Genomic DNA, 288,358 nt, shown 5'->3' with positions numbered 1-288,358 from the left:
TAAACCAGGGGGCTATTATGGATTGATTTGTGTTCCCCAAAAGTATATGCTGGAATCCTACCCTTATACCTGTGAATGTAATGTTATCTGGAAATATAAAGTTTTTGTTACATTAATGAGGCCCTTATCGGTGTACAGTGTATCCCAAACCTTATCATTTCTAAGCGATATAAGGAGTGGCATAGACAGAGCTAGCACAAACTGGGGAAGACAGAAGCACATGTGCGGATTGCCAAGGAGCCAAGGAACATCAGAGTTACAGAAGCTAAGACAAGTATCTTTGCCAAAGGCTAATAAAGGGAGAGCCCTCTCTTAGATCCAGTGCCCTGAATTCAGACTTCCAGCCTCCTAAACTATGAGAAAATAAATTTCTGTTCTTTAAAGCCACCCACTCGTGGTATTCCTGTTACAGCAGCACTAAGAAACTAAGACAGGGGCTATGGAAGTGTAAAATAGGGCCATCTCATCCAGACATGAAGAAAAGAGAGTAAAGAATGCTGCTTTGCTTTGAAGCGTAAGTAAACATTTGGCAGCAGAAAAGGGCTTTCCAGACAGGGGACCAACATGAGCCCTGGTGCAATAAATAAGTTGATGTGAGCTTCAAGGGGTCTGTTTTGCCTTAGAACCAAGAGAGTAAGGGGACTGAGTTCATAGGCTCAGGTCAAAGAGTTAAAAAAAAAAAAAAAAATTTGTGTGACTTGCTTGCTAGGAAACATGGAATGTTTGTCTTGTAGACTATGGAAGCCATTGGGAGGTTTTTGAAGCAAGGTAAGATATGTGGCAGTATAGAGATTAACAAGGTTCTTCTACTAAAGACATAGCTAGAGACTATTACCATAGCCCAGCTGCAAGGTAATGAAAACTTGGAGTAGGGTAATGGTGGTAGGAATGTGGAAGGAAAAAAAGATTCAAGAAATCTTTAAAACAGGGATTCTTAATCCTTGCCTGCAAAATAGAATTCTCTGGTCCCATATATATGTCTACGAGGTCAAGCTGGTTGATTTTGGACTTTAGACCTTCTGTATCTTTGTTGAGTTTCTTTCTAGATGTTCTGTCCTTTACCCAGAGTGGTGTGTTGAAGTCTCCAACTATTATTGCGGAAGTGTCAATTTCTCTTTTCAGTGCTGTTAAGAGTTTGTTTTATGTATTTTGGAGCCCTGTCATTGGATACGAAGATATTTATTATGGTTATGTCTTAATGGCGGACTGTCCCTTTAATCATTATATAATGTCCTTTCTTGTCTTTTATGGTGGATTTTGTTTAAAAGTCTATTTTATCTGAGATTTGTATTGCCACTACTGCTCTTTTTTGGTTGCTGTTTGCTTGATATATTTTTTTATTCTTTCACTTTTAATATTTTTATGTCTTTGTTTCTTATGTCTGTCTCTTGTAGACAGCATATTGATGGGTTCTATATTTTTATCCATTCTGTCACTGTCTTTGGGTGTGTTTAAGCCTTTTACATTCAGTGTGATTATTGACAGGTGTGAGTTTATTGCTGTCATTTTGTAGCACTTTTTTTGTGGTTCTGACATTTTCTTTATTCCTCTTACTCTCCTGTGCTGAATTCTTTTTGTTTGTGGATTTTTTTTTTTTCTCTGTTTCTTTCATTTTTGTAGATTTTGTGTTTACTGAGACTTTGTCTTTCTTTATTTTGATGAGTAGATTTGTTAACTTTGTTACCTTGAAATTTACCCGTATCTTCCTAAGTTTGAACCAGTCTTTTATTACTTGGTATTGCTTTGACTTCCTCGCTTTTGCAAGTTCTTCTTTTATTGCTCTGATGTTGTTGTCATTTACAGATTGACATCTCTAGTTCTCTGCTGTAAATCTTTTACTTTATCCCTGAGAGTTCATTTCCTACACTGGTATCTGGCTGATGCTATCCTGTGTCTTAGATTCAGGTTGTTGTCTAATGTTTCTTCTCCAACCAAAGGATTCCCTTTAATAATTCTTGTAAGTTTGGTTTGGTTTTTATGTATTCCATTAATTTCCATTTATCTGGAAATGTCCTAATTTCACCATCATATTTGAGCGAGAGTTTTGCAGGATATATTATTCTTGGTTGGCAATTTTCTTCTTTCACGGTTTTATATGTATCATCCCATTGCCTTCCTGCCTGCATGGTTTCTACCAAATAATCAGAGATTAGTCTTACTGTTTTCCCTTTGTATGTGACATTTCTTTTTTTCTCGAGCTGCTACCAGGATTCTTTCTTTGTCTTTCATTTTGGCAAGTGTGATTATGATATGTCTTGGTGAATTTCTCTTGGGGTCTGTCCTATATAGTGTTCATTGAGCTTCTTGGATGATCAGCTTTTCATCTTTCATGATATTAGGGAAGTCATCTGTCAGCAAATCTTCAATGATTCTGTGTTTTCCATTTTCTCCCCCTGTTCTGGGATTGGGTTCTGGGATTTTAATCACATGCAGATTTTTGCCCTTGATTGTATCCCGCATCATTTTCAGGGCTTCTTCATTTTTCTTCATTCTTTTTTCTGATTTTTCCTCAAAGTGGTATCCAAGAATTTGTCCTCAATTTCACTGATCCTGTCTGTCATTGTTTCAAATTTGCTCTTAAAACCTTTTATTGCATTATCCATTTCTGAAATCTTCTTGTTTATCTTTTGGATTTCTAATTGCTGTTTTTGTGTGATTTCTAGTTGTTTATTTATTTTGACATTTTGTTGCTGTATTATTTTTCTGAGTTCTTCCATTGCTTTATCTGTGTTTTCCCTGATTTTGCCTGTGTTTTCCTTCATCTCTTTCCTAATCTCTTGGAGAACCCTGAATATTAGACCTTTAAATCCCCTATCAGGTAGTTTCAGTGCCTTTTCTTCTACTGGAAGGTCATCTGGTGTTTTGTTTTGGTTGCTTACAGGAGCCATCTTGTCCAGTTTATTTACATGTTTTGATATTATCTGCTGTCTCTGGAACATTCAGGAATTTTTTTGTGCATTTATTCATTATAGATTTGTTTGTTTCATTCTGCTTTTTTGTTTTGTTTGGTTGTGTCTGGGCAAGTGGGCTGTGCATGTTTTGTTGCTTGCCCCTCTGCGGGCGTGATACTTCTCACTACCTTGTTCAGGTGGGTACGGCTGGTCATTTTTGTGTAGCAGGGCAGGCCCATGGGGGGGGGACAGGGATGAGTCATTTGCAGCACTAACTGGGGTCAGTGGGGTGGGGCTTGGGGGGCAGTACAAGGCAGAGTCTGGGGTCCACACCAATGTTGCTCAAGGGCACAGCACTCAGTACACAGTGCAGATAGGCAGGAAGGAAGAGAGAAGATGTGATATGCACAGCAGGTGTTCTGTCTCCTGTTGGGAACTCCGTGAAAGTGTCTTCCTGCACTGCTTGTCCATGGTCCCTGGTGGCTGTGATCCAAGATGGCAAATCCATGCCATGTTAGCTGGTAGGGGACCTCCACTCTATAGCTCTCCTTGTTCTCTGTTGTGTTTCTTCTTCCATTCAGTGCTTGATCGAGCTCTTTATCCCTTCATTTGACATTTAGGGTTCCAGAATCGTATCTGTTTTACTTAGTTTTTTCGGTCTTTGCTGCAGAGGCACAGCATGGTGCTTCTGTCTATAGTGCAATGTTGGCTCTGCCCATCTCTTGTCCCATTTAGGCCTCCTGAATCAGAATCTCCAGGGATGAGGCCAGGCACTTTTCCAAGAGACTTCAGAGATAATTCTGATAAGCAGTCATGTCTGCACTATTCTAGAGCAAGGGTCAGCAAACTACATTCCACAGAACAAATCTGTTTTTGTACAACAACCATGAACTAAAAACAGTTTTTACATTTTTCAATGATTGAAACAAATCAAAAGAATATTTTATTACCTATGAAAATTTTATGAAATTCAAATTTCAGTCTCCATAAATAAAGTTTTATTGAAACACACTTATTTGTTTACATACTATGTATGGCTGCATTTACAATAAAATAGCAGTTGAATAGTAGCAACAAACGCCATATGGCAAAAAGACTACACTGTTTACTATCTGTTTCCTTATAGGAAAAGTTTGCCAACTCCTTACCTAGAGCAGTGGTTCTCATTTTTGGCTGCAGATTGCAATCATCTGCATACCTGAAATCAGAATCCCTGAGAGTGAAACCCAGGTCAGAGTCCCTGAGGGTAGAACCCAGGCATTAGCATTTTTTAAAAACTACCCTGTTGATTCCAATGTGCAAAGTTGAAAGCCACTTACCTAGAAGATCATATTGACAGAATTTAGTGACTGATTAGATATGATTGGTGAAGGAAAGAAAGATTATGCAGATTTAAAAACACGTTTTTGAGGACTATAGTTATTGGAAACCCTGGTAACATAGTGGTTACCAGCTATGGCTGCTAACAAAAAGGTTGCCAGTTCAAATCCATGAGGCGCTGTTTTGAAACCCTATGGGGAAGTTCTACTCTGTCCTCTAGGGTCACTATGGGTTGGAATTGACTCAATGGCAACAGGTTTGGTTATTGGTTTATAGTTATCATTACGAGCTCCTTAAAGGCAACAAATGACATCTAGTCATTTCTGTATTCCCAGTAACTAGTGTTGTATCTGATCCATTAAGGATGCTCTGTAAAAGTTTACTGTATGTGTGCATAAATCAATTACTCTATTACTCCTCATTGGAGCAGACTCTATCCATGGCATCTGGAATATATTTTACACATATTGCAATGCCACAAAATACTTTTGAAAAATGGCACTTGTCCATTTACACAAAAAAATATAGGTTTAACTTGAACAAGACCACTGGAGATTAACTCTGCAATGTTCCAAAAATATTAAGAGAAAATTATGCATAAGATTACGATATAATTTTCATTAAAAATCAAATTTTAGCTACTCAATTTTCTGAGACGAAATAATGTCCTTTTAACTCTAGCACAAATTATATTTATAATGTTCTATTCTGAGTTTTAAACTAATTCAAATGGATCAGATCAAATTAGATCAAGATATTATTTTTGGCCAAGGGCCTTTGAAAACTTACAAAGCAAGGAATAAGTATGCTGTGGTATCTCAAATAAATGGTAAATATAAAAACAAAGTTAGAGGTCATGCTTGAGTGTAAGAAAAAGTAAGAATCTTTCAGAAATGATTATTATGGTGTCTAAAGTAGGTTTTAAATATCAATGGCAGTTAACTATTTCTGTATTGTTCAAGAATTAATATTAATTATGTTATCCTCCCAAATCTTGGTTTTTCATATCAATATTTTCTACCTTTCAGTGTGCATATATTGTTTTGGAGCCAGGAAGAAAGAGAGAAAGAAGGAGGGAGTGAGAGAGACAGAGAGGAATTCTAAATATGTGAATACATTAAGTTCTAGAAAGTCCTTAGTCATGGCAATGGATATCATTCCAGCCTGGACTGTCATATAGGCATGTTTGTGTTTTGAAAAGGTAGTGTAAAATAGGAACTGTGATCAACTGTGTCACTACTGTTTTCAACTCTGCAAACTTTTATACAAAACAGTCTGAATAGCAACTCTTTGATGAAAGACCCAAGGCTGGTGACTCCTTGAGAAATTACCTATGAATTCACAGAGATGAAACACTCTGGAATTTCAGCAGATTCTTTGTAGGTCTCTAGCAGACGGAACATAATTTTAACACATGCTTTTCAGGGGAAATGCTGATGAAAATGTGTTAGCACATTTCACATTTCCATTTTAAATGCTGTATACAAATCTAGAGAAGACAAAACTACAAGGACAGATAACGGATCAAAGATTTCTGGGTTAGAAGTTGGCTAAAAAGGGGCAGCAGAAGGGAAATTTTGAGAGTGATGGAACTAATCTGTATATTGATTTTGGTGGTAATTACATAACTCTATGCATTTGTCAAAACTCAGTACTGTGCATCAAAAATAGTGAGTTCAAAATTCATTGCCGTTGATTCCAACTCATGGCAACCCCGTGTGTTACAGAGTAGAACTGCTCTATAGGGTTTTCTTGGCTGTGTCTTTATGGAAGCAGATCGCCAGGCCCTTCTTTCATGGCACTGCTGGATGGGTTCAAACCACCAACCTTCAGTTCAGCAGCCAGCTGCAAACTGCTTGCACCACCCAGGGACCTGCATATAAATATAGATTTCTCTTATTATCTTAGAAAACCTTTTATTCATTTATCAGAGGAAGGGCCACATCATTATATAGGCCATTTGCCTTTGAGCCAATTATGACTCACGGCAACCCCATATTTTTCAGAATAGAACTGTGCTCCACAGGGTTTTTAATGGCTGTGATCTTTTGAAAGTAGATCACCAGGCTTTTCTTCCAATGTGCCTCTGAGTGAATTCAAACCACTAACCTTTCAGTAAGTAGCTAACTGTTTAACCATTTGCACAACTCAGAGACTCCATATTCCTGAAAAATCATTTGCATAAAAAGGAACATACTTATTCCCCCCATCTTTTAAACCAACATTTCAGAATGAGCACAAAGAAGGTAGAAGACTCATTCTCCATTCTTTTCCTCAATTTACTATTCTCATTGAATGTAGATAATTCATGCAAATAATTATTTATTTTTTAGCCAATGGCTTATGTCATGGATTGAATTGTGTCCTCCAAAAACATATGTATCAATTTGGCTCTGCCGTGATTCCCAGTGTTGTGTGATTATCCACCATTTTGTCCTCTGATATGATTTTCATAATTGTTGTAAATCCTATCACTATGATGTTAATGAGATGGATTAGCAGCAGTTATGTTGAAGAGATCTGCAAGATTAGATTGTGTCTTAAACCAATCTCTTCTCAGATATAAGAAAGAAAGAAGTGAGCAGAGAGACATGGGAACCTCATACCACCAAGAAAGCAATCTTCCAGGGGAAGATAGATGACAAGGACCTTCTTCCAGAGCCAACAGAGAAAGCCTTCCCCTGGAGCTGATGCCCTGAATTTGGGCTTCCAGCCTTCTAGACTGTGAGAGAATAAACTTCTGTTTGTTGAAGCCATCCACTTGTTACAGCAGCACTAAATAACTAAGGCACCTTGCATGGCCAGCATTCACTATAGCCATCAAGTAGCTGCTGAAATCCTCTTAGGTCAGCAAACACACCATTGAGAACCCATCTCATACCACCAGTACCCATCTTCTGGCCCTAAAACCAAAAGGACCACATGCTTGGCTAGAAGCTAATATGTAGTACTTTTTGTTTCCACTTTGTTCTGTCAGCCTTTATTGGCTTCCCAATAAAAGTTAATAATAAGCTGAACTCAAGCCTGGGAATCAAATAATCAAGTTCTTTCTCTTCGCAAGATTAGACTCAGATCCTTAAGACATGTTTGAAAAGTCTACTTAAGAATAATGAGCCAACTATATGATAAAATGTTAGAATTTCTTCTTCATTTACCATTTTTGCATTGGCTGCCAGTGGAAAAGAACACAGATTGAATGAAATCATAAAAGAACTAGTAGAGGATCTAGATGAATTTATTTAAAATCTGATTTGGGGGAGAGGATTAATGTTTCTAACTAAACACAAACCTCAAGCAACATCAAAAAAAAGAAACACAATGGTCAATAATTATAAAAGAATGTTCAGCCTCAACCATTATTAAAAGATTTGTAAATCAAAACAATAGGATACTTTTTTCACTTGTCTGATTACAAACATTTTTAAGTTTCTAGTCTAGCATAGATGTGAAGAAATAGGCATTCTCAGACACTGTTGGTGGAGATGTAAATTTTTAGATGATAATAGTGTATGAACATATCCTTTGAACATATCCTTATTCCCAAGCTAGACATGGTTACAAAAATCATCCCCTACAGATATACTCACAAAAATATGCCAAGATATACGTATAAAGATGTCTCAGCTTTGTTAATATCAAAAAAATTAAATGACTTATTAAATTATGATAAAACCATAATCAAACTGCTGAGAACCAAACATAAAAGAACAAAATACTGAAAGCACAGAAAGATGACACATTGCATATAATAGAACAAAAATTTTAATGACTGAAAATTCTCTTCATGAAATGTGAAAGCTGGAAGTGAAACATCTTGAAAGTGTTGAAAGAAAGAGTGTCAACACAGAACTCTATATCAACTGAGAATAATCATTAGGAGTAACAGCAAAATGAAGACATTCTCAAACCAAGGAAAACTAAGAAAACTTAAAATAAATTTAAAAGAACAGATATCATGCAAGGTATATTCCTGGGCCATAAAGGAATTAAACTAGGTATCCATAACAAAAAAAATATCTGGAAAACCCCCAAATATCTGAAACTTAGACAACACACTTCTAGATAATCTATAGGGAAGTCTCAGGGGGAAATTAGAAAATATTTTGAACTGAATAAAAATTACTGTAGAAGAAACCAAAATTTTCAGGATACAGCCAACACCATTCTTAGAGGGAAATTTATAGAATTAAGCACGTATATAAGAAATGAAGTCTCAATAATTGAGAAAAATAGAAAAAGAAGAGAAAAATAAACCCAAACTGAGGAGAAAGAAGGAAAATGCAAATCTAAAATCAGAAAAACAGTAGAGAAAATCAATGAAACAAAAAACTAGTTTTTTGAATTTTATTAAAATTTATAAGCTCTACATAGACTGACTTAAAAAAAGAGAGAAGACAAATTACCAACATTAAGAATGAGATGATACCACAAGACTCTAGAAATATTAAAAAGATAATAAGGAAATACTGCAAACAACTCTATGCCCATAAATTCAATAACTTAGATCAAATGGACCAATGCCTTGAAAGAAACAAACAAAACTCATTAAAAAAAAAGTTAACCTGAATAGTCCTACATCTAACAAAGAAACTGAAAACCTTCCCACAAAGAAAACTCCAGACTCAGATTGTTTCATTGGTGATTTCTTTAGAACATTTAAGGAAAATAGATTATTGATTCTGTTCTTTCTTCCAGAAAATGCAAGAGGAGAAAACATTTCCTAACTCATTTTATGAAGCCAGCATTACCTTGATTCCAAAACCAAAAAAAAAAAAAAAAGAAAAGACATAAGAAAACTATAGGCCAGCATCCTTATGATTATAGATGCATAAATCCACAACAAAATGTTAGCAAATTTAATCCAGGAATATATAAAGAATACATCATGACCAAATTGGGATTCAATTAAAAAATCAATTCATGTAATTCACTGTATTTAAAGACAATTGCTGTTGTTGTTAGGTGCCATCGAGTCAGTTCCAACTCATGGTGACCCTGTGTACAACAGAATGAAACATTGCCCTGTCCTGCACCATCCTCACAACTGTTGTTATCCTTGAGCCCATTTTGCATCCGCTGTGTCAATTCATCTTGTTGAGGGTATTCCCCTTTACGCTGACCCTCCATTTTACCAATCATGGTGTCCTCCTCCAGGGACTGACCCCTCATGACAAAATGTCCAAGGTATGTGAGACGTACTCTTGCCATCCTTGCTTCTAAGGAGCATTCTGGCTGTACTTCCTCCAAGACAGATTTGTTTGTTCTTTTGGCAGTCCATAGTATGTATGTTCAGTATTCTTCACCAACACCACAATTCAAAGGTGTCAGTTTTTCTTTGGTCTTACTTATTCATTGCCTAGCTTTCACATACATATGAGATGATTGAAAACACCATGGCTTTAGTCAAGCCCAGCTTAGTCTTCAAGGTGACATCTTTGCATTTTAACATTTAAAGAGGTCTTTGCGGTAGTTTTTTTTTGCGGTAGATTTGCCTAATGCAATGGATTATTTGATTTCTTGACTGCTGCTTCCACGGGTGTTGATTGTGGATCCAAGTAAAATGAAATCCTTGATAACTTCACTATTTCACTATTTATCATGGTGTTGCTTATTGGTCCAGTTGTGAGGATTTTTGTTTTCTCATGTGGAGGTGTAATCCATACCGAAGACTAAAGAAGAAAAATCATAGACAATCTCAATTGATGGAGAAAAAAGCCTTTGACAAAATTTAATATTCATTCATAGAACAGAAGAGACTTCCTCAACCTAATAAACAGCATTTATTTAAAAAAAAAATAAAACCTACAGCTAACGTCATAATAGTTAATAGTGAAAGACTGAATACTTTTCCATCAAGATAGTGAACAGGACGAGAATATCCATTTCACCACTTCTATTTACAAATTCATCTATAGACTCAAAGTAGTCTGAATCAAAATTCCAACATGATTTCTTATAGATATTGTTAAGCTGATGCTAAAAGTTATACGAAACAAAAAAGAAACTAGAATAGCCAAATCTATTTTGACAAAGAACAACAAAGGAGAATTCACGCTACCTGATTTCAAGTCTCACTATAAAGTCAGAGTAATCAAGATAGTGCAGTACTGGCAAAAGGATAGACATATAGATAAACTGAGTAGAATAGAAAATCCAAAATTAGACTCATAAAAATATGATTAATTGATTTTTTTACAAAGATGCAAAGGCAGCTCAGTGGAAAAAAGACAGTCTTTCATCAAATGATCCTGGAACAACTGGACATCTATGAGCAAAAGAACATACCCTGACTCATACTTCATGCCTTACACAAAAAATAACTCATCATGGAACATAGTCCTAAATGTGAAACTATAAAAGCTCTAGAAGAACTTGGAATAGGCAAAGAATTCTTACATATGACATCAAAAGCATAATCCTTAAAAGAAAAAAATGATAAATTGTACTTCACCAATATTAAAAGATTTTGCTGTGCAGAAGACACCGTTAAGACAATGAAAAGGCAAGCCACGGACTTGTAGAAAACACTGGCAAGTCACATATCTGACTACAGACTTGACTTGTATCCAGAGTATATGAAGAAGTCTCAAAACTTAACAAGAAAACGATTTTAAAAATGGACAAAAGATTTTAACAGACACTACCATAAAGAAGTTATTCTCACATGGCAAAAAAAAAAAAGGTGAAAAATGCTCTACATGATTAGTCATCAGGAAAGCACAAATTAATTTTACAATGAATTACCACTAGACATCTATTAAAATAGCTGAAATTATTTTTTAAACTAATAATATCAAGTGCTGGCAAAGATGCAGAGAAATGGAGACTCTAAACATGCAGATGGGAATCCAAAATGGTGCAACCACTTTGGAAAAGTTTGGCACTTTCTTATAAAGTCAAATGTATATACTTGACAGATAACCCAGCAACCCCATTCCTAGATATTAAAACAAACAAACAAAAAAAAACCTTTGCCATCAAGTCAATTCTGACTCATAGAAACCCTACAGGACAGAGTAGAACTGTCCCATAAGGTTTTCAAGGAGGGGCTAGTAGACTTGAATTGCCGACCTTTTGGTTAGCAGCCAAGCTCTGCACCACCAGTCCTCCCCTAGATATTAAGAGAAATGGAAATGTATATTTACATACAAAAAAACCCACATGGGCTACCTATAGTAGCTTTATTCATAATTGGCAAAATCTGGAAACAACCTAAATGTCACATCCATATATTGGAATACTACTCAGCAATAAAAAGGAATGAATCAATGATATGTGTAACAACATGGATGAATCTCAAATTCATTATGCTAATTGAAAAAAAAAGAATTCAAAAGGATACATCCTATATGAACCTATTTACATAACATTCTGGAAAAGGCAAAGTTAATCGGGAGAGACAACAGATAAGTTGTTGCCAGGGTGGGGATGTGGTTGACACACAAGGACAGCATGAGGGAGTTTTGGGGGATGATAGAACAGTTCTGTGTCTTGATTGTGGTGGTGGCGGTGGTTACATGATTTCTGTGCATTTGTAGAAACTCATAGCACTGTATACCAAAAACAGTGAATTTTACTGTAGGTAAATTAAAAATAATTCTTTTAAATTCAAGGGTCAAAAGTGTACATGATCATATTTATGTACACTATAAAAGATATAGACACAAAACATAGCCTATTCATTTGAAAAACCTGTAGCTGTGAGAAGAAGAGTAGAAAATTGCTTTATACCTCTCTGTACTTTTTGAAATCTTACCATGTGCATGTATATACATATTTTTTAATAAGAAAAAATTCTGAAAACCCTGGAGCCAAGCAGACCTGACTTTGAATCTTGGCTTTGACGTTTATTAGTTAGGTGATCTTGAGTTAGTCACTTAAATTATCCAAGTGTAAGTTATCTAATTGGCACATTGAAATAGTAATGTCTGACTTTCAGGTTTGTTACAAGGCTTAAAGTAGTTAACATAATGCCTGACACATAAAAAATGGAGAAAATGGTAACTACTATTAAAAACCCAAAACAAAATAATAAAATTCATATTCATCATATATCAGTTCTATATATATATATCAGTAACGCTGCCTAGCTCAAACCTCAAAATTACTCCAGTTGAAAAAAAAAAAAAAAACTGTTTATAAAACCATTTATAAAAACAAATTAAACAAAAAGGAACAAACTGGGAAGGGGCAATTAGTATCCAATGATAGGCCTTATATCAAAGAGCATTAGTAGTCACTTGCCAAAATGGAAAACCATTGCATTGACCTTGAGCAGAAACCTGGTCACAAAGTTGTCCTTGTAAGAGAATCCAATGCAAGACCCGGTTTCAGACTCAGAAACTCAGAGTTTCCTAGGGAAGGTGTTACTCTTGCGGTTTTTCTTCAATCAGAGTTCCCATTCATGGAAATTTCAACCAACATTATGGAATTTCTGTCAGTTATGGATTTATTTCTTTTAGGGCATTTATATAGTGAGGCTGCCCAGATTTCTTCAAAGTAGAGATTTTTATTGATATAAACTTGGGGCCATTTTTCATGCTGGAGAGATTAAACCAAGAGCCAAACCTATGTGAGAGTCAAGGGAGGAAAAGGGGTGCTTGCCCACCTGCCTGCGCACCCGCCCACCCAGCCACTTGCTAAGAATAAATCTTCTGATAAAGGGAAGTACACTTTCAGAATTTCCTGCGTCCAAGGCTTACTAGACTCCTCAATGGTTCTAAAAGTTCAGGTAGTAAGAATGCTTCTGATATGCTATGCTTTACTTCAGAGTGTGGAATTCAGTACTGCTCTAAGAAGTTTTAACATAATGTTTTTACATTACATTTTCAATGTAACATTTAGACATTTATATTGTGTTACAATTATTTCTATTAAATTTTTGGGGGCATCTGCATGGCTACTATGGAATACTTGAGTCTTCCTGAATCTTTTTCCCCTACATTTATGATTTATTGAATATTAGGAATTTTGCTCAGTTTCTACCACCTCCTGCAATTTTACCATACAGAATTAAATGATGGGGTATGATTAATCATCTACTTGGATAATTTCTTTTACTATCTAATGTTTTTTTTAATGTTATGACAGGAGCTAGTTTAAAGAGTTTTAGTCTTTGGGAATGCAGAAACTCATACAGAAATAAATTGCTAAAGGGTAGTCAGCAATATAATGAAACCTCAGTGACAAATTCGATATATATTTTTAAATGAAGTATATTTATGTCACATCCTCGTGAAAAGTTTTATCCTGTTCCAACTGTTCTGATGTATGAATTCCCCTTAGGATTCATCTGGCAGATGTCAACCATCTTTAAACACTCAGAAATTCATTAAGTACTACCATCCAGTTAGATGCAAAGTTTAATTCTCAAATGAAAAATGATTTTTGATATAATTGCACAACTTTACTATGCTTTTTTTTTTTTTTTTGAGGAGACATCCAGTATTAAAACTCTGTAAAAAGAATACAAAATATGTATCTTGCTCTACGAAAGTTGATTTTAAATCAGTATCAAGAGATTTTGATCATGTAAGAATGTGTGTCTTCACACCATGGCAGGCCATATGACTAAACAGTGGAGAGCAATTTTTCTGCTATAAGTGGAAGCATTCCTCACTTAAGGATTTCGTAGTCCTGAAACTTCCTGGTTGTAAGCCATGGTCTCAGCTTATAAAGGGACTAATGAGCAAGTCCAAATACGTAAGATAGTTAAGGAAAAATTTGCACACCAGAGTGAAAGGAAAGCAGCTGAACATGTAACCCTCAGCTGCGATGTAAGGCAGAAGACAAACAGGATCTCCCAAGATTCCAGACATTGTTAAAAGTAGTGTGACGGACAGCTGTGATTTTTGCATCTTATATTCATGCCCTTTCTTTCTAGTAACAGAAATCTGATTTTCCTTGTAGAATCTCTGATTCCCCATTCTAAGTTCATGTGGTTTGAGTGGACATGTAACCCAAGACAAACCAATCAATCAATGAAACTCAATTCTGATGTTTTGGTTGGAACTATTGGGAAAATCCCACTTGAATTGATAGAAAAAATAGAAGATACACCTAGAACTATGACAGTCATTTTATCCTTAGAAGGTAAGGGTCTGCTCAAAAATAGACCAATATAGAGCAAAGTAGAGCCAAGAGAGAAGGACTAAGACTTAACCTTATTGAGATCTTTTGTGTCCCCGTATCAGACCATGTCTGAAGCCCTAGACTTTTCAGATATGGAGTCAATACATTCCTTCTCTTTTTATCTCCTTAAGCTAAATATCAACTGAGAGTCCTCTCTAATGCAAAAGGATTAGTCTAAGAAATACTCATGGGTCATACCTTCAAATATTTGAGAGGAGTCAGTATTACAGTTACATGATTCATGTTTTAATTCACAACTACTCCCTCCCTTTTTTTGAAGCTCTTTTAGTTTTTCTGTTTGCAATTGAGGGAGTCTCTAGCAAGCACCATGCTTCTGTGTTAGTACCTAATTGTTTATTTCTCAATTGGGATGTATTTCCATCTATGACATACATTAGAGTATTCAAGTCTTTCCCCATTAATAGGGACCATATCTCTGGCAGAAAATAAATTCCTTCATAAATAAAGAGAACCTTACATGTATTAACAGAAATGTAAAAATAACCCATTATAAATCTTCATAGGTTATTTCCTGAAGTAAAAGTTATGAATCTCAACTAATAAGGAAGATATTAAATGAAAAACATAAGACTATTTGTCTTTATATTCTCATCACCTAGCTCAGTACTTGAAACTTAATAAATATTGGTTGAATGAATGAATGAACAAAATGAGTATATAACCATTACTCAACATCTGACTCTTAGATTTTTCCCACCTAACATTCTTTCTTTCTTGATTCAGTTTCTCTACAAGTAAAGTGTAAGGTATAAGTTACAACTTGGGATCACTGTATGTTATTAATACAAATTTGGGGAATACGCTAACACTTTTACAAATAATCCACTCTATGGTTGAAGAAAATACCACACTCTCAAGAGATTTTGCAATTGATATACTTCTCATTGCCAATGGAGAAACAGCCAGACTCTCCTCATTTTCCTTTCCTTTTCTCTTCTTTATTTTTTTTTCTTTTGTTAAGTCTTTTAACAAAGAAAAATAAGTGATAGAATAACAAGACCCAAGTTACATTTGGAACATTTTAGTAAATAAGCACTTCTAATTTATTTTGACCTTTAAACAGGCTAGGGATATATGTAATATGCACACAGCTGCCACAGACATAGACTTTTCCCAGATTATTCTACAGCCATTCATTATGAACACACACAATAAACTGAGCATGTAAATCCTACTATCAACTTCTGCAAAACGAGTAAACTGGGTAAGGCTGGGTGACTGCTTCATCACACAGTGAATTACCAGGCTTGGATCACAAAGCACCTGGCTTCCAATACTTTATAAGACCACACAATGGTGGTTGCCAGTCCAAAACCACAAAGACAAGAAGCAGTACAAAAGTGCTATGAATAGAACAGGCTGTTAGAGAAATGTCATACCTCTGGCCACGTCTGGGCTGATTTCAGTCGGATTCTTTCCTGTGCTACAATATATGTGACCAGATTCTCCAAAACATTAGCATGCAGTCACTTTTAAACTCCATCACTAATACTAAAAAAAAAAGCCCAAAAGTACCACGAAATCGTGTTCATATCATTAACCTGCTAGGAAGGCAGGTTCTATATTCTCTACAGTGCCTGGCACGTTTGTGGCATTTGATCAATGTGGAGTAATAATAAAAGTCATCACAGTTTGAAAGGAAAGAATATGTGGCCTTGTTTTCTTTTTCTGAGGACCTCAATATCTTACAAAATACTGTATTAGTTAATTCTCATAATAACCTTATAAAACCGGTCAGCACTGTTTTCCTCACTGAAAAAAATAAAGAAACCAAAATTACTATGCATGAATCATAGAATTTTAGGACTAAAGAAACTCTGAAAATTAGCAACCTCAACCTCCTCATTAATGTCATAAATCATTCTCATTCCTGCTGTGTACCAAGCGCTGCACTAGGAGCTGAGGACAAAGCAATAAACAAAGACATGAAAACTGGATCTCGAGAGGTTACATGACTTTTCTAAAACAAATCATCTGGCTGGAGGCAGACCTGGTGTACCTCTCAGGCTAGTGCCACTTTTTCCAGACCATGCTAGCCTACGGTAACATCCAAAAAGAAGAGCCAAAACCACTGCTGTCGAGTTGGTTTCCACTCATAGCGGCCCTATAGTAAGGTCAAAAAAGTCGTGGGTTTCTCCTAAGGCCTACTCTAACCCACCTAAACATGCTGTGCCCGTACCAATACCTCTGGTCTTATACACAAAACAGATCATTTTTTAAACACATTTTTAGGGCTCTTAGTCTCAGGTCACATATTAACCTGTAATAGATAAGGAAGGTGTAAAATATTTTCCTTTGAAACAAAAAGATGTAAGGCAAGAGTGCAGACTAAAGATCAAGATGAACCAATCTGTTTGGCCTTGGAAAGCCCACTAAATCACCATAATACTTGATTTTTATTGTTGTTGTTGTTTCTTTAAATGTACAACAGAAATAATGATACTACATTACAGGGGTATTGTGAGGTTAAAATTATTATTATCAAAAATGTATGAAAATTGACCAATAGATGATAAATATTATTCTTTAAATATCACACTCCAGTTTTAGAAGGGAATGTTCTATTTTTGGAATGAAAAATTTTTTTTTTCAATCTGTCTTGGAAGAAGTATAGCCAGAATGCTCCTTAGAAACAAGGATGGCAAAACTTAAGTCTCATATGTTTTGGACTTGTTATCAGGAGGAACCAGTCGTTGGAGAATTACATCATGCTTGGCAAAGTAGAAGATCAGTGGAAAAGAGGAAGACCCTCGATGAGATGCATTGGCACAGTAGCTGCAATGATAGGCTCAAGCATAACAACGATTGTGAAGATGGTGCAGGACTGGGCCGTGTTTTGTTTTGTTGTATATAGGGTCCCTGTGAATGGGAGCCGACTCAATAGCACCTAATAACAATTATTCCCTTGGTCTGAGACAAAGAAATGCTCCAACCAGTCTTTAAACCAATCTTTCTGATAATGGCTCGTGCTCCAAAGCTCAGTAGAAATACTCCTAGCTAGCCAACCAGCTCATTCCCTAATTGACTGGCCCTAACGTTATAACCCAAATATGTCACTCTTGGGTGGAAACACCACTGCACCCATAATCACCTCCTTTCATTTTCATATAATGGCTTTTCCCTTTTACCGCTTAGATTTGGTTTTCCAAAAGGTCCTACAGAAAGTGACCAAGCATTTTGTAAACAAGATGCAAGGATGGAAAGAATACAGACTTAAGAAACAAATCTGGTTCAAATCATAGCTCCTCATTGTAGAATTTCAACATAGCAAGTTCCTTGATCTCCTGACTCTCAGTTTTCTCACCTATAAAATGGAAATGATAATATACATATCATAGTGTGGTGAGGATTAACGAGACTACATACATACAAAACATCTGGTACAAAGGAAGCTCTCAGGAAGTAGAAACTATTACCATTTTGAAGGGTGTTTTACCCATTCCTTCTAAGTTAAAATTGTTAGATGTTCTACTTTGACCAGTTACAGCCATATTATAGATACAATCCGCAGCAAGCTCTTATTTTTCAAGGATAGACAATCGCTATGTTTTCCTTTAAAAGACTAATTGCTAGAAAAAGACGTCATGGTTGGTAAAATAAGAGGGTCAGCAAAAACAAGGGAAACCTTCAGTGAGATGAATGGATTCAATAGCCACAACTACGAACTCAAACACACCAATGCTCATGCAAGTGGCCCAGGACCAAGCAACATCTCGTCCTGTCACACATACGTTCACCATGCGTGAAAGCCAGCGTGAGGGCAACTAACAACAACAACATGTTTTAAAAGAGTACCCTCAAGGCGTTCCTGGCTGGCACAGTTAAGCTCCTGACTGCTACTACTACAAGCGCCTCACTATATGAAAGGTTGATGGTTCAAACACACTCAGAGCTACCTCAGAAGACAGGCCTGGAGATCTACTTCCAAAAGGTCACAGCCTTGAAAACCCTTTGGAGCAGTTCTACTCTGCCCACTTGTGGTCACCATGAGTCAGAATCAACTCAACAGCAGCTAATAACAACAACAGAGAAAGTAAGATAATGATAATAATAAAAATACATTAATAAAATTTTAGAAGCTGTCCATGGCGTAGTGGTTAAGTGCTACGGCTGTTAACCAAAGGGTCAGCAGTTTGAATCCACCAGGCGCTCCTTGGAAACTCTATGGGGCGGTTCTACTCTGTCCTATAGGGTCGCTATGAGTCGGAATCGACTCGACGATACTGGGTTCAGTTTTTTTTTTTTTTATCTAATTAGCATCAGAGGACTTCAACAGCAGCCAACATTTTTCTCATGCTTGATATCTCAAGTGCCTACTTTATGACTTTCATTTTTAAAAACAAACTAATGTGCATTGGGTAAAGATTTATAGATACTGCACTTGCAGAAGCACAGGCCAGGATTCACTATAAAGAAGGCAAAGTGATTTTCTCTTTATTATTTCTTCCAACTAAGACCATGAAATAGTGCAACCATTACAAACCGGACATGAGGTCTACACCACCTCTGCTTCACTTCATCACTTCACAGTGATTCAAACTGGATGAAGATTCTCCAGAAAACCTGCAGTGGATCACCTAGGCTCACCATGTCACACCTCTATGCTTAAAACTGCTTGTTCATTTTTATTTTACTGTATTTTTCTAGTTTTTTAGTTTTGACAAGGAAATTCATAACCTAGCCTTAGAACTGTGAGCTATGGCCTTATAATATCAAGAAATAATAATTAATGGCATAAAATTAGATTTAAAAAAGAGCAAGCCTTGCCAGCATGTCTTGAGTGGGACAGAATTCCCGGGTTAATCACAGCTTCAGGAGCATTTGAGTTTCCTCCTTCCTTTAAAAAAAGAAGTGAAATTTTTTTTTAATCCCATATGAGGAATTTTGATCATATAAATGAAAGATTCTTACTGTTGCCAATCCAAAAGACAAAGTCTTAAATTCTTTCTTCAGAAAAACTCTCTACTCCTTTAAGCTAACATGTATTACCAGCACATACGCTACTGAAAGCATTCCTATCCCTTTTTCCAGGTACTCAATTTTAAAACCTGACCAAATAGGAGAAGAGAGAGTCTTTGATATATAACAGCTGCCTTGTGGGTAGAAAAGTAAACAGAAGAAGATGTCAGGATGTCCCACTTTTGGATTAGAATTATTCACAGAAGATTTTCTTACCTGGATAAAGGCCACTTTAAACCAAAAGGGATGAAGTAAGCCTGGCTGGACAGTTTTCCATGAATTTCTGTTGAAAGTTTTTGATAAAACATAGTTCTGGGGTTAAAACTTTACGACCTGTAAAGGTTATTCTGGAGATCATCCACCCTGGTAATGTGGTATCTAGAGACCCGATAAGGTTAATCCAAATTATCCGGGAGATTACCCCTGAGACAGCAAAGGGTTCCATAAACATCACCATTGCTATACCAAGCAAAGAAATGATATGCTTCACTTTTGTTAGCATTTTCAAGGAGACTAAACTTGAAAATGTCAGTGAAATGAAGACTTGGGTTTATAGGCAAAGCTGTCACTGGACCTCTGAATTATGAGGCTAGACTCTCAGTAGCCGCCAAGTTACAGGTCAAACTCTACTAGGTCAACTTTCACCTTTTTCACAAAACCTATGATGAAATTTCAAAGGCTTGTATGTGAAGTTTTATTAACTCAGGTTAGTTTAAAAAGAAAAAGGTGAACAGGGTAAAATGTGAAACGTCATTATCTTTGTCCATTGTTTTCTGCCTTTTTTGCTGCAATGCTTATAGGGCCTTACATGGATAATCAATTATTCTGGACACACAGTGGGAAAGACAGGGTGAAAAGGCTAACAGGATTCTTAAAACACTTGGAGGATTTACCACACAATGTTCAAAAACTAAAGAACTCAACTCCTTTTTCCTTTTACATCTTAGTATTTATAACCTCTAAGCTATTTAAAAGTAAATTTAAATAGTTGATTTTTTTCAGAATGGTCATATATGTTATAAGATTATAGGGGAAAAAGTATAAATTCAGAGATCAGGAACTAAAATTCTGTATTACCTGGCACATAGTAGGTGTTCCATATATGTTTGTTAGTTTGTTAACATTTTGATCAACTTCTGCATTAAAAACAGAACCAAAGCGTAAGTAACATGCTTAGATTATGTTATTTACATACCCAAGTGACTGTTTATACATGAAAATAACTGTTTGGAAATGAAAGTTTAAAATACATCCAGATACGTGAACATGAAAAACTTTTATTATATGAAAAAGAGACTATATTGGTATAATTTAGGAAATTTATTTAGTTTTCAGTGAAGTTACCTAATTCAAGTACTAATACGTAGGCATCATCTTATAGTCCAAAATTATGGGTGTTCTCTATCTTTCAACTTTAGAAAAGATTAAAATAACCTATTTGTTTCTTTCCAGCCCCACTGCTATCACCCTAGTACATGCTTCCATCACCTACTCTTGGGGCTGCTGTATTAGTCTCCTAGCTTGTCTCTTCAAATTCTCCCTGGCTCCTCTAAACTGTGGTCAATTCATATTAAATGTGACTTTTTTCAATGTGTATGACTGGCTACATCACTTTCCCTTGCCTGGAACATTTCGATATTTTCACATTCAAGACCTATCACAGGGGCACAAATAGGCCTAAGCTCACATTCATGAAAGTCCTCAAATTTAATGTTTGACCTTCCCTCCAAATAAGGATATACATACAGCCACAGAGACACAGGACAGGATTGAGAAGATGTTCATCATACAACTTTAAATTGCGTCCCAATTAAGACAGTACAGAATACTGGGGAAATCAGCACAACTTGACCAGGGCAAAGTCACAGAAGCTTCACAGACACATCCAAATGCTCTGAGAGACTGAGCTACTGGGCTGAAGGCTGGAGACCAAGGGGATACTTAGCTCAACTGGCATAACACAGTCTATAAAGAAAATGTTCTACATCCGACTGTAGTGAGTAGTGTCTGGGGTCTTAAAACCCTGTGAGGAGCCATCCAAGATACATCTACCTGCCCCATCCCAGCTGGAGCAAAGGAGAATGAAGAAGACAAAAGACACAAGGGAAAGGTTAGTCCAAAGGACTAATGGACCACAACTACTACAACCTCCACCAGGCTGAGCCCAGAACAACCAAATGGTGCCCACAATAGAGGGTCATGGACAGAATGGGAGAAAAATGAAGAACAAAATTCAAATTCAAAAAAAAAAAAAAAACAGGCATGCTGGTCTGCCAGAGACTGGAAAACCCTCTAGTTTATGGTCCCCAAACACCCTTTTAACTTGGTACTGAAATCACACCTGAGGTTCACCCTTCAGCCAAAGACAGGTCTATAGGGCCAACAATAACACACGTGAGAAACTGCTTGACAGTTCAACCATATACAGGAGACTAATGGGCACACCAGCCCAAAAGCAAAGACAAGAAAGCAGGAAGGGACAGGGAAACTGGATGAATGGAAACAGAGAAACTGAAGCAAAGAAAGGAAGAGTGTTGACACATCATGGGGTTGGCAACCAATGTCACAAAACAATTTGTGTATGAACTGTTTAATGAGAAACTAATGTGCTCTATAAACTTTCACCTAAATCACAATTAAAAAAAATAAGATAAAATAAACTGTGTCTCATTACCAGCCCATACCACCTGTTTGTGGGGAGGGGATGCATACAAGTTGCCAGTCGATTCCAACTCATGGCAACCCATGTGTGTCAGAGTAGAACTGTAGTAGACTTTAAGTTGATGTTTTGTAAATTTTGTAATTATCTTGTGAATAGCATACTTATGCTGAATTTTATTCTTAAGTATCAAGATGGCTTAGGCTTCTTGGGGTATCTGAGAAATCCTATATCCATTGAATTTTGAATAACACAAGAACTTAACATGGCCCATGCATCCCTGGTTAGTCTGGTTCCTACATAGCTCTATGGACTCATTTTTCACCACACGCTTCCATGCTTCTTCTGAACTATAGCAAAAACTCACCATCTTTCTCTTCTTCAAAAAATCTACCCTCCCTCCTGCCACAGGACCTTTGCATATGTTGTAACCCTTGCCTCTAATACTCCCCTCCCCTCACTTCTTGGCTCCTCTTCAGTGTTAGTTGCTGCTTTTGCTTTGCATCTCCACTCAGAGGCCACTTCCTCTGGGAAGCCTTCCCTGGTCTTTATAATTGGATAGATTTCTCCTAATATCTTATCTAAAAATGCCATGCTCTTACCCCAGTTACAATCATTCTTTTATTTACATGATTCTGTCTCCTGACTAGATGTAAGTTATAAGAGAAGAAATATACAGAGAGGTGCTCATCTACATGCACTTACTGTTCACCCAGCATGGGTGTCTGGTATTTATTAGAAGCTTAATTATACATTTGTTGAATAAATGAACGTTCTTTTTATCATCCTGCTTTAAGAAAAATCTGAACAGAATGTTAGCTATATTCTCTGTTTTAAAGAGTAATTATAGTCAAAGTCTGATCTGTGCCGGGCCAATTTACTTAAAATTAACACACATATATACACAAATAAACCTTTCCTAAAAATTCGGTATTATACAAATATAATGTGTTAGAAAGACATCTTCTCTTTTGCTCGTGACTTCAGATCTAAACTGTAAAACTCCTACCACAAGTACTCTAATCAGCTAGGTGGAAAAAAGGCACCAGTGGTTTAAGAGACACTATGTTTTTTGTAGCCTTGTTGGTGGAGTGGTTAAGAGCTCGGCTGCTAACCAAAAGGTCGGCAGTTGGAATCCACCAGCTGCTCCTTGGAAGCTCTGTGGGGCAGTTCTACTCTGTCCTACAGGGTTGCTAGGAGACGGAATCAACTCGACAGCAATAGGCTTTTTTTTTAGTGTTGGTCTTTATGCCACAAACAAAATGGACTGAGCCAAAGCACACAGTTAACTCAGTTCTCCATGGCTTTGAGCATTTGAGTCCCACGGAGGAAAGTAAGGGCATTCATCACTGCTCCACGGCCGTTCAGACATCCTCCAATGAATCACATCAGTGACATGCTTTGGTTCCACTCTCACTTGTTCATGTGGAGGAAGCCTAGGGAAAAAATGTCTCTTCCACACCGCAGTTAATCAACATAATGTATGAGTAGAATGGAAAAGTAGAAAAAAAAAAAACATGAAATATAACTTCTTACACATAAAGGAAGAGAACATCTAAACCAAATGAAATAATAATTTGGTTGTGGTGACACAAAAATATTTCGCACTCACGAAAAGGGCTTTACAGATCAGTAGTTTAATAGCAAACATGTATGCAGTGCCTGTTAAGTACCAGTTATCATTCTAAGTACTTATACATATGTTAACTTACTTAATTCTCCCAAAGCCTTGTGAAATAGGTATTATTGTTGTTGTTATTAGGTGCCGTTGAGTCACTTCGGACTCATAGCGACCCTATGTACAATAGAAGAAAACACTGCCTGGTCCTGCGCCATCCTTTCAATTGTTGCTATGTGTGAGCCCATTGTTGCAGCCACTGTGTCAATCCATCTCATTGAGGATCTTCCTCTTTTTCACTGACCCTCTCCCTTACCAAGCATGATGTCTTTCTCCAGGGACTGGTCCCTCCTGATAACATGCCCAAAGTACGCAAGACAGTCTTGCCATCCTTCCTTCTAAGGAGCACTCTGGATGTACTTCTTCCAAGAGAGATTTATTCATTCTTCTGGCAGTCCATGGTATATTCAATATTCTTCGCCAACACCATAATCCAAAGGCATCAATTCTTCTTCAGTCTTCCTTATTTGTTGTCTACGTTTTGCATGCAAATGAGGTGATTGAAAACATCATGGCTTGGTTGATGCTTGCCTTAGTCCTTAAAGTGACATCTTTGCTTTTCAACACTTTAAAGAGGATTTTTGCAACAGATTTACCCAATGCAATACGTTGTTTGATTTCTTGACTGCTACTTCCATGGTATTGATTGTTGATCCAAGTAAAGTGAAATCCTTGGCAACTTCAGTATTTTCTGTTTATCACAATGCTGCTTATTGGTCCAGTTGTGAGGATTTTTTTTCTTTATGTTGAGGTGCAATCCATGTTGAAGGCTGTCATCCTTGATCTTCATCAGTAGGTTCTTCAAGTAATCTTCTCTTTCAGCAAGCAAGGCTGTGTCAGCTGTATATTGGAGGTTGTTAATGTGTCTTTCTCCAATCCTGATGCCACGTTCTTCTTCATATAGTCCAGCTTCTCTAATTATTTGCCCAGCATACAGATTGAATAAATATGGTGAAAGGACACCTTACCTCATTTTAAACCACACAATATCCCCTTGTTCTGTTCAAATGACTAACTCTTGGTCTATGTACAGGTTCTGCATGACCACAATTAAATGTTCTAGAATTTCCATTCTTTGAAATCCATAATTTTTTATGATCCACACAGCCAAATGCCTTTGCATAGTCAATAAAACTCAAGTAAACATCTTTCTGATATTCTCTTTCAGCCAAGATCCATCTGACATCAGCAATGACACCCCTCTTTCCACATCCTCTTATGAATCCAGCTTGAATTTCTGGCAGTTTCCTGTCGATGTACTGCTGCAACCACTTTTGAATTATCTTCAGTAAATTTTACTTGCGTGTGATATTATTTTGTTTGATAATTTCTGCATTCTCTCGGATTACCTCTCTTTGAAATGGGCACAAATATAGATCTCTTCCAATTGGTTGACCAGTAGCTGGCTTCCAAATTTCTTAGCATAGACGAGGGAGCACTTCCAGTGCTGCATCCGTTTGTTGAAACATCTCAATTGCTATTCTGTCAATTCCTGGAGCTTTGTTTTTCACCAGTGCCTTCAGTGTAGCTTGGACTTCTTTCTTCAATACCATCAGTTCTTGATCATATGCTACCTCCTGAAATGGTCGAACATCAACCAATTCTTTTAGGAACAGTGATTCTATGTATTCCTTCCATTTGTTTGGATGTTTCCCGTGTCGTTCAATATTTTGCCCATAGAATCCTTCAAAATTGCAACTTGAGGCTTGAATTTTTTCTTCAGTTCTTTCAGCTTAAGAAATGCTAAGTGTGTTCTTCCCTTTTGATTTTCTAACTCCAGGTCTTTGCATATTTCATTCTAATACTTTTTTTCTTGAACTGCCCTTTGAAATCTTTTGTTCATCGCTTTTACTTCATTTCTTCCATGTGCTTTAGCTACTCTACATTCAAGAGCAAGTTTCAGAGTCTCTTCTAACATCCATTTTGATCTTTTCTTTCTTTTTAATGACCTTTTGCTTTCTTCATGTATGATGCCCTTGGTATCATCCCACAACTCGTCTAGTCTTCAGTCATTAGTGTTTAATGCATTAAATCTATTCTTGAGATGGTCTCTAAATTCAGTTGGGATACGCTCATGGTTGTACTTTGGTTTTCGTGGACTTGTCTAAATTTTCATCAGCTTCAACTTGAACTTGCAAGAATTGATGGTCTGGTCTCATTCTGACTGAAAATAGTGAGCTTCTCCATTGTCTCTTTCCACAGATGTAGTCGATTTGATTCATGTGTTCCATCCAATGAGGTCCACATAGCCACTGTTTATGTTGTTGAAAAAAGGCATTTACAATGAACAAGTAGTTGGTCTTGCTAAATCTCTCATGGGTTCTCTGGTGTGATTTCTATCACCGAGGCCATATTTTTCAAATACTGATCCTTCTTCTTTGTTTCCAACTTTCCCATTCCAATCATCAGTAATTATCAATGCATCTTGACAGTATGTTTGATCCACTTCAGACTGCAGATGTTGGTAAAAATCTTCAACTTTCTTATCTTCGGCATTAGTGGTTGGTGCATAAATCCAAATAATAGTTATATTAACTGGGCTTTCTTGTATGTGTATGGATATTATCCTATTGTTGACAGTGCTATACTTCAGGATAGGTTTTGAAATGTTCTTTTTGAATACAATGCCATTCCTCTTCAATTTTTCATTCCTAGAATAGTAAACCATATGACTGTCTGATTCAAAATGGCAAATATCAGTTCCTTTCAGCTCACTAATGCCTAGGATATCGATCTTCAAGCATTTTATTTCCTTTTTGATGACTTCCAATTTTCCTAGATTCATACTTCTTACATTCCATGTTCTGATTATTCATGTATGTTTGCAGCCGTGCCTTCTCATTTTGAGTCATGCCACATGAGCAGACTGGTGTCTTGTATGTGTTGCTGTGATGCTGGAAGTTATGCCACCAGTATTTCAAATACCAGCAGGGTCACCCCGTGTGGACAGGTTTCAGTGGAGCTTTCAGACTAAGATAGACTGGGAAGAAGGACCTGGCAATCTATATCTGAAAAAGTTGGCCAGTAAAAACCTTATAAATAGCAGCAGAACATTGTCTTTCAAGCTTAGTGGGATGGCAAAACTGACCAATCCTCTTGTTAGGGTTCCATACACATTATTTGCATGATCTCACCCCCACAGGGTTCAAGGTTCTATGTGCCTCATTTGCATTGTTAGCAAGCTGTTCATTCCCCTTAGTGGGCCACAAGTACCTTATTTACATAGTTCCACCCATCATTTGGTGGGAGTTACAAGACCATGAATGGCTAAAAGGGCTATATTAACTAATTCACTGCAAAGCAAATAATTAACACTTATTAAGCACTATACTAAGCACTTTATCAAATTGTCTCATTTAAACCAAACAATAATGCTATGCAGCAACATTACTTATTGCTGTTTTGCAATCAAAGGAACTGGGGCTCAGAGCAGTTGAGCAACTTGCCCAAGGTCACACAACCAAGTCCATAGCCCATGCTCCTATTCACTGCATTAGTCTAGTCATCAACAAAAAAGCTGTTTATTCTTCTGAGGTTCTAGACTTGGCAAAGCTCCCAGAACTGCAGTAAGATATTAATGAACAAGCAGGAGGAAAAGAGTGAAAACAGAGAAGAATTATAGAGGTAGGAGTGGGCAGAGATTAAGTAACTAATTGCCAAGAGAGTACATATGCAAAAGGAAAAGGAGCAGAGGAAGAGGGAAGAAGAAGAAGAGGACAACCACAAGAAAATTTGACCAACAATTCATATTGGAAAGGGAGTATTGCAAATTAGGTTTAGAAAAGGTTTGTTAGGGCAACTTAAAGAAGTTAGACATTTCAGTAAAAATCCAAATGACCAATATTTGTACAAGATAAGAGATACAGAAATACAAATAATAATAACTAGCATTATGATAGTGCTTACTAAGTGTCAGAAATTGTTCAAAGGATGTTACATTTACCAACTCACCTAATACTTAAATCATGCTGTAAGTAATATTATTATTTTCATTTTATAGGTGAGGAAACTAAGAAACATTGAGTTTAAGTAACTTGCCCAAAGTCATTCAACAAGTGACTCAGGCAGTTTAAGCCGTAATCCATGCTATCTTTACTTTTAAGATATCCGTAGTAGAAGGAAGCATTTATCTGCCATATTAGAACCTTGATGTGTGACTTCATAGGCCAAATCCAGGTTACATGCAATCATTTTTTAGTTATGCTCTTTTATATAGTATTTTAAGTCTATGTATTTCTCTCTTGAAGAAGGAATTATGTTAATTTTCTGTTAAGGTATGAAACTAAAAAAACTAGTGAAGAATAAATAGCAAATTATGAGCATGTATCCTATTTTTTATTGTGGTGAAATGAGTTCCTTTATGTGGCCTTTTACCTTGGTTCTTTGGAAAAACGGTTTGAGAGATGTTTCCCTGAAGCCCTGAGGAGTTACATTTGCCTTAATTTTCAACCCCAGGTGGTTTGTTACTTTTGTCCAGGTCAATCGACATTTCCTGGGTAAGCTGTAAACAATTTGATTCGATACTTTTGGTCTGGCCTGCTGCAGGCTGCTCTGTGACTGGTATGCACTTTGCATGTATTGGTCAATACACTGTGCAAATAAAGTATCTGCATTCTACTATGCAAATGAAGTGCCTGTAGCCTCCTGAGAGGTGATTGGCCAGTTTGTGACCCACCCATGTTGGGAGGGGCCATCCTTGAAATTGACAAAGAATTGTGTATATGAGCAGCCAACCCCACGGAGGTTTCAGAGACAGAAAGAAGCAGGAAGAGAAGCAGTAGGAAGAATCAGAAGAAAGAAAGAAGAGTGAAGAAGCAGAGAGAGAGAGGAGGCAAAGAATTTCCTAAAAAAAAGCTGTAATAGGTGTCAAGGGCTGTAACACTGAAGACAGCATGAGGCCCAGAAAGGGCAGAGCAGCAAAGCCAGAAGTGACAAACAGCAGGGCCAAGAGGACCCTGTCCTGAGGGGGCTGAGAGGAGGCCTGCATAGCGAAGAGGAGCTGAGAGAGCTGTCCCACACTGAGAAGGGAGACTTTACCTACATGCTTCCTAATCCTGATCCTCAGTGGTAGCCTGTCGATCCTGATACGGAGTTGTATCCTCTTCCTTCATAAATCACTTAACTGTAAGTATGGTCTGTGAGTTCTGTGTGGCCTTTGCAACAGGTTATCAAATCCAGAAGAGAAGCAGAGAGTGCTGTGGGGAGGATGGCTAGTGTCAGTATTGGTAAAAAGGTTGAAGGGTGGAGATATGTCTGACCTCCACTTCATAGGGATCAGCCTTGAGCTGATCTTGATTCGCGTCATTCCTCCTGAAGTCAGGCAGGTTCTGACACTACTATTACTACTGCTACTACCCTTTTACATTAATGATAGTTGAAATCTGTGTTATTTATTTTAATTCACAATCTCTTAGATCTCCATTCTTCTTCCTTCCTCCCTTTTCTCCCTCCTTCAGTCCGAAAGTATCCAGCAGATCACAGAAGGACAATGATGGTGGCCTTCAAGATGATATTGGGGCTGGGCAGAAAAGGTAGCCTGAGAAGCTCAGTAATGGTGGCCCCTTAAATATGGAACCAGGTAGTATGGACAGCCCAGCTGCTGCTGGTAATGGCAGCCCGTGTGAAGATGCCATTGGAATGTGGAGGCAGGGACAGCCTAACAAGGTCAGCAGTTGGCTACATATAAAGAATTGAGCAAATGAGTAAATATATTGATGGTAATGGGAGCCTGGTTTCTTAATCACTGACCAAAAAAAACCCTATGGTGTTGAATTAGAATTGAAATTATGAGTATGAACGCATAGTTTCAAATATATATACATAGATATAAAAATAAGTATAGATGTAAAGGGGTGTGTGTGTGTATGTGTGTCTGTGTGTCTGGTGGTATGCAGTGTGCACACACGAGTTTCCTAGCTCTGGCCTGGGAACAGCAACGCCCCAAGTGATTGATACTTGACGTTGACAATGAGCACATCTAACACCCAGATCTTGGTTTCCAAATTTGATTCTACAGTAAAATGAACTCAGAGTTCTTGAGGAAATATCTGAATCCATGTTTGGGTAAGGAAAGTGCAGGATGAGCCAGAAATATCTTTTGGCACCAGGCAATAGGAAACGCTAAAAGAATGGTGAAGGCATGTCAAAAAAGATACAGAACCCAGCTTAAAGGGACTAAGTCTGGCCAAATCTGGTACAATTTGAGCAGTTTATAAACCATTGGATAAAACAGGAAACCATGAGTCTATAAAAACCAAGCCCATTGCCATCGAGTGGACAGAGTAGAACTGCCCTATAGAGTTTCCAAGGCTGTAATCTTTAGGGAAGCAGACTGTCACATCTTTCTCCTACGGAGACTGCTGATGTATTCAAACTACCAACCTTTCGGTTAGCAGCTGAGCGCTTAACCACTGTGCCACCAGGGCTCCTCATGAGCCTGTATTGATATAAATAAATGAATAAGTAAATGGGGAGAAAAGGAAACTACTTACAGTAGAACACCAGCTAATAAATGTAGAAAAAATGATGGTTTTAGAAAAATCACCACTAAGAAACTATCATAACCAAAACAAAAAAACCAAACCCAGTGCCGTCGAGTCAATTCCGACCCATAGTGACCCTATAGGACAGAGCAGTACTGCCCCATAGAGTTTCCAAGGAGCACCTGGCGGATTCGAACTGCCAACCCTTTGGTTAGCAGCCGTAGCACTTAACAATGAAACTATCATTAAAAAAAAAAAAAACAGTAATTAATTCAAGCAAGATACATTAATGGATGCTAAAACTAATGGATGGAAGTGAGATTAGGAACAGGATATTAACATAGTTTCAGAATATTTCCACACAAAATACTTAACTACAAAGGGAGAAAAAGCAACTTTACAATGGAGAATCCTGGTAGACACTATCTTAATCAAACCATCAGAGTTCACAGAGAGTGAGGCAAATTGGCATTGTATGCCACCCAGCTGGCATGCAAGAAGAACACATCATTGCTTCTGTAATATTCTTGCCAAAAACTGGATAACCTGATCATGAGGAAACACTAGAAAATCTCAGATTGAGAGCCATTCTACTCTACAAATGTCAAGTGTATGAAACTCAAGGAAATACCAAGGAAAGCTTCCAGACTGAAAGAGCCTAGAGAGACATGGCAAATGGGTACAGCACATGGTCCTGAACCCTTCTGCTCCAAAGGATATCAATGGGGCAGTTGGGGAAACTTGAACGGGGCCTATAAATGGAGCATATATCGGAGTTCTTCCAATTTTTCTATAAGCTTAAAATTACTGAAAAATAAATTATTTTTTAAAATCTCAAGTACATTATGAAATAATGTTGAATTTGACACAGTAGTAAACCAAACTGTGACTTACAAGTCACAATTAAACAGAAAGTTCACAGAAATCAGATCAACTATTTTTTTGTCAAAGTAGATACTTAAATAGGCAGGAATATTTATTTTTGAATTATCTTCTGATTAAGAGCTGAGAAATCATCCAGCCCTTCCGTTACAAAGGATTGAGGAAACTGGCACCCAGAAAATAAAGAAAGGTGGAGTACTATGATTTTACTGTAAACAGAATATTATTCACAGAAAAGAAATTTTTTGTTTTAAAAAAAAAAACTGAGATCATTCTCTTCTGTCTTGAAATTATTAAAACAAAAGACTGCTTTTCACAGTTCAAATAATGCCTCAAGTAAATTTTGCGAGCGTGGACATAATGACACACATTTTTCAGTTACTGATCTGCTCAAAGCCCTGTGAATTTAGACTCAAAGTTTTTCACTCACATATAAGACCTTTAGTCACATTTCACTATTAATCTTTCAGTTAGAAATGACTACTCTGTTAACACTTTGTTCCTCAAATTTCCCAGAGACTAAAAAAGAATGTATACATCAATTTAAAAGCAGATTTGAGGTGCAAATGACTTCCACAGAGACTGTAGTAAACATCGTGAATTCCTTCTTAACCTTCATTCCAGCCTAAATGATTACCCTTAGTCAAGCATGCGAATTTCCATCCCCTGGACACACAGGCCTTACAGGAGTTTGGGGGGCATAGAAGTGAGTCTTTTGCCCTAGATGATTATGGACTGCTGGCAGCTGTGTATAACCATAAGAAGAAGCCTATTCTATAAGTATCTCTATGGAGATATAGAAGAATCTCAGTGTCTAATAACATTAATTAGAATATAATTCAAAATTAGCCAACCCTGAATATTGCTCAGGATTTTTTCTGCTGAGTGAAATAAGTTAGGCACAAAAAGACAAATATTAAATGATCCCACTTACATGAAATATCTAGACTAGGCAAATGTATAGAGACTAAAAGTCTATTAGCAGGGGTTATCAGGGACAGGAAGGAGGGAACAGAGGGAGCCATTGCTTGGGGGGCAGCGAGCTTCTGTTAAGGGTGATGGAAAAATTTGGAACCAAATAGTGATAATGGTCACACAACATGAGGGTCCTAATTAACGTCACTGAACCGTACGTAGAAAAAATGTTGAAATGACAAATTTATATATATATTACTCACCACAATAATAATAATGTGTTCTTATTATTTAAACCATTTTGAGAGGCTTTACTGTTCCCATTAAAAGTATCTTGATAAATATACACCAATGAGAAAAACTATAAGATCAGCAATATCTTCCAACAAAGAGGAAAATAAATTTTAATAAAATAAAATATCAGCCACTGGCTTCAAATTACCTAAGCGTTTTCATGTCTGAACCAGTTTCTGAAAGGTTACAATACTTTGTAGATGATTTTGTAAGCAAGAGTCCAGAGTTATCATAGAAGCCTACCACCCGACCTGGTCCTGGGGAAAGAAGAGAGCTAAACCAACCAGCTAAATTCAAAACTAGCTGTTTTGTCATGGGGAGAGCATTAAATTTCTTATTTAAAACACCAGCAGCATATTCTGACTCAAGGTTTGTAAGTGTATTGCTCACAAATTCCTGTAATTCAATGCTTAACATCCCAAAACACCGGTTAGCCAAGCTCAGGAGATCATAGAGGTGAGTAAAGCAAATAGCCCCAACAAGGCCACTTCACAGAGCAGTCAACAAAACTGTTTGTTAAAAATGGATGTTACTAATATTAAACCTAGGGACCACATTCAAAGCACCCATGCTAGTAGGCCATGCTTGGCCTTTAGGACAGTGTATACAAAATGCTGAGTTGGAGAATGGTCAGATGAAATGGACAGATGAGATAATAGCTGAGAGATAATGTTAAATGGGCTCCTACCAAGCCCAGGCTATCAGGTTTCTCTGAAATGGCATGTGACTTCCCTGGGGTATCAGTTTACTTTAGGTACTTGCATTCATCTGGGGAATAGACCCCACGTCAGGCCATTGCCATCTGCTGGTGGCTGTCCTCCTAGGGACTGTGGGACTGAAACTGAAGGACTGTGCCTCACCCCAGAGCACGGGTTATCATTCAGCAAGTGGTGATTTCTTTTTCATTGTTAAAATTAGGCTCTTCTTTCTGTTGATTAGAAAGATACAAAATGCTCCTGAGGAAGCTGAGCAAGGTATCTCAAAAAAAAAAAAAGAGAGAAAAGGAAATTGATGAAAAATATATTTTGTGAAATCACCGATTTTGTCCAATTGGTTCACTAAAATTCTACAGAAGAAATTGTTTTTATGTGTAAGCAAGTATTGACACTTTTTTGTAAGTGGGATGCTTTAGAAAACAGAAATGTGGTACCTTGGTTTATCAGAGCACATATTTAAAGGCCAAGTCTTAAAGTCTCCCCTGAGAGATCTAATTTTCTGAGGAATGTATTTTCCACACGGTAAACAGACTTTTTGTTTTTTTAAACAGACTAGGAAGAAAGCCCTGGCAATCTACTTCTGAAAAATCAGCCAATGAAAATCCCGCGGATCACGATGTTCCAATTCATGGAACATGGGATTGCCATGAATCGGGAGTGACTCGACCACAGCTAACAACAACAGCAATATAGAAAGAAAAGAGATTTTTTTAAAAATTAACTTCCAGGTATAAAGCTGCTAATTCAGCCTTCAGCACAGAGGTTAAGATCACCAGTTTTAGTCATGAAAGTCACTGGAAGCATACATGCTTTATATTGTAGGTACAGTTCTATAGGCAAAATTCAGTTCTTGAGGACACAGGATATGAGTTTTAAGACTATGAAATTTCCCTCACAATCTTCCCAACATACTGCCTAAGTATAATAAATATGTAGCTATGTCTTACTATTTCACTTCTGTGAAATAAACCCTTTAGAGCAACACTTTTTTCTTTAAAAATACAACAGAACCTCTACCTCAGGAATCAGCTCCTCAGAACTGACCAGTTTGTGCTATTTTTCAAAATGTACTTTACAGAAACAATAATAGGAGGTACAAAACTTAAAAAGATAAACAAAAATATTAGAGGGCTGAAAACATGATCCTACGAGGGAAGGTTAAAAGATTTGCTATCACAGTATTTAGTCTAGAGACAAAGAATGTGCAAGGTTGTTTAATCACATGGATTTGAAAATATAAAGAGCAAGCCCTTCATCAGTTTCCTCTACCTTTGTAGAGGACATAATGATGAAATGAGCTAAAACCACAGAGCAAGCAGCTGAGTGTAGTAGAAAGAAGAACCAAGCTTAGTCAGAAATTCCACTTTATTTGCTAACTCTGTGACCTTGTTCAAATTATGAATTAGAGAGAGAACATCGTATCTTTGAAGTAGCGTAGGCTTGGGGAAAAGATCTGACTGCTTTTGACTCCCAGTTTTGTTTTGCTTTTTGTGCGTTGAAAGTATGAATTTGGAAAAATTACTCAAATTCCCTAGCTATAGGAGCTAAAACCATAAAATTCTTAGAAGAAAGCATGGGGGTAAATCTTCACGACCTTGGATTTGGCAAAGGATTCTTAGCTAAGACACTAAAAGTATGAGCCAAAAAAAAAAAAAAGATAAATTGGACTTCATCAAAATAAAAAATATTAAGCATCAAAGTACATTATGAAGAAAGTGCAAAGACAACCTACAAAATGGGAGGAAATATTTGCAAATCATATATCTGATAAGGGCTTGACATCCAGAATAAATAAAGAATCCCTACAATTCAAAAACAAAAAGGCGAAGAAGGCCATTTAAAAATGGATGAAGGCACAATCACCACAGCCTCCACCAGACTGAGTCCAGCACAGCTAGATAGTGCCTGGCTACCTCACGATAGAGGGTCCCAGACAGAGCTGGAAAAAAATGTAGAACAAAATTCAGACTCACAAAAAAAGACGACTTACTGGTCTGACAGAGACTGGAGAAACTCGGAGAGTATGGCCCCTGAACACCCTTTAAACTCAGTACTGAAGTGACTCCTGAGGTTCACCCTTTAGCCAAAGATTAGAAAGGCCCATAAAACAAACAATAATACAGGTAGCCCAAACATGTATATAAGACTAACTGGCCACACCAGTGTGGGACAAGGACGAGAAGGCAGGATGGAACAGGATAACTAGATGAATGGAAATCGGGAACCAAAAGTCAAGAAGGGGAGAGTGTTGCTATGTCGTGAGGTTGGCAACCAATGTCACAAAACAATATGTGTATTAATTGTTTAATGAGAAACTAATTTGCTCTATAAGCCTTCATCTAAAGCACAATAAAAAAAAAAATGGGCAATGACTTGAATGGAAGTTTCTCCAAAGAAGATACACAAATGGTCAAAACGTACAGAAAAAGTTGCTCGAGATCAATAGTCATTGGGGCAATGCAAATCCAACACACTGAAATAACACTTCACTCCCACTAGAATGGCTTTAATAAAAGGAAAAAAAAAAACAGATAATAACAACTGTTGACATGGATGTGGAGAAACTGAAATCCTCATACATTGCTGGTGGGAACAGAAAATGGTGCAGATACTGTAGAAAACAGACATGTGGTTCCTCAGAGAGTTAAACATAGAATTACCACGTCTTGTTAAGTGCCTTCAAGTTGTTTCCAAATCATGGTGACCTTATGTACACCAGAACAAAACACCACCCAGTCCTGCACCATCCTCACAATCCTTGCTATGTTTAAGCCCATTGTTGCAGCCAATCATTGTTGCAGTCAATCTATCTCTTTAAAGGTCTTCCTCTTTTCGATGACCCTCTGCTTTACCAAGCATGATGTTCTTCTCCAGGGATTGGTCTCTTCTAATAACATGTCCAAAGTATGCCACAGGAAGTCTCACCATCCTCACTGCTAAGCAGCATTTTGTCTGTACTTCTTCCAAGACAGATTGGTGCATTCTTCTGGTAGTCCATGATGTATTCATTATTTTTCACCAACACCATAAATCAAAGGCATCAATTCTTCTTCGGTCTTCCTTATTTATTGTCTAGCTTTCACATGCATGTGAGGGAATTGAAAATACCATGGCTTGGGTCAGGTGCACCTTAATCTCAAAGCGACATCTTTTGTAGCAGATTTGCCCAATGCGATACGTCAATTGATTTCTTGACTGTTCCTTCCGTGGGTGATGATTCTGAATCCAAGTACAATGAAATCCTTGACAAGGTCAATCTTTTCTCTGTTTATCGTAATGTGGCATATTGGTACAGTTGTGAAGATTTTTGTTTTCTTTATGTTGAGGTATAATCCATACTGAAGGTATGATGAAGTCTTTGATCTTCATCACTAAATACTTCAACTCATCTTCCCTTTCAGCAAGCAAGCTTGTGTCATCTACATATTGCAAGTTGTTAATGAGTCTTCCTCCAATTCTGATGCCCTGTTCCTCTTCATAAAGTCTAGCTTCTCAAATTATTTGCTCAGCATACAGATTGAATAAGTATGGTGAAAGGATACAACCCTGATACGCAACTTTCCTGATTTTAAACCATGCAGTATCCACTTGTTGTGTTCCAACAACTAACTCTTGGTCCATGTACAGTTTTGTATAAGCATAATTAAGTGTTCTGGAATCCCCATTCTCTGAATATTATCCATAATTTGTATGATCCACACAGCCAAATGCCTTTGCATAGTCAATAAAACACAGGTAAACATCTTTCTGGTATTCTCTGCTTTCAGCCAAGATCCATCTGACATCACCAATGATAGACCTCCTTCCACATCCTCTTCTGAATCCAGCTTGAATTTCTGGCATTTCTCTGTTGATGTTCTGCTGCAACCACTTTTGAATTATCTTTGGTAAATTTTACTTGTGTATGATATTAATGATATTGTTCAATAATATCTGCATTCTGTTGGATCACCTTTCTTTGGAATGGGACAAACATGGATCTCTTCCAGTCAGTTAGCCACGTAGCTGTCTTCCAAACTTCTTGGCATAGATAAGTGAGCACCTTCAGTGTTACATCCATATGTTGAAACATCTTACTTGGTATTCCATCAATTCCTGGAGCCTTGTTTTTCACCAATGCCTTCAGTGCAGCTTGGACTTCTTTCTTCATTACCATCGGTTCTTGATCATATGCTACCTCCTGAAATGGTTGAATGTTGACCAATTCTTTTAGCTACAGTGACTCTGTATATGCCTTCCATCTTGCTCTGATGCTTCTTCCATCATTTAATATTTTGCCCTTCAATATTCCAACTTGAGTCTTGAATGTTTTCTTCAGTTCTTTCAGCTTGAGAAATGCTAAAAGTGTTATTCCCTTTTGATTTTCTAACTCCAGGTCTTTGCACATTTCATTATAATACTTTACCTTTTCTTCTCTAACCACCCTTTGAAATTTTCTGTTCAGCTCTTCTACATCACTATTTCTTCCATTTGCTTTAGCTATACTATGTTCAAGAGCAACTTGCAGAGTCTCTTCTGACATCCATTTTGATCTTTTCTTTCTTTCCTATCTTTTAATGACCTTTTGCTTTCTTCATGTATGATGTCCTTGATGTCATCCTGCCACTTTTCTGGACTTTAGTAATTAGTGTTCAGTGCATAAAATCTATTCTTGAGATGGTCCCTAAATTCAAGTGGGATACGCTATCACTGACAGTGTTGTACTTTAGGGTAGATCTTGAAATGTTCTTTTTGACCATAAATGCGATTTGTCATTCCCTGCACAGTAGACCATATCATTGTCCAAATCAAAATGGTCAATAGCAGTCCAATTCAGCTCACTAATGCCTAGGATATTTATCTTCAAGAATTCCATTTCATTTTTGACAACTTGCAATTATCCAAGATTCATACTTCATACATTCCACATTCCGATTATTAATGGATGTTTGCAGGTGTTTCTTCTCATTTTGAGTCATGCAACATCAGCAAAAGAAGGTCCTGAAAGCTTCACTCCATCCTTGCTATTAAGGTCGATTCTACTACTCGTTTATTTTGAGTGCCTTCCAACCTGAGGGCCTCATCTTCCAGCACTATACCAGATAATGTTCCACTGCTACTCATAAGGTTTTCACTAGCCAATTTTTTTAGAAGTAGATCGCCAGGTTCTTCTTCCTAGTCTCTCTTAGTCTGAAAGTGCCACTGAAAGCTGTCCACCATGGGTGACCCTGCTGTTATTGAAATGCCAGTGGCATAGCTTCTAGCATCATAGCAACACACAAGCCACCACAAGTACGACAAACTGACAGAAGAGTGGTGGCTGAAGTGTTTAGGAGAAAGCATGCTGATGTCTGCAGTTTACTTTGAAATGCACCAACGAATAAGATGGTTAGAAGGATATATAAGTGAAAGAACAAGTATAGTAAAATGTTAATAATGGTTAGAATATGTGCGGTGGGTATAAGTGATTCACTGTAAAATTCTTTCAACTTTTCTGTATAAACATTTCCATAATAAAATGGTTTTTTAAATAATGACTAGAATGAAAAAAATAAACTAAAATCATAAAATTGAAAGGAATCTCTGAGATCGCCTATTCTAGAGTTACATCTAATGCAAGAACCTCCTCTACAGTGTCCCAGAAGTGAATCGTACCAACTTCTGTTTATGTGCCTACAGTGGCTGGAAGCTCACTACCCCCAAGCCTGACCCCTGTGTCTTTGAAAAGCTCTATGACTGAAAATAGCCACTTGGTTTACTTTGAGATTATACTTAAGCGGGGAACGAAGGAGGGACAGCATGATTTTGTATGAGAACTACAGTCTAAGGAACGGGTAACCTGGAATTTAGTGTGCTATCTCTCCCCTCCCATAGCCTTAACCCCTTCACTGACTACTTGTGTGTCCTGCCCTTGTTCAATTTAATTAACCTGTCTAACCTACACGTTTTTATAAGCATTAATTCACTGATTCAATAAATTATCATTGAGCCAATACTGTATTTCCTAAAACCTTAATACCTGAATGCCTGAATGCCAGATGATGTTGAGTTCCCTTTCCATTCTGAGGCCTATGGTTCTGGGTGAAGAATTAAAGAATTCATGAATTGATATACTCCATATAGTCAACCAACTGAAAAAGAAAAGTCACTTTTTTTTTTGGCTTAGTGGAAGGAGTTTTATTTGAATTATACATAATTGCCTCGTTTCTTTTCCCTTTGAAAATAAAGACTAGCCTATACATTTAGAATTTTCTACATAAAAGTCATTTTTGAGAAAAATCATTTTCCAAGCTATGGTCTATTTTAAGATTATGTTTGAGCTGCCTCTCCTAATCAGAAGTAAACCTCTCCTTATTAGACCATAGCTCCTCCTTGTGGTTGACAGATGTAACACCCTTAAAATTCGGCCAGCAAACCCCAAACCTACTGCTGTCCAGGGAATTCCTACTCATAGCGACCCCATGGGACAGAGTAGAACTGCCCTCTACGGTTTCCAAGGCTGTAAATCTCTAAGGAAGCTGACTGCCACGGAGCAGCTGGTATGTTCAAACCGCTGACGTTTAGATTAGCAGCTGAAGGCTTAACCACTGTGCCACCAACCAGGGCCCCTAAATTCAGCTACAGGAACTGTTAAAAATTATTGCAATCATATTAAGATCAACTCTAAAGGGAAAACAACTGCAGATTTTTTCTGTATTTTATATTCCTAGATTGTCACTCATTCATTTGATTGACTGATCCAACTCAGCAAGCGGTGGTACTTGGGAGAAAATCCTGAATCCAAATTTCAGTATCAAGATCTTTCTTGGGTTTGTGGTTGTTTAAAGTGGCATATATATTTTAGCTACACAAATCCAGTTCTAGACAATGAGTTCACTGTTTTTGCTTTGCTGTAAAAGGATAGATAAAAACTACAACATAGTAAATCATAGATTCTGTGTCACTTTGCAACAGAGCCTGTCCTACTCCACGTAACTCTTATCAATGGCTTGAATAAATATACAGAAGAATTTCTTAGTTCAAATACCAGGTGACTAAATTACAATCCAAAAAAAGAGATTCTGACAAGGTGAAAAATTAGATGCAGTTAACAAGATAGATTTTCACATGAGAAACCTACTTCAATAATTTAAACAAGATGAAATATAATTGGGAGAAAATATAAAACCTAAAATGCATTAAAATATAAAAATGCATTACAATTATTCAGGAAATTAACCGCAACAAGATAGGGAAATCATAGATTAGCAACAGCACAGGTAAAAAATTAATGTATCATGTAAATTGTTTATTCAAAAGCTAATATGAATTTGGACTGCATTAAAATAAATTGAAACAACCTAAGTGTCTATCAAAAGAGAAAGGATAAATATTGGTATAGTTATTACAATGGAACATAATGTTGCAATGAAAATGAAAGAGCTAAACTTTGCATATCAACATATTCGAATGTCATAAACATAACATTAAGTGGCAGAAGACTATCTATGACAACATTTTCAAGGAGCCTTAGTGGTGCAGTGGAAGCTTCAAAAATTTTAAATGCAAAATGATACTATATATTGCTTAGATACACATAAATAGGTAGTATAAAAAAATTTTAAGAGGAATACATGGTTACCTTGGGCGCAGAGAACGTATTTGGGGGAATTACACAGAAGACTTATTATTTGATAATATTCTATATCTTAAATCTAGTGGTGAGACTGTGGATGCCATTGTATTATCGTATTATTCTTTATATATTTTTGTATATTTTAAGTATTATATGTTTTTTTTTAATTTTAGATTTCATTTCAGAAACACTGGTGGTGTAGTGGTTAAGAGCTACGGCTGCTAACCAAAAGGTTGGCAGTTGGAATCCACCAGGCACTCCTTGGAAACTCTATGGGGTAGTTCTACTCTGTCTTAGAGGGTCGCTATTATTGTATTATTCTTTATATATTTTTGTATGTTTTAAGTATTATATGATTTTTTTAAATATTAGATTTCATTTAGAGAAATGTATTGTCTATAACAAGGAAAAGACGGTAGTTAATAGTTCTTCTCTACACTAATGAGCTCATATATTGCGTTCTAATGTCTTTATGGAGGCACCACGCATTCAAAAAGCTATAGAAAAAGGGAAGTACATTGAGAGGGAAAGGTGTGTGGTGAAAGGGTTCAGATCCATGTCATGATAGATATGGTTAAAAAAACTTTTCTGTTTGTTTTTTTTTTAAATAGATGCCAGGGCCTAGCCCTAGGAATTTTAATTGGTCTGAAATAGGGCCTGGACAGCAATATTTTTTTTTAATTCCCCAAATATTTCTAATGCATGGGCAGAATTTTGAACTGCTAGGCTACAGATTGGAGGCAATACCTTCTATAAGACAATTCACATTTCTTACAACTTTTTTACTGATAAATCTCAAGCCTTAGAGAGTAACAACTGCCTATATTTTACATTTCATTTCTGATACTTAAAGAGTTTCTGGGAAAGAATATGTCTCGTGTAATGTTAAATTCAAAAGTTAATGAGGATCTGACATAAATCTCAAAACCAAGAGCATTCATAAATAGACAATAAGCTCCATGCAGGTAAGCACCATGTCCGCATTGGTCGTTGCTATGACCCTTTGCTACTTACTCATTCATCTGAATTCCACAAAAATTATAGGGGACAGTTAGTGTAAATTAAAAAACCAAACCAAACCCACTGCCGTCGAGTCGATTCCGACTCATAGCGACCCTACATGACGGAGTAGAACTGCCCAATAGAGTTTCCAAGGAGCGCCTGGCAGATACGAACCGCTGACCTTCTGGGTAGCAGCCGTAGCACTTAACCATTACACCACCAGGGTTTCCTAGTGTAAAGTATAATTCCGAAAAACACACCTAACTCAAATTGGGTAAGTACTAAATGTTCTTTCCACTATCTCCAAATGGAGGTAAGCTCATTATTACAGGGGAAAGATTCCTCTATTGATTAGCTAAGGAGCTCTGGTGGCAAAATGATTAATTGCTCAGCTGGTAACCAAACGTTTGGCAGTTTGAACCCACCCAGCAGCTCCATGGGAGAAAGACTCGGTGATTTGCTCCCATAAAGATTACAGCCTAGAAAACCCTACGGGACAGTTCTAGTCTGTCACATGTGGTTGCTAAGAGTCAGAATCAACTCTACAGCACCTAACAACAATTGATTAGCTAACTCTTCCCCCAAATCTCACAAAGCTTCGGAAAATTATGCATAGAAGTTTGAAGGAAGGCATAACAAACCAATGAGAAGGTTTTTACTAGAAATGCAGCTTACCAAATGATGGCTAGCACGGGCATGGGGCTAGACTAGGTTTTATTCACCCACTCACTCATTCATCTATTCATTTGGTAAATATCTATTGAGCAAACACTAAGTACCAGGCACTGTGGTAGGCACTAGAGATACAGCAGTAAGAAGACAGACATGGTCTTTCCCCCGTGGGCTTCCCTTCTAGTGGAGGAGATGGACAGTAAACAGTCAATCATTACAGAGCATGATAACAGCTATTAAGGGTTCATATAATTTTACTGCTTACTTATTCTATGACTTTGGGAAAGTTATTAACTTTTCTAAACCTCATTTATAAAACAGGGATAACAAGTGTACCTTACTTGTTTTGAGGATTAAATGTCTAGCACACGATAGCATTTAATAGGGTTAGCTACTTGTCATGGATTGAATAATGTCCCCCCAAAATATGTGTCAACTTGGCTAGGCCATGATTCCCAGTATTATGTGGTTGTCCTCCATTTTGTGATCTGATGTAATTGCCCTGTGTGTTATAAATCCTAATCTCTGTCTGTGGTTAATGAAGGAAGATGAGGTTATGTTAAAGAGGATTAGAGTGGGACGTAACGCCCTTACTCAGGTCACAGCCCTGATCCCATATAAGGGATAATTTCCCTGGGATGTGGCCTGCATCATCTTTTATCTTACAAGATATGAAAGGAGAAAGAAGCAAGCAGATAGGGACCTCATAATACCAAGAAAGAAGAGCCAGGAGCAGAGCGTATCCTTTGGACCCGGGTTCCCTTCACTGAGAAGCTCCTTGACCAAGGGAAGATTGATGACAAGGACCTTCCCTCAGAGCTGACAGAGACAGAAAGACTTCTCCCGGAGCTGGCACACTGGGTTCAGACTTCTAGCCTCGTAAACTGAGAGAGAATATATTTCTGTTTGGTAAAGCCACCCACTTGTGGTACTATTATTAATAAGAATATTCTAGTGATTGCAATGCCCTCTAAGTTTATATAGTTTTTTTTTTCCTATAGTATAAAAAATCTGTGTGTGTCTGTGTGTGTGTGTTTGTGTCCATGTGTGTGTATATACTCACACAGTATACATATATGCTCACTAGAAAAAGACATCATGGTTGGTCAGCGAAAATGATGGAAACCCTCAATGAGATGGTTTGGCACAATAACCAAAACGATGGACTCAAACATACCAATGATCATGAAGATGGCAAAGTACCAGACAATGATTCATTCTGGTACATAAGGTCACTATGAGTTACAGCCCACTCAACAGCAGCTAACGAAAATGATATAGACATACAGACATTGATATAGATATAAATCGTTAATAACCAGCTTCAACTAAATCTCCTTTCAGCTAATCCTCTCCTCAGCAGAATTCATTTTCAATACGAATTCTATGAGTAAAGACTTCTCCCTCTCATGTTGTTTATGTTGTAGAATTCAGCTCCTTTCATCTTTTTCTACAAATCTTTTCTTCCACTCCAAGACCTATTTGCCCAAGTACTTTCCATTTCTGTTTTCTTTTACTTTTCTCCAAAAGAGAAAAAAAAAATCAACCTTCAGATCTCATGAATGCCCAGACCCAGTTGTTTGTGGAAATTTGAAGACCAGGAGGGTTTGAGAACTGTAGGTCAGTATGCCCTCATCCAGTCTGGAACAATAATGCAAACGTGATACGCTGTAAGAATGAGCTCACAGAAGAGTGGGGCAATGTATTCGTTTATAGAAAGGAAATTGCACTCAGGATACCTGCTTTCTAGATCAGTGAATAGATGGCTATCAAGCTAAAGTAAACCTCTTAAAAGTTAATTTTTATGTGTAAGTCAAGCTGTGCAGAATGGCCCTGAGATGGAATTAGGTTTATGGGATGGGAACCAAGAAGTGCATTTACAGCTGCTCAGACACATTAAAAAAAAAAAAAAAAAAAAACTGCTTCCAGGATCATAACAGGTGAAAAGAATTTTAGCCATCCCAGGCAGGGAAGCAGTAGGATGCAGTGGAAAATACCTGGTTTGCAATCACAGTACCGGTAGTTACTAGACATGATGCCTTGGGCAGGGGTTGGTTAACCTGTCTAAGTTTGTTCATTACCAATAAAATGCAGAAGATGTTAAAAAAAAAATTTACCTTACATACTATTGTGAAGAAGGTAATCAATGTGTAAAGCATCCTGGGTCTAAACAGAGATCTGAACATAGAATTTTTTTTTACCTTTGTGAACAAAGATTATGAAATGTGACTGATTTGGCAAAGATCAGCACAAATTGCTACAAAAGTAAAAATAAACTACTGAAAGATGATTTAAAAAAAAAAAGAAGAAGAGTTTTAACATGAAGAAGAGATGGACAAAAATGGGAACTCTTTAATAACAGGACATAATACAGATGCTGTTAAACAGAAAGCAAAAAGAAATTAAAGAACATTTTAATTAAGGTAGAAGCTTGAATGTAAAAAATATATTTTAAATATAAATATTAGCTCAGCAAATATTATTGTTTTTCCCCTTCTCTAACAAAGTGTCTAGAACAGGAAGTATATGGAATCTCAAGATACAAAGAAGTTAAGTTTTTAAAGATACTTGGTATATGTATAGTTTTTCAAAGCGGCACGGTGAAAGAAGCATGGATTTAGAATTGGAGGATCTGGGTTAAAGTCCGAACTCTGCCATCTACTAGTTGTATAACCTTAGAAAAACCACACACTTCCTGAGATTTGGATCTTCGTTTGTAAGTAAGCGATAGTAATACCCATCTTATTTTACTACATAAGGTAGTTGTGAGGAATAAAAAAAATTACAGAATGTATGTTGAAAGTGTTCTATAAACTGTAAGGTGCTATATCAACAGACACCAGGTACCTAACTGGTTTATTAATAATTATATTTGACTAAAAAAAAAACTTTTGATGCGATTACTGATAATTTTAATTCCAGTAAGAGTAAGTGGCTTCTTAAGCCCACCCAGATGACTTCGAGTCCTTAAAAGTGACGAGTAAACAATCCTATTTACAGCACTAATGAGGACCTAGGCAAACCCGAAATAGGTTTCACAAATCTTAAGAATGGCGGCCTTTCAGTGGAAGAAATCACGAAGGAAATAAGATCAACAGATTTCACTTTACAACGTTTAAAATTTCCATACATACGAAAAATAAAAGGAAGAAATATTTACAACAAATATGATAAAGCCTTAATAAATAAAGACGTGAACAAAACAATAAGACTTCGAAGAAAAAATAGGACAAGGGCAAGAGCACTTTATGTATAAATAAACTCATGGGGGAAAAAAGACCAATCTGTTTAATAATCAAGGAAGTGAAAATTAAGGCCATAATGTGGTATCGTGTTTGACCATTACTTAGTAAAGATTCAAAACTATAGGAAATGGGAACTTTCCTACAGTGCTTTGGGTACCTAACTCGGTAGAATCTTTTTGGAGAAACAGTTTGGTAATGTTTATTTCAAGAGACTTGAAAATAGTCAAACTTTTGGCCTAGTAACACCACTTCCTAACCCAGAGTCAGATCCTGAGGACACCAAAAGTTCATGGGAATTAAGAATGTAATAGCAACAACAACAATAATAATAAAACCAAAACCAAGTCCGTTGTCATCGAGTGGACTCCGACTCAAAGCAACAAGGGTTTTCAAGGAGTGAGTGGTTGATTTGAACTGCCCACCTTTGGTTAGCAGCCAAGTTCTTAACCACTATGCCACTAGGGCTCCAACAATAATAATAGTCAGCACTTATTTGGTGCTCATTCTTTTAAGTGCCTTACTGGTATTTTCCTGTTTCACATATAGAGCAGTCCTATTATTTTCTTTATCCGAAATAAGAAATTAAGGCAAAGAAAGATTATTTAATTTGTACAAGGCCACACATTTGATAAGTAGAGGAGCTAGGATTTGAACTAAGATGCTTGGACAACAAAGCCCACTATTTTTATTTAAAAAGTAACACAAGCTCTGTGACCAAAAATGCCAAAGAACTACCATATGTGTCACTTATTTTTTCTTTCTTTTTGGTAAAAGTTATTACCATGACTTTCAACAGGAGAATTTCCCTTTCTTGGAGGAAAACAGATTGAATTTACTTCGTAATGAAAGCATAGATCTATTTCTTGGGACTATCTGACCTCTGGAAGCACTAAAAGACATTTTGCCCAAGGTACCAATGAGAAAACATGAGAATGAGATGAATTGGCCAGGACAGCAGTAGGTAGAGATGGAAAAACTAAAGCATGCAAAGATCTTAGAATGGGAACTTCAACTTGATTCTCAGGGTTATTAATGACCCAATGGACAATCCAGTTTGGGATAATTTAACCTTCATGGTTGTGATACACTCTAGTCTCTTGCGCACCATTTCCCCCCACCGGTCCTCCTTACATATTAAACTGAATGGTTAGGTATTTTTCCCACTCTCCACCCCCTCCCCCAAACCTTGGAAGCTTTTGTCTCACTCTTCATCTAGTACTCCCACTACTAGCTTTCTCCTTGTATATTCATGAGCTGTAGGAGGGAGGCCAACCATATGTTATTATTGTGAACTAAGGAATGTATGAATTGTCGATTTCACAATCAAATCATGCATCTACAATCCAAGTTTACTTGGAAGCTACTTTCTAAACCATATAATATAGACCCACTTGAAAACATTCAGCCCTGGTGGTGTAGTGGTTAAGTGCTATGGCTGCTAACCAAAAGGTTGGCAGTTCAAATCCACCAGGCACTCCTTGGAAACTCTATGAGGCAGTTCTACCGTGTCCTATAAGGTTGCTATGAATAGGAATCGACTCGATGGCAATGAGGTTCGGTTTTTTAAAACTTTAATCTTCATCTTCTTTGAAGATGGAGGACTCCTCCATAAGCCAAATAATGTGCAGTTTAAAATTCTTAGAAGGGTACCAAACTTGGTCAATTCCTTCAAAAATTGCTACAAACTAAAGAAAAATGCCAAGCAGCCAATGTGAAATAAAACCCTAAGTACTTAACTTCATTTGGTCAATTGCTCCTACCTCATCTATTATATGTCTTTACATGATGTCTGCACTCATATTTTGTGACACTGTTAATAATGAAATCCTTGTGCAAAAGCATAAAAAAATAAAGTGATTTTATTTATAAATAAGGCATTTACTGGATGTATTTTAAAAATATATTAAAACAAGATCACCTAATCTGAAATTATTTTCAACAGATATCTACTATGATAAAAATGGCAAGTTCAGTTTAAGTTGCAGATTAACTGTGAATTAAGCAATTTTTATTTTTCTTGCTTAAAACTTTCCCTTTCTTGGTATATTTTCATACATATTAATAATTTGAAAATGATCTTCTTTTTTTCCAATAAATGCATTCATAAGCAGTGCTGACATTTCTCTGGACTTTGCTTAAACTGCCAGAGTTTTTTTGGCATTTTACACGAAGTCTATAATTGCACTATCGTTAGATGCCAAGGAATCAACTTCTCTGCTTTAAAAGAAAGTATCTGTGACTGCTAAAGTGACATATAAAAATATGCTACAGCCTAGATAGAAGGCCTGAGGAATATTTCCAAGGTCTCACAACGTAGTTAACTCACTTTTTTAACATCACGGAGCTTTCCAAACTTTTTTTCTTAATCTTCTAATTAAATGAGGTGCCGTACGTAAAATGCCTACACACGATACTTCTCAGATTTTAGTTCTCTTCTGTCCATCTCTCTACCTATCTATCTACATATCTAGGCAGAGAGAGGGCAGGATGAGAAGTTAAAAAGGGTACTAGATAATCCTGGGTCTTAACTCTTGGTAACCACGTTTACATTCAGACTTGACTTCTAGTTCTGCCATATTGATTTTCTTTCCTATTGATCAGTTTTTCAGGGAGTAAATTTTACAACTATTTATGAAAATAGCCATAAATTATATATACACGCACCCGTATGTGTCTATATATACGTATATATATTTTTTAATCATGGAATAAATATTCCATCAAAGAGACTTTTATGTTCCACAGAGGCAGTTCTCAAATGACTTTCATGGTATCATGTTAAAAACCAGAACACAGTCCATTTTTACAGTAGATTTACTCAATCACAGTTACTAATCAGATTAGCACCGCTTTTATGTCCAACAAATTTTTAAAGTTGGGGGAACATTAGAGAAGATAGACAGTATGAGCCTGTAGCCTGCCTTATGTTAACCTTTTTTAAAAACTTGATCTTCAAAAAACAGCTTCAAGAAATTTTTTTTCTTTTAAATTCCACTTATAATAGGACAAAAATGCATCATGCCAAATGAGTTTATTAATTTTGAATGATATAATGAGAGCATTTTTGTTCTAAAATAAGTTGACCCTTTATTTACATCAAAATATTAAACAGTAAGCTTTATTTCTACACAGAGAATATTTAGGACTAGTATAGCAATAATACCTGATGACTTTTCTTAAATTAGTTGTAGTAGAAAAAAAGATATTCCAGATACGGGCTGTGGAAAGCCTGCAAAATTAACCAGCCCAAGCTATTACAATTTCAAATAACATAAATCAATATGAAAGACATGTCTCAGACTTTCTCATAATTTAAGTACAAGAATAATTTAAACCATTTTATCTGACTTAAATTAGGATAAGTTGATGTCTTTCATAAAATAAAAAAGCAAAATTTAAGTTATCTAATTATGTTGTTCTGTTGTTCTAATTATTTCGTTCTGTAGTACATAGGGTCGCTATGAGTCAGAACCAACTCGACCGCACCTAACAACAACAACATTATGTTGTTGAATTACGGATGCTTCAGAATAAAGAAATACGGTAGACAAAACCAAAAGACATTAATGTTTGATTCTGCTAGTAATAGAAGACAAGCAAACAGACCTTTTACAAAGCCTGTGACATACCACAGAACTGATTAGTTCAAATTTCGTCTCCTGGCTTCTATGGTGCACACTTGGGAGGATATACTGAGAATGAGTCAAATTTGTGAAACCAGAGTTAAAATTCAGTATCTGAGAATTCACTATACAGATTCCTTCAAGCAACACACAGCCAATTCAGTCTTCCCTTAAAAAACAAAGATCCAAAATAAGCTGGGAGTAATAGAACCTCACTTTTTCAACAATTGTTTATCTACTATTCTGAGGTCTCTGACTCTAACTATTCTTTGCTAATTAATTTATTCTACTACATACACTCATTTAAAATTAAATTACAAATACACAATCCATGATCAAAACAACAAATTTAACCATTCTGAAGGAAATATAATTCATGTTTTAAATTTCTGTGCAGCAAACTCCGTTTTCTAGTATGGCCGTTATAGGAGTGGAGGAAAGAGGAAGGAAGTTGTGTAGTTAATAGAGCGTGTCAATAGATTCCACACATGAATGATCAATTTTCAAAGGATTCTTAAGTATCCAGGTGTCTGATAGATTTCCCCAAGGCCTATCTATTAAAATTCTAGAAGATAGCAATGACATTTACAGACATGGCTATGCAATTCATTTGGGGGCATAGAAGTGACTGAATGCTCGTCAAAAGAAGCTCTTCAGGGTGGTCCTACGAAAAAAACTACAGGAACTTGGTGTTTCCCAGAGCCAGGAAAGAACTACTAAGCTAATTTTCAAGGAAAAGCTCATTTTACTAGAACATGAAGATAATTCCAAGATAAGAAATCTTCCCAGGATTCTGGGAGATAAATGTATGTTTAAAAGTTTCTATTTTACCCAGGAAAATTTTGAGGGAAGGGATAAAATGAATAGCTCAAACTTCCAGGAAATGGAACTCAGAGAAGAATTCAGGCCAACAAATTTTCCAAGATATATAAGCAGGTCACTCATGAATTAAGGATGCGAAAATCTACCACGTCCAACTGAGAACTCTAGCGAGAAGAAGAAAGCCTGTGAATACGATCCATATAGCAGCAGGGGAGGCATGAGCTATATATTACAATTTATTATTCACCAAATAACTTAAGTAAAGACAACCTCTAGAAAATTTTCAAAGATCAGACCTCCATGTTTCACAGAGTCCACACAAAGAAGAAACCAGAGAAACATGATGAATATGGAATTTGATTCAACATAAAGTAAAATATTCTTGGCACCTAAACTCTATACTGAACACTTGATTATGTAGGACCCCTGTGATGCCATTATTAACACCTCTATTAATACTAGTTTGTACTAGTTGCCCTAATGAGTCCCTGTATCTAAGTTGCATCTCTCGGGAAGTGCTTCCATTTAAACCAAGCCCACCAAAATCTAAGGCCATATACAATTCACAAAGACTATACAATAGCTTCTCCATGTAATCATAGCTATCACCAGACACAATTTTTTGCCCTTCCTAATGGGTTTTAATGTTCATAGGGTATAAATGTCTGTCCATGGCTCATACATAGAATTTTTGAGAGCAAGAGAAAATACATAAGTTCTTTTAAATTTAATGCTCTACTTCTCTGATGTCTTTTGTATGCAAACAGTTGGCAAGAGAATATTTTCTTAATGGATAATTATCAGCTCTAGCTGTTCTTGTTTAGCCTCCTCCATAGATCTATTCCTTGAGACTGTCTGACGTCTAGGGCCAGCAAAAGACACTTTCCCCAAGGTAGTAATGAGAAAGCTTGAGAAGATGATTAGGCCAGGAAAGAGAGAAACCGAAATAAGGTCAGCCCCAAATAAAGGAGGGAAATAGCAAACATAGGTCTTAACTTGCACCACAAAAAAAAAAGAAAAAAATTCCAGGTTGACAATAATAATCTCATGCTTATAGTTCTGCTGAAAACAACTCATAATACTGTGTACTTACTATGTGCCAGGCACCGTGTTAACACTTAACACAGGCAAAAATAGAGGATAAATTTAACCAACTGCTTAGATATTACTTTTCTAAAAGACATAATTGCCAAAATGGTCTTTTTTGTCCTAACATATTTCCTTAGTCAATATCCTGGAATCATACAATACAGTTCATTTTTTCCCCAGTATTCTCTGCTGAGTATTATATTTAGGCCAATCCACCCCCAAAATATCTTGATCTAACTTTTTTCATTGAAAATTTCTCAAAAGACTACAAATTGCTTTGCAAATCTATTCCTGAGATTCACAATTCCATGGCCAGTAATTCTGGCTACAGGAACTAGATTTCAGATTCTTTGAGAATGGAGACTGTATGTCTTCTTTAAGCAAAATAGTGAAATGGACAGTTTATCTTCAATGTTCTTAGTGCCCTTCCTTCAGCATCACTCCCACTCCTTTGTATAAACTCCAACCCACTTGATCAGGAACCCACACGCTCTTATTTCCCTTTACTCCCTATACTCTACCCATTCCCATCCAAGGCATCTCTCAGGGGACAAACTCTCAGGGGATGAACTCACGTCATTGATACATGAAAATGATCAAAGTACTAAACATATCATCTCCCCCTGAGTTCAAGAACCTTTTTTAAACAGCAATTTTCTCTTACCAGAAATTCTAGTCTCTGCACACTTGTTCAGCAACCTGAATGCTTTTTTAGCAACCATGAGAATCTGAGTTTCTGTGTACCTCATTATAAATCATTCTTATTAAAGATAAGTAGAAAAAGATGGAACTGGTGGTTGGGAAAAGAAAAAAAAAGAGTGGATGGCAGAGCCCACAAAAAAACGAGCAGTAATAGAAATTTTAGCACTGACCCCTCTCCAGAGATAAAAGAAGCTGAGTAAACGTAGCCTTGGGCCTTGGAATTGCACTTTACTTTTGTTAGGAGGGAGAAATCTGAATTGCATATAAGAGCTGGGGGTAGGTTTTTACACAAATTGCAGTGATTAGAGTCCAGGCTATAGAATCTTGCAGTGAGGACACGGTTTAGAAAATGTCTATTTAGTTACACTAAGTATGTAAAAGGAAGGCTGCCCAAAGCTTGATCGATGTCAGGGATCTAAGTTATGCTGTGTTTCTGGGACCACAGCAGAACCTGAAGACTCGAGTCAGCAACTCATAAAGTCAGAGAGGCATTCAGACAGAGCATTAGACATGAAAGAAATAGCCCATAGTATATGAGTTATTTCCCTCAAGGCAAAGTGAACATTTTTTACACCTCATTGAAACTCTAGGAGACAAGAATCCTGGAATTTTCTAATAAAGCAAGCACTAATAGATGGAAATTAACTGTCTATTAAGTGTCCATTACTATTAATATCAAATGGACGAAACGTTACTGGCCGTTCTCTTTATTTTGTATGCTGTGTTCATTATTTTATTTTCTTGACTTTAAGATTATTCGTAAGAACTCTCATAGGTAGGTTCCTAAAAACTTCAGTTTCTCTAGCTTTGCTGTTGTTGTTAGTTGCCATCCAGTTGATTCCAACTCATGGTAACCCTATGTATGCACAGTAGAACTGCTCCATAGGGTTTTCAAGGCTGTGAACTTTTCAGAAACAGGTCACCCGGTATGTCTTCTGAGGCACCTCTGGGTGTGTTTGAACCGCCAACCGTTTGGCTAGTATTTGAGCACATAACCATTTGTGCCACCCAGAAACTACATTTTTGCTTATATTCTTTAACTATGAATTTTCCTACCAAAGAGTTTCTCTGGAGCTTGGCCCTCTCAGTGGGAAGAAAAGACTGCTCTATTTGCATTTTCAGAGTATGTAAAGTCTTAAATCTGGGCTGAGAAGCAGGGATGGAAGGAAACAACCCATGTTGGTTGTTAAAGCTAATCTTGCCACTTAGAACCAATTATCACTGAGTACTCAAAATACCCACTTCACTGTCCTGGGCAGTCATTAAGTCAAAGTGTCTATCTAACCTATGTCCCTGCTACCAGTATTTGAGCCTATTTCCTTTTTCCTTTCTTAATATCAATAAAATAATCAATAATTTATGTTTCTAGGTGTTGAGGCAAATATAAGCAAAGTAATCGTTTTGGGGAAATTAGTAGGTTTGGATACGAAGACAAGAGTCTTTCATCTTTTCCTTGTATTACTCATGACCACAGATATTTCTGTTCTTCTCAAATTATCTCAAACTATTTTGATAAAACATTCTTCCATGACAATTATGATAAAAGGACAAGAGCTATAATTGAACAACTAAAACCGTTCTGATGGCTAACAGGAAAAGTAAGATAGCTTATAATGAAAATATTGTTGCTTGGATAAAAAATACTAAGTGTTGTGCAATATACTGAATTAAACTGATTTTTAATTAAGTCGATACGTAGGTCTATTTTCCTTCACAATGAAGTAATGCATTAACCCTATTAAATTAATACAGCTATACCCCAAAACCAAATCAAACCCACTGCTGTTGAGTAGATTCCAACTCATAGCAACCCTACAGGATAGAGTAGAACTGCTCCACAGGGTTTCCAAGTCTGTAAGTCTTTATGGAAGCAGACTGCCACATCTTTCTTCTGCAGAGTAGCTGATGGGTTCGAACTGCCAAACTTTTGGTTAGGAAACTGACACTTTAACCACTGCACCCCCAGGGCTCCTAATGAAACACAGCTTGAATTTTAATTTGACCTGGAGAGATGTGATCATCATTTTAACTCACTATTATTATAGTACAGATGAGAAAAGACTAAGATCCTGGCTGAGGCTAGGACGATAATGCTAACTGCCCACATCCAACACATGTTATTTTCAGACTGGGAGGAGAAACAGTCCCTGATGCGGAGCCAAACTGGGATTACAATAGAGATGGTAAAAAAAAAAAAAAAAAAAAAAAAGCCAAATATTTAGTTGCATGTGTACTAGGTGAGATTTAGAAGTGTGTATCCAAGCCTGTTAATTATAATAGGGTAAAAGAAATTACCCAGACAGCAGAAGAGAAGTCTTCCTCACCAGGCTGACTGAGGCTTTTAGGAAACAGTCTGACCCTGAGAGCCCAGAAAAAAAGACTTTGCTAACTATGACAACAGATATAAAAAAGAAACTGCAAAAGATAGAGGCAGGACCCCAGACTCCACTCTCACAACTGGTTGAGGAAGCCTTTAAGGTCTTTAACAATAGGGACCTGGCAGTAGAGGAAAAAATGAAGAAAAAGCCCTGATTGTTGGCAGTAGCACTTCAGGGCCCACCTCGAGGTAACCCAACAGGATCCTGAAGACCAAGACCTCCACAAGAATTTCCTCAACAGCCACTGAATATCAAGCCAGACCAACGTGGGTATTAAAAAAAGAGAGGCCAGGGAGGCGGGGCCAAGATGGCGGACTAGTTAGATGCTACCTCGGATCCCTCTTGCAACAAAGACTCAGAAAAACAAGTGAATCGATCACATACATAACAATCTACGAACCCTGAACAACAAACACAGATTTAGAGACGGAGAACAAACAAATACAGGGAAGCAGCAACTGTTTTCAGAGCCTGGAGCCAGCGTCCCAGTCAGGTAACCTTGGTGCCGGGCTTAGGTCTGGGCCCAGGGGAGCTGAACTCAAAAATCTTGTGACGGCGCAAACAAGGGGCGCAGCCCTATTCCCCTGAACTGACCCCAGGAGGGGACCAGCCGTCCGCGCGGGCAGCGTGGCGACGCAGCTGGTGGGAGAAGTCCCCGGGAGGCAGTGACTGGTTTTGGAGCCGGGAGTGCAGTGTCCCAGCTGGGGAACCTTGGCACCAGGCTTTTGACTGGGCGCTGTCACGGGAAAAGCAGAGGGCACAGCTCTACTCCCCTGAACTAACCCCGGGAGGGGGCCCAGCTGGTCCGCAGGGGTGGCAGGGCGACATGGCTGGCGGGACGAGAAGTCCCCGGGAGGCAGCGACTGATTTTGGAGCCGGGAGTGCAGCATCCCAGCAGGGGAACCTTGACGCTGGGCTTTGGACTTGCAGTGGAGGATCTGATCTCGGCTTCAGTGGGCCAGACCCCCGGGGGCAATCCCCACACAGCCAGCACACATAGGCAACACACCCCTCGGGAATCTCAGATAAAATAGTCATTCCAAGCAAGACAAGCAACTTTGGCTATATTCCGAGGTGCTACTCTCCTATTTCTCTGAACCCTCCCCCACCCTTCCCAGGTGGCTTCATTAACATTGGAATTTCCTGAGCCAGAGGGAGAACGGCTCCAGCTCCGTGGCGGCTTTGCTTCCCCACCCCCCTTTTTTATTTTTTTGGTCTTTTCCTAACCCATTCTTCCAGCCTGAGAGAAGGAATCACAAAAAACCCAGGGACCAAAAATCCATCCCTAATTGGACTAAAAACACAGAACCAGCTACAGCCAAGCATATATGATCCAAATCTCGGACTTTCATCCTTACAGGGAACAAAGTGGCGGTTATAATCCAAAGGCAGTTCTGATAGGGATCTAACTGCATTTTTTTTTTAGCGGATTTTCTGGAAAAACAAGTTTCCCAGGTCTGATATCTCTGCTTATTCAACAGAGCCCTAACTGACCCACAACAGGGAACTGAGGGCTGAAGCTCCCCCCAGACAACCTAGCCTCTTGCCTTAGGGGTCTAAGGAGGGTGACACCTACCAATCAGTAGAGGTACTTGCATTGGGGGCCTAAGGTACAGCTGCAGTGCCCTCCCACCAAGGTGATATAGGAATAGAGACACACCTACCTCACTAACACTTGGGGGAAGCCTGTCAGCATTCCGCCCCCCCGGAGGGTGAACCCCAGCTGCTAATAGAATCTGGTGCACACAACTATCACCACTACTTCTCGAGGTGGATAGGTGTTAGAGTGCACCACACACATGATGACCCAAAATCAGATTCTACTCAAGAATAGTGAATAGACTCAGGCATATATATCTGGCAACAGTCCAAACCAGCTGGTAATAGGTCATAAGTAAGTCAAGGGCTACAACAATCAAGACAGCACAATCTAGTAGCCCATCCACGTATATTGAAAGAAAACAAAACAAGATAAGACTCAGTGAGCAATTATAGAATAAACCACTACTAGTGATGGCTCGGAGACAGCAGTCGATATCAAACCACATAAAGAAGCAGACCATGACAGCTTCTACAACCCCCCAAACAAAAGAATCAAAATCTTTCCCAAATGAAGATACAGTCCTGGAATTATCAGATACAGAATATAAAAAACTAATTTACAGAATGCTTCAAGACATCACAAACGAAATAAGGCAAACTGCAGAAAAACCCAAGAAACACACTGATAAAACAGTTGAAGAACTCAAAAAGATTATTCAAGAACATAGTGGAAAAAGTAATAAGTTGTAAGAATCCATAGAGAGATAGCATGTAGAAATCCAAAAGATTAACAATAAAATTACAGAATTAGACAAAGCAATAGGAAGTCAGAGGAGCAGACTTGAGCAATTAGAATGCAGACTGGGAAATCTGGAGGACCAGGGAATTAACACCAACATAGCTGAAAAAAAATCAGATAAAAGAATTTAAAAAAATGAAGAAACCCTAAGAATCATGTGGGACTCTATCAAGAAGGATAACTTGCATGTGATTGGAGTCCCAGAACAGGGAGGGAGGACAGAAAACACAGAGAAAATAGTTGAAGATCTGCTGACAGAAAACTTCCCTGACATCATGAAAGACAAAAGGATATCTATCCAAGATGCTCATCGAACCCCATTTAAGATTGATCCAAAAAGAAAAACACCAAGACATATTAACATCAAACTTGCCAAAACCAAAGATAAAGAGAAAATTTGAAAAGCAGCCAGGGAGAAAAGAAAGGTTTCCTTCAAGGGAGAATCAATAAGAATAAGTTCAGACTACTCAGCAGAAACCATGCAGGCAAGAAGGGAATGGAAAGACATATACAGAACACTGAAGGAGAAAAACTGCCAGCCAAGGATCATATATCCAGCAAAACTCTCTCTGAAATATGAAGGCGAAATTAAGATATTTACAGATAAACACAAGTTTAGAGAATTTGCAAAAACCAAACCAAAGCTACAAGAAATACTAAAGGAAATTGTTTGGTCAGAAAACCAATAATATCAGATACCAGCACAACACAAGGTCACAAAACAGAACATCCTGATATAAACTCAAATAGGGAAATCACAAAAACAAATTAAGATTAATTAAAAAAAAAAAATGCTCATAACATGGAATCATTGAAGTCAATAGGTAAAAGATCACAATAATCAAAAAGAGGGACTAAATACAGGTGGCATAGAACTGCCATATGGAGAGTGATACAAGGCGATATAGAACAATACAAGTTAGGTTTTTACTTAGAAAAATAGGGGTAAATGTTAAGGTAACCACAAAGAGGTATAACAACTCCATAACTCAGGATAAAAGCCAAGAAAAACGTACCAACTCAACAAACATAAAGTCAAACACTACGAAAATGAGGATCTCACAATTTACGAAGAAAAATGTCTCAGCACAAAAAAGTAAGTGGAAAAATGAAAATGTCAACAACACACGTAAAAAGGCATCAAAATGACAACACTAAACACTTACTTATCTATAATTACGCTGAATGTAACTGAACTAAATGCACCAATAAAGAGACAGAGAGTCTCAGACTGGATAAAGAAACACGATCCGTCTATGTGCTGTGTACAAGAGACATACCCTAGACTTAGAGACACAAACAAACTAAAACTCAAAGGATGGAAAAAAATATATCAAGCAAACAATAAGCAAAAAAGAAGAGGAGTAGCAATATTAATTTCTGACAAAATAGACTTTAGACTTAAATCCACCACAAAGGATAAAGAAGGACACTACATAATGATAAAAGGGACAATTGATCAGGAAGACATAACCATATTAAATATTTATGCACCCAATGACAGGGCTACAAGATACATAAATCAAATTTTAACAGAATTCAAAAGTGAGATAGATACCTCCACAATTATAGTAGGAGACTTCAACACACCACTTTCGGAGAAGGACAGGACATCCAGTAAGAAGCTCAATAGAGACACGGAAGACCTAATTAAAACAATCAACCAACTTGACCTCATTGACTTATACAGAACTCTCCACCCAACTGCTGCAAAGTATACTTTTTTTTCTAGTGCACATGGAACATTCTCTAGAATAGACCACATATTAGGTCATAAAACAAACCTTCGCAGAATCCAAAACATCGAAATATTACAAAGCATCTTCTCAGACCACAAGACAATAAAACTAGAAATCAATAACAGAAAAACTAGGGAAAAGCAATCAAATACTTGGAAACTGAACAATACCCTCCTGAAAAAAGACTGGGTTATAGAAGACATCAAGGAGGGACTAAGGAAATTCATAGAATGCAACGAGAATGAAAATACTTCCTATCAAAACCTCTGGGACACAGCAAAAGCAGTGCTCAGAGGCCAATTTATATCGATAAATGCACACATACAAAAAGAAGAAAGAGCCAAAATCAGAGAACTGTCCCTACAACTTGAACAAATAGAAACTGAGCAACAAAAGAATCCATCAGGCACCAGAAGAAAACAAACAATAAAAATTAAAGCTGAACTAAATGAATTAGAGAACAGAAAAACAATTGAAAGAATTAACAAAGCCAAAAGCTGGTTCTTTGAAAAAATTAACAAAATTGATAAACCATTGGCTAGACTGACTAAAGAAATACAGGGAAGGAAACAAATAACCCGAATAAGAAACGAGAAGGGCCACATCACAACAGACCCAACTGAAATTAAAAGAATCATATCAGATTATTACAAAAAATTGTACTCTAACAAATTTGAAAACCTAGAAAAAATGGATGAATTCCTGGAAAAACACTACCTACCTAAACTAACACAATCAGAAGTCAAACAACTAAATAGACCCATAACAAAAAAAGAGATTGAAACGGTAATCATAAAACTCCCCCAACAAAAGAAAGCCCTGGCCCGGACAGCTTCACTGCAGAGTTCTACCAAACTTTCAGAGAAGAGTTAACACCACTGCTACTAAAGGTATTTCAAAGCATAGAAAATGATGGAATACTACCCAACTCATTCTATGTAGCCACCATCTCCCTGATACCAAAACCAGGTAAAGACATCATAAAAAAAGAAAATTACAGACCTATATCCCTCATGAACATAGATGCAAAAATCCTCAACAAAATTCTAGCCAATAGAATTCAACAACATATCAAAAAAATAATTCACCACGACCAAGTGGGATTTATACCAGGTATGCAAGGCTGGTTTAATATTAGAAAAACCATTAATGTAATCCACCACATAAATAAAACAAAAGACAAAAACCACATGATCTTATCAACCGATGCAGAAAAGGCATTTGACAAAGTCCAACACCCATTTATGATAAAATAGGAATTGAAGGAAAATTCCTCAACATAATGAAGGGCATCTATGCAAAGCCAACAGCCAACATGACTCTAAATGGAGAGAACCTGAAAGCATTTCCCTTGAGAACAGGAACCAGACAAGGATGCCCTTTATCACTGCTCTTATTCAACATTGTGCTAGAAGTCCTAGCCAGAGCAATTAGGCTAGACAAAGAAATAAAGGGCATCCGGATTGGCAAGAAGGAAGTAAAATTATCTCTATTTGCAGATGACATGATCTTATACACAGAAAACCCTAAGGAATCCTCCAGAAAACTACTGAAACTAATAGAAGAGTTTGGCTGAGTCTCAGGTTATAAGATAAACATACAAAAATCACTTGGATTCCTCTACATCAACAAAAAGAACATTGAAGAGGAAATAACCAAATCAATACCATTCACAGTAGCCTCCAAGAAGATAAAATACTTAGGAATAAATCTTACCAAGGATGTAAAAGACCTATACAAAGAAAACTACAAAGCTCTACTACAAGAAATTCAAAAGGACATACTTAAGTGGAAAAGCATACATTGCTCATGGATAGGAAGACTTAATATAGTAAAAATGTCTATTCTACCAAAAGCCATCTATACATACAATGCACTTCCGATCCAAATTCCAATGTCATTTTTTAAGGTGATAGAGAAACAAATCACCAACTTCATATAGAAGGCAAAGAAACCTCGGATAAGCAAAGCATTACTGCAAAAGAAGAAGAAAGTGGGAGGCCTCACTCTACCTGATTTCAGAACCTATTATACAGCCACAGTAGTCAAAACAGCCTAATACTGGTACAACAACAGGCACATAGACCAGTGGAACAGAATTGAGAACCCAGATATAAATCCATCCACATATGAGCAGCTGATATTTGACAAAGGCCCAGTGTCAGTTAATTGGGGAAAAGATAGCCTTTTCAACAAATGGTGCTGGCATAACTGGATATCCATTTGCAAAAAAACGAAACAGGATCCATACCTCACACCAAGCACAAAAACTAACTCCAAGTGGATAAACATAAAGACCAGAACGATAAAGATCATGGAAGAAAAAATAGGGACAACCTTAGGAGCCCTAATACAAGGCATAAACAGAATACAAAACATTACCAAAAATGAGGAAGAGAAACCAGATAACTGGGAGCTCCTAAAAATCAAACATCTATGCTCATCTAAAAAAAAAACATCTAAAGACTTCACCAAAAGAGTAAAAAGACCACCTACAGACTGGGAAAGAATTTTCAGCTATGACATCTCAGACCAGCACCTGATCTCTAAAATCTGTATGATTCTGTTAAAACTCAACCACAAAAAGACAAACAACCCAATCAAGAAGTGGGCAAAGGATATGAACACACACTTCACTAAAGAAGATATTCAGGCAGCTAACAGATACATGAGAAAATGCTCTCGATCATTAGCCATTAGAGAAATGCAAATTAAAACTACGATGAGATTCCATCTCACACCAACAAGGCTGGCATTAATCCAAAAAACACAAAACAATAAATGTTGGAGAGGCTGCGGAGAGATTGGAACTCTTATACACTGCTGGTGGGAATGTCAAATGGTACAACCACTTTGGAAATCTATCTGGCGTTATCTTAAACAGTTAGAAATAGAACTACCATACAACCCAGAAATCCCACTCCTCGGAATATACCCTAGAGAAACAAGAGCCTTCACACAAACAGATATATGCACACCCATGTTTATTGCAGCTCTGTTTACAATAGCAAAAAGCTGGAAGCAACCAAGGTGTCCGTCAACGGAGGAATGGGTAAATAAATTGTGGTATATTCACACAATGGAATACTACACATTGATAAAGAACAGTGACGAATCTGTGAAACATTTCATAACATGGAGGAACCTGGAAGGCATTATGCTGAGCGAAATTAGACATAGGCAAAAGGGCAAATATTGTATAAGACCACTATTATAAGATCTTGAGAAATAGTACAAACTGAGAAGAACACATGCTTCTGTGGTTACGAGGGGGGAGGGAGGGAGGGAGGGAGAGGGTTCTTTAGTGATTAATTAGTAGATAAGAACTGCTTTAGGTGAAGGGAAGGACAACACTCAATACATGGAAGGTCAGCTCAACTGGACTGGACCAAAAGCAAAGAAGTTTCCGGGATAAAATGAATGCTTCAAAGATCAGCGGAGCAAGGGCGGGGGTTTGGGGACCATGGTTTAAGGGGACTTCTAAGTCAATTGGCAAAATAATTCTATTATGAAAACATTCTGCATCCCACTTTAAAATGTGGCGTCTGGGGTCTTAAATGCTAACAAGCGGCCATCTAAGATGCATCAATTGGTCTCAACCCACCTGGAGCAAAGGAGAATGAAGAACACCAAGGTTACACGACAACTAAGAGCCCAACAGACAGAAAGGGCCACATGAACCAGAGACCTACATCATCCTGAGACCAGAAGAACTAGTTGGTGCCCGGCCACAATCGATGACTGCCCTGACAGGGAGCACAACAGAGAACCCCTGAGGGAGCAGGAGATCAGTGAGATGCAGACCCCAAATTCGCATAAAAAGACCATACTTAATGGTCTGACTGAGACTAGAGGAATCCCGGCGGTCATGGTCCCCAAACCTTCTGTTGGCACAGGACAGGAACCATCCCCGAAGAAAACTCATCAGACATGAAAGGGACTGGACAGTGGGTAGGTGAGAGATGCCGATGAAGAGTGAGCTAATTATACCAGGTGGACACTTGAGACTGTGTTGGCATCTCCTGTCTGGAGGGGGGATGGGAGGATAGAGAGAGTTGGAAGCTGGCAAAATTGTCACGAAAGGAGAGACTGGAAGGGCTGACTCATTAGGGGGAGAGCAAGTGGGAGTACGGAGTAAGATGTATATAAACTTATATGTGACAGACTGACTTGATTTGTAAACATTCACTTGCAGCTCAATAAAAGTTAATTAAAAAAAAAAAAAAAAAGAGAGAGGCCATTAAGGTGGATTGTCCTGAGCATTCTATAACAGGGTGCACAGTGGACTTCCCCAGAGGCCAGTCCAGGTAGGCCCACAGTGCCTAATGTCCTTCTCAGAGGAGGAAGAAGAGCAGCCCTGTTGATGAGGCCCAGAGGTCCACTCAGCTCCCAGCCAGAAGACCATTGCTATATCCACAATAGAGCCTTGGGTTACTCTCGACGTGGGAGGTAAAGAGACTGAATTTTTGCTAGACACAAAAGCTGCCTTCTCTGTTTTAACCCAAAATCCAGGCCCACTCTCCAGTCGTGACTGTATAGTCATTGGGGTTGACAGAAATCCTAAGGTAAGGAACTTTACTTTTCCTCTTCCTGTGAAGTGGGTCAGAAAATGTAAAAAACCAAAGAGGGGGAGGCCAAGATATTTGATGGGTGGTGTAGAAAACACTCTCCTCTATTACTTGGTTTCTATCCTCTTTGGGCCCTCCTCCTAGATACCCCAGAGTTAAACTTAAAAGTGTGCCAAACTTTGAACCCTGCCACCTTTTTATACAATTGTCACCCAGACTGGTGTTATTGAGACAAGAGATTTACCACCAGAAACATCAGCCCAAAAAGCTGAGCTAACTGCCCTGGTACTTGCCCTAAGAGAAAAGAAGCGGTTTTTCTTATGAAGAGACAGGATGAATAAAGAACAATGAGGGAGTATTATATGTGCCTGAGTATTTATAATGGAAAATAGTAAAAGCCTTCCATGATGTCACACACTATGGCAGGAATGCCCTCCTAGGAGTATTGTCTAAATGTATAAAAAGAGAAGGGCTATTAAAAGAAATAATTCCCCGATTTAGACTACTAAGGTCTTTCCATGACAGTAGCCACTGTACAGTCTAGAGCCTTGACCAGGGGAATAGTACTACTCACGTTCGGCCCCTGCCTGTTTAAGCTTTTAGTCAGGCCAAGCTCCTGGCCATGCAAGACTACCAACTGATTCCCCAAGAAGGGGTCCTGATAGTAACTTAAATCAGGTAGCAAGAGACTTCTACCCAGTTAGGCAGGAACAAAGCCCGAGTCCAGCATGAAGAAGTTACAGAAGCAGAGAACTCCATCCACATTCCCATAAAGATTTATGGGGTTGAAGTCTCTCAGGGGGTAGTAAGATAGGGAGGAAAGGCCCTGAGATAGGAGGGTGCCTGTTTGAGAAATAGCGAAGAGACTGCTGTGGTTAGAGGAGAAACATGAAAAAGAGAAATACACTATACTATCAGGGAGGTGGAAACCCTGGTGGTGTAGTGGTTGAGTGCTATGACTGCTAACTCAAGGGTCGGCAGCTCGAATCCGCCAGGTGCTCCTTGGAAACTCTATGGGGCAGTTCTACTCTGTCCTATAGGGTCGCTATGAGTCAGAATTGACTCGATGGCAGTGGGTTTGGTTTTTGATTTATCAGAGAGGTAATAGGGGGTTGAGTGTGGAACCTAGAGACTTAGTAAGACAGAAAACAGAGGGGCCCCCCAAATCTTCAAACAAAGTAACAAGAAATGGGCCAGGGAGCAGAAACAAAGCCTTTCCCCCAGAACAATGGGGCAGGGTATCTAAAAATAGTCCACAAAATACCTTAAAGTTGCCTGTCAGAAGCAGCTAGAGAAAACCAGGCCCAAGGACATACACAGAACATACACCTATGACCGCTGTGTGACCTTCTACCGTGGCAGTGAGGGGCTACAGCCCCAGCCATGGAATCGAACCCGGAGAGTGAGAGACTGAGCAGGCGCGACCCCCCATAATAAGTCCTGCTACAAATCCCAGAGGCCTCCAGGACAGGAGCCATCTTGGGAAGCTGCTGCGTGCCCACCTTAGTTAACATATCCCAACCTGTGACTATGAATAAACATAAATCTTTTCCTGTCCAAGAACTTTTAAAAACTCGGGCCTGTCTTTTATTCTGTGAGATGAGGGTAAGCATTGCTCTAGACCTTCCTTGTCTCCGCTTGCAAGTCTCTCCAATAAAGCTTTGCTTGTGTGGAAAACTACGTGCCTTACCTGCTCATTACCAGTGGGAGGCAAGAACCTTATTCCAGTAACACTAATACATCTATACCAAAAAAAAAAAAAAAAAATCTGTTGCTATTGAGTTGATTCAGACTCATAGCAACCCTATAGGACAGAGTAGAACTGCCCCAGAAGTTTTCAAGGAGTGGCTGGTGGATTCGAACTGCCAACCTTTTGGTTAGCAGCTGAGCTCTTTAACCACTGTACCACCAAGGCTCCAATACATTCGTAGCTCCCTTTAATAAATACATCCTAACAATATTCTTCCAAGTTTACATTTTCTATCACTGGGGCCTCACTGGAAGAAAAATGACAAAGCAATGGGTTTTATAAGAGCCAGTCCTCCTCTTTTCAAAGACTGGCAGGCTGGAAGGCCACTTAAGAGACCCTATGGTTTTTTTCTGCACTTTCCTCCATATCTCATCATGGAGCCTATCACCTGTTCTCCCTGTGAATAAGTGTAGCCCTATAGGAATGTTTAACTAAAGGTTGAAGAATGACAACATTCAAAAAAGGGGGAAAGCCTTGGCAAGGACAATGGTACTTTACATTTGCAAAGAGCTTTACAGGATAGAAACTCACATGTAGTATTTTATTTGATTCTTAAAACAACCCTATGAGGTAGTCAGAGCAGCTGTTATTTCTATTTTACATGAGGAAATTGAGGCTCATGGATGTTAAGTGACCTGCCCAAAGTTCCCCAAATTGTTAAGTGACAGAGTCATAATTTGAACCCTTCTTCTTTAGATGCCAGGAACAACACTTTTTTCACCACCATTCAGAAAAGACTAAATACTGAAATGCCCGTGGACAGCTTTCTGGAAATACAGTCCAGTCTCTCAAAAAAAAGAATGGAAACTCTTTATGTTAGTAGCATAATGAAAACTCCTAGGCAGCATTAGTCTCTTTTTTTTTCTCCCCAGCTCCTATCACTAAATCTTTTCTTTCAAGGAAGTAACAAAGAAACAGCAATGTTATCTCAACTCTCAATCTCAACGTGGAATATTCTGAGACATCTGTAGGCATCTTATCAATAACGCAGACACAGAGGGCAAGGTGAAGGATGTAACAGACAAACAAGGAAATCTGGTTCCATGCAGTGCTAAACAAACACCTCAAGGGGTTAAAAGACCAGATCCAGGCTGCTGTTCCTCACACAGCCAGCTCCCTTTCTTCACAGCTTCCTGGAGTAAGTCTTTGCCTGTAAGCAGTGTTATGAAATGGTGTGATTTTAATCAGCTTTGACTGCACCTTGTTCAAAAGGTTTACTCAGTGCAGTCCTTAGAGGCACATTACCATTCGGCACCATTCCAGGGAAGAAGTCTGTTCTTCATCAACTTTGGAAAGACAGGAATGCTTTTGTCTCACTGTTCCAGAACTAAAGGAGGACCTAAGACCCAGATGGCCAGCTATGGACTTGGCCTTGCCGAACTGCAACCATACTGTAAACAGGTCAGTGTGTTACCCAGTTCTTTAGTAATAACTAGCTAAGGTATGTCAAAATAGCACAATCTCTAAGACCATGCACCCCCCCACTTACATTTCCCTGTAGCAACGTAGTGAAACAAAAGTCTCAGACCATCAAATGTATTCTCTACAACCCAGCACAGATATTGTCTAATACTATCAATATGTATGGCCACCTGTGCCCCATCCCAATTTCCTATATTTCTCCAGAATCCCTGAGGACCCTCAGATATATACATTCATTCATTTAACAAATAGTGGAGGCACTAGTTATATGTAAGTAAAGGGTCATAGTTTAGGTGTTAGTTATATTACAATAAATAAAAGTCATAATCTCTACCTTCATGATGTTTTTAGTCTAGGTAAAAGATAGTAAATAAATAGGCAAGTAAGAAATAAAATGTGATTGCAACATAGGAAAAGTGCTAGAAAATAAAATAAATAAGGCATTGTAATAGATAATAACGGTGCCTGAATGGAGAATTTAGATAGGATGGCCAGGGAAGGATTCTCTGAGGATTTAGGCGGAGACTTGAAAATGAAAAAGAGCCAGTAGTGTAAGAAATCACAAGAAAAAGCACTGTAAGCAGAGGGCCTGAGTAAAAGCCTCAAGGCATAAAAGATCATAGTACTTGAAGACCTGAAAGGAAATCTAAGTGAATATAGTATAATAAGCAAAGGGAAGAACCATGACATTATAAAGGTAAGTATTTTTTTTTTATCAGAGTGTAGAACATGTAAGACTTTGTAGTCCATGATAGAAAGTTTGGATTTTATTTATGAATATAATAGGAAACCAGTGAAATGTTTAAAGCTGAGAACTAGAACATAAACTTATTTACTTTTTTTTTTATTATTCACTCTCGGCAGAGCCAAGAAGGCAGAATAGACAGACACTTACAGCGAGCCCTCTTTACAACAAAGACTAAAAAAAACAAGTGAAACGAGTATATTTGTGACAAGCTGGGAGCCGTGAGCATCAAAGGCAAGCTTAGACAACAAACTGAGGGGCAGGGGGAAGAAGAGACCGTACAGAAGTGGAGAGGAGTTACTGGATCTGAATCGCAGGGAGCCCTCAGGCACCATTCCTGGGGCAGTGGCGGAGGCGGCAGGCTGATACTAGCGTTCAGTGCAGTTTCCTCAGGGAGAAGCAGCCAGCCACACAGTCAAGTCACACCTCCGGAACCTAAGGAGAACGGTGCTCTCGGCAAAAGCTAAGTACTTGCGTATATTTTACTGCGCCCCTCCACCCCCAAACCGGCTCCAGCTACTGAATCCCTGGGCCTGAGATAGACCCTGGGGAGCACGTAGAGCCATCCTCCTGGCCTTGGGGAAGGAAAAAATTTGCAAATGGGGGGAAAAGATAATTTGCTAGCTCCATTAACCAGCGGAGCTCAGGACAGAAGCGGCTCCTGTCCAGGCATAAACCGCCCATGGAACTTGAGCAACTTTCCCTTCTGCATGGACCTGTGTGGGCCTATTTCAGGAGAATAGGCCCTTGTTCACAAAATCCAACCATTTCAGCTGTGTGGTGGAGAGATGGGTGTTTGACGTTTGACATTGCTTTGCCTATTAAACAAGGTCCTCACCTACCCACATCAGGGACCTAAGGACTGGTAGCTCCACTCGAATCACCCAGCCACCCACGACAGTGGTCCAAAGATAACTGGTACCTCCCAGTCCTTACAACCAAAAACTTTGAGTGCCCATGGTCTGTCTGCAGAGCCCACCCACCAGCATGCTCTAGGGAACAGAGATGCATTTTCCTCAGAGACACTTGGGGGTCAGTTCTCAGCCCCCTACCATATTGAGAGCGTGACCCCCTCCTGCAATCAGATACCGGTATATACGCCAATCAACCCTGCCTCTCTAAGACTGTAGGACAGAGCCTGTACCACACACTTGATGATTAGTACCCGGAAACTTGAGCTGAATTTGTACAAGAAAACTGAATGGACTCCTAGACTGATATACCTGATAACAGCTCTAGCCAGGTGGGGACAGGACACCAGAGCTCCAAAGGCAAAAATAATCAAGCTAGCTTACTCAAACAACCCATAGGTGTATACCAAAACAAAATGAAGCAAGCAGCTATGACACAGTAAGCAAGCATAACCTAATACAATAACTTCTAGATGGCTGGGAGAAAATAGTCAATAACAAGTCACATAAAGAAACAGACCATGAACACCTCAATAGGCTCTCGAAAGAATCCAGGGATCTTTTAGATGAAAGTGCATTCCTGGAATTACTAGATGCCGAATACAAAAGTTTAATATACAGAACCCTTCAAGACATCAGGAAGGAAATGAGGCAATATGCAGAACAAGCCAAGCAACACACAGATAAAGCAACTGAAGAAATTAGAAAGATTATTCAGGAACATAAAGAAAAGTTTAATAAGCTGGAAAAACCCATAGACAGACAGGAATCAGAAATTCAGAAGATTAACAATAAAGTTGCAAAATTAGACAACTCAATAGAAAGTCAGAGGAGCAGAACTGGGCAAGTAGAAGCTAGAATTTCTGAACTCGAAGATAAATCACTTGGCACTAATATATTTAAAGAAAAATCAGATAAAAGAATTTTAAAAAAGGAATAAACCTTAAGAATCATGTGGGACTCTATTGAGAGAAATAACCTACGAGTGATTGGAGTACCAGAACAGGGAGGGATAACAGAAAATACAGAGAAAATTGTTGAAGATTTGTTGGCAGGAAACTTCCCTGATATTGTGAAAGATAGGAAGATGCCTATCCAAGATGCTCATGGAACTCCACATAAGGTAGATGTTAAAAGAAAGTCACCAAGGCATATTATAATCAAACTTGCCAAAACCAAAGATAAAGAGAGAATTATAAGAGCAACAAGGGATAAACGAAAAGTCACCTACAAAGGAGAGCCAATAAGAATAACCTTGGACTAGTCAGCAGAAACCATGCAGGCAAGAAGGCAATGGGATGGCATATTTAAAAAATTGAAGGAAAAAAACTGGCTGCCAAGGATCATATATCCAGCAAAACTGTCTCTTAAATATAAAGGTGAAATTAAGACATTTCCAGATAAACACAAGCTGAGGGAATTCGTAAAAACCAAACCAAAACTACAAGAAATACCAAAGGGAGTTCTTTGGTTAGAAAATCAATAATATCAGGTATCAACCCAAGACTAGAACACCGGGCAGAGCAACCAGAAGTCAACCCAGACAGGGAAACCAAAAAAAACAAAGCAAGATCGTTTTTTTTTTTTTAAAAAAAAAAAAGCCCAAAACAGGGTAACAGCGATGTTATTATATAAAAGAAGACAACATTAAAATAATAAACAGGGACTAAGAAATGTAATCATACACCTTCCATATGCAGAGGAAGATATGGCAATACAAAGAAATAAAAGTTAGTTTTAAATTTAGAAAAATAGGGGTAAATAATAAGGTAACCACAAAGGGGACAAACTATCCTACTCATCAAAATAAAATACAAGAGAAAAATACAGACTCAGCAGAAACAAAATCAACAACAACAAATATGAGGAAAGGACAATATATAAAGAAAATCTACTCAGCACATAAAATCAAGGGGGAAAAAGAAACTGTCAACACGCAAAAAAAGACATCAAAATTATAGCACTAAATTCATACCTACCCATAATTACCCTGAATGTAAATGGACTAAATGCACCGATAAAGAGACAGAGTGGCAGAATGGATTAAAAAACATGATCCGTCTATATGCTGCCTACAAGAGATACACCTTAGACTGAGAGACACAAACAAACTAAAACTCAAAGGATGGAAAAAAATATATCAAGCAAACAACAATCAAAAAAGAGCAGGAGTGGCAATATTAATTTCTGACAAAATAGACTTTAAAGTTAAATCCACCATAAAGGATAAGAAAGGACACTATATAATAATTAAAGGGACAATACACCAAGAAGATATAACCATATTAAATATTTATGCACCCAATGACAGGGCTGCAAGATACACAAAACAAGCTCTATCAACACTGAAAAGTGAGATAGACAGCTCCACAATAATAGTAGGAGACTTCAACACACCGCTTTCGGTGAAAGACAGGACATCTAGAAAGAAGCTCAATAAAGACACGGAACATCTAAATGCCACAATCAACCAACTTGACCTCGCAGACATATACAGAACACTCCAACCAACAGCAACCAAGTATACTTTCTTTTCTAATGCACATGGAACATTCTTTAGAATAGACCACATATTAGGTCATAAAGCAAGCCTTAGCAGAATCCAATACATTGAAATATTACAAAGCATCTTCTCTGACCATAATGCCATAAAAGTGGAAATCAATAACAGGAAAAGCAGGGAAAAGAAATCAAACACTTGGAAACTGAACAATGTCCTGCTCCAAAAAGACTGGATTATAGAAGGCATTAAGGATGGAATAAAGAAATTCAGAGAATCCAATGAGAATGAAAACACTTTCTGTCAGAACCTTTGGGACACAGCAAAAGTGGAGCTCAGAGGCCAATTTATAGCAATAAATGCACACATCCAAAAAGAAGAAAGGGCCAAAATCAAAGAATTCTCCCTACAACTTGAACAAATAGAAAGAGAGCAACAAAAGAAACCCACAGGCACCAGAACAAAACAAACAATAAAAATTAGAGCTGAACTAAATGAAATAGAAAACAGAAAAACAATTGAAAGAATTAACAAGACCAAAAGCTGGTTTTGTGGAAAAATCAACAAAATTGATAAACCACTGGTCAAACTGACAAAAGAAAAACAGGAGAGGAAGCAAATAACCCAAATAAGAAATGAGAGGGGTGATATCACAACAGACCCAACTGAAATTAAAAGAATCATATCAGATTACTATGAAAATCTATACTCAAACAAATTTGAAAACCTAAAAGAAATGGATGAATTCCTAGAAACACACTACCTACCTAAACTAACACAAACAGAGGTAGAACAACTAAATAGACCCATAACAAAAGAAGGGATTGAAATGGAAATCAAAAAACTCCCAACAAAACAAAGCACTGGATCGGATGGCTTCACTGCAGAGTTCTACAAAACTTTCAGAGAAGAGTTAACACCACTACTACTAAAGGTAAAATTTCAGAGCATAGAAAAGGATGGGATACTACCAAACTCATTCTATGAAGCCACCACCTGATACCAAAACCAGGTAAAGATACCACGAGAAAAGAAAATTAGAGACCTATATCCCTCATGAATGTAGATGCAAAAATCCTCAACAAAATTCTAGCCAATAGAATTCAACAACATATCCAAAAAATAATTCACCATGACCAAGTAGGATTCATACCACTTATGCAAGGATGGTTCAACATTAGAAAAACGATTACTATAATCCACCACATAAATAAAACAAAAGACAAGAATCACATGATTTTATCAATTAATGCAGAAAAGATATCTGACAGAGTTCAACATTCATTCATGATAAAAACTCTCAGCAAAATAGGAATAGAAGGAAAATTCCTCCATATAATAAAGGGCATTTATACAAAGTCAACAGCCAACATCACCCTAAATGGAGAGAGCCTGAAAACATTCCCACTGAGATCAGGAACCAAACAAGGATGTCTTTTATCACCACTCTTATTCAACATTGTGCTGGAAGTCCCAGCCAGAGCAATTAGGCTAGATAAAGAAATAAAGGGCATCCTCATTGGCAAGGAAGAAGTAAAAAGTATCTCTATTTGCAGATGACACAGAAAACCCTAAGGAATCCTCAAGAAAACTACTGAAACTAATAGGAGAGCTCAGCAGAGTATCAGGATACAAGATAAACATACAAAAATCAGCTGGATTCCTCTACATCAATAGAAAGAACATAGAAGAGGAAATCACCAAATCAATGCCATTTACAGTAGCCCCAAGGAGATAAAATACTTAGGAATAAATCTTACCAGAGATGTAAAAGACTTATACAAAGAAAACTACAGTACACTTCTGCAAGAAACCAAAACAGACTTACATAAGTGGAAGACCATACCTTGCTCATGGTTAGGAAGACTTAACATTATAAAAATGTCTATTCTACCAAAAGGGATCTATACATTTAATGCAATTCCCATCCAAATCCCAAAGACATTCTTTATGAGATGGAGAAACAAATCACCAACTTCTTATGGAAGAGAAAGAGGTCCCAGATAATTAAGGCATTACTAAAAAAGAAGAACAAAGTGTGAGGCCTTCCTTTACCTGATTTTAGAACCTGTTATACCGCCACAGTAGTCAGAACAGCCTGGTACTGGTACAACAACAGATACATAGATCAATGGAACCGAATTGAGAATCCAGACATAAATCCATCCACATATGAGCACTTGATATTTGACGAAGGCCCCAAAACAGTTAAATGGGAAAAGACAGTCTTTTTAACAAATGGTGCTGGCATAACTGGGTATCCATCTGCAAAAAAATGAAGGAAGACCCATACCTCACTCCATGCACAAAAACGAGCTCAAAATGGATCAAAGACCTAATATAAAATCTAGAACGATCAAGATCATGGAAGAAAAAATAGGGACAACATTAGGAGCCCTAATACATGGCATAAGCAATATACAAAACATTAAAAAAAAATGTAGAAGAAAAACTAGATAAGTGGGAGCTCCTAAAAATCAAACACCTATGCTCATCCAAAGACTTCACCAGAAGAGTAAAAAGACTACCTACAGACTAGGAAAAAGTTTTTAGCTATGACATTTCTGATCAGCGCCTGATCTCTAAAACCTACGTATACTACAAAAACTCAACTGCAAAAAGACAAATAACCCAATTAAAAAACGGGCAAAAGATATGAATAGACACTTCACTAAAGAAGACATTCGGGTAGCTAAAAGATATATGAGGAAATGTTCATGATCACTGGCCATTAGAGAAATGCAGATCAAAACTACAATGAGATTTCATCTCATTCCAACAAGGCTGGCATTAATCCAAAAAACACAAAATAATAAATGTTGGAGAGGCTGTGGAGAGATTGGAACACTTATACACTGCTGGTGGGAATGTAAAATGCTACAACCACTTTGGAAATCTATTTGGCGCTTCCTTAAAAAGCTAGAAATAGAACTACCATACACTCCAGCAATCCCACTCCTTGAAATATATCCTAGAGAAATAAGAGCCTTTACACGAACAGATATATGCACACCCATGTTTATTGCAGCACTGTTTACAATAGCAAGAAGATGGAAGCAACCAAGGTGCCCATCAATGGAAGAATGGATAAATAAATTATGGTATATTCACACAATGGAATACTATGCATCAATAAAGAACAATGAGGAATCTGTGAAATGTTTCATAACATGGAGGAACCTGGAAGACATTATGCTGAGTGAAATTAGTTGCAAAAGGACAAATGTTGTATAAGACCACTATTATAAGAACTTGAGAAATAGTTTAAACTGAGAAGAAAACATTTCTTCTGTGGTTACAAGAGGCAGAGGGGTGGGAGAGGGGCATTCACTAATTAGATAGTAGATAAGAACTGCTTTAGGTGAAGGAAAAGACAGCATGCAATACAGGGAAGGTCAGCTCAACTGGACTGGACCAAAAGCAAAGAAGTTTCTTGAATAAACTGAATGCTTCGAAGGCCAGCATAGCAGGGGCAGGGGTCTGGGGACCATGGTTTCAGGGGACATCTAAGTCATTTGGCATAATAAAATCTATTAACAAAACATTCTGCATCCCACTTTGAAGAGTGGCATCTGGGGTCTTAAACGCTAGCAAGCAGCCATCTAAGATGTATCAATCGGTCTCAACCCACCTGGATCAAAGGAGAATGAAGAACACCAAGGACACAAGGTGATTACAAGCCCAAGAGACAGAAACGGCCACATGAACCAGCAACTACATCATCCTGAGACCAGAAGAACTAGATGGTGCCTGGCTACAACCGATGACTGCCCTGACAGGGAACACAACAGAGAACCACTGAGGGAGCAGGAGAGCAATGAAATGCAAACTCCAAACTCTCACAAGACCAGACTCAATGGTCTGACTGAGACGGGAAGGACCCTGGTGGTCATGGCCCCCAGACCTTCTGTTGGCCCAGGACAGGAACCATTCCCGAAGCCAACTCTTCAGACATGGATTGGACTGGACAGTGGGTTGGAGACGGATGCTGGTAAGGAGTGAGCTTCTTGGATGGGGTGGACACTTGAGACTATGTTGGCATCTCCTGCCTGGAGGGGAGATGAGAGGGTGGAGGGGATTAGAAGCTGGTAAAATGGACACGAAAAGAGAAAGCGTAGGGAGAGACCAGACTGTCTCACTAGGGGGGAGAGTAATTGGGAGTGTGTAGCAAGGTATATATGGGTTTTTGTGTGAGAGACTGACTTGATTTGTAAACTTTCCCTTAAAGCACAATAAAAATTATTAAAAAAAAAAAAGGATTATTCACTCTCACTGGTGTGTGGAAATGGGTTAGAAGGAGACAAAACAGAAAGAAAATACACCAGTCTGGTGCCATTGTTCTTGTTTATGCAAAAAATGATCATGGTTTGGCCAAGGTGATGGCAATGGAGATGGAAAAATGCAGACAGCTTCAAGATATATTCAGGAGACAGGCTTCCCAAGAGTAATTGATGGAATGAATGTAGGGCATGAGGGCCGAGGGAGAGGAAAGAATTACAGATGACTACAGCTGCTCCCCTACGTGTCTGTCAGTTTGTTGTACTGTGGGGGCTTGCATGTTGCTGTGATGCTGGAAGCTATGCCACCAGTATTCAGATACCAGCAGGGTCACTCATGGAGGACAGGTTTCAGCTGAGCTTATTTATTTTATTTTCTAGCACCTTCCAGACTAAGACAGACTAGGAATAAGGACCTGGCAGTCTACTTCTGAAAAGCATTAGCCAGTGAAAACCATGTGAATAGCACTGGAACATTGTCTGATATAGTGCTGGAAGATGAGCTCCCCAGGTTGGAAGGCATTCAAAAGATGAGTGGGGAAGAGCTGCCTCCTCAAAGTAGAGACGACCTTAATGATGTGGATGGAGTAAAGCTTTCAGGACCTTCATTTGGTGATGTGGCACAACTCAAGATGAGAAGAAATAGCTGCAACTGTCCACTAATAATCGGAACCTGGAATGTATGAAGTATGAATCTAGGAAAATTGGAAATCATTAAAAATGAAATGGAAGTAGTCAAAACAGCCTGGTATTGGTACACCAACAGGCACATAGACCAAAGGAACTGAATTGAGAACCCAGATATAAATCCATCCACATATGAGCAGCTGATATTTGACAAAGGCCCAGTGTCAGTTAATTGGGGAAAAGATAGCCTTTTTAACAAATGGTGCTGGCATAACTTGATATCCATTTGCAAAAAAATGAAACAGGACCCATACCTCACACCATGCACAAAAACTAACTCCAAGTGGATCAAAGACCTAAACACAAAGACTAGAATGATAAAGATCATGGAAGAAAAAATATGGACAATGTTAGGAGCCCTAATACAAGGCATAAACAGAATACAAAACATTACCAAAAATGATGAAGAGAAACCAGATAACTGGGAGCTCCTAAAAATCAAACACCTATGCTCATCTAAAGACTTCATCAAAAGAGTGAAAAGACCACCTACAGGTTGGGAAAAAATTTTCAACTGTGACATCTCGGACCAGAGCCTGCTCTCTAAAATCTATATGATTCTGTTAAAACTCAACCACAAAAAGACAAACAACCCAATCAAAAAGTGGGCAAAGGATATGAACACACACTTCACTAAAGAAGATATTCAGGTGGCTAACGGACACATGAGAAAATGCTCTCAATCATTAGCCATTAGAGAAATGCAAATTAAAACTACGATGAGATTCCATCTCACTCCAACAAGGCTGGCATTAATCCAAAAACACAAAATAATAAATGTTGGAGGGGCTGCAGAGAGATTGGAACTCTTACACACTGCTGGTGGGAATGTAAAATGGTACAACCACTTATGAAATCTATCTGGCATTTTCTTAAAAGGTTAGAAATAGAACTACCATACAACCCAGAAATCCTGCTCCTCGGAATATACCCTAGAGAAATAAGAGCCTTTACGTGAACAGATATATGCACACCCATGTTTATTGCAGCACTGTTTACAATAGCAAAAAGATGGAAGCAACTGAGGTGTCCATCAATGGTTGAATGGTTAAATAAATTATGGTACATTCACACAATGGAATACCATGCATCGATAAAGAACAGTGACAAATCTGTGAAACATTTCATAACATGGAGGAACCTGGAAGGCATTATGCTGAGTGAAATTAGTCAGAGGCAAAAGGACAAATACTGTATAAGACCACTATTATAAGTTCTTGAGAAATAGTATAAACTGAGAAGAACACAGTCTTTTGTGGTTACGAGAGGGGGGAGGAAGGGAGGGTGGGAGAGGGTTATTTACTGATTAGTTAGTAGATGAGAACTACTTTAGGTGAAGGGAAGGACAATACTCAATACAGGGAAGGTCAGCTCGACTGGACTGGACCAAAAGCAAAGAAGTTTCCTGGATAAACTGAATGCTTTGAAGGCCAGCAGAACAAGGGCAGGGGTTTGGGGACTATGGCTTAAGGGGACTTCTAAGTCAATTGGCATAATAATTCTATTCTGAAAACATTCTGCATCCCACTTTGAACTGTGGTGTCTGGGGTCTTAAATGCTAACAAACGGCCATCTAAGATGCATCATTTGGTCTCAACCCACCTGGATCAAAGGAGAATGAAGAACACCAAGGTCACACGATAACTATGAGACCGAGACAGAAAGGGCCACATGAACTAGAGACTTACATCATCCTGAGACCAGAAGAACTAGATGGTGCCAGGCCACAACTGATGACTGCCCTGACAGGGAACACAACAGAGAACTCCTGAGGGAGCAGGAGAACAGTGGGGTGCAGACCCCAATTCTCATAAAAAGATCAGACTTAATGGTCTGATTGAGACTAGAAGAATCCCAGTGGTCTTGGTCCCCAAAACTTCTGTTGGCCCAGGACAGGAACCATTCCCGAAGACTACTCATCAGACATGGAAGGGACTGGACAATGGGCAGGAGAGAGATGCTGATGAAGAGTGAGCTACTTGTATCAGGTGAACACTTGAGACTGTATTGGCATCTCCTGTCTGGAGGGGAGATGGGAGGGTAGAGAGGGTTAGAAACTGACAAAACGGTCATGAAAGGAGAGACTGGAGGAAGGGAGCGGGCTGACTCATTAGGGGGAGAGTGAATGGGAGTATGTAGGAAGGTGTATATACGCTTATATGTGACAGACTGACTTGATTTGTAAACTTTCACTTAAAGCACAATAAAAATTATTTTAAAAAATGAAATGGAAAAATGCACAAACTTCGATATCCTAGGCATTAGTGAGCTGAAATGGACTGATATTGGCCATTTTGAATCGGACAATCATACAGTCTACTATGCTAGGAATGACAATTTGGGAAGGAATGGTGTCATCGTCAAAAAGAACATTTCAAGATCTATCCTAAAGTACAACGCTGTCAGTGGTAGGATAATATCCATAAGCCTACAAGGAAGACCAGTTAATACAACTGTTATTCAAATTTATGCACCACCCACTAGGGCCAAAGATGAAGAAATAGAAGATTTTTATCAGCTGTTGCAGCCTGAAATTGATTGAACATGCAATCAAGATGCATTGATAACTACTGGTAATTGGAATGCGAAAGTTTGACACAAAGGAGAAGGATCAGTAGTTGGTGATAGAAACAATAACGGAGATGGAATGATAGAATTTTGCAAGACCAATGACTTCTTCATTGCAAATACCTTCTTTCACCAATATAAACAGCAACTATACACATGGACCTCGCCAGATGGAACACACAGAAATCAAATTAACTACATCTGTGGAAAGAGACAATGGAAAAGCTCAATATCATCAGTCAGAACAAGGTCAGGGGCCGACTGTGGAACAGACCATCGATTGCTCATATGCAAGTTCAAGCTGAAACTGAAGAAAATCAGAGCAAGTACATGAGAGTCAAAATATGACCTTGAGTACCCACCTGAATTTAGAGACCATCTGAAGAAAAGATTTGACGCACTGAACACTAGTGACCTAAGGCCAGTGGGGAATGACATAAAGGACATCATCTGTGAAGAAAGCAAGAGGTCATTGAAAAGACAGGAAAGAAAGAAAAGACCAACTTGGATGTCAGAGGAGGCTGTGAAACTTGCTCTCAAATGTCGAGCAGCTAAAGCAAAAGGAAAAATTAATGAAGTAAAAGCACTGAACAGAAGATTTCAAAGGGTGGCTCGAGAAGACAAAGTAAAGTATTATAATGACATGTGCAAAGAGCTGGAAATGGAAAACCGAAAGGGAAGAACACATTCGGCATTTCTCAAGCTGAAAGAGCTGAAGAAAAAAATTCAAGCCTCAAGTTGCAATAGTGAAGGATTCTATGGGGAAAATATTAAACAACGCAGGAAGCATCAAAAGAAGATGGAAGGAATACACAGAGTCACTGTACCAAAAGAATTAGTCAATGTTCAACCATTCAAGAGGTAGCATATGATCAGGAACTGATGGTACTGAAGGAAGAAGTCCCAAGCTTCTCTGAAGGCATTGGCGAAAAACAAGGCTCCAGGAATTGATGGAATATCAATTGAGATGTTTCAACAAACAGATGCAGCGCTGGAGGTGCTCACTCATCTATGCCAAGAAATATGGAAGACAGCTTCCTGGCCAACTGACTAGAAGAGATCCATATTTATGCCCATTCCCAAGAAAGGTGATCCAACCAAATGTGGAAATTATAGAACAATATCATTAATATCACACGCGAACAAAATTTTGCTGAAGATCATTCAAAAAATGCTGTAGCAGTATATCGACAGGGAACTGCCAGAAATTCAGGCTGGTTTCAGAAGAGGATGTGGAACCAGGGATATCATTGCTGATGTCAGATGGACCCTGGCTGAAAGCAGAGAATACCAGAAGGATGTTTACCTGTGTTTTATTGACTATGCAAAGGCATTCGACTGTGTGGATCATAACAAATTATAGATAACATTGTGAAGACTGGGAATTCCAGAACACTTAATTGTGCTCATGAGGAACCTTTACATAGATCAAGAGACAGTTGTTCAGACAGAACAAGGGGATACTGATTGGTTTAAAGTCAGGAAATGTGTGCGTCAGGGTTGTATTCTTTCACCATGCCCATTCAATCTGTATGCTAAGCAAATAATACGAGAAGCTGGACTATATGAAGAAGAACGGGGCAACAGAATTGTAGGAAGACTCATTAGCAACCTGCATTATGCAGATGACACAACCTTGCTCGCTGAAATTGACAAGGACTTGAAGCACTTACTGATGAAGATCAAAGACCACAGCCTTCAGTATGGATTGCACCTCAACATAAAGAAAATAAAAATTCTCACAACTGGACCAATGAGCAACATCATGATAAATTTGTCGAGGATTTCATTTTACTTGGATCCACAATCAACAGTCATGGAAGCAGCAGTCAAGAAATCAAAAGATGCATTGCATTGGGTAAATCTGCTGCAAAGAACCTCTTTAAAGTGTTGAACAGCAAAGATGTCACCTTGAAGACTAAGGTGCTCCTGACCCAAGCCATGGTATTTTCAATCGCATCATACGCATATGAAATTTGGACAGTGAATAAGGAAGACCAAAGAAAAATTCACGCTTTTGAATTGTGGCGCTGGCGAAGAATATTTAATATACCTTGGACTGCCAAAAGAACAAAGAAATCTGTCTTAGAAGAAGTACAACCAGAATGCTCCTTAGAAGCAAGGATGGCGAGACTGCGTCTTACATACTTTGGACACGTTGTCAGGAGGGATCAGTCCCTGGAGAAGGACATCGTGCTTGGCAGAGTACAGGGTCAGCGGAAAAGAGGAAGACTCAGCGAGGTGGATTGACACAGTGGCTGCAAAAATGAGCTCAAACATAACAACGACTGTAAGGGTGGCACAGGACAGGGCAGTGTTTTGTTCTGTTGTGCATAGGGTCACTATGATTCAGAACCAACTCGACAGCACCTAAGAACAACAACAACAGCAGGTTTCTGGCTTGAATGGTAGTGCCATTTACTTAGAAGAAGACTGAAGGAAGAGCAGATTTCAGCAGGGGTGAGGAAATGGGGATTAAAAATTCAGTTTAGAGCATATTAACTTTGAAATGCCAATGAGGAGATATCAAGTAGGCAACTATATATGTAAGAGGACAGGCTTTGCTAAAGATATAAATTTGAGAATTATTAACACAGAGATTGTATATAGAGTTATGGGAATAGATATTACCAAAACCAAACCAAACTCGTTGCCATCTAGTCGATTTCGACTCAGAGCAATTCTATAGGACAGAGCAGAACTGCCCCATGGGGTTTCCAAGGAGTAGCTGGTGGAAATGAACTGCAGACCTTTCGGTTATCAGTCAAGCTCTTAACCACTGCACCACCAGGACTAGGGAGAAAATACTCAGAGAAGAGGATGCAGCCTAAGACCAAGTTCTGAGGAACCCCAACATTTAGAAGGTATCTTAGTTTCTTAGTACTGCTATAATAGGAATACCACAAATGGGTGGCTTTAACAAACAGAATTTTATTTTCTCACAGTTTAGGAGATAAGAAGTAAAAATTCAGGGAACTGGCTCTAGGGGAAGGATCTTTCCGTCTGATCTGGGAGAAAATCCTTGTCTCAACTACTCTAGTGTTCTTCTCAGTGCTCCTTGGAGATCTCCACAAAGCATCTATGTTTCCCCCATTCCTGCTTGCTTTCTTTGTGCTTAATCTGCTCTTTTATATCTTATAAGTGATTGGTCTAAAACACACCTTACACTGACATGGCCTTATTAACATAACAAAGAAAACCCTATTCCCAAATGGGATTACACTCACAGGTATAGGAGTTAGGATTTACAGCTCATATTTTGGGCGGACACGCTTCAAACCATGACAGAAAGCAAGTAGAAGAAAAGATGGCATGGGAGAGAGAGAACAGAAGCCAAGAGAGGTAGGAAGTTGATTCACTTGTCAATCTCAGAAAGACCCTTTGTTAGAGCTGAGTTGTGCCTTATCAATACTATTTCCTCCTGTGTTGCTCAAGATTAGGTTCAGCTACATCTAACAAAAAACTGCAAAATAACAGTTGGTTAAACAAGAAAAAAGTTTATTTCTTACTCTTGTAAATGAAGTCTATAAATAACGTCCAGAAGTAGCCAGTCCGTAGCTGCCAAAGGGTTCCACACTACCATCCTTGGCATGTTGGTTTCCATTTTCAAGGTCACCTCGGGGTCTAAAATATCTTGTAGAGCTCCAGCCATCTCATGTACTTTAAGAAAGTAGTAGGAGGAAAAGGAGAAGGTCACTAAGAATACAGCCCTTCTTTTTAAGAACTCTTCCAAGACATCCCGTACATCAATTCCACTTGTATTTCATTGGCCGGAAGTTAGTCACCACATCCACACCTAGTTTCAAGAGAAGGTTTTGTTTGTTTTTTGTTCTTTAAATATGGGCAGCAATACGCTCAGTTTAAAATGGCATTCTGTTAAGGAGGAAGAGAAGAATTGTAATTGGGGCATGCAACTAGTCATGTCTGCCATACCCATCATCCTCAGATTATGAGTGGAATATGCCTTCCCTATCACCTCCTTCTGAGAACCCCTGAAACTCTCGAAAGGCGACATAGTATAAATGGATAAAAGTGTGGCCCTGGAGCCAACTACATGGCTTATATTCAAACTTTTAAACTTACTAGTTGTGTGGCTTTTGGAAAACTGATTAACCTCTGTGTGCTTCAGTTTCTTCTGAAAATAAGGAAGACAATAGTAGCTATAGGGTTGAAATGAAAATTAAATAAATTAATACTCGCTAGGAATATTCTAATGAGTTACAATGTTGCATTACACAAAGAAATCACTCAGTAAATATTGGTCATTATTATGCTCTTAGAAATGCTCCAAAATTTTAATACCAGCTGGTTCCTAGGATAGATATTCATCAACCCCAGCCTTCTATCACAAACACATTGCCACTACCTAAATATCTTACCTGAAATTTCCATGTATAAAAGGGAGCTTTGAACAGAGCTACTTCTAGCCAGGTTTGGATCCACCCTGCAAGAGGAACCAAGGCTTCTAAACCTACTGAAATCTTGAGTAAGATTGGTTCCATCCAAACCCTTCCTTTCTTCCTCTCCTCAACACCAAGCCTTCCTCACCATTTTGACTGCTTGGCACGGACCTCCCAGCCCCCTCCCAATCCCATTTTAAGTATGCCTCAATAGATGCAGCACCTACTTTTTTCTCCCACCAAAAATTTTTAAGGGAATAACTGTGCTCACTGATCCTCTAGCTCCTCAAATTGAAGTAAGAAATACACAAATTCGTATTATTTAGGTAGCCAGTGTGCTTAGGTTCCATACTAGTGCAGTTTGCTAGGTAATGAGAGATACTAGTTTCAGCAACTATATAAAAAACTCTTCATATGAAACCAGCTTTTAGAGAGAAGAGTATGTTTCACAATTCCCTGGCTGTGTTTGTTATTCATGGAAAACATAGCTATCCACTGCCTTTACCAAACCCTATATTTCTAAGCTATTTCTTAGTTTTTATTTAATATCACCACCAATATGCAAAATATACGCTAAAATCTTTACATACAAACTATATTATTTAATTTCATTTAAAGATTTATCCTATTTTGCACATGAGGAAACTGAGGCATAAAGAGATAATAAAGCTTGCCTATTGTTAATCTGTGGTGCTGGGCTAATGATGACAGACGAATAGTGGTTGCTGTGTTGCTGTAATGCTGGAAGCCATGCTCCTGGTGCTTCAAATAACAGCAGGGTCACCCACGGTGGAAAGGTTTCAGTGGAGCTTCCAGACTAAAACATACTAGGAAGAAGGACCTGGCTATTTACTTCTAAAAAAACTGGTCAGTGAAAAACTAGCAGGAGAACATTGTCTGATATAGTTGCAGAACATGAGCCCTTCAGGTTAGAAGGCACTCAAAAATACAACTGAGGAAGAGCTGCCTCCTCAAGGTAAAGTTGACTTAATGACATAGATGGAGTAAAGCTTTTGTTACCTTCATTTGCTGCTGTGGCATGACTCAAAATGAGAAGAAATACCTGCAAACATCCATTAATAATTGGAATGTAGAAGGTATGAAGTATGAACCTAGAAAAATCAGAAGTTGTCAAAAATGAAACAGAACGCATAAAGATCTATATGCTAGGCATTAGTGAGCTGAAGTGGGCTGGTAATGGCCACTTTGAATCAGACAATCATATGGTCTACTATGCCGGGAATGAAAAATTGAAGACAAATAGCATTGCATTCATTGTCAAAAAGAACATTTCCATATCTATCCTGAAGTACAAACCTGGAGGTAATAGAATAATATCTATATGCCTATAAGGAACACCAGTAAATATGACTACTGTTCAAATTTATGCACCAACCACTAATGCCAAAGATGAAAAAACTGAAGATTTTTACTAACTTCTGCACTCTGAAGTTGATCAAGCATGCAATCAAGATGATTTGATAATTATTGCTGATTGGAATGCAAAAGTAGGAAACAAAGAAGAATTGGTAGTTGGAGAATATGGCCTTGGTGATAGAAATGATGCCAGAGACTGCATGATAGAGTTTTCCAAGGCCAATGACTTATTCAACAACATAAATGGCAACTATACACGTGGACCTCACCAGATGAAAAACACAGAAATCAAATCGACTACATCTGTGGAAAGAGATGAGGGAGAAGCTCAATATCATCATTTAGAACAAGGCCAGGGTCGACTGTAGACTAGACCATCAATTGCTCATATGAAAGTTCAAGCTGAAGAAAACTAAAACAAGTCTACAAAAGCCAAAATATGACCTTGAGTATATTCCACCTGAATTTGAAGACCATCTCAAGAATAGATTTGACACACTGAACACTAATGACCAAAGACAGAACGAGTTCTGAGATGACATCAAAGACATCATCCATTAAGAAAGAAAAAGGTCATTAAAAAGATAGGAAAAAAAGAAAAGATCAAAATGGATGTCAGAAGAGACTCTAAAATTTGCTCTTGAATATAGAGCAGCTAAAGCAAATGGAAGAAATTATGAAGTAAAAGAGCTGAACAGATTTCAAAGGGAGGCTGGAGAAGCCAAAGTAGGGTATTATAATGTATAAAGACCTGGATTTAGAAAACCAAAAAGGAATAACACTCTCAGCATTTCTCAAGCTGAAAGAACTGAAGAAAAAAATTCAAGCTTTGAGTTGCAATATCGAAGGATTCTATGAGCAGTGGTTAAGAGCTCAGCTGCTAACCAAGAGTTTGGCAGTTGGGATCCACCAGCTACTCCTTGGAAGCTCATTGGGGCACTTCTACTTTGTACTACAGGGAAGGTACGAGTTGGAATTGACTTGACAGCAATAGGTTTTTTTCAACGAAATGAGAAAAATACTCAGTGACCCAGGAAGCATCAAAAAGAAGATAGAAGGATTATAGAGTCACTACTAAAAACAAATAGTCAACATTCAACTATTCCAGGAGGTAGAATATAATTGTGATGGTTGGGGCTGTGTGTCAACTTGGCTGGGCCATGATTCTCATGGTTTGGTAGTTATGATGTAGTTTGGTGGTTGTATGATGTTGTGATCGCTTCCATGAAGAGATTTGATATAATGTGATCACCTCCATGATGGGATCTGCTGTAAGTAGCCAATCAGTTGAAAGGGAGTTTCTTGGGTGTGTGGCCTGCATCGAATATAAGTGGACATTCTGGCAGAGCTCAAGGACTTTTGTCTGCAGCTGGCTCCTGTTCATCAGACCTCCAGTTCTGGGGACTCGAGCTAGCAGCTTACCTTCAGTTTTGTCTGCTGATCTTGGGATATGTCCATCTTTGCAGCCTGTGAACAAGAGCCCTGCTCTCTGACCTGCTGATCTTGGGTTCACCAGCCCCTGCAGCTATGTGAATCAGAAGACGCCTCTATCCTGACCCAGGGACGTGGGACGTTCCAGCCTCTACAACCACATGAGCCATTTCCTTGATATAAACCTTTTATATATGTGTGTTTATATGCTTTACTGATTTTGCTTCTCTAGGGAACCGAGCACCTAAGACAATGATCAAGAGCCGATGGTACTGAAGGAAGAAGTCCAAACTGTGCTGAAGGCACTGGTGAAAAACAAGACCCTAGGGACTGGCAGAACACTAATTGAGATGTTTCAACAAATGAATGCAGCACTGGTATTGCTCACTCATTTATGACAAGAAATTTGGAAGATAGCTACCCCAACCAACTGGAAGAGATTCATATTTGTGCCTATTTCAAAGAAAGGTGATCCATCAGAATGGGGAAATTATTGAACAATACCATTAATGTCACACAAGTAAAATTTTGCTGAAGGTAATTCAAAAGTAGTTGCAGCTGTACATCAACAGGGAATTGCCAGAAATTCAAGCTGGATTCAGAAGAGGGTGTAGAAAAAGGGATATCATTGCTGATGTCAGATGTATCTTTGCTGAAAGAACAGAATACCAGAAAGATGGTTACCTGTGTTTTATTGACTATGCAAGGCATTCGACTGTGTGAATCATAACAAATTATGAATAACATTGTGAAGAATGGAAATTCCATAACACTTAACTATGCTCAAGCAGAGCCTGGACATAGACCAAGAGGTAATTGTTCAAACAGAACAAACGTTTGCTCTGTGGTTTAAAATCAGTGTGTCAGGGTTGTATTCTTTCACCATACTTATTCAAACTGCATGCAGAACAAACAATACAAGAAGCTGGACTATATGAAGAAAAACACAGCACCAGGATTGGAGGAAGACACATCAACAATCTGTGATATACAGATGACACAACCTTGCTTTCTGAAGCGGAAGATGACTTGAAACACTTATTGATGAAGATCTAGAGCCTTCAGTACGGACTACACCTCAACATAAAGAAAACAAAAATCCTCACGGGGGACCAATAAGCAATATCATGATAAATGGAGAAAATACTGAAGCTGTCAAGGATTTCATTTTACTTGGCTCCACAGTTAATGCCATTGGAAGCAGCAATCAAGAAATCAGACATTACATGGGGCAAATCTGCTGCAAAAGACGTCTTTAAAGTGTTCAAAAGCAAAGATGTCACTTGAACAAGTAAGTCATGCCTGACCTAAGCCATAGTATTTTCAATCGTCTCATATGCATGTGAAAGCTGGACAATGAATAAGTAAGACTGAGAAGAACTGATGCTTTTGAATTATAGTGTCGGCAAAGAATATTGAATATACCATGGACTGCCGGAATCAACAAGTCTGTCTGGAAAACATACAGCCAAAACATTCCTTGTAAGCGAGGATTGTGAGACTTAATCTCACCTACTGTCATGGACTGAACTGTGTCCTCCAAAAGTATATGTCAACTTGGTTAGGCCATGATTCCCAGTATTGTGTGGTTGTCCTCCATCTTGTGGTTATAATTTTATGTTAAAGAGGACTAGGGTGGGATTGTAACACCCTTACTAAGGTCACATCCCTGATCCAATGTAAAAGGAGCTTCCTACAGTATGGACTGAACCACCTTTTATCTTACAAGAGGTAAAAGGAAAGGGAAGCAAGCAGAGAGTAGGAACATCATACCACTGAAAAAGCAGTGCTGGGAGCAGACTGTGTCCTTTAGACCCACGGTTCCTGCATGGAGAAGCTCCTAGTCCAGGGGAAGATTGATGACAAGGACCTTCCTCCAGAGCCAACAGAGAGACAGAGGCTTCCCCTGGAGCCAACACCCTGAATCTGAACTTCTAGCCTACTAACCAAAAAAAAAACCCAAACCCACTGCCATTGAGTTGATTTTGACTCATAGAGACCCTACAGGACAAAGTAGAACTGCCCAATAGAGTTTCCCAGGAGTGCCTGGTGGATTTGAACTGCCCGCCTCTTGGTTAGCAGCTGTAGCTCTTAACCACTATGCCGCCAGGGTTTCCTCTAGCCTACTAGAGTGTGAAAAAATAAATTTATCTTTTTTAAAGCCATCTATTGTGCTATTTCTGTTATAGCAGCACTAGATAACTAAGACACCTGCTTTGAACATATTATCAGGAGGGACCAGTCCCTGGAGGAGGATATCATGCTTGGTAAAACGGAGAGTCAGCAAAAGAGAGGAAAACCCCCAATAAGGTGGATTGACACACTGGATGCAATGATAGGCTCAAGCATATCAATGATTGTGAGGATGGCGCAGGACCAGGCAGTGTTTCGTGTTCTGTTATACACAGGGTCACTATTAGTTGGAACTGACTCAATGGCACCAAATAACAACAACATGGTGCTGGGAACTTTAGTAGACCAAAAGTTATTTTGACCGATACAAAACAATTATGCATAGTGTGACCTATAATTTTGTGTAAAAAAAATTATACATAGAGGTGGAGCCAAGATGGCAGAGTCAGATGCTTCCTGTGAGCCCTCTTACAATAAAGACCTGAAAAAAAAAAACAAGCAAATTGATTATATATTGCAGTCTAGGAGGGATCAGACTGAGTGGCAGCAGGAGGGAGAGACAGTTCAGAAGCTGTGAAGATTTGCCAGACCTGTCCTGACCTGGCCAGCACCCTGCAGGCTAGATCAGCTGGCATGTGCAGGATGAGGCAAGCACTAGTGCTTGGGATGCATTCTCCACGCTGGGAGAAACCAAGCAGTGGAGAGTCCGAACAAGCCTCTGGAATCAGGCAGAAGTGGCACTGAATCTGTGAACATTAAGTGCAAGCATCTAACCTACTGCACAGGATCAAAAAAATTCTTCCCCCTCTGGTAAGTAACTCTCTCCCATTCACCCACAGCCCCTTTGCCTAGGCACAGACATAAGGAGTCCACAGACTTTGAATGCCTTTCAGTCCTGCCTAGACCTGTATGGGCCTATTTCAACAGTGTAGGCCCTCGTTAGCATAGTACAAGAGGGTATATACCTGAAGGCTATTTTCAACTGTATCAGCTAAGGGGGAGAGGTGGATTCATGAAATTTGACATCACCTTGCCAATTAAGCAGGATACTCACCTACCCACATCAGGTGCCTGAGGACTGGTGGCTCAACACCCTCCACCTAGCCAACCACAGCAGGGGTCCAAAAATAAGTAGTGCCTCCCAGTCCTTACAGCCAATAGCCCTGGGTGCCCAAAGTCCAGCTCCAAAACCCACCCACCTACATGTTCTAAGGACCAGGGAAATTCCTTCCTCCCAGGCACTCAGGGGCAGCTTTCAGCCCTCTACCTTCTTCAGCACATAACCTCCTACTGCAGCCAGATACCTGTGCTACTTCAATCACCCCTATGTAGCCCTGCCCATACAGGACCGTAGATGAGAGCCTGCAACACACACTTGGTGACCAATGACCTGAATGCCTGAGCTGAATCCACACAAGAAAAGTAAACAGACTCCTGGGCCCACATACCTAGTAACAGCTCTAACCACCTGGTGACAGGACGTGACAGCTTCAAAGACACCAATAATCAAAGTAGCTCACAACACTAGCCTATTTGGGCATATCAAAACAAAACAAGAAACTAGGATACAGTAAGCAAACACACACTAAATATAATAAGTTATTGATGGCTCAGACACAGCAGTCAATATCAAATCACACGAAGAGGCAGCCCATAATGGCATCAGCACACGACCAAAACAAAGAACCAAGAAACCTCCCAGAGGAAGATATAATCTTGGAATTACCAGAGGTAGAATTCAAAAGATTAATACACACAGCTCTTCAAGAGATCAGGAAGAAAATCAGGCAAAATGCAGACCAAGCCAGGGAACACACAAAGAAACAGAGGAACTTAAGAAGGTTATACAAGAACATAATAGCAAATTTAACAGCCTGCAAGAATCCACAGAGAGACAGCAAACAGAAATCCAAAAGATTAACAATAAAATTTCAGAATTAGAAAACTCGATAGAAAGACATAAGAGCAGAATTGAGGCAATGGAAGGCAGAATTAGTGAGATTGAAGATAAAGCACTTGACACCAGTTTATTTGAGGAAAAATCAGACAAAAGAATCTTAAAAAACAAAGAAACCCTAAAAATTGTGTGGGACTTTATCAAGAGGAATAACCTATGAGCAACTGGAATACCTAAACAGGGAGGGATAATAGAAAATACAGAGAGACTTGTTGGAGATTGTTGGCAGAAAACTTCCCTGATATCGTGAAAGATGAGAAGATATCTATCCAAGAAGCTCATTGAACCCCACAAAGGGTAAATCCCAAAAGAAAGTCACTAAGAATATTATGATCAAACATCAAAACCAAAGATAAAGAGAGAATTTTAAGAGCAGCTAGGGATAAATGAAAAGTCATCTACAAAGGAGAGTCAATTAAGACTAAGCTCTGACTACTCAGCAGAACTTGTAGGCAAGAAGGCAATGGGATGACATATGTAAAGCCTTGAAGGAAAAAACTGCCAGCCAAGATTTATATATCCAGCAAAACTGTCTCTCAAATATGATGGTGAAATTAAGGCATTTCCAGATAAAGAGAAGTTAAGGGAATTTGTAAAAACCAAACCAAAATTACAAGAAATACTAAAGGGAGTCCTCCAATTAGAATATCAATAACATCAGATAACAACCCAAGACTAGAACACAGGACAGAACAATAGATATCAACCCAGATAGAGAAGTCACAAAAATAAGTCAAAGCTAAAACACTGAAACACAGATGTCAATACACAAAAGATGACAATGTTAAAACAAAAAGAAAGGGAAAAAATAATATAGTTATAGAATTTTCATATGGAGAGGAAATTAAGACAATATCAAGAAATAAAAGATTGGCTTAAACTTAGAAAAATAGAGGTAAATATTAAGGTAACCACAAAGGACACTAACAATCCTACACACAAAAATAAAAAACAAGAAAAACATAAAGACGACTCAGCAAATACAAAAATCAACAGCAATGAAAAAGATGAAGAGAAAAAACATAAAGAAAAATGACGCAGCACAGAAAATTAAGTGGAACAAAGAAACTCTCAACAACACACACAAAAAAAGACATCAAAATGACAGCACTAAACTCATAAAAAAAAAAAACTCATAGCCATCAATAATTACACTGAATGTAAATAGACTAAACAGAAAAATAAAGACACAGAGAGTGGCAGGATGGATTAAAAAAAACATGATCTTTCTACATGCTGCCTACAAGAGACACACCTCAGACTCAAAAACACAAATAAACTAAAACTCAAAGGATGGAAACAAATATATCAAACAAACAACAATCAAAAAAGAGCAGGAGTGGCAATATTAATCTCTGACGAAATAGACTTGAAAAGAAGATCCACCACAAAGGAGCAGGAAGGACACTATATAATAATTTAAGGGTCTATATACCAGGACAACATCAATAACAATCAATAACAGAAAAAGCAAGGAAAAAAAATCAAATACATGGACATCAAACAAGACCTTGCTCAAAAACTACTGGGTTATACAAGAAATAAATGACAGAATAAAGAAATTCACAGAATGAAATGAGAATAAAAACATATCCTATCAGAACCTTTGGGACACAGCAAAAGCAGTGCTCAGTGGTCAATTTATAGCAATAATTGCACACATACAAAAAGAAGAAAAAGCCAAAATCAAAACATTAATCCTACAACTCAAACAAATAGAAAGAGAGCAATAAAAGAAGCCCACACTTAACAGAAGAAAGGAAATAATAAAAATTAGAGCAGAAATAAATGAAATAGAGAATAGAAAAACAAAGAAAGAGTTAAGAAGACCAAAAGCTGGCTCTTTCAAAAGATTAACAAAATCAATAAACCATTGGCCAAACCGACAGAAGAAAAACAGGAGAGGAAGCAAGTAACCTGAATAAGAAATGAGATGAACAATATCACAACATACCCAACTGAACTTAAAAGAATTATAACAGAATACTATGAAAAATTGTACTCCAACAGATTTGAAAACCTAGAGGAAATGGACACATTTCTAGAAACACACTACCTACCTAAACTAACACAGAGGTAGAACAACTAAATAAATCTATAACAAAAGACGAGATTGAAGAGGAAATTTTAAAAACTCTCCCCCCCCCCCCAAAAAAAAGCCCTGGACCTGATAGCTTCACTGGAGAATTCTACTAAACATTCAGAGAAAAGTTAACACCACTACTACTAAAGGTACTTCCGAACCAAAAAACCAAACCCAGTGCCGTCAAGTCGATTCCGACTCATAGCAACCCTAGAGAACAGTGTAGAACTGCCCCATAGACTTTCCAAGGAGCACCTGGTGGATTTGAACTGCCGATCCTTTGGTTAGCAGCCATAGCACTTAACCACTATGCCACCAGAGTACTTCAGAGCACAGAAAAGAATGGAATACTCCCAAACTCATTTTTTGAAGCCAGCATAACCCTGATACCAAAACCAAGTAAAGACACCACAAAAAAAAAAAAATTACAGACCTATATCCCTCATGAATATAGATGCAAAAATCCTCAACAAAACTCTAGCCAATAGAATTCAACAATATATCAAAAAAATAACTCACCATGACCAAGTGGGAATCATACCAGATATGCAGGGATGGTTCAACATTAGAAAAACAATCAATGTAATCCATCACATAAATAAAACAAAAGACAAGAACCACATGATCTTATCAATTGATGCAGAAAAGGCATTTGACAAAGTCCAAACTCCATTCATGATAAAAACTCTCAGCAAAATAGGAATAGAAGGAGAATTCCTCAACATTATAAAGGGCGTTTTGACAAAGCCAACAGCCAACATCATCCGAAGTGAAGAGAGTCTGAAAGCATTCCCCTTGAGAATGGGAACCAGACAAGGATGCCCTTTATCACCACTCTTATTCAACACTGTGCTGGAGGTCCTAGCCAGAGCAATAAGGCAAGAAAAAGAAATAAAAGGCATCTAAATCGGTAAGGAAGAAGTAAAAGTATCCCTATTTGCAGATGATATGACTTTATACAAAGAAAACCCCAAAGAACCCACAAGAAAACTACTAGAACTAATAGAAGATTTCAGCAAAGGATCAGGATACATGATAAACATACAAAAATCAGTTGGATTCCTCTACACCAACAAAGAGAACTTCGAAGAGGAAGTCACCTAATCAATATCTTGCCTCCAGGAAGATGAAATATTAGGAATAAACCTAACCAGAAATGTAAAAGACCTATGCAAAGAAAACTGCAAGACATTACTACAAGAAACCAAGAGACCTACGTAAGTGGAAAAACATAGTTTGCTCATGGATAGGAAGACTCAACATTGTGAAAATGTCTATCCTACCCAAAGTGATCTACAGATACAATGCAATTCCGATCCAAATTCCAATGATATTTTTTAGTGAGATGGAGAAACAAATCACCAACTTCATATGGAAAGGGAAGAGGACCCAGATAAGTAAAGCATTACGGAACAGGAAGAACAAAGTGAGAGGCCTCACACTACCTGATTTTAGAACCTTTATAGTACTACGGTAAATAGCCTGGTACTGGTAAAACAGATACATAATCCAATGGAACAGAATTGAGAATCCAGATGTAAATTCATCTACCTATGAGCAACTAATATTTCACAAAGGCTCGAAGTCCATTAAATGGAGAAAAGACAGTCTCTTTAGCAAATGGTGCTTGCATAACAGGCTATCCATCCGCAAAAAATTAAAACAAGGCCCATACCTCACACCATGTACAAAAACTAAAAATGGATCAAAGACCTAAATATAAAATCCAAAACGATAAAGATCATGGAAGAAAAAGTAAAGACATGCTAGGAGCCCTAATACATGGCATAAACAGAATACAAAACATAACTAACAATGTACAAACACCAGAAAAGAAACTAGATAACTGGGAGCTCCTAAAAATCAAACACTTATGCTCATCAAAAGACTTCACCAAAAGAGTAAAAAGATTACCTACAGACTGGGAAAAAGTTTTTGGCTACGACATATTCAATCAGAGTCTAATCTCTAAAATCTACAAGATACTGCAAAACCCCAACAACAAGACAAATAGTGCAATAAAAAAAATGGACGAAGGATATGAACAGGCACTTCACTAAAGAACACATTCAGGTGGCTAACAGATACATGAGGGAATGCTCACAATCATTAGCCATTAGAGAAATGCAAATCAAAACTACAATGAGATACTATCTCACCCCAACGAAGTTAGTATTAATTCAAAAAACACAAAATAATAAATGTTGGAGAGGTTGTGGAGAAAGTGGAACATTTATACATTGGTAGTGGGAATGTAAAATGGTACAACCACTTTGGAAATCGATTTGACTCTTCCTTAAAAAGCTAGAAATAGAAGTACCATACCATCCAGCAATCCCACTCTTGGGAATATATCCTAGAGAAATAAGAGCCTTCACACAAATAGATATATGCACACCCATGTTCATTGCAGCACTGTTCACAACAGCAAAAAGATGGAAACAACCTAGGTGCCCATCAACAGATGAATGGATAAACAAATTATGGTATATACACACAATGGGATACTACGCAACAATAAAAAACAATGAATCCACGAAACATCTCACAACATGGATGAATCTGGAAGGCATTATGCTGAGTGAAATTAGTCAGTCACAAAAAGACAAATATTGTATAAGACCATTATTATGAGAACCCAAGAAAAGGTTTAAACACAGAATAAAGCCTTCTTCGGTGGTTACAACGGTGGGGAGGGAGAGAGAGGGAAATTCACTAACTAGATACTAAAAAAAAAAAAAACCAGATAGTAGACAAAAATTATCTTAGGTGAAGGGAAGGACAACACACTGTACACGGGAAGTCAGCATAACTGGACTAAACCAAAAGCTAAGAAGTTTCCTGAACACAACTAAATACTTCAAGGGACAGACTAGCAGGGGTGGGGGTCTGGGTCCTATGGTTTTGGGGGACATCTAGGTCAACTGGCATAACAAAGTTTATTAAGAAAATGTTCTGCATTCCACTTTGGTGAGTGACATCTGGGATCTGAAAAGCTTGTGAGCAGCCATCTAAGATGCATCAGTTGGTCTCACTCCATCTGGAGCAAAGGAGAATGAAGAACACCAAAGGAACAAGGAAAATATTAGCCCAAGAGACAAAAGGGCCACATAAAGCAGAGACTCCATCAGCCTGAGACCAGAACAACTGGATGGTGCCCGAATACCACCAATGACAGCCCTGACAAGGAACAGAAGAGAGTCCCTGATGAAGTAGGAGAAAAGTGTGGTGCAGAACTCAAATTCCAGCAAAAAGACCAGGCTTAATGGTCTGACTGAGACTAGAGGAACTCCTGAAGACATGCCCCCAGACTCTCTGTTAACCCATAACTAAAACCATTCCCATAGCCGACTCTTAAGACAAAGATTAGACTGGAATATATGAGTCAGAATTGACTCGATGGCAGCTGGGTTTTTTGGTATAAAATAAAATAACACTCGTGAAGAGTGTTCTTATTTCAAGTAGATACACAAGGCCAAATGGGCGGCTCCTGTCTGGAGGCGAGATGAGAAGGCAGAAAGGGATAGGAGCTGGTTGAATGGACGTGGGAAACCCAAGGTGGAAAGGGGTCGTGTGCTGTCACATTATAGGGATTGCAACTAGGGTCACATAACAATATGTGTATAAATTTTTGTGTAAGAAAATAACTTGAGCTGTAAACTTTCACCTAAAGCACAATAAATAAATAAATAAATAAAAATTATATACATACAGACATATATATGTAAAATTATCCATAGGGCAATAAAAAAAAAAAGCCTGGGTGGATATATAAGGGTAAGTCAAAAAGAATTGCTAAAAAATCATAGAAACCTTCACTAAACGCAAAGAGAAAAATAAGCTAAAAATCAAAAGATGAAAAAAAAATATGTCAAGCAAACAGCAACCAAAAAAGAGCAGAAGTCACAATATTAATCACTGCTAAAATAGACTTTAAGGCAAAATCCAACATAAGAGACAAGGAAGGGTACTCTTTAATGATTAGTCAGTCCACCAGGAGGACATAACATAATAAATACTTACACATCCAATGACAGAGCTCCAAAATACATAAAACCAACTCTAACCGAATTGAAAAGAGAAATAGACAGTTCCACAATAATAGTAGGAGACTTTAACACACCATTTTCGATGAAGGACAGAACAACTGAAAAGAAACTCAAAAAAGATACAGAAGATCTAAGCATCAAAATCAAGCAACATGACCTCATAGACATATACAGAACAATCCACCCAACAGCAGCACAATACACATTCTTCTGCAATGCATATGGATCATCTCCGGAATAAACCATATTTTAGGCCACAAAGTAAGCCTCAATAAACTAAAAAACATAGAAATAATACAATGCATTTTCTGAAATCACAATGCTATGAAATTAGAAATCAATAACGGGTAGAACAAGAAAACAATCAAATACATGGAAATTGAATAGTACCTTACTTAAAAACCACTGGGTAATGGAAGAAATTTAAAAAATGAAAATTTTTAAAAATTCTTAGAATCAAAAAAGAATGGAAACACAGCATACCATAACCTCTGGGACACAGTAAAAGCAGTGCTCAGAGATCAATTTATAGCAAAAGGCACACATTGAAAAAGAGGAAAGGGCCAAAATCAATACCTTCACACTACAACTTGAACAAATAGAAAAACAGCAGCAAAAGAAGCCCACAGCCACCAGAGGAAAGGAAATAACAAAGATTAGAGTCGAAATAAATGAATCGAAAAACAGTCAAAAGAAAAAGACTAGAAGTTGGTTCTTTAAAAAGATCAACAAACCACTGGCCAAACTGACAAAAGAAAAGGAGAAGATGCAAATAATCCAAATAAGAAATGAGATTGGGGACATTACAAAAGAACCAACTGAAATAAAAGGGATCATAACAAAATACTATGAAAAATTATGCTCCAACAAATCTGAAAACCAAGAAGAAATGGAAAAATTTCTAGACACTTACTCAAACTAACACAAACCAAGGTAGAAAATCGGAACAGATCCACAACAAAAGAAGAAATTGAAGATGTAATTTAAAAAAAAAAACTCTGACCTGGACGGCTTCCCTGGAGAATTCTACCAAACATTCAGAGAAATGATGACATCGATAGTATTCAAACTATTCCAGAACACGGAAATGGAAGGAATATTCCTGGATTCATTCTATGAATCCACAATAAGCCTGATACCAAAACCAGGCAAAGACACCACTAAAAAAAAAAATGTTATAGGCCAATATCCCTCATGAATATAGATGCAAAAATTCTCCAAAAAATTCTAGCCAATAGAATTCAACAGCATATCAAAAAAAAATGACCAAGTGGGTTTTGTAACAGGTACGCAAGGATGGTTTCACATTAGAAAACCAATCAATGTAATCTACCACAGAAATAAAACAAAGAACAAGAACCAATTGATTACCGTGGTCAATGCAGAAAAGGCATTTGATAAAGTCCAACACCCTTTCTTGGTAAAAATACTCAGCAAAATAGGAATAGAAGGGAAATTCCCCAACATAATTAAGGGCATATTTACAACACCTATGGCCAACATTATTCTCAATAGAGAGAGACTGAAAGCATTTCCCTTGAGAATGAGACCCAGACAAGGATGCCCTTTATCAGCACTCTTATTCAATATTGTACTGGAAGTCCTAGGTAGAGCAATAATGCAAGAAAGGGAAATAAAAGTCATACAAATTGATAAAGAAGAAGTAAAACTATCTTTTGTCACAGATGATATGATCATACACAGAGACTCACAAGAAAGCTACTGAAACTAATAAAAGAACTTAGCAAAGTGGCAGGGTACAAGATCAACATACAAAAATCAGTTGGATTCCTCTACACCAACAAAGAGAACTCCAAAAAGGAAATCAGGAAAACAATACCATTTACAATAGCCCTCAAAAAGATAAAATACTTAGGAGTAAATCTAACTAAAGATGTAAAGGACTTACACAAAGAAAGCTACAAAGCACTAATGTAAGAAAACAAAAAAGACCTACATAAATAGGGAAACATACCACGCTCATGGATAGGAAGATTTAACATTGTGAAAATGTCAATACTACCCAAAATGATCTACAAATATAGGGCAACCTTGATCAAAATTCCAATAACATCCTTTAATAAGATAGACAAATTAATCACCAACTTTATATGGAAAGGAAAGAGTCCCCAGATAAGGAAAGCATTATTGAAGAAGAACAAAGTAGGAGGCCTCACACTCTCCAACTCAGAACCTATTTTACAACCACAGTAGTCAAAACTGCCTGGTACAATGACAGACACATAGAACACTGGAACAGAATTGAAAACCCAGAAATAAATCCATCCACCTACAGATGGATGAGCTTCAATAAAGGGTCAAAGTTCGTCACATGTGGAAGAGGAAGTCTCTTTTTAAAAAATGGTGCTGGCAAAACTGGATAATCATTTGCAGAAAAATGAAACAAGATGCATACCTCAAACCATACACAAAAACTAACTTAAAATGGATCAAATACCTAAATGTAAAACATAAAATTATAAAGGTCATGGAAGAAAAAATAGGTACAACACTAGGGACCGTAATACATGGCACAACTAGAATACCAAACATAACTAATAATGTACAAACAGCAGAAAAAAAAAAAATAGCTGGGATCTTCTAAAAATTAAATACTTATGCTTCTCAAAAGACCACCAAAAGAGTAAAAGAGAATCTATAGACTGGGAAGAAATTTTTTGGCTATAACATATCCAACAAGGGTCTAATCTTTAAAATATATAGAACACTTCAACAATAAAAAGAGAAACAACTCAATTAAAAACAGGCAAAGGACATGAACACACACTTCACCAAAGAAGACGTTCAGGTGGCTAAAAAACACATGAAGAGATGCTCGCAATCATTAGCCATTACCAAAAAAAAAAAACCAAACCTGTTGTTGTTGAATCAATTCTGACTCATAACCATCAGAGAGATGCAGATCAAAACTACAATGAATACCATCTCAACCCAGCAATAATAGCACTGTTCAAAAAAAACAGAAAGCAACAAATACTGGCGAGGTTGTGCGGAGATCAGAACTCTTATACGCCGCTGATGGGAACGTAGAATGGTATAACCACTATGGAAAATAGCATGCTGCTTCCTTTAAAAGGCTGGAAATAGAAATATTATATGATCCAGCAATCTCATATTCTAGAGAAATAAGAACTGTCACAAGAACAGACATATGCACACCCATGTTCACTGCAGCATTATTCACAATAGCAAAAAGACAGAAACAACCTAAGTGCCCATCAGTGGATGAGTGGATAAACAAAATATGGTACATATCCACAATGGAATACTACACAATGATAAAGAATAATAATGAATCCACAAAACATCTCACAACATGGATGAATCTGGAGGACATTATGTTGAGTGAAATAAGTCAATCACAAAAGGACAAATATTGTATGAGACCACTATTACAAATAGTCAATAAAAGGTCTGCACACAGAAAGAAGCATTTTTTGATGGTTACCAGGGATATGAGGGTAAGGGAGGGAAAATCACTAACTACAGAATAGACACGTGTTAACTTTGGTGAAAGGAAAGGCAGTACACAATATGGGAGAAGTCAACACAACATGATCAAGGCAAGGGTAAACACTAAGAGGTACACAAGAATAAAATGCAATGATGGTATATACTATAACATACACAATCCTGTAATAACAAATAATAATTTATGAGTGGATACATAGGTAGCTATGTATGCTGAATAGGTGTGGGAGGGCTATAGAAGTACATCCACATACATATACAGATTTGGCTGTAGATATTTCTACATACATACAGTCATCATTCAGTATCCTCAGGGGATTGCTTCCAGGACCCCCCTGCAGAAATCAAAATCTGCGAATGTTCAAGTCCTTTATATAAAATGGCGTAGGGTTTGCATATAACCTGCACATATCCTTCTGTATACTTTAAATCATCTCTAGATTACTTGTACCAAAAAAAAAACCCATTGCCGTCGAGTCGATTCCAACTCATAGTGACCCTATAGGACAGAGTAAAACTGCCCCATAGAGTTTCCAAGAAGCGCCTGGTGGATTCAAACTGCCAGCCTTTTGGTTAGCAGCCACAGCACTTAACCACTACACCACCAGAGTTTCCAGATTACGTATAAGACCTAATAAAATGTAAATGCTATGTAAATATTTGTTATACGGTACTATATTTTTTAGGGGATAATGGCAAGACAAGAGGTGAACAACGCTCAGACAAAAAGTGCTGGAGAGAGACTGAAGATCTGTGACATTATGGGAGGCTACAGCAGGGGCTACACATCACTTCATTCCCATGAATTCAGTGTAATGCTCAGCATGCAGCAAATTCAAATTTTGCTTTTTGGAACTTTCTTTTTCCTCAAATACCTTCAATCCACAGTTGGTTGACTCTGAGGACATGGAATCTGCAGATACAGAGGGTCAGCTGTATTTGTATGTGCTGCATGTATATTCATCTATAATACAGCACATAGGGACACAGTCATGGAAACATCCTAGACAATAACCAAACACCTTGTGGAACTGAATTACTGGGCTTGAAGGCCAAGGACCACACTCTAGGCATAGGTAGGTCAATTGGCATAACATGGTTCATAAAGACAATGATCTCCATCCTAGTTTGGCGAGTAGCATCTGGGATCTTAAAAGCTTGAGAGCAGCCATCTAAGATACAACTATTGGTCTCTTTCCATCTGGCACAAAAGAGAGTGAAGAAAACGAAAGACTCAAGGAAAAAATTAGTGCAAAGGACTTATGAACCATAGAAACCAGAGCCTCCACTAGCCTGAGACCAAAAGAACTACATGGTGCCCAGCTATCACTACTGACTGCTCTGACCAGGATCACGGTAGAAGGCCTGGTTAGAGTAGGGAAAAAAATGTAGAACAAAATTCAAATTCATTTAAAAAAGGCCATATTTACTGGTCTGAGAGAGACTGGAGGAACCCCTGAGACTATGGCCCTTAGACACCCTTTTAACTTGGAACTGAAGCCATTCCTGGAGATCATCTTCAGGCCAAATAATAGACACGAAAAAACCCACTGCTGTCAAGTTGATTCCGACTCATAGAAAACCTATTGAACAGAGTAGAACTGCCCCACAGGGTTTCCAAGGAGCGTCTGGTAGATTCAAACCACTGACCTTTTGGTTAACAGCTATAGCTCTTAACCACTATGCCACCAGGGTTTCCAAAATAATAGGCAGGCCTATAAAATAAACAATAACATCCGTGAGAAAAGTGCTCCTCGGAACAATCATCTATATGAGACCAAAAGGGTAACATCTGCCCAAAAGCAATGATGGGGAAGGCAGGAAGGAGCAGGAAAACTGGATGAGTGGAAATGGGGAACTCAGGGTGGTAGTGGGGAGAGTGCTATGACTTATTCATTGGAAAACTAATTTGCTTTGTAAATTTTCACCTAAAGAACAATGAAAAAATAAAAGCTGTGGTCCAACTATATGCTGCCTCTATGATACAGACTTTGGATTTAAAGACACAAATACATTGAAAGTTAAAAAAAAAATGGAAGAAGATAGAACATACAAATGGTAACCAAAAGAGCTGGAGTGGTTATACTAATAGTGGACAAAATAGACTTTAAGACAAATATCGTTACTGAACAATATTTATTATTGCTATTGATAAAGACTATTTTATAATGGCAACAGGGACAGTCCATTAAGAAGATATAAAAATTATAAATACATATGCACCTAACAACGGAGCCCCAAAATACTTGAAGTAAAAACTGACATCCAACATAGTATTGGAGGTTCTAGACAAGGCAGTTAGGCAAGAAAAAGAAACAAAAAAGTATTCAGGTTGCAAAAAAGTAAAATTACCCCTATTTTCAGATGACGCATGTCTGGTTTTTACTTCATATATTTTTGAGCTCTGTTATTAGGTACATACACATTTATAATTTTTACATCTTCTTGACAGATTGTACCTTTTGCATTATAAAATATTCTTTGTGGTATAGTGATTAAGAGCTATGGCTGCTAACCAAAAGATCCACAGTTCAAATCTACCAGGCGCTCCTTGGAAACCCTATGGGGCAGTTCTACTCTGTCCTATACGGTTGCTATTAGTCGGAATTGACTCAATGGCAACTGGTTTGGGTTTTTTGGTTTTGGCTGATCTGAAGAATCCACAAAAAAAAAATGAGAACACATGTCCACACAAAAATATGTACGTGAATGGTCATAGCAACATTATTCATAAGAACCGAAAGGTGGAAACAACCCAAATGTCCCTTAACTAATGAATGTATAAATAAGATGTGGTATATCCATACAATGGAATATTATTCATCCATAAAAAGGAATGAGGTATGCATGCTACAACATGGATGAACCTTGAAAACATGGTAAATGACAGAAGCCAGACACAAAAGCACACATGGTGTATGATTCCATTCATGTGAAATGTCCAGAATAGGCTAATCCATAGAGACAGAAAGTAGATTAGTGGGTGACAAGGGATGTGAAAAAGGAGTATTTAGTGACTGCTAAAAAAAAAAAAAAAAATCAACTCAATGGCAATGGGTTTGGGTTTGGGGGACTTGTTTTTTGGTTTTTGGGTTTTTTTGAATGAGTATGGGGTTTCTTTTGGGGCTGATGAAAATTTTGGAATCAGAAAGTGGCAATGAGTATACAACCTTGAGAATATACTAAAAACCACTGGGTCGTACACATTAAAATGTTGAATTTTACAGTGTGTGAAAATGTCAATATAAAAAAGTAAATTTATAAAGTTAATTGAAAATATGCATCTGTTAATGGTGATCTGTAATGAGATTTTACAACTTTTATTTTTGAAAATGTCATTTCACACAGATATTGTTCTGTGCCATCGAATCAATTCCAACTCATAGCAACCCCATAGGACAGAGTGGAACTGTCCGATAAGGTCTCCTAGGCTGTAATCTTTACAGGAGCAGATTGTCATGTCATTTCTTTTGCAGAGTGGCTGGTGAGTTGAACCCCTGACCTTTCAGTTAGCAGCCAAGCCGTTAACCACTGAGCCACCCAGTCTCCTTTCACACAGATACATACTGCCCAATACTGACATCAATGCGTGATCTTCTGATTTTAATTAAGCATATTTGTCACCTGGAAGGCACATATAGATTTATCTTAGATTCTTTTCTTGATATTTTCCTTTTAGCATGTTATTATATTGCGGGTTAACGACCTCCAACTGAAGGTTAGGTGGAAACTCCTCAGTTTCACGGTTAAATGATTTTTGAAATATGAAATTTCCTTTGTACTTGTATCAAGGTCAAAAAATGCTGCTGAAAAATGTATCTGCTGCAAATGTAGGAATGGAGATCTCATTATTTGTTTGAACTTCTGACAGCACAGGGAGTGCATAAAGCAGCCTGACATTATTTGCGATTAAACATTAGTTGTCAAAATGACTTTACCACAACCTAAGTTTCTCATGTAAGCGCTGTTTGCTTTGTAAATTTAGGTTGAATTCATTAAGAAATATTATCAAATCTGCAGCAAAAGCTAATCTTCAAAGCCATTCAGCGTTTGATAATAGTGATTCAAAGAGATTTTCATTCACAAAAATTTCATTCTCAGCTCTGAGTTAAAGAAAATCACAATAACCCCAAGAGTACAGCTCCTGGACATCCTTTTAACTCAGTTCTGAAGCCACTCCTGAGGTTCACCTTTCATCTGAAGATTAGACAGGTCTGTAGGGCCAACAATAACACACATGAGGAACGTGCTTCATAGTTCAATTATGTATATGAGACTAATGGGCGCGCCAGCCCAAAAGCAAGATGAGAAGGCAGGATGGGGCAGGAAAATTGGATGAATGAAAGTGGAACCTGGGGTGCAGAAGGGGAGAGTGTTGACACATCGTGGGGCTGCCAACTGATGTCACAAAATAATTTTGTATTAATTGTTTAATAAGAAACTAATTTGCTCTGTATACTTTCACCTAAATGACAATTAAAAAAGTAAAAAATCACAATAAAGCGTTACATCTGCTAAGCCATTGAACTGCCATGTAGAAGGGCAAGTCAGGATATTTATTTTCCGTTTATAACAAAAATTCACAGAACTAACAATGGTTAAGTTCACAAGAGCGGATGAAGTTCACTGTTATCACTACTAGTTAATAACATATGATAAAACCCCTGATATTTTCTGCAAAGCACCCGCTGATGAATAATACAATGGAGAGCCAAACGCTTTAAATACTTTTCATTTTCAAAAGCTTTGTTAATTTGTTCTATCAAGCCTTTTTCTGTTTCACAAATATTCTTTTATCACCATCGGCTGTAACACATTTTAGCAGATACGGTCTTAGGTTGTACTAAATTCGTGTTTTCTCAACTTCTTTGAAAACATTTTCAAATGTAGTTTCTCCATGCAGACTACTTAGAGGGCTCATTCTTCGATTTCTTGCAATTTGGTATTGACTCTTCAAATAAACAAACAAAAAAACCCCGAGAAATATCAGTAACATCTGTCAACTCATCAAGAGCCAAGGAAAACCACTTGAAATCATCTGACTTGGTTTTTAAGTATTGATGGTCTTCCCAATGTCCTCCCCAAGTTGACCAACTGTTCTCATCAAAAGGCTAATGATCTTATACAAATATGTTTTCTCTGGACACGTGTCTTCAGCTGCTACATTCAAACATGATTTAATTAATTCACCATCAGTAATTCATGTCTGTCTAACAAATGAACCATTTGGAAACTTGCTTTGGGTGCAGCCTCATTTTTTATTTTTGGGGAAAAAAAAATCTGCTGTGTTGAGATATTCCATGTTGAATTTTCTAATGATCATTGCTTTCCTATGAGTTGAGAATATTGTGATGCCTAGTCTGGTAAAGTTGATGTATATGTACTTTTTCAGCACAGCTGTAGTATCACTGCATAGTAAACACAATATTTTAATAACCAACTTGTCAACAAAAATAATCTAAGTTCTATTGCGCTTTAAAAGCATAAAATTCAAGGTCCACTTTTCCCTACTTTTCCTTGTTTTGACATAGTGGAACTAAAATGGTAATAAAAAAAAAGTAAATAAAATGACATGGTATGGCAATGCACATGGTACTCAAAGTGCTGTCAAGTTATAACTGCATCGACCCAATTTATAGTGCACGAAGCAGCAGTAGGAAGCAAGGAGAGAGCCACATATGGTCTCCGTCACAACTACTCCACTCTACTGTCACAGCACAAACGCAGTCACAGACAATACATAAACAAATTAATGTGGCTGTGCTCCAATAAAAATTTATTTATGGACCCTGACATGTGAGTTTTTTGTAATACTTATGCTCAAGAAATTTTATTATTTTTTTCAACCACTTAAAAATATAAAAACCATTCTTACCCACACAAAGAGTACAAGTAAACCTCTGGCAATCTGAATAAGATTGGCGAATTGTATCAATGTGAATATCCTAGTGTGATGTTATACTACATAGTTTTACAAACTGTTACCATTGGGAGAAAATGGGAAGGTGTACAAGGGATACCTATGTATTGCTTGTTATAAACGCATGTGCATCCACAATTATCTCCAAAGAAAATTCAATTTAAAAAATTCTTAGCCCTCAAACTATACAAAAACAATCAGCAGGCCACATTTGTCCTGTGGGCCATAGGTTGCTGACTGCTGAATTATGTAGGGAAAAGGTCTATTAGATATGACAAGAAAAGCAGAATCCACAAAAGGACAAATTCATTAATTGAACTTAACGAAAATGAAAAACGTGTACTCTTCAAAAGACACTGTAAGAGAATAAAAAGACAAGTCACAGGCTGGGAGAAAATCTTTGCAAAGCATATATATGATAAAGGACTTATACCCAGAATAATTAAAGAACTTTCAAAACTCAGCAACAATCTATTTTTTTACATGAGGAAAAGTTTTGAACAGACATATCATCAAAGAAGATACATGGATGGCAAATAAGGACATTAAACGATGATCAACATCATTAGTTATTAAGAAAGTCCAAATTAAAATCACAATGAGAGATCACTGTACATCTATTAAAATGTCTAACATTAAAAATACCGAAGTGTTGACAAGGATGTGGAACAACTAATATTCTTGTGCACCACTAGTAGGAATGTAAAATGGTACAATATTTTGTAAGACAGTTTGTTATTTTCTTAAAATATTATACACCCACCCACTATACCATCCAACTATTCCACTCATAGGTATTTACTCAAGAGAAAAGGAAATACATGTCCATAAATGACTTTCACACAAATGTTCAAAACAGCTTTATCTGTAAATGCCAAAAACTGGACATAACTAGAATGTCTACCAATGAATGAATTGATAAACAAATCATGGCATACCCATACAACAGAATACTACTCAGCATTAAAAATAATGAACTATTGATACACACAACATGAATGAATCTCAAATAGTTATGCTGAGCAAAAGAAGCCAGACCCAAAAAAGTACATACTGTATGATTCCTTTATATATAAAATTCTAAAAAACGCATATTAATCTATAGTGACAGAAAATAGATCATTGGTTGCTTTTGATGGGAAGTGGGGAGGATCTGGACAGAAAATAGATCATTGGTTGCTTTTGATGGGAAGTGGGGAGGATCTGGAGAGACGGATTACATACCAAACACCAAACCCAATGTCACTGAGTTGATTCCAACTAATAGCAACGCTATAGGACAGAGTTGAACTGCCCCAAAGGGTTTCCAAGGAGGAGCTGGTGGATTTGAACTGCCAACCTTTCGATTATAAGCCAAGCTCTTAACCACTGCACCACCAGGGCTCCACAGATTACATAGCGGGACAAAAATTCTTTGGGGTGATGGGTACGTTCACCATTTTGTTTGTGATGATGTTTTCACAGGTGAATATATATGTCATAATGTATCAAATTTTATACTTTAAATATGGATAGTTTAGTGTATGTCAATTATACCTCAATAAAGCACTGGTTTTTTTTAAAGCTGTTATAGTTAGTTTTTCTTTGGGGTTTTTTTTTTTTTTTTTTTTTTAGTGAAGGCAAAAACTGAAGAGAATTCTTCACCAGATGACCTGCAGCACCAGAAATGTTAAAGGATGTTCTTCAGACAGAAGGAAAATGATAACATATAGAAATTTAGATCTACAGAAAGGAATGAAGATCACTGGAAAGACTAAATATTGGGGTAAATGTAAAAGAAACTTGTCTCAAGTTCTTTAAAAGATTATTGATTGTTTAAAGCAGTAATAATAATGTGTTGTAGGATTTACAATCACATAAAAATAAAATAAATGGTAACACTAACACAGAGGATGGGAGAGGGGAAATGGGATTATACTGTTATAAGTTCTTATGGGGGCAGTGGTGGTTCAGTGGTAGAATTCTCACCTTCCATACAGCAGACCCAGTTAGATTCCCAGCCAATGTACCTCATGTGAGTCACCACCCACCCTTCAGTGGAGGTTTGTATGTTGCTATGATCCTGAACAAGTTTCAGCAGAGCTTCTAGATTAAGAGGGACTGGGAAAAAAGGCCTGGTGATCTACTTTCAAAAATCAGCCAATGAAAATAAATCACAATGGTCTGATTCATAACAGATCACAAGGATGACACAGGGCTGAGAGGCATTTCGTTCTGTTGTGCATGGGGTCTCCATGAGTCGGGGGTCAACTCCACAGCAGCCATCAACAACACCAAGGTTCTTACGTAATTTGAGATGTAGCATAATGTTATTTGAAGATAGACTGTGACAAGTAAAAGATCTGTATTATAAATCCAAGTCCTAGTACGATTACTTGAGAGAAAGAGATCAAATAAGCCAATAGTGAAGAAAAATAAACCAGAAACATTCATTCCAAAGAAGACAGGAAAAGGAAGATAAAAAGAACAAAGAACAGTTAAGGCATATAGAAAATAAAAAATAATATTTTAAAATTGATCAATGTAATCCACACCATGTCAACAGAATAAAAGAGAAAAACCATCTGAGCATCTTAACAAATGCAGAAAAGCATTTGACAAAATTCAACACCCATTCATGATTGAAAAAAAAAAATTTTTTCAGGAAACTAGGAATAGAGGAGAACTTCCTCAAAATAATAACTAGCATATACAAAAAACCTATAGCTAACATTATACTTAATGGTGAAAGACTGAATCTTTTCTCCCTAAGATCAGAAACAATGCAAGGATAGCCACTGTCACCACTTTTATTCAGCATAATGCTGGAAGTTCTAACCAGTGCATTAATGTGAGAAAATGAAATACAAGGCATTCAGATCAGAAAAGAAGAAATAAAATTGTCCCTATTTGCAGGTGTCATCCCCCATCTGTCAGTTTGTTGTACTGTGGTGGCCTGCATGTTGCTATCATCCTGGAAGCCATGCCACTGGTATTTCAAATACCAGCAGGGTCACCCATGATGGAGAAGTTAAACCAGAGAAGATCAAGACAGTCTAGGAAGAAAGGCTTGGGGGTCTACTTCCAAAAATTGGCCAATAAAAACTCCACGGATCACAACAGAATATTGTCCAATATGGTGCTGAGAGATGAGCCTCCTGGGTTAGAAGGCAAACAAAATACACGGCGACCACAACAACAGACTCGAGTGAAACAATGAACGTGAAGATGGTACAGAACCAGGCAATGTTTCATTTTGTTATACACGGGATCACCATGAGTCAGAGCTGACTTGATGGCAACTAACAACAACAACAATTTGCTGATGACATGACTGTCTATATAAAAAATCTCAACTAATTTATAAAAATATTCCTAAAACTAATGAGTTCAGCAAGGTTGCAAGATAGAAGATAAACATACAAAAATCAACTGTATTTCTATATGGACAGAGAAATTAAAAACCCAGTACCATTTACAATTATTCAAAAAGAATATTTAGGTATAAATCTAACAAAACATGTACAGGACTTGTACTCTGAAAACTACAAAACACTAATAAAGGGAATCAAAGAATATCTAAATAAATAGAGATGCATGCCTTATTTATTGACTGGAAGACTCAACATAGTAAAAAATGTCAATTCTGCTCAACTGATATACAAATTCCTAGTAAGAGTTTTTGTACATATAGACAAGATTAACCTAAAATTTACATGAAAAGTCATAGGAAGTGGAATAGTTAAAACAATTAAAAAAACAGCAAGAGTAGAAGTGGAAGGAATCATTCTTCCTAATTTCAAGACTTATTATATAGCTACTGAAGTCAAGACACTATGGTATTGGCAGAGGGATAGACAATGCAACAGAATAGAGAACCCAGAAATAGGCCCACATAAATACACCAAACTGATTTTTGACAAAATGCAAAAGCAATTTGATGGAAGAAAGACAGCCTTTACAACAATCATGCTGGAGCAATTGGACAATAGACAAAAAAAGAACCTTGACGCAAGTCTCATAGCTTATACAAAAAATAATTCAAAATGGATCACAGATTTACATACCATATTTTCAAGCAAATAACTTGCACCTTCTGCATTAGTTTGCAGGCTGCATCTTCCCCCCACGAGGTATTTTCATAAGCACACTATGCTAATTTTTTTTATAGCAACATGTGGAAGAGAATAGGCATGGGGGAGCTTGCGAAGATGCCTTGTGGCAGGGAAGGCACGAGTGGCAAACAAATGCAGAAGGCACACGCTATTTGTGTAAAAATATAGTATAAAACTATAAAACTTTTAGAAGAAAATCTTCAGGATCTAGGGTTAGTCAAAGAGTTTTTAGACTTGACGCCAAAGGATGATTTATAAAAGGACGATTTACAAAAATTATAAACTACCACTCCACAAAAGATCCTATTATGAGGATGAAAAGACAAGCTGTAGACTGTGAGAAAATATTTGCAAGCCATATATCTGACAAAGGACTAGAATCTAGAATACATAAAGAACTCTCAAAACTAAACAGTAAAAAAGTAAATAATCCAATTAGAACATGGTCAAAGACATGAAGAGACATTCCACAGAAGACAGATGGAAATAAGCACTTAAAAAGATGTTCAATATCATTATCAACTAGGGAATTGCACATTAATACCACAATGAGATATCACTACACACCCATCAAAATGGCTAAAATAAGAGAGTGACAGCACGAACTGATAGCAAGGATACGTAGACACTGGATCACTCATACATTGCTGGTGGAACTGTAAAATAGTACAGTGACTCTTGAAAACAATTTGGCGGTTTCTTAAAATACTAAAACTGCAACTACCATATGACCCAACTCCTAGGCATTTATCTCAGAGAAATGAAAACATGTTCACACAAAAATCTGCACACGGATATTGTACCAACTTCATGCATTGTACACCACAGACTGGAAATAATCCAGGGGTTCTTCAACAGGTAAATGGTTAAACAAACTATGATACATCCATACCACGGAATACTACTCAACGATAAAAGGAATCATCAGACAATTATGCTGAATGAAAAAAAAAAAAGCCAATTCCAAAAGGTTGTGTAATGTGTGATTCTACTTATACAACATTCTTAAAGTGACAACACTGCATGTGAATCTACAATTATCTCAAAACGAAAAGTTTAATTAAAATAAAGGAAAAAACACACTGATGGGCATACGTCAAACGGGCACAGAAGCCAACCAAAAGAATTCTCCGTGGTCAAGACTGGAGAAATTTGAGCAGCAAAGTAAATAAAGTAGTATTTGCATTATAAACCAAAGTATAAAATAAATATCCTCAAGTCTATACTGATATAAATGGCTGAATAAATTAATGGGGAGAAAAAAAAAATCTTCACTCAGAAAAATTCCAAATAAATTATGTAACTATTCCACACTAAAAAAGGGACCATAACTCCCCAGTCCTTAAGTATGGGCTACACATAATGACTTCCTTCCAAAGAGTACAGTACGGAAAAACCCAAACCCATTGCCGTTGAGTCAATTCTGACTCATAGTGACCCTACAGGACAGAGTAGAACTGCTTCACAGGGTTTCCAAGGAGTGGCTGGTGGATTCAAACTGGCAACATTTTGGTTAGCAGCTGAACTCTAAACCACTGCGCCACCAGAGCTCCACGGTATTGAAAGGGGGTTTTAAAAGAAGAATAATTTTACAGTGGAGAAACCTGAAAAAAAGTACTTCAGTTAAGTGTCCAGGTCAACATCAACAGTCATAAATCATGTTAAAAATATGTAAATGAAAAAATTATACTAATGCAGAATGGTTATTTGCTGCTGGGGTCTAAGGAGAGGATGGGTACTGGAGAGAAGTGGATGTGGCTATAAAAGGGCCACATGAGGGATCCTTGTGGTGATGGAAATGTTCTGTATCTTTTTGGTATCATTTAGGTATGATGTGATGAAAATGGCACTTTATCTCTGTGATCTTCCTCTGAAACACCCACAGTATCACTCTAATCATGAGGAAAACATCAGGAAAATTACAATAGAGGGTTATTCTTACAATACCTAAGCAGCACTCCTCAAAACTATCAATGTCATCAAAAACAAAAAAAAACGTCTGAAAACTGTCACAGCCAAGAGGAGCCTAAGGAGACATGACAACCAGATGTAACATGGCATACTGTATGGGATTCTAGAACAGAAAAAGGACTTAAATAAAAACTAAAGAAATCTGAAAAAACTGTTCTTACGGTTGTTGTTAGTGCTGTTGAGTCAGTACAGATTCACAGCGACTCTATGTACAATAGAACAAAACACTGCTGGTTCCTGCACCATTCTCACAATCGTTGCTATGCTTGAGCCCATTGTTGCAGCCACTGTGTCAATCCATCTTGTTGATGGTCTTTCTCTTTTTCACTGACCCTCTACTTTACCAGGCATGATGTCCTTCTTCAGGGACTGGTCCCTCTCATATCTGAAGTACGTGAGACAAAGTCTCCCCATTTTTGCTTCTAAAGAGCACTCTGGCTGTACTTCTTCCAAGACAGATTTGTTTGTTCTTCCAATAGTCCATGGTATATTCAACATTCTTCCCTAACACCGTAAGTCAAACACATCAATTCTTCTTCAGTCTTCCTTATTTATTGTCCAGCTTTCACACACATATGAGGCAATTGGAAATACCATGGCTTGGGTCAGGAGCACCTTAGTCCTCGGAGCAACATCTTTGCTTTTAAACAGTTCAAGAGGTCTTTTGCAGCAGATTTGCGCAGTGCAATATGTCGTTTGATTTCTTGACTGCTGCTTCCATGGATACTTATTGTGGATCTAAGTAAAATAATATCCTTAACAACTTCAGTATTTTCTCCATTTATCATGATGTTGCTTATGGATCCATTTGTGAGGACTTTTGCTTTCTTTATGTTGAGGTGCAATCCATATCGAATGCTGTAGTCTTTCATCTTCATCAGTAAATGCTTCAAGTTCTCTTCACTTTCAGCAAGCAAGGTTGTGTCATCTGCATATCGCAGGCTATTAATGAGTTTTCCTCCAATCCTGATGCCGCGTTCTTCAGGTAGTCCAGCTTTTCAGATTATTCGCTCAATATACAGATTGAATAAGTATGGTAAAAGGATACAACTCAGACACATGTCTTTCTGGATTTTAAAACGTTCTGTTTGAACGATTGCCTCTTGGTATATGTACACTTCTGCATAAGAACAATTAAGTGTTCTGGAATTCCCATTCTTCAAAATATTATCCATAATTTGTTATGGCCCACATAGTTGAATGCCTTTGCATAGCCAATATACACAGGTAAGCGTCTTTCCAGTATTCTCTGCTTTCAGTGAAAATCCATCTGACATCAGCAATGATATCCTTTGTTCCACATCCTCTTCTGACTGTGGCTTGAATTTCTGGCAGTTCCCTGTTGATGTACTGCTGCAACCACTTTTGAATTATCTTCAGCAAAATTTTACTTGTGTGTGATATTAATAGTACTGTTCAATAATTTCCACATTCTGTTGGATCACCTTTCTTTGAAATGGGGACAAATATAGATCAGTCAGTTGGCCAGGTAGCTGTCTTCCAAATTTCTTGGCATAGACAAGTGAGCTCCTCCAGCACTGCATCTGTTTGTTGAAACATCTCAATTGATATTCCATCAGTGCCTGTAGCCTTGTTTATTGCCAATACCTTCAGTGCAACTTGGATTTCTTCTTTCAGTACCATTGGTTCCTGATCATATACTACCTCCTAAAATGGTTGAACATTGACCAATTCTTTTTGGTACAGTAACTGTGTATATTCCTTCCATCTTCTTTTGATGTTTCCTGCATCGTTTAATATTTTGCCTAAAGAATCTTTCAATACTGCAACTCGAAGCTTGAATTTTTTCTTCAGATCTTTCAGCTTGAGAAATGCTGAGTGTGTTCTTCCCTTCTGGTTTTCTAATTTCTGGTCTTTGCACATTTCATTATAATATTTTAATTTGTCTTTGTGAGCAGCATTTGAAATCTTCTGTTCAGCTTTTGCTTCATCATTTCTTCCGTTCACTTTAACTGTTCTAGGTTCAAGAGCAAGTTTCAGAGTCTCTTCTGACATCCGTTTGGACTTTTTTGCTTGACTTTGTAATGACCTTTTGCTTTCTTCATGTACGATCTCATCCCACAACTTGTCTGGTCTTCAGTCATTAGTGTTCAATGCATAAAATCTATTCCTGAGATGGTTCCTAAATTCAGGTGGCATATACTCAAAGTCATATTCTGGCTTATTTTAATTTTCTTCAGCTTCAACTTGAACTTGTATGTGAGCAATTGATAGTCTGTTTCTCAGTCGGTCCCTGGCCTTGTTCCGACTTGAGCTTCACCATCATCTCTTTCTACAGATATAATTGATTTGATTCCTGTGTATTCCATCTGGCAAGGTCCACATATATAGTTATCATTTATGTATTTGTTCATTAACTGTAACAATTGTACTAAACTAATGTAAGGTGTTAATAATAAGAGAAACCATACGGGGGGTATATGCAACATTCCATTTTCATCACATCATATCAAGGGTACATGGGTACTATATGCTCAATTTTTCTGCAACTCTAGAACTGTTCTAAAAAAGAAAGTCTATTAATAAATAAATGGGCAGTTTCTTACAAAGCTAAACATAGTCTTTCCATACAATTCAGTAATTGTGCTCCTAGGTATTCACCCAGTTCAGCTGAAAATTTATGTTCACACAAATACTCAAAATGAATGTTTATAGCAACTTTATTCATAAACACCAAAAACTGGAAGCAAACAAAATGTCTGTCTTAGTCATCTAGTGCTGCTATAACAGAAATACCACAAGTGGTTGGCTTTAACAAATAGACATTTATTCTCTCACAGTCTAGTAGACCAGATGTCCAAATTCAGAGCACCAGCTCTAGGGGAAGGCTTTCTCTTTCTGTTGGCTCTGGAGGAAGGTCCCTGTCATCAGTCTTCCCCTGGTCTTGGAGCCTCTCAACACAGGAACCCCAGGTCCAAAGGACCCACTATGCTCCTGGTGCTGCTTCCTTGGTGGCATGAAGTTCCCCTATCTCTCTGCTCACTTCTCTCTTTTATATCTCAAAAGAGACTGACTAAAGATATAACCTAATCTTGTCAATTGAGTCCTGCCTCATTAACATAATTGTCTCTAATTCTGTCTCATTAACATTGTAGAGGTAGGATTTGCAACACATAGGAAAATCACATCAGATGACGAAATGGCGGACAATCACACAACACTGGGAATCAAGGTCTAGCCAAGTTGACACACATTTTGGGGGGACACAATTCAATCCATAATAATGTACTTTAATAGATGAATAGATAAAATGTGGTATGTTTATATGAAGGAATATTATTCAGTGATTTTAAAAAATGAGCTGTCAAGCCACAAAAAGACATGGAGGAAACTTAAATGCATGTTGCTAAGTAAAAAAGGAAAACCCGGTGGTTGAGAGCTATGGCTGCTAACGAAAAGGTGGGCAGTTCAAATCCACCAGGCGCTCCTTAGAAACCATATGGGGCAGTTCTACTCTGTCCTATAGGGTCACTATGAGTCAGAATTGATTCAATGGCAACAGGTTTTTTAAGTAAAAGAAACCAGTCTGAAAAGGCTGCATACTGTATAATTCAACTATATGATATTTTGGAAAAGGAAAAATTATTGCAGCAGGAAGAAGATTAGTAGTTCCCAAGGGTTCTGAGGAAGGGGAGGGAGGAAAGAATAGGTAAAAAAAAGTATTTCTAGGATGATGAAACTGTTCTGTATGGAACTGTAATGGTGAGTATATGTCATGAATTTTTCAAAACACGTACCTTAATGTAAACTATGAATTGAAGTCAATGTATTAATATTAGTTCATTAATTATAACAAATATACCATATGAGGAAACTCTGGTGGCATAGTGATTAAGTGCTACAGCTCCTAACCAAAAGGTCGACAGTTCAAATCCACCAGGTGCTCCTTGGAAACTCTATGGGGCAGTTCTACTCTGTCCTGTAGGGTTACTTTGAGTAGGAACTGGCTTGATGGCAACTAGCTTGTTTGTTTGTTTGTTTTGTATACCATATGAATGGCAGGTGTTAATAATAGAGGAAACTGAATGTGGGGGGTGGAGGGTGGGTGTGGAGGGGATTGGGTGGTTGTATGGAATTCCATGTACTATCTGTTTGGTTGTTCTATAAATCTAAAATTGTACTTAAAAACTAAGTCTATAAATTACTTTAAAATAAATAAATAATAGAGGAACAAAGAACAGATAAGACAAATAGAAAACAAGCTGCACATTGGTAAACTTAAACTCAAACATATAGATAGATAAATTAAATGTAAATAGTCTAAACACTCTAATTAAAAGGCAGAGATTGTCAAACTGAATAAAAAGCAAGATCCAATGTTATGCTGTCTATAAGAAATGCACTTTGAAGACACTAAAAGGTTAAAACTAAACATAGAAAACAACATACCGTGTACATACTATTCATAAGAAAGCTGGCCATATTAATCTCAAAGTAGACTTCAGAAAAAAAGAACAGTTACCAGGGATAAAGAGGGACTTTTCATAATAATAAAGGGATCAATTCACCAAGAAGGTATAAAAAAGGGATCAATTCACCAAGAAGGTATAACAAGCATAAATGTGCATACACCTAATAACAGCTTCAACATAAATGAAGCAAAAATTTATACAAGCCTAGTCATACTTTTTTTTAGCAATACTCTGTGACTTAGGACTTAAAGGGATGGTTAGAACTTACTCCAGTGATAATCGGTATGGATAGTGATAAAGTTTCTGCTCTCTGTTGGACTTTGGGACAGTTACCCTTTCCAAGGAGAGGTAGAATGGGTCTCTAAAAGTAACTGGGGTTTAACTGCCCATCACACTAAAAGAAGAAGAGCTTCAAGTCTGGTTTAATTTGATTTAAAAATAATGTAAAGACAGCTTTACGGAAACCCTGGTAGCATAGTGGTTAAGAGCTACAGCTGCCAACCAAAAGGTCGACAGTTTGAATTCACCAGGTGCTCCTTGTAAACCCTACCAGGCAGTTCTACTCTGTCTTATAGGGTCACTATTAGTCAGAATCAACTCAATGGCAATGGGTTTGGTTTTATTTTTTGGTTTAAACAGAGCTATTTTTTGTACACCCAAGCACATGATCTAATAATAATATCCACTGCATATACATATTATTAAATAGATAATTGTGGTCATCATTATGTCTGATCATTATGTCTGTTCATTTTGTGGATTGCAATTCTCTACCCCTTTGAAGTTAGGCATGTCCATGTCACTTGCTTCGACTAAGAAAATATGAATGGATATGAAGCATGTCATTTAGGGGTGAATGCTTTAAGATCCAGTGTATGACTTACCATGTTCTCTTTTCCAGTTTTTCATGAAAGCATCTGTGAAAATAAAACCCCTATCATCTTGTGCTCAAGTGAATACAATAGCAGAGATCCCCACCAATCATTTTTGCATATACAGCATGAATGAGAATTAAGCCTTTGTTGTGTTATGTTGCTGAGAGATGGGCATTCTTTGTTACTGAACTATATCCCATTTAGTAATAAATGCATTGATTATGTAAGTTCATATGCCATTTTTCTTAGAAATGTAAGAAGGTCCTATTGGCACTTCTAATCTTGAAAGCCAGCAAATTACCAACCGGAAACTTTCATCAAACATGAAATTAGAAGTACAACCTCAATGAAGAAATATGCTGTGAAAGGTGACTTGTATCCATCCTCTGGGCAGTGCATAGAAAAACTGAAGTCTTATTAAAGAAAACCAAGGTAATAATACAAAACTGTTTCTAGTGAACCACTGCTCTAGATTTTAAATCTCTATACTTTTATTCTACGCAAAGATGACCCCATTCTAACAGTCATGTCCTGCCTTCTTAATCAAACAAATTCTGTTTAAGAAATGAAGAGTCCATTTCAACCAACTGGCTTAAGGACTAAATGACTTGACTTCATGCTGGACTTTAATTCCAAATACTACAATGACACACTTATTTTGACCATTCATTGCCTTTGTAGGTAACAAATAAATCAGTGTTTTTGACCCCAAACACTTAAGTATGCCAACATTTCACCATGAAGCTACCAATTTCCTTCCTAGCCCCTGATCCACACATATTCCAAAAGATTAACACACAAAAATTAATCCAAGTATTTTTCCCTTTTATCAAAATGCACAAGTTGAAGCCACTTCACACGTGATCCAGTTTTGCATGTGGAGCTTAAGTGCTGAGCCAAGAGAAAAGCCAGCCTTATGGGATGGAAAAAAAAAAAAAAGCAAAAGAAAAACCAACGGTGTTGCTCTATGACCATGGCCAGTAGACTGCTTTGTTAACTTCTCTCAGGTATAATCCATCATTGACAGAGTCAATTTGTTAATGCATGCTCGCTGACTAAACTAGGCCATAGCCCTACTACCATGCACACCACTACGTCCGTAGACATGCCTAACGATACTCCTTTTTGGGTTGGGCAACCGAAACCAAAAATCCTTCAGAGATATTTATAAACCGTTTACCTCTCACCGTATACATTGGTCAGATCTATTTATAACTACCAAAAAGCATTTCTGAGCACTCAGTAATCATACTATTGGGGCTTTTTACAAAGTAACAGGACACATTGTATTATAGCACAATGACTATGTAATACGTTTATTACAAAAGTACATTCCCCATACATGCACAAATCATCCTTTACTTTAATATTTTCATGATCTATTGATTTCCCATCAAGCCAATGGACATAGCATTAAAAAAACAATTCTCAAAACACTTATTCAATTGGAGCCAAAAATGCTGTACCCTTGCCATTAAAATCCTGTGAACTTTCATAACAAAACACTTGCCTTTACTAAATGCCTGGCTAGAAAATTAGGAAGTTTGAAACACTTTCAAGCCCTAAAAAGCAAAGAGTTGCAACCCATAAGTTAGAAATCAAAGAACTATTTTGCTGATCATCTTTTCACAGGTCTTTAAAAAAATCTTTTAAAATATTTGTGTACCAAAAAAAAAGTTGCTGTGGTATTTCAGTATGATGGCATAATCAGGAGATAACATAATCGAGAGTACTGTAGTGCATCAAAATGAAACTCTACTACACAGCTTACATTTCTGAACTCCTGTCAGCGTCACAAGTGTTATAAAATTCCTGGCTTGTTAGGAGGCTGTGATAACCAAGGCATTTCATGCTGTTTTAAACTAGCTTGGACTGCCAAGAAATCTGTTTCTCTCCAATTGTCCTAGTCTATTATTACATCAAACAATTTAAAAATCATGGCAGAAATGTAGAACAAAATTCATATTCTCAAAACAAAAACAAAAAAAGGACCAGGCTTGCTGGTCTGAAAGAGACTGGAGAAACCTCAAGAGTATGGCCCCCAGGTACCCTTTTAGCTCAGTACTAAAGTCATTCCCTAGCTTCACCCTTCAGCCAAAGATTAGACAGGGCTATAGTGCCAACAATAACACACGTGGGGAACATGCTTCATAGTTCAATCATGTATACGAGACTAAATGGGCACACCAGTCCAAAAGCAAAGACAAGAAGGCAAGAAGGGACAGGAAAACTGAATGAATGGCAACAGGGAACCCAGGATAGAGAAGGAGAGAGTGTTGGCACATCATGGGGCTGGCAACCAATGTCATGAAACAATTTGTGCATTAATTGTTTAATGGGAAACTAATTTGGTCCGTAAACTTTCACCTAAAGCACAATTTAAAAAAAAAATTGCAGGATCAACACAAAGTGAAATTCAAATCATTAGGCTCCTTTGTCAAAGGGTATTATTCCAAATATGCAACACTAAAAAGAGATGTACATCCTTTCTCTTGTATACTCTTCCAAAACCTTTTGTGTGGAAATCGACAAATCTTCGGTCAGACCGCAAACATTTGTTAAGCATTTACGATGTTTGTTAAGCATTTCCCTTGAGGACAGGAATAAGACAAGGATGCCCATTATCATCACTGTTATTCAATATTGTACTGGAAATCCTAGTCAGAGCAACAAGGCAAGAAAGGCAAATAAAGGGCATCCAAATTGGTAAGGAAGAAGTAAAATTATCCTTATTCTCAGATGACATGATCCTATACGTAGAAAATCCCAGAGTTTCCACAAGACAGTCACTGGAACTAATAGAGGAGCTCAACAAAGTGGCAGGGTACAAGATCAACATACAAAAATCATTTGGATTCCTCTACAGTAACAAGGAGAACTCCAAAAAGGAATTCAAGAAAACAGTACCATTTACAATAGTCCCCAAAAGGATAAAATACCTAGGAATAAATCTAACTCGCCATTGTTAGCCATTAGACAGATGCAAATCAAAACTACAATGAGATATAGTCTCACCCCTGCAAGAATCACAGTGATCAAAAAAACAGAAAATAACAAATGTCGGAGAGGTTGTGGGGAGACTGGCACTCTTATACACTGCCAGAGGAAATGTAAAATAGCACAACCACTATGGAAAACAGTATGGTGCCTCCTAAAAATCTAGAAATAGGAATACCATATGATCCAGCAATCCTACTCTAGGTATATATCCTAGAGAAATAAGGGCAGTGACATGAATAGACATATGCACACTCATGTTCATTGCAGCATTATTCACAATAGCCAAAAGACTGAAACGACTTAAGTGTAGTGTCCATCGACAGATGAATGGATAAATGAAATATGGTACATACATACAATGGAATACTATGCAACAAGAAAGAATGATGAGTCCATGAAACATCTTATAACATAGATGAATCTGGAGGGCATTATGCTGAGGGAAATAAGTCAATCATAAAAGGACACATATTGTATGATACCAGTTTTACACAAAATCAAGAACAGGTTTACACACTACAACCAATGTTCTTTGAAGGTTACCAGGAATGGGAGGAGGAGGGAGGGAGAATCACTTACTAGATAGTAGACATGTGCTAATTCTGGTGAAAGGAAAGGCAATACACAATATGGGGGAAGTCAGCATAACGTGACCAAGGTAAGTGAAGACACTGAGACGTACGCAAGAATAAAGGACAACTACAGCAAATGCTATAACATATACAATTCTGCAACAACACTAATAACAATCAAAAATTTGTGAGTCGTCTGGAGAAACCCTGAGAGTATGGCCCCCGGATACCCTTTTAGTTCAGTAATGAAATTATTCCGGAGGTTCATCTTTCATCCAAAGATTAGACAGGCCCATAAAACAAAATGAGACTAAAGGGGCACACCAGCCCACGGACAAGGCCTAAAAGGCAGGAGGGGACAAGAAAGCTGGTAACAGGGAACCCAAGGTCGAGAAGGGAGCTTGTTGACATGTCATGGAGTTGTTAATCAATGTCATAAAACAATATGTGTACTAACTGTTTAATGAGAAGCTAGTTTATTCTGTAAGCCTCCGTCTAAAGTACAAGAAAAAAAATTTATCAGTGATTAACAAGTAGATATGTATGCTACATGGGTGCGGAGGGCCTGTAGAGTTGTGGGCATTTGTATATACATATTTGTACGTGCTGCATATATACTCATATATATCACAGAGCACATAGAGGATACAGTTATGGAAACTTCTTAGACATAGCCAAACACCTCATGGGACTGAGTTAACGGGCTTGATGGCTAAGGGCCATAGTCTCAGGGACATTTAGGTCAATTGGCATAGCAGTTCGTAAAGACAGTGCTCTACATCCTAGTTTGGTGAGTGGCATCTAAGGTCTTAAAAGCTTGTGAGCAGCCACCTAAGACACAACTATTGGTCTCTTCCTGTCTGGAGCAGAGGAGAGTGAAGGAAATCAAAGTCTCAAGGAAGCCATTAGTCCACAGGACTAATGGCCCACACAATCCACAGCCTTCTCTAACCTGAGACCAAAAGAAATAGATGGTGTCCAGCTACCACTACCAACTGCTCTGACCAGGGACACATTAGAAAGTCCCAGTTAGAATGAGAGAAAAATATAGAACAAAACTTAAATTCACAAAAAAAGACCAGAGTTACTGGACTGATAGAGACTGGAGGAATCCCAGAGACTACTGCCCTAAGATGCTCTTTTCACCTGGAACTGAAGCTACACCTAGAGGTCATCATTCAGCCACATAATAGATTGGCCTAATAAAATAAACAATAACACCAAGAGGAATGTGCCCCTTGGAAGAGTCAACTATACGAGACCAAATGAGCAACATTTGCTCAAAAGCAAAAATGAGAAGGCAACAAAGGGCAGGAACTGAAGGGATAGAAATGGGGAAAGCAGAGTGGAAATGGGAAAAGTGCTGACACATTGCAGGGATAGCAGCAAATGTCACAGAACAATTTGTGTATGAATTGTTGAATGGGAAACTAATTTGCTCTGTAAACTTTCATTTAAAGCACAATAAAATGTTCCAAATAAATAAATAAATAAACCAGTTTCTGTAGCTTCCGACTATGCCACCAGTGAGCCACCAAGGCCTCTTAATGACCGTACAAACAAAAAAAAGCCCAAACTTGTTGCTGTGGAGTCAATTTCAACCCACAGCAAGGCTATAGGACAAAGTAGAACTGTCTCATAAGGTTTCCAAGGAAAGGCTGGTGGATTCAAACTGCAGACCTTTTGTTTAGCAGCTATAGCTCTTAACCATTTATAAACAAAAAAACCAAACCTGTTGCCATCGAGTGGATTCCGACTCATATCCACCTTATAGACCAGAGTAGAACTGCCCCACAGGGTTTCCAAGGAGCGGCTGATGGATTTGAACTGCTGACTTTTTGGTTAGCAGCCACAGCACTTAACCACTAGCCACCACGGCTCCTAACCACTTATAAAACCAAAATCAAACCTGTTACTGTCAATTCTGACTCATACTGACCCTATAGAACAAAGTAGAACTGGCCCCATAGAGCTTCCGAGGATCACCTGGTGGATCCGACCTGCTGACCCTTTGGTTAGAAGCTGTAACACTTAACTACTACGCCACCAGGGTTCTCCTCAACCCCCAGCTACGTTTCTTTCTTATTCAGATCGTGTAAATCCCTTTTTATATCTTTAATCACAAAACTAAGGAAACTGAAAAGTCAGTAGTTTGAACTCACCAGCCATTTTCTTCTGTGGGAGAAAGATGTGGCAATCTGCTTCTGTAAAGATTTACAGCCTTGGAAACTCTATAGGGCCGCTGTGAGTCGGAATCAACTCGGTGACAACAGTTTTAATCACAAAACTATTCAGGGTCGACCTTCTTTTGCCAAAAATTCACCATCGCATATAGTTCATAATTTCAGTAGTGTCTCTTTATTTTTTGTTAAAAGGATAAGGAAAGTCTGAAACACATTTCTGCTTAATTCAAATAAATAAAGCTCACCAGGTTTTACAGCAGACTTGAGACCACTACTAGTAACTGAATTTTCCTAAGACTTGGGGCTGTAAAGTTCCCTTAAGATCAGGTCCCTTAAGATTCCTTATCTTATTGTGCCGGAAAACAATTGGTGCTTCTTAAATATTTATTTATGTGAACAGCTAAACTTAGGCCTGTTTATACATTAGTGTTTTCTCAAAAGTATTATGATTATTCCAATACTCAGAAAAAAGAATGACACTTTTAATAAAGCTTTAAGAGGATAATGAATATTAAATATTAAAATAATACCACACAAGCTTTGCAATAATGCACTTTACAAGTGTGAAGGCTCCAAGGTATACATGCTGTATAAATCACGTATCTTACTTACCCCAGCAGAAACAAAGACTAATCTTTAATAAGCAAACAGATAAAACGGCTGAAATATTAAAAGTGAAAATTAATGATAATTTCTTTATCATAGTCTTACCACTTTACAAAGTAGTTTGAGAGCAGGGTATGTTTCGTTCTTACTTAGAAGTAAGTTGAATGTAAGAACAGGCAAAAACATGCTGTCAAAACAGAATTTGCAACAACTATAGTAGAATGATAACTGCTAAAGATATGCTAATTTGACCAAATATTCTTAAAGATTATTAGATTCATTCTGTAACAAGTTCCTTAATGTGTGAATGGTAAAATACATATTATTTGGAAATTAAAATATGAAAGAAGTTATGGTGAAAACAGGTTAAAACACTAAATCCTCTAAAGAGTTAAAATAAACGTAGTCTTTGAGCACTCACCTTCTACAGGCCTATCTTCATAAATTTGATTCATTTATGGAGTGTTTTTGATGATAGGCAATTCCTTGTTGAAAGTTAAGTGCTCTTTTATATGAATAAATAAAGACGGCTCTGGTTTGAACTAATACATTATTTTGACAAATGTTTATCGGAAACTCAATTATAGGTCCATAAATCAGAGTTCTTTGTGCTCCATCAGGTGAGCTCACCAATGCTACCAGATGTCATGGTAAATACCAATAGGCTAATTAAAACAATTCCATGGGATGCTGTCCCTCTTACCACAATGACAGTAGTCAAAGCAGGAAGAAATATCTTATTATCTTTAACTTGCTGATATACTTTTACAAGATGTCGTGGACATATCTTCAATAAAAATAAACAAAACATTTGTCCCCTATTTACTATTGGATTAAAATAACAAAGTCGAGCAGGATGCATGATCTCCCAGACAGATGATTTTCAAACATTCCTCCCAATAAAAGGAAAAAAACCCCAAAACCCTCATCTGCATGCATCCCATGACTGAACTGTGTCCTTAGAGGCATTATTCCTTTTCCCTTTACTTTCCCCCTTTTTCCCCTCCTTCTTCTTCCTTCTCCCCTACCCTCCCTTTTTAATAGCTATTACATCCTGAAAAAGTGAGTCCTATTATACCCAACAGACTCGGCCCATTGTGCATTTGACTGCATAGTGAATGAACCTGAGTTGTTTGAAAAATTCCATAGTAAAAGCTTAACATTCTTCGTTACCAGAAGGAAAGCAATTAGCAACGCAGTTCTGGCAAAACAACAACCCTGTCTTCAACTGAAGATTAGAAAGATCTTTTACTCCACAGACTGTTGAAAGTCTCTATATCTACAGACTTTTGGAAGTCTCTATATAGTCTGAGTGTTACCAAGCATGAAAAAGGAGGGGAGAGAGACATTCAATGAAAACAACTATTTGCACATTGTAGCCAAGAGGGAATTTTTTCTTGGCATTTGATTGTCTAAGCCCAGTGAAAAATACAGAAAAATCAGATCTGAGCAATTAGCATAATGGTATAAAATAAAACCTAAGAATTCTGTCTCTTACTAATATAGCCAATATTGTGATAATTATTTCTATTTTAAACTTTTCTGGTTATAAGTTCTGACTCAGTTTTGCTCCCTATTTTCCAAAGTATATCTTCTTTATAGAGAGAGTGGTATATATTACTTTAAAATGTCTGAGTATATTTTGTGATGGAAATAGGATGTTTATCCTTTTCTGTATAATGAAGTTCTAAAGGGCTGTCTAGCAGTGGAACTGAAGGGTTCCTGCCTGTCACAGACTGCTGGACAGAACGCTATATAATTCATCCCAAACCACCACAAGTAACACAGGCCAGCATATCAGAGATTTGTCTCTAGACCAGCAAGGCAGCTCCACATGGAGTGCTGGTAGGGTAAGGCCACACATACAGAGCTCCATTACTCTCTAACTGCACTCTCCAAGCCTGTTGGCTTGCCTACCGATGATAATATAAACAGAGAATGAATGACAACTTAAAATGTTAGCTGTTGAGCTACTCTAATCTTAAACCAAAGAAATCATGTCATCAAAACTGACTTAAAAATAACAATGTCTAAATACAGCTGTTATTTGTGAAAGACAAAAAAAGAAAAATGTTGCCATTGCATCATAAGAAAGTGTTTAGAAAGAACTGAACCAGGATCTGGTCTCCTTGTGCATCCTTCATTCCACATTATGTGGGCAGCTCCTTGTAAAGAAAAGTTCTGTTTAAACAGGGGGCTGTAAAAGCCCTGAATTCGTGCAATGAAATCAAGAAACTCTTATTGGCTTGAGTTGGAAAAACCCCTATCATGCCAGGTTAATGGACAGTTGTTAAGAATAACAGACTACCCCAGCAATCTTAATATTCTTGGAAGAGTGCAAAAAAAGTTATTTTACCAACAATACTTTACGGCAGTGGGTGTTTAGGTACTTTAAAAGTGCTTTTCAACCACAGACTACCAGGAAAACACAAATCACTCCTTAGAGTGGTGATCAGTCAATTAAGCAACAGGTATTGTTATGGATTAAATTATGTTCCCCTCAAAATATGTGCTGGAATCCTAACTCCTAACCCTGTGATTCCAATCTTGTTTGGGAACAGAGTTACCTTTGTTACGTAAATTGGATCATACCCAAGTAGGATGGGTTCTAAATCTAATCACATTTGAAATATAAAAAGAGCAAATTAGACACACAGATTCTCACATGAAGGAGGGGGGCAGATATCATGTGAGGATCATCTACAAATCAAGGTACCAATGAACACATGGGACTACCTGCAAGAAAGGCATTAACATGAACAAGACCCTGATTTGGGCTTTTAGCCTCCACTTGTATTTGTGTTACAGCAGTACCAGAAAACTAAGACAGATATTTTCACCAGGTCTTATCCTTGAACAGTGCTGAACATATAGCCAGCCTTCAGAAGTCCACGCTGATGGATCTTTTCACTGCTCCTGAATGAAATCAGGTGATTTTTTGCTAGTGGCCTGTGAAATAAAACACATTTTACTCACTTCTCCAGGGGTTAAGAAGTAGCAGCATTCTGCTGCTATCGGAAATCCCCAGAAACACTATGCAAACACCGCCGAGGAACAAAGATCTGTACTGCCCCTGATCTAATTGAGTTTATAGTCTAGTCAGCAAGACGTGTTATCTGGTACGAAACAAAAACCATGTAATACCAATGTTTAATCTTGAAGCGAAAAAGGGACTCTATGATCCAGAAAAAAATCAGAAGGATAATACCAAGAAATATTTACTGAAACCCTACCAAACACACATTTACACACACTTCCAAAGGCCAGAAATGGCATGCAGTTTAAGCCTTACTCCTGATCTCATTATTAATTATATTTCCTATATATCAGGAATAGTATGTACCTCACGATACTCAAATGAAAAACTAAGATGTTATACGTGGAAGAATTAAACTTCTTTGCATGTTGTTATTGTTAGGAGCCATTGAATAGGTTCTGACTCATAGTGACTGTATACACAACAGAACTAAACACTGTCTGGTCTTGTGACATCCTCACAATCATTGCTGTTTGAGCCCATTGTTGTATCCACTAAGTCAATCCATCTCATTGAAGGTCTTCCTCTTTTTCACTGACCCTCTACCTTGCCAAGCATGATATCCTTCTCCAGGGATTGATTCTTCCTGATAACATGTCCAAAGTACATGAGAGGACGTCTCACCAGCCTCACTTCTAAGTAACATTCTGGCTGTATTTCTTCCAAGACAGACTTGTTTGTTTTTCTGGCTGGTAGTCTACGGCATATTCAATATTCTTCTTCAACGACATAACTCAGTTGCATCCATTCTTCTTTGGCCTTCCTTATTCATTGTTCAGCTTTTGCATGTATAGGAGACAATTAACAATACCATGACTTGGGTCAGGTGCACCTTAGTCCTCAGAGTGACATTCTTGCTTTTGAACACTTTAAAAAGATCTTTTGTAGCAGATTTTACCAATGCAATACGGCATTTGATTTCTGGACTGCTACTTCCTTGAGCATTGATTGTGGATCCAAGTAAAATGAAATCCTTTTCTTTTTCTTTTCTTCACTTATCATGATGTTGCTTATTGGTCCAGTTGTGAGGATTTCTGTTTTCTTTATGTTGAGGTGTAATCCATACTGAAGGCTGTAGTCTTTGATTTTCATCAGTGTTTCAACTCATCTCCCCTTTCAGCAAGCAAAATTGTGTCATCTGTATATCACAGGTTGTTGATGAGTCAGCCTTCCTCCAATCCTGATCCCCATTCTTCTTTATATAGCCCAGTTTCTCAGATTATTTGCTCAGCATACAAACAGAATAAGTATGGTGAAAGCATACAATCCTGACACACACCTTTCCTGATTTTAAACATGTAGTATCTCCTTGTTCTGTTTGAACAAGTGCCTCTTGGTCTATGGACAGTTCTTCATGAGCACAAGTCAATGTTCCAGAATTCCCATTCTTCACAATGTTATCCATAATTTATTATGATCCACATAGTAGAATGCCTTTGTGTAGTCAATAAAACACAGCCAAGATTCATCTGACATTAGCAATGATATCCCTTGTTCCAGGCCCTCTTCTGAATCTGGCTTGAATTTCTGGCAGCTCCCTGTCGATGTACTGCTGCAACCTTTTGAATTATCTTCAGCAAAATTTTACTTGGGTGTGCTATTAATGATACTGTTCAATAATTTCTGCATCCTGTTGGATCACCTTTGTTTTGAATGAGCACAAATACGGATCTCTTCAGTTGGTTGGCCCGGTAACTGTCTTTCAAATTTCTTGGCATAGATGAGTGAGCTCTTCCAGCACTGCACCCATTTGTTGAAACATCTTAATTGCTGTTCCTCAATTCCTGGAGCCTTGTTTTTCACCAATACCTTTAGTACAGCTTAGGCTTATTCCTTCAATACCACTGGTTCTTGATCATATGCTACCTCCTGAAATGGCTGAACATGAACGAGTTCTTTTTGGCACAGTGACTGTGTGTATTCTTTCCATCTTCTTTTGATGCTTCCTGTGTTGTTTAATATTTTCCCCCATAGAATCCTGCAATATTGAAACTCGACGCTTGAATTTTTCTTCAGCTCTTTCTAACTTCTGGTCTTTAAACATTTCATTAAATACTTTACTTTGTCTTCTCAAGCCACCCATTGAAATCTTCTGTTCACCTCTTTACTTCATCATTTCTCCCTTTTGCTTTAGCTACTCTACATTCAAGAGCAGTTTCAGAGTCTCTTCTGACATCCATTTTGGCTTTTCATTCCCATCTTTTTAATGACCTTCTGCTCTCTTCATGGATGGTGTCCTTGATGTTGCCCACAATTCGTCTGGTCTTCAGTCATTAGTGTTCAATGCATCAAAGATATTCTTGAGATAGTCTCTAAATTCAGGTAGGATATGTTCATGGTCATACTTTGGCACTCGTGGATTTAATTTTTTTTTCAGCTTCAACTTGAACTTGCATATGAGCAATTGATAGTCTGTTCTGCACTCGGCCCCTTGCCTTGTTCTGACTGATAATAATGAGCTTCTCCATCTCTTCCCACAGATGTAGTCGATTTGATTCCTGTGTATTCCATCCGATGAGGTCCACGTGTATAGTCACCATTTATGTTGTTGAAAAAAGGTATTTCCAATGAATAGGTCACTGGTCTTGCAAAATTCTATCATGCAATCTCCAGCGTCATTTCTATCACCAAGACCATTTTTCCAACCACGGATCCTTCTTGTTTCCAACTTTCGCATTCCGATCACCAGTAATTATCAATGCATCTTGATTGCATATGTGATCAGTTTCAGACTCCGAAGTTGATAACAATCTTCAATTTTTTCATCTTTGGCATTAGTGGTTGGTGCATAATTTGAATAATAGTCATATTAATTAGTCTCTCTTTCAGGCTTTTGGATATTATCCTATCACTGACAGCATTGTTCTTCAGTACAGATCTTGAAATGTTCTTTTTGAAGATGAACGTGATGCCATTCCTCTTCAATTTGTCATCCCCAGCATGTACACCATATGATTGCTCAATTTAAAATGGCCAATACTGGTCCATTTCAGCTCACTAATGCCTATGATACTGATTTTTATATTAATTCCAAATTTTTCATTTGAGTACTGCTATTTTATAAAAGCAATTTTGTAAAGATGACATGACATCAAAAGTAAGTTAAAAATATACTTCATACTGGTGAAAGAATGTCAAATGTAGAAAATTTCAGGGATAGTTATAATCTACAAAACACTATCACATACAGTATCCCTCTGATTTTTCATAGCAGCCCAGTGAGATATTATTATTTTAATACTATCATTATTATTATGTCATTCTTATTCTACATATATAGAAACTAAGACTTAGAGAGCTTAAATGACTCATCAGGATCACCCAGCTAATAATGGCAAGGCTGGAACCAAACTCAGGTCTTTGGGCTTCGAATCAAAATCTCCATGATACAATGAGAAGTAATTGCTTATTCAAGCCAAGAATTACTACTCAGAAGAATGACTCTACAGTTGTCACCAGTCAAAAGAGAATTTTTAAAGATCAGCAAAGGCAGCTTTTGAGTTCTGTACTAGGCAAAAATTACGCAAAAAGAAAAAACAATCCCTTCAAACTACATCTTTTGGTGTTCCTCTAGTTCTTTGCTACCACCAAAGCGATATATTTAGGAGAAAGGCATTCCAAGTTCCCTATACTCTGTAATTTTTATATTGTGTGAATTGAGGTTTAGTATATTCTGGAATTTAATATTTTTAAATAAAATTAGATCCCACTTTCACAAAATAAAAGGCACATAAAACAATACATACCACTTAATAAGTGTGGGATTATCCATAACAAACTAGACCTATTATTAAAATGTCGTCTTCTTGGGGAACTACAAATATGTTAACGCCAAAGGCTACAAAGTCTATGCGCAAATGCCCATTTAGAAAAGTCCAGCTTTGAATTTAATGTGATCATGAAATTGGGCTTCAACCAGAGTTAGGGTTGCGTTATGCACCTCTGACTCCCACAACCACAACGACAAGTTTTGATTTATATCACAGTTGGGAATGAGCCTCAAGATATTGTGCAGGAAATTAACATTTGGCTTTGGTATTCTCATGGTTGTACCAATACTGTAGTTAATAGTATAAACTAGGGAACCTATTAAGCAGCACATCCAATTTGTCTGTGGTTCCACTGCCCTCTAGTGGTACTCTGAAGCTAGTTATTAAGCGTGTTGTTAACATTCAAAAGTCAGCAAAACCCGTTGCCCTCCAGTCGATTTTGACTCAGTGCTTTTCAAATCAGGGTGGGCAGACCAGCAGCATCAGCAACACCTGGGAACTTCTTAAACATGCACATTTTTTAGCCCCACCTCAGAAACTCTGGAGATGGTGCCCAGCAATCTGTTTTCATGGGCCATCCAGGTAATTTTGATGCACATTAAAGTTTGAGAACCACTAGTCTGAGGGTATACTGTTACTATTTGAAGTAGGAGTGAAAGTATGTGGATGCATAAGTGCTCTTTTACAAAAGTATTGCTCATAATTTTTCTCCAGTTTTTCTAAATTTCAAAAGGCCTTTTATATGCACAGAATAACTAGGGAAAAAGCTTCCAACTTCATTGCAATATAAGTACTATAAAGCCATGACTGAACAAGATAGAAAATAATGGGATACACAGAAGAACTAGATGGTGCCTGACTACCACCACAAACCACTGTGACAGGGATTACAATAGAGGGTCCTGGACAGAGTAGGAGAAAAATGTAGAACAAAATTCAAAATCACAAAAAAGATCAGACCTATTGGTCTGACAGAGACTAGCGAAACCCCTGAGACCACAGCCCTTGGACACCCTACTAACTCAGAACTGAAGCCACTCCCAAAGTTCACCTTTCAGCCAAAGATTAGACAGGCCTACAAAACAAAAAATAACATGTGAGGAACATGCTTCTAAGTCCAACCAAGTACATGAGATCAAATAGGCAACACCTTCTCAAAACCAAAGACAAAAAGGCAGGAAGGGACAGGAAAACTGGAAGTATGGAAACAGGGACCTCGGGGTGGAAAGAGGGCAAGTGCTGACACATTGTGGGATTGCAACCAAAATCATGAAAATATGTGTACAAATTTTTGAATAAGAAACTAAGTGCTCTGTAAACTTTCACCTAAAACAATAAAATTTAAAAAAGAAAATAATGGGATAAAATAAATAAAAGTGAATTCATTAGATATTAAAAGTTCATTTTAAGAGCTTGCTAACTAGGTAATACATCTAATCAGGATCTACCATCGACTTCTTGGCTCTAAAATCAATGGGAAAACACTGTTTGTTGGGTAGAATGAATTTTCAATCCAGGTTTGTGTGGGGCATTTAATATACAGGCTCTTCAGGAGATGTACATTATATTCTATCCATATATAAATTGCCATAAATAAACTGCTATTTCCCATTAAACATACTGATAATTGAATTATTCAAATTACCAGTGATAAACTCCCACCTCCACTCTGAACTAAGGTAGAAAAATATTTGGGTCAGACTTTTAAAAAATTGTATTGTGGGCAAGTAATTTAATAACTATTCTAAAAATCATGTATAACAATGCCATCTCTAGGCTGCTGATGGTCATTTAACCTACTCATTATGCAAAGACAGCATGGTACCACAGAAAATAAATTGGACTTGAAGTCAAAACCTTAAGACTTGGTCTATGTAAACTTTGGCAAGTTATTTGGACCCTATGAATCTTGGCTTCCCCCGTTAATCACCGTGATAACACTAATATCTATATTGCAGTTTTTTGTGAGGATCAAACAAGTAGGGATAAAAGAGGTATCGAATAAAAGGAGGTATACACACCATTTTAAATAAAATATTACATAAAGATTATTAAAAATGTTATAGACTGATAAAAAGGTGAGTATAGCTCCTAGTAAACAAACCCTCCCACAAATAATCACTACGAACCCTGTACAAAACATAAAAAACAACTACTTGAGAGCAAAGAAAGCCAACAGACACTGGGGAGCAGTCAACATTTGGAAGAAGGAATAGCACTGGGTGAAGACAGGACACTGAGTACCAAAAAACTAGATAGAATACCTGCAGTCTTAGTGGCTTTAAGATCCAGAAGACAGAGAGTGGGGTGACCAAGGCAGCCGAAAAAGAAAGGGGGGAAATCCTGGGAAGGAGAGAGAAAGCCTCACTCATATATTAACTCTGCCAAATCTGTAGCCAACCCCTGAAGTACGCATACGAGGGGCTGATTCCAGGTAGCTCAAACCAAATCAAACCCACAGCCGTCAATTCTGCCTCACAGCAAGGCTATAGGACAGAGTCCAACTGCCTCATAGGGTTTCCAAGGCTGTGAATCTTTACAGAAGCAGACTGCAATATCTTTCTCCTGTGGAGCAGCTGGTGGATCTGAACTGCCGACCTTTCAGTTAGCAGCTGATTACTTAACCACTGTGCCACCAGGGCTCCTTGCTCTCAGCCAAGAGAAGGCTAAATAAATGAACACTCTTTAGCTTTCAGAATTTACAGTTCAAGTTAACTGCAATTCATACCCCCACTGAGAATATGCATTTCTAACAAACTCCCAGGGACTTATACATAAAAATCTGAGGATCTTGTTAAAATGTAGATTCTGATGCAGTATATCTGGAGTGGAAATGCAAATTGTCAGCAGGAACTTGTTAGAAATGCAAATTTTTAGTGGAGGTTTGAACCAGAACGAACCAGTTTGAAGCCCTGGTTAACTTTAGCCTGCTAAATTTTTAAAATAATAATAATAATACTCCTAAGAACAAAACAGAAACAAGAGGGTCTGCAACGCATCATTCATAATGTCCAAGATACAATTCAAAATTAGTAGACATAGGAAGAAACAGAAAAACGTGGCCCATACTCAAGAAAAAAGGCAATCAATGAGGACCAATCCAGAGATGACTCAGATATTGACATTAGGAGACACGGATTTTAAAGCAGTTATAACTACAGTCAAGGATATAGAGGAAAATCTGCTTGTAATGAATGAAAAGATAAAATCTTAGCAGAAAAATAGAAACCATAAAAAACAACTAAATGAAAATTCTAAAACTTAAAAAGACAATATCTGAAATTTAAAAAAAAATCCATTGGATGAGCTTAAGAGTAGATTGAAGATGAAAGAAAACATCAGTAACCTGGAAAACAAATCCAATCTGAATGACAGAGGAAAAAAAAAAATAAACAGAGCCTCAGGGGCCTGAGGGATATTATCAATAGATCTAGCATATGTGTAAGTGGAGTCTAAGAACAGTGATACAGGGTGTCTTATTCATCTAGTGCTGCGATAGCAAAAAAACCACAAGTGGATGGTTTTAACAAACAGAAGTTTATTCTCTCACAGTCTAGGAGGCTAGAAGTCCAAATTCAGGGTGCCAGCTCCAGGGGAAGGCTTTCTATCTCTGTTGGTTCGGAGGAAGGTCCTTGACATCAATCTTCCTCTGATCTAGGAGCTTCTCAGGTGCAGGGACCCCAGGTCTAAAGGACACACTCTTCTCCCAGCATTGTTTTCTTGGTGGTATGAGGTCCCCATGTCTCTCCACTCGCCTCTCTCTTTTATATCTCAAAAGAGATTGGCTTAAGACACAACCCAGTCTTGTAAATTGAGTCCTGGCTCATTAACATAACTGCCACTAATCCCATCTTATTAACATCATCGAGATAGGATTTACAACACATAGGAAAATCACATCAGATGACAAAATGGTGGACAGTCACACAATACTGGGAATTGTGGCCTAGCCAAACGGCTATACATATTTTGGGGGGACACGATTCAACCCATGACAAAGGGGCAGAAAAAAATATATAAAGAAATAATGACCAGGAATTTCCCAAATACGGACAAAGACAAAAATTTATAGGCTCTAGGAGCTCAGAGAACTCTAAGTAGAATAAATACGAATGAAAACTACATCCACACATCATAGCTAAACTAAAAAAAAAAAAAAAAACTAAAGCAAACCAAAAATAAATAAAGCTTGAAAGCAAAAAAAAAAAAATTACGTTCAGGAGAACAAGAAACAAGGGAGTCAGAAGATAGTGGAATAACTTCTTTAAAGTGCTTTAAAAAAAGTTAATCCAGAATTCTATATCCAACAAAAACATCCTACAAAAATGAAAGTAACATAAAGAAATGTTCAGATAAAGGAAAGCAAAAAGAATTCATCACCAACAGACCTAAAACCACAGAAAACGCCAAAAGAAGTTCTTCTCTAGGCTAACAGGAAGTGATACCACATGGACATTTAAGTTGTCAGAAAAGAACAAAGAGCACTGGAAACGATAAATATGTGCCTAAATATTAAATGAACTATTTTTCTCTTTATTTAAAATATATATGACTATTTAAATTAAAGCATGCAATATTATATTGTGGGGTTTATGACATACAGTACATATGATAACTATAGGATAAAATATGGGTAAGAGGGTAAATGTACCTATATGGTTCCAACTGCCTTACATTTTAAGTGAAGCGATGCAATATTAACTTTAAGTAAACGAAAAAAACAACCCCGTTGCGTTGAGTCAATTCCGACTCTCAGCAACCCTAAAGGACAGAGTAGAAATGCCCCATGGGGTTTCCAAGGAGTGCCCGGTGGATTTGAACTGCCGACCTTTTGGTCAGCAGCCATAGCTCTTAACCACTACACCACATAGACTATGAAAAATTAAGGATGTATCTGTAATCCCTAAAGTAACCACTCTACAAATTCTGCAGAAAATTATACTTAAACGCCAATAGATAAAATAGAATTCTAAAAAACATTCAATTAATCCGTGAGAAAGGAAAACAGAGCAACAAAAAAACACCTGGACAAACAGAAAATAGAAAATGGTAGATTTAAATCTGACCCTATCAATAATTACATAAAATATGAATGGAATAAAAATGCACCTATTACCAGCACTTGTCAGTCCTTGCTAGGCACAGCTATGCACCTCATTTCCATCCTGAGAGCACCGTAGACATGACTTACCGCTTCCTGTTGCTGTTGAGTCGATTCCCACTCATAGTGACCCTACAGGACACAGTAGAACTGCCCCACAGGGTTTCCAAGCAGCACCTGGTGGATTCGAACTGCCAACCTTTTGGGTTAGCAGTCGTAGCTGTTAAGCACTGAGCCACCAGGGCTCTAGACAGGAGTTACTCATCCCCTTCCCTAGGAAACCAAAGCTCTGCTGATGTTTTCAAACAGCCAGAGACCACTAAGTTGTATAATTTAGGATGTTCCACAAGTCTTTCTGCCTGCATAAAATTTCTCCACTACAAATTGCTGCTGTGTCTGAAATGTCAAGCACTCATTGGGATAAGACTCTACTTCCAAAGTGTCTCTAATAAAATGCAAATGCTCTGCCAGGAGTATACATTAAACCACTAGCGCCAATTCCTATTTCTTCAAAGACTGGTTTATCTGATACTTAATAGCAATGCTGCCTTTGAGAAAATGGGACAGCTTGTCAGAGCAGCCCCTCTTGAAAAAATTGGTTGTGGTGATGGTTGCACAACTCTTTGAATATACCGAAAATCACTGAATTGTACACTTTAAATGGGTGAACTGTACATATATGAATTTTATCTCAACGAAGCTGTTACTGAAAAAGCAGGAGGAGGAGACAGAAGAGGAAGGAAGGAAAGGGGGAAGAGAAAGAGGAGGGAAAGATAAGGCTCTGTACTCAGCTACCCCTTGAACCTCAGTTCAAGCCAAGAATAACCTATTTCAGTAGCTCCACCACAAACCTCCTGGTTGACTCACCTCAAAAGCAATTTTCTGGAGGACTAAAGTGCTGCTTGACATTAGAAGGGGGCAAGGTAGTGTGTTGTGGGAAAAAAAAGTTTTTAAAAAGCTAATCCTAGAGTCAGAGAGAACTAGATTCAAGAATCTGTTCTACCAATTAGTAACTGTATATTTTGGGATAAATCATTTAATCTCTCGATAGTTCCATTTTCTTGTACGTATGTGAATATGATGAATACTAAGATTTCCTTGGGCTCTAAAGATTTTATGACTCAAAGACTCTGACTTAAGTGTTGCCATGAGCTTAACAATAATCTCACAAACCATTGCTCCTAACTTCTTTTTCTGCCTTCACGGCTCACATATATGTATATATACACACACTCAACATGCAAAGTTAAGGAAATATGCAATAAATGAGATGCACTTATAGAGGGATCGTGTGCCCAGAGTCCCTAGCTCCTACAAGAGTTACTGCTTCTTAATCTTCTCAAACAGTAGCATAGGGGATATCTGATTGAGTTTTATATACTCAGTGTAATTATGTAAGAGTCTCTAGGTGGCACAAACAGTTAAGCACTTGACTACTATCTGATAGGCTGGCAGTTCGAACCTACCCAGAGGTGTGTCGGAACAAAGGCCTGGAGATCTGCTTCTGAAAGATCACAACCTTGAAAACCCTATGGCGCACAGTCCTACTCTGACACATATGGGATCGCCATGACTCAAAATTGACTCAATGGCAACAAGTTTGATTTTTTCAGTTTTGGTTTTTGGAATTATATAAATATAACCACTTGTTATTTAATTCTTGCTTCATTTACTACAAAATAAAATTGCAAACATTACAGTAAACATTCTGAAAGATAGCTGGTCCGATTCTGTGAATGCTTCCATGTGTAACCTTTCCAAGGAATAGATCTGAATTCTAAACATGTTTTGTATCCACAACAGTACCTAGTAGAATGCTAGGCACAGTTAGTGCTTAATATTCACTTATCGCCTTCAAATACCTTTGACAGTTGAAATATGTTGTATCCATTGAGTTTACTCTTCTTGCCAAGAGCTGTATATTAAATTCTAAGACTAAATATTTAACTGCCAATTTTTTTTATTTGTAATAGAGAAATTTATTATTTGAGGACTCATTTATGAAGGGCTGACCTAAGAAGAAGAAAGAGTAAAGTGCTGAGAAAAAAAAAGAAAGTTTGATGGAGGAATGCTTCATTATTTCCATAGACTGAGCCAAATCCAGCTGTCTTCTGTATTGTTCATAGGGCCAAAACTTACTTCTTACTAGAAGAAATTATGAACAAACCTAATCAAATGATATTTGGTTACAACTATTTTTAGCACAGATAGAATTAATATCAATTTCGTTAAGTATGCATTAATTTAGAAAAGCCAAAAAATAAGTAAATAATGAAAACTTCAACAATCCTTTCAAACGTACATCAGTTCTCTTTTGTACTTATGGAACTGGGGAGTTCCAGGAAATGAGCATAGTAAGTATTCAATAAGGATTTGATTTTTTCCTTTTTCCCTCTCTTCTCCTTTCCTCTACTCAACCTATCCCCAACTCAAAATATATTCACTAAACCAAGACAACAGAGGAAAAAAGACAGAATATTCCATCTGCTCTTCTCTTCCCTTTCCAGTTCTCCACAACAGAAACATCAGCTTTGGTTCAGGAACAATGAGGGAAAAGTTGGAGGGAAACTTGATTCCAGTCTTTTAATTATGAAACCCAGACCATTTCTTCCAATTCACGCTCAAAATGGCAGCTCTACCAGGCAGTAGGCAAATATCTGAGTACCCAGGATCTTTAAAACCAAATGAGAAATTAATTTAAGTGATAAAAATATCATTACGGTCTATCTCTCACATTCACAGTTAATGTACTGGATTGATCTCATATTAGAGAAGGCAAAAATAAGTTCAGTAAAACTTACATGTGATATTGTTCTATAATTTCCACATTCTATGACAAATCTGTCTTGGAAGAAGTACAGCCAGAATGGTCCTTAGAAGCGAGGATGACAAGAATTTCGTCTCATGTACTTTGGACGTGTTATCAGGAGGGATCAGTCCCTGGAGAAGGACATCATGCTTGGTAAAGTAGGGGGTCAGTGAAAGAGAGGAAGACCCTCAACAAGGTGGATTGACACAGTGGCTGCAATGATGGGCTCAAGCATGGCAACAATTGTGAGGGTGGCGCAGGACCAGGCAGTGTTGTACTTAGGTTTGCTGTGAGTCGGAATTGACTCAACTACACCGAACAACAGCAACAACAACAGAAATAATAGACAAAACACACACAACAAGTTTTTTTTTTACTAACCAATGAAACACAAAATAAGAAAACATATTTCATAAATGAACAGCTTATTCCATTAGGAAATACCTCATTCTACAATCTCTTTGAACTGGTTTTCCATCAGTGTGATCCGGTTTCTTTTCTCCACTTCTATTTGGGTGAAAAATCCCATAATAAACAATAAGAAAAATAATTCCAAGTAGAAAAGTAAGAACTACAGTGATACTGATAATTAAAAGATAGTCTGAAATAAAAATAGAGGGTGGGCAGACCCAGAATGCAATCAATATGGACAATGTGGCCAGTACCTTTACAATATAATAACAAGACATTGGACATTTGGTATTCTGTCCCTTAACATTAAAAAATGTAAAGACCAGAATGAATCCAACAATAATCCTGTATAAGAATTCCATACCTACTGAAGCACAAAACTGAGTCTGGTTTTTAAATGCCCATATTATACCTAAAAACCAAAGAAATAACAACAGAAGTAAAGCCATCTTAACATTTAAGAATATTAGAAGTACAACACTCAGCATCCACGATAATAATGTAAACAGCTTGTAAAAGAGATACGTGAATTTGGGAGAGAGTCCATTAAAGGGCTTTTTATCAGGCAAGGATTTCCTTAGAGCTATTTGATAATCAACAGTTGACCACGATATAGCACAGCAAGAGACCATGATGGCTGCATCTACAAAACAAAAAATATATATTGTTATGGGAATAATAACAGCAATATTAAATGTACTATACGCCATACATGGCTCATCTGTAAACATACACCCATAAAAACACATAAAGTACCTTATATACTAATCTCATTGAAACTTTTAGGTAGATATTAATAGTCCCATATTACATATGAAGGAACTGAGACTTGGAGAAGATATATTACTTGACCTAAATCACACAGCTATCAAGTGGCAGGGCAGTACTGGGATTTGAACCTAAATCAACCTGGTTCCAAAGTTGATGTACTTTACTAGACTGCTTTATGATGATTTTGAATAAATTCATTGGACAAATATTTATTACAAAACTGATATAGCAGAAACTGCATACTTTGATAGTTAAGAGGCTACAACTCTGAGTTCTAACTTTTTCTGTCTATTTTACTTTGACTTTGGGCATATACCTAATTCACTAAGAGACAACATCATAAAATATAAAGAGAGCCATTAAATAGAAAATTTAACATAAGTATGAAGTATAAAACAAGCTCATTTTCCCGTATCTTGACAATAATAATCAAATGAACAAATATGTTCTAAAACTTACAGATGTCTATAACTTCGATATCTTTACCCTATTTCTTTTCCCAGCCAATAACAGAAAACCAAGGTCATCACTACTTTGGAAAGGTAAGTCATTACCCTCATTTTCAAGCTGGAGGCTTTTATAAAATTGAAAACAAAGATATTAGAGAATTGGAAAAAAAAAAAAAAGTTTAGAGCAGGATACTTTGGCTCTCTTGCTCTAATTTTCTTTGATTTCAACTTGAACTTGAATATGAGTAATTGATGTTCTGATTCGCAACCCCTCGCCTTGTTTTGACTGAGGATATTAAGCTTTTCCATCACCTCTTTCCACAGATGTAGTCAATTTGACTCCTGCGTATTCCATCTGGCGAGGTATAGCCACCATTTATGTTGGTGAAAAAAGGTATTTGCAATAGAGAAGTCATTGGTCTTGCAAAATTCAATCATACAATTTCCCACATAGTTTCTATCACCAAGGCCATATTTTCCAACTACTGATCCTTCTTTGTTTTCAACTTTTTCATTCTAATCACCAGTAATTATCAGTGCATCCATGTTTGACCAATTTCAGGCTGCAGAAGTTGGTAAAAATCTTCAATTTCTTCATCTTTGGCCTTAGTGGTTGGTACGTAAATTTGAATAATAGTCATATTAACTGGTCTTCCTTGTAGGCGTACAGATATTATCCTGTCATTGACAGCAACCTTGAGTATATCCCACTGGAATTTAGAGACCTCATACTTATGTTAAATTTTCTATTTAACAGCTCTCTGTTTATATTTTATAATGCTGTCTCTTAGTCAATTAGGTATACACCCAAAGTCAAAGTAAAATAGATAGGAAAAGTTAGAACTCAGAGTTACAGTCTCAAAAGCAGATTTGACACGTTGAACACTAATGACCAAAGATCAGACGAGTTGTGGAATGACATCAAGGATATCATACATGAAGAAAGCAAAGACAGGAGAGAAAGAAAAACCTAAATGGGTAACAGAAGAGACTCTGAAACTTGCTCTTGATCATCGAGTAGCTAAAGCAAAAGGAAAAAACGATGAAGTGAAAGAGCTGAACAAAAGATTTCAAAGGCAGCTCGAGAAGACAATTATGACATGTACAAAGACCTGGAGATAGAAAACCAAAAGGGAAGAACACATCCAAGCTGAAAGAACTGAAGAAAAAATTCAAGCCTCAAGTGACAATAGTGAAGGATTCTATGGGGAAAAGATGAAATGACACAGGAAGCATCAAAAGAAGATGGAAGGAATACACAGTAACTATACCAAAAAGAATTGGTTGACATTCAACCATTTCAGGAGGTAACATGTAATCGTACTGCAGGAAGAAGTCCCAGCTGCACTGAAGGCATTGGCAAAAAACGAGGTTCCAAGAATTGATGGAATGCCAATTGAAATGTTTCAACAAATGAATGGAATGCTGGAAGTGCTCACTCGTCTATGCCAAGAAATTTGGAAGACAGCTACCTGTCAGCCAAATGGAAGAGATCCATATTTATGTCTAATCCCAAGAAAGGTGATCCAAACAAGTGCTGCCATCTTCACCGTTGCAGCTCTTTTCTTTCTCGCCTCCCCCCCTCCCTGTGCCTACTCGTTCTATCTTTCTCTCTCCCTCTCTCTCTGGGTCTCTCAGTCTCCTGGTTCCAAGAGCTTCTCAGCAGAGAGGTTCCAGGTCCAAAGGACATGCTCTGCTCCTGGCTGTTCTTCCTTCATGGTGGTGAGATCCTCTCTCTCTTGCCTGTGGGATGGCTCACCTCAAGCCCAGCAGGATGGCAAAAGTGACCAGTCCCTTTGGTGGGCTAAAGTTACCCTATCTATACAGTTCCACCCAATCACCTGGGTGGGAGTTACAAGACCATTGTGAGAAAGGCCACACAAGAGCCATTTACTGCGCTGCAGATGAGTAAATAACAGAGCTAAAATTCTCATCCAGTTTGCCTGATCTTAACACTACACTATGTTGCTGTTGTTAGCTGCTGTTGAGTCAGACCCTGACTCCTGGTGACCTCATACACAATGGATTAAAATGGTGCACAGTCCTGCACCATTTCCATGATCAGTTGCAGATCAGACCGTTGTGATCCATAGGGTTTTCATAGGATGATTTTCCAAAGTAGAAAACCAGGCCTTTTTTCCTAGTCTGTCTGAGTCTGGAAGCTCTGTTGAAACCTGTTCAGCAACATAGCAACACACAACCTTCACTACAGACAGGTGGTGGCTGCATATCAGGTGCACTGGCCAGAAATCAAACCCAGGTCTCCTGCATGGAAGGTGAGAATTCTACCGCTAAACAACCAACACCCTTCTAATACTTCACTAAGTGCCTTTGATTCCTAATGTCTATCTAATTGACACTGCTAGTTAGACTCTATTTTCCATTTCCCACTTACCTACCTGCTTCCAACACTTTTCCTTCTGATCATATTGCTGCCCTACCTATGCACTATGCTCTATCCAAACTGGATTCCTTGTCTTTCAAACCATACCTTTGCTTATGCATTTATCTCGATCTGAAATGCTCTTGCCCAATCGCATCTAAAGGAGCCCTGGTGATGCAATGGTTACGAGTTCAGCTGCTAACAGAAAGCTGGCAGTTCCAAGACACCAGCCACCCCGTGGGAGAAAGATGTGGCAGTCTGCTTCCGAAAAGATTACAGCCTTGGAAACCCTATGAGTCAAAATCGAGTTGACAGCAACGGGCTAATCACATCTAAATAGATTCTTATTAATTTCTTTCAAGTTTGACACTGAATACTAACACCAGTGAAGAAAACATACAACTCCCACATGCACTAAATAAGACCATAACAAACTAGTTAATATGTTGTCAATTCTAATCACTCATTTCAAAAAAATAAATCATTTTTTAAATCTTTAAATACCAAGATTCTTAAAGCACAGATACTGAAGAAATGGGTGCTATTTTCCCAATTTTGACAACAATTCAGAAAATATACATGATTTTACCAATAATACGTTGTGAAGCTGGAAGAAAATTTTCTAAATTAAAAATAATTTTTCAAATTCAATCAGCTATCCTAGAGGAATGATTCTACAGAAAATTGTATTGTAAAATCATTATCAAGAGTCAAAGAATATGCAGTCAAAAAATTTAGACAAAAAAGTACTAAAATAATAAAAATATATTACTTTTCTGCCTTTTTTGAAATTTGTGGAATATGTCAGCTTTTTTATATCTGTAATTTGCTGTGATTTATTTTTATTTAAAATATTTAAAATAATTATTTAGTTTCATACTCAATTTCAGTCTTTCTCTTAAATAGCATTTCTCTGAATGTTTTTGTTTTATGCCTCCAAAAAATCCATGTCCACCTCTGCTTAACCTTCCTCTTAGACCATACAAAAAATATAAAGACTTTAACTCCATTTATCCCCTACCTAAAAATTGTTACCACTGAGTCAACTACAGCTGGTGGCTACCCCATGTGTGTCAGAGTGGACCTGTGCTGCTTAAGGCTTTCAGTGGTTGGTTTTTCATAAACGGATCACTAGGCCTTTCTTCTGAGGTATCTCTGGGTGGACTCCAACCTTTCAGTCAACAGCTGAGCCCATCAACCATGTGCACCATCCCCTACCTGCCTAACATATTACTGTTGTCCTATGTTTTCAATCTTTTTTTTTCTTAACTTTTTATTTTTGTTTTATACAGTGTTCATTGGATTAACCCACATATATCACTTCCTTGCTTGTATCTCAGAACATTTCTGTTCCATCTGAAGTACATTCTTTGGAATTTCCTTTAGTGGTGATATGATGTGGTATGGATTTCTTTCTATTTAGTTTGCTTATGTGATGGTGGGCTTTTTGAATCGGTGGGTATGGAGGTGTCTTTCATCAGTTCTGAAATTTTTCAACCATTAATTTTTCACATATTGCTTTTGTTCCATTCTTGCTCTCCTTTTCTTCAGGGACTCTGCTTAGATGTATATTAGACCTTCTCATCCTATCTTCTCTGTCTCTTAACCTCTTATATCTTCCAATCTGGAAAATTGCTTCTGACCTAGCACTGAGTCACTAATTGTCTCTTCCAATGTGTCTAATTTGCTGAGTTTTTCATTTTAATTCTTAATTTCTTTCATTTCCATAAATTCTATTTGTTTTTATTGTTTTCATAAATATATAAGCCATTTTTTAGTTCCCTGTTCCATGTTTCTAAGTTCATCATTTATTTCTTTGAACATAGTTGGATGCTTGTTTTATACTTTGCATCTGGCAATTTCCAATATTTAAAGTCTTCATGAGATTTTCCTCTGTGTTTCTACTGGTTCTTGCTCATGATGCCTTATTTCTTTTGGTGCTATAAGCTGTGGTAAAAATTTTTCCTTGGGAAACAATTTGTGAAAATTATTTGACGCCTTTAGGAAGGTCAGTTTCTCAAGAGAGGATCTGTACTTGTTTCTGCCAGACACCTACGGGCACTAATAGCCTAGGAACACTTTAAACTATATTCACAGTTTAGCTTTTGTTAGTTAGTATGGTTTTTTGTTTTGTTTTGTTTTTTGGACTAGTGAAAAGGTATGAATTTTCTTGTAAATCTGATGGTTATAACTTCTCAGGGTTTTCCTCTGCTTACTTAGCACCAAGGCAGCATTCCTCACAGTCTCCTGGAAGTGGAGAGTGAGGCAGATAACTTCACTCTTGCCCTGAGGCGAGTGCTTTTGAAGCCTTATCTTTATGGGATTAGAACTTATTATAAAATTTGCCTCCTTGCGAAGACCCCAAGTTTTGTCTTCTGTCCTCTACACCCTGGAAAGCCATTAGAACTCAAGTTCCTCTTTGCAAGATTCAGTAAATATCCTCAGGGTATAAATGTCTTCAGTGTCACACTTAACCATTCTGGGTCCCCATTTTTAGGCATATTTTGGCCCATTGTATTCTGTCAGATCTTAGATGCTTTTAGGAAGGCTTTTTTTTTAAAATGTTTCATCCAATATTCTTAGATATTTTCAGATATTATTTCAAATAATTAAGCCTTTCAGTGAAAGGGTTGTTTTGAATAACCTAAATTCTCTGCTTTCTATCTTCTAAACATTTGTTGACATTTCTAATCTACTGTTCTACATTATCTTTGTCCTTGTGAGTCTATACTGCTTTTAATCCCTTTACTCTCATTTTTAGTGCGCCATCAGGAAGAAGCAAAGATGAAAAAAAAACATGTTCAGTCTTCTGAAGTACTTCTATAGACAACCCGATTTTTGGGGGGGGGGCACAGAGTTACATTTTCCTGCTTGTCAAACCAATACATGTTAACGTAGAAAATACGGAAATTCAGAAAAGCATGAAAAAAAAAATTAATCATAATCTCACTACCCAGAAGCAGCCACAGTTAACATTTTGGTATATTTTGTTCCAAACATTTTTCTGTATAATAATTTCTTTGTATTCTTAAAATTATGCTGATAGAAATTTTATAAGCTGTTTTTGTCTCAATTTTATTTTATAATTAGTACTTTCTAGGACCATTAAAAACATATAATGTTCCATCCTAATAGTTTGGAATTATTTACTTACCAATTCTGTTGTTAGGTGATTAGATTATTTCTCAGTTTTCGCTATTTTTAACTAGCTTACACCTCAACTACTTACTTCAAGGAGAAACTATAAGGATGAAGACAGAACCATAACATGAACATAACGGCCACTGTATCCCTGAGACACCTGAAGGCTAGTCCAGACTCTGTGAAGCATCTGGAATCATTGAGCGTATCTCTGAGTAGGAATCGACTTGATGGCAAAGGGTACAATTATACAGCCTGTAAGTTCAAAATGTTTAACTTCTAACTGAAGGAACTGTATGATACATAACTTTTAAGTCCCACCCACAAATTCTCTGCATCAGTAGGAAAAAGAAGTCTTACTCATACACAATGGATTCATTTCAGTGTCTTACTAACAATCAAAGTAAAGGCAGAAATATTAGAAGGGGCCATTCCCTGGAGGTTTATGGGAAATTGGGAGTAGGGAGACTGGGAAGATAAGCTGATGTTACAGGCAAGTCCAGTGCAAAAGGAACTACAGGGAGGATGACAGTCTGTCCCCCCGACTCCCCAAGATAAATTCAAGTATACATAGAACCCTAGTCATTAATGAAAATTGGTACTATTATTCAGAAAAGAAATGTTTTTCTTACATCTCAAATTAAACACCTACTAAAAGACTTTTATAAAGAATGAAAATACTAAGCTGCCCTAAAAAAAGGAACATTTTATTCTTGTAAGGATATCTGCCATGAAAGTGAGGCATATTATCTCACTTGCAAAGCTTTCATAAGTTTTGTAGCATTTACCGTTTCACCCAGCAATTCCAAGTCTTGGAATTTACCCTACATATACACTTCACACATGCAAAATGATCTATATATAAGATTATTCATTACAGCATTTTTCAAGAGCAAAATATTAGAAATAATCTAGATAAACATAAATAAGGTGCTTGTTAAATAAATTATGGTACATCCATAATTTGCAATGCTATTTTTTTTTTATGCAGTTAGTAAAAATGAAAGAGGAAACTCTTTATGTACTGATATGGATATATACTTTCTGGATACATTGTTAAGCAAAAAAATAATGAAAAAGACAGTTTTTATTTTATGTTACCATTTGTCTAAAAGATAAAATAGAACGCATGCTTAAAAAAAAATCTCTGAAAGGATCAACAAAAAACCAACAACAGTAGTTTACTTTTTGAGCAGCTGAAGAAGGGATGGGAAGGAGAGGGAGGAAGCCAATGTGTCCTTTTATACTTCTTGATATTTAAGCCATGTGATATATTTCCTTTTCAAAAAATAAATAATTTTTAAAAGAATAAAAACTTTCACGAGAATGAAAATACTTCCTACCAAAACCTCTGGGACACAGCAAAAGCAGTGCTCAGAGGCCAATTTATATCAATAAATGCACACATACAAAAAGAAGAAAGAGCCAAAATCAGAGAACTGTCCCTACAACTTGAACAAATAGAAAGTGAGCAACAAAAGAACCCATCAGGCACCAAAAGAAAACAAATAATAAAAATTATTTATTATTTGAACTAAAAGAATTAGAGAACAGAAAAACAATTGAAAGAATTAACAAAGCCAGAAGCTGGTTCTTCGAAAAAATTAACAAAATGATAAACCATTGGCTAGACTGACTAAAGAAATACAGGAAAGGAAACAAATAATCCGAATAAGAAACGAGAAGGACCACATCACAACAGAACCAAATGAAATTAAAAGAATCATTTCAGATTACTACGAAAAATTGTACTCTAACAAATTTGAAAACCTAGAAGAAATGGATGAATTCTTGGAAAAACACTACCTACCTAAACTAACACATTCAGAAGTAGAACAACTAAATAGACCCATAACAAAAAAAGAGATTGAAACGGTAATCAAAAAACTTCCAACAAAAAAAAGCCCTGGCCCGGATGGCTTCACTGCAGAATTCTACCAAACTTTCAGAGAAGAGTTAACACCACTACTACTGAAGGTATTTCAAAGCATAGAAAAGGACGGAATACTACCCAACTCATTCTATGAAGCCACCATCTCCCTGATACCAAAACCAGTTAAAGACATTACAAAAAAAGAAAATTATAGACCTATATCCCTCATGAACATTGATGCAAAAATCCTCAACAAAATTCTAGCCAATAGAATCCAACAACACATCAAAAAAATAATTCACCCTGATCAAGTGGGATTTATACCAGGTATGCAAGGCTGGTTTAATATCAGAAAAACCATTAATGTAATCCATCACATAAATAAAACAAAAGACAAAAACCACATGATCTTATCAATTGATGCAGAAAAGGCATTTGACAAAGTCCAACACCCATTTATGATAAAAACTCTTACCAAAATAGGAATTGAAGGAAAATTCCTCAACATAATAAAGGGCATCTATGCAAAGCCAACAGCCAATATCACTCTAAATGGAGAGAACCTGAAAGCATTTCCCTTGAGAACGGGAACCAGACAAGGATGCCCTTTATCACCGCTCTTATTCAACATCGTGTTGGAAGTCTTAGCCAGGGCAATTAGGCTAGACAAAGAAATAAAAGGTATCCGGATTGGCAAGGAAGAAGTAAAGTTATCACTATTTGCAGATGACATGATTATATACACAGAAAACCCTAAGGAATCCTCCAGAAAACTACTGAAACTAATAGAAGAGTTTGGCAGAGTCTCAGGTTATAAGATAAACATACAAAAATCACTGGGATTCCTCTACATCAACAAAAAGAACACCGAAGAGGAAATAACCAAATCAATACCATTCACAGTAGCCCCCAAGAAGATAAGATACTTAGGAATAAATCTTACCAAGGATGTAAAAGACCTATACAAAGAAAACTACAAAGCTCTACTACAAGGAATTCAAAAGGACATACTTAAGTGGAAAAACATACCCTGCTCATGGATAGGAAGACTTAACATAGTAAAAATGTCTATTCTACCAAAAGCCATCTATACATTTAACGCACTTCCGATCCAAATTCCAATGTCATATTTTAAGGGGATAGAGAAACAAATCACCAATTTCATATGGAAGGGAAAGAAGCCCCGGATAAGCAAAGCACTACTGAAAAAGAAGAAGAAAGTGGGAGGCCTCACCTTACCTGACTTCAGAACCTATTATACAGCCACAGTAGTCAAAACAGCCTGGTATTGGTACAACAACAGACACATAGACCAATGGATCAGAATTGAGAACACAGACATAGATCCATCCACGAATGAGCAGCTGATATTTGACAAAGGACCAGTGTCAATAAACTGGGGAAAAGATAGCCTTTTTAACAAATTGTGCTGGCATAACTGGATATCCCTTTGCAAAAAAAATGAAACAGGACCCATACCTCACACCATGCACAAAAACTAACTCCAAGTGGATCAAAGACCTAAACATAAAGACTAAAACGATAAAGATCATGGAAGAAAAAATTGGGACAACCCTAGGAGCCCTAATACAAGGCATAAACAGAATACAAAACATTACCAAAAATGATGAAGAGAAACCCAATAACTGGGAGCTCCTAAAAATCAAACACCTATGCTCATCTAAAAAAAAAAAAGACTTCTCCAAAAGAGTAAAAAGACCACCTACAGACTGGGAAAGAATTTTCAGCTATGACATCTCCGACCAGCGCCTGATCTCTAAAATCTACATGATTCTGTCAAAACTCAACCACAAAAAGACAAACAACCCAATCAAGAAGTGGGCAAAGGATATGAACACACATTTCACTAAAGAAGATATTCAGGCAGCCAACAGATACATGAGAAAATGCTCTCGATCATTAGCCATTAGAGAAATGCAAATTAAAACTACGATGAGATTCCATCTCACACCAACTAGACTGGCATTAATCCAAAAAACACAAAATAATAAATGTTGGAGAGGCTGCGGAGAGATTGGAACTCTCATACACTGCTGGTGGGAAGGTCACATGGTACAACCACTTTGGAAATCTATCTGGCGTTATCTTAAACAGTTAGAAATAGAACTACCATACAACCCAGAAATCCCACTCCTAGGAATATACCCTAGAGATACAAGAGCCTTCATACAAACAGATACATGCACACCCATGTTTATTGCAGCTCTGTTTACAATAGCAAAAAGCTGGAAGCAACCACGGTGTCCATCAACGGATGAATGGGTAAATAAATTGTGGTATATTCACACAATGGAATACTACGCATCGATAAAGAACAGTGACGAATCTCTGAAACATTTCATAACATGGAGGAACCTGGAAGGCATTATGCTGAGCGAAATGAGTCAGAGGCAAAAGGACAAATATTGTATAAGACCACTATTATAAGATCTTGAGAAATAGTAAACCTGAGAAGAACACATACTTTTGTGGTTACGAGGGGGGGAGCGAGGGAGGGTGGGAGAGGGTTTTTTTATTGATTAATCAGTAGATAAGAACTGCTTTAGGTGAAGGGAAAGACAACACTCAATACATGGAAGGTCAGCTCAGTTGGACTGGACCAAAAGCAAAGAAGTTTCCGGGATAAAATGAATGCTTCAAAGGTCAGCGGAGCAAGTGCGGGGGTCTGGGGAACATGGTTTGCAGGGACTTCTAAGTCAATTGGCAAAATAATTCTATTATGAAATCATTCTGCATCCCACTTTGAAATGTGGCGTCTGGGGTCTTAAATGCTAACAAGTGGCCATCTAAGATGCATCAATTGGTCTCAACCCACCTGGAGCAAAGGAAAATGAAGAACACCAAGGCCACACGACAACTAAGAGCCCAAGAGACAGAAAGGGCCACATGAACCAGAGACCTACATCATCCTGAGACCAGAAGAACTAGTTGGTGCCCGGCCACAATCAATGACTGCCCTGACAGGGAGCACAGCAGAGGACCCCTGAGGGAGCAGGAGATCAGTGGGATACAGACCCCAAATTCTCATAAAAAGACCAAACTTAATGGTCTGACTGAGACTGGAGGAATCCCGGCGGCCATGCTCCCCAGACCTTCAGTTGACACAGGACAGGAACCATCCCCGAAGACAACTCATCAGACATGAAAGGGACTGGTCAGCCGGTGGGAGAGAGACGCTGATGAAGAGTGAGCTAATTATATCAGGTGGACACTTGAGAGTGTGTTGGCAACTCTTGTCTGGAGGGGGGATGGGAGGATAGAGAGAGAGGGAAGCCGGCAAAATTGTCAAGAAAGGAGAGACTGAAAGGGCTGACTCAAGAGGGGGAGAGCAAGTGGGAGTAGGGAGTGAGATGTATGTAAACTTATATGTGACAGACTGATTGGATTTGTAAACGTTCACTTGAAGCTTAATAAAAGTTATTAAAAAAAAAAAAAATCACTTGGATTCCTCTACATCAACAAAAAGAACACCGAAGAGGAAATAACCAAATCAATACCATTCACAGTAGCCCCCAAGAAGATAAAATACTTAGGAATAAATCTTACCAAGGATGTAAAAGACCTATACAAAGAAAACTACAAAGCTCTACTACAAGAAATTCAAAAGGACATACTTAAGTGGAAAAACATACCTTGCTCATGGATAGGAAGACTTAACATAGTAAAAATGTCTATTCTACCAAAAGCCATCTATACATACAACGCACTTCCGATCCAAATTCCAATGTCATATTTTAAGGGGATAGAGAAACAAATCACCAATTTCATATGAAGGGAAAGAAGCCCCGGATAAGCAAAGCATTACTGAAAAAGAAGAAGAAAGTGGGAGGCCTCACTCTACCTGATTTCAGAACGTATTATACAGCCACAGTAGTCAAAACAGCCTGGTACTGGTACAACAACAGGCACATAGACCAATGGAACAGAATTGAGAACCCAGGTATAAATCCATCCACGTATGAGCAGCTGATATTTGACAAAGGACCAGTGTCAGTAAATTGGGGAAAAGATAGTCTTTTTAACAAATGGTGCTGGCATAACTGGATACCCATTTGCAAAAGAATGAAACAGGACCCATACCTCACACCATGCACAAAAACTAACTCCAAGTGGATCAAAGACCTAAACATAAAGACTAAAACGATAAAGATCATGGAAGAAAAAATTGGGACAACCCTAGGAGCCCTAATACAAGGCATAAACAGAATACAAAACATTACCAAAAATGATGAAGAGAAACCAGATAACTGGGAGCTCCTAAAAATCAAACATCTATGCTCATCTAAAGACTTCACCAAAAAAGTAAAAAGACCACCTACAGACTGGGAAAGAATTTTCAGCTATGACATCTCAGACCAGCGCCTGATCTCTAAAATCTACATGATTCTGTCAAAACTCAACCACAAAAAGACAAACAACCCAATCAAGAAGTGGGCAAAGGATATGAACACACATTTCACTAAAGAAGATATTCAGGCAGCCAACAGATACATGAGAAAATGCTCTCGATCATTAGCCATTAGAGAAATGCAAATTAAAACTACGATGAGATTCCATCTCACACCAACTAGACTGGCATTAATCCAAAAAACACAAAATAATAAATGTTGGAGAGGCTGCAGAGAGATTGGAACTCTTATACACTGCTGGTGGGAATGTCAAATGGTACAACCACTTTGGAAATCTATCTGGCGTTATCTTAAACAGTTAGAAATAGAACTACCATACAACCCAGAAATCCCACTCCTCGGAATATACCCTAGAGAAACAAGAGCCTTCACACAAACAGATATATGCACACCCATGTTTATTGCAGCTCTGTTTACAATAGCAAAAAGCTGGAAGCAACCAAGGTTTCCGTCAACGGATGAATGGGTAAATAAATTGTGGTATATTCACACAATGGAATACTACGCATCGATAAAGAACAATGACGAATCTGTGAAACATTTCATAACATGGAGGAACCTGGAAGGCATTATGCTGAGCGAAATTAGTCATAGGCAAAAGGACAAATATTGTATAAGACCACTATTATAAGATCTTGAGAAATAGTAAAAACGGAGAAGAACACATACTTTTGTGGTTACGAAGGGGGGAGGGAGGGAGGGACGGAGGGAGAGGGTTTTTTATTGATTAATCAGTAGATAAGAACTGCTTTGGGTGAAGGGAAAGACAACACTCAATACATGGAAGGTCAGCTCAATTGGACTGAACCAAAAGCAAAGAAGTTTCCGGGATAAAATGAATGCTTCAAAGGTCAGCGGAGCAAGGGCGGGGGTCTGGGGAAAATGGTTTGAGGGGACTTCTATGTCAATTGGCAAAATAATTCTATTATGAAAACATTCTGCATCCCACTTTGAAATGTGCCGTCTGGGGTCTTAAAGGCTAACAAGCGGCCATCTAAGATGCATCAATTGGTCTCAACCCACCTGGAGCAAAGGAAAATGAAGAACACCAAGGTCACACGACAACTAGGAGCCCAAGAGACAGAAAGGGCCACATGAACCAGAGACCTACATCATCCTGAGACCAGAAGAACTAGTTGGTGCCCGGCCACAATCGATGACTGCCCTGACAGGGAGCACGACAGAGAACTCCTGAGGGAACAGGAGATCAGTGGGATGCAGACCCCAAATTCTCATAAAAAGACCATACTTAATGGTCTGACTGAGACTAGAGGAATCCCGGCGGCCATGCTCCCCAGACCTTCTGTCGGCACAGGACAGGAACCATCCCCGAAGACAACTCATCAAACATGAAAGGGACTGGTCAGCGGGTGGGAGAGAGATGCTGATCAAGAGTGAGCTAATTATATCAGGTGGACACTTGAGAGTGTGTTGGCAGCTCTTGTCTGGAGGGGGGATGGTAGGATAGAGAGAGAGGGAAGCTGGCAAAATTGTCACGAAAGGAGAGACTGAAAGGGCTGACTCAATAGGGGAAGAGCAGGTGGGAGTACGGAGTAAGATGTATGTAAACTTATATGTGACAGACTGATTGGATTTGTAAACGTTCACTTGAAGCTTAATAAAAGTTAATTAAAAAAAAAAAAGAATAAAAACTTTCTAAAAGCTGCGCAGAGTTATGTAGTTAACAAAAGATCTCAGTGGCACCCATTTAACGCAAGATAGCAAGAAAGACTTACACTGACTGAAATTCCCTTGACCATGTTCCACGAGGCTGTAGAGCTGAAGAACAAGCTGGGTGCAGCCTTCCAGGTAGGTCTCAAATAGCCTGAGCATGCTCAAATCAGTCACTCTATCTATAACTTCTTTATGTAGATCAATTTGTTCTTCCATGAAGTTATTAGTTTTGCTGCTATTTTTGAAAGCCACATGGTAACCCTTTTTCAAGGCAAACCAATACCTGTAAAGTAAACATGAACATTTATCTTCAGTAATATATTCTTTATAATGTGTACATTAATATACATGATGATTTTGAAGAAAGCGACGTGTTTAAGAATAGAATTTTTCCACAAAGTTTCTCTAACACAGACTTCTCTCAATTTTGTGTACATTTCATGGTGCCTTTGTTGAGATTTGGAGCCCTGGTGGCATGGTGATTAAGAGCTCGGCTGCTAACCTAGTGGTTGGCAGTTTGGATCCACCAGCTGCTCTGTGGAAACCCTCTCAGGCAGTTCCACTCTGTCCTATAGGGTTGCTATGAGTTGGAATCGACTCGAAGGCAACGGGTTTGGTTTGGCTTTTGGTTTGCTGAGATTCAGACTCCATAAGCTTTTATTGCATGCTCTGACATACCAGTTCTGGGTTAGGCCTACTACACATGCATGATTTCATTTCATCTTCGCAATAATTATGTGAGATGAGTAGGTATTATTCCCGTTTCACAGATGGGAAAACAAAGGCTGAGAAAGGTAAAATGATTTGCTGAAAGTTACACAGAGTAAGGGTGCAAATTCAGATCTTATCTTTCCTAGTCTTAACCTCTACATTGTGAAAGACAAACCGCAACTTTCGGTTAATGCAATTCCTCTTACATACAACACACATGCGTGCCCTTATGATAATCACAAGTTTGAAGATGAGATTGAATCTTCTTTCAATTTAATCCAGCAAACAATTACTTAATACCTACAAGGTGCTAGGTTCTTTGACTATTACCATCCCTGAGAACATAAAATCTCAAAGACTCTTCAAACATCCCTGCTCAGGCTCTTCTTTCAGAATAATTTAAAAATGAACATGAGCTATCATCATTCAAGTAAAATGTATAACAATAACAACAACAAAAAAAGCTGAGAGGCTTATTTAGAAGAAATCTGAGGCTAGTAGCAAGGCAACTAGGACTCTCTTATTCTTCAAAGAAGGAAGCCACTATCAGAACTCTTTATCTACACCTCAATTTCCTCATACATAAAATAAGAGCAGTTATATATCCTGTTTCAACTTGTTCCTTTTGTCAGTGTTTTCCATTTCAGTAAATAATACTATCATTCATCATGTTGCTCAGACAAAAGCTTAGGAATAATTCCCAGCTACTCTTTTTCTCATATCCTATACTTAATTCCTCAGCAAGTTCTCTTGGTTTTTGGTTCTAACTTCAAATATATCCAGAATCTAAACACTCCTTACTACCTCCACTGTTACCATCCTAGTTTAGGCGACCAACATCTCTAGCCTGGATTATTTTTATAGTCTCGTAACTGGTCTCTCTGATTCTACTCTTGCTCCCCATACAATTTATCCATTTTGAAACTTTTAAATATAATTCAGATGTCACTCCTCTGTTCAAATCATTCCAGTGATTTTTCTTCAAACTGGAAATGAAACCCAAAGTCTTTACCATGTCTTAGAAGGCCCTCCATGATCTGCCTCCCATACCTGCTACCACCACTACTTTTCCAATTTCCTTTCCCCATACTTCCAGCGTGGCACTAAACCACACTGGCCTCCTTACTGTTTTTCCAAACTTAAAGGCCTTTGTCTTTACTATTCTTTCTACCTAGAACTCTTCGAAATTCCAGATATTTTAAAAGTTTGCTCCTTTACTTCATTCAGGTATCTGCTCAAATGCTACTTCCTCATAGAGGCCTTCCAAGACCACACCATCTAAAGTAATACTCTCCATTATACTTTATCCCTTTACTTTATTTTTCTTCATAGCACTTATTACCACCTAACACATTATTTATTTTTATTATTTTTACCTTCTCACAAGAATGCAACCAGTAACCAGTCGCTGTCAAGCTGATTCCAACTTATGATGACCCCATGTGTGTCGGAGTACAGCGGTGCGCCACGGGGTTTTCAATGGCTCATTTTTTAGAAGTAGATTTCCAGGACTTTCTTCCAAGTGCCTCTGGGTAGACTTGAACTGTCAACCTTTTGGTTACCAGCCATAACCCTCTGCACCACCCAGGGATTCCCATAAGAATGTAATCTACATGAAAGCAGGGACTTTTGTTTTGTTCAGTGCTACAACCTAAGCAATTAGAACAGTGCCTAGCACATAGCAGGTGCTCAAAAAATAGACATTTGTGCTATAAAGATGAGACGGAAGATATGAAACAACTTGGAAAGTTACAAGTAAAACACACATATAAGATATTCTTATTGTATGTAAGATGTACACATATATGGATATGTAAAGCTCCTTATCTGACAAATAAAAGTATAATTTTGCCATCACAGTTTTAGAATGACATGGTTCATTATAGTCAATGTGAGCTGGGTGTCAGGGTAGGGAAAAATGTCTATAAAGATAATAAAGACATGGTCCCTACCCTCAATGATCTTACAGCCTAATGGGAGGATCAAGCCTGTAAACTACTAGCTACAATACAAGGCAGACGAAATAACTGCTCATTAGAAAGGTAAATGATATGTAGCAAAAGCACAAAAGAAAAAAAAATTACTAGTACTGCCTAGGTTTTATACACTAGTTCTGTGGGGCTGAGGATGGGGGACCTATTGCCATGTAGTCAATTCCAATGAACCAACTCAATGGCAATGGGTTTGTTTGGAGCCCTGGTGGTGCAGTGGTTAAAGCGCTCAACTGCGAACCACAATGCTGGCGGTTCAAACTCACCAGCCACTCCACAAGAGAAAGATAAGACAGTCTGCTTCTATAAAGATTTATATTCTTGGAAACCCTATGGGGCAGTTCTACTCTGTCCTATAGGGTCGCCGCGAGTTGGAATCAACTTGATGGGAGTGGGTGGTTTTTTTAAGAGGAAGCTGCATTTCCACCTTTTCTGGGTATCTCACATAATAGTGAGTATGTGGTTCTGTTCTTAAAATGGCTTATAAACTAGGAGGATAGATATTACTAACTGAAAAACTTGAAAAACTCACAAATACTAACAGGTTCACACCTAGTGCATAATTAGTATAGGCAGCATAGAGTAGAAGGGTAGAAACACACAACGAACGCTGTTGTTGTTAGTTGCCGTGGAGTCAAATCCGACTCACAGTGACCCCATGTGACAGAGTAGACTGCCCCACAGGGTTTTCTTGGCTGTAAGCTTTATGGAAGCAGATCACTAGGTCTTTCTCCTGTGGAGTCACTGGGTGGGTTCGAACCACCAACCTTAAGGTTAGAAGTCAAGCATTTAACCATTTGCACCACCAGGGCTCCTTACAGCCGATGATTAAGAGTATAGAGTCTAATAAGGCCAGAATACCTGGGTTCAAATCCTGGCTCCAACACTCCTAGCGTAATCTCTCTGTAACTCTGTTTCGTCACATGGACAATGGGAATAATCACCATTCCTACCTTATTGGGTTGATGTAATGATTAAATGAATTAATATATATAAAATGCTTAGACAAGTGCCTGGCATATGTTAAGTGCCATATAAGTGTCTGTCAAACAAAATATATACTATTTACAGACGTCGCATATTCACATTTCCAATGGCTTTAGAGGGGAAGATTTTCTAATTCTGCAACAATTAATGGCAAATCATTACAAGGTACTACTTATCTGAGGGTAATTTCAAGTGAAAATAAAGTATGAACATAATTTTTTTAAATAAATTGGACATTGTTTTAACATTATGGGACAAATGATGAAGAAACAAAAGAAACAAAGGGGTTTTCTTACTGTATTTTATCCACAACATATTCTTTTGAGACAAAAGGGCTCTGACCTCTAATAATGGTGGAATAACTTACATACGCTCCTACTGATGCCAGTGGTAAGTTCTGACAAAATACAAAAGAAAACTGAAGGCACAGAAGAGTGACCAAAAGTAGGAAGAAAGTTAAGGACCTTCAGCCCTTCAAAGAAGGAAACCACACTGCATGAGATCCACATTTATCTGCCTTTTCCTCTGAGGGCACCCCACAGTCCAAATGGCACAAAGTGGATAAACCTCAAGAAAAAAGTCATAATCTTATTGGCTCAAAGAGTCAGAATGACTTTAAGTATGCCATAATGGCTAAGTATTAAGGGGTAATCCCAGAATAAAAAAGGGAGCCACAGAGTAGAGAACTCTGAAATCTGCATATACTCCTCTCAACTCTTTGGCCAATACCTGTACTGTGCATATTTGGGGTGATACTCCAAGGAACTGAAGGAACACAACAGCTGGAAGGCTGAAAAACTTGAGTAGAAATCCTCAACAAAGTATTAGCAAACTGAATCAAGAAAATATAAAAAGAATTAGACATCACGACCAAGTGGAATTTATCTCAGAGATGCAAGGGTGCTTTAACATCTGAAAATCAATTAATGTAAAAAAAGTTAATTAATGTAGCAATCATATCAATATAACAAAAAACAAATATTGCATAACCATCTCAATAGACACAGAAAAAGCATTTGACAAAATCTAACTGCCTTTTATGATAAAAACACTCAACAAACTAGGAATCAAAGGAAACCTCCTCAACTTGATAAAGGCTGGTCTACGAGAAAACCATAGCTAATATCATACTTAATGGTGAAAGACTGGGTGCTTTCCCCCAAAGATCAGGAACTAGACAAGGATGTCCCTTGCCACTTCTATTCAATATTGTATTGGAAGTTCCAGCCAGGGCAATTAGGTAAGAAAAAGAAATAAATGTCACCCAAATTGTAAAGGAAGAATTAAAACTATCTGTATTTGCAGATGATATGATCTTGTATATAGAAAACCCTAAGGAATCCACTTTAAAAAACAATTAGAATCAATAAATGAATCCAGCAAGGTTGCAGGATACAAGATCAATACACAAAAATCAATTATATTTCTATACACTCAAAATGAACTATCTGAAAATGTAATTAAGAGAACAATTCCATTCACGATAGCATCAAAAAGAATACTTATAAATAAATTTAACAAAAGTATGAAACTTTATACTCTGAAAACTACAAAACACTTTGAAAGAAGTTTTTAAAGATCTAAAAAAAAGGAAAAACATCCCATGTTCATAGATCAGAAGACTTAACATTGTTAAGCGGCAATACTCTGTGAACTGACCTATAGATGCAACACTGTATCAGAACCCTAGCTGACTTCTTTGTAGAAATGGACAAGCTAATTCTAAAATTCATATGGAATTACAAGGGACTCAGAATAGTAAAAACAATCCTGAAAAAGAATAACAAAGTAGGAGGACTCATACTTCCCAATTTCAAAACTTACTACAAAGAAACAGTAATGAATATAGTGTGGTACCAGCACAAGGATAAACATATAGATCAATGGACTAGGATTGAAAGCATGGAAACAAACCCACACGTCTATGGTTAACTGATTACTGACAAGGGGGCCAAGATTATTCAGTGGGGAAAGAATAGTCTTTTCAACAACTGGTGATGGGACAACTGGATAGCCACATGCAAAAGAATGAAGTTGAACCCTTAACAGGTATGCATCGCCTAAGGTTCACAATACATTCTGTGAAATAGGACGCTATGTGACTTGGACGTTGTGTGAACACTATATTATATACAAGAGAGAGGTATGCAAGAGGGTCACCACTAGGGTCTGGGATTCACACCACCACACCAAGGAACTACAAGAAAACTTTGGCTCCTCCACCACGATCCTGCGTGGTGGCTGCCTGGTTTCAGAGTGCCATAGCATGCACTCACTGGCCTGCCACTGGCTCCCTTCCCTTCCTTCCTCCTTGCCTGCCTTCCCAGTTCACCACAACTGCAGCCCAAACTATCAGGCGGCTGCCACCATGGCAACAGTCACCGCCTCAGGTCTGGGTGTCACGTGCAAGACGCCTGGGCCAAGTGGAGCAGCAGCCTTGGCAGGATGTCCCCTTTGATGGCTCTGGTGTTGTCTGCACTGCCCCTGCCTGAGCTGAGCACAGTGGGACAGATAGCCGCACATGGGCACTGGGACCCCTCCCCATGCCGTGCCAGGGCTGGGGTGGATGTGGAACCCAAAGAGTTAGTGAGAGACAGATCACATCTTTAGCAAAGTATGTCCACTACTTCCCATCTTCCAGTCAGAATTTCTGAACTCTATTATAGCCTTATAGGACCACGTACATATATATGGTCAGATGTTGCCTGAACTGATGTTAAGCAACTCATACCCATAAAAAAATTAAGTCAAAGTGAGTAAACACCTAAATATAAGAGCTAAAATGATAAAAGTCTTAGAAACAAACATATTGGTAAATCTTCATGATCTTTGACTTGGCGAAGAATGCTTAGATATGATACCAAAAGCAGGAGTGACAAAAGAAAAAAATAGATAAACTGGACTTCATCAAAATTAAAAACATTTGTACTTCAAGGGGCACCATCAAAAAAGTGAAAAGACAACCCATAGAATCAGAAAATATTTGCAAATAATAAATCTGATAAGGGACTTGTATCTAGAATATATAAAGAACTCTTGCAACTCACTAATAGAAAGAAAAATAACCCAATTAAATAATGGGCAAAGGACCTGAATAGTCATTTCTCAAAAAAAATAGACATACAAAAAGCCAACGAGCACATGAAAAGATGCTCAATATCATTAGTAATCAGGAAAATGCAAATCAAAACCACACTGAGATACCACCTCACATCCACTAACCCGTAAGACCCACTGCCATCAAGTTGATTCCAACTTATAGCAACCGTATAGGATTGGCTGTAACTAAGAAAAACAGACTATAACAAGTGTTGATGAGGAAGTGGAGAAACTGGAACACTCATACACTTCTTGAGGGAATGTAAAATGGTGTAGCCACTTAGGAAAACAGTCTGGCTGTTCCTCAAAAGTTAAACTCAAAGGAGGTGGAGCCAAGATGGCAGACTAGGCAGACCCACTAAGCCATCCTGCTGCAACGAAGACCTGAAAAACAAGTATAACAGGTACAGATATTAATCCTGGAAGCCTGAGCCTTAAATAAAGAGACAAAGTATTAGATCAGAAGAAGAAACTAATAGAAAATGGTGCAGGCATAGAGATACAGAGTAAAGGCTGCTGGCCAAATGGCATGACTCAGCATGGCTGTCTGGGAATAAAGCCAACAACCTCACACACAGAAAGCCACCTCCACAGAATTCCCAGAAAATAGAGGTACAGTGAGGACATACCCAGGGCTAAGTAAGGTCACATTTGCTGGCTGCAACTCAAGGAGGAGCCCAGACTCTCTTACCTGGTAACCACAGAAGCAAGCTCCTACAACCCCCAACCTTCTGGTGAAGAGCAACAAGAACCACCCCATGCCGACAGCCCCAAATTCCAGGGACCACAGCACCAACCCACCCTATTGCCCTCCTCCATCTAGCGCCCTGTGCCCCTATCTTTGCCCCCCTCTCCTCTGTCCCACTGACTGGACATAAGACACCTCCCCACCAGCTCTGGTCCCACCTCATTACACTCCACAGACCTGAGGGGAACTGGCCCAAATGCCATTCCTCCCATCAGCTCTGGCCCTACCTCGCTGCACTCCATGGCACCAAGAGGAACCAAGCCAGACACCAGACATACTGCCCACTGGCTCAGGCCCCACCTCACTGTGCTATGCGGCCCCAAGGGGAACTGACCTGGACTCCAAACCCCTAACTGTCAGCTCTGGCACCACCCCACTACAGGCCCCACTCCAGCCCCTGGCTCTGGTCCGGTTCATGCTGAAGACAAACAACCCATTTCCTCCCCTCTCCTCTCTCTGCTGGACCTACCCTGCTGCACCATAGCTGAGTGATCAACCCTGTACACCTGGACAAGGGGGTGAGAACTATCAAGCCTGCAGATAAGCAACAAAGAACACCCCAGCCTGCCCACCCAGACATAACCAAGAAAACAAAAAAGCAGTATGAAAAAAAAACAAACCTACAATCAATATATAAAGAAAATAATACCTGATGTCTCGGAGACAGCAGACATTACCAAAACATAAAAAAAAAAAAAGACAAGAAGTCTCCAATAAGTGACCTAAACAAAGCACCAGATGACCTTCTGGCAGAAGAAAAGGCATTGGAACTACCTACTAAGGAAATAAAAGTCTAATATTCAGGGCTCTCCAAGAGATTAGGAAAGAGATTGGAAAAAAAAACAGACAAAATCATGTAAAACACAGACAAAACCAAGCAAAATCAAGCAAAATATGGACAAAGCAATAGTAGAATTCAGGAAAATAACACAAGAACAAAATGTCAAAATAAATAATTAGAAATCATACAAAAACAGCAATTAGAAATCCAAAAGATAAACAACAAAACTTCAGAAATATACAATGCAATAGAAAGTTTTAGGAGCAAATTTGAAACAATGGAAGAGACAAACAGTGAAATTGAAGACAAATCCATGGATGCCACTCTGCTTGAGGAAAAGTCAGAGAAAAAAATAAAGAAAACCAAAGAACTATGTGGGATACAATCAAGAGCAAAAATCAGTACATGATCAGAGTTTCAGTGCAGGGAGAGCAAATGGAAAACACAGGGAGGATCATTGAAGATTTGCTGACAGAAAACTTCCCTAATACCATGAAAGATTGAAAGCTGACCATCCAAGAAGCTCAACCAACCTCACATAGGATAGATTCAAAAAGAAAGTCACCAACATGTATCAAAATCACACTTGTCAAAACCAAAGACAAAGAAAGGATCCTGACAGCACCTGGGGAAAAACAAAAAGTCACATCAAAGAGGAAACAATCAGACTAAGCTCTGATTAAAAAAAAAAAACCAAACCCACTGCCATCGAATCGATTCCAACTCATAGTGACCCTACAGGACAGAGTAGAACTGCCCCATAGAGTTTCCAATGAGCACTTGGTAGATTTGAACTGCCGACCTTTTGTTTAGCAGCTATAGCACTTAACCATTATGCCACCAGGGTTTCCGAAGCTCTGATTACTTGCCAGAAACCATGCAGGCAAGAAGGCAATAGGATGACATAAAATAAAACCTTGAAAGAAAAAAATTTCCAACAAAGAGTAATATATCCTGCAAAACTCTCTCTCAAATATGATGGTGAAATTAGGACATTTCCAGATAAACAGAAATTAAAGGAATTTGTAAAAACCAAATCAAACTTGCAAGAATTATTAAAAGGAGTACTTTGGTTAGAGAACCAACAACATCAGACAACAACCTGAATCTAGGACACAGTATCAGCCAGATAACACCCTAGATAATGAACTCTCAAGGATAAAACAACATTAAGAGATTTAAAATTGGGAACTACAGATGTTAATCTGTAAATGACGACAATGTCAGAACAATAAAATGGGGAATACACATGTAGGTACAGAACTTTCAAATGGAAAAGAAGTCAGAAATATCAAGTAATAAAAGAATGGTTCAAATTTAGGAAGATAATTGAAAATTTCAAGGTAACCACAAAGAAAATTAACAAACCTACTCATCAAAATAAATAAGAAAAAAATTCTCAGTAAATGCAAATCTCCAATAATGAAAGAAATGAAAAGAAATTCCATAAACAAAAGGAACTCAACATGGGAGAGTAAGAGGAATTAAGAAAAAGTCACCACCACAAAAAAAAAGCACTACAAAATGACAGCAATAAACTCACATCTATTGATAATCATTGAAAGTAAATGGCTTAAAGATACCTGTAAAGAGACAGAGAGTAATGGAATGGATACAAAAACATGACCCATCAACATGCTGTCTACAAGAGAAACACCTGAGACACAAACACACTAAAAATCAAAGGATGCAAAAAATATATATCAAGCAAACAGCAACCAGAAAAAGAGAAGGAGTAACAATACTAACCTCAGACAAAACAGACTTTGAGACAAAATCCACCATAAAACACAAGTAAGGACATGATATAGTGATTAATGGCTTCAAAACACCACTCTCCATAAAGGACAGAACATTTAGAAAGAAACTGAGCAAAGATATAGATCTAAAGCCACTATCAACCAACTTGACCTCATAGACATACATAGAACACTCAACCCAACGGCAGCAAAGTATACATTCTTTTCCAACGCGCATGAAAAGTTCTCAGAACAGACCACATCTTAGGCCAAAAAGCAACGCTTGACAAAATCCAAACATTGAGATAATACAAAAAATCTTCTCTGATCACAACACTATAAAAGCAGAGATAACAGGAAGAACAAGCAAGAAAAAAATCAAATACATGGAAACTGAATAACACCTTGCTTAAAAACCACTGGGTGATAAAAGAAATCAAATATCTAATTAAAAAAATCCCTAGACTCAAACAAGAATGAAAACACATCATACCAAAACCTCTGAGACACAGCAAAGACAGCAGACCTAGCAGGATGGTGGAGGAAATAGAGGAATCTAAAATGATACCAAGGTCATTTTTTTTACTAGATGGCAGACAAAAGATAACAGCATCTAAGAACCTCACAAATGTGTACTGTTTTCAAGCACATATACAATATTTACAAAGTTGGCCATATAATGTGACAAAAACAAGTTTTGATACACATCAAAGGATGGTGTGTACTAGTTCTGTAAGTGCAGAGAAACTACTTAAATTTAGTAAGCAATTTTTCCACTTGTAAAGAGATAACTATACCTTCTTTAGAGTTTTATAGGATAGAAAGATAGATAGATAGATAGAGGTTAACGTGATTTTAGTCTCTGTTAAGATCTGAAATTATACAAGGTAAAAATAATATGAAAATGATGCCTTAAGGGTCAAGAACCGAGGTTTAAGGATCTAAGACATTTAAATATCACAAGAATAAAAAAAAAATCAAAACAAATTTAAGTGACATAGCACACTTGACAGGGTTTGCAGATTATTGTGAGAAGATGAAAGCATTACCTAATATTAATTCCTAGGGATTTGGGCAAGTATGATAATTATATTAGAAAATAAAATTGGTGCTTATAGGTAAGGGATACCTGGGTAATCACTGTAGTATTCTTACAAATTTGTACCACTGTTTAACCTCTTTTGTAAATTTGGATTTTTTCAAAATAAAATGTTAGGAAAACATGGTGAAAGCACTTATAAAAGAAAAGAAAAAAATTAAACATAGAGGTACCACGGCGGGGGGGACGTTGCCATTGGGTTGATTCTGACTCATGGCAACTCCATGTGTGACCCAGCAATTCCAGTTCTAAGCATATACCAGTAGAATTAAGACATATGCCCACACAAAAACTTGTACTTGAATGTTTACAGTAATATTATTCATAACAAAGATGGAAGCAAATCAAATATCTACAAATGAATGAATAGGTAAACAAAATATAGTATACCCATACAGTGGAATATTATTTAGGCGTAAAAAGGAATGAAGTACTTATACATGCTACAACATGGGTGAACCCTGAACATCTATGTTAAGTAAAAGACCAAAAACCAAAAAACCCACTGTCACGGAGTTGATTCTGACTCGGCCACTCACAAAAAACCACATACTATATGGATACATTTATATGAAAGATCAGAATAAGGAAATCTATAGAAAGTAAATTAGTACTTATTTAGGCCTGGAGGAGGGTGGGAGAAGGAGATGGGGAGATGATAGCTAAAGGGTATGGGATTTCCTTTTAAGGTGATGAAAATGTTCCAAAATTGACTATAGTGATAGTTGCACATATCTGTGAATATACTAAAACCACTACATTTTGCACTTTAAATGGGTGAATTGTATTGTATGTGAATAATATCTCAATAAAGCTGTTCAAAAAAAGAAACTGAGCAGAGATTTCAGCAGCTGCCTACCACAGTGAAGAGTTTGGAGTCTGAGTTCTGCTAGGTTAGAAACCCGTTAACCCACTGCCATCAAGTTGACTCTAACTCTTCGCGACACAACAGGACAGAGTAGAACTGCCCCATAGGGTTTCCATGGCTATAATCTTTGTGGAAGCAGGCTGTCACATCTTTCTCCTGAAGAGCAGCTCATGATTTCAAACTGCTGACCTTTTGGTTAGCGGTCAAGCACTTTAACCACTGTGCCACCAAGGCTCCTGCTAGGTTAGAGAGACTTGGTGAATACCTTGGACTTTCCACTGAAATCCTGGAAGGGTCACACCTTGAAAGTAAACATCATATCTCAGGACTTTCCCTAGGATGTTCCCTAGAACTCAGGACAAAACCAAAATAGACCTTCACTAACAAAGCCTAAACCAAGTCTTTGTAAGATATCAATGTAATTCACCAGTAATTTAACTGCTCACTTTCTCTTCAGAGGAAAATAACAGAAACCAGAGTCTATATAAAAAATCAATCATGAGGTCCACCATACAATAAAAAATTACTTGACATGCAAGTGAACAGAAAAATGTGACACACAAAAAAGAGGAAAATTAGTTAATAGAAACATAGCCATAGCTCAATCAGATGTCGAATTAGCAGAGATTTTAAAATAACTATGATACGTATGTTAAAGAATCTACAATGGAAAGCTGATATAATGGAAAAAAGACTGAAAATTTCAGAAGAGATAGGAAAACTGGAATAATGGACCAAGCTGAAATCTTATAACTGAAAAACACATATATAAAATAAAAAATCCACTGAATGGAATTGACACCAAAATGTACACAACAAAAGAAAGGATCAATGAACTCGAAGACAGATTAATAGAAATCATTTAAATTTAAACAAAGGAAGAAAACATTTGGACAAAAAAAATAACAACAGAGCCTAAATAACATAGGTATAATTGAAATCACAGAAGGGAGACAGAACAGAGCAGGAAAAAAAATACTTGAATAAATATTGGCCAAAATATTTTCCAAATTCTATCATTCGTTTTAGTGGAAAATATTTGTGTTTTCCTTCTCTGATAGGTTTCTGCCTTTCACAGGTTTTACTGGACCACTTTATGTTATTTACAAGAGACTCTCTTAAACGTAAAACACAGATAGTTTGAAAGGAAATCACAAAAAAAACTTGTCCTGGCTATATTAACATTCCAGACAAAATAGACTTCAAATCAAGAACTGTTACCAGAAATAAAAAGGGTCATGTTGTAACGATATGAGTCAATTCATCATGAAGATACAGCATTTATAAACATGTATGCATCTAATAATGGCGCTTTAAAATAAATTAAGCATAAATTGTCAAAAGTAAAGGGAAAAAAAGACAAACCCATGATCTTAGTTGAGGATTTTAATATCTCTCAGTAATTTAAAGAACAAGTACACACATATCCAAAAATATCAGTAAAGACACAGAAGATTCGAATAATATTATTAACTTAATTAAACTAATTGACATTTATAGAACACTTTTTTTTTATACCCAACAGCTGCAAATTACAAATTCCTTTCAAATGCACAAGAAATATTCATCAAGTTAGACTATACGCTGGGCCATAAAACAAATGTCAAGAGATTTAAAAGCACTGTATTCATACAAAGTGGCTTTCTTACCATAATGAAATCAATAATCATAAGATATCAAGAAAATCCCCAAATATTTGGAGATCGAGATAAAAGGACCAGATCCTAAAGTTTCCTAAGTATTGAACCCTAGGAAATCTGAACATTACTAGATGACCTCTTTCTAGTTGTGGGCCATCCAGTCAATTCTGACTTACAGCGACCCTATAGGACAGAAAAGAACTTCCCCACAGGGTTTTCTAGGATGTAATCTTTATGAAAGCAGATCACCAGGTCTTTTCGCCTGTGAAGCCGCTGGTGATGTACATCACTTACCCTTCAGTTAGCAGCTGAGCACTTGACCATTGCACTACCTGGGCTCCTTGACCTCTGTCTAAGGAGTATGAAATGTAAAAATAGGCAAAAAGCAGGACTCAAATATCTAATGCTCATTTAATAAACTCTATAAGGAAGACCAAGGAGCCCTGGTGGCACAATGGCTAAGTGCTTGGCTGGTAACTAAAAGATTGGCAGTTCGAACTCATCTGGCAGCTCCATGGGGGAAAGACCTGGCAATCTGCTTCTGTAACAATTACAGCCAAGAAAACCCTATAGGATAGTTCTGCCCTATTACGTGGATTCCGTATGAGGCAAAGTCAACTCAATGGCACTGAACAACAACAACACAAGGGCTTAGGGATCTGTAGGAGGAGGAAGGCTCATCTCCCATTATACACTCTTCTATACAATTTGACCTTTTATCACTATGTATTAAAAGGAGCAAAAACAATTTCCATATTTCAAATAATTCAAATGCCTTTCATGTATTGATCAAAGGAAAAGTCTTCTTTGGCAAAGAGAGAGGTTTTATGACCAATCATACATAAAATGGAAATGCAAAAATGTCATCTAATTTATATTCTGGAAAATGAAACATTTTACTCTGCACAGCCTGAGCAGAACAGCATATTTAATAGTAACCGGCACACATACTCAATAACTAATTCATGTGGATATTCCTTGCCTTTTATTTCCCAACACAAACTCAATTTATCTGTTCCTTAGGAATATCTCTTTTTCCTTTGAAAAATGAATTCATAACTTGGAAAATCTCAAGTTTTTCAATTCTTAGTCCGGACAAACACTTGGATAACTTGGCCTATTTTTATGTAACTGTTTTAATTTTACTCATATCTCAACATTTGCCTCAGTATTCTGCCACTTCCTAGACTAAGAAAATACAAAGAAAAAGACAGAAAGAGGAAAGTGTCTTTGTTTATCTAGCTAGCATCTTTCACTAATAGTCAACCTAATTCAATTTTCCTTTTTTTAAAAAAATTATTTGAACAGACAAAATAGCCACATAGTTCAAAACTTTAAAAATTCAAAAAGTTGCACAGTGAAAAAATTTCATCCCACTCCTATGATGCAACTTCCCAGCTTTCACCCTCCCCCATGACCACAAGAATTCAGTTACCAGTGTCTTGTGCAGTCTTATGGGATTTTTTATGCATATACCAACAAATATGAATATATACCCCTATTCACCCAAATATTTTTAAATTTTAATATCTAAATAACTCCTTGTGAAAGAGGAAATGAAATATAAGACACCCACACACAAAAAACTGAGTGAAACTAACAGAGTCAAAATTTGGTTCTTTGACCACTGATAAATCTCTATAAAGACTGATGGGGGTAGGGAGAGGGAGGAGAGAACACAATTGCCAGTAGCAGGAATGAAAAAGCTGACATCTCTAAAGATCATACAGAGATCGAAAGGATGCTAAGGGAATACCAGGGATAAATTTTTGTCAGTAAATTGGACAGCTGTGATGAAATGGATAAATTGTCTGAAAGACACAACTTACTAACTCTGATCCAGATCCAACAGAAAATCTGAATAGCACTATATCAAAGAAACCGAATTTGTTCTAAAAAAAATCTACATGCAAGATGAGCTCCATCCAACACATTTAATCAAACATTTAAGGAAGAAATAATACCAGCCTTGTACAAAACTCCTCTGGAAAATAAGCAAACAAGGAACACTTTCTTATTTCTGCTATCAGAGCAGCATAGGGTCTGAGGTTTAAGAAGGAATAAATATATAAAAAGAATAGTAAATATATGGATAAATGTAACCAAGATGCAATAAAATTTAAATATATAAAACAAATAATAATGCAGTAATAATATCATCCAGTGAGATTAAAATCAAGAATTATAATGCCAGGAACATTAATCTACAAGTTCGGATCATGGTAAATGGAATTAAAGTGTTTTGAGGTCTTTATATTGTCCATCTACCACTTGTCTGTCAGTTTGTCGTACTGTGGTGGCTTGCATGTTGCTGTGATGCTGGAAGCTATGCCACCAGTATTTCAAAAACCAGCAGTCATCTATGGTGGATGGGTTTCAGCAGACCTTCCAGACTAAGACAGACTAGGAAGAAGGACCTGGCAGTCTACTTTGGAAAAAATGGCCAGTGAAAACCTTATAAATAGCAGCTGAACATTGTCTGATATAGTGCCAGAAGATGAGCCCCTCAGGTTTGAAGGCACTCAAAACATGACTGAGGAAGAGCTGTCCCTTCAAAATAGAGCTCACCTTAATGACATGGATGGAGTCAAGCTTGCAGGACTTTCATTTGCTGATGTGGCACAACTCAAAATGAGAAGAAACAGTTGCAAACATCCATAAATAATTGCAATGTGAATTGTATGAAGTACGAATCTAGGAAAATCAGAAGTCATCAAAAATGAAATGGAATGCTTGAAGACAGATATCCTAAGCATTAGTGAGCTGAAATGGACTGGTTTTGGTCATTCTGAATCAGACAAGTATATGATTTACTATGCCTGGAATGATAAATTGAAGAGGGATGGCGCCGCATTCTTCGTCAAAAAGAACATTTCAAGGTCTATCCTGAACTACAACGCTGTCCAAACCAAACCAAATCCACTGCTGTCGAGTAGATTCCAACTCATAGCAACCCGGTAGGGCTTCCAAAGCTGTAAATCTCTATGGAAGCAAAGTGCCACATCTTTCTCCCTTGGAGCAACTGGCGGATTCAATCTGCCGACCTTTTGGTTAGCAGTCGATCGCTTTAACCACTGTGCCACCAGGGCTCCTGTAACACTGTTAGTGGCAGGATAACACACACTTGTCTACAAGGAAGACCAGTTATCACAACTACTATTCAAATTTATGCACCAACCACTATGCCAAAGACAAAGAAATTGAAGTTTTTTTTTTTTTTTTACCAATTTCTGTAGTCTGAAATTGATCAAACATGCAATCAAGATGCATTGGTGATTACTGGTGATTGAACTGTGACAGCTGGAAACAAAGAAGGACCAGAAGTTGGAAAATATGGCCTTGGTGATAGAACTGACGCCAGATATCACATGACGGAATTTTGCAAGACCAACAACTTACTCAGAAGAGGACATGGAATGAGGGATATCATTGCTGACATGAGATGGATCTTGGCTGAAAGCAGAGAATACCAGAAAGATGCCTACCTGTGTTTCATTGACTATGCAATGGTATTCGACTGTGTGGATCACAGCAAATTATGGATAATACTGCAAAGAATGGAATGTCCAGAATACTTAATTGTGTTCATGCAGAACCTGTGCACAGAACAAGAGGCAGCTGTTTGAACAGAACAAGGGGATACTGCGTGGTTTAAAATCAGGATAGGTGTGTGTCTGTGTTGTAGACTTTCGTGATACTTATTCAATCTGTGTACTCAGCAAATAATCCAAGAAACTGGACTATATGAACAAGAACGGGACAACAGGATTGGTGGAAGACTCATTAACAACCTGTAATATGCAGATGACACAACCTTACTTGCTGAAAGCAAAGAGGACTTGAACCAACACCTCAACAAAAAGAAAACAAAAATCTCACAACTGGACCAAGAAGCTATATCATGGTAAATGTCATGGTAAACAGAGAAAATATTGAAGTTGTGAAGGATTTCATTATGCTTGGATCCATAATCAATGTCCATGGAAGCAGCAGTTAAGAAATCTAATGACATATTACATTTGGGCAGATCTGCTGCAAATGACCTATTTAAAGTGTTCAGAAACAAAGGTGTTGCTTTGAGGATTAAGGTGCCCCGATCTAAGCCATGGTATTTTCAGTTACCTCATATGCATGCGAAAGCTGGACAATGAATAAGGAAGACCGATGAAGAATTGATGCCTTTGAATACGGTGTTGGCGAAAACTATGTGTTGGAATCAACTTGATGGCAATGGGTTTGGGATTTTTTTTTTTTTTTTTGGCCAGAAGAATGAACAAATCTGTCTTGGAAGAAGTACACCCAGAGTGCTCCTTGGAAGCGAGGACGGTGAGACTTAGTTTCACATACTCCGGACATGTTATCGGGAGGGACTGGTCACTAGAGAAAGACATCATGCTTGGAAAAGTAGAAGGTCAGTGAAAAAGAGGAAGACCTCGACAAGATGGACTGACACAGTGGCTGCAACAATGGGGTCAAACATAGCAGTGACTGCGAGGATGATGCAGGACCAGGTAGTGTTTTGTTCTGTGGTCCGTAGCATTGTTATCCGTCGGAAATGACCAGACAACACCTAACAACAATATTGTCCATGAGAAAAATAAATGTTTCAATTAACTTTAGACTTGGAATTATTTAGGATCACATGTTATGGGTTATACTTCTAAGCAGGATGTAGAGTATTGCGGCAGACCAATTTCTACCACAGACAATTAGAGATGGAAACTGAGCTGATGTTCCTGCAGATGCTTGTTTCCTTGGGGTATTTGCTGACTCTGTTACTTAGGGCAAGGGGCTGAAAAATCTGGATTTTGCCCATGCAGAGAGCTGCTGTTAAGGAACAGAGAAACAATCAGAGGTTTCAGAGATCCTGCAGGACTGGAGATTGAGGAAACTCAAACTCATGGTCAGTTTTCCCCTCAAGACATTTGCCAAATTCTGAAGCTATAAGATGAAAGACTAAAAAGCTAAATAGAAAATCTTGTAAAAGCAAGGCTGGGTTTTGGGCAGTCTTTTGATAGCAAGAGATAAGACCTAGTGTTCAGGACCCGGAGAGATAAAGATGACCAAACCACGTTCTCTGTACCCTAGGAGCAACGGCAAACCAAAAGTAAGTTAACCTCACTCTAAGTGCCCAGCACAAAAAAAGGAAAATAATATCTCAGGCCTCTATAATTTTTTATATACTGTCTCATATTCAGTAAAAAAAAAAAAAAAAAAAAATCACTAAAAATAATCAGACGAATAAACCCGTTGCCATTGAGTAGATTCCAACTCATGGCAATCCCACAGGACAGAGTAGGAATACCCCATAGGGTTTCCATGGAGCAGCTTGTAGATTCAAACTGCTGACCTTTTGGCTAGCAGCCAAGCACTTAACCACTGTGCCACCAAGGCCCCCCAAAAATCATTAGTTATGCAAAAAAAAAAAAAAATCAAAGCAACTTTGCCTTTCTCTTACAACACAATTTATAACAGAATGTCATGTAGTACCTTAAGTTCATCGTTTGATAAACCAATGAAAATAGTTTTGAGGAGGATGTGTAAATTTTCTGTTAATAGAATGGCAAATAACAATTTACCATATTCCTAGATCATCTGTAAAAGTAATTTTTATCCTTCTCCAAATATTACTACTATTTAATTCTCATTATTACACATATAGAATACTCATTAAATGACTACTTATAAGTACATTTTACTCCATTCTTTTAAGTATTTTCATCTTATTGAGAATTTACAACTTCTGGTTCCAAAACTGACTTCCAATACCAACACACAAAATACTTTCTTTCCAGCTTCCTTAAAACCTGTAAACTTTTTTCTCATTGCACATTCTTCTTCTCTTACATGTTATAATATTTTCATAATATTAAATATAACATGTTATACATGTACTATATAATACTTTCAACCAATAGTTATGAATCTGTTGTTTTTTTAAACAAGATAGAATCAGAAACTACCCTCCATATAAGGCATTAAATAACTCAAATTCAAAATGTAACTGTATTCAACAACATATTGAGAAAATCATACATCATAATCAAGTGGGATTCATACCAGGAATGCAAGCGTAGTTTAACATTAGAAAATGAATCAATGTAATTCACTACATAAATAAAACAAAGGAAAAGAACCACAGGATCATCTCAATTGACACAGAACTAGGCATTTGATAAAATACAACATGCTTCTCTGATAAAAACTCTCAACAAAAAGGAACAGAGGGAAATTCCTCAACATGATTAAGGGCATATATGCAAAACCAACAGTCAACATTATTCTCGAAGGAGAAAAATTGAGAGCCTTCCCCTTGAGGATGGGAATGAGACAAGGATGTCCATTAGCCTCACTCTTATTTGATATTGTACTGGGAGTCTTAGTTAGAGCAATAACACAAGGAAGAGAAATAAAGGGTATCCAGATTGGAAAAGAAGAAGTAAAACTATCCCTATTTGCAGATGATTTGATCCCATACATAGAAAACCTCAAAGATTCCACAAATAAGCTTCTGAACCTAAGAGAAAAATTCAGCAATGTTGCAGGGTACAAGGTCAACACACAAAAATCAGTTAGGTTCCTTTATACTAATGGAGAATTCCAAAAAAAAGAAATCAAGAAATCAATACCATTTATGATAGCCTCAAAAACGATCAAATGCCTAGGAATAGGCCTAACCTATTAAATTGTATTATTCTTTTAATACCAAACCACCACCACATTTTGGTGGTGGTTTGGTATTAAAAGAATAATACAATGAAAAATACAAGACACTAAAAGAGACCTACATAAATGGAAGGACATTCCATGCTTATGAATTAGAAGACTTAATATCGTGAAAATGTCAATACTACTCAAAGCAATCTATAAATACAATGCAAACCTGATCCAAATTCCAACAGCATTCTTTACTGAAATGGAAAAACTAATCACCAACTTTATATGGAAAGGAAAGAGGCCCCAAATAACCAAAGCAATACTGAAGAACAACAAAGTGGGAGGCTTCACATTCCCTGATCTCAAAAGAGCTACAGTAATCAAAACAGCCTGGTACTGGCCCAGTGATAGACACGTAAGCCAGTGGAATAGAATTGAGAGCCCAGAAATAAATCTATCCATCTATGGACACATGATTTTTGACAAGGGGTCAAAATCCATGCAATGGGGGAAGAAACAGGCTCTTTAACAAATAGTGCTGGCAAAACTGGATATCTATTTGCAGAAAAATGAAACAGGATCCATAACACACACTAAACACAAAAACTAACTCAAAATGGATCAAAGACCTAAATATGAAACCTAAAACTATAAAGTTCCTGTAAGAAAACACAAGGACAAAACTCTGGGATCTAATTTTTTTTTTAATAAATTATCAAACACAACTCTAAATGCACAAACAGCAGAAGACGAATTAGATAACTCGGCCCTCATAAAAATGAAATACTTATGCTCATCAAAAGACTATTGAAAGAGTAAAAAAACAACTTATAAACTGCAAAAAAAATTTTCAAGAATGACATATCTGATAAAGATCTATCTCTAAAATATGTAGAAAACTTCAGCTCAACAACAAAAAGATAACCCAATTAAAAATGGGCAAAAGACATGAACAGACACTTCATCAAGTGGCCAAAAACAAACATATGAAAAGATTCTCACAATCATTAGCCAGTAGAGAGAAGCAAATCAAAACTACAATGAGATATCACCTCACCCCTGCTAAAATGGCACTGATCAGAAAACAACAAATGCTGTCAAGCATGTCGGGAGACTGGAACCCTTACCCACTGCTGCTGGGACTGTAAAATGGTACAATCACTATGGAAAATGGTATAGCACTTCCTCAAAAAAAAAAAAGTATAACTAGAGCTACCTTATGATCCAGCAATGCCATTCCTAGGTATATACCCTAGAGGCCTAATAAGTGACACAAACAGACATATGCACACCTATGTTCATTGCTCTAATGGTGGCTCAGTGGTTAAGCTCTCAGTTGCTAACAAAAAGGTTGGTGGTTTGAACGCACCAGTGGCTCCACACGAGAAATATGTGGCAGTCTTCTTCCATAAATATTAGAGCCTTGGAAATCCTACAGAACAGTTCTATAATGGAGCCCTGGTGATGCTGTGGTTAAGTGCTTGGCTGCTAACCAAAAGGTCATCAGTTTGAACACACCAACCACTCTGTGGGAGGAAGATGTGGCAGTGTGCTTCTATAAAGGTTACAGCCTTGCACCCTTTAGCCAAAGATTAGACAGGCCTATAAAACAAACAATAACATACAGTACAGCCATGTACATGGGACTAAAATGGGCACATCAACCCAGGGGCAAGGACAAGAAGGCAGGAGGGACAGGAAAGCTAGATGAATGGAAACGAGGAACCCAAGGTCAAGAAAGGGAGAGTGTTGACACGTCACAGGGTTGGCAACCAATGTCACAAAAAAATACACGTATTAATAGTTTCATGAGAAACTAATTTGCTCTGTAAACTTCTACATAAAGCACAATAACATATACAGACACATATACATAATTATATACATATACATATACATAATTTAATCACAGATTTTTAAAAAATTTAATCATAAATTTAAAAAAAAAATTACTGCCTTGGCAACACTATGTGGCAGTTCTACTCTGGCCTATAGGGTCACTATGAGTTGGAATCAACTCAACAGCAATGGGTTTTTGGTTTATGTTCACTGCAACACTATTCACAATAGAAAAAAGATGAAAACAACCTACGTGCCCATCAACGGATGAATGGATGAATATGCATACACGATGGAATACTACACAGTCATAAACAATAACAATGAGTCCTCAAAACATAACATGGATGAATCTGGAGGATATTATGCTTAGTGAAGTAAGTCAATCACAAAAGGACAGATATTGTATGATCTCACTTCTATAAAATGAGAAGAATAGGTATACACACAGAAACCAACATTCATTAGTGGTTACCAGTGATGGGAGGGGGAGGAAGGGGGAATCTCTCTCTAGATACTAAACCTATTGCCAACAAGTTCATTCCAACTCATAGCAACCTATACGGTCAAAATATAACTGCCCATAGGGTTTCCAAGGCTGTAATCTTTACGGAAGCAGATTGCCACGTCCTTCTTCCAAGGAGCACCTGGTGGGCTCAAACCACCAACGTTTCAGTTAGCCACCGAGCACTCAACCACTGCATCACCAGGGCCCCCTCTAGATAGTAGACACTAGTTATATTTGATGATGAGAAAGGTAACACCAAACGTGGGTGAAGTGTACACACCCTGACTAAGGTAAATGATGTCACTAAGGAGTACACAAGAAAAAGGGACGTTTTTGGCAAATGCTGTAACATATATGATTTTGCAGCAACAGCAACAACAACCAAAAAATATGTGTGTGGTTACATATGTAGGTGTGTATGCTGGGTGTGGAGCTGGAGATGGAAAACCAAAAGTATTTCTCAAGCTGAAAGAACTGAAGAAAAAATTCAAGCCTTGAGTTGCAATAGTGAAGGATTCTATGGGGAAAATATTAAACGACGCAGGAAGCAGCAAAAGAAGAAGGAAGGAATACACAGAGTCACTGTACCGAAAAGAATTAGTCGATGTTCAACCATTTCAAGAGGTAGCATATGATCAGGGACTGATGGTACTGAAGGAAGAAGTCCAAGCTGCTCTGAAGGCACTGACAAAAGACAAGGCTCCAGAAACTGATGGAATATCAATTGAGATGTTTCAATGAATGGATGCAGCACTGGAGGTGCTCACTCATCTATGCCAAGAAACATGGAAGACAGCTTCCTGGCCAACTGACTGGAAGAGATCCATATTTATGCCCATTCCCAAGAAAGGTGATCCAACCAAATGTGGAAATTATAGAACAATATCATTAATATCACACGCAAGCAAAATTTTGCTGAAGATCATTCAAAAATGGCTGCAGCAGTATATTGACAGGGAACTGCCAGAAATTCAGGCTGGTTTCAGAAGAGGATGTGGAACCAGGGATATCATTGCTGATGTCAGATGGACCCTGGCTGAAAGCAGAGAATACCAGAAGGATGTTTACCTGTGTTTTATTGACTATGCAAAGGCATTCGGCTGTGTGGATCATAACAAATTATGGATAACACTGCGAAGAATGGGAGTTCCAGACACTTAATTGTGCTCATGAGGAACCTTTACATAGATCAAGAGGCAGTTGTTTGGACAGAACAAGGTGATGCTGATTCGTTTAAGGTCAGGAAAGGTGTGTGTCAGGGTTGTATTCTTTCACCATACCTATACAATCTGTATGCTGAGCAAATAATCCGAGAAGCTGGACTATATGAAGAAGAACGGGGCATCAGGATTTGGAGGAAGACTCATCAACAACGTGCGTTATACACATGACACAACCTTGCTTGCTGAAACTGAAAAGGACTTGAAGCACTTACTAATGAAGATCAAAGACCACAGCCTTCAGTATGGATTACACCTCAACATAAAGGAAACAAAAATCCTCACAACTAGACCAATGAGCAACATCATGATAAATGGAGAAGAGATTGAAGTTGTCAAGGATTTCATTTTACTTGGATCCACAATCAACAGCCATGGAAGCAGCAGTCAAGAAATCAAAAGACGCATTGTATTGGGTAAATCTGCTGCAGAGGATCTCTGTAAGTGTTGAAGAGCAAAGATGTCACCTTAAAGACTAAGGTGCGCCTGATCCAACCCATGGTATTTTCAATCACATCATATGCATGTGAAAACTGGACAATGAATAAGGAAGACCGAAGAATTGATGCCTTTGAATTGTGGTGTTGGCGAAGAATATTGAATATACCATGGACTGCCAAAAGAACGAAGAAATCTATTTAGAAGAAGTAAAACCAGAATGCTCCTTAGAAGCAAGGATGGCGAGACTGCGTCTTACATACTTTGGACATGTTTTCACGAGGGATCAGTCCCTGGAGAAGAACATCATCCTTGGCAAAGTACAAGGTCAGCAGAAAAGAGGAAGACCCTCAACAAGGTGGACTGACACAGTGGCTGCAACAATGAGCTCAAGCATAACGATTGTAAGGATGGGGCAGGACCAGGCAGTGTTTTGTTCTGTTGTGCACAGAGTCGCTGTGAGTTAGAACTGCCTTGACAGCACCTAACAACAACAACAACAAACGCATATGTGTGTATAGGTAGATTAAAAAAAAAAAAAAAAGCATATATAGGCATTTGTATATACAGGAATATGTGCATGTGCATATTTATCCATGTATATAATAAAGTCTACAGGGGACGCAGTTACAGATACTTCTTAGACATAACCAAACACCTCACAGAATTGGTTTACTGAATGTAAAGGCTTAGGACCATAGTCTCGTGGGACAACTGGGTCAATAGGCATAATCTAGTTCATCAACCTTATGTTCTACATCCTAGTTTGTTGAGCAGCATCTGAGGTCTTAAAAGTTTGCAAGCTGCCATCTAAGATACAACTGCTGGTCTGTACACATCTGGAGTAAAAGCGAAAGAAGAAAATCAAAGACTCAAAGAAGAAACTAGACTGCATGACTAAACAATCGACATGAACCACAGCCTGGACACAACTACTGTCTGTTCTAATCAGGGACACAAGAGATGGATCCTGATAAAATGGGAGGATCACGTAGAACAGAACTCAAATTCTTAAACAGCCCAGACTAAACGGACCGGTTGAGACTAGAGGGACCCCCAAGGCTATCGCCCTTAGATATTCTTTAAACTTTGACCCAAAACTACTCCCAGAGGTCACATTTCAGCTAAATAACAGAATGGCTCATAAAAGAAACAATACCACCCATGAGTACTGCGCTTCTTTTAAAAAATCATCTGTGTGAGACCAAATAGTCAACACTTACTCTAAAGCAAAGATGAGAAGGTAAGGGCAGGGGATGGGGGGAGGACAGGGAAACTAGATTATTGGAAACAGAACAAGCAGAATGGAAATAATGAGAATGTTGACACATTGTTACTGAACAATCAGTACAGAAAATGTTAAACGAGAACCTAATTTGTTATGTAAACTTTTACAGAAAACACAATAAAATATTACTTAAAAGTAAAGCGTACTTGCAAGCTTTCCTAAAAAAAAAGTAACTGTAGCAAAACAGTGTTATCCTCTTTTAATAGTCGCCTTTAATATTTCTCTTTACTTTTAAGATATATATTGCCTTTAACATAAAGAAATCCCTTAAGGTAATAACAAAAAGATCATATTAAATTAGATATACAGAGAATCATAGAATGTTCAGAACCTACTTATGTCTTACTTTAGTAAAAAAAAAAAAAAAATTTTTGTTTTTTTTAGTTAACTATAAAATAAAGTTCTGAACTACTGCTAATGATCAAAAGTGTATGCTCACCTTATAAAAACTCCTCCTTGCAAGCAGTGAAGTAGAAGAAAACGATGATGATTTTCTTGGCCTGTTTTCTCCAAATCGGCCTTGAACCAAGAATAACTAAAACACTGGACCACAAATGTTCCAAAGAGTATAAAGATTACTGTTAAAACACCGAAAACATATTGTCCTTCACAGAAAAACTTGACAGACACCCAGGTGTCCACAATCAAATCAAATATATAGATAAAGATGCCAAGAACTGACATAATAAAATTCCATTTAGTATATTTCATTATGAATCACTATAGCTCTCAGTTATCTACTTTCTCTCTTGTATAGTAAGGGAAAAAACGCTAGAACAAATATTAGTGCAACCTTTGGTATAGGACAGAATTTTAGTTTCTACTCACTAAGTCTATTTAATTAAAGAATAAATATTATGAAATTGGAACACTAAGCCCAAAGTAACCAAAATTTAATTTTCTTTTCAAAATCTCGAATTCAGGTCCAATGTTATAAGGCTTTATTCAGTCTTCTGTTTCACAATGATCTTCATTACAGTTGACAATACCTAAAATGAAGCATATATAAGTTTCTAAAAATCTTGAATATAATATTACAAACCCTAGACCATGACTTTATCAAAGCCCTCATTTTTCTAAAAATGATATATTATTATCAAACATAGTGCTTACAATAATAACGATAAAGTCTTGGAAATTTACTTACTAGGTGACAGCTTGGCCTCAGAATACTTACTTGTTTAAAACAGAACCTATTCACAAAGATATTTATCACAGGACCATTTATAATGCCAAGAAGATTGGAAACAACATAAATGTGTCAACATGAGGAAATGGTAAACTAATGGAACATTCATATAATGAAATATTATGAAGCTATATTTAACAGTGTCCAACTACCACTACCAAATGTCCTGATCAAGGTTACAGCAAACAAATCCTAATAGAAAAGGAGAAAAATGTGGAACAGAACTTGAAATTCTCAAAGAACCCCAGTTTACGCTATGAGTCAGAATTGACTCAGTGACGACGGGTTTAATCTTGGTTTTTATTAGGCTGGAGAAGTGCCCAAGACTATTGTCCTGAGATATTCTTTAAACCTTAAACTGAAACTATCCCCTGAAGTCCCCTTTTAACTAAATACCAGGTTAACTCAAAAAGTAAAAAATGTCACCCTTGAGTACTATGCTCCTTTAAAAAATTAACTACATGAGAGCAAATGGACAACAGTTACTCTAAAACACAGATGAGAAGGTTGGGGGACAGTAAGATGAAGTCAGTGGGAACGGAACAACTAGAATGGAAATAAGGAGAATGTTGACACAATGTGAAGAACGTAACCAATGTCACTGAACAATATGCACAGAAATTGCTGAATGGGGAAAAATATATATGTATATTTAACAAAGGTGTAAGTGCAATAGCTATGAAAAATCTTAATATGCTTTCGCCCAGAAGTTCCATCTAGGAATCTAGCCTAGAGAAATATCCACAAATGTGCACATACCTACTTACTGCAGAACCTTTCCAGAATAGCAAGAAATTGAAAACTACCTAAACGGCAACAGAGAATCATGGTTCAATACATTATGGTACATCCATACTAAACACAACCTTTAAAAAGAATGAAGCAGCTTTGTATGAGCTGACTTTGGAAGATGTCCAAGACTTATTACGTGAAAAAATGAAGTGCCAGAAGGATAAATACACCATTTATAGTTTTTAATTATATATGCAGAGAGGAATGAGGTAAAATACAACTTTAATCATTGACTTAATATACTTCTATATTGTTTGATTTTTTAAGACAGATATGTACTAATGTTTTATTTATATAATTTAATAAAATAAAAATAGAAAATGATGCCTACAAAGAATTTTGATGACTGAATGAACTGTTTGTTACTAATTGTGGCTAATATTTATTTAGCATTATGTGAGGCACCAAAGTAAATGTTATATGTAAAATACCCCTTTTAATTCTTCCATCAGCTCAAGAAATACTACTGTTATGATGCCTATTTTATAGACGTAGACTGAATCCAGTCTGTGGACAAAATTTGTTTGACTCAACAGTGTTTTCATTTTTCTAACAGTCCATATTTCACAAAAAAATTTCGATTTCTGGCTGCTATAAAAAGGCTGACATATTTGATACACTAGACTAGCATTCCTTCATAAGCTATGGCTGCCTCCTGTAGATGGGTGTGCTTTCTCCAGTTCCCCACATTGGCCCCCAGCCCACTTCACTCACCTTGATTGCTGGGTCTCAATGCTCATGCAGCAACCTACTATTTGGGTATCCTTACGCATGTTATTTTACCTTCCTGTGCCTTGTTCTCTTCACCTGAAATAAGGAGATAATGGTATGTATCCCATAGGACTGTAGTGAAGATTAAGTAAGATAAAACACGTAAAACCTGCGAAAAGTACCTGGCATACAACTAGGGCTCAATAAATGTTAGCTATAATTATAAACTTGCCTGTATGACCCTTGTGACCATTTGAGTTTATAATCTCTGACTTCACTTTGTATAGTGTTAAGTGAAACAGTACTATATAGTAAGACCTCAAAGCTTTGAAAATGCAAAGAGAAAGTGACTGGTTGGAATACTAAAAATATTAACAGTGGTTACATATTATTTCTTCTTCTTCATTCTTTTCTATAATTTCTACAAAGAACATTTATTACTTTAAAAACCGGGTTGGGGTGTTACTAAATACAAATACATACACTAATACTTACAGTGTTCCTGTCATTTTTTATCCCTTATAAATATCTTGTTTAAAAGTCTTCAGAATAATGTTAAAAGATATTTCACTCTTCTTACAGGATAGAACAAAAGTTCATTATCACTACTTTCCCTGCCAAGAATGTTGTGGTCGACAAGACAGAAAAGATAATTTTACAGCCTGAGTTTTTCCAATCTAGTAGGCCATAAACTTCCAAGTAAGTTTCTTATTTAATATGAAAGACATCATGTCCAACCTAAGCAAGAGTTTAGGAAGATGAGATTTAATCAAAAGGTTCTGTTTGACTGCATTAATTAAATGTTTACTTAGAATCTACCATGTTCTGTTTTAGGTTTCTGGGATATATCAAGTAGCAGAAATGACAAAAACCCCAGCCCTGGTGAAACTTACCTCCCAGCAGAGAAAGAAAAATTAATTAACAATAAAAATAATACATTATTTTTTTAAAAGGTGATAAGTTTGGGGAAAACAGACTGTGGTAAAAAAAAAAAAAAATGGGCATTTAGTAGAGGTAGGCACATCACAGGTTGTAATGTGCCAGCCTCACTGAGAAGGTGGAAGGGTATATTAGCCATGTGGAAATCAAATGGAAAATATTTTCAGTTGGAAGTAAAAGCCAGTTCTAAAATCTAACATACTAGGTTTCAAATATTTTCTACAGAAACAGAAGATACAAAAATATTGACAGAATTCCTTAATATGGTTATACTAGATATGTTTAATTTGTATCCAAGTCCTGTTCTAACATCATGATAAAAAGTGTAATTCCTTAAGCTTTACTATCTAAAGAAAAATAAGCATTGCATATGTTGTGGAAAAATAAATAGCAACAGTAGTAGCTATCACTACTGTTTAAACCGAAAGACTCATTGCCATCAAATCAAATCCAACTCGTAGCTACCCTGTAGGACAGAGTAGAACTGTCCCGTAGGGTTGACAAGAAGCAGCTAGTGGATTCAAGCTGTCGACCTTTGGATTAGCTGCCATAGCTCTAAACCATTGCGCCACCAGGGCTTTTCATTACTGTTTACTACATGTTAAATGCTTTGCATACATTATTTCATTTAATTGTCCCAAATCCTTATGAGAAGGATATTATTGGCCTTATTTTATATATCAGAAAACTGAGGCTTAGAGATGCTAGGTATTTAGGTGAATCATCACTAAGAATAAGGTCTGTTTGTCTCCAATGCCTGGGTTCATAACCACAACAATACATGACAAAGTCAGGAGGGGAACAGCAGAGATCACTGATAATTGTTCTTATATGACAGGTAGGCATAGCAGTCTACAGATTTGAGATGGACTGGAACTATAATGTATTACTTTTTTCTGGTGAAAGATAAACGGGAGGGGGGAATTACAGTCAAAATTACAAAGAAGGTGATAAAACCAAAAAAAACCAAACCCAGTGCCATTGAGTCAATTCCAACTCATAGCGACCCTATAGGACGGGGTAGAACTGCCCCATAGAGTTTCCAAGGAGCACTTGGCGGATTCGAAGTGCCAACCCTTTGGTTAGCAGCCGTAGCACTTAACCAGGGTTTCCTAAAGAAGGTGATACTAGACCTTTAAACAGTAAGTAAAAATCTTTATCTTCCACTGAGTCTTCTCAGAAAAACTTTATAATCTAATAACATGTTCGGAGAAGTAAAACTCTTGTCTATAATGCAGTAGCTGAGTTAAAATTCCACTTAAACCAGTTTTGAACGTAGATCATTTTCTTAAAATTACAGACTATAATACTGAACACTCCAGGTGTGTATTTCTTAACCTTTCTATCCATAAAGAGAGTTTCTTTTACCCAGCATAGATCAAGAAAACAGTAAGTTCTGAGTCAAGTTTTCCAAGATGGGAAGAATAATTTCTAAGGAACTTAGAAATTGTTTTCATAGCAGAACATGAGATTCAAAAAATCTGATATGGCAACTTCTATATTTCTAATTTAGTCAGGCAGAACATAAAGACAACTGGAATGAAACCTATACTAGCCAACTAAAAAATACAGCAGCTCTCATAAAGAGGGCCAACACCTCTTTCAATAACCACATCACTGTATAACTTATATGAAGGACAGTTCATCTTTATCTCTGCAGCATATCACTGTTTCAATACCACCTCAGAAGAAATAATGCCACCCCCACAATTTGGCTTTCTAGGGACTTTTGATACTTACTGACTAAACAGGTCCATTTCAATCCAATTCATTCAGAGTTTCAACCCAGCTATGTGGCTGTGAGCCAAAATACATAACCTTTGCCCACGGTGTACAGTCCGATTGCAATAAAAGCAGATACTTGAAGAAATGAAGACTAGTAAGCTTTTACTTCTCAGCCAAATTTTAAACAATACATAAAATGTAGATTTACTTGTTGAATTTAAAAAGTGTTCTTTAGCTCAAAGTCATTTCTGGAAAATCTTCATTCTCTGAATTTGACATCTTCTTCAATGAAAACAAGCATAATTAAAGGGCATGTAAACCTTTAGGATCGTATACTAAAAAGAAACTGAAATCACCTGTTAGTCATATGTGACATTTTCCAATCTAGTGACAACAGAGTTTGTAACATTGTGACTACAGTGACACCCCTTTATAACTACCACATTGGGGGAAGGACTAACATGGCACCTTTCACAGGTTGACTAGGTTACAAGCTTTCATTTATTAAGCTTTAAGAAAATACAATTTGCCTCACAGCACGTCCAAGTGGATAAAAGCCACATTTAAAAAAGGGAGACTCTTGAATTTTAAACACCCTGAAAAAGAATTTACAAAATGGTTAACTTAGCCATACCTACTTTTTCAACCTGTACATCTTCTCAAACCTGATGCCCCCAAAACATATGATTGACCTCTATCCCTAAATTAAACACTGCATTTCTTCTATTTCCAAGTCTTTGCTCTAAGTATTATCTAGAATACCCTTCTATCTCCATCTACCTCATTCTATCAATCATTTAAGGATCTCTTTTAAGCTTTCCCAGCTTCTCCCAGCCAACATAACTCTCCCCTTCCTCCTTGCATTCCCGTAACTTTTGCTATACTTTAAAGATTTACCTACATATGCTGTAGGTAAAAGTACATCTTTGAGACACAAGATAAAAAAAATTTTCCACACGTATACAGGTGTCTTTCAACAAATCTGGTATATTAAACTGCTGACTTGTAAAATACATATATTTAATAAATTAATTGCAGATGCCTTTTCTTCAGAAATATATTCAAATATATTGAATGTTAATATATTTGTTGTTCCACATTTCAGAACTATAAGCATCCACTGTGTCAATTTCTCATTTGTTTAGAAAAGAGTAAGCTGAGGTGTATGTTCTACACCTTTTTTGGTATAGTGGTTACAGGGTTCCACAATTGTCCTCATTTGATGAAAATGACCCATTTAGGATCTGTGCATTTTCTTTTAGTGAAATTATAACTTTTTTTTTTTCTTAATGGGGAGTGATAGTTAATACTGGGGCAGAGTTGCTGGGCAGATTAGAAAAGGCTTCGTTACGGAAAATAAGTCCCTTACATCTTGGGCAATCTGGGTAGCTGGGCAGCCCAAAGACGAGAAGGCAGCTCCCTGGTGAGTGTCCCCCAAACGGTGGGCAAGTGTTGGTGCAAGTCGGAAAGGAACACGGCTCCAGACGCGGACCAGCTGGGTTCACATAGCTCTGGGATGTGGGCAAGTCTCCTTTTTTTTTTTTTTGCATTTGTAAAATGGAAATGAATAGTGCCTACTTCTTAAAATTGTTGTGTTAAATGAGATGACGTTTGCAAAAGGCCACTTAGCACATCATTAAACACTAAGTAAACATTAATTAAACCAAAACCCATTGCCTACGAGTCGATTCTGACTCATAGAGACCTCACAGGACACAGCAGAACTGCCCCATAGGGTTTCCAAGGAGCGGCCGGTGGATTCGAACTGCCCGACCTTTGGATTAGCAGCCTTAACGCTTAACCACTGTTCCACCAGAGCTCCAAACATTAGTCACTGCTGCTTATTCTGAAAGATAAATAGGTTATTCCTTCCCCTCCCTAACTTCCCTCGCCACCTAAATGCCGGACGGGCAATCCTTCTCCGGATTCAGTCAAAAACTAACGCCAAACCTGCCTGCCCCTTGCCCCACCACACAATTCCCCAGGTTAAAATGTCTCTCGTCCACTTCGGTGAAATCGCCTGACGCAACCAGGTTCTGTGAGACGCGGGAGCGCGCCCCCTGGCCGAGTCCCACTCGCCTCAGGCCACCGCACGCTGCGCTCCAGCCAACGCCTTCCAGCCTCGGCCAGTGCGGAATCACGTGACAACTTGCCCCACATTCTCTCCTCCTACCCGCGTCCCTGGTGGCGTAGTGGTTAAGAGTTATGGCTGCTAACCCAAAGGTCGGCAATTCTAATCCACCAGGCGCTCCTTGGAAATCCTATAGGCTACTCTGTTCTATAGGCTCGCTCTGAGTCGGACTGGACTGGACTGCAATCGGGTTTGGTTGTTTGGTACCCGCGTCCAGCAGCCGATTCCCTCCCGTCGACGCTTGCGCGGCATCACGTGACATCTGGCCCCACCCTCTGCCTGCCCCCGGGTTGAGTTTTCGGACCCTGTTGTGTTGTGTTCGGGGTCAGAGGCTGCCCACCGGTCGGCAAGCAGCTTAGGTGGAGATGGCTGCCACTCTGCAGCGCATCGAACAGTTGTCCAGTCGGGTCGTGCGCGTGCTGGGCTGTAACCCGGGTCCCATGACCCTGCAGGGCACCAACACCTACTTGGTGGGGACCGGCCCCAGGTAAACTCCCACCGACCCCCAACACACACACCCGCTTACGGGGGAGTGGGGCTGCGGGTGTGAAGGTTGAGCGCCCGAGGCCGAGAGGCTAAACGCCGGAAGCGCGGGGCCCTGCTCCGGGTCGTGCAGCCTCACCTGGCTGGCTGCACGCAGACGCCCTGATGCTGGAGCTCTCCTAAATCAGGTCTAACCTGGGAGATAACCTCTCTAACTTGCAAATGGCTAATGGACGAAATAATGGAGGCGGGGGGGGGGGGGAGAACTTCCTGTTCTTAAAACTCAATTTACTTTACTTGGTGTTTGAATGCCAGGGTAACCGTGCTTAAACTGTCGATAAGTCAGTATCGTCTGGAGTTTAAGAGTCCAAGAAAAGGTTGGAGTTTCCATTTCTGACAAGTTCCCAGGTCATGTTTGTGCTGCTGGTTGGGAACCAATTCTGAGAATCACTAGTAGACTAGTGATTCTCAAAGTTTATTATACGTAAGAGTCACTTGGGGATCTTGTTAAAATGTAGATGCGGATTCAGTATGTGTGGTGGAAATGCATATTCTCAGCAGGGGTTGGAAACGGAATGGAGAGGTTTGAAGTCCTGCTTTGCACACACTTGGGTGTCTTTCCCAGAGTATAACTTCCCTTCAGAAAAGCGAGTAACTGTGCTAAGGCGATTTTCTTAACTGGGCAGCAGATGGCAGGATTTTACTTGAGCTTGTAAATCACAGAGTCCCTAACCAGTTTGAAGGAGGAGGTGACCATGACTAGTTTTGTTTTTTGTTAACGTGTGTGGCATTAAGATATTTTGCAGATGTAGTAGCCTATCTGTATTTCTTAGAAAACATTGTTGTTCTTGATTAGCTGCATTCTGTTTTAGTGGAATTAAGCAAAAATGGTATGGTTTACTACATAGCATGTCTTAGGCATTGAGCAACTTCTGTGAAGCCTTTAGTGTACCAGCTACCCTAGATAGTAAACAAAAACTGGTGGTCAGCTAGTCATTCTGACTCATGACAACCATGTGTGTTACAGAGTAGACCTACCCTATAGGGTTTTCTTGACTGTGATCTTTGTGGAAGCAAATAGCCAGGTCGGTCTTCTGCAGTGCTGCTGAGTGGGTTTAAATTGCTCAACCTTTAGGTTAGTAGATGAGGGCAAACTATTTGTGCCACCCAGGGCTTCCACCCTAGGTAGTACAAAATAAAAGTAAGATATACTTCCTTTTGAGTATAGAATTATGCAGTCAAAACATGATACAATTAATAGACTTAATTGCTAAATATACTTTAATAAGTATAGTTTATACATTTGTTTACAGTATCTATTGTGTATGCCTTTTTCCAGTAAATCACAATTTTAGAAACACCAGGATGGGAGGGGCTTGAAGTGCTGCCAAGTCAGGCATGCAAAAGGTTAGGTCCAGAGTATTCAAAGCAGGGTCCAGTAGGTAGAAGAGCTTTAGACTGGGTCCGGAATCCAGGAGGATAGAGAATTAAGCAGGAAAAAAATGCTTGGCTGCCCCCGCCCCCCACTCCCCCCCCACCCTGTAAGGCCACAGGCATTCTCTTCAGTATGTCATTTTAAGCTAGTTCTAAAGCCAGTGCCAAAGGTGCAAATTGTCTATAGTCGAAATTACCCTGGAAAGAGTCTTAGGAGATCACCATGTCGGATCTGTCTCTCTAAGCTCAAACAACCTGCTTTTCTTCTGGCGTTTAAACAGTTGGATGGTTCTGTTTAAACAGATGAAGAATTTGGCTTTTATTTAGGGGCCATGTTAATGAGAAATACATACCGTATATTTAAACACTGGAATAACACTCAGCATGGCAAAGTGCTTGAGCTTTAGAGACATAAAGGGCCTGAAACTGAGGGAAGAGCAGGTTCATGGTCTCCCATCTTATACATTTCTCTCTCTCTTAGGAGTCTATATAATTGAGCTAGAATGAGTTAATGTGCAGATGGTGCTACTCTACTGTGTAAAGTTTAAAAGTCAAGTGGCTAGAAATAAATATTAATTGGGTCAAAGGCTGAGGTTTTGAGGTTGGCATCTACCTGTTTCACTTCACAAAACAGTTTTGAGATGATAGGCTTCCATAACACTAAACCCAATGGCATTTTTTCATTCCTGTCTTAATTTGAACTTCAGCATCATTTCACATTGCTGACCACTCCCTCACTGATTTGCTAAGACCACATTTCCCTGTTGCCAGTTACCTGTCTAGCTGCTCTTTCTCATTCTTCTTTATAGAGTCATTCACTTTACCGGATCTTTACTTTAGTCCCTCAAGATGCAATCCTAGTCTCCTGTTCTAATGCTTTATTCTCTACCTAGATTTTATTATCTACGTCCTTGGCTTCACCTATTATCTGTTCATTAATAACTTCTGTATTTCAAACTTGAGCTTCAAACTTGGGTAACCAAACTGCTTATTTAAATCTTCACGTGGATGACTCACAGCCACTTGAAACTCATTGTTATCGGACATGAACTCATGAGCTTTCCATCTAAACCTGGCCCTCCTCCAGCCATCCATATCTTGGTAAACAGCAGTCCACACATTTGACCAAGGCAAATGCCTAAGTACCCTCCCTGACTGATTTGCTTCCTCTCACACATCCAAGCCGTTACAAAGATCTCTCCCTTTCCACTGCCGTCCCCCAGTCTAAACCAGTACAACTCTTGCTTAGGCTTCTGTAGTAGCCTCCTAATTGGGTTCTCTGAATCTCCTTTTGTCCTGCTTAAATCCACTCTGCCCTATGTAGCCAGAGTAGCATTTTAAAACCGAAAATGGGAAGACCTTATGTAGTCTGGCCTCCACCTGCAACATCAGCCTTATCTCAAGCCTCTCCCCTCCCCCTTGCTTTCAGCACCCTGGCCATACTGGCTGCCATCTTCTCTAGTGCCAAAGGCCTAACACCTTCACCTGCAAGCAGGCAGCACTGGCATTCTAAAAGATCTGTTTTCTTTGCTACTAGATTTTATCAAATCTTTACATTAACCCTGTTAATTTCCACTCAGCTTTTAATCAGCATGATATAATCTGTCTTTGATTAAAAATAAAGATACTTTTATTTAGATTCAGTTTTTAAATACAAGAAATTTCAATACAGAGTTCCTCGGGAGGAGGGGGAGGAAAGGATTAAAAAAAAAATTGAGAAGTCTTAGTCTGAAGCATGGAAAAATTCTTCTCAAGGTCCAGGACACCCCAAAAATACCCCAAGTGACACGTAATTAAAGGGCAACAAGCAGTTGTGATTAATAAGCACCAAATTACCCAAAATACCTGGAAGCAGCTAAAAGTCTAGGGCTGTGGAGTATTACTGGGAATATCAAAGTGGTATAGTTCTGTGTATTTTTAATTTAGCAAGTGACTAAATGTGCACAGTGCTAAGCGTGGCACAATGTGTTGTAGATATGAAGATGACTCTGTAAATTCCTTGACCATACAGGCCATGTCTTGCTCAACTTTGCATCTTATGAGGTATACCAAAAAAAAATCTGTTCCCATAGAGTCAATTTCAACTCATGGCGATCCTATAGAACAGGGTACAACTGCACCATAGGGTTTCCAAGGAGCAGCTGGTGGATTTGAACCGCTGACCTTTTGATTAGCAGCCGAGCTCTTAACCATTGCACCACCAGGGCTCCCTTACAAGTTATGTAGCACAGTATCTCATACATGGTAATTGTTCATTAACATTTGAACTAAATTCATTCACAAATATTTATTGAGTGCTAGCACTGTTCCAGACACCAGGGATGCATCAACACAGTTAATTATTAATTCACAGAATGTCAGACTTGGTTTTATCCTCTGCTTCTCTTTCTCCTTCATCCTCTGCCATGACCAAGGGTTCTTAACCTGGGGTCTGCAGCACCCCCCTCAAAACTCCATGGATGTAATTCAGGGAATCAGTAGCCTTAGATAGGGAAAAAATTACATCTTTATTAACCTCAAAATGAAAATTAGCATTTTGTTCAGTTGTGAAGATAGATAACATGCATTACTACTTAGAGATTATGGGGATTATTAAGACTTGGTGCTGATCTTGTTATTTAGTGTGATAATAAGGGAAACACATGTAATATTGTATCACAAAATTTTGTTTTGATAACTATTTTAGTATAATGGGTTTACTTTATAATACTGTATATTTTATGACCTTGAAGACATTATTCTGAGGGGTATCCATAGGTTTCACCACACCGACAAAAGGGCCTACAATGTAAAAAAAGGTTAAGAACCCATTACCTACAGTTGTAGATCAGACATGCTGAAATATTCTTCAGATCCAAAGAAAATGGGCATTGGAGGGAGATAGGTCTGGATTCAAATATATGCTCTACTAGGCTTAATGACATTGAGCTAATTATTTGTCAGGGCCTCTGTTTTCTCATCTGTAAAATGAAACAGAAATCTTAATATTGTTTTGAGAATTAAGATAACAAAAATAAAGCTTATTCATCCATCAAATACTTATTGAGTATCTAGAACATGCCAGTGTCTAGGCTCTGAAGATACCAGTGAACCAAACTGACAAAGGTCCTGCCCTCATGGGGCTCAACTTTGCAAGAAGGTGGGGGAGTGGGACAGAGATAGGAAATAAAGAAATATGTAAATCTATGATATATCACATGATAAGAAGTGCTGTGGAGAAAAAGCAAGGAAAGAGGGTTAGGAATGCCATCAAAATTCACCCTAACCCAAACCAAACTCATCTCGAATCTACTCCCTCCAGTGTTTATAATCTTAGTAAACAGCACACCAGTCATCTCACTTAGAAACCTCTGAGTCATCAACTCTTTCTCTTCCCTTCCACATCCAATTGGTTAAAAAATTCTGTTGGTGACACCTTCTAAATGTTTTTAAACCATCTCCTCCTTACATTCCCACGGCCAACAGTTGGACTAGTATGCATCCGTTGGACTAGTATGGAGCCCTGGTGGCACCAAACAAGACAAACCAAACCCTTTGCCATCAAATAATTCCAACTCATAATGACCCTAAAGGACAGAGTAGAACTGCCCCATAGGGTTTCCAAGGAGCACCTGGTAGATTTGAACTGCCGACCTTGTGGTTAGCAGCTGTAGCTCTTAAACATTATGCCACAAGGGTTTCCCCTGGCGGCGTAGCGGTTAAGAATTCTCCTGGTGCGTGGTGGTTAAGTACTATGGCTGCTAACCAAAGGGTCGGCAGTTTGAATCCACCAGGTGCTCCTTGGAAACTCTGTGGGGGCAGTTCTACTCTGTCCTATAGGGTTGCTATGAGTCTCATTCATAAGACAATAAAAAACAAGGACAAGAAATAAGGATGTGATACACAGCAGGTAATCTGTAGATAGTTATTAATAGATGAGTGAATTTATTCAGACTTTTCATCAAGACAAATCTTCTCTTAGCCAGCCTGAATTAGTGAAGTGTTACTGTGAAACAGCACAGATTGTTTGTGAATTGGTTCTTGGGCAGAAAATGTCACCCTGATTTCTTTAGTTCAGGAAAACTTCATCAAGAAAGGCTGCTCCATAAATAGTGAGGGAGTGCAGATGAAGTATAAGGAAAGTTCAGAGCCACAAGCATAAAAATATACCTAGTAAAGCAATAGGTGCAAATCAAAACTGCAGTGAGATACCATCTCACCCCAACGTTACTGTCACAAATCAAAAAAAAAAAAGAAAATACCAAATGTCGCAAGGTTGTGGGGAGACTAGAATTCTAATACACTACTGGTAGGAATGTAAGATGGATCAACCACTATGGAAAATAGCATGGTGCTTCCTCAAAAAGCTAGAAACAGAAATACCATATGATCTAGCAATCCCACTCCTAGGTATACCCTAAAGAAATAAGAACAGTGACACAAATAGGCATATGCACACCCGTGTTCATTGCAACATTATTCACAATAACAAAAAGATGAAAACAATGTAAGTGCCCATCAGGAGCAGAATGGATTAACAAACTGGCACAAACACAATAGAATACTACCCAACAATAAAGAATAATAACAAATCCGTGAAACGTCTCACAACATGGATGAATTTGGAGGGCGTTATGCTGAGTGAAATAGGTTGATCACTTAAGGGAACATATTGTATGAGGCCACTATTAGAGAATAATGACAAAAAGTTTACACACAGAAAAACAAAAAACAGTCTTTGATGGTTACCAGGGATGGAAAGGAGGGAAAATTACCAAATAGATAGAAGACGCGTTGATATTGGTGAAGGGAAAGGCAGTACACAATGTTGGAGAAGTTAGCACAGCGTGACCAAGGCGGGAGAGGGCACTGAGAGGAACACAATAATAAAGGGCAACTAATTTTTTTTTTTTTTATAGTAACTAGCATAGACTATCCTGCAACAATGGTATTAACAAACAATAATTTAGGAATAGATACGTAGGTAAATATGTAAAGAGGTAAGGGAGGGAGTAAGGGAGCACACCCACCAGCAGTCACAGGTTTGGTGATGGCTATTTCTACATACATGACTGTAGTTGCTCCTCATATACTAATATAGACAATAAAGCACACAAGGGGCACTGTCAGTGAAACCTCTTGAACATAAACACCTCGCGGGATGAATTTCCTAGGCTCAAAGTCAAGGACCATAGACTCGGGACATCTATGTCAGTTGACACAACATAGTTTATAAAGACAATGTTCTGCATCCTACTTTGATAAGTAGCATCTGGGGTGTTGAAAGCTTGCAAGTGGCCATCTAAGGTACACCTACTGGTTTCTTCTCATCCAGAGCAAGGGAGAGTGAAAAAAACCAAAGACTCAAGGGAGCAATTAGCCCAAAGGACTAATGGACCACATGAACCACAGCCTACATGACTCTGAGACCGGAAGAACTAGATGGTGCCCAGCTACCAGTACGAACCACTGTGACTGGGATCACAACAGAGGGTCCTGGACAGAGCAGGAGAAAACGTAGAGCAAAAAGTCAAATTCACAAAAAAGACCAGACTTACCAGAGACTGGAGGAACCCCTGAGGCTATGGCCCTAAGACACTCTTTGTTTGTTTTATTGTACTTTAGATGAAGGTTTACAGAACAAACTAGTTTGTCATTAAACAGTTCATACACATTTTGTGACATTGGTTGTACCTTTATGACATGCCAATACTCTGCCTTTCTCAACCTTGACCTCCCCATTACCAGCTTCCCTGTCCCTTCCTGCTTTCTCATCTTTGCCCCTGGGCTGGTATGCCCATTTAGACTCATTTTATTTTGTGGGCTTGTCTGATCTTTAGCTGAAGGGTGAAGCTCAGGAGTGACTTCAGTACTGCGTTAAAAGGATATCTGGGGGCCGTACTTTCAGGGTTTCTCTGATCTGTGTCAGTGTAATAAGTCTGGTCTTTGTGTGTGTGTGTAAGTTAGAATTTTGTTCTGTATTTTTCTCTTGCTCTGTCTGGGTCCCTCTATTGTGATCCCTGTCAGGGCAGTCAGTGGTGGTAGCCAGGCACCGTCTAGTTCTGCTAGATTCAGTCTGGTGGCGGTCGTGGTCCTTGTGGTCCATTAGTCCTTTAGACTAATCTTTCCCTTGTGTCTTTGATTTTCTTCATTCTCCCTTGCTCCAGACAGGGTGAGACCAGTGGAGTATCTTACATGGCCACTCACAAGCTTTTAAGACTGCAAATGCTACCACCAAAGTAGGATATAAAACATTTTCTTTATAAACTTTGTTATGTCAGTTGACCTAGATATTCCCAGAGACCATGGTCCCCAACTCTCAGCCCAGTAATTTGGTCCCTCAGGGAGTTTGGGTATGTCTATGGAGCTTCCATGACTTTGCCTTGGTCAGTTGTGCTAGCTTCCCTAGTATTGTCTTAGCCTTCACCAAAGCTACCACTTATCTATTGTCTATTGTTTTTTCATCACCCCCATCGTAAACATCAAAGATTTTTTCCTTTTATGTGTAAACCTTTTCATGAGTTTTTATACTAGTCTCATACAATATTTGTCCTTTGTGACTGACTTACTTCACTCAGCATAATGCCCTCCAGATTCATCCATGTTGTGAGATGTTTCACAGATTCATCATTGTTATCGTTGCATGGTATTCCATTGTGTGTGTGTACCATAGTTTATCCATTCATCTGTTGATGGACACTTAAACTGTTTCCATCTTTTTGCTGTTGTGAACAATGCTGCAGTGAACATGGGTGTGCATAAGTCTAATCATGTGACAGCTCTTATTTCTCTAGGTTGTATTCTTTTTTTTTTTTTTTTTATTCTTAGAAGTGGGATTGCTAGATCATATGGTATTTCTATTTCTAGCTTTCTAAGGAAGCACCATATCATTTTCTAAAATGGTTGTACCATTTTTTGTTCTCGCCAGCAGTGCATAAGAGTTCCAATCTCCCCACAGCCACTCCAACATTTGTTATTTTCTATTTTTTTGATTCATACCATTAATGTCAGGGTGAGATGGTATCTCATTGTGGTTTCGATTTGCATTCCTCTAATGGCTAGTGTTCGGGAGCATTTCCTCATGTGTCTGTTAGCTGCCTGAATGTCATCTTTGATGAAGTGTCTGCTCATATCCTTTGCCCATTGTTTAAGCAGATTGTTTGTCTTTTTGTTGTAGAGGTGTTGGATTTTCCTGTAGATTTTAGAAATTAGACCTTCGTTGGATTTGTCTTAGCCAAAAATTTTTTCCCAGTCTGTAGGTTCTCTTTTTATTCTTTTGGTGAAATCTTTTGATGAGGCTAAGTGTTTAATTTTTAGAAGATCCCAGTTACCTAGCTTATCTTCTGGAGTTTGTGTATGTTAGTTATGGTTTGTATCCTGTTTATGCCGTGTATTAGGGCCTCTAACATTGACCCTATGTTTTCTTCTATGATCTTTATTGTTTTTGGTTTTATTTTTAGGTCTTTGATCTATTTTGAATTAGTTTTTGTGTAGGGTGTAAGGCATGGGTTCTTGTCTTAGGCTGGGCTTTCTAAAGAAGCAGAACCAGTAAAGCGTGTGTGTGTGTGCGTATACGAATATATATGTATATGTATGGAAACCCTGGTGGCGTAATGGTTAAGTGCTACGGCTGCTAACCAAAAAGTCAGCAGTTCGAATCCACCAGGCGCTCCTTGGAAACTCTATGGGGCAGTTCTACTCTGTCCTATAGGGTCACTATGAGTCGGAATCGACTCAACAGCAGTGGATTTTGGATGTAAATGTATATACACGCAAAGAGATTTATGTCAAGGAAATGACTCATGTGGTTTTTAGAGGCTGTACATCTCAAGTCTGTGAATCAGGAAGGAGGATTCTCCTGATTCACGCAGCCTCAGGGTCTCGCAAACCCAAGATTGGCAGGCCAGATAGCAGTGCTGTTGCAGGCTGTGAAGACTGACAAATCTCAAGATCAGCAGGTAAGCTGCAAGCCCAAGTCCCAAGAACCAGAGGCCAGACAAACAGGAGCCAGCTTTCAGGATCTGGAACAAGCAAAAGCCCCAGCAAGGTGAGCAGGAAGGAAGTAGGCAGAGGAGGGCGGAGAGATGAAGGCCAAGGGGGCAGTGAGCCGCCACAGGACTCGCACCTGCCAGTATCACTCAACAGATTCCATCACGGGGTGATCATGTATCAGATTTCAAAAGGGAAGCGATCACAACATTACACAACTGTCAAAACACTGAGAATCGTGTCCCAGCCAAGTTGACACACAATCTTAATCATCACAGTCCTGTTTTCATTTTTTTGCAGATAGACATCCAGTTGTGCCAGTACCATTTGTTAAAGAGAGTGTCTTTTCCTCATTTGGTGGATTTTGGCCTTTGTTGAAGATCAGGTGACCGTAGGTGGATGAATTTATGTATAGGCTCTCAATACTGTTCCATTGGTCAATGTCTTCGTCATCGTACCAGCGCTAGTAACAGGCTACTGTAGCTATATAGTAGGTTCTGAAGTCAGATAGAGTCCTCCTACATTATTCTTCTCCTTCACTAGTGCTTTACTTATCTGGGGCCTCTTCCCTTTCCATACAAAGTTAATGATTAGCTTTTCCATCTTTTTAAAGAATGCTATTGGTATATGGATCAGATTGCATTCTATTTGTAGATTGCTTTGGGTAGAATTGACATTTTTACAATGTTGAGTCTACCTATCCATGAGCATGATATGTTTTTCCATTTATGTAGGTCTCTTTTGGTTTCTTGCAGTAGCGTTTTGTAGTTTTCTGTGTATACATCCTTTACGTCCCTGGTTAGATTTATTCCTAAGTTTTTAAATTTTTTCAGGGGCTGTTATAAATGGTATTGCTTTCCTGGTTTCCTTTTCATAGTTTTCTTTATTGGTGTATGGGAATCCAGCTGATTTTTGTTTGTTTATGTTGTATCCTGCTACTCTGCTGAATCTTTCTGTTAGTTCCAGGAGTTTTCTTGTGGAGTCTTTGGGTTTTTTATGTATAGTATCATATCATCCACAAATAGGAACACTTTGACTTCTCCCTTACCAATTTGGATGCCCTTTATTTCTTTTTATTGCCTTATTGCTCTAGCTAGGACTTCCAGCACAGTGTTAAATAGGATTGGTGACAAAGGGCATCCTTATCTTGTTCCTGTTTTGAGGGAGAACAAAGACATCCTTCTAACCTGGAACTGAATCCATTCCCAGAGACCACCTTCCAGCCAAACAATAAACAAGGCTATAACATAACATAACATAACATAACATAACATAACATAACATAACATAACATAACATAACATAACATAACATAACATAACATAACATAACATAACATAACATAACATAACATAACATAACATAACATAACATAACATAACATAACATAACATAACATAACATAACATAACATAACATAACATAACATAACATAACATAACATAACATAACATAACATAACATAACATAACATAACATAACATAACATAACATAACATAACATAACATAACATAACATAACATAACATAACATAACATAACATAACATAACATAACATAACATAACATAACATAACATAACATAACATAACATAACATAACATAACATAACATAACATAACATAACATAACATAACCTGAGAGGAACATGCTTCTTAGAACAAAAGAGCAATATCTGCCCAAAAACAAAGACAGGAAGCAATAGAAAATCAGGATGAAAGGAAACTGGAAACCCAGGGTGGAAATGGGGAGAGTGCTGACACATTGTGGGAAATTAAGCCAAGGCCGTGAAACACTTTGCGCACAAACTGTTAAATGGAAATCTAATTTGTTCTGTAAACTTTTACTTAATGTACAATTTAAAATATTTGTATAAAGTATGTAAGTAAACATATATATGTAAATATATATACACATGCATACATATATCCAATAAGAACTAAGTTGCGCCTGATCCAAGCCATGGTGTTTTCAGTTGCCTTGTATGCATGTGACAGCTGGACACTGAATAAGAAGATGGAAGAAGAATTGATGCCTTTGAATTACAGTGTTGGTAAAGAACATTGAATATACCATGAGCTGCCAGAAGAACAAACAAATGTGTCTCAGAAGAAGCACTGCCGGAATGCTTCTTAGAAGCAAGGATGGCAAAACGTCGTCTCACTTTCTTTGGACATGTTATCAGGAGAGACCAGTCCCTGGAGAATGACATCATGCTTGGTAAAGTAGAGGGTCAGTGTCATATCTAGTACTGTTGTAACAGAAATACTACAAGTGGATGGCTTTAACAAACAAGTTTATTCTCTCAGTGTAGGAGGCTAGAAGTCTGAATTCAGGGTGCCAGCTCCAGGGGAAGGTTTTCTCTCTATGTCATCTCTAGGGGAAGGTCCTTGTCATCCATCTTCCCCGGCTGAGGAGCTTCTCAGCACAGGGACCACAGGTCCAAAGGACGTGCGATTCTCCTGGCTCTTGTTTCTTGGTGGTATGAGGTCCCCATGTCTCTCTGCTCGCTTCTCTCTTTTATATCTTGAAAGAGATTGGCTCAAGACACAGTCCAATTTTGTAGATTGAGTCCTGCCTCATTAACATAACTTCCACTAACCTCGTCTCATCAACGTTATAGAGATAGGATTTACAACACATGGGAAATTCACATCAGATGACAAAATGGTGGACAATCCCAATACTGTGAATCATGGCCTAGCCAAATTGATACACATATTTTGGGGGGACACAATTCAATCCATGACATTCCACCCTTTGGCCCCCCAAAATTCCTGCCACATATAAAACACATTCACCCCATCATATCATAGCAAAAGTCTTAAATCAACTCCAAGCCCAAAATCCAAAAATTTTTCCTCACCTGTAAAATCTAGAATATAGGTTATCTGCTTCCAAAGTACAATGGTGGAACAGGCACAAGCTCAATGTTTCCATTACAAATGGGAGAAATTGGAGAAAAAGAAGGGATGACAGGCACCAAGCAAGTCAGCAGAACACATTACATTATTCATCAAGGCTTTGAAAATAATCTGCTGTTCTCTGAGACCATTTACACAATATCCCTGCCCTCCATATTCTAGGTATTGCCGACACTCTCCAGATTCTGAGTGGAGGCTCCTTAGCCCTGGGCTTCAGCTCTGCCTTTCAGAACAGCAACTTTCTCCCTAGGCTTTAGGTACACTATCCTCCTAGTCCATCTGAGTGGTGACTCCACCCTTAGAAACACCAGAGGCCATGGCTTCACACTTTGAGACCCCAGAAATTATGGCTGCACCCTTTGAAACTAAGGCAGCTCTGCTTCCTGTGTTGTCTCTTCAGCTTCTGCTTCCTGGTTCCTTGGCTTCTCAGCCCCTCAGGCCTCATCCTCGTGTCTGCCCTGGTGGGGCAAGTGTTGCAAAGTTCTTTGGCACCACCAAAAAGCACTTGGAGGCACCCCCACTCTGCCAGTAAACTTTGGTGAGAAGGCACTCAGCTCTATTGCTGCATGAGTTGGCAAGTCTAACAACACCAATGAGTGCCCAGAGGTACCCCACTCTGCCAGGAAGCCTCCTGCCAAAGGCACTCAGCTTTCTCAATCTGTGAGTCAGCTCCAGCACTGTGCTGTGCTGGTCACCTGGTTCCTCTGCTGCTGCCGGTTCTCTGCTGTTGCTTTCGCCAATTGTGATGTCTCCAGTGTAACAACTCTCCTCACATCCTTCTTAGTCCTCACCAGAATTGTCTTCGATGTCCGTAATTCCACTAACAGTCTCTTCTAGGCAGTCTAGGATATTACTATTAGATACTTCAAAACACTTCTACCCTCCATCCATTCACAGTTTCAAAACCACTTCCACATTTTCGGTATCTGTTAAAGCAGCACCCCACTCTTGGCACCTAATTCGGTCTTAGTTATCTAGTGCTGCTATAACAGAAATACCACAGGTGGCTTTAACATCAGAAATTTATTCTCTCACAGTTTAGGGGGCTAGAAGTCCAAATTCAGGATCTCACCTCTAGGGGAAGGCTTTCTCTCTGTTTCAGCTCTGGGGGAAGGTCCTTGTCATCAATCCTCCCCAGTCGAGATTCTCGGCACAGGGACCCCAGGTCCAAAGGATGTGCTGTTCTCCTGATTCTTGTTTCTTGGTGGTATGAGGTCCCCATGTCTCTCTGCTTGTTTCTCTCTTTTATATCTCAAAAGAGATTGGCTCAAGACACAAGCCAATCTTGTAGATTGGTCTTGCCTCATTAACATAACTCCGCTAATCCCATCTCATCAACATAGAGATAGGATTTACAATACATGGGAAATTCACAGCAGATGACAAAGTGGTGGACAGTCCCAATACTGGGAATCATGGCCTAGCCAAATTGACATGACAGTCAGTGAAAAAGAGGAAGACCTTCAAGGAGATGGATTGACACAGTGGCTACAATGATGAGCTCAAGCATAGCAATGGTTGTGAGTATGTCACGGGACCAGGCAGTGTATCATTCTGTTGTACATAGGGTCGCTAGGAGTCAGAACTGAGTCACTGGCACCTAACAACTGCAAACAATGGGATTGCCTAAATAAAGAAATAAAGTAACCCAAACATTTCCCCCATGCTTCCCTACTACCTTCATTGTCATGTGTGAGGGAGCCAATGTAAAATTTCAGTGATAATTTGTGAATCTAGGTTTTTCTGGGTAGTTCTAAAGACTAGGTTTCTTTAGGGGTAACATTGAGTCAAAGTCTTTCATATCTATGAGACATATCTGGACTTTGTGAAAGGTCTTGAAGGCAAAGTGGATAAGAACACATATCTGGAACCAAACAATCTGTGTTTGAATGTTGGTTCTGCCATTGATTCAATGAGTAACCATGGACAAGTTATTTAACATGTAGCTGTAATAATGAAACACCTACCTCAAAGGGTTGTGAGAAAGACATTTGTTAAAATATGTAATATCTGGAACAATGCTGTGCTTACTGTAAGTGCTAAATAAATATTACTGTTACTCCTTCCTCATTCTTATATTTATTCATTTTTTTTCAAAGGTGAGACTATTATTGTTGAAGTAACATGTAGCATGTTTTCAAGCATGCTAAAAGCAAAACAATTTACGTAGTTTCTTTAAAAAATCATCTGTATGAGACCAAACAGTCAACAGTTAACTTTAAAACAAAGATGAGAATGTTAGGGGGCAGGGAAACTAGATTAACGGAAGTTGAACGACCAGAATGGAAGTAATGGGAAGGTTCACTCATTGTGAAGAACGTAACCAGTGTCGCTGAAAAACTTGTGTAGAAATGGTTGAATGGGAACCTAAACTGCTGTATAAACCTTCACTGAAAACATTAAATATTATTTTTTTAATTATGTAATTCCTTAAATTTAATATAAAATATCTGCTGGTATTAACTGGTATGCCAATATTAACTCTCTATTCTAATTGTGTGATTATCTTCCATTTAATTTTCAGGAGAGTTCTCATTGACACTGGAGAACCAGCAGTTCCAGAATATATCAGCTGTTTAAAGCAGGCTCTGACTGAATTTAACACGGCAATCCAGGAAATCATAGTAACTCACTGGCACCGTGATCATTCTGGAGGCATAAGAGAGATTTGTGAAAGCATCAGTAATGGTAAGCAAAAAACATATTAAGCTCATTAAGGAAAGCTATGTTTTTGGAGTAATTTATTTTGGTTATATAGCTAAGTAAGCTAGCAAACTGTTTACCAAATACCTTATGTTTGTTGTTCTTGTTAGTAACCTCTGAGTCATGTCAACCCCGTGTGTGCAGAGTAGAACTGCTCCAAAAGGTTTTCAAGGCTATGACCTTTCTGAAATAGATCACCCAACCTGTCTTCCAAGGTGCCTCTGGTTGAATTTGAACCACTAACCTTTCAGCTAGTAGTCAAGAGCCATTTGTGCCACCCAGGGACTTCACTTTATATTTAAATGGTACTTTTAGAATGTGATATGGCTGTTGAGTGTTATTTCCAATTTTATCATAGGAGGAAAGGGAAATACCTGTTTTCTGCTTCAAGTCTGCTTATTGCTTTTATTTTTCTTTTTTCAGTGATGAAGGTCAGTTTAAATTTAGTCTGTAGGATAATTACAACAAGTGTCAGGTTATTTTGAGGTAGGTGCTGCTGTCCACATTTTAAACACATATAAATTCTGGCAAAACATCGTTGTATCAATAATTCTCTATCCTTGAAACCAATTCAGTACTGACAGTTTACGGTCTCTCTTCTTATTCCCTTATGTAACCATCACATGCCTAGATTCATTCATTCATTCATTTCACAAACATCCAAATGACTACTATATGCCAGGCACTGTATAGCAGAGAAACCCTGGTGGCATAGTGGTTAAGAGCTATGGCTGCTAACCAAAAGGTTGGCAGTTTGAATCCACCAGGTGCTCCTTGGAAACCCTACAGGGCAGTTCTACTCTGTCCAATAGGGTTGTTACGGGTCAGAATCGACTCGAGGGCAACTGGTTTGGTTTTTACAGGGTATAGCAGAGAACAAAACAAAGACCCTGCTGTCATGGAGCTTTTCTTTTTTTTTTTTTTAATAATTTTTTTAATTTTGTTGTTGAGAAAATACAGAGCAAAACATAAACCAGTTAAGCAGTTTGTACATGTACGGTTTAACGACATTGAGTACATTCTTTGAGTTGTGCGATCATTCTCACCCTCCTCATTAACATAAACTCCCTCATTAACATAAACTCACTGCTGCCTAAGGTTCCTACCTAATCTTCAGTTCTTGTCAATTTGATCCCATATAGCTAGTTCTTAAAAGATCATAATAGACAAGACAGACCTTTTTTTACTAGTTAACCTAAACTATTGTTTGATTTTCAGATGACTTCAGAGGGATATTTTTGGTTTAAGGTTTAAAGATTATCTCAGGGCAGTGGTTTCAGGGATTCATCCACCCTTCACGGCTCCAGAAAATCTGGAATCCATCTCATGTAACTTTCATTCCAGTTGTTGTTGTCAGGTGCTGTTGAGTTGGGTCCAACTCATAGTGACCCTACTAGTACAAGAGAGTGAAACATTCTCCAGTCCTGCACCATCCTCACAGTTGATGCCATGTTCTGCCTTATTGTTGCAGTGACTGTGTCAATCCATCTCATTGAGGGTCTTCCTCTTTTTGTTGACCCCCTACTTTACCAAGCATGATGTTATTCACCAGGGACTGGTCCCTCCTAATAATATGTCCATGGTATGGGAAACGAAGTCACACCATAGTAGCTTCTAAAGAGCATTGTGCCCTATACTTCTTCCAAGACAGATTTATTTGTTCTTCTGGCAGTCCATGTATATTCAGTATTCTTCCCCAACACTATAATTCAAAGACATCAGTTCTTCTTCAGTCTTCTTTATTCGTTGTCCAACTTTAACATGCATATGAAGTGATTGAAAATACCATGGCTTTGGTCAGGTGCACTTTATTTCTCAAAGTAACATCTTTGTGTTTAACATTCCAAAGAGGTCTTTTGCATCAGATTTGCCCAATGCAATACGTTGTTTGATTTCTTGACTGCTGCTTTTGTGGGCCTTGATTGTGGATCCGAGTAAAATGAAATCCTTGACACCGTCAGTGTTTTCTCCATTTATCATGATGTAGCTTTTTGGTCCAGTTGTGATAATTTTCGTTTTCTTTACGTTGAGGTGTAATCCATACAGAAGGCTGTAGTCTTTGATCTTCATCAGTAAGTGCTTCAAGTCCTCTTTGCTTTCAGCAAGCAGAGTTGTGTCATCTGCATATCTCAGGTTGTTAGTCTTCTTCCAATCTTGATACCATGTTCTTCTTCATATAGTCCAGCTTCTCGAATTATTTGCTCAGCATATTTGCTCAGCATACAAATTGAATAAGTATAATGAAAGGATACAACCCTGATACACATCTTTCCTGATTTTCAACCACGCAATAATCCCCTTGTTCTGTTCCAAAGACTACCTCTTAGTCTATGTGTAGGTTCCGCATGGGCACAATGAAGTGTTCTGGAATTCCCATTCTTTGCAGTGTTGTCCACAATTTGTTATGATCTATACAGTCGAATGCCTTTACTTAGTTGATATAACACAGGTAACAGCTTTTTGTAGAAGCTTAGCAAAAGAGGAAAAGACCCTCAAGGAGATGGATTGACACAGTGGCTGCAACGATGGGTCCACGCACAGCAACGATTGTGAGAGGATGGTGCAGGACCAGGTAGTGTTTCATTCTGTTGTACATAGGGTCCCTATGAGTTGGAACCAACTCGACAACACCTAACAACAACAACAAACATCTTCCTGGTATTCTCTGCTTTCAGCCAAGATCCATCTGACATTAGCAAGGATATTCGTTGTTCTACATCCTCTTCTGAATCAGCTTCAATTTCTGGCTGTTCCCTGTCCATGTACTGCTACAACCGTTTTTTAATTATCTTCAGCAGAATTTTACTTGAGTGTGATATTAATGACATTGTTTGATAATTTCTACATTCTGTTGGATCACCTTTCTTTGAAATGGGCGCAGATATGGATCTCTTCCAGATGGTTGGCCAGATAACTGTCTTCCAAATTTCTTGGCAAAATGGGTGAGTGCTTCCAGTGTTGCATCCATTTGTTGAAACATCTCAATTGGTATTCTGTCAATTCTTGGAGGCTTGTTTTTCACCAGCGTCTTCAGTGCAGCTTGGACTTCTTCCTTCAGTACCACCAGTCCTTGATAATATGCTACTGCCTGAAATGGTTGAACATCAACCAATTCTTTTTGGTGCAGTGACTCTGTGTGTTCCTTCCATCTTGTTTTGATGCTTCCTGTGTCATTCAATATTTTGCCCATAGAATCGTTCACAATTACAACCTGAAGCTTGAATTTTTTCCTCATCTCTTTCAGCTTGTGAAATGTTGAGCATGTTCTTGCCTTTTGGCTTTCTAATTCCAGGTCTGTGCACATTTCATTATAATACTTTGTCTTCAGGAGCCACCCTTTAAAATCTGCTAACCTCTTTGACTTTATCATTTCTTCCACTCACTCTAGCTACTCTACATTCAAGAGCAAGTTTCAGAGTCTTTTTTGACATCAGTTTTGGTCTTAATCCTTTCTTTCTTATCTTTTTAATGACCTTTTGCTTTCTTCAGGTATAATCCCACAACTCATCTTTGATCATTAGTGTTTAATGTGTCAAATCTATTCTTGAGAAGGTCTGTAAATTCAGGTGGGTATACTCAAGGTCGCACTTTGGCTCTCTTGGACTTGTTTTAATTTTCTTCAGCTTCAACTTGAATTGGCAGATGAGCAATTGATGCTCTGTTTTGCAATCAGCCTCTGGCCTTGTTCTGACTAATGATATTGATCTTCTCCATCATCTCTTTCCACAGATGTAGTTGATTGATTCCTGTGTTTTCCATCTGGCAAGCTCCGTGTGCATATTTGCTGTTTATATTGTTGAAAAAAGGTGTTTGTAATAAATAAGTCGTTGGTCTTGCAAAATTCTGTCATGCTGTCTCCGGTGTCATTTTTATCCCCAAGGCCTTATTTTCTTGCCAACTACTGATCCTTCTTTGTTTCCAGCTTTGTGTTCCAACCCCCAGCATCCTGATTGCATGTTTGGTCAATTTCATACTTCAGAAGTTAATAAAAATCTTCAATTTCTTCATCTTTGATCTTAGTGGTTGGTAAGTAAATTTGAATAATAGTCGTATTAACTGGTCTTCCTTGTAAGCGTATAGATATCCTATCACTGATAGCATTGTACTTCAGGATAGGTCTTCAAATGTTCTTTTTGACGATGAACATGATGTCATTCTTCTTCAATTTGTCATTTCTGTCATAGTAGACCTGTTGCTTAGACCACATGATTGTCCCATTCAAAATGGACAATACCAGTCCATTTCATCTCATTAATGCCTAGGATATTGATTTTTACTTCCAATTTTCCTAGATTCACACTTTGTACGTTCCTCATTCTGATTATTAATGGATGTTTGCAGCTGTTGCTTCTCGTTTTGAGTCATGCCACATCAGCACATGGAGATGCCAAAAGCTTTACTCCATCCACATCATTAAGGTCGACTCTACTTTGAGGAGGCAGCTCTTCCCCAGTTGTATTTTGAGTGCCTTCCAACCTGAGGGGCTTGTCTTCCAGCACTGTATCAGGCAGTGTTCTGCTGCTGTACATAAGGTTTTCAGTGGACAATTTTTTTAGAAGGTGATTGTCAGGTCCTTCTTCATAATCTGTCTTAGTCTGGAAGCTGTGCTAAAGCCTGTCCACCTTGGGTGGCTTTGCTGGTATTGAAATAACTGGTGGCATAGCTTCCAGCATCACAGCAACATGCAAGCCACCACAGTATGGCAAACTTCTATTCTAGTAGGGAAAGTAAATGGTTAATAAATAATACATCAAATGGCAATGGTTCTATGAAGAAATAAAAAGCTAAGTGAATAGAAAGGGAAGAGAGAATAAAGTGGGGGAGAGCAGTGGCTGTTTTATCTAGGGTGGACAAGGAGGGGGGTACGCTATTTAAGGACCTGGGAGGAGGGCATTACAGGAGCAAAGAAGCTGGAGTGGGAGAATGCTGGCACATTTAAGGCACAGCCAGGAGGTCAAGAATGCACATATACACCCAACTAATATTTTAAATATTTTAAGTACTTACGTTTTAGGCCTTGAAACTTGAATTGGAACACCAAGATAGTCTCAGCTGTAGCACTCAGTATCACTAGGCTGCAAGCTATAGAAAGTGGTCTCACCTAACCTTGTTACCTTTCCTACTTCCTTTCTTTCAACTCAAGGGACTGGAAATCATTCTCTCTCATTCTGACTTTTCCTCACCTTCCTTTTTCTTGTCTACCTATCCATTAAGTTTTTTATTGTGGTAAAATTCACGTGTCATAAGTTAGTGCTTTCACAGTGTTGTGTGATTATCAGTTCTGTCTAATTGCGAGAGATTTTCATCTCACACCCACTAAGCAGTGACTCTCCATTTTCCTCTTCCCCTCAACCCCGGCAACTACTAACCTATTTTCTCTCTCTAGATTTGCATATTCTGGACTTTTTATATAAATGGAATCACACAATATGGGTGGTCTTTTGTGTCTGGCTTCATTCACTCAGCGTAATGTTTTCAGGGTTCATCTGTGTTGTAGCATTTATCAGTACTTCATTGCCTTTTATGACTGAATAATATTCCATTATATCAATATATTTGTTTATCCATTCATCAGCTGATGGACATTTAGATGGTTGCCACCGTCCCCATTAAACTTTGTAAATTAAAAAACTATTCCTTTGTCATCGTGCTCAACTCCTTTGTTAGCATGAGGGTCAGTTTAAAAAATTAAAATTAAAGTGTTTATAGCTTACTTTTTTTTTCTTCCTCAATCAATTTTATTGAGCTTTAATTTACATACATAAAATGCACCCACTTCAAATGTACACTTGGGTTTGAACAAACGTAAACACCCATGTAACTAACTATTTCAGTCAAGGTATAGAACACTCCCGCCATCCCCAAACGGGCCCCCTTGTGCCACTTGGAAACCCTGATGGCATAGAGGTTAAGAGCTACGGCTGCTAACCAAAAGGTCTACAGTTCAAATCCCCCAGGTGCTCCTTGGAAACCCTGTGGGGCAGTTCTTCTCTGACCTCTAGGGTTGCTATGAGTTGGAATCAACTCGACAGCAGTGGGTTTGGGTTTTTTGTTATTGTTTTGGTGCCTCATGGCAGTGATTTTTCCCTCCACCCCCACCAGCCACTGGTCCCCTTTCTTTCACTGTATATTAGTTTTGTCTGTTCTAGAATTTGATATAAACAAACATACAGAATTACTTTTATGTCAGGCTTCTTTTGCTCAACACCATGTTTTTGAGATTGACCCATATTGCATGTATCAGTAGTTTATTCCTTTTATTTCATAGTAGTATTTCACTGTATAACTCTACTGCAATTTGTTTATCCATTTACCTATTAATGGACATTTGATCTACTTTCTTTAAATTAAACATTAAAATAGTTTTGGATTCCACAGAAAATAATATTCTCATAGAGTTAATTATTCAGTTGTTTAAAAGAAAATCAAGGGGAAAATTGACACTGCTTTATAACCACTTTAATTTTAATGTTTTCTTTGAGAAGTGGCTTTCTGACTTCCATTGTGGACTTTATCAGCAAGACAAGCTGCATATAGGCCTTGAGTTGGTCATTTCATTGAAATTGTACAGAGGTACTTTTCAGAATTTCCCCCTCAAAATTCTATATTCGTATTACTTTATTTTGTCTGTCTTTAATCAGTAGCATTCTTATCCCATGTTTTAGTTTAACTATTTTATTTAATTACTGATACAGCAGAAATTTTTTGACTAGTTCTTATTGCTAACAACAAGTATTTTTTCAGGCCACATCAAAAGTAGGCTATATCTGTCTTCTCATACAAATCTTATAAACAGCATTTCCAAGCATCTGCTTATAAAATATTAAAACATAGTGTATAATTTGGAAACCCTGGTGGCATGCTGTTTAAGTGCTACAGCTGGTAACCAAAAGGTCAGCAGTTCGAATCCACCAGATGCTCCTCGGAAACTCTGTGGGGCAGTTCTGCTCTGTCCTACAGGGTCACTGTGTGTCAGAATCAACTCGACAGCGACGGGTTTGGTGTTTTTGATTTAGTGGCTTACGGAGAGCCAGAGTTTTACTGGCCAAGAAAATTATGTAGCCTCAGGATACTTGAGTATTTTGTTTTGTGTTTGAGTAAATTTTTTAAAATATATTTTGTTATCTGATAATTGGGAATTATTTTGCTAATGAAGTCAGATCTTTGCCAAGTATTTTATACCTTAGTCCCAGGAGTAAAGTATTTGCTTCTGTGCTGTTCAATTAGAATATATTTTTATTAGCGATTATTGTACATAAACAATATTACATGTTTGTATCAGCTTAAATATAATTAGCGTTAGCAATGATGTTGTAATCCATTATTCAGACCTTAACAAATGACTGAGGGTTTGCTTCTGTTAAAATAATTACATGATAGAGACGGGAAATAGATTGGTGGTTGCCAGGGGCTGGGGGAAGAAGGGAACAGGGAGTGTGGGTATGGGGTTTCTTTCTGGTGCGATGAAATGTTCTAAAATTATATAGTGGGGGTGGCTGTACAATTCTGTGAATATCCCCTTAAAGGGATAACTTTATGATATGTAAATTATATGCCAATATAGCTGTTATCTAAAAATTATTTTCTTTTTTATTATTATTTTCTTATGATAGCTTTCAGCACACCATTGTTTGTTCCGCCTGGAAATTGCTATTGTGAATAGGATATGTGTTTTCATATTTGCACATAATTTTAAAAACTGACTTATTTTGAGAGAATTGTGATTTCTTTTGAAATGATTGTTTAGGAAAGCTCTCATGACCAGAAACATGATACTCTTCCACTTATTTACTGAAAGACAGATTTATACAGATTAAAAACAAAAAACTTCTGTAGTGAATAATTAAAATGACATAACGTCAGTTCCAGAAGAGCATATTGTATTTTGCTGCAGCCTCTAAGATACAAAACAATGGAGTCTGGAGTTGGGGAGGGCAGGTGCTCTTTGCTATTATTTGTTTTGTTTTATATTTATTTCAGTGTTTCTATCTCCTTGATCCTTCATACTAGCCAGATTTCTATGCCTTGGTACTTTTTCTCTGAAAAGTTTTTCTCCTCCATATTTCCAATGCTACCACCCTGTCCCCAATATTCATTACCTTCTAGCTTATTAGAAAGATATGGCAGTCTCCTTCCGCGGAGATTTATAGCCTCGGAAACTCTTCGGGGTCTCTACAAGTCTGAATTGATTCGATGGCAGTGGGTTTGGGTTTGCATTTTCTAGCTAATTAATTGCAGTCTTCCCCTCCAGGTTGGCCTGATCACCCGCTCCAGTCTTCCTACCCACAGCTGCCATGCTGATTAACTTAATAGCACTATTTCATTATCTTATGCAACCGTGAGCAATGGCCATTTACACAGTAAAGTTTTAATTCCTCTATTCTGTGAAAATCAATTTAAGGCCCTCCATGATCTGAGCTCATCTTACCTATCCAGCTTTATTTCTACTCTTCCCAGCCAGAATTTTGACCTAGGTGAGTGATAGTCATATTGTTCCACTATACCACGTTCATTCTCATTTCTATGCCTTTCCTAATGCTGTTCCTCTTGCCTCTTGGGTCATTCTCTGTACCTTTTCCATCCTACTCATCCTTTAAGTCACACCTCAATTTCTACCATATTTGTGAATCTTTTCTCAGTTGAGTCTCCCTTTTCTGAACTCAACGCTTTGATTAGCTGAACTGTCCACTTAACAAAACCGAAACCAAACCCTTTGCCATTGAGTCAATTCTAACTCTTGATGGCCCTATAGGACAGAGTAGAACTGCCCCCATAGGGTTTCCAAGGAGCATCCAGCATCCAAGGACTTGAATTGCTGACCTTTTGGTTAGCAGCCAAGCTCTTAACCACTTCATGTTTTATAGTATTTTTTATAGTCATTTATAGGTGTTAGCTTCATGAAGGTTGCTCTCTTAAAAGACTGAATTATCGTTTAATGTGTGACTTAACATATTTTACATGTTTTGTCAATAGACACTGCATATTGCATTAAAAAACTTCCACGTAATCCTCACAAAGAAGAAATTATAGGCAATGGAGAACACCAGTATGTTTATCTGAAAGATGGAGATTTGATTGCGACTGAGGGAGCTACTCTAAGGTAAATAAACATCCTTTAGCTGGGGAGTAAGGGGGTATATGTGTACATGCTATAAAAAAGGGGAAAGGAAGATTCATGCATACTGCTCAATTATGCGAAGAATATCTTGAGAAGGATACAAAAGAAATCTGATAACATTGGTTACCCTGGGGGAAAGAAAATGGGTAGCTTGCGAAACAAAGGAAAACTTTAGTTTTTGCTTTAAGACATTCTGATTAAGGAAATTTAATATAGAAATCTATGTATTTTAAAAATTTTGGGCCCAATAGACTTGAAAGCAGAGACTCAAACAGAGACCTGTACACCAGTGTACATTGCAGCACTGTTCACAAAGATAAATGCGCATCAGTAGATGAATGAATAAACAAAATGTGGTACGTAATACAGTGGAATACTACTCAGCCAGTAGGAAAAATGAAGTCTTGGTACATGCTACATTGTGGATGGAGCTTGAAGACATTATGCTGAGTGATGTAAGTCAATCAGAAGAGGACAAATATTGTATGACCTCACTTATACAAAAAGAAAAGAAAAGGCAAAAGTATAAAGACCAAAGTTTATTAGCGGTTACCCGGGGTGGGAAGCAGTGGGAGGGGGTTCGTGCTGATGGAAAAATTGTGTTGATTGAGGGTAGCGTTGCATAGCTGATTATTGTAATTTCTGTTAATAAGTTGTACACCTGTTCAAAAGTTGAATTGGAAGAAGTTGTGTGATACTTACAGCAGTGACAAAAAAAAAAAGTAGTTGTTGAGGCTGCTTGTGTACAGCCTAAAACTTCAGGATTTGGCTGCTTTGGAGGTTCAGGGTCATGGTTTCATGTGACATCCCAGTTAATTGGCCTAGTAGCATGTTTAGTGCTTCTTTTCTACCTCCCAGTTTGATATGCGGAAACCCTGGTGGCATAGTAGTTAAGTGCTACGGCTGCTAACCAAGAGGTTGGCAGCTCAAATCTGCCAGGCCCTCCTTGGAAACTATGGGGCAGTTCTACTCTGTCCTATAGGGTCGCTAAGAGTCGGAATCGACTCCAAGGCAGTGGGTGGTGGTAGTTTGATATGTAGTGCCTGAGGTCTTAAAAGCTTGCAAGCAGCCATCCAAGGTTCAACAATTGGTCTCTGTCCCCCGGGAGCAACAGAGAAAGGAGGAGGAAATGGAATGTGTGGCTAATTGCCTCCATGAACAACCGCCTCCTTTGCCATGAGACCAGAAGAACTTGATGGTTCCTGGCTACCATTACTGAACATTTTGATCAAAGATTTTCTGTAGAAGAATCCCGATCAGATGGGAGAAAATGCAGAACAGAATTTCAAATTCTCGTAGACTTGAGACTTCCTGGAGTGATGATGGTTGGATGAACCCCTGAAACTATTGCCCTGAGATAATCTTTAAACCTTAAACCAAAAATATCCCCTGAAGCCTTCTTAAAAGCAAAGGAGGCTTAACCAGTAAAAAAAAAAAAAAAAGATGTCTGTCTTGAGCATTATGCTATTTTAAAAACTATGTATGTGGGATCAAATTGGCAATAGCAACTTGAAAGATTAGATAGAAACCTTAGGGTGCCATGAATTTATGTTGATGGGGAGGAATAACTCAGAAAAGGAGGGTGAGAATGATTGCACAACTCAAAGAATGCAATCAGTGTAACTAAATGGTACATGTAGAAACTGTTGAATTGTATGTTTTGCTGTGTACATTCTCAACAACAATAGCAAAATAAAAGAAAAAGATGGGGAAAACCAACACAAAGAATCAAGGAACCATAGTTTTAAAATACAGTTACTAGTAAATAATCCCTTCTCCAAATATAAATTCTCATTATGTGAAAACCTAAATAGAACATTTAATTTACTGATAACTGCAGTTTTCAGTTTCCATTTTTATGTTGTTGTTAGGTGCCATCGAGTCAGTTCCGACTCATAGTGACCCTATGCACAACAGAACAAAATACTGCCTGGTCCTGCGCCATCCTTACAATTGTTATGCTTGAGCTCGTTGTTGTAGCCACTGTGTCAATCCACCTCGTTGAGGGTCTTCCTCTTTTCCACTGACCCTGTACTCTGCCAAGCATGATGTCCTTCTCCAGGGACTGATCCCTCCTGACAACATGTCCAAAGTATGTAAGACGCAGTCTCGCCATCCTTGCCTCTAAGGAGCATTCTGGCCACACTTCTTCCAAGACAGATTTGTTCATTCTCTTGGCAGTCCATGGTATATTCAATATTCTTCGCCAACACCACAATTCAAAGGCATCAACTCTTTCGGTCTTCCTTATTCTTTGTCCAGCTTTCACATTCATATGATGTGATTGAAAATACCATGGCTTGGGTCAGGCGCCCCTTAGTCTTCAGGGTGACATCTTAGCTCTTCAACACTTTGAAGAGGTCCTTTGCAGCAGATTTGCCCAGTGCAATGCGTCTTTTGATTTCTTGACTGCTGCTTCCATGGCAGTTGATTGTGGATCCAAGTAAAATGAAATCCTTGACAACTTCAATCTTTTCTCCTTTTATCATGATGTTGCTCCTTGGTCCAGTTGTGAGGATTTTTGTTTTCTTTATGTTGAGGTGTAATCCATACTGAAGGCTGTGGCCTCCTCTTCACTTGCAGCAAGCAAGGTTGTGTCATCTGCATAATGCAGGTTGTTAATGAGTCTTTCTCCAATCCTGATGCCCCGTTCTTCTTCATATAGTCCAGCTTCTCGTATTATTTGTTCAGCATACAGGTTAAATAGTTATGGTGAAAGAATACAACCCTGATGCACACCTTTCCTTACTTTAAACCAATCAGTATCCCCTTGTTCTGTCTGAACAACTGCCTCTTGATCTATATAAAGGTTCCTCCTGAGCACAATCAAGTGTTCTGGAATTCTCATTCTTCGCAATGTTACCCATATTTGTTATGATCCACACAGTCAAATGCCTTTGCATAGTCAGTAAAACACAGGTAAACATCCTTCTGGTATTCCCTGCTTTCAGCCAGGATCCATCTGACATCAGCGATGATATCCCTGGTTCCACATCCTCTTCTGATACCAGCCTGAATTTCTGGCAGTTCCCTGTCGATATACTGCTACAGCTATTTTTGAATGATCTTCAGCAAAATTTGCTTGCGTGTGATATTAATGATACTGTTCTATAATTTCCACATTCGGTTGGATCACCTTTCTTGGGAATAGGCATAAATATGGATCTCTTCCAGTCAGTTGGCCAGGAAGCTGTCTTCCATGTTTCTTGGCATAGATGAGTGAGCACCTCCAGTGCTGTATCTGTTTGTTGAAACATCTCAATTGATATCCACCAATTCCTGGAGCCTTGTTTTTCGCCAGTGCCTTCAGAGCAGCTTGGACTTCTTCTTTCAGTACCGTCGGCTCCTGATCATACGCCACCTCTTGAAATGGTTGAATATCAACTAATTCTTTTTGGTATAATGACTCTGTGTATTCCTTCCATCTTCTTTTGCTGCTTCCTGTGTCGTTTAATATTTTCCCCATGGAATCCTTCACTACTGCAACTCGAGGCTTGAATTTTTTCTTCAGTTCTTTCAGCTTGAGAAACGCTGAGGGTGTTCTTCCCTTTCGGTTTTCCATCTCCAGCTCTTGGCACATGTCATTATAATTCTTTACTTTGTCTTCTCGAGAGGCCCTTTGAAATCTTCTGTTCAGTTCTTTTACTTCATCAATTCTTCCTTTTGCTTTAGCTGCTCAACGCTCAAGAGCAAGTTTCAGAGTCTCCTCTGACATCCATCTTGGTCTTTTCTTTCTTTCCTGTCTTTTCAGTGACCTCTTGCTTTCTTCACGGATGACATCCTTGATGTCATTCCACAACTTGTCTGGTCTTTGGTCACTAGTGTTCAATGCATCAAATCTATTCTTGAGATGTTCTCTAAATTCAGGTGCGATATACTCAAGGTCATATTTTGGCTCTCATGGAGTTGCTTTGATTTTCTTCAGTTTCAGCTTGAACTTGCATATGAGCAATTGATGGTCTGTTCCACAGTCGGCCCCTGGCCTTGTTCTGACTGATGATATTGAGCTTTTCCATCGTCTCTTTCCACAGATGTAGTCAATTTGATATCTGTGTGTTCCATCTGGCGAGGCCCATGTGTATAGTTGCTGTTTATGTTGGTGAAAGAAAGTATTTGCAATGAAGATAGTCGTTGGTCTTGCAAAATTCTGTCATTCGATCTCCGGCATTGTTTCTATCACCAAGGCTATATTTTCCAACTGCTGATCCTTCTTTGTTTCCAACTTTCGCATTCCAATCGCCAGTAATTATCAATGCATCTTGATTGCATGTTCGATCAATTTCAGACTGCAGCAGCTAATAAAAATCTTCTATTCATCTTTGGCCCTAGCGGTTGGTGTGTAAATTTTAATAATAGTCATATTAACTGATCTTGAAACATTCTTTTTGATGATGAATGCAACACCATTCCTCTTCGAGTTGTCATTCCCAGCATAGTAGACTATATGATTGTCCAATTCAAAATGGCCAATACCAGTCCATTTCAGCTCACTAATGCCTAGGATATTGATGTTTATGCGTTCCATTTTATTTTTGACGATTTCCAATTTTCCTAGATTCATACTTCGTACATTCCAGGTTCCAATTATTAGTGGATGTTTGCAGGTGTTTCTTCTCATTTTGAGTCATGCCACATCAGCAAATGAAGGTCCCGGAAGCTTTGCTCCATCCACGTCATTAAGGTCGACTCTACTTTGAGGAGACAGCTTTTCCCCACTCATCTTTTGAGTGCCTTCAACCTGGGGGGCTCATCTTCCAGCACTATATCAGACAGTGTTCCACTGCTATTCATAAGGTTTTCACTGGCTAATGCTTTTCAGAAGTAGACTGCCGAATCCTTCTTTCTAGTCTGTCTTAGTCTGGAAGCTCAGCTGAAACCTGTTCTCCATGGGTGACCCTGCTGGTATCTGGATACCGGTGGCATAGCTTCCAGCATCACAGCAACACACAAGCCCCCATGGTACAACAAACTGACAGACACGTGAGGGTTCCATTTTTATAAGATCAGTAAAAGCCAGTTGTTTTACACATTAATATGAAGACTGATTGTTAAGCAAAAGTTCTATGAATTGAAGGTTAGTCTGCCAGAATCCCTAAGTAATCTATGTCCAGTTGATTCTTTGTACTGCCAATTAAGAAAATAATAATAATAATAATACAATAGAGGCAGAGATTGATACCCACCAAGAACCCTTGAGGAAAAAAGTAGACAGCTAGCAAGGTTTTTCAGTAATAATTTGATTCCAGATGTAACCTTCAGAAATTTTCTACGAACTAAGTTTAATTTCTCAAAGAAAAGTCAATCTGTGCCCTGACAGGGAACACAACAGAGAACCCCTGAGGGAGCAGGAGAGCAGTGGGATGCAGACCCCAAATTCTCCTAAAAAGACCAGACTTAATGGTCTGACTGAGACTAAAAGGACCCTGGTGGTCATGGCCACCAGACCTTCTGTTGACCCAGGACAGGACCCATTCCCAAAGCCAACTCTTCAGACAGGGATTAGACTGGACATTGGGATGGAGAGGGATGCTGGTAAGGAGTGAGCTTCTTGGATCAGGTGGACACCTGAGACTATGTTGGCATCTCCTGTCCGGAGGAGAGATGAGAGGGTAGAGGGGTTTGAAGCTGGTGGAATGGACAGGAAAAGAGAGAGTGGAGGGAGGGAGCAGGCTGTCTCATTACGGGCAGAGCAATTGGGAGTATGCAGCAAGGTGTATATAAGTTTTTGTGTGAGAGACTGACTTGATTTGTAAACTTTCCCTTAAAGCACAATAAAAATTAAAAAAAAGAAAAGTCAATCTGACAGCTTTTGTTGACTGTCCAGAATTTTCTAAGAGAGTCATCCTTATAAGGTCTACTCTCTCACCAAAGTGACAGAACTAGATAAATTCTCTACCTGGTGAATGGGAAGGCCACAGCTGCAGTTCCTCTGATCTTTAGCAAAGCACTGCTGATGTCATTTCCTTTTCTCCTGTTGCCTATGTGAAGTGAATTTTAACACCGTTTTATGCAAATTAAAGCATTAGCCATCCAGGTGACTGGAAAATTGGAATTTCTGATCCCCTGATTCAAGAAACCCTGTTTTCTTCAGCCGGGAAGAGTTTGGTGTTCTGCTTGTTATAATGCATTCTGTGTGTGATTGTTCATAAGATTAGTCATCAAATGTGATTTGCAATGAAGTGTATGATTGGAAACCATAAAAGCATAGTAGTTTTTAATGTTAGACGTTGGCCTTTCAATATGATTGCTCATTATACTGCTATCTAATGTTCTTGAACCTTATCTCTATTATGTTTTTAACAGATTTTTTAAAAAGATTTTATTGTTTCAATATTTAATATTAAGGATTTGATTGATTTTTATATCTTTAGCAAAGGAGAAAACCTTCTGAGTTATAGTCATTTCAGTTTTTTAAATATTATTGAAAACATGAATTTTGTCAAACGTCTTCTCAGTGTCTAAGGAGATGATCTTATTAGCTGTCTTTGTAGTTTCCTTAATATGGTGAATTATTTTCAGAGATTTTATAATACTGAAACACCTTTGCATTCTTCAGGAAACTTCATTTGGTCATGATGTTATTTTAAATATGCTTTTAGATAGTTAATATCTTGGGCAAGATTTTCATAACAGTATTTGTAAGTGAAATGGGTAGCAGTTTTCTTTACATGCAACCTTTGTCAGGTTTGAGATTCATGAATTTTCTTTCTTCTTCTATGTTCTGGAATAGTTTAAGTAGTAGTGAGATTATCCAACCTTTAAATGTTTGGTAGAATTACCCCATGAAAATACTGAGTCTTTCATTTCTAGCGGGCTGCCTCTGGGGAGAAAGAAATGGAGCAGAGTAGACAGTAAGAAATCTTGAAGGACTGTTTGATTATTCCTTGTTACATCTTGATTTTTACATTTTAGGTATTGTCTATTAATTTCCCCACTGGAAGAATGGGGATTAGATTTTCTTTTTCTGCTGCATATCGGCACCGTTCTCATCCCCTAAACTCCCATTGTCATCTTTTTGGTTAGATCTTCTTTCAGTGCTTACATTACTATAGCTGTAGACACTATTTAGAGCTGAATATGTAATAAACTATGCTTATTTTCCTTTCCTTTCTCCTGTCTGTATTGGTTCTTCTCCAGGCCCAGTACTGCTCTCATCCCAGAATTCCCTTCATTCTCACCCTGAGATACCTTTTGCCTCTCAACATCGTTGGATCTCTTATTTCCTAAACCTCATATCTTTCTTTCTTTATACGCCGTCTTTTTGGTGGATCCCATCTCCTGAGAAAGGGTACATATTTGAGACCTTACAGATTTAAAAATGTCTTTTTTTTTTTTTTTCCGTTTAACTTAAAGCTTGGCTGAGTTTTTTATTCTAAGTTAAAAGTTATGCAACATTCCATTACCCTCTAGTTTCCAATATTGCAACTGAAAAATATGAAACCCTTCTGATTCTTGAATTTTTCTCATCACATTTCCCCCACCCCCCACCACTCTTTACATTGTGAGGCTTAGTTAGCATCAAGCCTCCAGGTGGTCTCTTTTGGTCTGGTCAGTTCACATTTCATTAGCCTCAGGTGTAGTCTGGCTCTCAGGAACTCAGAACAAAAGGCCACATTGCTTTCTGCACCTCACGCATTAGAAGGTAAAGTTGATTTAAAAAATCTCCCAGAAAATACAACAAAAAAAGCAAGAGTATGGAAAATAGGAGAAAAAAGATAGGAGTCTACGATTTCTAACAAAATTAAGGGAGTTTTAGTAAATAAACAAAACAGATGAGAGAAAATAATCAATGAACAACTTCAGGAAAAATTTCTAGAACTGAAGGATACATGATCCAGATTGAAAAGGCCAATAAAGGACCCAGCAAGATAAACTCCTGCCGTGACGCATCATTGTGAAATTTCAGAACACAATAGGCAAGAAACTTTTTGATAACCGCTACTAAAATAAAACATTTACCATTTTAGTGATTAAGTTTGTGCCAGCTACTCTGTTAAGCCCTTAAAACTTGTCTTTGAACTTCCCAGCAACCCTTTGAAACATATCCACATTTTAAAGAAAAGCAAATATTGACAGAAGTTAAATATATACATCTAGTTAAGTATATATAGCTTACAAACACTAGAAAAAAACAGAAGAACAAAGAAAATGCAGTCAGTATAACCAAAGGTGACAGCAATGGAGTCTAATAACCAGAAAGCTTCAACTTTAATATGTATATGTAGTAACTACCCCGTTAGGAAAACAAAGTGTCACACTAAATCCAAATAACACTATTTTTAAGGATATTCATCTCAGTGTTACTAATGTGAAAAAAAAAAAGTGAGCGCAACTGAAAATAAGTGTCCGGCAATAGGAAACTAAATTATGATTCATTCAGACGATGGAATACATGTAATCATTAAAAATCATCTTTTAGAAAAAAGTTGATGATGTGGGGAAAGTATAATATATTAAGTGAAAATTTTAGATATCAGGGATAAATATCACAATTTTGTTTTTAAAATACAAATATGCGTTAAGAATGGAAAAAATTATATTCTTTACAGTAATAAAAGTGCCCTCTTGGTGGTGGAATGATTGGTGATTTTTATCTCCTTTAAGTACTTTTGTATTCTCCAAACTTTATGCAATCAGTGCTTAATACTTTTAAAATAAGGGGGAACCCAACCCAGTGCCGTCGAGTCGATTCCAACTCATAGCAGCCCTATAGGACAGAGTAGAACTGCCGCATAGAGTTTCCATGGAGCGCCTGGTGGATTCGAACTGCGGACCCTTTGGTTAGCAGCTGTAGCACTTAACCACTATGCCACCAGGGTTTCCTACAAATAAGGGGGAGGGGTGTTAAATTTGCACTTCAAAGGAAGACATTTGATTTAGTTAAAGGGGAGAATTTTCTGATGATAAGTGGTTTCACACGGGGTGGGGGGCTTGTGTCCAGGGACAGCCCCAGCAAGGAAAGACCCTCGCTATGTGTCCTGGCAGATAATCCGAAGAACTGACACATAGCGCTTCCCAGATTCATACGTTTATTCAGGGAAACTTACACAGGCAAGCAGCTGCTTTCTCCAGTGGCGGCTGGCTGGAGTATTTTCTGCAACCACCTGGCAAGGGACCCAAGTTTATGTACCATTCCAGCTGGGACCAAGGCTCATCGTTTTCTGCCACGTCCTTGGGCAGTCAGTGTTCCCAGGGACTTCACGTCCAGGCCCAGGTGTTTTCTTTCTTGTTGCTAAGGCATTCTTTGGCCTTGGCCACTGGCCCAGACATGCCTCTCCCGGCCTCGTACCTTAGCCCGAGTCTATCCCGAATTCATCCCCAGCATGTTTCGGGGAAGAGCAAAGCTGACTCCATTAGGGAGGGGATGCATATAGCTGAATAGCATTACCCTACGGGGGCGGGGGGAAGAGTTTCTTAACTCATTTGGCATCATTTATTTGTATCTTGGGAAACCCTGGTGGCCTAGTGGTTAAGACCTACGGCTGCTGACCGAAAGGTCAGCAGTTTAAATCCGCCAGGCACTTCTTGGAAACCCTAAGAGGCAGTTCTACTCTGTCCAGTAGGGTTGCCAGGAGTCGGAATTGACTCGACGGCAATGTGTTTGGTTTTTGGTTTATTTGTATTTTATCCCAAAATAAGGATAGAGAAGAATTTATTTCTCAAAATTTCTTCTAAGCCTAGGAACTGATAATTGTTACTATTTCTTCTTTCAACCAGAGTTATCTACACGCCTGGCCACACTGATGACCACATGGCTCTTCTTTTAGAAGAGGAAAATGCTCTCTTTTCTGGAGATTGCATCCTAGGGGAAGGAACAACTATATTTGAAGACCTTTATGATTACATGAACTCCCTAAAAGAATTACTGAAAATCAAAGCTAATATTATATATCCAGGTAGGTAATTTTTTCTAGCAAACCATTTGTGTCAAATGATGAGAAAGGTTCATTTTGGCGCATTTGTGTGTGTGTTTTGTTTGTGTTTTATTTCTTTGAAGAGATACACATAAACTGCTTCTTTGAAGTATACTAAATCTTTTCTAGCAATGTAATTAAAGAGAATGCTACTGAGGTCTAAAGTCTTGCTCGACACAGCTATAGAGACGTGAAACAGGTGAAAGCGCAAGAAGCTTTATTTGGTTGGCCAAGCAAAGAAGCACACTGGGACTTTCGTCACCAAGATGGCTCCCCGAACAATGGCTGAAAGAGCTTACTTATTAGGGACAAAAACTGAGGAAGGGTCCTGGCAGGAAGGAGCAAGGTCATTGATTCGTCCGGCCCGAAAAGGCGTTCCGGGGCAGTTCCGTCGTCTGCATTTGCTCAGTCTGAAGTGGGGGGAGGGGGTCTGAAACTGGTTCTTAGGCTCAGACCCTTCGCTTCTGAAAGTCTTCCCCCAATCTTGGGCCACTAAAGTTTGGTTCCATCCGGTGGGAGAAAAGTTCCGGGGTCACCCGGAGGACGGGCTGATGGTTTTGCAAATGTCAGGCAGACCAGATCTGCTTTTCAACTGGTCTGGCAACCCTAGTTTCTTATTTTTCTTACTTCAGAACAGAACCCGGCAGCTTGCCTAAAAAGGAAGACAACTGAAGGGGCAGGTTAGCCTTATCTTGAACCAGCAGCTTGTCTAAAATGGCTGCCCAAAGATTGTTGGTCTCAAGAAAACCAAGAGTTACATAGAAAATTTTTTACAAAGATATAGGGATTTTTTTTTTTTTAATAACTCCACAGCTGTTCTAATCTTGACTATTAAAGGGAATAATCTTACAGTGAAACAAAAAATTTTTAAATAAGCAATTTTCAATTTTGTTCATTTGATTTCCACTTTGCACCACATTTCAACTTTGTCACCTTGAGTAGCATTTGACCTCCAAGGTTTAGTTTCTTCATTCATGCTGTTGAAACATCATCAGTAGCTGTCGTGTCAACTATAAAAAGATAATTTGTTTCCATCTGCCAGATAAAGAAACCTCCTATTAATATTTCAGATATTACTAACAGCTCTTCAATCTGAATCTCCCCTCCATCCTAAAAGCTATGAAGGACAGAAGACCCAACAGGAGAACCTAGACGGAGAAAGGGTTTGGGTTACTTGTCTGCAAGTTGTAATTTTCTCCTAACCAAACAGCCATGGAAGAATCTGTGAATACAATGTCTTCAGTGCTCTCACGTTTTCTCATGAGTTCCTACTGTTAAGGGGACAGGAAACAAACAGTGGAGCTGGGCATTTGGATTAATATTATGACATGAAAGGAGTGGAAGTGGACAGCTGTTTTTAAAGAGAAGAGGGTAGGTGTTCAATGCACTCACGTTCAAGCTAGGCTAATGAGAGCTGCCTACTAAAAGGTCCTTAGAGTGCTTGCTTTAGTGAATCCAGCAGAATGGCTTATTAGCACAGTAGGAGTTTCTCTTAGTCATTTAGTGCTGCTATAACAGAAATACCACAAGTGGAGGGCTTTAACAAATTTATTTCCTCACAGTAAAGTAGGCTAAAAGTGCAAACTCAGGGCATCAGCTCCAGGGGGATGTTTTCTCTCTCTGTCAGCCTTCTCATCAGCTCCCCTGAGTAGGAGCTTCTCTGTGCAGGAACCCCGGGTCCAAGGGACATGCTCTGTTCCCAGTGCTACTTTCTTGGTGGTATGAGGTCCCCCCTCTCTGCTAGCTTCCCTTTCCTTTTATCTCTTGAGAGAGAAAAGGTGCTTCAGGGCACACCCCAGAGAAACTCCCTGTACATTGGATCATAGGTATGACGTGGTAAGGGTGTTACAATCCCACCCTAATCCTCTTTAACATAAAACTAAAATCACAGAGTGGAGGACAGCCACAGAATACTGGGAATTATCGCCTAACCAAGCTGATACACAGTTTTGAGGGGACACAATTCAATCCATAACGGAGTTTATATGTAAATGATACCTGTAAGCTACCATGTAGTAAAGCTTGCCACCTGTGAGGTACTGTGCAGGGGGGTGTGCAGCTACCATCCTGGCAAAAACTCTGTGAAGCAAGCAGCGGTGTCATCATTGCACAGCTGAAGAAACAGGCTCATAGAGATCCAGGAACTTGCGGCCACACAGCCAGTAAGTGATGGTCTGTATTCTAACCAAAGCCATACTCCTTCCATGACAGTAGTCTACATCAGGATGTTTTATTCTCAGATATTTTAAACATTTCTTCTGCAGACTTATGTAATATATTTGCACCATCTTGAAAAGCAAGTATATGTCAGTATAACTTTATCTGGTTTGTCAAAATTTCTGAATTTTATGCCTCCATTTCTTCTGTAAAAAAAGGGATAATAATAGGATCTACTTCAGGGGATCATTGTCAGAATAATATGTATTAAAAAGTAAGAGTGATGCCTGACACGTATAAGCATTGTATAAAGTTAACTATTGTTAAAGTTATTATTTCTATTGCTATTTTTAATTTTTTTGTATTTCTATTGTTAAAGTTTTATTTTTTTAAAGTATATGGTAACATTTTATATAGATTTTATAGGTGTACTTCTCTAATTTTTTTTTACCAGTGTACCTAATTTTGAAATCTCTTATACCTGTATATCTTTCTAAATAATTCATATTCGTTGCATATTTAGTATGCTTGCATTTTCAATACATCATAAAAATTATTTTTAAATAGAGCAAATTAACTTCGATTGTACTTAATATTTTTTATCTCATTCAAGTAATATCTATAATTTTAATTCAGGACATGGCCCAGTAATCCATAATGCCGAAGCTAAAATTCTACAATACATTTCTCACAGAAATCTTCGAGAACAACAAATTCTGACATTATTTCATGAGAACTTTGAAAAATCATTTACAGTCATGGAGATTGTAAAAATGATGTACAAGGTAATTTTTGTCTGTCTTATTTGTATCTAGCCACAATATTATTAGAATAATACATTTAGTAAACTTTAAATATAGTAAACTTACCACATCCCAGAACAAAGTAAATCTGTGTTAATTTTACATAGATGACTACTTCTGTAGATTTGAGACCATTTTCAACTTTCTAGAACATAGGAATTAACAAATAAAAACCGGTCTTGAACAAAAATAGCTATCCCAAGCCAGTCGTTAAACCTTATGTACTTTATTCTGCAGGAGAGATTGTTATCAACAGCCCGATGATTAAGCTTTATAATGATTTATATATTCCTCTAGCCATCTCATATATCTTATAGGGTCGCTGTGAGTCGGAATCAACTCTACAGCAGTGGGGGTTTTTTCTAGCCATCTTGTTTATCTGGTTTCCTAGCCTGCAGCAAGTGAGAAGGGGTGATCTGCTGAAGACAAATATTGGGATAATAGCAGTGAGAAGTAGTAGAGATGTCTAAGGTGGAGAAAATAACGTATCAAAGAACCTGAGCAGCATGGTTTAGTATATAGGGAAAGAATCCCACACCTCAGTGACCTCTGAACACATCACTGTCTATCAGCACTATGAGATAATTGATTAGTGTAATTTAGTCTTTTCAGGAAATGTTCATTAGATGTGTAGGCATTATAGCTTAGAGGTTAAGAATTATGATTTGCCCAGATAACCTTTGAACTTGGATTTGAAGTTATTTCTACAGGTCACCTTTCAGCCAAATAATAAGTTGGCTGATAAAATAAACAAGATCACCCATGAGTAATGTACTCCCTTAAGCCTTAACTGTACGAGACCAAATGGTCAACATTTACCCAGAAGCAAAGATGAGAAGGCAGGGAGAGGCAGGGAAGCTAGATCAGTGGAAACAGAACAAACAGAATGGAAGTAATGAGAATGCTGACACACCGTAAAAATTACAGCCAAGGGCACAGAACAATTTGTATAAAAATTGTTAAATGGAAACCTGGTTTTCTGTGTAAACCTTCACCTAAAACACAATAAAATATTATTAAGAAGAAAAAAAATGTAGGATTTGCAGCAACACTAGCTGGGTTTAGGAATCCCTGGGTGGTGCAGAACAGTTAAGTGCTCGACTACTAACCGAAAGGTTGGCGATTTTAACCCACATAGAGGTGCCTCAGAAGATAGACCTGACAATCTGCTTCTGAAATGTCACAGCCTTTATAAGCCTATGGAGCAATTCTGCTCCGCACAGATGGGGCTGCAATGAGTCAGAATCCACTCAACGACAACTAGCAACAGCAACACTTGGGTTTAAACCTTCACACTCCCGCCTGCTATGTGTCAAGTTATTTAATTTCTGTATGCCTCAGTTTGATTACCTGTAGAATGAGGATGGTAATACTGATCTTTTAAGATTTTTGTAAGGACTAAGAGGCAATTTCTGTTAAGTTCTTAATACAGTGCCAGGCAAATAGTAAATATCCAGTAATATTTATTAGTAGTAGTAATAATAATATTCCCACTACCATCACCAGTGTAGCTACCTGTGCTAGGCTCTAGCAATACAAAAATAAATAAGATAAAGGTCCTTGTCCTCTTGATCTGTCTTCATCTGTCTATTGGAGAGACATGAATAAGCACATAACATATTTACAGAGTTGTACAGCCATCACCACAATCAATTTTAGAACATTTTCATCACCCTGTAAGGAAACCCATACCCTTTAGCAGTCACTCCCCATTTTCCCCCAAACCTCCTGCCCCCCTCAACCCTAGGCAACCACTAAGCTACTTTCTGTCTCTGTGGATTTGCCTATTCTGGATATGTCATATAAATAGAATCATATAATATTCTTTTGTAACTGGCTCCTTTCACTTAGCATAAAGTTTTTGAGGTTCATCCATGTGGCAGCATATATCATTACTTCATTTCCTTTTATGGCCAAATTAATATTTCATTGTTTGGATATATCACGTCTTATTTATCCATTCATCATTTGGTGGACATGTGGGTGGTTATCACTTTTTGGCTATTGTGAGTAAACATTTCATGTACAAGTTTTCATGTGGACTTATGTTTTCATTTCTCTTGGGCATATACCTAGGAGTAGAATTGCTGGGTCATATGGTAACTCTGTGTTTAACTTTTGAGGAACTGCCATACTGTTTTCAACAGCAACTACACTATTTTATAATCCTTTTAGCAGTGTATGAGAATTCCAGTTTCTCAAGTTGTATTAAATTTTAATTAATGTAAATAGACATGTGGCTAATGATTACTGTGTTGGGCAATGCAATTTTAGAGAGTTATAGAGCTTCTCTAGCAACTTAGCGTGTATCAGACTAACAATGCATGAGTTATGTACCCTAAGAGCAACACATTATTTCTTGAGAATGGTTTAGATAACTAAGGAGAATCTATGATCAAATATTTAAGAGAATAGTTAATTGCTGTTCTAATGACTATTGATTCACTTCTTCCATACGTCCTTACTACTACAGGGTAATTCCGGGAGAATTGGCCTTCAGTTTTAATAAATCAACTTCTCAGTACCCGAGCACAATTTTAAATGGAATAAATTACTGTGTTTGAAAGTCTCCTGCCGCTTATTTAGTTAGGAAAAGTGACTGTATTGATCATAATATACATAAAAGACTTGATAAATAAACTTCAGTATTTTTTATAGTACCTTTAGTTACATGTTTAATTTTTGTGAGATCAATTCCTCATACGTTTTCTTGTATGAACTTTTACTTTGTTAAATACTACTTGAAAAAGTTTAAAGTTGAAAATTTTATTGATATGTTAACCTAAATATTTATTATATATGACATTCGGAGGTATTTTGTTTCGAACCTGCCTGAGTTTAAATGCTAGCTCTACCACTTTCTAGCTGTGTAACCTTGGAATTGTGACCTCTCAGTGTCAATTTTTTCATCTGTTCAAGAGAGATAATAGTCTATCTCACAGCATTGTTACGAGGATCAGTTAATACATGAAAACCTCTCAGAAAAGTGTCTGGTGCATATTAAGTACTATAAAAATTTACCGTTATTTTCTTTTTTTTATAACTCCTCAATTCAGCTTTCAAAATATAATTTATAAATTATTCAACCATGGAATCTATTAAAATCTGAATTTCAGGAAAGTATATCATCAAGGGAAGAAAAACATTGTCTTCGAAATAAAGTGTATTTAGTAACATTCCCTTATTTTTAATGAGATTCATTTTACTTTAGATTAATAACCACAGTAATAAATCATTTGAAACTGAAGTTTACAAGGATAAGCACAATGGCTTACATAACAAACAGTTTGTAATCATCTGAGATGGGAAATATTACACGCGTTGGTGCTAAACTGGTTTAAATGCCAGGGACATCATGAAATATTATATAAAACAATGAGGCATAAAAGGAGATCAAGCAGAGTTTGGTCTCTCCTCTCTTGAAAAAAAGACACTTTAATATTTAAACTTTAGTTTGACTTTGAACACAAAGCAAAAAGAGATAGCTGAAGGAGGAGAATCCCAGCACAGATAGCAAGGGAGTGGTGCCAAGAATAGGTGGAGGGATTAGCCTTGGAAAGGAAGAATTTTTTTCTTATGAAGCTTTAAGAAAAGAAATCTTTGGAGAGAAGAGGCCATGGGGTAGGGGCAGGGTACTTAAGGACAAGATAAAGGTTTGGAATAACTGCTAATAAGAAATGGAAATATGACCAGATGTCACAAAAGGCTCAGCAAAGATTGTAAAGTAAGGGGAGAATAGCTAGCTGTTCACCAACTTCCTTTTAAAACATTGAACATACTCGAACAGACTTCTGTTAAAAATTTATTTCCAAGTCAGTTCTTTGAACAAGTACGTGACACACACAGTGCCACTGCCCTAACGTCCAGCATGGACTACAAAGGGACCCTTCCCCAAGAGTGTGATTTCATTTGCCATCATTGTGAATTTTCTCCTCCCCTTTCCCTATCCCAACCTGACTATGTCTGAGACCAATAATCCTTTTTTTCCATAAATATAATCCTTATTTAAAGAAAAAAGGAATCATTTGCTTTGTCATTCAGATAACATTTGTCAAATATTACATTATTGTGTTAGCCAAAGCAAACACAGAAGTCATGAGTCATGAAATTGAAATATGTATTCTTTTATAAAGGTGTGCAAAAATATTGTAATGTAACCTAATAAATAGGCCACAGGGCCAACTGCCTATAGCATCAAAAATATCTAAGAATAATTTTTGCATTCATTTATTTATAAACTATTAGTGATTTCCTACTTTGTGCCTTTATACTAAGTTGTGGGTATTCAGTAGTGGACAAAGCATATACTGCATATATGTATACATTTGGAGCTTATGGTCTATTTTATCTATAGGAGTATAGTGACGTAAAGCAAGATCTATACAAGGTAAGATCATTTGGGTTATTTCTGTATAAAAATGTATTTAAGTTAAGCTTTTGTTGCATCTTGTTTTTCTTTAAAGGTCTCAAAAGGATCAACTTCTTTTTTAAAAAAGAAATTTTTTCTTTCACCTTCATTTTTCTTTTAGGATACTCCTGAGCATTTGCATAACATGGCTAGAAATAATGTCTTGCTTCATTTGAAAAAATTGGAAAAAGAAGGAAAAATATGTAAGTATACTTCCAAATTTTAATTCTGTTATTGTCATCATCTAAAATATTTTTCTTTTTAGGAAAAATAATCCCAATCAGTGTTCTCCCCTGAATGTCACTTTAAGTAGGAGAGACAGACACTAGGAAGAATTATTAGCACAAGGCCAATTGACCACAAATTGGAACCAAAAGCTCCTATAGGAATTAGAACCCCGTGAAGGGGCTCCAACCCTCACCAGCCAGGATGACAGTCAAATGCAGGTAGCCAGAAGGTAGCTTCTCTTACCTCAGACCACAAGACCATGAAGAATTTTACATGTAGAAGATTTGGGAACGACCAGAGTTTTTAAGCAGTCGTATATTTTTTATTTAAAGGCAGTAAACTCAAAAATAGTAAAGCAGTAATGGTGTAATTGTTTAGTAGTATTAGATTAATTTGTCAAATTAATAATCTTTGTAGATGTTTAATCCTTAAAATCAAGGGGTTAAAAGCATGAATTCTGTGTAGAAGCCTTACCAGTGTCTTTACATGTACAAATAGTAAAAAAAAAAAAAAAAAAAAATCAACTTTATCTTGAACAACAAGATTATTTTAGAAATGAACACTTTTTCTAGCCATAAGATAACTTAAAATCCAGTGTATTTACTTACTTGCATTAAATTTTTACTCTGATTTTTTTGTTTCCACAGTTAGCACCACAGATCCTGACAGGAAATGGAGAGCTCAGCTTTAGTTTCAGATTAATGAAGTACTTGTTTTGGGTTTTTTTAAGAAAATGGTAGGTTTTCTTAGCTTTAATTTTTTTTAGAGAGAATGATATTTGTTCTTAAATATGGATTGCTTACGGAGAATATGGAGTGTAGATCATAACCCTAGATACTCTCTAAAATAATGTCATATTTATTCCAAATATGTAAATTATGTTATACATCTCTAATAGAGAATATTTATATAACCTTGGTCTTAAAAGATTTTACAAAAAATTCAGAATCCAAAACTTTTATCAACTTTCAATAGATTAACTGAAATGGTTACTTTAAAAATAATAAATTTGTATAATTTAAACTGCATATTATTCTTGGAGATTCGTTATCTTTTACCAGTGGTCAGTAATATTTTCTCTGGGTGCTTCAGATAACAGTGTAGATTTTTTTGTAACCCTTCCTTTTCCTTGACATTTGTATCTATAGACGTCAGCTTTGTTTTCATGTTTCTACTAATTATGATTATGCATTAGTTCAATAACTCTGTATAATATAGTATAATGATATCCCGCAAGTGATCCATACAAATCAATATTCAGTAATTGAAAAATATTAAATTCCCAATAAAAGGCATTATGATGATCAATTGTTTCTGTAATCTATCAGTACACCAACTTATTTCCCAAGTTTAGATTTTAGTATATAATTGTAAAAGCATTTTTAATATAAGTAATATTCTTTAATAGTGGTTAGGTTCTTAGGGTAGCCCATCAATGCTTATTTAATCCATAAGGTTGTCAAACTGTAATACTAAAATGAGCTCAGAATCATGAGAGCACGTTTCCCTAAAGGTAAGACTTAAAATTTTTAAAAGCTTTCATATCCCCACCTCTTTCTGCCCTTTTTCCCCAAGATCCTTAGCAATTTCATACCATTTTAAACTCTTATCCCCATGCCCTGGAGACCTGCTGTTTTCCCTAAATGGTTCTGTATTATAAAATAACTGTAAATATCCCCCCAACACCACCACCAAGAAGAAGAAAAAAATAAGCCCATTCCTTCAGTATAGTATATATCAGCAAAATTTAAACAAGAAATCTCATTATATAAATGCTTCTCTTCCATTTATATGTGAAGAATGAAAACACCATTCAGTTAGTCAAATCAAAAAGCAAGGAGTTATTTTTTATATACCTGGCTCATCTCATATGCAGTTCTTCATCAAGTGTTTCCTGCCCATTCCACGTCCAGAATTTATCATTATTTCCAACTCCAGGAGTACTCCTTAGTCCAGGCCGTCACCTTTTCTTGCCTGGGCTACTACAGTAACCTTTAACTCTAGTCTGCCTGCTCCATCTCGTGGAGGGAGTTAGGGGATAGGGATGAGAAGGGCATTCTGAGCTGAGGAAATCTCATGCACAAAGCCGTGGAGTCATTGTCTTTTTAAAATACCATGGCATACTTCAGATACTGCAGGCTGCAAGAGGATTTATTAGAAGATGGGTGATAATGGAAGGCTATTGAAAGAGTCTAGGCAAGTGAGAGCTTTAACAAAAGCAAATGGCATTAAAGGTATGTGTGTGTTAGGGCTGTGACCAGTACTGGGGAGACAAAGGGAGACAAAACAGCATCTCGAAAGAAGCTCATATCCTAGTTGTGGAGACACACAAGTACAGTATGGAGTACCACTAAGTTTGTTTGGAGTAAAGGAAGAACATCTAACCTAGTTGAGATCTAGAAAGCTGCTAAGAAGAGCCTGAGCAGAGTCTTAAAAGCTAAGTAGTAGCCAGGAGAAGTTAGGGGTATTCATTTGGGAGATGGGAGGGATGGTTTTTTTGGAGCAAATAGTGTATGCATGTAAACAGAGGTATGGTAGAGTATCACATGGTAAGGAAACTGCAAGAAATGTTATATGACTACAGTATATGGTGTTAGTGAGTTGAGGTCGTAGGGAGAATCTCACAGAACACAGAAATTTCACAGGAACAAATGTGTAGTTATTCAGCCATGCTTCACACAGGCTAGAGTATCTATAATTCAGAAATTGGACAGCAGATCACGTTCCAAGGCAGTTCTAATGTTATGTTGTTGCCTCCTCAACAGCAAGAGTTTGTCCCCCACCATTATGGTGCTTTCATCCCTCTTTGTTTCCGGCACTCCATTCAGTTACTTTACCCTCTATTAACTACCCAGTGGTTTTGATTACTCATAGCTTCTGCTTACTCATTTTCTGTCTGCTCAAGAGTTTCTACAGCCTCGTCATCCATCTCTGCCTTCTCTGTGTATCTTCAGCTTCTGTTATGCAACCAACTGAGTAGCTTTTTTTGTGTCTCAGATTCAGAACTCCTCACAGAAGAGGGTCTGATTGGTATAATTAACTGTCATTTCCGTCTGAGAGCGCTTTCCTGCCATATTGTCTTGTATGTTACTGACCAGCCTTTATGGTAAGTGCCCTGGACCAACCATCAAGGACCAGAGGGATCACAGGGAATTTTATCAGAAGAGGACTCCATTCAGCTGAGGCACTGGCCAGGATAAGCACCCTGAGATTTGGCCTTTTCAGTACAGTGGGCGGGAGTTGGGTATGGGAGAAGAAGTCTCAAAGATAGTAAGTGGAAGGAGTAACAGATAAGAGGAATAGGACTTAGAGACCTATTAGATCTTGAGGAATAGGGATCAGATAGAAAGAGAGACATCTAGGAGAGCTATAGATTTCTGGCTTGGGCAGCTGATTAGAGTAGATGTTGACTTGATAACAAGGATAAGGGAATACAAGAAATGGGACAGGTAGATAGGGAAGGGAAGAAAAATATATCGTACTATACGTATGAATTTGAGGTACCAGGATACATCCAGGGGGAGGAGCTATGTAGTAGGCACTTAAATACATGGGACTGGAGCAGAATAGATAGGATATATTTTGTTATAGGTGACAGAAACTAGCTTAAGCAAAAGGGGAAATTACTTGGTGCATACAACTAATCTGAAAAAGATGAGGGTGGATCTGGACTTGTGAACAAGTACAGGGATTTGTATCCTGTCAGTACAACCCCCAACCTCTCATCTCTGTTTCTTTCTGAGGGTCAGAAACCCCCATAAAAGATTGGCTTCTTCACATGGCAAAGGGCATGGCTTTGGGCATCTCTAGGCACATATCCTAACCACTCCATAACCAGCAGGATAAGCTGGTTCTTCCAGCTCCAGTTTGAAAAATCTTAGAGGAAGGGTTCTGAGTAGTTTGCATTGGCTCATTACACAATCCTTAGACCAGCCTTGTAGCCAGGGAAACATGAGGGACTGTATTTGGCCCATATTTGGTCGCCTGCCTGCGTACACCTATGGCTGGAGTGGGCGAGGTCTGTCCTCAAAAGAGGAGCATCACAGGAAGATTCTGGAACAATATTGTTTCCTTACTGAATAGCTTTCCCCTCCCCGCTTCTTTCAATGTCTGTAAAATGTATGATAAACGAATTAGAGTTCTCTGTGGTAACTTAGAATGTTTGGGCCAACTCTGCGACCTTAACCTTTTCTGTGTATTTCTGTAAAAAAAATTTTTTTTTGTATTTTTAAGTTATTTGGTAGTATTTATGTATATCCTGATTATCACTTTAAGAAAAAGTCAGTGAACTTAGCTAGTAACAGGGAAATTGAGAAAAGATCTAAGTGCAGTTATTTTTTTAATTCTGCCAGTACTATCAATCAGTGTTTCTTCCCTTGCAGATTTCTCTGTGCTTACCAGAGCAACAGATCCCAGTTGTGGACATGGTATCACTTAGAAGGGAACATGAATCAATATGACACTCGCTTTTTCAATATAACAATGGGTCCTTAAAAAATCCAAGGAGGAAATTATTTACATCCTAGAGTTACATCCAACGAGATTTGTACCCAACAAGATGGATTTATACAGTGGCTACAACAATGGACTAAAACATAAAACAACTGTGAGGATGGCACAGGACCGGGCAATATTTCCTTTTGTTGTAAATAGGTTCTTTATATGAGCCGGAACCAGTTCGACAGCACCTAACAATAACAACAGAGATTTATAACCAACCCAACTATCAATCATGTGAATGTAAGGACTCAAAAAGTGTACCTCTCTTAGGGAATTGCTTGATGCTATGCACCAGAAAAAGAGAGGAAAACAAAATCAAAATAGTAAATTTAAAACCAAAATGTAAAAAGAAATTCTAGAACAGAAATGTGCCCAAAGCCGCCTCCATATTAGACCAGAAGGAAGGAAGAACTTTAGAGGGCAAAATGGAATGGATATGTTATCTGATAAATTTGAGCATTGGGAGGAAAAAAACTGTTGGTAGTCATAAAACAACTTTAGTTAAGCAATTCAATTAAAAATCAGTTCAAAGAAAACTATGCTGATGAAAAAAATGAAGCAATTGCTTATTACAAAAAACAAAAGTTGTGCAAGGAAGGAAATGAAATACTATCAGCCTCTACAGTTTTACATAGGCAATAATGTAAATACTGGCTAAAAATTGTGTTTTAAATATAATAGGGATAATAAGTGAAAGGAAATGGAAAGTTAGGAATGCTAAGTCATCACTTAGATAACAGTCAAGAAAGACTAAAATTGATAAGTCATGAAACAGAAGTATAAGCATTTTATTGGTTAATACCTGTGACGGTTAATGTTATATGTCAACTTGGCTAGGCCATGATTCCCAGCGTTGTATAATTGTCCTCCATTTTGTGGTATTGTGTAATTATGTGTTGTAAATCCTACATCTTTATATGTTAATAAGGCAGGATTGGTGTGGGGTATATCTTGAGTCACACACTTACTAAAAAGGGCATGACTCAAGTCACAGCCTTATTCAAGTCACACCCTTACTCAGGCCTTGAGGGTGTGGTCTATATCCAGTATATATGAATGCTCTGGCAAAGCCTTCTCCCACACTGTGGATCCTGCATCTGGCTTGTCGTCATATGACCTCCAGTTCTTAGGAGTTGAGCCAGCAGCCTGCTGTTTGACCTGCCAATTCTGGGATTCGCCAGCTTCTAGAGTCCTGTGAGCCGCGGCCTGTCCCCTGACCTGATTTGTCAGCTTCCACAGCCCCGTGGGCCAGCTGCCTGTCATCTGACCTGCCAGTATGCATTCATCAGCCCCTGTAGCCACGTGAGTCAGGAGAAGCCTCCAGTCTAATGTCTGACCCATGGATTTGGGACATGCCAGCCTTTACAACCATGTGAGCCATTTCCTTAAGGTAAATCTCTTTGTGTGTGTGTGTGTATATATATACTTACCAAAAAAAAAAAAAATCTATTGCCATCGAGTCGATTCTAACTCATAGCAACCCTGTAGGATGGACCAGGACTGCCTCCTAGAGTTTCCAAGGAACGCCTGGTTGATTCCAACTACCAATCTTTTGGTTAGCCATAGCACTTAACCACTATGCCACCAGGTTTCCATATATACGTGTGTGTGTGTGTGTGTGTATACATATGTATACACATGTATACACACACTTCACTGATTATGCTTCTCTAGAGAACCCAGCCTACGATAATACCAGAAAAAAGTAACTTCTGGAGTTGAAAGTATTTGCCTTTTGGAAATGGGAGAAAGAGAAGATGGAGAATGGGGAAATGTTTTTCCTGTTCATACTGTTTGATTTTTTTAATTAGATACATTTATTACTTTATTAGTTTAAATTAGACACACTGATATAATTTTTTTTTTTTAATTTAATGTCAAAATACTGATACTATGCAATGGGTAGAAGCTAGCTCTTTAGTCCATTGGAGCAAATGCTTTTGTTCTAGAATTTTCCCCTATAAAGATTACCAGGAATTGGGAACAATGAGAGTACATGTTTATTTAATATTCACTTATACCTAAAGATAAGATTCCTTAAGTTACATATTCTGAAGTGTAAATTTTATGCTCTAAGAGGAAATCTTGCACCTGTACCAAGTACCTAGACTGAAGGACCTAGAAAATTAAAGTGGAGTCAAAGACTTCTATGTCCTTTAACGTTTAACTGAAGTATAAAAATCATCCGAAGAGAATTAGATCCAAGGTTATCTGAACAGCAATGAGTGCTATTTATAGCTCTCTGATAGATTCCAGCTTTGTTTTCTAGTTGTAGTAGAGAATTAAAGAAATATCTATGATAGCTCAAGTTTCTCTTATTGAGACCTGAACTGAATTTAGGATTGCGGTGCAATTCATAACTTTTTTGTGTGGCCTTTCAAGCCATGGTCTTGTAACTCCCACCCAGGTGATTGTGTGATAGGGTAATTGTGGCCTACCAAGGGGATTGGTCAGTTTTGCCTTAAAAGAGCCAATTCCAGAGCAGAGAGGAGGAGCCCACTACCACCAAGGAAGGAGAGGCTAGCAAGAGAGACCCAGCAGCAGGAGACAGTGTGGTGGGCTTCCAGGCCCATGGAGGGAGAAAGCTGAGTGTCTTTGAGCAGAGACTGAGGGCCAGGGAGAGGTGTGCCTGTGAGCACAACTGGAGAGAGGCTGTCCTGATAGAACTGTATTCTGAGTATTCTTGAGTCTGAATTGTAACTGTTACTTCTCTAATAAACCCCATAATTGTTAATGTTGTCTGTGAGTTCTGTGTGGCTCTTGCAGTGAACTCTCAAACCTGGTAGAGAGTGCTAGGGGAGGGACAGTTGGTGTCAGAATTGATAGAGATGGCAGAGAAAGGAGGCGTGCCTGACCTCCACCGCATAGGAATCATCCTTCGGCTGTTGATCATGGTTCTCCTTTCCCCTTGTGGGGGAACACCTCTTCCAAGCTGCTTTTTCAGGGATTCAATAAGTAGCCAATGTCAACAGAAAAGGACTATGCTTCCTGTGAAAACCCCTTGGGGGCAGTGTTTGATCTCCTTCAACCCCACAAGGGGGAAAGAGAACCAAAGAATCAAGATCATCAGCTCAAGGCTGACTCCCTTAAGGAAGAGGCCAGACAAGCCTCCTCTCTCCACCACCTTTACTAATCCTGACACCAACCGTTCCTCGCACAGCACTCTCTGCTTCTCTGCTGGGTTTGATAATACATTGCACTGACCACACAGAACTCAAGGACCATACTCAAATGATTACAGAGTTTATTATAAGGGAAGTAACAGTGACAATTCAGGCTCAGGAACACTCAGGATACAGTTCTTTCATCAGGACAGCCTCTTCCTGGCCCTGGGCCTCTCTCCAAAGGCACTCAGCTTTCTCTGGCCGTGGGCTAGGCCCCGAAGCCCACCACACCGTCCTCTGCTGCTGAGTCTCTCCTGCCACCATTTCTCACTGTCTTCAGGGTTACAGCTTTCTCTTTTTCTCTCTCTCCTGGATCTAGGAGCTTCTTGGTGCAGAGATCCTGGGTCCAAAGGACACACTCTCTACTCTTGACTGTTCTTCCTTGTTGGTGGTTTGGATCATCCTCTCTGCTCTGGAATTGGCTGTGTTTCAAGGCAAAACTGACTAGTCTCCTTGGTGGGCCACAATTACCCTACCACACACTTTTGCCCAGTCACATTGGTGGGAATTACAAGACCATGGCTAGAAAGGCCACACACAAAGTAATTAATCGCACCGCATCTCTATCTCTCAGTTTCCAGCTAGCACCACCTTTTCTCTATGGTTAGTCAAGGTACTCACTACAGAATCTGGAGGAAAAGTAACACTTTTATGGCAGATTCCCTTTCTTAGATTTACCAGTGTTTTTAAGAAGTTCGAGATGGTGTCTTAGTTATCTAGTGCTGCTATAACAGAAATACCACAAGTGAATGGCTTTAACAAACAGAAATATATTCTCTCACAGTTTAGGGGGCTAGAAGTCCAAATTCAGGGTGCCAGCTCCCAGGGAAGGCTTTTTCTGTCTGTTGCCTCTGGCAGAAAGGTCCTTGTCATCAGTCTTCCCCTGGGTCATAGAGCTTCTCAGCATAGGGACCCCGGGTCCAAAGGATGTGCCGCACTCCTGGCTCTTCTTTCTTGGTGGTAGAAGGTCTCCCTGTCTCTTTGCTCGCTTCCCTCTTTTATATCTCAAAAGAGACTGACTCAAGATACAACTTAATCTTGTAGATTGAGTCCTGCCTCATTAACATAACTGCCTCTAATCCTGCCTCATTAACCTCATAGAGGTAGAATTTACAACGCATGGGAAAAATCACATCATCATGAAATGGTGGGCAGTCACACAATATTGGGAATCATGGCCTAGGCAAGTTTACACACATTTTGGGGGGGACACAATTCAATCCATAACAGATGGCTAATGACCAAGAAGAGGCATGCTTTGAAAAAATATATTTTTTTTCTTGATATATTTGAAAATGAAGACCAATCTGGAAAAATGTTTTGCTGTAAATTACAGATTTTCAAATATGAGTTAGGTTCCAGCAACTCAGGATATGTGTGTTTGATCTTATTTTGTGCATGATTGTATCATTTCCATGATCTCCTTGTTACTTAAATGTTTTGAGTAAAGTGCATCTCTGCCAAAAGACTGGTCTTAGGTTAGTTTTTCTCATATGTATTTTCCCATGATTCTTTAAGTTTCTAATCCATTGAGTATCTTTCTTTCTTTTAGGGTCAGACTGTCATCTCTAGTGGCATGTGAAGAACCTGTGCTTTTAGTATTTTACCAAGGGTTGAAGAAAAACTTTCACAAGAAGCTTTGTACCACAGCAGTCTTTCCAGCCTAGGTCATGGAAGTAGATTAATCATACTTCTTCCTTCCACTGTTGGAGCCCTGGTAGCACAGTGGTTAAGAGATCAGGCTGCTAACCAAAAGGTCAGCGGTTTGAATCCACCAGTCGCTCCTTGGAAACCCTGTAGAGCAGTTCTGCTCTGTCCTATAGGGTCATTATAAGTCAGAACTGACTCAGTAGCAGAGGGTTTTTTGGTCTGTTTCCATCTGCTGCAGTTTTCAGAAATGGCAAAAGTGTCTATAACAAATTATGTATTTCAAGATTCAATATCTCAACCTGAAACTCTAAGGAATATTATTAACCATTCACTCTTTTGGTGTGAAAATGTGGTCCTGGACCACTTGGCTCGCTACCACCTGAGAGGCTTGTTGCTGTTAGCTGCTGTGGAGTCCGGTCCAACTCATTGCAGCCCCATGTGTGCAGAGTAGGACTGCTGCATAGAGTTTTCCAGGCTGTGACGCTTCTGAAGCAGATCATCTGGCCTGTCTTCCGAGGTAACTCAAGCTGCCCAACCTTTCAGCTCGTAGTCAGGCAGTTAACTGTTTGCACCACCCAGGGATTACAAATGCAAATATCTGGGTCCTACCCAGATTTACTGAATCAATTTCTGAAGAGGGCCAAGGAATATTTTTTCAGTCAACCCAATTGATTCCCTACATCAGCAGAATTACAGTATTTTTTACCTTTTCTTTTTTAAATTTTATTATGGTATATATATATATATATATAATTTTACATTTTAACCATTTTTGAGTATGCAGTTCAGTGGCATTAGTTATATTCACACTGCTGTGCAACCATCACCACTATTTCCCAAATTTATTCATCACTCCAGAGACTGTAACCATTGACAGAATTATAATTTAATGTGATTCTGTTGGTTTTTTATCTTATCAAGGTCAGCATGAGACACAGACATATAAAATATCTACCTTTTTTTTAATGTTATTGAGGACACTATTATTCAATGGACTTCAGCATCCATGGAACAAAATTTCTTTCAGATTTCAGAACTAGAAAATAAGATTTTCTCTCTTGGGAACTGGTATGGTTCTTTTTATTAGGATAGTGCTTCTCAAATATAGCTAGTTATCAAAATCATATGGAAAACTATAAAAATATATAGCTTCTCAGGTCCGAAGCAAGACTCTTTCGTGAGAATCTCCAGGTGAGGAAGGGTCCTTGTGAGAGTGATAATTAACCATGTTTCAGAAATTCTACATTGGACTCTAGTTGTTTTAAATTGAAATATGTCCCCCAAAAATCTGTGTCAACTTGTTTAGGCAGTTATCTTAGTTATCTAGTGCTGCTATAACAGAAATACCACCAGTGGATGACAGTAGCTAATTCACCATACTCATTTTTTGCTTTGGCTTCTGTCTTGGTTATTTAGTGCTGCTGTAACAGAAATACCACAAGTGGATAGCTTCAACAAACAGTTTATTCTCTCACAGTCTAATAGGCTAGAAATCCAAATTCAGGACATCAGCTCCAGGGGAAGCCTTTCTTTCTTATCAGCTCTGGAGCAAGGTCCTTGTTATCAATCTTCCCCAGGTATATGAGCTTCTCTGCATAGGAACCCCAGGTCCAAAGGATGCGCTCCGCTCCCAGCTTAGCTTTCTTGGTGGTATGAGGTCCCCATGTCTCTTTGCTCGCTTCTCTTTTGGGATATAAAACTCTAAACATGTAGACTCAGTCCTGCCTCATTAACATAACTACCACTGTTTGCATCTTATTTACATTCGTAGAGATAGGATTTATAACACATACAAAAATCACATCAGATGACAAAATGGTGGTCAATCACCCAATGCTGGGAATCATGACCCAGCCAAGGTGTCAGATATTTTGGGAGGATACAGTGCAATCCGTGACAGCTTCCTAGAATCTAGCCCTACAACAATTTTTCTTAGAATTCAGTTCTGTAACATAATTCTCCTTTTCTTTCCCCATTTTATTACTTGGCTTTTTTAGTGTGTTTTTAATGAATTTCAACTTCAGAGGAAATAACTTATAATAACACTGTCCTTTGGACCAATATATTTCTTGCAATAGCATTTAAACCTAAAATAAATTATTTATTAGGATTACAGAGTAAATGAATATTGTGGGCTCTTAAAAGTCTTATGGTCTTACTATTATAAGAACTTGAGAAATAGTTTAAACTGAGAAGAAAACATTCTTTCGTGGTTACGAGAGGGGAGTGGGAGGGAAGGTGGGAGAGGGGCATTCACTAATTAGATAGTAGATAAGAACTGCTTTAGGTGAAGGGAAAGACAGCACACAATACAGGGGAGGTCAGCACAATTGGACTAAACCAAAAGCAAAGAAGTTTCCTGAATGAACTGAATGCTTCGAAGGCCAGCATAGCAGGGGCAGGGGTCTGGGGACCATGGTTTCAGGGGACATCTAAGTCAATTGGCATAATAAAATCTATTAACAAAACATTCTGCATCCCACTTTGAAGAGTGGCGTCTGGGGTCTTAAACGCTAGCAAGCAGCTATCGAAGATGCATCAATTGGTCTCAACCCACGTGGATCAAAGGAGAATGAAGAACACCAAGGACACAAGGTGATTACAAGCCCAAGAGACGGAAACGGCCACATGAACCAGCAACTACATCATCCTGAGACCAGAAGAACTAGATGGTGCCTGGCTACAACCGATGACTGCCCTGACAGGGAACACAACAGAGAACCCCTGAGGGAGCAGGAGAACAGTGGGCCACAGACCCCAAATTCTCATAAGACCAGACTTAATGGTCTGACTGAGACTGGAAGGACCCCGGTGGTCATGGCCCCCAGACTTTCTGTTGGCCCAGGACAGGAACCATCCCCAAAGCCAACTCTTCAGACTTGGATTGGACTGGACAATGGGTTGGAGAGGGATGCTGGTGAGGAGTGAGCTTCTTGGATGGGGTGGACACTTGAGACTATGTTGGCATCTTCTGCCTGGAGGGGAGATGAGAGGGTGGAGGGGGTTAGAAGCTGGCGAAATGGACATGAAAAGAGAGAGTGGAGGGAGAGAGCGGGCTGTCTCATTGGGGGAGAGTAATTGGGAGCGTGTAGAAAGGTGTGTATGGGTTTTTGTGTGAGAGACTGACTTTATTTGTAAACTTTCACTTAAAGCACAATAAAAATTATTAAAGAAAAAAAAGTCTTATGGTCTTATGGAGACTGTGGGACATTATTGTTTATAAAGCACTTTGAAAATGATTGCTGTTAAAATGTCCTGCACAAAATTAAGCTCCTGATCCCCCTTTTAGTCCTTTCACTGTGGGCACCCCCTAGACTAAATTCTCTGCTCTTTTTATTCACTGTTTCAAAGGGCTAACCCACTTTAGTGGTGTTAACCATTTCCACCATGCTGAACAATTTCAAAGTATATGCTGAAGCTTGAGTCACTTACCAAATCCCCCTACATAAGTCTTTTGATATCTGCAAGGATGCTTTATTGGACTGTCTCCGAAAGTTCAGACATCAGTGTAAAGAAATTCAATACATCTAAAACTGGACTCTTCGGTTTCCTTTATTGTTTCATACCCCTGATTACCTCCCTCTTCCAACTCATCATTTGAGTAAATAGCATCACCACCCTCCCATGTCCCAACCCAAATAAATTATTACTTGGTCACTGCTGTTTCTTTTAAGCCTGCTCCCCTTAGCAGGGCAATATGTGTGCTATAACTTGAGGATGTAGTTTGAAGGCAGTTTGAAAACCAAATGCTGATGATGGGTATGAGGGAGGCTCAGAAGGAGTGATAAATTGCCTAGGAAATGAAAGTGTTTTCACAGGGACTAAGCCTATCATTTGTTTGTTGACAGTCTCTTAGAAATGTATCCCTTTCTCTCTTCCTCTCTGCCCTAGTGCTTATTTCCTGAATTTAACTACTACTAATTGGCATACATGTCTGCAGGCTATTCCTGTTTCCGTTCATCTTGTGGTGGTGGTGATAGTGATGATAGTGGTGGTAATAGTTCAGTAATAATATTTGTTGGATCAATTCATCATCTATAGAAAAGGAAAAACTATAGTACCTGTGAGTTGTATTAAATGAGTACAGTATTTATTCGCAAACAGCATACCCACGTAATTAATGTGCACGCATATAAGGCACAGAAATGACATTATGTTTAAATGTTCTGGCATAGCGCACCCACGCATATACCACATGTCTCATGACATTTTCAGAAGTGAACTTTGGCTTCATTCACCCTCGTTCAATAGTCTGAAAATGTTACTTTTGATCGTATTTGTATAATAAAGGTATAAGCCACGGTCAAGAAGTTACGGATCAAGTTGGTGACCCCCAGGGTCTTAGTTATCCAGTGCTGTCAGTGCTGTTACAACAGAAATACCACAAGCAAATGGCTGCAGCAAATAGAAATTTATTTTCTCACAGTTTAGGAGGCTAGAAGTCCGAATTCAAGGTGCTGACTCTAGGGGAAGGCTTTCTCTCTCTGTCGACTCTGGAGGAAGGTCCTTGTCTCTTTGAGCTTCTGCTCCTGGGAGATCTTCATGTAGGTTGACATCTCCCTTCCCCCATCTCTGCTTCTAGCTTGCATTTAACCTCTTTTATATCACAAAAGAGATTGATTCAAGATAAGCCCTATACTGTCCTGCCTCATTAACATAACAAAGACAATCCATTCCCAAATGGGATTGTAACCACGGGCATAGAGGTTAGGATTTACAACACATTTTGGGAGGACACAATTCAATCTATAACACCCGGTAATTGGAAAATAAATGATTGAAACTATGTGTTTCTATTAATTTAAGTTGATAATTATATCCCCATTGCTTTTGAGTCATCAGTTGGAAACCTTGAACCTACTGGAGCCTGTCTGTGATGCAGTGGATCATTTTTGTGTGACCTTTCTCTCTGTGGTCTTGTAACTCTCACCCAAATGATTGGGTGGGACTGTGCAAATAAGGTAATTGTGGCCCACCAAGAGGATTGGTCAGTTTTGTCATCCCAGTAGGCTTAAAAGAGAGCCAATTCCAGGGGAAAGGAAGGATCCCATCACCGAGGAAGGAGAGCCAGGAGTGGAGCGTGTCCTTTGGACCCAGGATCCCTATGATGAGAAACTCCTGGACCCAGAAGACCAAGAGAGAGAGCTGTAACAGGGAAGACAGCAAGAAGCAGTGGCAGGAGAGACCAGCAGATGGTACAGTAGACCTCCTGGCCCACAGAGCGAGAAAGCTGAGTGTCTTTGGGCCGAGGCTTATTGACAGAGTAGGGTCCTTCTGGGCATTTATCAGCAGAGTTAAAAGAGCTCCGTGACACTTGCCCAAGCAGGGCAGAGGCTGAGGGCCAGAGAGAAACATGCCTGCAAGCACGGCTGGGAAGAGGCTGTCCTCATGGAAGAACTGTATCCTGAGCGTTCCTGAACCTGAATTATAACCTGTACCTTCCCTAATAAACCCTGTATTTGAGTGTATTGTCTGTGAATTCTGTGTGACCACTGCAATGAATTATCGAAACCAGCAGAAAAGTAGACAGTGCTGTGGGAGGGAGGGTTGGTGTCAGAATTGGTAAAGATGGCAGAGAGAGGAGGCAAGTCTGACCTCTGCCTCATAGGAATCAGCCTTGGGCCATGGGTCTTGATTCTCCCTCCCCCTTGTGAAGTTAGAGAGAGTCAGACATCACTCCCATGTTGTTTTTACAGTTGGTGTCAGAAGCAGGATTCTTTGCAATGACTCCAGACTCATGAAAGCATGGGACTTTACAGAGAACAAAGGGGTTTAGGAAGTGAAACTTTTGATTCTTAGATGGTTACTTCAGTTGTTATAACCTGTAATGGCTGAAAAGAATGTTATATTCCATCTGGAGGGGGCTGGGGCAAAAAAAAAGAACCAGTTAAATGGATGATTGCTCATTCCAACCAGCCAGACTCCTAAGGCCATATACACATGAATGGGAGGATAGTTAAGGTGTGGAGAAGATGAAACTGGACTGTTCTAAAAAAGGGTTATATGTTTATCTGAATGTACAATGGATATTGAATGTTTCTCCTACCTAGTGTTGTAAAGCAGACCTAAATGTACGGTAAAAATGAACATTGGGTATTATAACTCAGAGAGAGCATGTAACTCTGCCTTCAGCCAACACTTGATTGGATATGCTGAAAGGGGAACTAGACTCATAGGAATCAGCCTTGGGCTGTGGATCTTGATTCGCCTTCACCCTTGTGAAGTTGGAGGAGGTCCACACTGCCCCCACAATATTTTTACGCTGTCCATAAGTCATGTGCTATCTATTGCAGGCGTAAACAAAGCAAAGCCTACACTGGCATTGACTATAAATGGCATTGAGCATAAATGGCATTGAGTAGCTATCAATAGGAGCCTCGATTCAGTCTGCACTGACATAATTTTCACAGTTATCTTCCGACTCTGGCTTTTAATTGGAGGAGTAAACAAAGCAAAACTGATACACAATCAACACTTACCTTCTTGGCTCAACAGTTTAATGCAAAAACCTTATCAGATCATCTTAAGTGAAACCATTAAGCTGTGTTGGGTCTGCTTATTTCATAGTCTAATTATGTCTTATTATCACCAATGTCTTTGATCAAGGATCATAAGTCACCCTAGTCATATGCTTTCAAGCATATAAAAAGATCTTGCTTCTTGTATACATCACATTTAAATTTTGCAACCTCATTACTAGAACCAGCCAGTTATCAGTTAATATTGTACACATTTTTTCATTTTATAAATCTAATCTTAGAACCCTTTAGCATCATGGAAGGAACTAAAAGCAAATCCTACCTCTCCAACTTCAAACTGAAAGTCGTGAGGGCAGGAGAAACAACAGAGCGGAAGCGAGGGAGTTTGCGGTTGAAGAGTCCATTTGCAGATGGAGAAAGCAGAAAAAGGAGCTGGAGAAAATGAATGCTTGAAAACGTGCACATTGTGGGCCCATAGCGAGATGGCCTGAGTTGGAGAACGACTTGAAAGAGTGGATTATTTCTTGAAGGGAACAAAATCAAGCTGTCTCTACTGTGGGAAGTCAGATCAAAGCAAAGCTTCTGGCAAGTGAAAGAGGAATCCCAGATTTCAAGGCGTTTTTCACCTGGATTTCTAAATTTGTGAAAAAGGATGGCCTTTCCATAAGAACCACTGATGATAATGAATGAATAAAATGGCCTATTTTAATTGAAAACACAATTTCTTAACTTACTGCTTTCAAAGATATTATCAAAAATTATGTTTCAGCTTAAGGCTTATGAAAGCAATAAAATGTAAACAACATTTTGTTCTTGTAGTTTTAGGCCTAGGATCATTTCTGACTTACTAATTTCTGTTTCTTTGTACGTTCATACTCTTTGGTTTCAACATGGTGTCCCGTTTCCATCATGAGCCTGTTCATCATTGGTTGTACTTGGTTTAGGAAAATACCTACCTTAAATGAAGTTTCCATGAGATCAGGTTTATCGCAATAACATTAAATCCCTTGGACAGAAAAAAAAAAATTGAAATTAAAATCAGCAACGTGTAAAAAAATATTTGTATAGTGCACTTATGAAAATAACATGAGGGGGGTTGTGCAGTTTGCAAAAAGCATATAATGCATGTGTTACTTGTATAAAAATACAGTAGTGTTTAGTATTTAGCCAGGGCTCTGAACTAGTTCATTCCAGTTTGAAACCCTGCTGAAAATTTGCGTTTTTAACAAGTTCACAGAGGATGCTAATACTGCTGGTTAGGGACCTTTTCTGAGAACCACTAGTAGATCAGTGGTTCTCAAATTTTATCACATAAGAATCACCTGGGGATCTTGTTAAACTGTGGATTCTGGTTCAGTATATCTGGAGCGGAAACCCTGGTGGCATTGTGGTTAAGTGCTACGGCTGCTAACCAAAGGTTCGGCAGTGCTAATCCACCGGGTGCTCCTTGGAAACTCTATGGGGCAGTTCTACTCTGTCCTGTAGGGTCACTTTGAGTCGGAATCAACTCGACAGCCCTGGGCTTGGTTTTTGGTTGGGATATCTGGGGCAGAAATGAAAATTCTTAGTAGGAGTTCGAACTGGAATGAACTGGTTCGAAGCCCTGTATTTAGCAAAGTGCTTGGTATCCGGTATTAGTTGCTTTTTTAATTTTTGTTATTGTTGTTTACAGAATGCATTCACATATTCTGTTATGATTATTTAACTTTGACATATACCACACTGCCAGTTAAGCTCCACAAAATCTTACCATGACTTTGTAAGATAAAATTCACATTCTTCATCCTGGGAGTTAAAACTAGTACTTGTGAAACCTTAAGCTATTTTACTGAGCCTCTGTTTCCTCATTTGAAATAGGGATAACATTCTGTTCTAAGTTGATATGAGGTTCAAATTAATAATGTATATGAAAAGTGCTTGGGAAATTGCAAAGAATTATATAAACTTTAGTTGTTCTCATTTGTACTGTAAGCTTTGTCTAGAACACATGGGCCAATGCAAACAAAGGAGTGCCAAAGGATCTTTGGCCAATCACCCCAAGACGTTTGTTGCACTAGGCACTAAACTCTGTACACTGTTTTGTTTTTTTTTAAGTCTCCAAGGTATCTGTAGGTTCAGCTAGTCACATATTCCTGGAGGTATAAATCCTCGTTTTAGAAGAGTTTGCTTTACTCCATTTTGAGCAGAATGCATCTCAGTGTTTAATTCTCCTCAGGTGAAAGTGATCTACTCAATGTCCTCCCTGACAGATGTAAGTGCTCAATTACCTTGTGAAGCATTCCCCAGAAGCTACTGCTGTCTTCAGCATGTGCCAGTCTCCCCAGGAACCAAATACCACCATTTTCCTGTCTCTTCATGGGAACTAGAACTCTGGAAAGCATAACAAATACAGACTAAGGCCCCTCCTCCGTCTGTAACCGCTGAGATTATATCTGAAATCCTCTCTACTGCACATTCCATAATTCTTGGCCATTGCCCCTAATAGATGGATACAGTCCACTCCATCCATCTATTCTCTCATTCAGTATGTTCACACTACATTTGGATTTTCCCCTCTGATCCAAATACTCTCCCTCTGTCTCCAAAATCTGTTCACCATATTCTCTGGGACACCTGTGGTGGTTCATGTTCTTATTTGCCCAGTATCCCTCCCTCCACACCTAGTAACAAATTCATTTCCCCTAACCATGAGGAAAAGCATGTGACTAACATAGGCCACAATAATTGACCAGGGATGGTCATGCAATCCAACCCAACCTAGTCTATCTAGGTCTTTCCTTGGGGTTGTTCTAATAAGACCTTACAAGTGACTGTGTTCTCTACCATGTAAATAAAATTCATTTACAATAGGAAAAAAAAAATGAAACCAAGTTGAAATGAAGGAGAATCCTCATAGTGTCAAGTGCCTGGTTCTAATTCCTAAGAGCCACGTTGCACCTTGGTTCCTGAGCTTTTCTTCTGATTCCATTAACTTTTAGGCCAATGTATTCCCTGTTCAGTCACTTGCCACTAAAAGACTTTTAACTAATCTATTCCATTATAAATAAACTGTCCTACATCCTCCACCACTGCATCGAACATTCCCTCTGACCAGTTGCTCTAAATGCATCCTGGCCCTCCTCTCAAACCACCAATTACCTTCAGCCTTCTTAAGTGAACATCAATCCTTCTCTCTAACCATATATGTCTTGGGGTCAGAAGTGGGGCTGACAGTTTCCTCCCACTCCAAACCATTACAGTGCTGCCCAACTCCTGTAAAACCCTGCACCTATGGCCTTCCTTCCCTCCACCCTTATTGCTGTTACTCCCCTCCCCACCCTCCTCCTCCCATTCATTCAAAACAGGAGTCTGGCTACCAGTCGTCCTTGACTGACCTTCCTGATTTCATCATCCATGTGGAAGAATTGTCAGCATTCCAAACTTTCAGATCCTTGACTACCTTGTCTGTAATGAGCTTGCCTCTTTCCTCCTTCCTTCCACTGTGAAGAGGTGTCTGCCTCCTATGTAAAGTTAGTCCTCTATGTTCTGGTGGCTCCCAAACCTTTAGAGACCTCACTCCGTCAGTTATCCCCCTTCTCCCTGTCTCTGCCAATGTCTTCAACCTGTCCCTCTCTTCCCTCATTATCTATGAGGTTAATATGTCACATTATTTAAAAAACAAAAAACTACCCTTACTCCCTTATTCCTGTTTAGTTACAAAGCTAGCTCTCTCCATCCCCTCAAAACTAAGCCTTTTTAAAAATTGTGGTAAAATATATATAACACAAAAAAATTGCCTTTTAACTACTTTTAAGTATATAATTCAATGACATTAATTACATTCCCTGTGTTGTGCCACCATCACCAGTATCCATTTCCAAATATGTTCCATCACCCCAAACAGAAATTCAGCACCCCTTAAGCAACAGCTCTCCGTTCCCTTCTCCACCATCATTTATTTGCCCAGTCTAGATACTTCAGATAAGTGGAATCATACAGCATTTGTCCTTTTGGATCTGACTTCATTTAGCATGTTGTTTTCAAGGTTTATCCAAGTCATAGCGTGTATCAGAACTTACTTCTCTTGACAACTGAACAATACTCCATTGTATGTATATACCCCATTTCGTTTATCCATTCATCTGTTGATGAATAGCCTTTTGGCTATTGTGAATAATGCTAAAGTAAATATTGGTGTGCAAGTATCTGTTTGAGTCCTTGTTTTCAGTTCTTTGGAGTACGTACTCAGGAGTGTAATTACTGAGCCACTCAGTAATTCTCTGGGTGGTGCAAATGGTTAAGCACTCATCTACTAATGGAAAGGTTGACAGTTCACCTTTCAACCTTTCAATCGCTGTTCTCTGGAAGTTTGGGGTCTTTCCTGGAAAATGAAGCCCCTGGGTGACTATTTACATGAATCTAGAGGAAATTTGGAAGAAAACTAGCTGGCCAACTGACTGGAAGAAATACATATACATGCCCATTCCCAAGAAAGGTGATCCAACAGAATATGGAAATTATCGAACAATATCATTAATATCACACTCAAGGAAATTTTTCTGATAATATTTCAAAATCAGTTGCAGCAGTATATCAACAGGGAACTGCCAGAAATTCAAGTAGTATTCAGAAGAGGACATGGAACCAAGGATATCATTGCTGATGTCAGATGGATCCCGGCTGAAGGCAGAGAATACCAGAAGGATGTTTACCTGTGTTTTATTGACTAGGCAAAGGCATTCGACTGCGTGGATCATAACAAATTATGGATAACATTGCAAAGAATGGGAATTCCAGAACACTCGGAACCTGTGTATAGACCTAAAGGCAGTCGTTCGAACCGAACAATGGGGTACTGCGCGGTTTAAAATCAGGAAAAGTATGCATCAGGGTTGTATCCTTTCACCATACATCTTCCATTTGTATGCTGAGCAACTAATCTGAGAAACTGAACTATATGAAGAAGAATGGGGCATCAGGATTGGAGGAAGACTTATTAACAACCTGCTTAAAAAAAAATTTTTTTTTTTTTATGCAGATGACACAATCTTGATTGCTGGAAGCGAAAGAGACTTGAAGCACTTACTAATGAAGATCCAAGACTACAGCCTTCAGTATGGATTACACCTCAACATAAAGAAAACAAAAATCCTCACAACTAGACCAATAAGCAACAACATCATGATAAACGGAGAAAAGACTGAAGTTGTCAAGAATTTCATTTTACTTGGATCCGCAATCAACGCCCACAGAAGCAGCCATCAAAAAATCAAACAATGCATTGCATTAGGCAAATCTGCTTCAAAAGACCTCTTTACAGTTTTTATAAAAAGCAAAGATTTCACTTTGAGGACTGAGGTTCCCCTGACCCAAGCCATGGTATTTTCAGTTGCTTCATATGGAAACCCTGGTGTAGTGACTAAGTGCTATGGCTGCTAACCAAGGGTCAGCAGTTCGAATCCGCCAGGTGATCCTTGGGAACTCTATGGGGCAGTTCTACTCTGTCCTATAGGGTCGCTATGAGTCAGAATCGACTCGACGGCACTGGGTTTGGTTTTTTTGTTTTTGTTTTTGTTTTCATGTGCATGTGAAAGCTGGACAATGAATAAGGAAGACTGAAGAAGAATTGATGCCTTTGAATTATGGTGTTAGGGAAGAATATTGAATATACCATAGACTGCCAGAAAAACAAACAAATCTGTCTTGGAAGTATAGCCAGAATGCTCCTTGGAGGCAAGGATGGCAAAAGTTCATCTCACATACTTTAGACAGGTTATCAGGAGGGACCAGTTCCTGGAGAAGGACATCATGCTTGGTAAAGTAGTGAATCAGCGAAAAAAGAGGAAGACCCTCAATGAGATTGACTGGCACAGTGGCTATAACAATTGGCTCAAATAGCAATGATTGTGAAGATGGCACAGGACTGGACAGTGTTTCATTCTCTTGTACACAGGGTCACTATAAGTTGGAACCAACTCAATGGCACCTAACAACACCAACAGAAGAGTTTGGCCAGATTCTACTCAATGGTAACTAACAGCAACAACAAAACAACAAAGAAGGGTTTGGCAGACAGATTACTAGCCGTAAGTCCTTGGGCAAATTACTTAACCTGTCTGAGCTTCAGTTTCTCCATTTTTAAACTAGTGTAAGAGCACTTGTTTCATAGGTTTTCTGTGAACACTAAATGATATAATCTCTGTAACAGCATGCACAACCTCCACCCATCAGTGGTGGCTTATGTGTTGCTGTGATGCTGAGCAGGTTTCAGCAGAACTTCCAGACTGAGACGGACTAGGAAGAAAGGCCTGGCAACCTACTTCCAAAAATTAGCCAGTGAAAACCTAATGGTTTGTAACAGAACATTGCACTATTGCTTGATTTGTATATGTCATATGGAGATCAGTTGGTAGAGGAAGACATCATGCTTGGTGAAGTAGAGGGCCAACAGGGCAAGGAAGATCTTTGGTAAGATGGATTGGCACAATAGCCACAACAGCCACAACAATGAACTCAAACATGCCGGCATTTGTGAGAATGACACTGGACTGGGCAAGGTTTCATTCTGTTGTGTTGTATGTAAGGTTGCATGAGTGGGAGTCAACTAGACAGTGGCTATCTATCTCTACCTAACGACCCCCATATCAGGGTCTGGCAGGAACAGGTAGCACATTCGAATAGGATAATTTAGGGACATTTTCATAAAAAGAGTCTTCAAAGATGTATGTAGGATGACAGGAAACCGCAAGGGATAGAGCAGTACTCTGAGGCTAATAACAATGGGTAACTTGAAGGGACAAGAGGAAGGAGTGGTTACCAGAGCCTAGGAGAGAGCTGTGGAGAGAGGGCCTGAGAAGACTGTGACTTCTGGAAGGATGCAGCCGGCCCAAAGATGACAAGAGTGCAAGGTGAGGGGAATAAATGCCCTGACTTCACTCTCCGCCTCCATGGTTCTCTCCATTGGTCAACCCCAGCTGGAAGCAGAGAGTAAAGGAGACTGTTGATATAGGTTGGCCTCCCGGAGCAGGGAAGAATGGAGAGTTTCCTGAAGGGGCAAACAGAACATAACCACTGGGCCAGCTGTGGAGGTATATTGCTCAGATCTCCCTTCAAAGGATATCCTGCCATGAGCAGTGCAGTTGGCTGCAGCCTTCAGCTGCAGATGCCTCCAGGCTCTGCCTAAGTTTTGGAGCTGAAGCCATGTACTTCCTTGGCAGCCCACAGTCCCTAACTGAACACAGCAGTGACACAAGGGCTCGCCATTTTCACCCAGTGAGGGAATCCATGGGCAGTCTTTATGCTAGAGCTCCTACTGAGCTGGCCAAAACTTTCTCAGACTGCACCTCAGTATGAGAGTCTTTCTACCTAATCCTTCTTCCTTCCTTTCACAGGTGTCAGACCTGTATTGTGGTCAGAAGGCCAGATAGGGGACTCAGGAGCAGGAATCAGCAGGAAAGCCTTCCAACCACAATACACTTGCCTAGGGTAATCAGCTAGCTAAATGGTGGCAGGTTGATTACATTGGACTGCTTCCATCATGGAAGGGGCAGCATTTTGTTCGTACTAGAATAGACACTCTGGATACAAATTTGACTTCCCTCTCTTCTCTTATCCTCTCTTAACCTCTTATGGGTTGCCATGAGTCAGAACTGACAACTGGTGTGGGTGTGTGTGTGGGTGTGTGTACTATCTACTAAGCACTTCCCTTGAATCATCTAATTGCTAAAGTAGGTACAACAATTATCCCCCATTTTATAGATGGTATCCACATGGCTTCTCCCTTACCTTCTTTAGGTTTGCAAGCAAATGCAACTTCCCCACACTTATTCCCTTTCCTGCTTTATTTTTCTCCAGGCTCCTCATCTCCATTTAACACGTTATATGTTTCACTTTAACATCTTGTTTAAATCTCCTACTACAATGAAAGCACTTAAGATTATGTTCATCTTTTTCCTTCAGTTCTACATCCCCAATTCCTAGCACACAGTAAACACCCAATCAGGGAGGGGATTGCCCAATAAGCAAGATTTGCACGGATTTACCTGTGCTCACCGACTAATCTGTAGTGCACAATTTCACCTGTTTTTCATCACATCAACGGTGTGGTAAGACCCATTTGGAATTGTGCACTACAGATTAGTAAGTAAACAAAATCAAGCCTGCACGTACCTTGCTTACTGTAAGCCAGTTCATACATGCTTACTGGTTAGTCTGCCCTGCACACAATAAATATTTGTAGAAAACAAATAAATGACAAAATCGAGTGTAATAGAGATTAAGTAACATGTCCATGTTCATACAGGTAATAAGTGGCAGAGTTCTGATTCAAAAGCCCGTGCTCTTAAACCACTCAAAGATACCACTACCAGAGTTGTAATAGTGTAGGCAGGAGTTAAGTCCTCTCCTGGAGCAGTGGGGAGGGAAAAAGGGAATAGAACTGCTTGGGTTTTGTAACAGATTGGATATGGAAAAACGTTGAAGGGGATCAACTAGGATGACTGGTTTCTAGATTTGGGTAAATGGTAGTGCAATTCATCAAGAGAAAATACAAACGACTTCTGATTTGGGCAAAAAGATTAAAGAGGAGAACGTGTAATTCACAGTCCTTTACCATCCTTCTAGATTACTGAAAAGTGTTGTTAATAAAAGCAGGCATCAATCATCTTTAGTTCGAGGCTGGGTGCCAATGGCGAGGAGAGGTATGCAGGTGGGCAGGCGGGCCTCGAATAGGAACTTTTTTTTTTTTTAAGTCAGTCCAAGTCTACAAAGAATACGTCCCCAGAAGTGTTTTAAATAACTGTGAAGTTAATTTTTAACGCAAACACTAAAGCTAAAGAAAGCACCCTGCCATGTGTTGTCAGCCGTAGTCGTATTTTTAGGTTATCTTGGCTGTGACAGTGGCTTTCTAGAGCTGACAATCAACAAGGTGGCCAGGAGAGGCGGGAAGGTATCCTTGGGACCGCGTACAACACAGCGCGCGAGCTCCCTCGGACCTGGCTGCGGCCTCAGCCCCCTGACAGGTCGCGAGAAGCTCGCGCCCCAAACGACTCCCAACCACCGGCCTGGCGCTGAGCTGGGGGCAAGCCGCTCGGTTTCCTTTACTCCCGCCTGACGGCCTCCGGTCGGTAGATAGCGCTGTGGGCTCGCAGGGGCGGCCGCGGCACGAACGAGCACCGCCTCCCTGGTGCGCATGCTCGCCCCTGCTACGCTCTCGCTTTTTTTTTTTTTTTTCCGGGCGGCCTCGGCGGCTGCGTACTGACCGTGGGATGGGAAGTGAAGCTCCAGCGAGCGGCTGCGACGGGGCTGTGAGGAGCAGCCAGGGGGAGGCGGCGGCGGCGGCGGCAGCTTGTCGGTGAGCAGCAGGGAAGAGAGGAGCCAGGGCGGAGCACCTGCAGGCACGGGCGGCGGCCCCACCATGGCGATCCGCAAGAAGAGCACCAAGAGCCCCCCGGTCCTGAGCCACGAATTCGTCCTGCAGAATCACGCGGACATCGTCTCCTGTGTGGCGATGGTCTTTCTGCTGGGGCTCATGTTCGAGGTGAGCCCGCCCCGCGCCCCGGCCTCCCGCCCTGCCGTCCTCTCCCGCGGCCCGGGCTGCGGGCCCCGACCCCTCCGCCTGGTGCGGCAGGGGGCTCGGCCCGGGCCGGGGGAGGCGCCGGTCCCGTCGCCCAGAGGAGCGGGCCCGCGCTGCCCGGCCCTGCCCGGCCCTGCCCTGCCCTGCCCTGCGGTTCCGGCGGCCGCCCCGGGCTCCACGGCCGGCCGGGAATGCGGCGTCTCCAGAGGCCTCGCCGCCGCCCGAGGCGTGGGGGCCGCGGGCGCCCCCGATGCTGACACGCACGCCGCCTCCTCCAGCCGGCCGCGCAGTTCCTGGTTCCCGCGAAGGGTTACGTGGCAGCCGGCGAGGGGCCGCGCGGGCCGGCGGGCGGGCGGGGGGGGGTGGGCGGCCCTTCTGCTGCCGAGCTGGCGAGGGGCGGTGGGCGGATTTCAGGGGGGGCCGTGCTGTGCGGGGGGCCGGTGGGGGAACAGCGAGGCCAGGCCTCTGGGGACCGGAGAGCGCCGGCCCCAGGCCACAGGCCCGGGGCGACTTGGGGTGGGGGGGCCCTTGTAGGACCGAGTTTGGGGTGAACGAGAAACCGACAGGGACGTGCCTTTGCTGTCTCCTTGGGAGGGCGGTGGCCGCATGGCACGAGTGAGTGGTCGCTACAGGTCCGGCACGCCGAAGACACAGTTGTTTAAGTAATTGTCTCTTAAAGTCAGTGATTTCATCAGTTATCCAACTTTTTGCCCTGACACTTGCTTTTTTCTTAAAAAAATACGGTCTGGCACATAAATCAAGATTCCGAACAGCAGTATTAAGGAGTCAGATAACTGTCTTTTTGTTTCTTGAAGTATGAGAGAATGGAAACGTCAGGAGCGTGTAAATTGTCTTCCCACGTACCTGGAATTTCGATGACTTATTTAACAGCTGTTGAATGTAGATAATAAACTTTGAAAGGTGAACATGCAACATCCTAGGTTTTTTTCCTCTACACACACCATTCTTTACCTTTTCTTTATCTGTAGCATCTGTGCCCCAGCAGATGTACTAATTATTTTACTTATTTACCGTTTGCGTCCCCTCTCTTTGAAATGTAACCTCAATGAGGGCAGAAATTTCGATTTTTTTTTTTTATTAGTCTGTGTCCAGTGCCTGGAATAATGCCTGGAATGCGGTAGGTGTTAAAAAGTATTTGTTGAATGAGCTATATTAACATTCTTGAAAAAAACAAATGGAAAGAAACTACCCGTGACCAAAAAAATGAGTAAATTTTTTGAAAACGAGCCCATTTGTTTTTGTTTTTTTAATGCTGTGATTAGATTATTTGCTATTTCTGGATGTAGATCGATATTTTTTTTTTAATTTCCGGTGTGTGTATGTTTGAAACCACTGCTAAGGAGTTTGGTGCAGGTGTAGTGGAAGGCGAGGTAGAAGGGAACTAATGTGTCCCAGGCACACTGTCTTCCTTCTAGGCTGAGTGACCCAAGTCTGAGCCTCAACTTTTCTGCGTATCTATAAAGGGAAATAACATCACCTGTGGCATTCTCCTCAGCCATTGTTTCAAGGATCAGATAATATGACCTATGACAGCTTATAAAGCATTATATGAATGAATTATCAAAAATGCAACACTAAACATTTGTATTCACTTCTAAATCTGAATTTTATATTTATAGACAATTTTTTTTTTATATTATGAGTAGTACTTCTGTATATACAATTATAGTCCACAATTTTCTGTATCTTGCCATTACCCATCCCCACATGGTAAGAATGCTTGATTTTAAAAACGTAATTTAAGAGTAATAATAGCTGTAAATGCAGTGCTTTGAATGAATGAAATATAAATCAAAAATGATAATACTCAGAAATGGTATAGCTTTGCTTTTTGTATAAAATATATCACCTTTTATCACAGTTCTAGGGAAGTTTGACCACCTATACCAGACCTCAAATGTTAATGATTTTTTTTTTTAAGTGAGTGGATTTTCTTCTCTAAGTAAATGTGTTGATTTAAATTTTGTAAGTCTTAGTTGACACAACAGAGATACTAAACAGAAGTTTTCTTTTAAATCAGTTCAAAAGGGACTATTAAAGGGTTATACAGAAGAGGGAAGTTTGTGTAAATTGTACATTTTTCTTACCATATGTTCAAGTTTTAGGATTTGAAAGCATAGTATTTACGTATGGAAAAAAGTTAACTACGTACGTTTTGCTATTTTGAGTTTTAAAATAATTGCTGCTGAATCTCAAAGTTAACATAATTACAGAATTACAGTAATTGTGCTGGGATAATAGAGAAGTTAATGTTTTTCCAGTAGAACTGTTAAGCTTCTGTATAAATGTATTGAGGAAATTCAAGGAATTCATGGTGACATTAACAAAGCAAACAGATACTATATTAGCCAAAATTAAGAAGCAATGTTGATATAGTGTAAACGCAGGGATTCTGGAGTTAAAGGGGGGATGTATGTTGAAGTTAAGGTTCTTCAGCTTGATAACTAGATAGCCTGGGGCATATCATGTAACTTCTCAATTTGAATTTACAGAAGGTATGTGTAACATGGGGCTCATTAAGTTACTCTGAGAATTAACTAGTGTTTTTTTTTTTTTACTATACCTAGTTCAGTGCTTGGTTTATGAGAGACACTCAAGAAATGGTAGCTATTGTTATTCCTTGGAAATTTATCAAAGAAGGAAAATAGAAGTTGTCATTTTTATGTGAGAGAAGGGCCCAGTAGTTAGCATCTTAAGAGATTATATATGGATACCGAAAAGGCTGATAAAGAGTTAGTGGGTTTTGAGAAAGTGTATGAATTTAATAATACCCAGGAAACTTCATGTTAACAAAAATTGTGAATTTTGAAATCATGGTTTTATTACAGTCATTCCATGTAATGCAAATCATGGTCTATAATGGCATATATGAGTTAGGAAAATTTGAACAGTTGAAAAAAAAATGCTTGGGAGGGTTTCTGAAAGTGAGGGTGCAGAAAAGAAATGAGGAGTTAAGGGTTCCCAAGAGGAATATTTCCTATTTTCTGACTTCCCACATGTTCACAACTCTAGGTTGTTTGTGTTGTGTGAGTTTGGAGGACATTTACAGTTATAGCTATCTTAGAATAGTTATGGAGTTTTGTTGTGTTTTTAAGTATGACTTAATACTCTTGTATACTTTCTTTATTGCTTTTTTTTTTTTAAAGAACTTAATCTTATATTAGCTGGTGGATTCAATAGCGGACACCTTTCAGGCATCCAGTTCATGTAGTAGTCACACCTTCCTCTAACTAGTACAAAATAGTTGACATCTCTGTCAAATAAGAAAAGATTACCAAGCCCCAACTGGTGACCACTTAACTGAAGAAATTTTATGAGATCCATAGTATTGCATACAACATAGAATTAGAGTTTTGGGGTAACCTGTTCAAAGTGTACGTGAATAATTCTCATTTTTTCCTTGTAAATAGGAAGCGGAGGTATAAACGTTATGCCTCATTTATAATCTCAGTTTACTTTGAGTGCATGTCTTCATTTCTTACTGTTGCTATAACAGAAACACCACAAATGGGTGGCTTAAAGAACAGAAATTTATTTTTTTTTTTCACAGTTTAGAAGCCTAGAAGTCCAAATTTAGCTCTAGGAGAAAGCTATCTCTGCGTAGAGGGAAAATCCTGGTCTCTTTCGGTTTCAGCTTCTCTTTTCCTCAGTTGCTTGCTGATCTCCATGTGGCATCAGTCTTTCCCCATTTGTGCCTGCTTTGTTCTGTGCCTAATCTGCCCTTTGATGTCTCAGAAATGATTGGTTTAAAACACACTCTGTACTGATAGGGCCTCATTAGCATAACAGAGGAAACCTATTCCCAAATGGGATTATATTCTCAGGTATAAACCAACCAACCATCAACTGGATTCCAACTCATAGCAGCCTAATAGGACAGAGTGGAACTGCCCCATAGGATTTCCTAGGAGTGGCTGGTAGATTTGAACTGCAGACCTTTTGGTTAGCAGCCGAGCTCTTAACCACTGTGTCACCAGGGCTCCAGGTATAGAAAGGCGTTAGAATTTAAAACACATATTTTTAGGAGGGCACAATTCAGCCTGTAACAATGCATAACATACTCCTGTAGCATATTTGTATTACAAACTGCTCTAGGAGCATGATTGCTGGTTTAATTTTTCAATAAACTTTTTTTGGATTTGTAGTTTGTGTTTTTTGTCTTCTCATTGTCCTTATGCCATTTGCTAAACTAGCTGGAGGCCAGATTTTAATTTTTTTTGGAAGCCTAACATATGAGGATTATCTAATTTCTGTTGCTCTTAGAATTTTATATTAAATTTATCTTTGAAGAATCTCACTTGTCATTTGTAAAGGGCTCTTAAGCAAAATGTTTTTTTAGCTATGGTAATGATGACCTCATGTTCCAAACTGAAAACAGGAGAGTGAACGGTGTGTGTGTATATGTATATATATGTATACGAGGGAGAGAATTTATATGAAGAGTCTAAACAAATATATAAACTAAATAAAATTTAGTAATCAAACAATTTTATAAAACCATAATTACATGAAAGCAGTGTTGCCCTGGAAACTCATGGCATCATTCTGTTCCACAGTTCCATGTGAATGACCTGGATTGTAATACCGTAGCCTTACTGGCCTTTTCTACTCAAGTGACCAATTCATAACTCACTTTAGTTGACATAGTCTGCACCTTATCACCCAGTCCTGCATTATTTCCAGGCCCTGAATTCCAGATAGCAGAGTTTAGCTACAACCTACATTTTGTTCACCTCCCTTATTCTACCACTCAATTGCCAGTTCTCCACCTCGTCTAAGATTTTATGGTGCTTGGCCTCCTTTCCTTTTCCGCAGTGTATTGCCAACCCCCTCATAGCTTTGCTTCTCTTTTTAAAGCCCTGAACTACTCACCCACATTTCTCCCATGCAGGGCCCATTCATGAGTTGCTGAGAGTTCCTGAAGAGAGTCATACACTCATGCTGTGATAGAACCTATTATAAATCAAAGGTTTCTAACCGCAGATTAGCGTTTATCTAGTGTGAATTTCTTCAGTTTCTTGCCTTTTGAACTTACTGGTCTTATTTGTCTTATTCATTACTACTTTCTTCTAGGTCTAAGAAAAATGTTGTTCAAGATTAACTTCTTGCTCTATCCTTATATTTTTACTCTCTACCATATCTTTCCATCTGTTATTTCCCTTTCTGTACTATGTATTTAACTTCTCCCTTCTCACTGGCGCTTTCTCCATTGCCCCCACACGAGCTCAGACTCTCCTGTCTTAAAAACAAGTCTTGACCTGGCATCTACCTCTAGACATCACTTTGTTCCTCTTTTGTTCAGCTTAGTGTGATTCGGCTTTTGCTATTTATTGGAGTCACTCAGGTCATGATTACTAATGACTTCCTAAATTGTCCAGTCTTATATGATTTTCAGTCTTTACCCTGCCACATCTCTTTTGAAACTTTGACTTTATTAACCACACTTTTTTGAAGCATTTCTCCCGACTTTAAAACACCAGGCTTTCTTCACACTCTTCTACCTTTGATCAGTCCTTGTAAGTTCTGCCACTGGCTTTTTCTCCACCCTTTCTGTGGTTCTGACATTGTCATAATTTAATTCTCTACAAATTCTATACAATATTACTTGTATCATTTATGTATTTATGCAATTTCAGCTACTATCTAAATTATTTTACAGAACTACCTGTTTTCGTCATCAGTTTTGACTCAAAGCAACCTCACATACTATCTATACCAAAAACAGACAAGCAAACATGTTGCTGTTCAGTCAAATCGGACTTGTAGTGACCCTATATGACAGAGTAGGACTGCCCCATAGGGTTTCCAAGGAGCACCTGGTGAATTCAGACTGCCAGCCTTTTGGTTAGCAGTTGTAGCTCTTAACCACTATGCTTCATGGGTTTCTGATACTATCTATTAAAAAAAAAAATTTTTTTATAGAGTAGAACTGCCCTATAGGGTTTCCAAGGAGCAGCTGGTGGATTTGAACTGCCAACTTTCCACATTAAAGATTTTATTTATTTTTAGGAAGAATGGGAATTCAGTGAAGGATTTCAAGCAGGTGGGGGGGAGGTGGTAAGATGATCAGAAGATCACTCTGGTTGATTCACTCTGAGGGGCTCAAGAGACCATTAGTAGGCCAGCTATCTTTCTAAAAGGCATATATGAACATCCCCCTCTTCAAGATTCTCTGATGGTGCTAGAATAAAATCTAAACTACTTGCTTGACAAACAAGGCCCATTCTAGTACTTGATAATGTTTCTAGACTCTTCTACCACTTCATGGTGTGCATATTATGCTTCCCTAGTATCCTTGCCATTTGTGTTTTCTGTTTTTTCTACCTATACTTCCCTCCTCATTCCCTTCTGTGAGACTAGGCAGCTTCAGTTTTCCAACAAGACACAGCTTCAATTCCACCTCCTGAGAAGCCTTTCCAGAATGTGCCTCATTCCCCACCCCAGAAGAACAACCAGGTTATTTACTGTATCTTGAGTACCCCCATTGCATAAGCTATTAACACTGATTTTTACAGTGCTGAAGCTGTTTGTTTAGATGTCTTTCTCCCTTACCCAGCTCCTTGTCTTTTGGGATTATATCATCTTTGTTATTCTTTCTTGCCTACCACAGTGCCTGGTGCCTATAAATATTGAGTAAGCATTTCTGTTGTCCGCTTTACTTTTACCCATAATTTGTTAGACATTTATTGAGCAGTTAACTTTGCCAGGTGTGTGGAAGATTCTCTCACACATAACACCCTCTACCTTTGATCCATTTTACTTATGTTTAGTGTGCTTTCTTTTATTAATTTGTATTTAAATTTTTCTTGCATAGCAACTTTGTGTTCATTGTACAGATCTAGAGTAGAGAATCATTATTCGTCAAATTACCGTTTTTTTGGACCTTCAGAGTACCTCTTGCTATCTGAAAGCTAGGGTGAATTGCACAACCTCATCTAAAGTGCAGAATGCCATGGTGAGCCATGTCAGCTCCTTGGTGATCAGGAATTCCCACTGTGCCTGTCAGAGTGCCACAGAACTGGGGTTCCCTTGGTTTTTAGATTTGGAGACAGCTTTGTAATGACTTTCCCCTGATTTACTATTTGGGAGAGGGTCACATACTGACTTGAACCTTTTCTTCTCTTTAGATAACTGCAAAAGCATCCATCATTTTTGTTACTCTTCAGTACAATGTTACCAACTCTGCAACAGGTAGGTACTTCCTTTTATTCTGTTAAGCAGAAGAGTTCAGTTAAACAAACATGGAAATTTCCATGAATATTAGGTTCTGCATTAGTCTCACAGATCCCATCTAGATTAGACTGAACATTATTTTGATGATATTGTAATGCAAGAGCTTACATTGTTGGTTGACTTCACCCTGTAAATCATATAAAAAACAGTTCTCTGTGTTTAATGTTTATCTGTTATTGTGAATGAGCTGGAAATTTCATCGCAGAACTTTTTTTGTTGGCTTCTCTACCCTCTAATTTTTTCATAAGAAAATTCTAAGAGTAGAGTTTTAAAATTTGTTTTAAGTGTCATTATTCAATCAAGGCTTTGAAAAGCGCAATGTCCAGGTTTAGTTTTTCTAACTTACGAGTTAATGTTTTTGACCTATAGTAACACTCCTCTTAAGCTTATTATTTTCACTTTTTTGTTGTGTTTGACTTCTAACAGCTATTTTGATTAGAGAAAATGTCAGTAAGCTCTAGGAATTATTCAGTAATTGTATCCAAACAATGTTTTTAGTTTATATTTCAAAAAGTTTTATTTCTAAATTATGCTACATAAAAGTCAAGTTGTTATTGAAAGTTCGTTGTCGTTAAGTACAGTAATATAATTAACTAGCATGGGTGAAGGATGGGGTATTTGTTAATAAAATATTAACATATTCAGGCAGTAAATCTGTCCTGAAGTTCTCTATTTAGAATGTAAAATCAGATACACAACATTGGTTTTTTGTTCAGTTCACATAGTTTTGTAAGTATTTGGTATAGTGATATAGTTATCAGGTTGCTCACAACTACAAAGGTGTCTTGAAATTTGAATATGCTGGAGAAGAATAAAGCTCTTTTATCCAAATCATACCCAAACACATGAGCTTGAGAACAAACAACAAGTGATAGCAATTTACAAGTATTTGATTAAAATTTGTTTTTAGAAATTATGATAATTGCAAGTGATAAAAAGAAAACATAAGTGATAGTTTTCACTATTTCTACTTCTTCTAGATCAGAACTAAATCAAATATAAGTTAAATCAGTTTTTCCATCGGAATCAAAATGTACTTTCTAGCTTACAAGTAGAGATAGAAAGTTTCTCGTAAAATGGGCAAAGGACTTGAATAGATATTTCATCAGTGAGGACATTCAAGTGGCCACTGTATATGTGGAAAGATGCTCAGTGTCACTAGCCATCAGAGAGATGCAAATGAAAACCATAATGAGACACCATTTCATTCCCACTAGGATGGCTAAGATTGAAAAAAAAAAAAACAGAAAATAACAGATATTGGCAAGAAAGCAGGAAATCGGAACCCTTATCCATTGCTGATGGAAATGTAAAACGGCACAGCCATTGTGGAAGACAGTGGTGGTTCCTCAAAAAACTAAAAATAGAGCTACCATACCAAAAAAAAAAAAAAAACTTGTTGCGGTCGAGTTGACTCCAACTCATAGCAACCCTATAAGACAGAATAGAACAGCCCTGTAGAGTTTTCAGGCAGCAGCTGGTGGATTTGAACTGCCAAACCTTTTGGGTGGCAGCCGAGCTCTTAACCACTGTGCTCCAGGGCTCCAGAACTACCATAAAATAAAATTAAAAATTCTACTTGTAGATATATACCCAAAAGACTTGAAAGCGGATACTCAGAGAGACTTGTACACAAGTGTTCCTTACAGCACTATTCACAATAGCCAAAAGGTGGACACAGCCTAAATGCCCATCAACAGATGGAATGGATAAACAAAATATGGTACTACTTAGCCAGTAGGAGAAATGAAGTCTTGATACATGCTACAATACATATGGAGCTTGACGACATCATGCTGAGTGAAATAAGTCAATCACTAAAGGACAAATGTTGTATGACATTGCTTATATAAAAAGACAAGAAAAGGCAAATGTAAAGGGACCAGAGTTTATTAGTGGTTACCAGGGGTGAGAGGGAAGGGAAAACGGAGGGTTATGGAAATACTACATTGATTAAGGGCAGGTTGCACAGCTGATTATTATGATTGCTGTCGATAAATTGTATACCTGTAAAAAATTGGATTGGCAAAAGTTGTGTGATAGATATTTTTATAACAACAACCAAAAAAAAAAAAAGCTGCTGAGGCTGCTTGTGTACAACCAAAAACCTCGCGGGATTTGGTTTCTTGGTTTGGAGGTTTAGGGTCATGGTTTCATGGGACATCTCAGTTAATCGGCCTAATAACGTGTTTAGTGCTTCTGTTCTACCTATTTCAATGTGCTGTGCCTGGGGTCTTGAAAGCTTGCAAGTGGCCATCTGAGGCATAACCATGGGTCTGTATTTGCATGGAGCAACAGAGGAAGGAGGAGAGTCTGGAATAGGAGGAGGAAATGAAATGTGTGGCTTCTTGCCTCCATGAACAACTGTCTTCTTTGCCATGAGACCAGAAGAACTGGATGGTGCCTGGCTACCATTGCTGAACATTTTGATTAAAGATTCTATAGACGAATCCTGATCAAAAGGGGGACAATGCAGAACAGAATTGCATTGCTTATGGACTCCAGAGTTTTTGGAGCCAAGGCAGTTGGACAAATCCCTGAAACTATTGCCCTGAGATAATCTTTAAACCTTAAGCCAAAAATATCCCCTTAAGTCTTAAAACCAAACAATCATTTAAGAAAATACCTGCTGTTTTAAGAACTCTAGGAGATCAAATTGACAACAGCAACTAGAAAGATAGAAACCTTAGGGGGCAGTGAATTTACATTAATGAGGGAGGAACAATTCAGAAAAGGAGGGTGAGAATGGTTGCACAACTTGAAGGATGTAATGTCACTAAATGGTACATGTAGAAACTGTTGAGTTGATGTATGTTCAGCAACAGCAACAAAATAAATAAAATTAGTTTTTTAAGAAGTAGAAAGGTTCAAAAGTTGTTGGGAAAGACATGTAAATAGGGTAAGTATAATTTGTTAACCTGATCTGAACCACTGGGGTAGTATCAATTTTACAGCCTTGCTGAGGATCTGAGTGTGGCCTCCCCTCCCCTGTTTTTTGTGCTTTGATGGCTATAAATAACGTGCATCGAATCTTTGTAATTTCTGAAGCTTTAGGTAGCCTCCTTCTAGATAGCTGCCTCGATTTTTGTTGCCCCCTAAGGCTCAACATGTCTAAGTGCATTTTACCTATGTAGAACTTAATTATTCGGTTAGTCTGATTTCGTTTTTTAACTATGTTGTACTTAGTGCTTTTTTAAAATAATCTGATGTGTATTTTGTGTGTGTGTGTGTCCTTTTTGGCTTTCAGAAGGACAAGCTTCAGAGTCAGTGTCCCTTTATTACTATGGTGTCAAAGATTTGGCTACAGTTTTCTTCTACATGCTAGTGGCAGTAATTATTCATGCCATAATTCAAGAGTATGTGTTGGATGTAAGTATACAACCTTAGAAACTTATACTTTGTAAACTGCTAGCTCTTATACTATGATAGTTATCTATTAAATGTATTTTATAATATATTCTTAATTACTGAATGCTGTTTTTATTTTTAGAAAATTAACAGGCGAATGCACTTCTCCAAAACAAAACACAGCAAGTTCAATGAATCTGGTCAGCTTAGTGCATTCTACCTTTTTTCGTGTATTTGGGGCACATTCATTCTAATCTCTGTAAGTATGTGCTATGCTTAAATTTTCATGTCTTAAAGTATTACATTGAATACAGACGCATGATAGACGTTTAATGCTCTTAAGCAAATCCTAAGCTTAAAGAAGGTTCTTCTTTTATTTACCTTAGGTTTTTTTTTTTTTTTTTAAGCACTTCTTGTTTTTGTTCATCTAAGATTTGGAACTCTGCTAAGGAGCTAGTATAAATTAAGAGTTTTAGTGATAAATTTGTCTTTTAGTTTTTATACAGCAGAAATTCTAAACTATATTTAAAAAGTTTTAGAAAGCCCCACTTATAGTCGATCTGAATGTTGTTTCTATATTTTGTAATCATTTGCAGATATGTCCATATTAGCAAAAAACATAAGTGGTCAGTGATACTTTTACTATGGTTATGTGAGTTGTACTGTTTCTAGCCATTTCCCACTTTAGAACCAATACAGGTGATTTCCATACAACTAAATTTTTTTCAATTAAGGGAGTTAACACCTTTAATTTTATCCATCTAACTAAGAAAGGGAAGGCATGTATCTACTTATTAGTAGTAATCCCTTAAATTTATGTGGTATTCCACAGTTTACATACTTTTTTGAGTTTGTTAGGACACAGTATTTTTTTTTTTTGTCACCATATTAAAGGTGAATAAACAGGTAAAGTAAATTTTCCAGGGTATAACAATGTTGGAGCTAGACTAAACTCAACATTTCACATTTGTAAGTCAGTGCTCATTTCATTTAACTCCACTGTTTTAATTATACTTTTAGATGTACTTAAGTTTTAGCTTAAAATCTATCATAAATTTTTTTAAAACAAAACATATTTCTGTAGGAAAATACAAATCTTAGTCAAGATAAGTCATGTTAGATTTTGTTTAACATAGGCATTAATTCTCACTGAATGGATAACCTAACCTGGGGCATTGAAGAAAAAGATGTGGCTAGTTTGTGGGTATAATTCCCTAAAATGTGGCTGCATCTGCTCCTGCTGCTGTCAGGTGCTGCATCTTCCCTCAAGCCCTTCTCTCATTACTGGAGACACAATTCATTGCTCCCACAGACATTGTACCTTTGTTGTGTACGAGTTCTGTTTTTGGTAATTTCGTGTTTACTTACATACATGTATTTTTTACTAAATGAGATGGAAAGATTTTTGAAGGCCAAGAATCATCTTGTTTGACTTTGTATCTCTCATATTGATTTTCACTTAGCTAAAGTAAACAGTTCAAACTAAATTGAAAATAAAGCAACTAAAAAGTCTGACTTCAGTGGACTCTTTGGAACCTGACATAGGAATTGGAAATGCGACAAATGAAAATATTGCCTTATTATTTTAGAAGTTTGCATTATACTCATAGGCTAATCTTTGTATCTTTTTTCTTAGGAAAACTACATTTCAGACCCAACTATCTTGTGGAGGGCCTATCCCCATAACCTGATGACGTAAGTCATTTTTAGCAGGCCTTTCTTAGTTAAGGACCATGGTCATGTCACTTTTGGGCAAATGTAATTCTTGTTATTCTCTTTAGGGCCTTTGAGAAATTCCTAAACTAGGTGAAAGTATATCTTTGGCAGTCCCACTGCCATAAGAAGAAAATTTCTGCATACTTTTTTCACGTATATAGTATTTTCAACACTTCCCCAAAGTGTCTGTATAGGCAGTCCCTGGCTTCTGAACATCTGACTTACGTAAAACCCATAGTTAAGAACCAACCCCCATGAAAACTATTATATTAAAAATTCGAGGTGCATACAATGGTTCATAATAACAAATGGGCACTACTTTGTGAGGTGCCTCAAAACAGTATTATTGTTACTGTATTATTATTTTAAAGATGTTTTAGTATATCTGGAAGTGTTTCTTTAATATTTTTCATACATAGAAAGGTACATGATGTCCAAGACAGATATTTGACTGACTTTAGATACAAACCATACCCAACTGTTTGACTTACGTACAAATTTGACTTGAAGACAGACTTAAAAATGGAACTCGTTCATAATCCAGGGACTGCCTGTACACTGCTGGAAGGCGCTCAATGGCTGCATAAACATTTATTCAGTTGCTCATTCTTCAAGCCCAGCTCTAATACACCTATTCCATTTTGGGATTTTTTTTAACTGCTTTAGCCTGTATTGATCTTTTGCATCTCCAAATCTGTCATTTAGGATTATACATTTTATGTAGTATCTATATATTGTCTCGCCTGTTTTATAATTGTTTCATTTATGTAAGTCTTGTGCCCATGCCCACCTAGACTGTAAGTGCCTTGACAGCAGTGGGAACTATCTCTTACTTTATATCCTTCATTGTGCCCAGTGGAGCGTAGATGATTGTCACCTAGGAAGTACTCAGTAACCACATTGCGATGTGAGAATTAGAGAAAGGGATATGAAGGAAAGAAGGGAGAAACATGACCGTGGATATCTTTGCATGAAGTCTCACATATCCATTCCGCTGAGTTATTCTCTGATTTTAAAAAGTTAAATATATTTGTTGAACTTTAATAAAATGAGGTTGTATTTTTCCTCCAGAAATTATTTTAGATTGGCTTTGTGTTTTCTATGTTTGACTTTTAGAAGAGAGGGAGGCTGGAGGACAAAGAAAAAGCAGAAGGGCCATGGGGTATAATGTAAAAAGGAGAAGGGCCTTTTCCAGATTCTGGACTGATTAGGGTATACCTCCTGGGGAACCCTTCTACGCCTGTTCCACTTTCTTTACTTCTGGTTCTGCTTCCATTTATTTGGGGCGCTCTCCATGTTTCAATCAAGTACAGTTGCCGTATTTCCCTAAGGAAAAAGTCAAGGGATATTTGAAAATGGGACCGTTCCAGTTTCAGGTGATTGTTATTCTCTGAGCCTTCACTTCTGTGTCAGCCGTTTTGCCCTTCCTATACCCCTTTTGATGCGACCTGATAGGTCTGTGATTTGATTTCCTCAGTCACATTCATTATGCTTTCAGTAGCTAATGTGACATACTAATCAGTATTAATTAACTAATGGAAAGGAGCTCTGGTTCCTTCCACATAGCTTGCACGTTAGCAACAGCATTCTGCAGATAATGTCCTCGTCTTTGCATCTGTTGTTTAAGCCAAGAGAGTCGACAATGGTGGGAGTGTCCTAGGGAGAAAGGGGAAAGCAGCTGTTGCAGAGTGGTTTAAAGACATGCAGGGTGTTATCAGGGGACCTGAAATTATAACACAAAGGTGGCTATGAGTATATCTTCATTTCGAGCATTTGTTTATTTTATTTTTCTTTTAATATTATGCTTTAAAAGATGTTTTTCACTTTCTTGTGTTGTGCAGATTTCAAATGAAGTTTTTCTTCATATCACAGTTGGCTTACTGGCTTCATGCTTTTCCCGAACTCTACTTCCAGAAAACCAAAAAAGTAAGCCGGGATTGTGTAGCTTTAAAAATTATCTTGCTGTAATTTTTTTTTTAAGTCCTTCTAAATTAAATATTTCGTCATACCTCTGCCCTCCCTGCTTCCTTCTCATCATTCCTCCACCTCCCCATAAAGACTAAAATCCTTAAGTATTTCTCAAAAAAAAAAAAAAAAAAAACCCTTTAATCATTATTTTAACTTAAAGGAGAGTCTTTTGTATTTGACACACTAATGGCTCATTTTAAAACTTTGTTAGTGGTAGTCTTTAAAATGTATATTTAAATACATTTTTAAAAAATGAAAAATGGCTTCATATTATTGATATTTGTAGCAGTTCATTTCACAAGCAAGACAGAATGGATTTGTCAGATTACTCTAGAACTAATAGTTCTGTATGTAAGTTCCAAAGAAAAAGTAAACTGTAGTTAAATATTCGCCAGTGACTACCCTTTCCTGAAAGGGGTGGAGCATTCCCTTTTTAGTATGTGGATGGGAAAGATGTTTGTTTATTTGAACACAGGTCTACTACGGAACACTGCAATGTCCTTTTGAGTTTACCCTCAGTACTTCAGAAGTCAGACTTTCCTGATATCACAGAAGGCAACCTTATTTCCTTGATTTAACTCTTTCTCCCCCAAAACTAGACTAGCTCTTTGTTTTGAAGATACTGACCTGTGCTCTAAGGGCTTCTCTCATTGTACTACCTCTTTCCTGATCCCTTTGTCCTTGCTCTCTCCGTATGTTACATCATGCTAAAAACCCAACATCATGCTAACACTCTTTAATTCTATAATCCACACCAAAACCCATTGCCGTTGAGTCAATTTCCGATTCATAGTGACCCTATAGGACAGAGAAGAATTGCCCCATAGAGTTTCCAAGGAGCACCTGGTGGATTCGTACTGCTGACCTTTTGGTTAACAGCTGTAGCACTTTTTTTTTTTTTTTTTTGTAGCACTTAGCCACTACGCCACCAGGGTTTCCATAATCCACACACGTCAGTTCTTTTTCCTGGAATACTTTACCCTCCTGGTAAACTAATCAAGCACCTTTATTCTCTCCTTTCTGAAGGTTATAAGAAATCCCCATATGAAATATGTGGAATTTACTTCAAAATAATACTGAACAGGGAAAGTGGGTGAGGGTATAGATGAAACAGGTTTTGCCACGAGTTAATGACTGTTGAAGCTGGGTTATGGATACATGGAGATTCATTATACCCTTCAGTGTGTATTTACATTTCTCCATAATTAAGAAGTTATTTTAAAAATCTCGTTACTCGGAAAGCCTTCCCAAGCAGAGGTGTGATAGCTTGCTGGTGACCAGTTTATCTCTGCCTTATTTCTATATATACTGCAAATAGTTAATTTATGGGTATTGGCACTTGGTTGGTTACGGTTTTGTGTTTGTTTTATATGTCACGTCTGTCGTCATTGATACTGTCTACTAGCATTAGGTAACAGCACCAAATTAGAAGCCATGTACTTTTTATGTTGATTTCTTTTATAAAGTAGAAGGTTTTTTCCAGTTAAGTTGACTCTAAGGATTTGTGTGAAGATCCTCTTACATTTTTAAACCTTTGACTTAGAACTGTCTTAAGATCAGATAAAATTATTAGGCCAATTTCCAGTACTAGTACCAGTTGCCATCAAGTTGACTCTTAACTCATGGCAACCCCACGTGTGTCATAGTAAACTGTGCTACATAGGGTTTTGGTGCCTCCAGATGGACTCGAACCTCCAGCCTTTCAGTTAGCAGCCAAGCATGCTAACTGTTTACATGACCCAAGGACTCCTACAGTCTAGTAGCCCTTCCGTGTTTAGGAAGGACCTAATGTGAGCCATAGATGTCCTAGAGCTGCACTGTCCAAAACAATTGCCATGAGCCTCATGTGGCTGAGTTTAAATTCATTAAAATTAAGTAACAACAAAATTCACTCTTCAAGCCACAGTTCAAGTGCTCATTAGCCACACGTGGCTAGTGCTACCATTTTGGACAGTGCAAATATAAAATATCCATCATTGCAGAAGGTTCTATTGGACAGCACTGCTGAGAACATCATAGTTTCTTGATATATTCGTTGTTAGCTGCCATTGAGTTGGCCTTCGACTCATGGCAACTCCGTGCACAATGAGATTGGACTCTTGTGATCCATAGGGTTTTCACTGGGTAATTTTTCAGAAGTAGATCACTGGGCCTTTCTTCCTGGTCTGTCTTGATCTAGAAGCTCTGCTGACACCTGCTCAGCATCACAGCAACATACAACATGCGGTGCACTGGCTGGGAATTGAACCCAGGTCTCCTGCTTGGAAGGCGAGAATTCTACCCTGAACCACCGCTGCCCCATGGTATATTAGTACCATGACTCATGTATTTAAAGCTTTCTTCAGGTATTTGTATACCCATGGACATAATACCTCTTGGTTTCATAATTAATCTCTCTCTATATCTTGTTTTTGGACCATGGTAAAGAGGGGTATTTCAAAGTAATGGTTTGTTTTAGTTCCCGAAGATCTTACCAGTTCCTGCCAGATGGCATTTCTCCAGAAATGCAGTCTAATTTTTATGAAATAATCTGCATAACTTAGAACTTAACTGAAACTATTTTTAACACCTGCATGTGACAGTCGAAAGTAACTGTTTCAAGCAATTAACATAATTTGAAAGTAACAGCTGCATATGTGTTAAATGGTTTCTTAAAATTTACTCTATGAAAATTATTTTTGGAAGAACTTTTTACTGGGAGAAACTAGCACAGTGATTGTTTTGAACAAATCCTACCGACAACTGAAGAAAGGAATGCTGTTAGCAGCAGTTCAAGAGATGTGCTGGCCACAAATAACAGATTCTTTTGAGGAGAAAATTTTAAACTACGTATCCTACATATGCTTCAGTACAAACAGTCCTCCATTTTGCCCATAAGAAGGGTCAAAATACCACTGCTTAACCATAAGTTCTTAGGGAAATACGGATGAAATGGTCAAGTGTTTTATTTCTAATATTTATTTGGTTTAGTTATGCATACATATAATTGCGTATAATGCAGTATGTTAAATTAGAAGTAATGCTTGTCCCAACTCCCACTTCATGAAAGTTATATTCACACTTTTCATATGCAGTTTTGATAGCAATATCTGTCATTCATCCCAGAGCCGCTTTTTGAATTAACAGTTTTTCTAGAGTCATCATTTTTACTTCTATCTAAGCTGTTTGGAGTATGGTACCTTTTGAGCCTATGTAATTTTATCCCAACTCACAAATGTGTTAAAATTAAAATGGGGATTATTAATCTTATAGATGTATATTCTTGATCTCCATTATGGTACCACGTAGACTCTTACAGTGGTACTTACCAGTTTTGTACCTGACTATATCTAACACTTGTAACTGTGAAGATTAAACCTGGGTCAAATTACTTTTCTCATTACTTACTCATTACTCCATTGACCTCTGTAAGCATTTAAAAATGACAGCAATTGAGGCTCTTCAGCTTATGTATTTTGCCAAAACATTTATTATTTAAAATAAAGTAGTCATGATTTGGGAGAGCTTTGCAAAGATTTCAGTGTAAGGCGGCTTCATCACATTTGGGCAAAAATCTTTGTCTTACGTTTGGGCATAAATGTGATAATCAGTTTTTGGTGAAGTTTTCTAGTACAATATAGTCAGTAAGTGTATTTTCTTATAAAAATTTAAGTTTACTGAAGTGTATGATTATTCCTTTTAATAAAAGGATGTTAGAATAAGAACTAAAATAAGAAAATCCAGTATGTTATATTCGACGGCACTGGTTTTTTTTTTTTTTTTATTCTCTGGCTGATCCTGGTTAATCATAAAATGTCCCTTGAAGTAATTTATAATTTTAGTATTTGCTATAAGTATACTACCTTAATTAGATTTTCCATGAAAGAAAATGGAACTCTCAGAATTTTAAGTCACCATTTGATGATTTCATCTGTGTATAAGCTACTTGAACATTAAGAGTATATGATACTTTGGTACAGCTTTTCTAATAACTCATTTTCACTAATTTTTTTTTCATTGAAGTATAAAAAATGTATGTTAATCTTTAAAAAAGAAAACACTCATTTCTGGCTCCTAGAAGAGCCAGAAAATTATGTGTGTAACAAAATCATATGGCAGTTTTAAGAAAGTATGAAAATGTCTTGAGAAACCAAAGCAGCTTTCTCTCAGCCACTTCAATTTACACGTTCATGTAAATTCTGTATTCACGTACAACAGTGATGAGCCGCTAGCAGAGAGCGTACTGACTCCCTTACCTGAATCTGTAATGTAGCCAGTGGACTAATCTCATGAACTCCCTCTTAGAAGGCCAAATTTTGCCCATCCTCCTCTGTTCTCTCCATTCCCCACACCCCATGTAAATGTGGACACCCCAGAGACCATGGGACTGCACAAGTCTTAATTTTTGGCTCAGGCACGTAGGTACTGTGCCATCGGAACTGTAGCCTTTGGGGATTGAAGGATGTCAGGGAAGTTTGGCCAAGCACAGGGATGCTTGCTAAGAGCAGCATTTTCTAAATAAAATCTAGGTAAAATTTCTCACTTTAAAAATCATGCTACAAATTAGAAGAAGGAAAAATTACACCCGCTACCTTAATGTTGTTTTGTTTTTCCACATGGGAAAGTCTTTATCAAGGGTATGTGTCCTCCAGTTCACCACAGTTGCCACCACTTCTCACAGTGTTGAACTTCTCTCTGTCACACATTCACTTAATTTTACTTTTTTTCTTGGTAGGCTTTGAGTGTACAAACTTTGCTTTAAAGACACTGGTCAGTTTGTATACAGCTAAAGGGAACATCACTTAGAAAAAGTTTGCTTAACACGCCTGTCCTTTTGAAAGCTGTAGATAATTATTTTAAAAACCCTTGCTGGGCATTTGGTGGTCGTGAAGGTGGAAGCTGGTGATGCCATTTTTCCCTCCTTTTTATTAACTGAGTTGGTCCACTATCAAAAAGGCAGGGCTGAGATGTGAAAATGAACCTAAATTTAAGAAAGAAGCTCTGCGATATTTCTCTTAGCTAATGCCAACTGCCAGCTTGCCGCATCTAATTCAGTTGGGATATAAGAACAAAAGAGAAGTGGAATGGCTTTTTTTTTAATGTGAAAAAAATTTTTTTAATTGTGCATTAGGTGAAAGTTCATAGATAAATTAGATTCCCACTTAATAGTTTGTTCCTAAAGTGTTTCATTGCCTCGCTTTCATGTCCCACAATGTGTCAGCACTCTCCCCATTTCCACCCTGGGTTCCGTTTCCTTTAGTCCTGATTTCCTACCCCTTCCTGCCTTCTCATGTTTGCTTTTGAACAAATATTGCCCTTTTGATCTCATATAATTGATTGTTCTGTGGAGCACGTTCCTCGCAGGTGTTACTGTTTATTTTATAGGCTTGCCTGTTGTTTGGCTGGAAGGTGGTCTCTGGGAATGGCTTCAGTTCCAGGTTAGAAGGGTGTCTTAGTGCCTTAATCTTGGGGGTTCCTCAAGTCTTTGTCAGACCAGTAAGTCTGATCTTTTTTGTGAATTGGATTTTTTTGTTCTACATTTTTCTCCCACTCTGTCCAGGACCATCTGTTGTGATCCCAGTCAGAACAGTCAGTCGTGGTACCCAGGTACCATGTAGTTCTTCCGATCTCGGGGTTTTGTGTTCATGTGGTCCATTAGTCCTTTGAACTAATTGCTACCTTGAGTCTTTGATTTTCTTCGATTCTTCTTTGCTCCGGACAGGAAGAGACCAATAGTTAAATCTTTACTGGTTGTTTACAAGCTTTTAAGAGCTCAGCCCCTACCCATCAAAGTGAGATGCAGGACATTGTCTTCATGAACTATGTTGTGCAACTTGATGTAGCTGTCCCTTGAGTCTATAGTCCTTTGCCTTCAAACCTAGGAACTTCATCCCGTGAGGTGTTTGGTTATGTCTAAGAGGTTTCCCTGACAGTGCTCCTTGTGTGTTTTATTGTCTGTATTAATATATAAGGGACACCTACAGTCATGTATGTAGAAACATCCACCACCAAACCTGTATCTGCTGGTGGGTATGCTCCCTTACACCCTCCCGTACCTCTTGGCATATCCATCTACCTATTTATCTGTTTGTAAATGATTGTTTATTAATACTTTTGCTGCAGTATTACCTGTGCTATAGTAAAATATAGTAGTTGCCCTTTATTCTTGCATTCCTCTCAGTATCTTTTCTTGCCTTGGTCATGTTGTGCTGACTCCTCCCATATTGTGTATTGTCTTTACCTTCACCAATATTAACTTGTGTCTTCTGTCTATTTGGTAATTTTCCCTCTCTCCCCATCCCATCCCTGTTAACCATCAAAGAATGTCTTTTTCTTTTTTTTCCTGTGTGTAAACCTTTTGTTATTACTTTATAATAGTGGTCTCATACAATATTTGTCCATTTGAGTTGACTTATTTCACTCAGCATAATGTCCTTCAAATTCATCTTTGTCGTGAGGTATTCCACGGTTTCGTCATTATTGTCTATTGTTGTGTAGTGTTCCATTATGTGTATGTACCACAGTTTTGTTAATCCATACATCTGTTGGTGGGCCCTTAGGTTGTTTTGCATATTTTTGAATAATACTTCAGTGAACATGGGTGTGTATATGTCTGTTATGTCACAGCTCTTATTTCTTTAGGGTACAATGTATAAAAATTCCAGTCTCCTTATAACTTTGCTAACACTTGTTATTTTCTGTTTTTTTGATTAGGGCCAATCACGTCAGGGTGGTATCTCATTATAGTTTTCATTTGCATCTAATTGCTGATGATTGCGAACATTTTTTCATATGTTAGCTATCTGAATGTCTTTGGTGAAGTGTCTGTTCACATTCCTTGCCCATTTTTTTTTTAATGGATTGTCTTTTTATTGTTGAGGTATTGAAGTTTTCTGTAAATTTGAGAGATTAGACTCTTGTCAGATGTGTCATAGCCAAAAATTTTTTCCTAATCTGTAGGTTCTTTTTTCACTCTTTTGGAGAAGTCTTTTTTGAGCATAAGTGTTTAATATTGCGTAGGTCCCATTTATCTAGTTCATCTTCTGCTGTGTGTGCATTTATAGTTATGTTTGGTACTCTATTTATGCTGTATATTAGAGTGCCCCTAGCATTGTGCCTATTTTTTCCTCCATGATCTTTATAGTTTTAGGTTTTATATTTAGGTCTTTGATCCCTTTTGAGTTAGTTTTTGAGTGTGGTGTGAAGTGTGAGTCCTCTTACAGATAGATACCCAGTTTTGCTACCACCATTTGGTAAAGAGACTCTCTCTTCCCCATTAAATGGACTTTAACCCCTTGTTGAGTGTCAGCTGTCCATAGATGGATGGATTTACTTCTGGGTTCTCCATTCTTGTTCCTTTTTCTATTATATCTGGGTTCTTGATTCTGTTCCATTGGTCTATGTGTCTGTCATTAAACCAGTACCAGGCTGTTTTGACTGCTGTGGCTATCTGGAAATCAGGTAGTGTGAGGCCTTCTACTTTGTTCTTCTTCAGTAATGCTTTACTTACCCGGGGCCATTTTCTTTTCCATATAGAGTTGGTGATTAGTTTTCCCATCTTATTAAAGAATGCTTTTGGAATTTGGATTAGGGTTGCATTAGAGCTATAGATCACTTTGAGTAGTGACATTTTCACAGTGTTGGGTTCCTATCCCTGATCATGTTATGTTTTCCCATTTGTGTAGGTCTCTTTTGGTTTCATGCTGTAGTGATTTGTAATTTTCTTTGTGTAGATCTTTTAGGTCCCTGGTTAGATTTATCCCTAAGTATTTTGTCTCTTTGGGGTAGAATGGCTTTTTGAAATGGTTTGTAATATAATAAAATTTTTATATTTGTCAGGGAACTAAAAATGGGGAAGTTTGGTTTTTCTCTGCTAAATGACCAATATGTACATTGAAGCTTTATTTCCGTTTCTTCTTTAAAGTCAAAATTTTTTTTACCCTTCCCAAGAAGTTATATTTCTCTATAAAAGTGTTCCCAGGAGTTATTCCAGCAAACTGACTTTTTACGTTGAGTTACACAAGTTTTATGGGGCCCTGGTGGCGTAGTGGTTAAGCATTTGGCTGCTAGCCAAAAGGTCAGTAGTTCACATCCACCAGCCGTTCATTAGAAACCCTATGGGGCAGTTCTGTCCTATCCTATAAGGTCACTATGGCAAAGACGTGTGCAGGATCCTGTTCCTACCACCCGTAGGCTCCCTACATTTGGCTGGGGCCTCCCGTGGTGACCATAGACCTAATATGCATGTGACCCTGGCCTTGTGCAACAGGTTTTGGTTGTACACAAGTTTTTATGTAATGAAATTAGTGTTCAGTCATTAGTTTAAAAGCTTAAGTGTCAGGGCCCCTCTATCTTTTGTATAAATTAGGTACATTGATTAAAACATTTGAAGGAATATGGCAGACCGTTCCAAACTCAGTCATTTACATGCCTCCTTCATGTGTTGGTATATATTTTTGTGTGCTGTTGAGTTGATTCCAGCTTATAGGGATCCTGTAGGACAGAGTAGAACTACCCCATAGGGTTTTCTAGGCTGTAATCTTTATGGAAATAGATGACCAGGTCTTCTCCCACAGAGCAACCAGTGGGTTCAGACTGTCAACCTTTCGGTTAGCGTGGAGCATTAAGCATTGCACCACCAGGGCTCCTACTAATTCATACTTTTTATTATGTCCTTATTCTGTGCAATAATACTTGAAACCAAACCCATTGTCATCAATTCCTATAGCAACCCTATAGGATGGTAGAATTACCTGTAGGGTCTCCAAGGCTGTAAATCTTTATGGAAGCATACTGCCACGTCTTTAGCCTGTGAAACAGCCGGTGGGTTCAAACCCCTGACCTTTCGTTTAGCAACTGAACAGTTAACCACTGTACCACCAGGGCTCCTGTGCAGTGATACAACACCCTAGTTGTTAAGGTATATTAAAACAAGTAACTTAAAATGTTTTACTTAAAGGTAAATAAAAGTTTTGTTGTGTGTTCTGTAAAATTATTCTATGTAGTGCCAGTGATTTACATACCACATTTGTGGAACACTGGTATATTGTAGGTACGTTGGAACCTCTTTATCCGAAGCTTTTCAGATTGTGCTTATAACACTGCAAATGCTTTTCAGAAGTTCCTGTGATAGAAGAAGAAGGTTCCCTTGTGGTTGAACTTCGAAGCATGCTATCTGTGTACCCTTTTTTCCCTGTCTCCTTTTTGTAAGGGGAAAATTCTCTTTGGAAGATTGAAAACTCATGTAGGGAGGATCTTAAGACAGCTTATTTTCAGAAATACTTTTCTCTCCAGTCAGAAGAACCACTGTGAGTTTGTTATTAGGTTTTCGGAATTTTTCCCAAGCGTTCCAAAAGACAGAAGTATGTATAGTACTATTCAAACTGTCCTGTATGTCCTTTGTAACTCTTGATCTCTGTACCATTATTTTAAGGAGTTTTTCATTTCAAACTTAGAGTGGTAAAATCTCTACTCTTTGTCAGGAGGTTTGGTGAAATAGCTCTCCTACAGTGTAGGGAGAGAAATAAAAAGCCAACAGAGACCTGTACTCTACTATAGTAGATGCTGGAGGTGAATTTAGTGAGGTTTGAAAGTAACAAATTCAGTCTGCCTACATCAATCTACCACTTAATATTTTTAATTAGCAGCTATAGTACACGAATCGTACTGTGGCTGCTCTGTGCTGTTGAGTCGATTCCAACCCATAGCAACCTAATGTGACAGAGTAGAACTGCCCCATAGGGTTTCCTAGGCTGTAATCTTTATGGGAGCATATCCCCGGGTCTTTTTTTTCCATGGACCCACTGGGTGGATTAGAACTGCCAACTTTTCAGTTAGCTGCCGAGCAATTAACCATTTCGCCACCAGGAATAATACTAACGAGGTTAATAATTGCCAAAACCAGGGAGAGTAGAAATGAGGTATTATAAGGCATTTCATTAATCAGCAGGTGTTGATTGAACTTATATATGTCAATGTACTTCAGACATTTTTTACTGCGAGCCAGGATTCTAAAAAATAGATTTTACATCCAATGCGTATGTGCTTGTGTGTTATTTTATTTCATATTTTAAAAGATGATGCTGTAACCCCTAAATTGATTTCAGAATCCACTAATAGGTCTTGACTTACAGTTTTTTAAAATACTGTTTGTAAAATAACCAGGACAGATAGATACTATGGAAGAAAAAGAAGCAGAAAGTAAAATCTGGGTACTTGGGCTTAACAGAATTATTGAAGTGACAGAGTATACAATTAAGTGGTATCATGAGATGTTATATTAGGAAAACATAAGATTTTAGCCTTCAGCTTTAATGACGACAACTGACAATGAAGGCACTAAAGAGGTAGCTAAAAATGTGGATTTTAGGTAAACAAAAGGATCTCTACTGCTATAGACATCAATACTAGAAGAACATCGAATTGGTCAGCATATAAATGTTTCCTAAGAGTCGTAGACCCTTAGTATTTACAGGGATTTTGAGTTCATCTGATTCAAGCAGTAGCGTTCACGTTTTACAGAGGAGACAGCTCAAGTAAGGAGAGGTTAAGTGATTTGCTCAAACCACGTTGCTGATTGGGCACGGGGGACTTCTACTTCCATTACAGTACTTTTATCACTCTACCACACTGCTCTTAAACAGAAATATATATATATATTTTTTAATTTCAGCACTTTGTAATCGATAACGTATTTTTCTATCTTAACAGGAAGATATTCTTCGTCAGCTTGTCTACATAGGTCTTTACCTTTTTCACATTGCTGGAGCTTATCTTTTGAAGTGAGTTGAGGTTTTTCTTCGGGGGGGGTTGGGCTGAACAGACAGTGTGCTAATCTGCCTGAATTGATAATTAACCTCTCCGTTCTGAACTTGTCTCTTGAACAGCTTGAATCATCTAGGACTTGTTCTTTTGGTGCTGCATTATTTCGTTGAATTTCTTTTCCACATTTCCCGCCTGTTTTATTTTAGTGATGAAAAGTATCAGAAAGGGTAAGTTATTTAGCCATTTTATTTCTCGTGTAGCAGGTACTTAAAGTCAGTGTCTAGGTTGCCAAAGTCCTTGGTGTAGAGAATTGTGTGACTTCATAATCTTTAGGTAAAATGAAACTATTCAGCAATTCAGAGTTGCTATTTTACTCTCTAAAATGGACTCTGCTCAGCTAGAATAGATATTGTATTGGAACTTGGCAGTTTTGAAGATTTTGAGGGAATTTACTTTTATAACCTCTTTTACCTTGTTTATTGCCATTTTTCAGGTGGGGGAGAAGGAGTAATAGAGAAATGAACTTTCAGAAGAAAATTAAATAATAAGCTACATAACCTTAGAATAAACATACTAAAAGATTTTTGATGGGAAAATTGGACTAAGAATCGGAGAGCTATGATTTGTAAGGAGTATAAAGCCTTAAAAAAAATGGGAACTGGGTGTCTTATTCTTTACAGCACTGTTTTCTTTTTTCTTTGTAGCATTTTTTAGAATTGTTCTATATACCAGTAGTTCAGAGGAACATTAAGTAGAAATTAAACAGATTTCTGTACTGGACACCTTAGAACTTTAAATATGTGTTACATACATGTTAAAATACCTCCACAGGTGTGATATAATATGTAACATTGCCCAGACATTTGACTGTAGAATCCTTTTTTGAGGAACAATAGGAAATACTGTTTTAGTATCCATTTACTTAGCAAGAATATGTTTTACGAGGCTCTTGTCTTTGTGATTTTATGAATTTGACTTAAGATGTTTTTCTTACAGGTTTTCTCTGTGGGCAGTCCTGTTTGTTTTGGGAAGACTTCTGACTTTAATTCTTTCGGTACTTACTGTTGGCTTTGGCCTTGCAAGAGCAGAGAACCAGAAGTTTGATATCAGTACTGGAAACTTCAATGTATTGGCTGTTAGGTACAGTCAATTTAACACTTTTTTTTCACTACTGTATAAAATACAGTATCAGTTTCTCTGTGATGTGAATCATGTGAGAAACAAGGGGATAAATATGGGGGTTGGGGAAAATGCTCATTTGATTTGGTTTGGTTTCATACCTGTTGCAGTTCCATATGTCTAAATTGAAGTACTAAAGCATTTAATTAACTTTTAGGATAAATTATTAATGGAATAATTGCTTATTAACATAATGTATTAGGCAGACTGGGGATTTTAGCACTAAGTGAATTCTGTCAAGGCAGTTCCTTCCCATTTTAGGCATGAGTTTTTTACACTGTTGTAGATTAGGTATCAAATATCAAGTTGCTGATTATAGTTGAGGGTTTTTATTTCAATTTACCTGTTTATTTACCTTCATTATTCTTGCTGTAAGACCAAAAAAACAAATACATGTGTTTGATTTATCCTGGAGACTTCAGTCTTCCATTAGATTCAAAATAAAGGACTATCTGAGTCAGCTATCCATAGTAAGTAAACAAAGAAGTTAAAATATCAGTCACTAAAATAAAAAGAGCCTTCATCTCTTCCCCTACCAAAAAAAAAAAAAGAGTTGGAAAAAGAAAATTTTGTCAGAAGATTTAATATGGCTGAACCTATAATGTGTTCAATAATTTACTCCTAAAATAAGGAGGAACTAGAATACTTTATTAAGTGGCATTGTTTTGGTGCCCTCTAATTTTTGTTTCTTTCTGCATATTCTCAGAATTGCTGTTCTGGCATCCATTTGTATTACTCAAGCATTCATGATGTGGAAGTTCATTAATTTCCAGCTTAGGAGGTGGAGGGAACATTCTGCTACTCAGGCACCAGCTGTGAAGAAGAAACCAACAGTAACTAAAGGCAGGTCTTCTAGAAAAGGAACAGGTTTGTATTCAGCAAACAGTGAAAAACTTGTGGAAGTAAATCATATCTTTAAAAAATTATGAGGTCTTGTTTGTTTTCAGATCTTATAAAGACTCTATTATTCTAAGAGGCGGGGCCAAGATGGCAGAGTAGTAAGACCATCTTCTACTTTTTAACAAAATTAGAGGCCAAATGCTCTTACAAGCTGTCCACTAAATTCTGTCACACAGCTTTTCCATGCTTAGTTACCTGGGGCCATTGTAGAACAACGTTGTATGGGCCATTTTAGTGAATAACTAAATTAGAGTGTGATAGTTTGTGTTTCTAAGAATCTTGTAGATATTTTAAAACAAAACAAAAACTCTTCCCAGTCCTTTGCCCTCTGCCCATTAGTCCCAAGTGGAACAACTTTTTTCATAACGTCTCATTGCTTGACCCTTTGCTTTGAGCCTGCATCTAACCTCTTTCTTCTTCTGGCTTTTGATTGAAAAAGCATTGACGTTGCAGTTCATTTTTTCAATATGTGTGTTGTGTTGTACGTGGAACTGTAACATGAGGAGTTCAGTTTTAAAGATACATCAACTCAGGTTTACTTCATAAGTCTTAGTAGTTTATGTTCTGATAGTTTATGTTCTCCAGCCTTGTTCATTTTCAAATTGTCTTAGTAATCTTGGCCCTTTGCATTTTCATGTAAATTTTCACCCGGGAAAAAAAAGCTTACCAGGATTTTTGGATTGAAATTAAAGATCAGTTTTAGGGAGAATTGAGTACTTCAATCCATGAACATGAAATACACCTCCATTTATTTAGCTTATCTTTAATTTCTTTCAGTAATATTTTTTTAATAACAGTTTTATTGGGCTATAATTCATACTGTTAAGGGTTCACCCTTTTAAAGTGTTCATTTCATTGGTTTTTTGTATATTTACAGAGTGGTGTGATCACCGCTGTTTAATTCCAGAACATTTTCATAACCACAGTAAGAAACCCTATACTGATTAGCAGCTGCTCCCCACTTTCTTCTTCCTCTAGCTCCTGGCAACCACTGATCTATTTTCTGTCTCTATGGATTTGCCTTTTCTGGACATTTCGTATAATTGGGATCATACAGGATAGGGCTTTTGTGTCTCATTTGTTTCTCTTGGCATGACATATTCAGGGTTCATCCCTATTGTAGCATATATCATTACTTCATTCCTTTTTTATGGCTGAATAATGTTCCATCGTATGGATGTATATACTACATTTTGTTCATCCATCCATTTATCAGTTGATGGACATATGGGCCGTTAACACTTCTTAGTGATTATGAATAATGCCGCCGTGAACATTCCTGTGTAAGTTTTTAATGTGGACGTTTGTTTTCATTTCTCTTGGCTGTATACTAGAAGTGGGATTGCTAGGTTACATGCTGTTTAACATATTGGCAAATTGCCAAACTTGTTTCTAAAGGGGCTGCACCATTTTACATTCATTCTTTTGCATGTGGCTATCTAGTTGTTCCAGGACTGTTTATAGAAAAGACAATTTCTTTATTGAATTGTTTTGGTACCTTTATTAAAAATCAGTTGGCCATAAATGGAAGGGTTTGTTTCTGGACTCTCAGTTCTCTTCCACTGATCTATATGTCTATTCTTATTCCAGTACCACACTGTCTTGATTACTCTAGCTTTCTAGTACATTTTAAAATTGGGAAGTGTGAGTCCTCCAGTTTTGTTCTTTTTCATGGTCTGGCTATTCTCGGTCACTTGCATTTCCATGTAAACTTTAGGATCAGTTTGTCAATTTCTGCAAAATAAAGCCAGCTGGAAATGGACACGAAAAGAGAGAGCGGAGGGAGGGAGTGGGCTGTCTCATTAGGGGGAGAGTAATTGGTAGTACATAGCAAGTTGTATGTAAGTTTTTGTGTGAGAGACTGGCTTGATTTATAAACTTAAAGCACAATAAAAATTATAACTAAATAAAGCTGGCTGGGACTTGGATAGGGACTGTGTTGTACTGTAGATTGCCTTGAGGGATATGAACATCTTTCTATTTATTTAGGTCTTTAATTTCTTCCTGCAGTATTTTATAGTTTTCATTGTACAAGTTTTGCATTATTTTGTTAAATTTATTCCTAAATATTTTATTATTTTCAATGCTATTGTAAGTAGAATTGTCTTCATAATTTCCTTTTTGGATTGTTCATTGCAAGTGTATAGAAATACAATTGAGTTTTTTTATATTGATCTTGTGTTCTGCAATTTTGCTGAGCTTATTCGTTAGTTCTAATAGCTTTTTGTGAATTACTTGGGATTTTCATTATGTAGGATCATATCATCTGCAAACAGGTAGTTTTACTTCTTCCTTTCCAATCTGGATGCCCATTTTTTTTTTTTTTTTCATCCTAATTGCTTTGTGTCTTAGTGGTCTAGTGCTGCTATATCCAAAATGCCACAAGTGAATGGCATTAACAAACAAATTTATCTTCTCACAGTTGAGGAGGCTAGAATTCTAAATTCAGGGTGCCGGTTCTAGGGGAAGGCTTTTTCTCTCTGTCAGCTCTGGAGGAATGTCCTTGTCTCTTTGAGCTTCTGCTGCTGGGCAGTTTTCATGTGGCTTGGCACCTCTCTTCCCCCATCTCTGTTTTCTTGCTTGTTCTAATCTGTTCTTTTTATATCTTGTAGGAGACTGACTCAAAACATGCCCTACACTAATCCTGCCTCATTAACATGACAAAGACAGCTCATTCCTAAATGGGATTATAACCACAGGCATAGGGTTAGGATTTACTATACATTTTAGGGGCACACAATTGAATCCATAGCACCCTGGCTAGAATCTCCAGTAGAATGTTGTTGTTGTTCGGTGCTGTTGACTCCTAGCAACCCCATGTGACAGAGTAGAAGCGCCCCACAGCGTTTTCTAGGCTGTGATCTTCAAGGGAGCAGATCACTAGGTCTTTCTCCTACGGAGCCGCTGGCTTGGTTCAAACTGCCGACCTTTCAGAGAGCAACCAAGTGCTTAACCGCTGTGCCACGAGGGCTCCTTACAGTGTTGGATAAAAGTGGCAGAAGTGAACATTCTTTTCTTGTTCCTGATCTTAGAAGGAAAACAGCCAGTCTCTCACTGTTAAGTGTGGGTTTTTTGTAGATGGTCTTTGTATGTTGAGAAACTTCCCTTCTGTTCCTGATTTCTTTGTGTGTTTATCAGGAAAGGATGTTGGATTTTATCAAATGCTTTTTCTCTGTCTTTTGAGACAGTTGTCTGGTTTTTGTCCTTTATCTATATGGTGAATTACATTGATTTTCAAAGGTTAAGCCAAACTTGCATTCCTCGGGTAAATCCCACTTGGTCGTGGTATATGATTACATTGCTGGATTTGGTTTGTTAGTGTTTTAAGGATTTTTACATCTGTAAAAAAAAAAATTTTTTTTTTTTAATTCAAAAGGGGTATCAGTATGTATTTTTTGCATATGTGATATCTTTATCTGGTTTTGGTAACAGGGCAATACTGACTTCACAGAAAGACTTGAGAAGTACACCCTCCTTTTCTATGTTTTAGAAGAGTTGTGAAGGAAATATTTTTTAATATTTTGTGGTTTTCTGTGTATGGATCTCATACATTTTTCATTCAATCCTCAGGTGTTTTATTTTTTAATATATACATGGTAATTTTTTAAACTTCTGCTTTAATTTTATTTGTTGTTTATGAATGTCACTGATATTTTTAGATATTAGCCTTGCATTGAGAAACCTTCCTAATTCACTTGTTTTAGTGGTTTACACTGAAACGCATAATTATGTCATCTGCACATACTACATGTTTTCTTTTTCTTGTGTTACTGTGATGGCTTCATAAAAAGTGTTGGGCAGTTCTTTCCTTTGTGTAATATAGTATTCTTAAATGTTTGGAAGAACTCACCAATGAAGCCTGTGAACTAAAGTATTTTGTACAGGAAGGTTTTAACTACAGATTCGCTTTCTTTAATAGATAATTGGATTATTCAGATTTCCTAATTCTTACTTGTCTGTTTTGGTAAGTTGTGTTTTTCAAAGAATTTTTTCCTTTTCATTTAAATTTGAAAATGTATTGGTGTAAAATTATTCATGATATCCTCTTGTAATCTTATTAATGCCTGTAGATAGAAAATTATTTCTGTTTTTCATTTCTTTTATTAGTAACTTGTGCCTTTTCTCTTTTTTGATCAACCTGGAACCAGCATTTTCTTTTTCTTTGTCGATTTTCTCAATTATATGTTTTCTTGTATCATTGATTTCTGCATGTATTTCCTTCCTTATACCTTCTCTGGGTTTACTCTTTTGCTGTTTTGTTGGTGGTAATTTACCTTCTTGAGATAAATCTGTAGATGCTTAGTTTTCATCCCTTCTTCTTGTGAATTACATGGAGTTTAGGCCAAGTTTTCTCTGTCAGCACAGCTTTAGCTGCATTTCACAGGTTTTGATATATCTTTTCCATTATCATTCAGTTCAGAATATTTTATTATTGTGATCTATTCCTTGACCCCATGGTTATTAATAAACCCACTGCCGTCGAGTCATGCATTGTTTAATTTTAAAACATTTGAAGATTTTCTAGTTTTTATTATTGATTTCTAGTGTAACTTCACTATGGTTAAAGGATAGACTCAATCATTTCAATTCTTTGGAATTCGTTGATACTTTCATTACAGCTCAGCACACGTTCGGTTTTGGTAAACGTTCCATGTGCACTTCAAAAGGATGCGTATTCTGCATTGTAGGGTACTGTGTCCTGTAGGTGTCGGGTTGGAGGTGTCAGTTGTCCTGTAGGTGTCGGGTCGGATGTGTCAGTCGTGTTGTATAATCTTTTGTGTCTTTATTGATATAAAAGATAGTTGTACTTATTCTCTGTTACAACGAGAGATCTGTTAAAATTTCATACAATTTCACACAGTGATTGTAAAGTTGATTGTTTCTCTTTGTAGTTTTGTAAGTGTATACTTTACGTATTTTGAAGCTACATTGTTAGATACCTAAAAGTTTAGAATTTCTCTATCCTCCTGTTGAATTTGTCCTTTTTTCATTATGAAATGTCTGTATTTTGTCAGAATTTAGCATAGTGACATCAGCTTTCTTTTGATTAAATGTTCTCATGGTACATCTTTTCCTATATTTTTTACTTCAGACCTTTCTTTATATATATATATTGTTTTTCTTCATCCAGTCTTACAATTATTGCCTTTGGTTTTTGGCAGTTATACTACTGTGTACAGTATGATTTCCTTTGTATTTATCCTATTTTGTGTTGTGTACAACTTCTTAAGTTTGTGGCTTGGTTTCTTTTATCAATTTTGATAAATTCTTGGTCACTATTCCTTCATCATCATAGCAACCCTATAGGTTTTTTTTTTTTATTCCTTCATATATTGCATCTGCCCCATTCTCTTTCTTCTTTTCTTCTTGGATGCCAGTTATACATGAGCTAAATTCTTCTACCTTGTTCCTTAGATCTTTTCACAAGTTTTGGTGTATCTTTCTGTATTTTCCATCCTTTCATTCTCTCTGAGCTTCAATCTGAATTTTTCTGCAGTTTGCTAATCTCTTATGCCTAATCTGCTGTTAAATTCATTTATTATAAAATACATTTTTATAGTACTGTAGTTTTCAGTTACTGTAGTTTATAGTAACTGTAGTTTTCAGTTCTGGGATTGAAGATTTTATTTCTCTGAAGAACTTATCCAAGTTTCATTTATTTTCTTGAATAGTAGTCATTGTTCTTTTAAAGTTCCTGTCTGATAACCCCAGCTCAGGATCATCTGGCTGCGTTTTTCTCTTGGTGTCCAGTCATTTGGTCTTATGGCATGCCTGGTAATATTTTATTAAATGCTGCAAACGTTTGTACAAAAATTTTTAGAGACTCTGGATGATATGGCCGGCAGATTGAATATGATCACTCTGTCTACTCAAAGCCGGTCTGTTTCTAGTTTTCCCTCATTCCAAGGCCATCACCCTCCTGGGTATTATAAAGGCCTTCCTCCCTGACGGGCCCTGAATTCAAATTTTTGACCCTCTAGCAATGTGAGACTTCCAATTTCCTATCTTGCTTTGTAGTTTCTTAGGAGTTAGGAGTTCCTTTCTGCTTCATTTCTCTGAATCTTCCTTGGTATGTAAGTTTCATCTGAAAGCCTAAGAATATATTTGAGTTTTAAAATTTCTTTCCTGAGGTGCTTTTATGTATCCAAGACCCAGTATAAAGATTATATTATTTCCATTTATAAAACAGAATAACGCTGATTGTTTTCTCTTTTCAGAAAATGGTGTGAATGGGACAGTAACTTCAAATGGAGCAGACTCCCCCCGTAACAGAAAAGACAAATCTTCATAATGAGTTACAAGTTAATTGATCAGTGTCCCCAAAGAAATCTGCTTTTTACCATATCTTTCAGCACTAGAGATTTTTCTGTTCTTGAAAATACAGTTTGTGCTCTTTGATTCCTGCTGTTGTACTGTTTCATGCATTTTTTTTAAGGGCATTTGAGGGAAGGATGATTTCAATGAGTGAAAAAAATGTTTTAGCTTAGACTAAGCTACCTGCCTTCAGAATAGTGTAGGGACCACCACCGTGTTTTGTTTCTTTACCTTTGAACATTTTTCTAATGATTTGGAGAGACAGCTATTTACAGAAATTCCACAAATCAATGATACAGTTTCTTGCTCTCACCAGTTTTTTATAATATTACCAAGGTGGCCTGTTCCAGCAAGGTCATATTTTTTAAGTTATCTTTCAGGGTAAAATGGAAATACTATAAAGTTGGAAGTCAGACTTTAATGTTTTCAGTGTTCTCTAATTTTTAGGAATATTTTGTAGCATTTACACCTGGAAAAAAAAATTTTGTAAAATCACCAAAATAACTGTGTGCTTTATTTTATAAGTAGTTGTTGTTAGTGTTATATTCCCCCTTTTTTTAAAAAAGAAGATACATACTAATGGTTACAGCATGTGGAAGTTTGTTGCCATATGTACTGAATCAAAATATATTAACATAAAAGTACATGTGAAGAAGTAAAATCTTGTGCATTTTAAACACTTGGAAATCAGAAGATTGTTTGCTATAAAAAGGAAAATCTGACTTATTTAGCCCTTTTTTGTTATGTCTTTTAATAATCATTCTTAATAGGGCTTCTCATAAGTTTGATAGGGCAGAACAACTTAAAAAATGTTTAACCTGCAAATCCTTTTTAAAAAGAATGCTTACTTGATTTATATCTATAAAGAGAATGTCAAGTAATTATATTTGGAAGACATTTAATGCACTAACCTTAAAGAAATTTAAAATTCAGGTAAATATCATGAAAGACAGTGCTTCATGTTATAACTGTAGCTTTGGTCCCATCTTTAATTGAGAAACATTTATCTATATAAAACATATTTTTGGATAAATATATATATATTTGTATCTCTACAGAAAGACTCTAAAAAGCATTTGAGTAAAATATTTGGTTCCTTCTTCTATAATTATCCTTTAGAATCCTTATAGCTATATTTGGGTTTTCTTTGTCTTAACAGTACATATATTGCTGCTTTTGGTGTTCACTTTTTGTTCCCATTTCTCACTTTTGTCACCAGCTATGTTTGTGCCATTTTAGTGTAAAAGTTGCAGACTTGTTAGGTCTGCAGTTGAAGCTGCCATGCTGCTAGAACGTTGTGCTGTTTCCAGCTGTTTACCTACTTCCTGGAGAAAGTAGTAGCTGTCTGTAGCATTATGAAATTTAAGTGGAACCAAATTTTTGCCATTAAAAACTGGCATCATATTGAACTTATACATGAAAAACCAATCAAAATAAAAATTTTTACTTTCACAAGCGGTATTCTGAATGTTGCCTTAGTGTTACAAAGGTTTTACACTATTTACTATTTAATCTCTTTAAAATGTGGCATGTTTAAAGAGTGCACTCTTGATAGACATTTAAAACAACCTTGCCCAAAAAGTATGTTCTGCTGAAAAGGTAATTAGTTTCATAGTATAGTTTTGAGGGATACTGAGGGAAAAAAAATCATTCGTGACCAAATAAATTTGTGGACCACTGGGTTAAACAAACTTAAAGGTGTTTCTTTACTACAGGACTGTTTAGCCCTTAATATGCTTCCTGATGCACCAAGAATGTTGGCAATGGGGATGTAATACGCAGCATTGCCCAACTCATTTGACCATGGAAACTTTCATTTTTTTAGTTTACTCACAGCACTTGTTGTACAGCACACCCTCTGGCTTTAGAAAGAAAAAAATAAAAATCCTTGATACGTGGTTAGACCTTTACAGAACACACACACACACACACACACACAAGTGTTACTGTAACTTATAAGCCCTACACCCCTGCTCCCCAACACCCTGAGGAAGGTTCTTTGCCTCTAGACCTACAGAGGTTGTGCCATAAAAAAAACATTTCAAGTTTGATGGGAAGCTCACAGGACTGTGAACCCGGACAACTGCTATCTGTTCTTAGACTCTTTGTGTGACCTTGGACTAGCTCTCCTGTTCTGAGGCTTCATTTGTTCCCTCTGTAAAATGCCTTCTTGCCAGTGTTTTAGAATATGAGTGTGAGTGCTATTCTGAAACAAAGTTATTAGATTATTCTAAAATAAAGCACTCTTGCAAAGTCCTTAAATTCAGAACTAATCCTGAGACAAAGCTTGTGCACGTTAGGAAATGGATAGAGAACACTTCTCTTGGGCAGACATTGTTAG

The 288,358-nt window shown here is 38.1% G+C and overlaps 3 protein-coding genes across 8 annotated transcripts; 2 read left to right on the top strand and 1 right to left on the bottom strand.

Moving 5' to 3' along the window:
- Nucleotides 1–137,029: 137,029 nt before the first annotated feature.
- Nucleotides 137,030–185,435, bottom strand: XKR9 (XK related 9). Its single transcript, XM_023545782.2, has 3 exons — nucleotides 178,061–185,435; nucleotides 152,071–152,291; nucleotides 137,030–137,930 (listed from the first exon to the last, which is right to left on the bottom strand). The coding sequence occupies exons 1-3, from the start codon at nucleotides 178,330–178,332 to the stop codon at nucleotides 137,302–137,304; spliced, it is 1,122 nt and encodes a 373-aa protein (XP_023401550.1). The 5' UTR covers nucleotides 178,333–185,435; the 3' UTR covers nucleotides 137,030–137,301.
- LACTB2 (lactamase beta 2) lies at nucleotides 185,208–252,350 on the top strand. 5 transcript variants are annotated; one of them, XR_010317777.1, is made up of 9 exons: nucleotides 185,209–185,595; nucleotides 200,442–200,605; nucleotides 209,594–209,720; nucleotides 219,456–219,634; nucleotides 222,446–222,594; nucleotides 227,142–227,223; nucleotides 227,896–227,984; nucleotides 231,631–233,138; nucleotides 239,053–239,510. XR_010317777.1 is itself a non-coding variant. In XM_064267807.1 (8 exons), the coding sequence occupies exons 1-7, from the start codon at nucleotides 185,474–185,476 to the stop codon at nucleotides 227,937–227,939; spliced, it is 867 nt and encodes a 288-aa protein (XP_064123877.1). In that variant the 5' UTR covers nucleotides 185,208–185,473; the 3' UTR covers nucleotides 227,940–227,984; nucleotides 248,059–252,350. The 5 variants fall into 5 exon arrangements, 2 of the variants coding, with proteins under 2 accessions (XP_064123877.1, XP_064123876.1); XR_010317776.1 differs by having other exon boundaries at nucleotides 231,631–237,079; XR_002785187.2 differs by lacking the exon at nucleotides 239,053–239,510 and adding an exon at nucleotides 236,465–237,972.
- Nucleotides 252,351–252,435: 85 nt separating this feature from the next.
- Nucleotides 252,436–287,472, top strand: TRAM1 (translocation associated membrane protein 1). Of its 2 annotated transcripts, none has more exons than XM_064267804.1 (11): nucleotides 252,436–252,558; nucleotides 259,743–259,806; nucleotides 263,096–263,217; nucleotides 263,339–263,455; nucleotides 264,833–264,891; nucleotides 266,754–266,838; nucleotides 277,570–277,640; nucleotides 277,746–277,850; nucleotides 278,620–278,763; nucleotides 279,509–279,669; nucleotides 285,921–287,472. In XM_064267804.1, exons 1-11 carry the CDS (start codon nucleotides 252,436–252,438, stop codon nucleotides 285,992–285,994), a joined length of 1,125 nt encoding a protein of 374 aa, XP_064123874.1. In that variant the 3' UTR covers nucleotides 285,995–287,472. The 2 variants fall into 2 exon arrangements, with proteins under 2 accessions (XP_064123874.1, XP_064123875.1); XM_064267805.1 differs by lacking the exon at nucleotides 285,921–287,472 and adding an exon at nucleotides 283,622–283,662.
- The last annotated feature ends 886 nt before the right edge of the window (nucleotides 287,473–288,358 follow it).

The sequence above is a fragment of the Loxodonta africana genome, chromosome 14, assembly GCF_030014295.1.
Source record: "Loxodonta africana isolate mLoxAfr1 chromosome 14, mLoxAfr1.hap2, whole genome shotgun sequence".
NCBI lineage: Eukaryota > Metazoa > Chordata > Mammalia > Proboscidea > Elephantidae > Loxodonta > Loxodonta africana.
Note: the sequence above shows the minus strand (reverse complement) of the source record. Positions and strands in the feature narration are given on the sequence as shown.

What these genes read in the sequence shown, in the direction of transcription:
- XKR9 (XM_023545782.2), bottom strand. Translation starts at nt 178,332, where the DNA reads ATGAAATATACTAAATGGAATTTTATTATGTCAGTTCTTGGCATCTTT. An exon ending in CAAGGAGGAGTTTTTATAAG is followed by an intron (nt 152,292 to 178,060) that starts GTGAGCATACAC and finishes TTTACTTTACAG; the next exon opens with GTATTGGTTTGCCTTGAAAA. An exon ending in TCAAGGGAATTTCAGTCAGT is followed by an intron (nt 137,931 to 152,070) that starts GTAAGTCTTTCT and finishes TTTGTTTTGTAG; the next exon opens with ATGCAGCCATCATGGTCTCT.
- LACTB2 (XM_064267807.1), top strand. Translation starts at nt 185,474, where the DNA reads ATGGCTGCCACTCTGCAGCGCATCGAACAGTTGTCCAGTCGGGTCGTG. An exon ending in TTGGTGGGGACCGGCCCCAG is followed by an intron (nt 185,596 to 200,441) that starts GTAAACTCCCAC and finishes TTTAATTTTCAG; the next exon opens with GAGAGTTCTCATTGACACTG. An exon ending in AGCTAATATTATATATCCAG is followed by an intron (nt 219,635 to 222,445) that starts GTAGGTAATTTT and finishes ATTTTAATTCAG; the next exon opens with GACATGGCCCAGTAATCCAT.
- TRAM1 (XM_064267804.1), top strand. Translation starts at nt 252,436, where the DNA reads ATGGCGATCCGCAAGAAGAGCACCAAGAGCCCCCCGGTCCTGAGCCAC. An exon ending in GCTGGAGCTTATCTTTTGAA is followed by an intron (nt 277,641 to 277,745) that starts GTGAGTTGAGGT and finishes TCTCTTGAACAG; the next exon opens with CTTGAATCATCTAGGACTTG. An exon ending in GTCTTCTAGAAAAGGAACAG is followed by an intron (nt 279,670 to 285,920) that starts GTTTGTATTCAG and finishes TTCTCTTTTCAG; the next exon opens with AAAATGGTGTGAATGGGACA.